Raw genomic sequence first — 251,751 nt, 5'->3', positions numbered from 1 at the left:
GTACAGCTCCGTCATTGCAGCCAGGTGTTTTAATCCTGGTTGCGGCATACCAGCAGTGCCCAGGGGTCCAGAAGAGGACTGTACAAAATGGGCTTAGCAGCACTAGGGGTGAAGGCTGAATGTCGGACAGGTCTGCCTTGCCTAGTGGTTGTTGGCCGGGGAACATGTAAATGTTTCATCAGGATACTGGGTAATAAGTGACAAAACAGGTAGGAGAGATTCTGGGTAGAAAAGTGGCAGAACAGCTTTGGAGGGTTCTGGGTAGAATATTTACAGGACGATCTACTAAAAATCATACATTGTTCTATGTACATACAGAATACAAAATAATCTTTCTAACACCAGATAGGGTTCCCCTATAGGAACAAACCAAAGAACCCTATATCACCTATTTGCTTAGAGTGTAGATTTTGTTTTGTCTGTGGTTTATTTGCTGTTTGAAATGAATATTGTAGCTGAGCTGAACTGTGAATCTACAGAGCTGAAAAAAAATGAATATGTGTCACATTACAATTTTTTTTTCTGTGTACACGTTGCCACCAAAATGATTATACTTCTGTGGACAGTGGTTTAAGATGGGATTGTTGACAACAAAACATAATTTCATTATATGGCATATAAGTATAGTAAAAATAGTGTTTAGAGAAGTCAAATTGTATACCATATAGAGTACAGTGTTGACTCAATTCAAAGTACTGCTATGTCATGTTTGCTAAGGTATTACTCTGCATTTCTTTCTGCAGAGACCATGAATGTTATACCACATAACTGTTGATCAATCTATTGTAAGTATGGTATCATGTGAATGTAACTGTCCTCTTTTACGGTTTATGCTTTTTCATGTGTTAATTCGGCATCAAGACTATTAGTCAAAGCTATCTCTGATATGTCATATAACCATGTTGTGCTTGTAAATATACTCAAAATATGAATTATTTGGTAGATACCGTAAATTATCTAGTCTAGTCTATTCACACGTATCCATTCTGCTGAACAAACTAGCACTTGCCGAGATGGTAATTTCAGGTGCAAAATGTTGAAACGAAAAGAGAGGAAATGACAGTGCTATCAACTAATTTTTTTCCTCACAAAGTGTTTTTAACTGAGAAGGTGAAGATTTTTGGACTTGAGGTCTCAATAGAATGAGCCATCAGCTCCAACAATTCTTTAAAAAATAAATACTCCCGAATGGTTTATTTACTGTAATTATTTTCCTTGATCACTTCAAGAGAGTTCGTATTTTTGGAGAACTCGGCAATTTGCCATTCAAAAAAATATGGCCAGGACTGTGTCCTGTTTGTTGTGCATGTTTCCCAGTATTGCAGTCCATCAAAATGTTAACAGTGCCTAATGCTTGCTTTTTGATCAGAGTTATTTAGTCCATATACTGTTGTTAGAAATGTGTCCCAAAATTCAAACTGTCCCCTAAATAGTCCATTACTTTTAAACCAGCTCTGGTCAAAGGTAATGCACAAAATAAAGAATACAGAGTCAAATAGGGTGTAATCCTATTTGGATATTGTTCAAGGAGATGAATAGGTGGAGTAACTTCCACAGCTATCACAAATAATGAACATTATCCTTGTACTGATTGTCTTGGTTGCCAATATGAATGTGCTTTCAGCTCCTTGTCAGTTATTGTCCTGCCAAATGTTGACAGAGTCAACTTTGGAGTCAGTAGGAGCACAAACATATTGGGGTCATATTGGAGACTGGGTTATTTATTGAACAAAATGTATTTTTGCCTTTTTGGTCAGATTAGCTTTCCATTAGTTGAATTCCTACCACTAGAAACCCTCCCACCATGGGGCCATTATGTAAAGTTGCATGAAAACCTTTTTTTATATACAGTTTTAGCAACTTTCTTTTGAATGACGCATCATTTAATGTCTGGGTGTGTGTCATGAAGAGTGTTATGAAGAATAAACTTGACTTTCAATATATTTACCGTTTTGTCTTCATTATTGATGAGATGTACAACCAATTAGTTTCAAATTCTTGTGCCAATGACTGACTTTATTTCATTCATTTTTATTCAATAGTTGACACTCAAATTCAATATCATATGATTATAAAATTCAAAATATTGATCTCTGCTGAGGGCAAGTCCCTTTCAGGTCACTCAGAAAAATAAAGACTGTATATTCTGAAATGCACTCACCCACGTTCCCAGTCGTTATAGGTTTCCCCTGGTTGTCCCTACATGACCCCGTCATCTCCTTGTCTAGTCGACGTCTGTCGGGGTGGTCGCGGAAGTGCCAGGGTAGGTGTTTGGGTGTTTCCGTTGGCTCGACCTCGGTGGAAAGTCCAGACAGTGCGCCCGCCGTGCCCATTCCCCCCGAATACAGGGACTTGGCTACGGTTTTCTCCAAGGCCAAGGCTGCTGTGTTGCCACCACACCGGCTGGGGGATTGTGCGATAGACCTCGTTGACGGAGCCGCACTCCCGAAGGGTCACGTGTATCCACTGTCCCGCACCGAAACGGAGACTATGAACGCCTACGTTACGGAAGCGTTGGAACAGGGCTACATTAGGCCCTCCAAGTCACAGGTCTCCTCAAGTTTCTTTTTTGTGAAAAAGAAGGACGGTGGTTTGCGCCCGTGCATCGATTACCGGGCGCTGAACAAGATCACCATTCCGTTCCGCTACCCTCTCCCTTTAATCTCTGCGGAGGTGGAGAGGATGCACGGGGCCCGCTTTTTCACTAAATTAGACCTCAGGAGTGCCTATAACCTGGTGCGTATCCGGGAAGGAGACGAGTCGAAAACTGCCTTAATACCACGTCCGGCCATTACGAGTATTTAGTGATGCCGTACGGGTTGATGAATGCTCCTTCAGTCTTTCAGTCCTTCGTCAACGACGTATTCCGGGACTTGTTGTGCGAAGGCGTGGTAGTGTATATTGATGACATCTTGATATTCACTGCCACCCGCGCCAAACATGTCTCGTTAGTGCGCAGAGTGCTGGCTCGACTGCTGGAGCATGACCTGTACGTGAAAGCCGAGAAGTGTCTGTTTTTCCAGTCGTCTGTGTCCTTCCTGGGATATCGCTTTTCCAGCACAGGTGTGGCTATGGAGGAGCCTCACATTGACGCTGTGTGTAATTGGCCGACCCCAACCACGGTGAAGGACGTGCAACGTTTCTTAGGCTTCTCTAATTACTACAGGAGGTTTATCCGGGGCTTTAGTCAGGTCGCGGCTCCGATCACCTCCCTTCTGAAGGGGGGGGCGACCCGGTTGCGGTGGACCGTGGAAGCGGAGCGGGCGTTTGTGGAACTGAAACACCGTTTCACCACCGCTCCGGTCCTGGCCCATCCCGACCCGTTGCTCCAGTTCATCGTGGAGGTGGACGCGTCCGATTGTGGGCTCGGTGCCATCCTCTCCCAGCGGACGGGGTGTCGTAACACGCTCCGTCCCTGTGCCTTCTTCTCCCAGAAGCTCAGTGCGGCGGAGCGGAACTACGACATTGGTGATCGTGAGCTGCTGGCCGTGGTTCGAGCTCTGTCGGCGTGGAGGCACTGGTTAGAGGGGGCTAAACACCCTTTCCTCGTCTGGACTGACCACCGGAACCTGGAGTACATGCGGGCAGCGAGGAGTACATGCGGGCACCTCGCCAGGCAAGGTGGGCTATGTTCTTCACCCGGTTTGTGTTTACTCTTACCTACAGGCCGGGGAGTAAGAACGTCGGGGCTGACGCGCTGTCCCGCCAGCATGACACGGAGGAGAGGCCAGTGGATGATGCTCCCGTGCTCCCGGAGTCATGCATCGTGGCACCGGTGGTATGGGAACTGGACGCGGACATCGCCAGAGCGCAGCGCGACGAGCCCTCTCCGCCCACATGCCCTGAGGGCCGTACGTATGTGCCGGCGTCTGTCCGCGACCGCCTCATCTACTGGGCGCATACATCTCCCTCCTCCGGTCATCCTGGCATCGGGCCAACAGTGCGCGCCCTGGCCGGTAAGTACTGGTGGCCCACTTTAGCCAAGGACGTGAGGGTATACGTCTCTTCCTGCTCGGTGTGCGCCCAGAGTAAGGCACCCCGGCACCTACCTGTGGGCAAGTTGCACCCCTTGCCCATTCCACAACGACCATGGTCCCACCTATCTGTTGATTTTTTGACTGATCTCCCCCCTTCCCAGGGCCATACCACCATCCTGGTCGTTGTGGATCGGTTCTCGAAGTCCTGCCGCCTCTTGCCTCTGCCCGGCCTTCCTACTGCCCTACAGACCGCGGAGGCCCTGTTTACACACGTCTTCCAGCACTATGGAGTGCCCGAGGACATCGTGTCTGACCGGGGTCCCCAATTCACGTCCAGGGTGTGGAAAGCATTTATGCAGCACTATGGGGATCTCGGTCAGCCTGACCTCGGGCTACCATCCCCAGTCTAACGGGCAGGTGGAGCGGGTAAACCAGGAAGTGGGTAGGTTCCTCCGGTCCTACTGCCAGGACCGGCCGGGGGAGTGGGCAGAGTTTCTGCCGTGGGCAGAATATGCACTGAATTCTCTGCACCACTCCTCCACGGGCGTGACGCCATTCCAGTGCGTACTGGGCTACCAGCCGGTCCTGGCGCCCTGGACGCCGAGCCAGACCGGTACCCCTGCGGTGGACGACTGGTTCCGGCGGGCAGCGGGCACATGGGAGGCAGTACAATCCCGCCTCCGGCTCGCTGTCCGCCGTAAAAAGACCTCTGCGGACCGCCACCGCGGGGAGGCCCCGGTGTATCGGCCGGGCGACCGGGTCTGGCTCTCGTCCAGGGACCTGCCCCTCCGCCTGCCCTGCCGGAAGCTGGCCCCGCGGTTTGTGGGGCCCTTTAAAGTCCTGAGGAGAGTCAACGAGGTAACATATCGGTTACGCCTTCCCCCCGACTACCGTATTAACCCCTCGTTTCATGTGTCTCTCCTCAGGCCGGTGGTGGATGGTCCCCTTCAGGGGTGTGAGGTGCGGGAGGTTCCCCCTCCCCCTCTGGACATCGAGGGGGCCCCGGCGTACTCTGTCCGCTCCATCATCGACTCGAGGCGCCGGGCGGGGGGCCTCCAGTACCTCGTGGAGTGGGAGGGGTACGGCCCGGAGGAGCGGAGCTGGGTTCCGGTGAAGGACGTCCTGGCTCCCGTCCTTGTCCGCGACTTCCATCAGCGTCGGCCGGATCGCCCTGCTCCGCGCCCCCCGGGTCGGCCCCGAGGCCGGTGTCGTCGCGCGGCTGGGGCCGCGCGTCAGAGGGGGGGTACTGTGACAACTGCGACCTCTGCTGGTTCACCTCCCCCTGCAGCGGGCGGGCCCCAGCGGTCGACGTCACCGGCTTTCTGACACCACCATCTCATCATACATTTCACCTGTGTCTCGTTTAATGCACCTGTTCCTCATCATCGCTGTTTCCCCCGGTATATATGTTCCCTCTGCTCCCCCTGTCTTTGTGTGTAATTGTCTCCTGTGCCGAAAGGAGCTGTACGACGCTTCTATCTATCTATCTATATTGTATATTTGGTAAGGACGCCATTAAAAGATCCTTCCACCACGCCTTCTCCTGCTCCTCCTTGTTCACCCAAACCCCGAAGCTGTGACATTTCTGGATTATTTCTCTAATATTACTTCACCTAACCTAATATATCTTACGAATATGGCTGTCAAATATTTTCGTTAAATAGTATATGTATTCCAATGTTTATAACTCCCAACATTACTTCACGTTACGTAATACGGCTTTTCCACTGAAAACAGGTTGCCAATTTCGAATAGTGCATCATCGCCATACAGTCTTGAGAGCATGTTTGGTGAAGGCTGTTATTCCAACAAAATCTCTCTGTTAGATAGTTTCATGACTTTTATACTGATTCTAAAACATTAAGGAAAGACATTCCACAATCCAGGTGACTACCTAATGAAGCTGGTTGAGCGAATGCAAAGAATGTGCAAAGCTGTCAATAAGGCAAAGCATGGCTACAATATGAAATGTATGTTGTTGTTTAAAACTTTTTTGGTTATTACATGATTCGATATGTCATTTCATTGTTTTCATGGCTTCACTATTATTCTACAAAGAAAAAAAGAAAATAGTAATACCAATTTTTGACTGATCTGTCCAGTTAGGAAGCATAAACGATTATGAATTAATGTCACCAGGTGCACTGGAAAGGCAACAGGAAGACAACCCCCAAAAAGGGAATGGTTTTGCAGGTGATTGTTGTCTAGTTTTGCGTTTTGCTAGTGCCCTTCCCACTACTGATAGCATGAGGTGGTACCTGCAGCCCATTCAGGTTGCACAGGTAGTTCAGCTCCTCCAGGATGACACATCCATACATGCTGTTGCAAGAAAGGTTGCTGTGTCTCCCAGTACAGTCTAAAGAGCATGGAGGAGATACCAGGAGATGGCCCATTACACAAGGGGAGCTGGATAGGGCTATAGAAGGGCATCAACCCAGCGGCAGAACCGATATCTGCTCCTTTGTGCGAGAAGAAACAGGAGGAGCAATGCCAGAGCCCTCCAAAATGAACTCCAGCAGGCTACTGGTGTGCATGTTTCTGACCAAACAGTCAGAAACAAACTCCATGAGGGTGACATGAGGGCCCGATGTAGTGCGAACTGTGCCAGAAAACACCAGAATTGGCAGGTCTGCCATTGGTGCCTGTCACAGATGCTTGATTATCAGTGTTATTCACTTGTCAGTAGTCATAATGTTATGGCTCATCCGTGTATATACACATATATACAGACAGGTGACAAATCAAAGGGAAAGCAGTACATATACAGTATTAGTATTACTCTTCATCCTTACACCCCGTGGAAAGTGATTGCAAACCCGGGAGCTGCAAGCACCATGCTCAATACATTTGTTGTTACCACCCTATAGTGGTCATGTTCTCCGAATAAACCTTGATCTTAAATGTACTGCCACAGCTCTGGATTACTTTCCAAATGTGTATCCCAAATAGATCCACTATGGTACGGCAACAGTAGGGCACTATTTTGGGAATAGGTTTCCATTTGAGGCAGCTGCCATGAAATGGCATTTTTATCTACTGGTCCTTACCTATCATTATACAAAAGAAGCAATTAAAATGAGGGAGACTAAGTCCATAGGAAACTAAGTAGGCTATATGGAAATAATATTACATAATATCTACCCAATTTGCTTATACTGGGTAGATACAGAGGAAAGTCAGAGCAAGAATGTTATTGTCTTGGTCAGGAATCCTGAGGCAACAGAAATTTACTTCGGAATATCTCTAGCTGCTGACACAAATGTGGCTGGTTGCTCTGATGAGCAGATTCATATCATGTTTATTTATAGCCTCAGAATGTTCCTGATTAGACCGGAAGAGACAGGAAGTGTTTACGTTTTGATGGGTTCAGTCAAAGAGCAGAATAGAATCAGTGGGTCCAAAATGACACACTTTTCTCTAACAACGTGTAGTCAACCTATTCCCACATGACGAAAGGAAGTCTAAGATCTGAACTTGTTTGGTCAGACTTGCTGTGTTAACACACAGGGTATATTTTGAGAAAACCAATCAAATCAACTAAACCAAGGGCCATATAATACATTTCTTTTGGCATTGATTTTGAAAATATGACTAATCATGCAAAAAACTTTATTTAAGGATAGTGATCATATGAAGCAATTTTTTATCACATAGTTGTTTGGCTCCTTTTTAAATCATCATGATAACACCCAAATGGCCCTGATCAAAAGTTTACATACCCTTGAATTTTTTGCCTTGTTACAGACACACAAGGTGACACACAAGTGAAAATGGCAGTTAAAGGTGCATTTTCCCTTTTTAAATTGCAATTAGTGTCTGTGTATAAATAGTCAATGAGTTTGTTAGCTCTCACGTGGATGCACTGAGCAGGCTAGATACTGAGCAATGGGGAGCAGAATAGAACTGTGAAAAGACCTGCATAACAAGGTAACGGAACTTAATAAAGATTGAAAAGGATATAAAAAGATATCCAAAGCCTTGCAAATGCAAGTCAGTATTGTTCAATCACTTATTAAGAAGTGGAACATTTGGGGATCTCTTTATACACAAAGTCAGGTAGACCAATGACTGCCAAAATAATTGTTCGGGATACAAAGAAAAACCTGCAGGTAACCTCAGGAGAAATATAGGCATGGTCAAGTTGCCAGAAAGAAGCCTATACTGCGCCAGTGCCACAAAAAAGCCTGGTAACAATATGCCTGACAACACCTTGACATGCCTCACAGCTTTTGGCAAAATGTAATTTGGAGTGACAAAACAGAAATAGACATTCATGGTCACAGCCATAAGCACTACGTTTGGAGAGGGGTCAACCAGGCCTATAGTGAACAGAATACCATCCCCAATGGGAAGCATGGTAGTGGCTCACTGATGTTTTTTGGGGGGATGAGCTCTAAAGGCACAGGGAATCTTGTGAAAATTTATGCCAAGATAAATGCAGCAAGTTAACAGAAAATACGTGCAGACACTTTGCATTCTTCTGCACAAAAGTTGTGCATGGGACGCTCTTGGACTTTCCAGCATAACAATGACCCTAAGCACAAAGCCAAGTTGACCTTCCAGTGGATACAGCTGAAAAAGGTGAAGGTTCTGGAGTGGCCATCACAGTCTCTGGACCTTAATATCATCGAGCCACTCTGGGGAGATCTCAAATGTGTGGTTCATGCCAGATGACCAAAGACTTTGCATGACCTGGAGGCATTTTGCCAAGACAAATGGGCAGCAATACCACCTGCAAGAATTCAGGGCCTCATAGACAACTACTACAAAAGACTGCACACTGTCATTGATGCTAAAGTGGGCATTACTACACAGTATTAGGAACTAAGGGTATGTATTAAGAACTATGTGACTTTTGAACAGGGGTCAGTTCATAATTTTCTTTGTTGCCATGTTTTGTTTTATAATTGTGCCATTCTGTTATAACCTACAGTTTAATGTGAATCCCATACGAAATAAAAGATAAATCATGTCAGAACTTTTTTCACTTTTAATGTGAGCTATAATGTGAACAATTCAATGGAAAAACAAAATTAAATCTTTGAGGAAAAAATTAAATGAAAAATCACAATAACCTGGTTAGTGTGCACACCCTTAAACTAATACTTTGTTGGAACAACTTTTGCTGGGCCATTCCATAACGTTAATCTTTTTCTGGTGAAGCCATGATTTTGTGGATTTGGATGTGTGCTATGGGTCAATTGCCTGGTATACACCACCATTCTTCACTGTGGATATGGTGTTCTTTGGGTGATGTGTAGTGTTGTTTTTGCGATTTCAACAATGCAATCCCTGTGATGCTTTGGAAACTCTCTGTGGACCATGGCTTTTGCTCTGAAATGCAACTAAGAAAATGTCAGGAGAATCCTACTAGAACAGGTGAACTTTATTTGTGATTAATCAGAGTCACTGTAAATGATGGCAGGTATGTAATGACTTCTATTTAACATAAGTTTGAATGTGATTGGTTAATTCTGAACATAGCCACATCCCCAGTTATAAGAGTGTACCAGGTTATTGTAAGGTTTTTATTTTTCATGTTTCCCCCTCGAAGATTTCAGTTTTTCAATTGAATTGTTCACATTATAGGTCACTTTAAAAGTGGAAGAAGTTCTGACATGATTTATCTTTGTCTCATTCTTTTACATCACAGAAACCTGGCATTTTAACAGAGGTGTGTAGACTTTTTATATCCACTGTAGATAAATGTTCCTGTTTTGTATGAGTGGTTGCCTACAGAATATACTCATGTAAACGTACCTGACATATTGGAATTAACTGGTGTTCGTCACAGCCCAACAACACATTTACCCAAATTCAGAAATGTGCTGTAGGGTGTTTAAAACTCAGCTATCCTTTTCTACTCGTTGACACCGAGAGACTTGCACTGCATAGGGAATAGGTTGTAATTTGTGATGCAACCCAAATACCCTCTCTCCCTCATCTGACATGTTTGCTCCAGACACTGGGCTATCTCTGAAGTGCTTTGAAATCCTTTGGCTACATGTCAAATGTTATGCCCCAACTGGCCCCCTATTCCTTATTTAGTGCACTACGTTTGACAAAAACGTGCTGTTCATAATTGCTCAATAGTGAATTGGATGCCATTTGGGACACATTGTTGGAATTAAGATGTGCCAACGTTACTGTGCGCTTGGAGAGTTTTTTCAGGCACTCTAAACTATGTCACGTTTGCTTCTAATCACTTGGGGACATGTTGAGAAAAGAGAAAACATGCATATGTAACAGATATATATGTAATACATTATCCAAGTCTGAAGTTGTCTTGGGGGAATTGAGACATGGATTAAATTAATACTGCATTGAATTGATGTCAACACGTTCTGTCATTAATATCTGTGTGTGTTTACGATAGACTTCCTGCTTTTTTCCACAGTGACTGTCCACTCTTCCAAATCTGCCAGTTAATTGAGAAGAGTCTTTGCTGTGTATTAATGAGAATTTCCTGCCAAATGACAACCTCCCCCAAACTGTTTGAAATTCAAGTACATTCCTTCTTTTGAGAGAGTCTAAACAACAAGACAGTGTTTTTTGGTTTTGCCTTGTTACCTGCATTATGAGATAATTTGTCAGCAATTACAGGTAAAAGCATAAAAATGGAAACATGGTACATTTTTTTCAACTGAGTGCTCTTACGCCTTTTAGATATATAAAAAAGCACTTCAACAAATACTTTTTTTCCAATGTACAAATGCTTTATTACAGAAAATGCAATTTATTGAGCATATTGGTAAAAGCCCTTTTCAAAAGAATTAAAAAAACTTTTTGAAACTTTTTTTATACTTACTGGATTTCGAAAACTCTAACCAAATTTCTAATTATCCTCTTGATCATTGTAAAACATTTTCAAATGTTAGCTTAGTACAATTAGAAAAAAGGCTTTTAAAGTAACTTGCAAATAGATGTAATTTTTGTATTTTTTTATATTAATGCTCACAAAACATTTTCATTAATTGTAATTCATTAACATAAATATTCACATTTGCTTTTGCTGCATAATCCCTGCGTTGCTAAGTGAAACTGGTTACAATTAAGAAATGGCATTTATGTCAAGAGCTTTACGCAGAAAAGAAATAAGTAGAGCACTAATTGACCCAGGGCTTTGGTAAGAAAAAAGTATTATATTGTATAGGGAATAGTGTACCATTTGGTTCACTGCGCCAAATGGAAGAGACCATTTTAAATATGGTAATGGGACCCAACTCCCTCCTCATCTCCCTCATCAAGGAACTGGGTCAACTCAACATGACAATCGACGGCTGCACAAACCACTGTAATTCAGTCAGGAAACTTGGTGTTACATCTAACCCGAATCTGTCAATCCCACATCTGAAACATCACCACGTCAGCCTTCTTACACCTCAGAAATGTCTCAGAATTCTGTCACTGACCCAACTGTTCAAATCCTTATTCAAACCTTTGGTTCATGACACCTGGACTACTGCCTGATGTACCACCTGGACTGCTACCACCGTTGTCTACAGACTCCCAGCCAAAGCAACAGACAGACTTTGACACATTATTAATTCCACTGCACATGTCTTCAGACACACCAGACTTTGGGACCACACTAATCATACTCCACTTCCTTCAAGGCCATGTGACTAAAGGTTTTGCGCTAACGGTAATTTATCAATTGGTCAAACTTTACATGGCAACATGCATGAAACTGCTTGCAGATACTTTACGAAACATTAATCTCACCCTGGAAAAGTAACTATTCCTTTCAAAAGTGACCTCTCAGGTGGTGCAGCGCAGAGGCGTTGCCAGGATCACAATACAATGTGACCCCCCCCCCCCCCCGGGGCTATTTATTTATAATAATTTTTTGGGTCAATTTGAGATCCTGGGCTATTCATAAAAGATCGCCCAGGCCTAACGGTGCCACTGGTGCAGTGGTCTACATCACTCTTTCCAGGGCTGTATGGGGAGCAGCGAGGGACCATCAGCAGGGTTCTCATTATTAAGTCCCTTAGGGGGCTTGGGCACCTGCAGATCTGTGTTAGGTTCCCAGGTGAGTGGGCGTGCCTGAATACTTGTTCACCAACTTCCTGGAGTTCTTGGTTGTAAGAGCAGTACGGAAAAAGGTCGACTGGCTTGATGCCTATGAGGAATGATTGTCACAATTTTCAACTTTCTAGAATATTTTGGGTGCTGCTGCGATGAGAGGGCCATAGAAACAATTGGATAGGATATTGAGGGGAGTAAAAGTATAATATGTACATATACATCACTTCAAAATAGCAGTGGTTTGACTGAAGAGAGCTGCAAGAAAAATGACATTTAAATACAATGACAGATTTAGAGTTGATATGGACCTGCATATGTCTTCTTGACGGACCTTTGGCCAACAATATTTTTTTATACCCAGAGCCTCATATAAAAAGGAATAATATCAAATTGTCTTCACACACTGAACGTAGAACAACAAGCACCAAATAATATAAAGATTTGAGAAAATGAAGAGTACCCATGATGCCAATGGTTCATTAGGGCAGTGTTCCTTTTGCTTTCTTCAGCCCAGTTGCGTTCTAAATGGCACTCTTCACTTTCTATATGTAAATGTCATATCTCTGGTCAAAACTTCTGTAGAATATTTGTAGAATACATTAGGTACTCAGTCTGCCCTCGACCTGCCAGTCAACTGCGGAGAGATAACTTTGAAATGGCTGTGAAAAGACATCACTAGTGACAGGGATCCGCTGATTAGAGTGAAGGCCCAGGGTGGGCAAAGCAGGCAAGGCAGGGGGGACACTGTGTTTGTGTCCTAAATTGGACCCTATTCCCTATTTAGTGCACTACTTTTCACACAAGCCTTAGGCAGTAGGCATGATAAAGCGGTCTCTGTCATCCAGCCGCTGAGCTGTCTGTCACTCTGGTTTATCAGGCAGAGAGCAGAAATGTGACTGTCTCCATCCAAGGCCATAACTTTGGAGACAACATCAATCTTCTGTCTAAACCCCTCCTGTTTATCGTGGTGCTCTTGTCGCCTTCGATGAACCTCCATTACACCTCATCAGCACATTTACAGAACACTAAACCTGGATTAAAAAAACAATTCAAGTCCATTCGGCTTCAGCAACTGTAGCCTAAGTGGTTCTGGCAACAACACAAATATTCACCCTGACTAGAAATAAATGATTTCATGCGGCGATAAGACAGCCTTTGGCCAGTGTGCTTGAGACATCATGCCAACTCCCTGTAAGTCAGCGGCATGCCATGTTTGGCTTGACAATCACAGCAGTTAGCAATAATACTGTATCAGATCTGGCACCAGGCTGGCATCAGATTAACATGTAGGTTGCTTCCTTGTCCCACTGTGACCATTGAAAACCATTTCCCTACATGGTGCAGTTCTTTTTTTATAGACCCTGGTCTAAATAATTAACATATAAGGAGCATGGTGTGATTTGGGAAGCAATCGTGTTGTTCTCACATCAGCATGGGTTCAGCCAGACACGTCTGCCACATGGTGTTAACCTCAATATGTCTTTAACTGCCACGCTGTCAAAATCTTCCTGACCGCTTCTCTTCTTGCTGTCATTTTCTGAATAGATTTTGTCAAATACTGGGTCTTTTTTTGATTATTTAGGATGTATGGTTTCAGATGGATGATTTCTGGGAAAGGGAGATAATGGCATAATGGTTATCTTGGACTGTATATGACATATATATATACTCTTTCCATGAAGACTGCATACATTTCATAAAAGAAAACCATATATCATGGCTATGAGGTTGAATACAGCGTATTCCTGGCTATATATCCAAAACTGAAGAAAAACCCCTGTACATCTTAAAGGAGAGACCAAGTAAGTTTCCTACTAAAACATTGCATTAGAGGTATTTAAAGATTCTCTGAAGTTTGGACAATTCAGAATCAAAGTCAAGTCAAAGTGTTTTTATTTATCAACAGTGAAATTCTTGTGACATGGCACACGACATATATGCAGTAGGCATATAGCAAAAATATACATAACAATGTAAACTAGCAGCAATTCTAAAGGGTGTAGAATGGTGTATATGGAAAGTATAGATACAAATATTACATATTATAAATATTAGTGTAATACGCCTATGAATGGTACATTAAAATATTCTAATGTAAATTGAATGTACATAGAAAGTCATCAGAGCATTTTAAATGTTCATGTGATCAATAAAATCATAGATCAGTGTAGCTGGTTGAGGAGCCTTATGGTCTGGGGGTAAAAACTGTTTGTGTGTCTGGAAGTGCGTGCTCCGATGCTCCGGTAGCGTCTACCAGACAGCAGTAGTGTGAACAGACCATAACCTGGGTGGCTGTAGTCTTTGATGATGTTCCGTGCTTTTCTAAGGCATCGTGTGTGGTAGATACCTTGCATGGAAGGGAGATGGCAGGCGATGATGCGCTCCGCTGACTTCACCACCCTCTTGAGGGCCTTGCGGTCAGCAGCAGAGCAGCTCTCGTACCAAGCAGTAATGCAGCCTGAAGAGCATGCTCTCAATGGTGCAACAGTAAATGTTTGTGAGAGTTTTTGCAGACATGCCAAATTTCTTAGTCTGCTTACCTGGACCAGGTGAGGTCATCTTTGATGAACACACCAAGGAACTTGAAGTCAGAGACACTCCACTTCAGCTCCATCGATGTGTAATGGGGCACGAACCCCCTCTGCCACTTCCTGAAGTCCACGATTATCTCCTTAGTCTTGCAGACATTGAGAGAGAGGTTGTTGTCCTGGCACCATGTAGCAAGGTCCCCTACCTCCTCTCTGTAAGCAGTCTCATCGTTGTGTTGGAGATGAGACCAGGATGGTGGTGTCGTCTGCAAACTTAAGGATGACGTTGGAGCTGTGTGGTCATGCAGTCATGTGTGAACATTGAGTACATGAGGGGACTGAGTATGCAGCCCTAGGGGCTCCAGTACAGAGGAGGTGAGGTTGCCCATTCTCACCACCTGGGTTCTACTCAACAGGAAGTCCAGGAACCAGTTGCAAAGGGAGGTGTTAAGACCCAGGGTCCTGAGCTTAGGAACAAGCTTAGTGGGCACAATAGTGTGGAATACTGAACTGTAGTTCACGAACTACATCCTCACGTACAGTGGGGAGAACAAGTATTTGATACACTGTCGATTTTGCAGGTTTTCCCACTCACAAAGCATGTAGAAGTCTGTAATTTTAACCATAAGCACTCCAGAGAATCACATTGTATGATTTTTAAGTAATTCATTTGCATTTTATTGCATGAAATAAGTATTTGATACATCAGAAAAGCAGAACTTAATATTTGGTACAAAAACCTTTGTTTGCAATTATAGAGATCATACGTTTCCTGTAGTTCTTGACCAGGTGTGCACACAGATTTTGGCCCACTCCTCCATACAGACCTTCGCCAGATCCTTCAGGTTTCGGGGGTGTCGCTGGGCAATACGGACTTTCAGCTCCCTCCAAAGATTTTCTATTGGGTTCAGGTCTGGAGACTGGCTAGGCCACTCCAGGACCTTGAGATGCTTCTTACGGAGCCACTCCTTAGTTGCCCTGGCTGTGTGTTTTGGGTCGTTGTCATGCTGGAAGACCCAGCCACAACACATCTTCAGTGCTCTTACTGAGGGAAGAAGGTTGTTGGCCAAGATCTTGCGATACATGGCCCCATCCATAATCCCCTCAATACGGTGCTGTCGTCCTGTCCCCTTTGCAGAAAAGCATCCCCAAAGAATGATGTTTCCACCTCCATGCTTCACGGTTGGGATGGTGTTCTTGGGGTACTCATCCTTCTTCTTCCTCCAAACACGGCGAGTAGAGTTTAGACTGAAAAGCTCTATTTTTGTCTCATCAGACCACAAGACCTTCTCCCATTCCTCCTGGATCATCCAGATGGACATTGGCAAACTTCAGACAGGCCTGGACATGAGCTGGCTTGAGCAGAGGGACCTTGCATGCGCTGCAGGATTTTAATCCATGACGGTGTAGAGTGTTACTAATGGTTTTCTTTGAGACAGTGGTCCCAGCTCTCTTCAGGTCATTGACCAGGTCCCGCCGTGTAGTTCTGGGCTGATCCCTCACCTTCCTCATGATCATTGATGACCCACAAGGTGAGAACTTGCATAGAGCCTCAGACCGAGGGAGACTGACCGTCATCTTGAACTTCTTCCATTTTCTAATAATTGCGCAAACAGCTGTTGCCTTCTCACCAAGCTGCTTGCCTATTGTCCTGTAGCCCATCCCAGCCTTGTGCAGGTCTACAATTTGATCCCTGATGTCCTTACACAGCTCTCTGTTCTTGGCTATTGTGGAGAGGTTGGAGTCTGTTTGATTGAGTGTGTGGACAGGTGTCTTTTATACAGGTAACAAGTTCAAACAGGTGCAGTTAATACAGGTACTGAGTGGAGAACAGGAGGGCTTCTTAAAGAAAAACTAACAGGTCTGTGAGAGCTGGAATTCTTACTGGTTGGTAGGTGATCAAATACTTATGTCATTCAATAAAATGCAAATTAATGATTTAAAAATCATACAATGTGATTTTAGATTCCGTCTCTCACAGTTGAAGTGTACCTATGATAGAAATTACAGACCTCTACATGCTTTGTAAGTTGGAAAACCTGCAAAATCGTCAGTGTATCAAATACTTGTTCTCCCCACTGTATGTGTTGCCTTTTTCCAGGTGGGAGACGGTGGTGTTGTTGTCAGGGCGATGGCATTGTCCGTAGATCTATTGGGGCGAACTGAAAGGGGTCCAAGGAGTTAGGAAGGGTGGAGCAGAAGTGGGTTCTGACCAGCCGCTCAAAGCCCTTCATGATGATGGAGGTCAGTGCTACAGGCCTGTAGTCATTCAGGCAGGTGATGGAAGTTTTTTTTCGGTATGGGAATAATGGTGATCTGCTTGATGCAGACAATAGTAGATAAAGTCTGCCAAGAATTTAGAAATCTGACATGAAATTCCCTTTCAGAAAACAATAATCTCAAAACCTTTGAAAAAGCAGCGTAAAAATGAAATTCTGTTTATTAAGGGAAGTGGTCATTCAGTACTAGTGTCAGAGTTCAGATGTCTATGTTTTATAGATTTCAACACCACCAAGTTGAAAATGTCCTACAGGGTGTATGTAATGTGACATTCATGCCATACAACGACTACTGTTCACTCCTCAAAACCTCCTCAAAACAATCTTTGTTAGATCAAAATTAGATTTTTTTTTTACAGTAGCTGAACATGAAGAATAGAAATACCACAAGCAACCAACTCAACAGCTTTCCTCCTCTTTCTCAACTGGTCTGACCTGTTTCCACTGGAAATAGATTATGTCCACAGCACCGTTTTTTATTAAAATTTGAAATATTTACATACGTAACTTACTCAAATTGGTCTTCTGGAATTTCATCTACCGTTCACTGAAAAAAAACAAGGATTGAAGCATCACTTCTTTGAGTGCTTTAAATCAGACTTGTCCCTCTGCTAACACCAAAGTGTTTAGAGCATCAGTGTTTCCTTTGGAATTTCTCTGGACAGCCCAGACGGTCATTGACTATTTGGCCTCTTTTGAACTCTGTTGGTTGCCTCATGTTACTTTGAAAAGTCAAATATCTCAAAGTGTTACTTGTCAGACCTCTTTTATAGCTGACAGATATCTACTGCAAATTGGCCATCAACCTAATGTGACCTCTGCGGCTGCGTTTGCAATGTTGATTTAGTTACTTCAAAGTAATAGTATTTTTCCATGTGATGTTTCTGTCATTTTATCCACCCCTGTACAGTAGGAACCCGAAACAATAGGCAGTCAGCCACCATAACTAGCTAGCTATGTAGCTGGGCAAGCTAATACTATAAAAGGTAACATTACCAGTATCTTTTTGGTAATGGTAATTACCAATTGTGCACCAACATCCTGGTATATTTTTGATTCACCGAGTTGAGGGTCAATGGAGAACCATTGAAAGTGTTATTTGGTTTCATATTTTGTATTTGGCGCATTCAGCTTTCACATCCATTGAGCTTGCTCTTCTTCGTCTATTTACTTCCGGGGTGTCCCAACCAAATCCCCGCTTTCTTTTACAATGGAGCTTGCATGACTAAAGCGTATTCTGTGTACATTCTTCTGTGGGTTTTTAAAAGTGGTTGTCATGCAACACCGCCATCTACTGTGTTGGAGTGTGGGTCGGCTTCAGAGAGGGACTAAATCCTTCCTGTCGAACCTTACTCCCCAAGGAGTACAAACGGCTTCCTAATTTTAACACTGTGTCTGAACGTATTCACCCAAAATACTTCTCAACAGGTGCCTGCATTATCCTGCAGATTTCCCTGTATTCTGAACAGGTGCCTGCATTATCCTGCAAATTTCCCTCTATTTTGAACTTGTGCCTGCATTATCCTGCATATTTCCCTGTGTTCTCAACAGGTGCCTGCATTATCCTGCAGAATTCCCAGTATTCTGAACAGGTGCCTGCATTATCCGGCAGAATTCCCAGTATTCTGAACAGGTGCCTGCATTATCCTGCAGATTGGTATACTTTCCAACTTTCTCAGTGTGCTCTTAGCTGCTGACCCATTTGCTATACCGCCAATGTCCACCACAGGTATAATTAATGCCACCTACATGGTCCTCAGAGAGGACCGCCCAGCCCCCCACTCCTTCCCTGTCAGAAAGTACATTACAACTTTCTTAAACCTCTCCACAACTCTTTCAGCATACTTTTCCCAAGTCATTCTGGCATCAAAATACACTCCAAGGTATTTGAAGACCCCCACCCTATCCAAAACCCTCCTATACAATCTTAGTTGCACCTCCTCACCCACTTTTCACACTGCCCTATTTCCTTGCCCACTGTTCTTCCCCATCAATAGCTTCTGGAATCTTCCTAACAATGCGTTGAATGTTTCTACCTCTCTTCCATAATGCCCCATCATCTGCAAATGGTTATTTTCCAATATTTGGCTGACCCTGAGAGTAAACATCATTGATCAAGATTTAGAACAATACCGGGCTGATCACCCTCCCATTCTCCAATACATACTTAGTGGACATGGTCCCCACTCACCCCACTGAACAGACCTACCTAACAGGAAGTCTTTGATCCAGATACATGCTCTTCCTCCTACTCCCATTATCTTGTGTTTAATAGGTAATCTCTTTTTCAACATCCTGTCACATGCCTTCTCCTCATCGATAAAGACAGCCACAGAAGTAAACAGAGCACAGGGCTCATAGTACCCCTCCCTGCTATCACACTAGACCCCATAGTCAGGTCCAAAACAGACACATCTCCTGTTTTTGTATCAATCTTGTTCACTCTGCCCATTGTTCAGGCACACTAAGTCAGCCATTTCCATAGAACGTTCCATAAACATTGTGTATTTATTAAGTGAGACAGGAGCAGTTCCAAGGAATCAGTCCAGATCTTGGAGACTGAGATCCATTGAAAAGCGTAGATTTTCATAACAGACTTTTACATAACATCCCTTGTTTTACTTTTATTTTACAATCCGTTTCCAAAAACGTTGGGACACTGTAAAATGTAAAGAAAAACACAATACAATGATGTTTAAACCCTATATTCAATAGAAAATAGTACAAAGACCACATATCAAATGTTGAAACTGACAAATGTTATTGCTTCTTGAAAAACATATGCCCACATTTAATCTGATGCCAGCAAAATATTTCTAAAAAGCTGGGACAGGGGCAACAATAGACTGGGAAAGTTGTGCAATGCTAAAACAACCATTGATAAAAAGGACCCCCATTGAGTCAGGCCCACTCTCACAACTAATAACGTTAATTGGAAAGGGACCATTCGGCTTGTTATCACCGCACAGAGCAAAACCCAGCATCTCTGATGTTATGGGGGTGTGTTAGTGCACATGGCATGGGTGACTTGCACATCTGTGAAGGCACCATTAATGCTGAAATATATACAGTTTTTGGAACAACATATGCCTCCATCCAGACAACATCTTTTTCAGGGAAGGCCATGCTTATTTCAGCAAGAAAATGCCAAAGCATATGCTGCACGTATTACAACAACATGGCTCCATAGTTAAAGAGTCTGGGTGCTAAACTGGCCTGTCACCCTTTGAAAACATTTGATCCATTACGAAATGAAAAATACAACAAAAGAGTCCCGGAACTGTTCAACAGCTGAAATCCTATACCAAGCAAGAATTGGAATACATTTCACTTTCAAAACTACAACAATTGGTCTCCTCAGTTCCCAAACCCCTAAAGTATTTTTAAAAGAAGAGGTGATGCAACACAATGGTAAACATTACCCTGTCCCATCTTTTTTGAAAAAAATGGGCAGGCATTTTTCCAAAAACAATAAAGTTTCTTTGTTTCAACAATTGATGTGTTGTCTTTGTACAATTTTCTATCTGCACATCATTGCATTGTGTTTTTATTTGCATTTTACGCAGCGTCCCAAAGTTTTTGGAAATGGGGCTGTATATGGGATATACATTTGGAAAGTAATCCAGAGCTGTGGCAGTACATTTAAGATCAAGGTTTATTCAGAGAACATGACCACTATAGGGTGGTAACAACAAATGTATAGAGCATGGTGCTTGCAGCTCCTGGGTTTGCAATCACTTCCCATGAAGTGATTGCAAGGATGAAGAGTAATATTAATACTGTACATATACTGCTTTCCCTTTGATTTGTCACCTGTCTGTAGATGTATGTATGTGTCTGTATATGTTTGTATATACAGAGTTGTGAATATTCTTTAGGGGTGCCAATAATTTGGAAACCTATGTTTTGCAGAAAAAATCGGACTACACAATAACTTCTCCGCCAGAAAAACATTTTATCGTTTTGTAATGAATGTATACAGCTCCTCCTTATGTTCGAGTCCAAAATATGACTCATTGTTTGTGTTGTTTTGTGCATTCACTTTTGGTCAATTTCACGAAGGGTGCCAATACTTCTGAAGACTGTATATAGATTGACTGTTTATACTCATCCGCCTGGTCTCCTACTAAACACACTCCCTCTTCCATGCAGGAGCCTGTGTGACACCACTCCCTGCTATTCCTCAGTGGTGTCTATCGACCTTGTCTATGCCTGGACCACTCCTGCTGTCTGAGACGTGCCCAGGGAAAAGGTCAGCTCAACCATGGTGCAACTAGTTTTCTCTCAGGTTCATTTTCAACACGTTGATTAACAATGTAATTACGTTTTGATTTCAAATGTCTCTGACAAAAAAAGACATATGAAAATACAATTGTGTGCTTTAAAAAATATATAATCAGAGAACAGGGGAACAGGAATAGATAACTGCCAGCAAGCTTAGCAATATATCAAATTGTATACAACATGTGGAGGCAAATGAGATAAATGAATAGGTAAGTTAGTTTGGTACATGGATGAATGTCAAGGAGAAATATTGCTAACACAGCACACTTCTCAGGCCCATGTCAGCCTTTGTATTCCTCCAGTGCTTTAAATTAATCTATATATTTATTCTGTTGATAAACAACTTGCTTGCTAAAGTTAGGTTTAAGGGTTAAGGTTGGCTTTAGGTTTAAGTTTAGGTTTAGGATAACTGATAGTAGATAGTAAAAATTTAACAGATTTTCAATCAGTGGCACCTTTTTTGGTGCAAATGAAAGTGACAACAGATGCATTGGAGAGGCAACAGCAAGACAACCCCCAAAGAGGGAATGGTTTTGCAGGTGGTGGCCACAGACAATTGTTCTCTCCTTATCCTTCCTGACGGACGTAGCGCTGATGCAGGCGGAGTCTCCACCCCTGGAACAGGACGTTGCGCCGGGCAGGACTCTGGGCGATGACTGTAGCGTCGGGCAGGACTCTGAGCGATGGCTGTAGGCTTGGCAGGCACCAGGGTTTGAGGGCCTACCTGCTACTTCCATCCTTTACAGTCGGTTATTCTGTCACAGATTGGTGGGTGGTGGAAGTATGCTCAGGCAGGTTTGGTAGTTCAAAACGCAAGCCAGCTGCCTCTGATCGGGGACACCTGACACTAGAGGCATCTATTCCTTGCCAGGTCCTGTCTATGGTCCCAAGCCAGTGGGGCATCCTCATAGACAGGACTTGACAGTGATTTTAATGTTCCCTTCATTGTTTTGAGCAGTGTAGTTTGTAATACTGCATTTCTTGATTCATATTACCCTGCTGGGGCCTACGCAATGTTGGAAGCTAGGTTGCTTGTGAAATTTGGGATAATTCTGGGTTGTGCTTCATAAAACTCCAAAACCAGTATATTCCTGCCAACTGCTGTCCGTCTTGATTCCCATACGCTTCATCAAGTCAAATGTAAATCCGAGACAAGCCTTTTTCTCCTGTCTGTCTTACTCAAAATCCATTTTTTGGGATGCCACTCATCGAGTCACATTTGAAAGGAAGACTGTTACCCACCCAAATGATTATGGCCTGGGGCTTTGACCAGCTTATTGGTGAGCCTTAGGGTTTTGGCCCTAAGGCCATGCCCATTTGGCCTTAAGGCTCTGCCCATTTTAAATAGCATTCAGGGCAAAACAAAGTGGCTAAAAGGACAATTCCAAAGGTTGTCTCCAATACTCCCACACAACTTGATTAGAGCCCTATTAATCCAAATCTGTTTTAATTTTTCAAATTGATGACCAAGATGTTGGGGAGTAGTGGAAACAAGCTTTTCCCCTAAAAGTCTATATTAATCCTTTACAAATAGTACTTTATTCTAAATTGTGACCCAAGTACACACCCACAGAAGTGCAGAGACCACACAGCACTTGTTCATCTAGTCCCAGTAAGTGATTAAAGACTGAGATACTTATTTGAATGTGCTGTTTGTTCTTCGTTGTGATTTCAGCTGTGCATGTAGTTCCCAGGTGGCTTTGGCCATGCCAGACCATCTGTCTTGACAGAGATGGATTTAGCTCCACACTGCACTACACAGCATTGATTTCTGATCGACATCTGTGTTCTAAAAGACTACATAATTCAACAAGGGATGGAGGGGGTTGGAGTGGATGAAGTAGCTCCTCCATATTAAACGTTCCCCCTGACACAAGATGAGGTGCCAAAAGATACATACAGTTTTGGTGGCCTGTTTAGTGGGAACATGAAATAGAGAGAGTCTGAAACATTTACATTGCTTGAAGCATATTTGATTTAAGCATTATTTACCTATTAATTTCTCATACCTAATCCAAATAGGAAAGTATTTTGTCATTATAGTAAAGAGACAAGGACAGAAAGGAGAAGAGGGAAAGGAGAGTAAGTTGTAAGGAACAGGGAAAGGAGAAGAGCAAATTTAAGTCCAGGATTGAGAAAAGACACGAGAAAATCTGAAAAGGTGACAACATGGAGGACAAAGGCTGGAGTGGAAGAGTTTGACTGAAAAAGAAAGAAAGGAAATAACAATAAGATATGTAGCTAGCGGGAAACAAAATACGTCACTTAAAGAAACGCAAATGCCATTACAATAACCAATTGCAGAGTTTCCCATTATACAACCTTTAAACCATGATCAAACATCTGCGACATGCGAAATCTGCAACCACACATTTCCAGTTACTAGTGGGGGGCATTGGTAAAAGAACATCAAGGCACAAAAAACAGGAATCATCCTGCAATGCAGACTCCAGCACTGTGACAACTTTCTTTTAGAAAAGCAGAATCATCCAAAACTGACTACAATATAGCTGTGCACTAGGGCACACATGCATACCTTACTGTATACCCTTTGCCAGAACTAAATTGTGCATAAATGAAGCAATTGCTACGAAGGTCTTTGTGCCCTTGGCAACCGATCTGGTGAAACATGAGATTGAGTTGGTTTCAAACTATGGACATGTGAAGATGCTAAGATTGCTCCAATCTTTTTACAATACAGTTACATGTACGATGGCAGTGGTCAGGAAAGTCCAAACCCCTTGATTTTTTGGAAATGACAAAAATCACAACTCAAATTGTTGTTCAACACAAAATTTAACATTGAGGTTTTTGGCAAACAACAACAACACCAACTCTGGTGGTTTGAATAGGTTGGGGAGGGTAAATGTACACACAAACATTAAAAAAGCGATGCAGCGGGACGAGATACGTTATAGATGCCATACCCACAGTGTCGATAACAGTGTCAGGACTGTCTTAGATTCAATCCCAGTGGATATACAACCCAACGCCACCAAGATTTTTTTCACAATGCAAGTGCTTTTTTTGGTCAAAGAAACCTGAGACCAAGCAATTATGAGCCATAACGATTTTTTTCTGTTGGATGAAAACTGCAGGGTCCAACAACAGAGATGTGCCTGTCCTATGGGGCACTGACAAGAGATGCCTATCGTAGAATTTCACCCCTATTGTTACATATACAGTGGACATAAAACGTCTACACCCCCCTGTTAAAATGCCAGGTTCTAGTGATTTAAAAGAATGAGACAAAGATAAGTAATGTCAGAACTTTTCCACCTTTAATGTGACCTATAACGTAAACAATTCAATTGAAAAACAAACTGAAATCTTTGAGGGGGAAAAATAAAAAACTCACAATAACCTGGTTGCATAAGTGTGCACACCTTCTTATAACTTGTGATGTGGCTGTGTTCAGAATTAACCAATCACATTCAAACTCAAAGTCATTACACACCTGCCATCATTTACAGTGACTCTGATTAATCACAAATAACGTTTGAAATGTTTGTCTGTGTTGCAGTACTGACAACAACTGGTGGCATCGCCCAGTACATTCGGTAATTTAACAATGATTAAGTGGGACAATTCCTGTCCTGTGTGTTCATTGGGTTTGCCATGGTGAAGTAATGCTAATGGTTATTGGGGGGAGTGTTTTAGATGTCTGCTTTAAGGATAAGTAGCCATATCTCAAAAAGTTATTTGAGTTTGTTCTCGTTAAAGAGACCTCCCACACTGTGTTGTAGCCAACTATTTTGGAGTTTGTTCTAGTTAAAGAGACCTCCCACTTAGTGTTGTAGTCCTGTTTAGGAGTTAGGAGTGTATGGAGTGTATGTTAAAGGACACTCCTAGCACATTGACTTGTCATCCTGGAGTCCTGGTTTTGTAACATTCTGTGTAGCCCCAAGGAACGCATGCCAGTTTATTGTATTGTTTGTGTTAAACGACCTACACCTTATGGACGCTTATGACAACTGATATAAGCACACACACATACTTAAGTCAAAGTGACCAGACTGGTCATCCCTGAGTTCCGGATTGCAACATGATCCATTGGCTTCTGCCCTTGACTGAAGAAAAGGAAGTATCGAGGACTCCCACAGGTCGTGAAACACATCACTTTTTAATGTTTGGCTTGTGACGAAAGAGTAGCTCCCTTTACTGAGAACTGCCTGGATATTATGGTCACTATGATTGCGTATATTTATAAACAGTTTGGAGTCAGATTATATCAATGTATTTATGTATCATGAAGGTTACATTCCTATGCACACATTTTCCCAGCTGTCCCTCAGTGACATTCTAAGTGATACCTTTCAACCTCCCAAACTACAGAAACAAACTTCAACCTCCCTTGCAATTCATCTGTATGATAGAATACGAGCTGTTTGAAACTCAAATTGTCTGCCAAATACACTCAATAATCTAGTCACGTATACATGAGCTGTTTGTTTTCCCCATATGATTTTATACTAGTGACCCTAGGTGCCAAACATCCTCATGTTCAACCCCATTCTCTGACTAATTGAGAGCTACCACCTTGACCTCCTTGATTTGGCTCCAATTTTCCACTCACCCTTGAGTAAAGAAGGCCTCATTTTATGCAACATCAGATTCACTTCCTAAATGACAAATGTAAGGTGTGAAAGACTTGTAGCACTTAACAAAGAAGGCAGATCTTTATTTTTTCAGAACTTTTATCAATTGTTAGCATGAGCATACAGGTTACTGATGTAACTTTTCTCAAAGTGATCCAAAATTTGCACTCAATACCTAGTGTAGTGGTTTATGTACACACACAGTCATGTGAAAAGGTAAATACCCCTGGAAAGTTTACTTCAATAGCTTGTGAAATAAGTTAATGTAGCTGTTTCTTGCAACTGTACTATCAGGCTTTTACATCAACTGGGAGGATTAATTGCCCACACTTCATTACATTGCTGCTTGTGCTGTGTCATGTTTGAGGGCTTTCTTGAATGCACAGCCAGCTTCAAGCCCCCACAGCATTTCGATCAAACTGAGATTTGGGCTTTGTCCTGGCCATTCTAAAATCCTCTAATTATACATTTTGAACCATTTTGTGGTGTGTTTTTGATCATTGTCGTGTTGAAAGGTCCATGTTTGGTTCAGCACTAAACCGTAAATGTCCCAATATTTTCAATTAATTAATCTGGCCATTATAAGTGAGGAGTTAACTTTAACGGATAAGCACTCACAGCGGAGTTACTGCTCCAATATCAAGATTTTAGAAGAAGAAAAAAGTAACTTCCACAGAACATTCAACATTTTCATGTTTACATTTTACCAGAGCAACTTAAAGTTAGAGCATAAATCTTAATATTTTGTAAAGATAACATTTTAGTCTGAAACCTTTTTTAGGGCTTTATTCAGTTACCAGACCAAACTTGAATCCCACATCCAAGTTTTAAAGGAGACATCTGTATGTTTAGCCCTCTGGCGAATGATTGAAACAATATATTTACGACTCTATGGCCTAGCAGCTTACGGCACAACGATTAGCTAGCTTAGCAATCTAGCTAACATTATACATCATGTGGTTTTGAATTTCCATTTCTATAGCCTATCCTGGCTATCATATGACTGTAAATCTGAGCAAAAAAAGCTTTTTGTGTACTTCCTAGGCTAGAGGCACCGAACAGTGATGTATAGGACCTACTGTATAGAAAGCTAGCCTGATGTCAAGGAAGCTAACATATACACTCACCTAAAGGATTGTTAGGAACACCTGTTCAATTTCTCATTATTTTTCATAATGCAATTATCTAATCAACCAATCAAATGGCAGTTGCTTCAATGCATTTAGGTGTGTGGTCCTGGTCAAGACAATCTCCTGAATTTCCCAATCTGCTCAGTTACTGGGATTTTCACGTACAACCATTCCTAGGGTTTACAAAGAATGGTGTGAAAAGGGAAAAACATCCAGTATGCGGCAGTCCTGTGGGCGAAAATGCCTTGTTGATGCTAGAGGTCAGAGGCCGACTAATTCAAGCTGATAGAAGAGGTCAGAGGCCACCTGATTCAAGCTGATAGAAGAGCAACTTTTAGTGAAATAACCACTCGTTACAACCGAGGTATGCAGCAAAGCATTTGTGAAGCCACAACACGCACAACCTTGAGGCGGATGGGCTACAACAGCAGAAGACCCCACCGGGTACCACTCATCTCCACTACAAATAGGAAAAAGAGGCTACAATTTGCACAAGCTCACCAAAATTGGACAGTTGAAGACTGGAAGAATGTTGCCTGGTCTGATGAGTCTCGATTTCTGTTGAGACATTCAGATGGAGTCAGAGTTTGGCGTAAACAGAATGAGAACATGGATCCATCATGCCTTGTTACCACTGTGCAAGCTGGTGGTGGTGGTGTAATGGTTTGGGGGATGTTTTCTTGGCACACTTTAGGCCCCTTAGTGCCAATTGGGCATCGTTTAAATGCCACGGCCTACCTGAGCATTGTTTCTGACCATGTTCATCCCTTTATGACCACCATGTACCCATCATTTCAAATTGGTTTCTTGAACATGACAATGAGTTCACAGTACTGAAATGGCCCCCACAGTCACCAGATCTCAACCCAATAGAGCATCTTTGGGATGTGGTGGAACGGGAGCTTCGTGCCCTGGATGTGCATCCCACAAATCTCCATCAACTGCATGTTGCTATCCTATCAATATGGGCCAACATTTCTAAAGAATGCTTTCAGCACCTTGTTGAATCAATGCCACGTAGAATTAAAGCAGGAAAGGCGAAAGGGGGTCAAACACAATATTAGTATGGTGTTCCTAATAATCCTTTAGGTGTGTATATGGCCAATGCCTGTATTTCTTTGAGTTGTTTCCAGAGCTCTATCACAACTAGCAACTAGACAACAATGGGTCCCCAAGTAAACAAAACAAAATAATCTGGAAGACATTGAATCTACTGAGTGTAAATACACATCAGTGACCAACTTTTTGGCAAGCATTCCATTTCAAATAACATCTTTTCCCAATACTGTCAAAAATATAATTAGCATTTCTCTGCCTTTGTGTGGGGGCAAACTCTTACATATGGCTTTTTTTTCTTGTCTCAAATGTCTTAAATTATTCAATCAGTATATGTAATTAACAGCTAAATTATTTCTCACCATATTCTTCCAAATAGCATATTCTTTCCTTGTGTGCATTTGAAAATAGCTCAGGGAGTGTACTTTGTGGGACGTACACAGTTCAGCAGTTCTCCATTCAGAGTACAGTAGTATCTGTACTGTGAAAAAAATAATTTTTCACAGTACAGATATTGTCTGAAAATGTGTCTAACCAGGCACATGTTAGGTAACATAAGGTCAAGGTTGTTTTTATTCTTCAACCTTCAAAGCCCTCAAATTTGGATTACTGTAAGGGGAAATACATACGATCAACCTTGTGGTTGCAAACTATTTATCTAACTGTTTGGCTATCAAGGACATTTCTGTGAAATTTGTTTGTCTTTGTAAAAGGGTGGTGTGTGAGCGGGTACAGGGACCGACAAGGACCATGAATCAGACGCGAGACCCCCCATTATTAGCGTGTTGTTCTGTATAACACCAAAAATGTTGATAGGCCCCCTGGGCTGAAGATACATAACCCAGTCTGGCATTTGCCCAACTGCCCTATAGCCATTTCATTTCTGGAAAGTAAAACAAACATATAGATGGTTGGACATTTTATGAAACAAAATGTATGCCTTTAACATCATGTGATTAATGTTTGTTCATTTCTGTACCACCGTTGCTGATTTTTTGCTATGCTCCTTGTCATCACCTTGAAATATCAACGTGGTACAAGTTTGGGTCTTCTTCCTGACTAGGGGTTGCGAATCCATCTGCAATGCAATGGAATATGATTACTTAAATAATAATGATAGCTACAACACAAGTTAAATTCTGCAACCAGATCCAATGTCTGTGTCACATCCACATTAACTATATTATGTAAAAGGGTTTAGGGAAGCCGTGGTTCCTTTCTAATCAGCTGTATATTGTGGTCTTGCTTTCATTACCTATCCACAAAACCTTCTGTGACAGGCTTTTAACACAGAGTGTCCTTGTAATTCATTAACTATTCACTATATACAAGATTTTGTGTCGGGTACAGGACAGTAAATCCTCCCCTGTTGGAAGAATGGGACTTTTTCAATTCATTACGTTAATATGATCTCATGTCTCCCGTTACTGAAATGGCACTCTCGATCCCAGGAGGTACACTACTTTTTACCAGAGGTAACAGGTCGAATCAAACCTAGTGCACAACAGTAGGGAAAAGGGTGCCATTTTAGTCACAGCCCTCATCTCTAGCAAACATCATAATGCATTAGAAGTATCCATGATGCCCAGCAACCTACCACAAACAAATTCCTTCCTGAACACAACACAGCAAAGGAAGAGGCACCCATCATTCTTTTATAAACAGTATCCCGGTCCCAAATGGTAACCTATTTTGTCCCAGGCACCATTGGAGTGTTTGTGAGCTAGGTACAAAATAGGATGCCATTTTATTATACAGGTTGTGGAAATCAGATTGCAATCCAAACCTGATGTTATGTGAAGATGAAAAAATACTAGGTGCCAGCCAACCCTACTTGATTATACTCTGTTTGTATAATCAGACTACTCAATGGAAAACCTCCCACATCGGTTGGGTGTGTCTTGGTATTTCATGTGCTTTGTACACATTTTTCAAACATGGAAACATATTTTTCAAAAAAAATTCAAACAATGGAAACTTGTTTAATGATTCCTCAGCTGTAATCAAAGAATGGGTTTTCTTAAACAACTATTACAAATGGCAGCTTACTATACACACTGCTAACTAAACATCACTGAAAAGTAATCAGGGCATGAGCATGTTGAGTACAGAAATGTCCACATCAACAGAAATCCACTTATGGACATTGAAAGAAAACTGAATATTTCCTTGGTCCAAATGCTTATTTCAGGATCAGAAAAAATTATAATATTCACCTTTAATGCAGTGCTTACTTTACTCCAAAGCATTTGCACTTGTATGTAAATATTATGTATTACTGTTTAATTCTTCATACCAGAGAAAATGTATTTGTTCTGAAAACCATGTTGAGCGCACATTTTGTAGAGCCTGACTTACAAATTAAATACATTTCCTAAAATATTGACAGTGAAACAGTGTGACAATGAATGTGTGTTTGTGTTTCTAAACATGAACAAAGTCGATACGCCTAGTTTTCCATGTAATGTAAATGGCCATAAGGTATTTATAATGAATAAATATCTCTCCTGGAGGAAGACAGGTATAAATGTCTGACCACTGCGTCCCTGGCAACAGTTTGGATCTCACCCACCAAGGGTAAAGAAAAGAGCTCTCATTGAAATCCATAAATTTTAGTACCACATCCAAATATTTTCTTTTCAGATTAAAAATACATTCTACCTATAGCCAACTGAATGCCTGATTTTATGTTCATATGAATAAGTATGGTTTAACAAATTAATCCTATTTAACACTATTTAGCAAGTGATGGTGGTGAAACTGAAATCATCCCATTATCTTGTGCTATTGCACGAAAAAGGCATGGATCAGCACAGTAGAAGCTGTGTCAATCTTCACAAAGTGAAATCCAAAATAGTGATAGAAAATGACATCCTTTTGCAATTCAATGGACCAGCCAGCTTTTGTCCATATGCTGAATATATGCCTTGTTGTGAATATGTGTTTCCTGGTCAGGAAAAAGCAAAAGTGCAGTCTTGTTTTACTGTTACTGTCTAACTAACATTGCTTTTAAGCTGGTCAAAGAAGAAAATAGTTCTAGCTGGCGAGACATTGCCTACATTTTTTTCCCTGTGGTTAGTTTACATGTAAGGCCAGTTAACTAACCATGTAGTTCCAACCTGATATGAACAGTCCACTCAACCATCTGTTACCAATGGTAACCTATTGTAGCTTACTAACCTAATATATCTGGTACTTAAGAGCCATTCTGTATTTGAAGTTGGATATTATTACAGCTTTAACAAATAATCAATTATAAAGTTGCCTCCGCAACTCTTTAACATGCTTACATTATATCCATTAATGAATGTTGTGAGTAATAGATCCTTTGCAAATAGCATCCTTTTCTATATGGTTCAGACTACTTTAAGTGAACCACCCAATAGGGCTCTGGTATAAAGTACTGCATATGTTGAAAGACGTTTAAAATAGGGTTCCTTTTGTGATTAAACCAATATCCTTCTAGGCTTCTTATGAAATGCTGAGTTGAATTACTTCAACCCCAGGGATGTATACTCTGTTGTCCATTTAAAAAGAATATTTTCTCTGTCCCTGTGTCAACATAATGAAAGCCCTAGACTTGAATTGAGCAAGATGCTCTGTAAGCAGCCTTAAGGGTTGACTGGATGCTCAAACATTGTATTCTGTGTGTGTGTATACGTGTGTGTGTTTGTGCTTTCCCATACATTTTTTGTTGTGGGACATTTCTGCAGTGTCCGAATTGGCACCATTTTCACCGTAAAGGACTCAGCTATTAGCAAGTGGCCTATATGGTGCCATTTGTGACACAGATAAAGGTCAGAGGTCAATGAATATGCGAAAGAAAATATGGGGCAAATCCTCCTAGTCCTCTTTGGCGGTAAAGGACAAGGATGGTTGTTTGACATAAGGGTCAAAAATAAGAACTGAATGTGTAAACAAATTCTGCTTAACTTATGTTCAAGTTCACGTTCAAAAGGTTTATTTGTCGTTTGCAATAATAAGTTACGGCAATTAAATGCTTTCCAACTCCTGACAGTGCAGTTAAAAGTTAAAAAGTAACAGTAATTATATTCATTCATTCATATTCATCCATTAACTACTCATTCCAGAGGCTTTCGAAACAGATGCCCAAGCCACCTCAGCTGACCCCTCTCAATGTGGAGGAGCAGCGTCTCTACTCTGAGCTCGTCCCGGGTGACCGAGCTTCTTACCCTATCTCTAAGGGATCGCCCAGCCACCCTGCGGAGAAAGCTCATTTCGGCCGCCTGTATCCGGGATCTGGTCCTTTCGGTTATGACCCAAAGCTCATGACCATAGGTGAGAGTAGGAACGTAGATTGACCGGTAAATCGAGAGCTTCGCCTTGCGCTCAGCTCTTTCTTCACCACGACAGACCGATACATCGACCGCATTAATGCAAAAGCTGCACCGATCCGTCTGTCAATCTCCCGTTCCATCCTTCCCTCACTTGTGAACAAGACCCCTAGACACTTAAACTCCTCCACTTGAGGCAAGCACTCTCCACCAACCTGAAGTGGGCAAGCCATGGGATTTAGAGGTACTGATTCTCATCCCCACCGCTTCACATTCGGCTGCAAACCGCCCCAGTGCATGCTGAAGGTCCTGGTTTGAAGGGGCCAAAACGACAACATCATCCGCAAAGAGCAAAGACGAAATTGTGTGGTCTCCCCGCCGCTGCTTCCTGTGATCAACAATCATCTCCTTAGTTTTTTTCTGATATTGAGCTGGAGGTTGTTTTCCTTACACCACGAAGTCAGTGACCTTACTTCATCTCTGTTTTGTCTGTAGGCAAACTATAGCGGGTCAAGTGTTGCATGCATGGAGTCTGTGATGTGTGTTTTAACTATCCGCTCAAAGCACTTCATGATGATTGGTGTGAATGCTACAGGGCGGTAGTCATTCATGCAGAGGACTTTTTGCTTTTTTGGCACAGGAACAATGATGGACTTTTTGAAGCAGGTGGGGACCACTGAAGGTTAAAGATATCAATAAAGACATCAGCCAGTTGGTCAGCACAGACCTTGAGAAGACGACCTGAGATGTTGTCTGGTCCAGGAGCCTTGTGGGTGTTAATCCTTTTTAGGGCTTTACAGACGTCTGACCTGGTCATTTGTAAAGGGCAGCCATCCTGGTCCATTTGAGTATCCATGCCAGGGATGATAAAGCGAGAATAGAAAGAGTTCAGTTCCTCTGGGTGAGAAGCCGACACTTCCCCCACACTACCTGTATTGCCTTTATAGTCAGTGATGGTTTTCAGACCACTCTACATGTTCCTGGTATTGGAGCCCTGGTAGAGAGATTCTACTTTGACTCTGCATTGACTTTTTGCAGTTTTTTTTGCCTTCCTGAAATCATACCGGGATTTCTTATAATGGTCCATGCTGCCGGAGTTGAATGCTGCACTCCGTGCCTTTAGCATGGCATGAATACCACTGTTGACCCACGTTTTTGATTAGGAAATTATTTTGTAGTTGTACGTGGTACAACGTCGTCAATACATTTGCTAATAAAACCGGTCACTGACTCTGACTCTGTGTATTCAAAAGGATTATGCTTCATAATCCTTTTGCAAGCACAACATAAACAGGGGTTTTAATATTCCAAATCAACTTGTCAAATGTAAAATAATATAACGAGGTTTGCATATAAAATGCACGCTTGTGGTACCACCAAGCAGTGAAAATCAGTGAGTTACATCTGTATTCATTGCAATCAAATGTTTGTAGTATTTATGTGTTGAGTGAGATTTTGTCATTTAAATTTGAACATTATTTTAAACAAGGTTGATGATTTTATATCAATTAATAGCTGGTTATGGTAGGTATCTTGCTAACCTTAGACAGCTAGCTAGCACTGGTATGAACAGTGCCTATATTCTATGTAGCTTCATAAAAGCATATACTATTCTGCAGCAAAATATGTTCCCATGTAAAACATGACATATGGGCTTTGTAAGGCATTATTGGAATGCTTATAAACAAGCTTTTATAAGCTGTACCACATTTAAACTGAGAGATCAAAAATAATGAAATAAAACTATGTTTAAACATGAACTCGTTTATATATATACATGTACATTACAGAGCTCAATCTTGGGAAATTGTCATTGTAAAATGCTCTCAAACTTTTAAAGGCATTTTCTATAAGGTGGGACAACTGAAAATGTCCACAGAAAAAGGTTTATGAGAAATACTCTCAGAGGTAGCTTTATTGAATGGAATATGTATGTTGTAGGCTTGCATGGTGTACAACTCTTCATGGAATTGAATGTCTTTTCCAGGCAGTTTGTAACTAAAGACATTTCATTTCAACATTCCAAATATTGACTTTTCTTCCGTCCTGCTGAGCAGTATACATTATAAACCATACCATCAAAAGGAAAAGTGATGTTCACACAGTTGGCACACTTCACTAGAAACCAATACTCTGCGTGAGTCCGCTTTAAGTATTACCCTGATGGAAACCTACAACCCAAATTTTTATTGAGTAATTTAACACTTTGTTCAAAGGTCAGCAACATTTCTTTTCTCCCACAAAGTTTGCTGGGTAAATTAGCCTATCACCACGTCATTTCTAAACTTGCATTGAACCTAATTCTAGGGGCTCTTATAAGGAAATTGATTAAACAAGAAATATAATGAAGTAGTTCTGCATTGTACATTTTGACCTAGTAAACAGAATCCATTCATTTCTATTGTCACTCTTTGTGGGAAGATCTTTTGTATCCCAAAATGATATATTTTGGTCATAGAATAGCAAAACATTTTCTATTCAACTGGAAAAAATAATAATTTGGACTTTAATTCAATTGCCAACAGCAACAAAATACTTAAGTAAAAACTATGCCATAATTGCCCCTTCATCAGAAAAAAGCTTTTTATCAGAACATGAGCAAAAGCAGTAGAACAAAAGCAAGTTCTAGAACAAAAACACAATCAATTAACCTACGGATAATCTGTCACCACTCTGACAAAAAACAGACCACTCACTGATATAATAATGAAAAAAGACTTTTGGGACATGCATATTGGTCAGTTACAGCACACACAACAACCATTTGGATCTAGATTCTACACTACTGTAAGATACAGTTGTGTAAACTGAATCACTGAAACATTGAGGTCATTTCAATGAATATCTCTGGGGAATAAATGAGGGCATATCCATGACACATCATGTAGCATGGCAGCGAGTGATGTGACCATAGAGGAGAGCTTCACTGTGGCTGTTTTCATGTTGTTCTACCATGTCATAATGAATAACTGAAGCGCATTCTTTTGAAATTCTTCCTGAGCAGACCATTTTCCTGGTCAAAAGACGGTGTCAAGCAATGAGTGGTTGTACCTTTTTTTAAACGGTTCACTACACACCACAACTTGCAGCCAATTTCATTGAGGTGAATATCAGAAGTGTTATAAATAGTTTCAAGTTTGGACTTGTCCATAGCAGCATTGGGGACAATTATGGGTAATCTTGTTGATTACAGATAGCAGCAGTGGGGACCTTTATGGGTAATCTTGTTGATCACAGAGAGAAGCAGAGGGGAACTTTTTGGTTAATATTGTTGATCACAGATAGTAGCAGTGGGGACCTTTTTGGGTAATACTGTAGATCACAGATAGCAGCAGTGGGGATCGTTTTGGGTAATATTGTGTATCACAGATAGCAGCAGTGGGGACCTTTATGGGAAATATCGTTGATCACAGATAGTAGCAGGTACCGTTATGGGTAATATTGTTGATCACAGATAGCAGAAGGTACCATTACAGATAATCTTGTTGATCACAGCACCAGTTGGGCATCACCGGCAACTGCTGGGGTATAGTTCCCGCTGATTATTTCAGTTTTAGCTTGAAACGCTGGAAAGCCTAAATAATGTTGAATATAACAATATTACAAATGTTATACAGTGGGGAGAACAAGTATTTGATACACTGCCGATTTTGCAGGTTTAGCTACTTACAAAGCATGTAGAGGTCTATAATTTTTATCATAGGTACGCTTCAACTGTGAGTGATGGAATCTAAAACAAAAATCCAGAAAATCACATTGTATGATTTTTAAATAATTCATTTGCATTTTATTGCATGACATAAGTATTTGATATATCAGAAAAGCGGAACTTAATATTTGGTACAGAAACCTTTGTTTGCAATTACAGAGATCATACGTTTCCTGTAGTTCTTGACCAGGTTTGCACACACTGCAGCAGGGATTTTGGCCCACTCCTCCATACAGACCTTCTCCAGGTCCTTCAGGTTTCGGGGCTGTCGCTGGGCAATACGGACTTTCAGCTCCCTCCAAAGATTTTCTATTGGGTTCAGGTCTGGAGACTGGCTAGGCCACTCCAAGACCTTGAGATGCTTCTTACGGAGCCACTCCTTAGTTGCCCTGGCTGTGTGTTTCAGGTCGTTGTCATGCTGGAAGACCCAGCCACGACCCATCTTCAATGTTCTTACTGAGGGAAGGTTGGTTGTTGGCCAAGATCTTGCGATACATGGCCCCATCCATCCTCCCCTCAATACGGTGCAGTCGTCTTGTCCCCTTTGCAGAAAAGCATCCCCAAAGAATTATGTTTCCACCTCCATGCTTCACGGTTGGGATGGTGTTCTTTGGGTTGTACTCATCCTTCTTCTTCCTCCAAACATGGCGAGTGGAGTTTAGACCAAAAAGCTACATTTTTGTCTCATCAGACCACATGACCTTCTCCCATTCCTCCTCTGGATCATCCAGATGGTCATTGGCAAATTTCAGACGAGCCTGGACATGCGCTGGCTTGAGCAGGGGGACCTTGCGTGTGCTGCAGGATTTTAATCCATGACGGCGTAGTGTGTTACTAATGGTTTTCTTTGAGACTGTGGTCTCAGCTCTCTTCAGGTCATTGACCAGGTCCTGCAGTGTAGTTCTGGGCTGATCCCTCACCTTCCTCATGATCATTGATGCCCCACGAGGTGAGATCTTGCATGGAGCCCCAGACCGAGGGAGATTGACCGTCATCTTGAGCTTCTTCAATTTTCTAATAATTGCGCCAACAGTTGTTGCCTTCTCACCAAGCTGCTTGCCTATTGTCCTGTAGCCCATCCCAGCCTTGTGCAGGTCTACAATTTGATCCCTGATGTCCTTACACAGCTCTCTGGTCTTGGCCATTGTGGAGAGGTTGGAGTCTATTTGATTGAGTGTGTGGACAGGTGTTTTTTATACAGGTAACGAGTTCAAACAGGTGCAGTTAATACAGGTAATGAGTGGAGAACAGGAGGGCTTCTTAAAGAAAACTAACAGGTCTGTGAGAGCCAGAATTCTTACTGGTTGGTAGGTGATGTTGTGGAAATTTCTTTAATAATGTATTCTAACTGATTAAACGACTGAGCAACTGTTTAGATGAGAAAAGGAATGTTGGTTGTGCTGTGGGAAAGGAAGTATGAGGTGTTAAGGTAAACATATAGCTCCAGCAGGACGGGGGTAGATGCAGATCAATGGGTTTTGGACTTTAGAAATTGTTATCACAGTGATCAAATACTTATATCATGCAATAAAATGCAAATTAATTACTTAAAAATCATACAATGTTATTTTCTGGATTTTTGTTTTAGATTCCGTCTCTCACAGTTGAAGTGTAGAGGTCTGTAATAAAAAATTACAGACCTCTACATGCTTTTTAGGTAGGAAAACCTGCAAAATCGGCAGTGTATCAAATACTTGTTCTCCCCACTGTATCTAAAAGCAGATCATCTGGATTAATTGAACATTAGTGAATAGAGATGTGTACACTCCTCTTCTCAGTCATCTGTCTACCGGCTGGAGTTAGCTGATTCTTCCCAGCAAATGCTCTCCAGGGGGAAAACACTGATGATAACATGAGTAACAATCTGAAAAGTTACAATCTGACTTTAGTTTGGACCAAACAGAAACCCAGGCAATTTCTGAAAAGCTTCCCACTCATTATCATTAAACACACAGCCAGCTCTTGCATTTTGTGGGCCTTAAACAAAATGTGGTTGGGTGGCCTCCATGTCTCTTTAGGATGTGACATTAAGTAATTGTCCGGACTTTTTGTGTTTGCTATTGATCCCGAATTTCTCACCCTCATACCAACATGGGTAACTAATTATTCACAGCTTCCAATTTGGCTCTTTCATCCCCTCATCTGGAATCTAATCCCCAGGTGGTTGCTGTAAATAACAGTGGGTTCAAATTCAACAAGCCTGGTAAAAAACAGTACATATAAAATTCATAAAAAGTTCAGATTTAAAATTGATTGCATTTGAGGCAGTTACAGCATTTTTTGTGCATTTTTACAGCTTAGCTCTTGCTATTCAGTAAATTTTCCCAGGGGCAGTGAAAAACACATTGTGTTTTGGTAGATATTCTTCTACAATTCTACACAATTTGCACTCACTTATGACATAACTGAGGGAGAATGAGTAACAAAATCAATGGGTGCCCCTTGGAGGTTAGGGCCCCTGGGAAGTGACCTGGCTGCTGATGTACAATCAAACTGTTGAATTGCAAATTGTGTATTTTACTAACGCTGACTGAGTTCCCCTCAGACAATAAACAAATTGAAAATACCACATTTGCTTCTATGCTGTCCCTTATCATAAATATGCAGTATGCAAGAATACATAAAGGAGAAGGAAATTCTGTATTAAAACAAACAGAAGAAAGATGAGCCGGTTATGGTCATGTTTCTGCGTGGAAAAAACTATGTCCAAGGATTAAATTCTATGTTGTACTCAAATCGTACTGGTAAATAGTAACATCAATTTTGTCATTAAAATAGAAAGATGCCCTTCCTGGTGGCGCAGCAGTCTAAAGCACATCAAAATTGATTTTCTGGTCTCATTGTACTATATAGACTCCCTCAGGTGGCTCAGACTCTTGCATAAAAAAATGAGTGAGTGTGCCCTCAGAAGCTTTGACCCATGTTGTTTCAAGGTTGGAGGAGCAATGTGGAAAAAAGCAGTATGGCTAGGTGGCTAAGATGCTTAGAAAGGCCCGAATCCTTTGGGATATGTTGTAACAATTACAGAAAAAAAAGGAAAAGTGCTCATCTCAAATGTTTGTAGTGAAAATGTTGTGTTTGGGTGCCCCGTTCCTGAACGTATATATCGTACAAAGGCTGTCGTCGAAATACATCCTTTTGTTGTGACCGTTGATGCCAAATTAATAGATATTAAGATGCAAAAGGAACATGTTTTTAAGTTTTCCTGTTTTCAGTGTATTTGTTGTAATGATACATAAACATATGGCAGTGCAGGTGAGAATGACACACACCCATGGATGTTACGAGGGAAAGCAGAGTGACAAGAGGAATAGTGAAAGAGGATGTCTATTGATCTGTGTGCCTGCATTTGCAGCATTTTGTTACTAGTGCTGACAAACAATTACAATAATGAATCTTAATTAATTGCAAAATCTCCTGTGTTCTTCTGTCTGTCTTCTGTTTGTCACCACAGGTCCCCTACCCACCACGGGCCCACCACGAGCCCCCACCCACCACGGGCCCACAACGGACCCCCACCCACCACGAGCCCCCACCCACCACGGGCCCACAACGGACCCCCACCCACCACAAGCCCCCACCCACCACGGGCCCTACACCCACCACGGGCCCACCACGGGCCCACCACGGGCCCCAATCCACCACGGACCCACCATGGACCCCCGCAGTGTCCTCCTGCATCCCTGATAGCTACCCAGGTGGACCAGGGTCTCACACCCCTTAAAGGGGCACTGTGTCGAATCCTCCCTCTAATGTTTACAAGACTGAATTCAAACAATTAGACGACTTGTCTCCTATTCTTCTTCACTTACCGAATGAGACAGAATAGTATTTGCAAGTCCAGGCTGTTTTAGGGTGGGGGGAACAGTAGTGTCTAAAGTGAATATGAGGGAGATTACAAATCAGTGCATGTTTATAGACGAACCGTCTAGAAAGTTCCAATGGGGATTATCTTAAGCAATCTGAACTTTTTTGTGAAAAAAGTATTTGAATACTTGCCATAATAATTGGCAGCATCTATCGGTTGTCAATGTAAATCTAAATAGAAGGTTGCTGGTCTTTGGTCCCATAGAGCTACTATAAATCTGTGTGTTTATGTAGCAGAGGATTAGTACATTTGAGTAGTCACCTCAGCACCCAGAGGCCATTGATTCGTTCATACATTTAATCAACATGATTTGCTGTTATATTCATAAACTTACCTTCAGGGACTGTCCGTCCTGTCAACTCCACAGCGTCCTCTCCGAACTGATGGTCCATTTAAAATGTTATAGCTTCTAGGCAATGGGCTACCAAGCCTCTAGGGACATCTAGTGGACAAAATATTGTATTACATATTTTTAGGGCATGCTATCGTTTCTTAGTTGATTCAATCAAAAGCTACTTATTTAGACTCGTTGTACAAACCTTTCCATTAAATTAAGAACTGATACATGACCTATAGAATATAAAGACAACATTGTGCAAGGTTTAACAAACGGCACGTAGGCTATTGGAAATACCAGCAAATACACGTCAGATATGACACAAATATCCACGAGATGGCGCTTGGAAATCCCATCTTCAAAAATGCCTTGCGCTGTGTTTCTTTATTGACAATGATAAAATGAGAAGGGGGCTGGACTGAGCGAATGGGCTGAACCATGATCCTGCGTTGTGTGCGTGTACCAACGCTCTGTGAAGCAGGATATGGTGAAGGGATTACTGGGCTACGTTGGAAAATAAAGTAGTCGAAGGACGCCATGCAGTGTTCGGGACTGGTACACTAAATTCAAAGAATTACGGATGTCGAATACGCAAACGGGTGAGGCAGAATATTTAGGCCAATGTTTTAACAGAAAATAAAGAAAGTTTGCTTTAGGCCTGAAGTGGTGGATTTGAGACTGTTGAGTAACTCCATTATCTGCAGAGCAGGTTGACAGGTCGTCTATGTTTTTGTTGACCCCTTTGATATGTGATTACTTCAATCTGAATAAATCGTCGGGTGTGGTTGCAACATTTTCACTGTGGAAACCTTGTAACACGTTGTTGATCGTGTTATGGCATTGTAGATGATACTGTGCCTGCGCATAGGAAATGTGTATCTGATCTGTGTCTTTTATTCTTCCCTCTATTCTGAAACTCAATCGTAGAGTGGAAATGAGAAGAGCGGCGGCTGCAAAAAGTGGAGCTAAAGGAACGGAGTCTGAAAAGACAACTTCCACAGGACCAACGACGGCCTGGGAAAATGGACCAGCTTTGCCGTCAACACCAAGCCCTCCAGCTAGTCCAACGCTTTTAAATGCCCCAGTGGATCTGAAAGATGAACCACAGTCTTCACTCACTGATGCTACTCAGATATGGATTAATTTGGCCAAGACATTTATCGCGATTTTTCCCATTTACGTGTTGGGATATTTTGAGTTCAGCTTCAGTTGGGTTCTAATAGGGCTTGTCATTTTTTTCTGGTGGAGAAGAAATCAAGGCCATAAAGACAACAGATTCACCCGTGCCCTGGCCTTTTTGAAGCATGAAGACAAACCTGTCAAACAAAAGTTGTCGACTTCTGAGTTGCCTCCATGGGTAAGAATTATATTGTTTTGCTGAGTTAAACATTTAAAGCAGGTACTTCTACACAGATCTTATTAACATTCCGTCCCAGGATATGGAATGCTTGGCACGCCAACTCTTTTATTTTGGCCACCATGGCTGAAAGAGGATATCTGTAACTTTGAATGACAGTTGTTTGTTTTGACCACGTGACTGCTTTAGTGACTTCTCTATAAAAAAAAATTAAAATGACTATTTTATAGCCTGTTCACTCATATGCTCTCAATCCAATTGAGCAGTTTTTAGAGATTCTGGAGCTGCGCCTGAATCTCTTACACTAAATTAAGGAATTTCACAAAAATGTTGATTCATCCCTCAAATACTGATGCTCCAGACACTTGTAGAATCTATGCCAAGGTCCTTTGAAGCTATTCTAGTGGCTTGTGGTAGGCAAAAGCCCAATTAAAACACCAGATTGAGGGCTTTTTGGAAGATGACTATGGCTACTCTATTCCTGGTTAATTGCAACATACAAATCGGGTTATGAATGTTAGTTTTCCCACAGATCAAGTGTCAGTTGAAACAGTTTTTAGCAAAAGGTGTGTTAGAATGATATCATGCAAAGGTCCTGTATAACATGTATGACACATTTAAATTTGACAAAGTTCATCAAGAGTCACTAGTCATCAACCCTCAGTTCACCTAAACACAACCCCAGGATATTGCACACAACCTTTTAAAGTTGTTAATACAACTTTAACAACCTTTTAAAGTTGACCTTTATGAAATGACCATATTATTCTATGGAAGTGATTTTACTGAGTGAATTACACGTCATCTTTGATTTTAGCTTAAATCAAAAGATGATAAATTCTGCTTGCTATGGCTCCTAATGGAGCTATGTCTCTGATGTTTGAAAATGTAAAAGCACACTAAAGCCTGAGCCAGCCACTTTATAACACGAAAGAGAAGCTAACCAGCTAATGTCCTATGACGTTAAATGAAATGTTCCTTCAATTAGCTTGCCAGCCACAGTAGTAACATAATTTTATCCCAACAAACAAGTTTTACTAAAGCAAAAACGACCTTGTACTACCCCGACTCAATGCGGTATCTATGTGCCTCCATCATCTGTCTGACTAAGACAACTGAGCCACTGACTATTGCGCTGGAAATGACTCAAATTTCTCATTGGCTGATGAAGGCCACATTTGATTAATTGTTCCCCCAGAATCTGTCTTTTTTTTATATGGTGATAATCTCATTCCCAGACACTTGAGTGTATATATAATGAGTGTCCCAGCCCAAATCTTAAAAATGTCTTTTTAGAACAATGTTGTGAACTTGGCCTTTATTGGCCTGTGACATTGCAGTGGGACAGCTGAGTGTATTGCATGGGTGACCTGACTCAGCTCTGCACTGACTTTGGGTTGAAGACTTATTAAAACATGTTTATTGTGATAAATCTATATCATGAATCTTGATGATCATGTGAATCTCACTTTTCTCTCTGCAGCAGACATGGTGAGCAATATTGGAACATTAAATCACAATAAAATAACAGTATCAAATCAAATCAAATATATACAGAATTATGTGAACCACAATACATATTGTATTGATATTGGAAGGCCCCTGGCAATTCCTGGCCATTGCAAGTGTTTTTATGTATATCTGACTGAACAGGGAAGAAAGCTGCCCAGTTCAAATTATACTGTATGAGATTATAGTTGTTTGAATGTGACTGATTGTGATTATTACCATGGTGCTTGTTCTTGGCTGTGATACAATGTAATTAATCCTATCTCACACTTTAATGGTTATGTGTCCATCTACCAACATAACCAGACAGACACTTTAATCGACTTTAACCAGACCCCCAGTTTTATACCATTTAAACACATAGCCACTTTAATCCCATTTAAACACATAGCCACTTTAATCCTGTTTAAACACATAGCCACTTTAATCTCGTTTAACCACAAAGCCACTTTAATCCCGTTTAACCACATAGACACTTTAATACCGTTTAACCACATAGCCACTTTAATCCCGTTTAACCAGCTGATTTATTCCCATTCAACCAGATAGCCATTTTAACCCAATTTCACCTGACTACCAGTTTAATCCCATTTCATCAGGCCGCCAATTTAATCCCATTTCACCAGACTGAGTGTTTTCTTTTTTCCCCTTTTTTTTCCCCCATTTAACAGATGCATGTTGTTAATCCACATGATTGGTTCACACCTTCCAACAACACTTTGTTCCCCAAATCAGTGTGCTTCACAACACTATGGATGGCCTGTAAGATCACATTTGCAGGTCCTTTTGGGGATGGTACATTATACCAGGAGTGAGGAATATGGCAATTTTCAATTGCTTACTCCTTTTCTGCTGAAAACCCATTGCATGAGAGAGGCAGAAACTCCCACTGCTCAAAACTTGTACTCTAATGGTTTTGGAGAATGAAGCGAGAGAATGCATGGAGAATGAAATTGAGAAAAGACCAATCTTCCCTTTGAGAGGGGCTTCACCACACAACCTCTTTCAACTGAACTGGGGAGTACACAGGAAGGAAACATGGCTTGCTAGCTTCTGATGTTTTGCTTCGGTTAGGTTGTGTCATGGCAGAATAAATTCCACATACTTGGTTAATTTCACAAACTGTCTCTGTCTCTGTATTTAAAATAAACCGCAGGACTCACTGGGTAGCCACGCCCTCCTCTTGACTGTGTTCGAAATGGCAGCCTCTGCTAGTGCACTACTTTTTTCCAGGCCCTTAATGGCTCTGGCTGCTCAATAGTAGTGCACTATATAGGCAGTGGGATGGAATTTTGAATAAAGATAAGGTTTGTTTCTCGGAAGATATGCCTGGAATGAGGCTAGAATTGGTGGTGTGGGCTGTGACTTAGTCTGATAAGCCAAGAATGGGGTTTTCGCTTTTGAACTGGTTTGTTTACAACAAGGAAACCAAACTACCCGCAAACAGTATTTCCAACATGGCCGCCTTCTGCTCCACCGCTAAATTGTTCTCTCCTGGGTTGTACGGTCGTGATCCAAATTATTGGAACTAGGGGTGTCGGATAAACCGGTATTGACGATAACCGTGATATTTAAAAAATGAAATATTGAAGTCATGTTAATAATACACATGATAATATTGTATTCACCAGACGAAAGGAATGTTGTATTTTTCAAAAAATCCTTTATAGCTTATTCTTGTCACCTATAGACAAACGATGCATGTGCTTAAACCAGGAGTCTGGGCCTATACACTGGCATTAAAAGGTACTTGTTAGCCCCTCTAGAACATCTGGGAGAGATCGGCAAAGATGCACCTTTTTCATAGCCTATTCACTTGGAGAAAATTTTGTCGAATTTTTCCATAAACTCCTCTCGGTGTTAGGCCATGTGTAGCTTTTGTTCATTAGTTCATCTGGTTGCCTTTTCACTATCCATTAAGTTTAGTTATCCTTTTTGTATGCTTTTTTTGCTGGACTGCGTAAGTGGAGCCAGCCAATAAGAGCGAATGTCTCTAACTGGGTGACTGACTACCCCTTGTTAAATAGCGTAGTGGTTAGAGCACAGACTTCCAAGCAAAAGGACCTGTTTTCAAGCCTTGTCACTGTCAAAACAAATAATGCATTAGGATTTGTTCAGGATAGATAAAAACTTAGCTGGATACAACCATCAGTATCTACGTTATAGTAAGTCTAAAATACAACTGTTTACTGTTATATTGCGTCTGTTTCTGGTGGATTTTTGAAGTACGTATCCGTGCATGCTTTTTGGGGTGATATAGGCTAGATCACAACCCCTTGGGTTGTAAAATTGGAGGGGTTTCCACGATTCCCTTGTCTTTTTACTTGACGTAAAAGTCAGTTATCGTCACCTATATTGATAATTATTGTATCAATGTCATTCACAAATGAAAGTAAAACTAGCGTTGTTGTGCCATGAAATGAAATAGCTTTGGCAGTGTATAGTTCATCTTCATTCTCGCTAGTAATTGCTCACTTCTTATGACTATTCCAAGTAGTAAGTTAGTAGGTTCTAGTAAGTCTATTACTGGCTAATAAGCTGTTAAAACAGCCAGTGGCAAAAGCCATACATTTCATAGATGCTATTTGTGGTGGAAGTAAACTTAGTCAGTTTAACAAAATGCTTAATGGTGTCTAGCAAAATATTCAAACTTGGCGTGATGTTAATGCGTGAGTAGTCATCTAATGTCAAGACGCTATATCGACACTTGGCATATGTCTAGCTTTTTGTCGTAGTGGTTAAAGACACAGCCAGGTTCTAATCTAGTGAGGGCAACAACATTTATACCTTCTAATCGTGGGCCTGCTGAATTGGGCTTGCCCGGTTCCTTTTCTAGTTTTTTTCCATTTGTACATTTATGGTTACAGACTCTCTCCACCTCCCTACACTCATACTTTGAGTGTAATTAATTTGCCAAAAAAGAGAAAAAACACACAATAAACAAATTGAAGATGACTGATAGCACTGTTTTTTTTCCTTCACATGTTCTTTAGATATCGCAATAAAATTGTTATTGTGAATTATTTTGGCCACAATAGGGTTAGGGTTGCGTAATGAAATTCTGATATCGTGACAGCCCAAAATGGAACCATTGCATTTTCTTTAAATAATGCCCCATCTCTTTTAGAAAACTGTTGGAATTCAAAAATCTTTTGCTTTTCAATATGTCTTTTTTTGTTTGCATCTGACAATTTTTTTATTAGAATAATTGGTTAATTACACAAAGAAAAACTCACACAATACTCATGACACTTTTAGAAGTAGTTAGAAATAATTAGATTTCAAGTTGGCTCCTTTACTTTAAGATGAAAGTACATTATGAAAATCATTCACCTTCCCCACAGTCAAACCGTGATGTTTTCGGGCTGCTTGGCTGACCTTTTCACTAAGTGCTATGAGCATATGCACAGCATCCTGATCCTAATCAGGAGCATAGCAAGGCATTTTGGAGGCCAATGTTGAACTCATTGTCAGAACGCCGGGTCTCAGACAAAGGTCATGGGTCTTCCAGCAGGATAATGAACCCGTACACACTTCAAAAAGCTCCCAGGAATGGTCTGTGTCCCTTTATGTCCCTGGCGGTGACAAGCATACCCAGTACATGCTATTGCCACAGGAGCATTATGTGCTGTGCATTAGTCAGGTCCAGTCATGACGGGCCTTTAGGTTTATAGATGACTGGGCCTCAGTTCAGGTATGAAAGACTTTCTGGTGGAAATATTTGCTCAAACTGTCAACATACTAGAATCAAACAGACAACATTAGCTACATTCCTTCCCAAATATGATGATGATTAGTGAGATGCCGTTGTCTAAACATCTCTCTCTCTCTTTTTCCCTGTTACTTCCCCTCCCCCTCTTTCGATTGAATCTTTCTCATTTTAGTCTGCTTTCTTCTCTCTATGGTTTATCCTCTTCCTGTCTTTTTTCAGGTTATCTCACTCTAATGTGGCGTTGTCACGACAATGGTAGAGGCTCTCCCCCTGATGTGCTGAAAGACTGGCAGACCAGAGGAAAACTGAAAACGCATGTTGAACAGAGCATTGTGCTCCTTCGCTCTCACTCTGACTCAGCAGGAAGTAAAGTGTGGGCCCGGCCTTATAACGTAAAACAATGCGAGTCCTGTGCTTTCTCATACACTGTGACTCAGGGGAGCCGTGACATTTGTCCAGCCCCATTGGCCACTGGGAGATGTAGTGTACCGCGATCGCATATGGCTGGAACCTCCTCCACACAACCACCTTTCATTAGACAGTCAGAAAACCAGACACTTTGTCCGTTTGTCATCACGGTTTTTTAAGGAGGAAAAACTAAACACACTAAACAAGCGGACCTTCTGGTTGTCACTGATTTGTGACATGAGCGGTGACAGAAAGGCTTACGGCAAGCTATTTTTACAAAAATGTTTTGCTCTTTGTTAACGAGTGTGCCAGCCACACTTAGACAAATCCTTTTCCTGGGTTGTTTGCATTGCCCTTGTTGAGCCTGCTGCAGGCTGTACTGCACTTGAGGCTGTATTGTATAGAACCTGGGTAATGTCACACTCATGGCACGGCAGATAATGTAGAACATTTTACACAATGGTCTGTGAAGCGCTTTGATTCAATACTCCCCAGAATGCCCCTCTCTCTGGTCACTGTGGTTATGTATCCCGCCCCACCTAAATATAGGCTGGAGCAACTGTCTTGTGATGGCGATATGTCTTGTCCTGGCCCATTGACCCCCACGGGGCCCCACCATTCATATTTCACTATCTGACTACTATCCATGGTAGTGTAAAGTGCCGACCGTGCGCATTCTGTTTGACTTGGGTCAGAGTTGTCCCTTTTGACCTGTACCTCTCTCAGGCTACCTCTGACACAATTACTTTTGACCTAGTAGGCAAACGGGATACTTGAGTGGGATTGATAGCTACTTGGCACTTCATTTCAAGCAAATTGCGTCAATCTGAATTAATACAACTCACAAACTCTCTGCACTGAGGGTATTTCTTGTCTACTTGTTATATTTTTGGCAACAACATTACAAGTGCTTCTGAGTGCTAGATGAAAAGCGTGTCCGTGTTATATTTTCATTATTATTTAGCGCGTTATTATCGTTTTCATCCCTTTCATAGATTGCATAATCCCAAAAAGCACCAATTTAATCTAACCGGTTGGTTAATCTTGAAAATTGCTCTTGTGGCTGTGCATATCCGCCCACCACAACGTGCGTGCGTGTGTCTCTGTGAAGGAAACAATGACCTCAAGCCAGTTGCCTCTTTCTGGATTTCCAACCAGCTGTTCCACGATTCCTCCTGTCCAGTGTGACTCCCATGAGCTGTCTAGGGCCTACCTACTTTTTGACCAGGGCTCTAAGCGCTGTAGGGAACAGAGTGCCGTTTGGGATTCACCCCAGCAGAACTGACCCAGACGAGCTGTCATAAGGAGGGGGTAGTCCAATGGCTTCATTCCCATTGGCTGCTGAGATGGATACAGTAGGCCCCCCCTGCATTGGTTTATATTTATAGAAAAAGATGAAACTAAGCTTTGTGAAGCCTAATCTGTATCCTCGTGCTGGTTACGATTGTTCGTGGTTACATTTGCATTTTAAATAACCCACTTGGTTATGTTACATAGGGTTTTAGCCATAGCACTGTGAATTGTCAGTCAGTTTAAATTTCTACTCTGTTGTGCAGTCTTATTTCTCTCCCTTTGCCATCAAAGTCAGGGCATTTTCAGTTGGGTACCATTAGTTAGTTGGGTACCATTTTTCACTGACTGTTTATAGAGTTAAACCAGGAAATGACTTGACCATGAGTCAGAGCTGCTGGTTCAACTCCCCTGTGAGGATAATAGTGAAGAAACTCTGCTTCATTTTTCCATTCGCTGTGCTGTGTAGGAGCATGCAGCAATCCGCTGCTAGGCCAACTCTGTTTGTCCACAGACACGTGAAAGGAGAGAGGAATAGTCTGTCAGTGGCTCTAACAAGCGGGAACTCAATGTGTACAATGAATCAGTTTCCTTGTTTTGTGACATGTCATGCGGGTTGTCAAGGAAAACAAAACGACGTGATTGTCCGATATTATACAGACTCTTGGCCTGGCTATTTGAGGTTGATATTGAATTTTATTATGTAAACTGAGGATATTCCAGTCAAATAACATACCTACTGTATGTATTTGAAGAGCTCGAGGGTGAGGTCTCCCCTAAATACACGTCTAGTATCGACCTGTTATTCTTTCCTATTGCTAATCCACTAGTGAGGGAAACACAAGTTTCATTCAATCATTGTGTTGCTAGTTATTGTCTGGTGTTTCTATTTTACCCCCTCCCCTCCATTTATATGTACTATGTATTATTCAAGTACTACTACCAAAACGCTTGATGATGATTTCTTTAAAACAAATACCATAAAATAAGCACCTGGGATGGCCAGTGGTGCTAATTAACAGTGTATAACACCTAATCAGTGTCAAGTTCTTCCTAAGGACCCTGCCCAGGGCCAATTGATTTGTAGTTGAGTTCCTAGAAATAGGCCCAGGTAGATTAATCTTAACTGTTTGTAGGCCCCAAATGGCACTCTATTAATTGGTGATTCTGGTCAAAGAAGTATGCTTTATAGGGAATGGGGTACCATTTGAGATTAATCCTAAGCCTGTCTGCTGACGCTCTTTCTGTCTGGGAGTTATGTAATGACCAAGTGCTTCGCTGTCCCAGTTGACTCCCCTCCTTGGCAATCTTAAATAGCTGCTGGGCTGATGCTGTCAGCCTGAGACTGCCATTCCAGCACAGAATCAGCACTTTCCTCCTCCTCTGACTTTTAGAGGTGCTTCTATAAAAACCACCTAGTCATCATTAATCTGCTTCAGCCTCCTACACAGGCACAGATATCAGAGCCCTACGATAAGATTTGTTGGGTGATTTCTTTTTTGGCGGGGCTGGTTGTTCCTCCGTCAGGCCTGCTTTTGTGTGTGTTGTGCACTGTGCAGCTGAGAACTAACAGGACTCATTGTCCGGACATTTTTTGTTGGCAGATCCTGTGAGGTGGATCTGAAACTAACAAGGAATAGACAACTGAAGATAATGGATGGCAACATAAAACATAAAAATACTGCCTCCGAAAGGAAGGTGGTGTGTTTTGTGTCACATATGTGTAATTAGACTAATCGGTTACACTTTATTTTAGGGATCTAATAAAGTTTAGGGTTAGGATATATGTAAGGGTTAGGGTTTGTAGATAGATAGTACACTGACTATCTGTAGAGCATCTACAGGCTCAAAATATTGTTACCGACTCATCTTAGTATCGCTTCATTGTTTTAAAACAGAAATTGATGTATCCTGTTGAACATGTCAGTTCTGTTATTGTCAATTTCCCCTTTAGTCTTCCTGACATTCTGGTTTTCCTCAAACACAATTTGACAACATTGCTGGTTCCAGTGTATCCTAACCTTGTCCAGGTCCAAAAATCGCTCCAGTGTACCATTCATTCAAAATAATATTAATCTCTTGAAATGATTATTTTGTTGAAATACCACCTGTGGTTGTTGGTGTGGCTAGGTAGCTTATTGGCTGTGTGCCCTAATCTTCTGAATTAATGGTTTAGCACAGAGGCATTTATTAATGATGTCATGACACTGTTTTTGTTTTCCTCACAGCTTCGCTCATCTGACATTGTGAAGGGACATTAACAGATCTGTGTTTTTCTCTGTCATTTCAGGTTAATTTCCCAGACGTGGAAAGGGTGGAATGGCTCAACAAGGTACTGACCAGTTTCATGGCGGTCTTACAACGGGGCTGCCCAGCCCTTTAGAGCTAACGGGGGGAGTTGTCCAGGAACGGGATTTGGTCACCTTGCACTATGCCAACCAGAACCCATCGCAAACATGTTTGAAAAATCTCTATGATACTCTGTGTTTACTTTAGCCTGCTGGGGGTACCAGATTGTCAATCCTTATCTTAATTCTGGTAATATCCAATTAGTCCTGCATGCAAGGCAAGTTCAGTCAAACCCTGATTAATCATTCGAAATCATTTCAAATATTACACTGAACATAATTATGAATGCAACACTTTTGTTTTTGCCTTCATTTATCATGAGCTGAACTCAAAGATGTAAGACTTTCTCTATGTACACAAAAGGCCAATTTCTCTCAAATGTTGTACACAAATCTGTCTAAATCTGTGTTAGTGAGCACTTCTCCTTTGCCGAGATAATCCATCCACCTCACAGGTGTTTTTTGATACCGTATCGCTCGACACATTTACAAAATTTGTAATGAGTTCTAAACCCACAAACTCTCAGCTAGACCCGATTCCTACAAAATTACTTAAGGAGTTATTTCCTGTGCTAGGTCAGCCAATGCTGAACATAATAAATTGCTCCCTTTCCTCCGGATGCGTACCAAACTCACTAAAAATTGCGGAAATTAAGCCTCTTCTAAAAAAATCTAATCTAGATCCCGACATATTAAACAATTATAGGCCAATATCGAACCTCCCGTTCCTCTCAAAAATCTTAGAAAAATGTGTTTCCCAACAACTGAATGCCTTCCTAAAGACAAAAAACATTTATGAAATATTCCAGTCTGGTTTTAGATCCCATCATAGTACTGAGACTGCACTCGTGAAGGTAACAAATGACCTTCTAATGGCCTCAGACAAAGGTTCCGCATCCGTCCTGTTGCTTCTTGATCTTAGTGCTGCTTTTGACACTATTGATCACTCCCTTCTCTTAGAGAGACTGGAAACCAATATTGGGCTACGTGGACATGTTCTAGCCTGGTTTAAATCTTATTTATCTGAAAGATATCAGTTCGTTAGTGTGGATGGCATATCCTCTGACAAGTCAAAGGTATGCTTTGGAGTTCCTCAAGGCACGGTTCTGGGCCCATTACTTTTCTCACTATACATGCTCCCTCTGGGCGATGTAATCCGAAATCACAATATTAACTTTCACTGTTATGCTGATGACACACAGTTATATATTTCAATGAAGCATGGAGAAGCCCCTAAATTAGCTATTTTGGAAGCATGCGTTTCAGATATTAGGAAGTGGATGACAGAGAATTTCTTGCTCTTAAACTCAAATAAAACAGAAATGCTCCTTTTAGGACCCAAAAAACAAATAGCGTTGTTAGCAGATCTCACTGTGAACCTCGACGGCTGCATGGTCGTATCCCAAAAAACTGTAAAAAACCTTGGCGTTTACCCTTGACCCTGACCTCTCCTTTGAAGAACATATAAAATATGTCTCAAGAGTTGCTTATTTTCATCTTCGAAACATCGCAAAAATTAGAAACTTCCTATCAAAAACTGATGCAGAAAAATTAATCCATGCTTTCGTTACTTCTAGATTAGATTACTGCAATGCTCTTATCTCTGGTTATCCAGACAAATTAATAAATAAACTTCAATTAGTGCTGCACACAGCTGCTAGAATCCTAACTAGAACAAAATAAATTGAACACATTACTCCTGTCCTGGCATCCTTACATTGGCTGCCTGTTAGGGTTAGGGCTGATTTTAAGGTTTTACTCTTAACCTATAAATCTATACATGGACTTGCTCCTACTTACCTTGCTGAAATGATCCAGCCATATATACCTACACGTAACCTTAGATCGCAAGACGCAGGCCTTTTAATTGTACCTAGAATTTCTAAACAAACAATCGGCGGCAGGGCCTTTTCTCATAGAGCTCCACTCCTGTGGAATGATCTGCCAATTAAGGTTAGAAATGCAAACTCAGTGCAAACTTTCAAGTGTCTACTAAAAACTCATCTCTACAGCACGGTTTATAATTAGGTGTAGCCTGGCCCGGGGGCGTGAAGGTGACCAGTAGGCTTGATACTGTCCACTCTTGCTGTCTTGCCAGGTGGGCTCTCGTCGCCACTGGGATGCCCTCCCTCCAATGCCCTTCGGGGGAAGAGTCACTGGCTTGTTGTTGACTCTCTATTGCGCACTTGTGCAGTTGGGCTGTACGCTACTAGCAATACTCGGCCCTCATTCAGGGGGGTTGCGGTTGGTGGGTGTCCCTTTGGTTGATGCCTGGCAATGTGGTTGGATTGATTTCCTGCCTGTTGGGCCCTGTCGGGGCCTCCCCCGGGTAGGGCCACAGTGTCACCGGACCCCCCCGTCTCAGTTTCCAAGGTGTTACGCTGCTATATTATTGTGCTGGGGGACATGAGGGATGTACTACTAACTTTTCTCAGTTTCCTCCAATTTTAAATTTTAGAAGGAGATGAGGTCCTGGTCCACACCTGCGGATTACCTGGTTTGGGGGGACCGTTGCTGTTCCTGTCCTTGTCCACCTGGTCATACTTCTGACCTAGTCTAAAATCAAATATACTCTGGATTTAGCCAAGAGAAATTTATTTATTATTCCAATTGGACTCTTAATATCTCACCCGGCACAGCCAGAAGAGGACTGGTCACCCCTATAAGCCTGGGTCCTCTCTAGGTTTCTTCCTAAAATTCGACCTTCTTAGGGAGTTTTTCCTAGCCACTGAAATTCAACACTACTGTTGTTTGCTCCTTGGGGTTTAAGGCCGGGTGTCTCTGTAAAGCACTTTGTGACAACTGCTGTTGTAAAAAGCGCTTTATAAATAAATTTTGATTTGATTGATTGATTGACAGGTGTGGCATACCAAGATGCTGATTAGACAGCGTGATTATTGCACAGGTGTGCCTTAGGCTGGCCACAATAAAAATATGCAGTTTCACTGTATTGGGGGGTCCGGGGGGGTCCGAAAACCAGTCAATATCTGGTGTGACCACCATTTGCCTCACGCAGTGCAACACATCTCCTTCGCGTAGAGTTGATCAGGTTGTTGATTGTGGCCTGTGGAATATTGGTCCACTCCTCTTCAATGGCTGTGTGAAGTTACTATTGGCAGGACCTGGAACACGCTATCGTATACGCTGATCCAGAGCATCCCAAACATGCTCAATGGGATGTTTTCAGCTTCCAGGAATTGTGTACAGATCCTTGCAACATGGGGCCATGTATTATCATGCTGCAACATGGTGATGGTCATGGATGAATGGCACAACAATGGGCCTCAGGATCTCGTCACGGAATCTCTGTGCATTCAAAGTGCCATCAATAATATGCACCTGTGTTCATTGTCCATAACACACGCCTGCCCATACCATAACCCCACCGCCACCACTCGATCCACAACGTTAACATCAGCAAACAGCTCACCCACACAATGCCATACATGCTGCCTGCCATCTCCCCTGTACAGTGAAAACCGGGATTCATCCGTGAAGAGAACACCTCTCCTAAGTGCCAGACGCCATCGAATGTGAGCATTTGCCCACTCAAGTCGGTTATGACGACGAACTGCAGTCAGGTCGAGACCCCGATGAGGACGACGAGCATGCAGATGAGCTTCTCTTAGACAGTTTCTGATAGTTTGTGCAGAAATTATTTGGTTCTGCAAACCGTTTGTTGCAGCAGCTCTCCAGGTGGCTAGTCTCAGACGATCTTGGAGGTGAAGATGCTGGATGTGCAGGTCCTGGGTTGGTGTGGTTACAGGTGGTCTGCGGTTGTGAGGCCGGTTGGATGTTCTGCCAAATTCTCTGAAACGCCTTTGGAGACTGCTTATGGTAGAGAAATGCACATTCAATTCACGGGCAACAGCTCTGGTGGACATTCCTGCAGTCAGCATGCCAATTGCAAACTCCTTCAAAATCTGTGGCATTGTGCTGTGTGATGGAACTGCACATTTTAGAGTGGCCTTTTATTGTGGCCAGCCTAAGGCACACCTGTGCAATAATCATGCAATTAATCTGCATCTTGGTATGCCACACCTGTGAGGTGGATGGATTATCTTGGCAAAGGAGAATTGCTCACTAACACAGATTTTGACAGATTTGTGAACAACATTTGAGAGAAATAGGCCTTTTGTGTACATAGAGAAAGTCTTACATCTTTGAGTTCAGCTCATGATAAATGGGGGCAAAAATATATATAATTTTGTTCAGTGTATTTGAAAGCAGGTCAGATGCCATCTTTCCCAGAAGCAGCTACACTTGCCCTGCTCTACATAACGGACTCAGTGTGGGGGCAGGCAGGCCGGCATTAGTATTATAAATAGGCCCTTATCTGGAGCTCTGCTAACCCCTAGCCCCACTACCAGCGTCCCCAAAGACTAAGGAACTCACTGGGAGGCAGAGTCCTCACTGTTACAGTTTCTGTAAACTTCACCTATTTGCAATGCATGAGTGTTGCTGTTGCTTTTCCTCTTATTCAGAAGAGCATGCACCTTTCAGTACTGAACCACACTACGTCCCAGTAATTGGAGCAGAGCTGCACCTTAACTAAGGAGATATGTGGCAGTTGAGTTAATGATATGTAAAATAGGCAATTGTGAGGATATTTCCATCATCGTTAGCTAGGGCGGTTATGCTGAGAATTTTTCCTCAGGGATGAATGTCTTTCTTCTCAATTTTATGAACAATTAGCAACAGGGAACAGAGCCAATACCCCCAGCCTCTGAATAAGCTTTTAAGAATATGACCTGTCTAACCTGGAGCCTCCCCTTCATCCACAGACGGTGAAACAGATGTGGCCGTACATCTGTCAGTTCATCGACAAGCTCTTCCGAGAGACAATCGAGCCGGCCGTGAAGGGGGCTAACGCTCACCTCAGCACCTTCTGCTTCACCAAGATCGACATGGGGGACAGGGTAGGGCTGATGTCTGGCTAGAGACATGCAGATGTTTCCTGCTTTCTCAACATTTGGTTTCCACTGTCGGAGTCAAGCGTTGTTGAAGTGTTCAGTAGCCCGCTTTGTGGGTGTTTAGTCAAATTAATCTGGTCTGTAGGTTGTTTGACAAAAATGTGTCAAAAATGGACACGGCTGAGGTATTTTTCCTGCTAGTAACTTTTCAAACCTGTTCACCTTGTAAGATGACTTGGAGAATCCATCCCTGCTTTAGGTGTAGTTGGATGAGCACAGTCACAAAATGTTTTGGGTGTGGGCACACACAAGCAATAGTCAACCCATGGGATCTTTTTCCTCTCCTCACTCCTGCTCTCTCTTTCCCTCTCTATTTCCTGTTCTCCTTCACTTTTTCCTTCACTCTTTCTCTTTCTGCAGCCACTCAGGGTGAACGGTGTCAAAGTGTACACAGAGAATGTGGACAAACGCCAGATTCTGATGGACCTGGAGATTAGGTACAGTAGCAGGGCATGCCGTTCTGCTGGATGAGCTTTGTGTCTCCCACATCAACGCACAGTATCATGACATTCAGTTTTGTTTTGTCTTTTCAGCTTTGTTGGGAATACAGAGATTGACGTCGACATCAGGAAGTACTACTGCAGAGCTGGTATCAAAAGTATACAGGTACACTCATGGTTTGGAATCCCGTGAACATCCACGTACTACTCTGACTATTTGCAACGTTCTCCACCTGTTGACGAGTTGGGGAGAATCTGTCTGGCGTGTGAGGCTAACCATACTTGTGCTTCCTGTGTGGCTAAACTGCAGTTTATTTCAACACACTTTTGACCTAGAGAGGGCAGGTGGAAAATGAGTGTAGACGTTGTTGGCATTGGGGATCCCCTGCAAACACCCGGCATATTTGCTGTTCAGAGGTCAGAGAGGCAAAGATATGCAGAGCAGTCCACTGGAAACCCATTTTGTATGGCCAGAAACAGTAGCCTGAGATGGTGCACAAATGGTGCAGTTTATTTTGCCACTATCATGTGACCATTCACTGAAACTTTTGGGACAGTGTTTAGAATGAAGGCCTTGACCAGATTGAAGATTGCCACATTAGTAATGGATTTATTCTAAACAAGCTAATGTTTCCAAGAATTTTAGTATGGTTTTACTATTCCTTGAAAAGAGAGTGACTTCTCACTACAAGGGCTGTGTAGTAGATTCAATGAAGTTAATCATACCAGTTAATCATGTGGTGTTATATACCATCCATGCTCGGTTTCTGGTCAACCACTGACAGGCTTGTTTTCTCCAGCTTCATGGTGTCTTGAGGGTCGTCATGGAGCCCCTCTTCGGAGACATGCCATTGATTGGAGCCCTGTCCGTCTTCTTCCTGAAGAAGCCTGTAAGTATTGGGGGCCTTTTTTTATAAATTGTTTTACTGATTCCTGCACTACAGCCATGGGCCGGACTTCTGAGGAGGTTGTGGCCACAGTTGGACATGAAGGACTGCTGTATTTAGCTTTAGTTCCAGCAAGCCATTTCCCACCAAGCCTGAATTATAATTAGGCTGCATCCCAAATGGCTACATTCCATCTATAGTGCACCGCATTTAATGGGCCCTGGTCAAAAGTGATACACTATATAGGGAGTGGGGTGTAATTTGTGACGTAGTCATACCCTTCTCTTTGAAAGCTTTCTTCCTGTGCTTTATCTTCTGTTATTGATCGAGGGTTTGATAGAGGATCCCTGAGGAGAAAGAGATATGCCATGAAAAGAGCAGGATGGGCACTGTAGCTTCCTGTTTGCTAGATTCTCTTCTGTCAACAGAACTGAAGAAATGGTGAGCTCTGGAACAGAAGTGTACGTATCTAGCTGGTAATACTCAGGACTTTTTATTTTTAGCTGAAACTTTAATACGATTAGATTTTTCCGTGATCTCAACTCCTCCATCATTCCTCTTTGTGATGGTACATCATGTTTTTTTTCGTGGTTTGAAATAGTGTCTCTGTGTTGTTATTCTTAAGATATCGGTCTTATCTCCTCTCGGTCTGGGTGGGGAAAGGCAAATTATGTTTATTTTAAGCCTCCGCTGTGCTTGTAAGCGGCGAGGCTGTGTCTTTGCCATTGGGTAGGTGGTCTGCCTACTCCTCATTGATTTTTCTCTAAAGCCGTAGGACTGTCATTGTCTTGTTGCTTTTTGGTAAAGGTCTACGGTGAATCTAGTGGATGTCCAATCCATACTCTATACAGCCCACTCTCCCTGACTCAAGACTTCTTAACCCCTAAATCAACTAGAGCTGTTAGTGTTGGATCAGAGCCAGTAGTTCTCATACTGCAATTTTAATGATTTCTCAACAGTAAACCGTGATAATCTCTGCTAAAGCCTGTTTATCGTTTTCTCCCATTTAGTCTATAACTTCAAATTTTAAAGGATTTGTCATGTATTTCCAGTAAAATACAATTGTGTAATGTTTATATGAGTACAAACTAGCCTTTAACAGTTATTTGGGGGACAGTATGGAAAGTATGTAAAAGAAATTGATACCGCTCTGGAAAAAATGTACAGACCACTCCTAATTTTTCTTAAATCAGCAACTCTACATGTATGGCAGCCATTCCATTCTAGTGTCTGTTAAATTCCAACACAGGCAAACCTCATTTTACTTAATGAGGTACTGATTAGGTGATTACCTGAACCAAATCTAATTTAACAAGGAAGAGTTTAAAAACCACTGCTGTGGTCATCACGGTCCTCTTGCAATAGGACCAGCTGGATGGCAAAAACAGTGCAAGTAGTAACTTGGTAAGGTAATTTGAATAAAAAATAACTATTCAGCTTGACAAAAGAGTTCAAAAGAAAAGCTTTAAATGAGGAAAAGAAGGGTTCAATTATGGCTTTACTGGCATCACTGGGATACTGTGAGTATCAGGTTGCTTCCATCCTGAAAATGTCAAAGACGGCAGTTCATAAGAACAAGGTCAAGCAACAGACATTGGGGACAACAAAGCTACAGAGTGGCAGAGGGCGAAAACGACTGTCCACTGACTGAGATGATCGTCAACTCATTCGAAAGTCACTCAACAACCGTAGGACGACATCAAGTGACCTACAAAAAGAATAACAAACAGCAGCTGGGGTGAAGTGCACGGCGAGGGCGGTTCGAAACAGACTCATAGGGGCAAGGCTGAAGTCATGCAAAGCTAGAAGCTTCATCAACGAGAAGCAAAGTAGAGCCAGGATGAAGTTTGCAAAAGACCATAAGGATTTGCCTGTAGAGGAATGGAGTAAGCTCATCTTCTCTGACGAGTCACATTTTCAGCTTTGCCAAACACCTGGTCGTCTAATGGTTAGACGGAGACCTGGAGAGGCCTACAAGCCACAGTGTCTCGCACCCACTGTGAAATTTGGTGGAGGATCGGTGATGATCTGGGGATGCTTCAGCAAGGCTGGAATCAGGCAGAGAAACGGATCATTTTGCAGTGGTCTCTTAATTTTTTCCAGAGCTGTATTTCAAATAAGGTAACTGGCTACACTGTCTGGAGTGCCACTTGAATAAATCTCATTGAGCTGAAAGAAAGAGGTGTGTGTCTGTGTGTAGTTGCCGATGTGCCTGTAGTCTGTGATTGGAAATAGAGAGTTTCTGCATCTTCAGGTGCTCGTTCCAAAACCCATCTCATACCTTTTTCAGCAAACCAGTAGCATAATACAATTGTATAACAATGTTTGTGCAATGTTTACATGTTGCACTTTATTTTGTTTTTTTTCTCATCGTGCATTTTATATTCTTCCTGGATTAGCCCGGTAAATGACTTAATTGTTAGGGTAAATGTTAATTAACTATGGGCACTTTATACATTTTAAATTGAGCTATGGTTAAACAATATAAGCCATTTTACCTGCAAAAAATTCACACACATTTGACACTTTTACTTTGGTTAAAAAGGATGTGGTAATGAAAGAAGGATGAATAGGTCTTTTTTTATTTGACCATGTTTTCTTCCCTTATCCCTAACAGGTAGAATGAAAGCTAATATAAAATTCATGCATTGCAAATTCTTGGGAATTCTGTCTGTGTATGAAAGGGATATTTGTGTCAGAGTCACAATGACACAATGATTCAACGTAGTACAGGACAGGTAGTGCTTTAATGGTTTCACAATGTTTAACTCAGTGTTATTAAGGGTGCTGTATAAATGGTGGAACGGAAGGAAAAGTAACAAAACAAATGCTGGGTGGTGGTACATCATCCCATTCTTCTGTTGTTCCTTTTTCGCTTTACTGGAGCCCTATTGTCCAGCCCCTGACTAGGCCTGATTGGAGGCAGTTGTGCCTCGTCAACACATGGCAGTGGAGATGTGTTCAAGGGCCCTGTTTTGCAGCCATGGGTGTTCTCCCCGGGGCACTTGCCTGACGCTGATACAGGTCAGGGTGCTTTTGAACCAGACTAAGTGTTGCACCAGGGATAGTGACTTTCATCATCCAGATAAAAACGACCAGACTGAGGCATATCCACAATGGCCTGGAGGCAGGCTGGGGTGTAATGAGAGTGATTTAGAGCCATAGGCAGCTGTCTGTCTGTAACATTTTCTTTTAAGCTAGAGCTCAGCAATGACACATGTAGATGTTTTTCCGACGATCTACAGGCAATAGGTAACATTTAAACAATGTTTCCTAAACTTACCTTTATCCCCCTAACCCTGAACTTGACCTGGATGTTGAGTATATCGGTTTTATCCGACACCCCCAGGGACTGGACAGTAAACTTTGTCTGCCTTGGCTGGAGCGCCAGGGGGAGCATGCCAAGAGACGCGTTGGCACTGTTGAGCCTCGTTGCTGTGGTAAGTTAGCGTACTAGCTGTGTGTTTTTAAAATCAGAGCAGAGCAACGTAGCCAGCCAAGATGAAAAGCAGCCCCAGGACTCCTCGATGCTGAGGCATTCTCGTGCCAATGCGGTTACAACTGGAGCAAAGTCATTCCTCTTTCCATTTTAACGGCCTTGTTGTTTAAACGTTGGTATCACACCGAGATTTGCCATCACTCTTTGTCATCGAACGCAATGACAACCTTTGGATCGTCAGTGTTCTCTGGAGTCTGACCGGTTGGTACCGCCCGAGTCTCCGCACAGCGTGCTCTAGTTTTTTTTTTACAATGGCTTATTGACAGGGCCTGAGCGGAAGCCCTCCGTGTTTATGTTCTGTTTTGTTCAAGTAAACGCTGGCACCGCTTGCCACGCTCGTTCTGGTCTCTTCTGAAGTGGTGAACACAGGAAGCGGCGTCCGCATCGCCCCTGCCTGCCTGTCGCCACGCCTCATGGGTTCCTTCGAACATTTCCGACCCATATAAGCGAGCTTTGGTATGCAAGGGTATACTCTTAAGGCCCTGTTGTACTGAGGCCTGTGTTGACGCCCTACCCAGACACATGTGGAAAGCAGCATTGTTGTCGCTGATAATGGCCATCGGCCATTCCTGTTTTCAATCTGTTGTGCATTTCTTTTTTAATTGAGGGAACGGCATCCTTTGCCACTCCTTGCATGACGAGACATCAGAGAACCAGGTGTGAATCAGCCTTTGTTCTCCTTTAAGAGGTTTCAGTTCACCATCCCTGTTTCGTTTGGAGTTTAGGTATTTAATTTGTCATATACATTTAATTTCTTTGTTGAAATTATGTATACTATTGTACCCGTTTTTTTGTAGTTTCGATTGAATAATCTTGCTTGAATATAATTGACATGCAATACAGGATGGTCAAGCTTGTGCTTGCCCCAACCCTCCTCGATTGATAACAAAAAATGATTGACAGGCCTGAATTTTGCCGTAGACGGAGTGACAGCTGTCATTCCTAGACACATTCATTATGCTTTTCAAGCAGGTTTTAGCTTTATACTGCTTGTGCTGTTTTAAGTCAACCAAATGGTGAATTTCTGATCTGCATAAAAGCCTGTTTCTCAACACGCACGCACACACCCACATACAGGCCCCGTGCATTCACAGCAATCATGAGCACATGACAAAACCATGACATCATACCCAATGTTTAGTTGACTGTCTTTTGAAACCATGACCACTGGTAGACTTAGACCAGTCCTTTTATGGTAAAAAGGTTTCAACTGTCGTAAACAATCTGGTAAGAAACAACTCAGAGAAACAGAATTTCAGCGGCAGAACGCCTGGCTTGGTTAAAGGCACTCAGCATGTAATGGCTGCATTCCAAACAGCCCCCTTTTCCCTATTCGATGCACTATTTTCTACCAGCCCCCTCCCCCCCAAAAAAACAAAAAAAAGTAGTGCACTGTAAATAACATCGTGCCATTTGGCAGTTGCCATGCTGTTTGTCACCATTGGCTGTTGTTCACCATGCCAACCGTACCAGACCAGACAGTGACTCCGCAGAGACTGTCGCTAGCACAGCATTCCTCGGTTTATAACCGCGGCCGAGAGTCTGTAAAGGCCATGTTCAGGCACACATTCCTGAGCCCGGTGAGATGTTTGCTGTCAAGTTGGGGAGGTTTGGCAGGCTGTGGAGTAGAGTGACGCAGCGATCTGTCTGAAACACTCCTGGGTTGTGTCGTAATGCCAGACACACTGCGCTTGCCACATGCTCCGTTCTGCCTTCCCTTCCGTAAACCCTCTGCAGAATGAACAGTTATTACGGATAAGATTTGCATGTCTCGCCCTTTGAAGTGAAAATGCCTCATGAGTTCCATCTCGCTGTATTGTTTTTTCACACTGCTACTTTGATTCAACAAAGGGCTTTCTGATCTAGACAGCTGTTTGAAAGGATTAAATGTTTATATCCACTGTTCAGGATAAAGTAATAACTATTTCAGGTACAGTAGTCGCTGTGTGCAGTTTCCATAGATATGGAACCAACAAAATACAATCATTCTCCTGTCAATAAGTGCTCTTAAGATGTTTAAAGGAAAACAGGGCTCCACTTGAGGAACTTTGATTAGCTGTTTAGCTGTTTCCAAGTTCCTGCCTTTTAGCCTTTGGCAAATCTTCTGCTGATAATATCTTATGTCCCATAACCAATCTTGAAGTTTTTTTAAATGACTCACTTTGTTTGCTGTACTCTCTTTCACCTTATCAGGAATCCCATCAATTTTAGAATAACTCTCCTGTGTTTCTGGATGACCAGTAATTGGTTATAAATGAGTCATAGTTGTCCTCCCCCATAGCTCCTGAAGTCAATAAGTTGTGCACCATTACCAATATAATCTGGGTGTATGCCAGTCAGTAGAAATATTCATTTATGTAGACTTGATTGGTCAACAGATCATTCTGTAGATTGCCGATTGGTCATCCACGAAATACTTGCTCCTACTACTGAGTATATTACTGTCAGTTTTCAGGTGAGGTTTTGGTGATTTTTTTCTAATTTATGCTTTGGCTGTATATAAGACATTAGGGTGCGAGTTATCCGAACATTCACTTTCAAAGTCTTATTTTCTGCCGGGGGTCCAGCGCTGTCCATTGTGAACCGTCAGACTGGTTTGCCTTGTCATGTGGCACCGTTGTGACTCCTTGTGTAGATTTGGGCGCCTGTGAATTCTGTGGTGATTGTGTAGCTGGTGAGTACGTAGCCCGACCGAGTTCTGGACTGAACGGGATTTGGACCGCTCATTTGAGGCATGTGTCGATCTTCGACCATCTGGCACCTGCTGCTAAATAGCCGACAAAAGATGGCCATAGTCAGAACTTGGATCTCACAAAACTGTGAATGGGGGAAAAAATTTAGGTAAAACAGTTTCTAAATCGGACCCCTGATCCAGGAAATTGAAATATCTGTTGTTTTGTTCCTGTGCAGTGCAGTTATCCCTAATTGCCCAAATGTAAAGACAGGATGCACTCAAAGATGGAGCTGAGCCATCATGGGCATTTCCTGTCGGCATTACCTTGTCTTATTGATTACCAGTTCATAGGGGAGTGCAAGGAGTACTCCTCCAGTAGTGCTTCCAGTACAATGAGAAGCACAGAGATGTTTTTGTTGTTGCATCTGTGAAATGAAAAGATATGACTGCAATGAGAGGAAACAAGTGTGCGGCATAATGTGTTCTATGTATGAGACTTATATCAAACTGTATCTCCCTCTGGTTAAAAAAGTTTCTCTGTTTCTCATAGACACGCTTTCTCTTTCTTTTTTCAGCTGCTGGACATAAACTGGACGGGCCTTACGAATATGCTGGACATTCCAGGCTTGAAGTAAGTGACGACTGCTTGTTGTGCGTCACGGCTATGTGGCTTCTGTCACCACACCTGTGTTCCATCTCCAACCGTGGCTGGGGTGTTGAACTGGCCTTACCCACAATGCAGGCGCGGTAGGGAAATTTGCTGTGGCGTTGGTTTATTCCGAGGGCGTGGTTTTTAGTTACTGTACACGTGAATAGCTAATGGCTTTGTCGTTTTAGTGGAATGCATCCCAAACTCCGTATAGCGTAGGACTTTGACCACAGTTGACCAAAGTAATGCACTATTTAGGGGCAAAGGAGACATTAAATCTTGTCATCAGTCTGAATGGGCGGATTGATTAGGCAACAGTTTCTCAATGCGATTAACACGTTCCAGGGATGTAAGGGGAGGGAAAAGACATCTATCACTTTGCCAGTGAAAGCATGACGGCTGATCAGGTTTACGAGGCCAGCTGTTCATCCCAAGCCGGGCTGACTGCTGTGAAAGGCTTGAAAGCACCCCCGTCCTCACAGCGACGACAAACAGGCCTGCGGCCCAAACGGCACTCCGCCTTTGACCAGGGGCCTGTTCCAATGCAGCGTGCTACCCAGGGAATAGGATGTAATTTGGGCTTTGAAACCAGGCAAGACAAACAGACCAGGAGGCAGCGCTAACATGAAGACCTCATTGTTTTGCGCAGACAGCCGGTTGGCAGCCTTCTAGCAGTTGTCAGGTCGCGGTTTGCAAGCTCCTGCCCATCTAATCTGTTAATTGCATTGTCCTGTGTGTTGGTAGCGACAGCATGCCAAGTAAACGTACCATTGCCAACAAGACATTCCCCTCTCTCTGGCAATATATATACACATACACACACACACACCAATCAGCCATAACGTTATGACCTCCTGCCTAATATTGTGTAGGTCCCCCTTTTGCTGCCAAAACAGCCCTCCACTAGACCTCTGAAGGTGTGCTGTGGTATCTGGCACCAAGACATTAGCAGCAGATTCTTAAAGTCCTGTAAGTTGCGAGGTAGGGCCTCCATGGATCGGACCTGTTTGTCCAGCACATGCCACAGATGCTCGATTGGATTAAGATCTGGCGTATTTGGAGGCCAAGACAACAGCTTAAACTCATTGTTGTGTTCCTCAAACCATTCCTGAACCATTTTTGCTTTGTGATAGGGCGCATTATCCAGCTGAAAAAGGCCAATGCCATCTGGGAATACCGTTGTCATGAAAGGGTGCACATGGTCTGCAACAATGCTAGGTGGTACGTGTCAAAGTAACATCCACATGAATGACAGGACCCAAGATTTCCCAGCAGAACATTGCCCAAAGCATCACACTGCCTCCGCCTACATGCCTCTTTCCCATAGTGCATCCTGGTGAGATGTGTTCTCCAGGTAAGCAATGCACACGCGGCCATCACGTGGCCATCCACGTGATGTAAAAGGAAACGTGATTCATCAGACCAGGCCACCAGGCCACATTGCTCCGTGGTCCAGTTCTGATGCTCACATGTCCATTGTAGGCGCTTTCAGCAGTACAGGGGTCAGCATGGGCACCCTGGCTGGTCTGCAGCTACGCAGCCCCATATGCAACAAACTGGGATCCACTGTGTGTTCGGACACCTTTCTATCAGTACCAGCATGAACTTTTTCAGCAATTTGAGCTACAGTAGCTCGTCTGTAGGATCGGACAACACAGGCCAGCCTTCGCTCCCCACGTGCATCAATGAGCCTTGTTCACCACTTTTCCTTCCTTGGACCACTTTTGATAGGTACTGACCACTGCAGACCAGGAACACCCCACAAGGGCTGCAGTTTTGGAGATGCCCTGACCCAGTCGTCTAGTCATCACAATTTGGCCCTTGTCAGAGTCGCTCAGATCATACGCTAGCCCATTTTTCAGATCAACTTTGAGGACAGAATTTTCACTTGCTGCCTAATATATCCCAACCACTGACAGGTGCCATGATAACGAGATAATCAGTGTTATTTAAATTACCTGTCAGTGGTCATAATGGTATGGCTCATCGGTGTATGTATTTTCATATACAAATCTCCTGTGTTTTACTTTCGCTTCGCGTTTGGCCTAACGTCATTAGAACCGCATTCTCTGGCCCAGCCGCATTCTGTGGCTTCCCTTATTTCTGTGACCTAAATTACACCCTAATTCAGTGTGTGGTGCTGTACCTTTAACCAGGGCTACATAGAGAAAAAGGTTCTATTTGGGACTCGTCGCTGTGTGGTAAAAGTGTTCCGGCACCCCCATGAGGTCACCGCACTGAGGAGTCGTGCTTTAGCAGCTCTGAGCCAAGCAGCAATGCATTGGAGGTTATGCTATTCACCGACCAACGGCTAGCACTCCTGAAGCCCAGTGCTGGCTCCATTCAGCCTTTCCTCATTCATGTTTGGTTCAGCAGGGGTTCTCATTTGCGGTGGGTTCAACTGCGAAACATGCCCGCAAGTTATACACTAATTTACACCACAAGTGGGAATAAATTAAGCAAAGAGTGATGTCAGCACAGTTGTCCTGGTATTCTCCCCAGAAAACACAGTTAGAAATCGAATGGGCTGGATGGGAATGACCAACCAAATCTTTTTTTTAGACTATAAATGGGAATGTATAAATGTGTTTGAAGCTTGGATAGGTTCTGCGTAAAAGGCTGCTGGGTTTGTTTGTTTGAATAATTTAATGAGGTGCCATGAGTTACAGATCTATACGGATGTGCTTTGACAGCTACAGTTAAAGTGCCTTGATCATTGCCAAAACACAAGCATTGTACTTTGTGTGTTCTCTAATCGCGTGAGACATGCATTATGTTTGTGGTTGCCAGCTGCTCCTCCCTGTGAAATGTCGCCTTCCTCGTTCTACAGGTTTGAGCACCGGAGTGTGAATCTTAAATTTGCCCTGCCCTCCTGTAAATTGTGTCTGTGTGTGTGTCTGTGTGTGTGTCTGTGTGTGTGTCTGTGTGTGTGTGTGTCTGTGTGTGTGTCTGTGTGTGTGTCTGTGTGTCTGTGTCTGTGTGTCTGTGTCTGTGTGTGTGTCTGTGTGTGTCTGTGTGTGTCTGTGTGTGTCTGTGTGTGTGTGTCTGTGTGTGTGTCTGTGTGTCTGTGTGTCTGTGTCTGTGTGTCTGTGTCTGTGTGTCTGTGTCTGTGTGTGTGTCTGTGTGTGTGTCTGTGTGTGTGTGTCTGTGTGTCTGTGTGTCTGTGTGTCTGTGTCTGTGTGTGTGTCTGTGTGTGTGTCTGTGTGTGTGTCTGTGTGTGTCTGTGTGTTCCTGACCTAAATATATAGCAGGGAGAAAAATGTCTCCAAACTACGGTTAAGTTTAAATAAGTTGACTAATAGGGACATTTTTATTACCTGCCATCATTTTGAAAAGGGGAATTCTTTGGTTTAAGGGATGGATTAGGATTACAATTTGGCATTACATGTTAGGGCTAGGTTAAGTTTAGGCATCCATGTTTAGTTGTTGATATTAGGGTTAGGTTTAGGTTAAGGCTTAAAATGATATCTTATTGTCCCTGTGTGTGTGTGTGTGTGTGTCTGTGTGTGTGTTTCACCTTTCATCTGGGAATATTTGCATCTATTAATCAAACAGGAGGTACCATCGGGTAATGTGTGAGTCTGTCTGGAATCACTTTCTACTCCCTCAGGTAATGGAAGTTGTTGCTTCCCCTCCCCCAACACAAAGACATGCTCTGAATTGTTAAGTTGAATTGTTGCCTTGTTTACCTTTTCCTGAGTAAAATGTAACATTCAAAAGAAAGTCCCTTACATATGGTAATGATTACCATTCTGAAAAACTTGAATAAACATCAACAATGCATTCCTTCTGCTATGAAACCCAGAAATGGGTGTGTGCTTGCCTCTACATATTTTAAATCCATTTCTCCCAGCCCTATGAACCACCTCCTTTTATAGACATAAAAGAAAGTCGTAACATCTGAGTAATTTTCAGGTCATTATGGGGGAGGCTCTGTTGTACCATTAAAAGTTACTCTGAGCCAGTAACACGCCCACTGAATTTTCCATTCAGTACAATGCTACCATCTAGTGGAAGTTAGACACACTGCACATTGTCCTTGTTTTTTTTTGAGGGGCTGTATTCAAATTATCCAGAAATTATGAAATTAACATTTAAGATGGGGCCTTCTTTTTTTACATACAGTGCCACTCTAAGTAACTGTGTACAAAATGTTGACTGCCTCAAAATTATAGATTATAGGTAACTGTGTCAAAATGTAAATTTACAGTGCAGCATACATAGGCACACACACACACACACACACACACACACGCAAACATTATATATAATATACACACATCACTTCTTGATTAATATACATACTTTAACAGGACAATGGCCCAAAGCACAGCTCCAAATTATGCAAGAACTATTTAGGGAAGATGCTGGTATTCTGTCTATAATGGAGTGATCAGCACAGTCACCAGATCTCAACCCTATTGAGGTGTTGTGGGAGGAGCTTGACTGAATGGTACATAAGAAGTGCCCATCAAGCCAATCCAACTTGTGGGAGGTGCTTCAGGAAGCATGGGGTGAAATTTCTTCAGATTACCTCAACAAATTGACAACTAGAATGCCAAAGGTCTGCAAGACCGTAATTGCTGCAAATAGAGGATTCTTTGACAAAAGCAAAGTTTGAAGGACACAATTATTATTTCAATTAAAAATAATTATGTTTAACCTTGTCATTGACAAGATTGCCTATTCATGTTGCTATATTTCCTATTCAGACTAATTTAATGTAGGTTTTCATGGAAAACAAGGACATTTCTAAGTGACCCCAAGCTTTTGAACGGTAGTGTGACCCTGTTTCTCCTCAGCGGCCTGTGTGATAACCTGATCCAGGACATCATCTACAACAACCTGGTCCTGCCCAATCGCATCACCATTCCTCTGGTGGGAGAGGCCCAGCTGTCTCAGCTACGCTTCCCAATGCCTAAGGTAGGGAGGCAGGGAGAAGGAATGAAGGCGGGATTTCCACCTCTGTGCGTGCACGCAAGCGCGCGCGCGCACGCACACACACACACACACACACACACACACACACAAATCAGAGTTTAAACCCTGCGTGATTCCAGTGTAGTCCTAAAAGTGGCCACTCCCAAGATAACAAATATGTCATTGAATTTCATATAGTTGTTGAGTCACAAACCATTTGTGAAGAAATTATTAAATTGAAATGATATATCAATGTCATACATGTAATTTATGGATTTCTACAGTCATGTGAAAAAGTATGTCACTGTGGAAAGTTTTATGTATGTATGTATTTATGTGGACACATGGATATTCCGGTTAATTTCCAACCACATTCATTGATAAAGGTTACCAAATGTAACAATTCACAAAAAAAAATGTAAGCCATTATTGTGTTTTAAAATAAACATTCATTTAATTTCCTTATGTGGTAATATTAGAATCACACACATACCATCACATAAAATGGCTAGAATTATAATTTGGTGTGCCAAAATAGGTGCAAAGGATTAGAACATGATTAGATAGTGACTTGGGATTGTCCAGCCTTCCATAAACTTTCAAAACTTGGCCTGGCTTTGGTCTTATATGGGTGTGTTATAACACAGAATGCCAACACATAACGCAAAAAGACCTATCGGAGGCCTCAGAAGAAAGATTATTGATGCCTGAGTCTGGGAAGTTACAAAGTCATTTCCAAGCTAGCAAATGGGACAGCTTGTCCCACCAAATTCAGCTGAAGAGCTGACCGAAAGATGCTCATGGGAGTTTATAAGAACCACAGGGAACATCAAGGGACAATCAATGTTGAAGTGCATGAGTCAACTTCAGAAAGAGATTGATCAAACTTGATCTACATGGAGAGTCCGTTAGGAAGAAGACTCTTCTCTAAACGGTTGCCAGCCAAGACCTGGGTTAACACCAAAGCAACTAGAACAGTGTGCTTTGGATTGATGAGTTGAAGGAGGTGTTGTTTGGCTGCAGTTCCAGAAAACATTATTGGCAAAAACTAAACACTGTCTTTTGTACAGAAGAACATCATACCAACCGTAAAGCATGGAGGTGGTGGTATTATGGTTTGGGGCTGGCCAACATGCCATAATTGAATCAACCATGAATTCAGTCTTGTACCAAATAATGTTTGAGAATGTGAAGACATTTGTCAAAAAAACGCTGAACTGAAAAATGATCCAAAACGCACAAGTAAGATAAAACAAAATGGCTTAAAAGCAAGGGTTTTCATGCATTCACAAAAGCCCTCAAACATGACACAGTTGAACCAGTTCAATAAAGAAGAATGGGCAACAATTCCTCAATTGAAATGACCTATAGACAATGACAAGAAACGGCTAAATGAAATTATAGCACTACCTATTGAAGCAAGGGGGTATACTTATTTTTTCCAGTCTATGAAGTTGATTTCTGATCAAAAAAAGTCTAATCTTAGTATCTTTTTGGTAAAATTAGGTTACCTTTGTCTGTCAGTATTGTTGAATAGTGAAAATGATGTATGTTATGTAAAAAATAAATTAAATAAAAACTGATGGGAGTGTACTTTTTCACGTGTATGTATTATGGGCAGATTTATAGTTTGGACTTTGACATGTTTTGTGTGTCCTCTTAGGGCATCCTGAGGATTCACTTCATGGAGGCTCAGGATGTTGTTGCTAAGGACACATACATGGGGGGGCTGATCAAAGGCAAGTCCGACCCATACGGCGTCATTCGGATTGGCAACCAGCTCTTCCATAGCAAGGTTATTAAGGATAACCTCAATCCCAAGTGGAACGAAGTCTACGAGGTAACCTTTCAAGTGTCTGTGAAGTGGTTCTGGATGTATTTGAATAAACAGCACTAGACTCTTTGATAGAAGGTAGCTGCTTGTTAACAGTATATCACTGTGGTCTGTAAAATGTATCCCTCGCTCTTAGGCTATAATTTATGAACATTCCGGACCACAGAATGTGGAGATTGAGCTGTTTGATGAAGACACGGACAATGACGATTTCCTAGGAAGGTAATAGACGATGCTTTGGGATCCTTCCTCAGGCATTACAATCACTCGATCACGCAGAATTTCCTATAGTGATTAACGCTGTCACGTGTAAAAGCCACTTTCCAGTGGACTCAGACTCTGTTTTGTCATTCCCCCTACAGCACAGTGATAGACATAGTTGATATTCAGAAGGAACAGAAGATGGACCAGGTAAAGTGGACTTTGAATCAACACCTGTTTGAGTCTACCACTTGATTATAAAGTTATCTGCTAACACGCTGGATTTCTTCTGTTCTGTTCCAGTGGTTCATCCTGGAGGAGGTGGCCAATGGAAAGCTGCACTTAAAACTGGAGTGGTTGTCTCTGCTCCCCTCCCCTGAAAAGCTGGGTCAGGTACTGCATTTTTCCACTGTCCCAAATGGAATCCTATTCCCATATATAGCATACTTCTTTTGCAACAGTCCATAGGGTTCTAGTCAGACGTAGTGCACAGTCTAGGAAAAGGGTGGCATTTGGGACTCCGACTGTATTTGTCCCAAACGGAGCATCGGCTCGTTCTGGCTTCAGACAAAGGCATCTTACTGGAAGTGCAACAGAAACCACCAAGATAAATGTCTAACTGGTCATTCTCTCTCCTTTCTTTCTCTGCTCTTTCTCTCTCTACCAGGTGCTGACCAGCATCAAGGCTGATAAAGGCCAGGCCAATGACGGCCTGTCATCCGCCATCTTGGTGGTCTTTCTGGATTCAGCTAGGAACCTCCCAGTAAGTCACCCCACCTGCGGTTAAGACACCCATGGAACAGGGCAAAGCAGTAGAGCTAGCTTTAGACTGATAACCTGTTCCTCTCAGGCCGGGGAAACCGTCAAGCGTGTGCACTAATACCAATACAACTCAAATAAGGACTCGCATTTCTAGGTGAAGACAAAAGGCGCCGTTGTGCCATTAACAAGTTTGCACGGTGCCAAGTTAGGGGTCACAAGACCGTGCCACCCAGTTCACCTCATCTCCTCCAGCCTTCCTCCTCACCACTGTCTTGCCTGCTTTTCCTGCCCCCTCCCCATGGGAACGCTGATATTCTCCCCTTCCATTCCTCACACCTCAAACCGTCACACACACAAGAGGGATCCATGCTTTTAGCTGAAGTTGGTCTGTCTTTCTGTATTGCCTGTGATGAAATGGAGTTATCGGTGTGGTTGCTATCGATGCGAATTCTCACTGTAGCGTAGGCGACTTCTGCTTCACGTGTCTTCTTTTCAGCCTCCTCCTCTTCTCTGCTTTCTTCTCTCCGTTTCCGTCCTCCACCGAAGAGTGTGTTCGAGGGGAACTTGGGTTGTGGCAACTTAAAAGAGCGGAGAGCTTCGGGCCTAGTCTTTTGTGAGAATACTGCCTCTCTCTATAGGACCTTATTTGTGAGTCCTCTAGAATTTTGCATCCTAGTTATTGATTCTATTTTCTTTCTTATTTTTATTTTTTTGCCACAGTGTGATTTTATTGGTAATGATAGCGATCCAAAAGCATGTTCGCCCAATAAGCATGTTGCCCGTTGAATGAGTGACTTCTGCACAGATTGAGCTTGCGACAGATTGGAATTTAAAACCTAATAAGCCGTGATTGGACAGTGAAGCTGGAAGTCCTGGTGCTTCACGGAATACTTCCAGGATGTTTGTCAGGAAGCCTTTCTGTAGATTGCATTCCCTCCGACTCGCTCACCCACCCACCCAGTGAATGTGGTGACAGTTACTCAGCCTTCCCTTCATGTAAAACATGAGGTAACCTGAGCACACTCACCCAAATCTGTCTCTAATTCCAGACATACAGTCATCTCAGAGCGTCCCCCAACTCCAGTATCCCTCAAAAGCCTCTGTTTTAACAAAAGCCTGTAGCCAGTGACAAGACATGCCAAAGAAACGCTCTGGAGAGAAGGACATTTCAACAAGACATTAGTTACAACACTGACTGAATACCGGGGTTACATAAATCGGGTAACTTTCCCAGGTTTTTCGGACATCCCAATTGGGGGAAAGATTTTGGGAAACTTACTGAATTGTTGCAGACTTAAGAAATGTTGGAATGCGGGGATACATTCTGAATGAAATGCTTCTATGCAAGGAACCGTTTTCATTTATAATCGTTTTATTTCTTGCTAGAAATTCTGCCTTGTGTTTTATTTAGAGAATAACTCCATGACATTTATCCATTATGATATAATATTTGGAATGTCATAGATTTCACACCAGGAACTTGTTTCCAATTATCACTCTCCAGAGAATTGCAAAATTCCAGTAATGTCCAGATTTCGCTCAGGAACGATATAATGCAGTATCACGTACTCATTCCAGGAATTTTCTGTTTGGGATTTCTGGTAAATTACTGGAATTACGCCTCCATATTCATAATTCGCAGACAATTAGGCCATCTCTTTCTGTACTGCCTGGTCAGTGTTGAGAATGTTCCTTTTTCCATCATATCATGTTCTTCTCTTCTCATTAATAAGGATTTTCCTGGGTATGTCTTTGTCAATACTCTTCATGATTAATCATAGGAACCCTCATTAACCTTGTGATTGACCCTGTTGTGTTTGTCTGTTTCCTAACTGATGTCGGTGTGGTCTGGTGGGTGGTCCTTATCATGATTTAACCTCCTCCTCCCCCTCATCCTACTCCTACCCGCATGCCCTCTCCTAATAACCAACCTGGCTGTGTTCATTCTCTCCTGACCTGGGGGGAAACAAGCGCAATCCATTAGAGTTCAACCATGACGGTTTGACGAAGGCCTCAGTCAATAAGGCCCTGCAGGTAACGTACACAACTGAGCATGCGTAGCCGTCCAGACAGACACACACACACACACACACACACAGATGAAGACCCTATAGTGTACTGCTTTTTACAAGGGCCCATGGGGTGGCATTTGGGATGCGAAGAGTGGATTAACCGGTTGATAACTTGTTTCCTGAACACAAATCTGTTAATTATTAGTAGGCAAGTAATTAGGTTTACTTGAACAGCATAAAGTGTATTGATTACATCCCAGGAAATTTATAGCTTTTTGTAGTTAGTGGTTTCCCCATGTATGTATTCAGAAAAGCTGTTGCAGCATTAACATGGCTTTTTTTGGGTTCCTTGTTTTTTTCAAATAATATATTTTTTTAACTAATTCCACTAATTGTGTTTGTCGACTAAAACTTACGTTTGTGCGTCGAGTATTCCGATCTACGATCGGTCAGGGTTCCAGACTACAACTCAAACAGTCAAATCCCCTGAGAAGGGCCAAGTTGGGCAAGCTGTTTGAATTGAATAGGTATAGTTGTAGCCAAGTCAGCCTGTATATACACCTAGCTCAGACAATTGTTAGGAAGTTGTATTAACTGATATGTTGATCAATTAGCTTACAGAGAGATCTGATAACGTGGTCATTTAGTTGCAAATGTTTTTAATTTGCCATTTTCTCAGGTGAAGAATATAGCCTAAGCACAAAGATAAAAAAAAAAAAAAACATTGCAATGAATATAAGGTATTTCCTGCACATTACTAAAAATGGCATACTTTTTCCCTAGGCTCCCATGTCAATTGTTTTGATTGGCAATGGGATAATGGTCTACTGTTAACTTTGAACCTTTCGGGCTGGTTTCACAGACACAGTTCAAGCCTAGTTGAGGAGTAAAACATTTAGGTCACTGGAAAGCTCTGTTGAGCTTGATATATATATTTTGTCCTAGATTAGCGTTCATCTGTGCCTGCAAAATCAGCCCTTAGTATTCTTTCCTAATTGTAAAGAAGGCTGGACATTCTTAGGCTGATTCTGTATGAATCCAGGCAGAGTATATTATTTGACACAGGTCTATTTTAAAAGTGATTGTGAAAAATGTATTTGCTGGTCCCGTTAACTAAAACAGTTTGTGGCACTGGATAAGTTAGTCTGGGACCCTGATGTAAGGACAGCATTAATCCATCTGTACAACAGTACGCATTTTCTCTCTTTTTCAACTTCAACCCTATTTCCTGATGCAGAGTTCTTCTATGGACATTTGTGTAACTACAATACCTGAGGATCTCGAGTCTGTATGCTGCCATACTTACCAAGGACATATGAACCATGTGGCCTGATGTCGAGCCACATGGTTCATTTCACATTCCTCAGTTTTAACATAATTTATATTTCACCAAGAAATATACCTTACAACAATTATATTGTTGCAAACATGACCATTTTGAATGAAGCTACCTATTTAATGTTGATGTGTGATATTTCAATGAATACTAAACCTGATCAAATTAGGCTAGGTGGTTGCCTATTAAATTGACATTGTGTTACTTTCCTCATAGCCTGTCTTGTTTTTTCACAGTCTGGTAAGAAAGTTAGCAGTGACCCAAATCCCTTTGTCCAATTCAGACTCGGGCATAAGACATATGACAGCAAGGTAAGCTCACCAGCCCAACAAACTACTCTAAACCAACAAGACATTTTCCTACTCATACATGTCTCTGCTTAATTCCCATATATATATAATATATATAACTATTAATAGAACAGTCTCAACTGTTAATGGTGTGAGTGTGAGTGTGAGTGTGAGTGTGAGTGTGTGTGTGTGTGTGTGTGTGTGTGTGTGTGTGTGTGTGTGTGTGTGAGATGTATATATCTCTATCTCTATGTGTATATATATATATATATCTCTATCTCTATGTATATATATATATATATATATCTCTATCTCTATGTATATATATATATATATCTCTATCTCTATGTGTATATATATATATATATATATATCTCTATGTATATATATATATCTCTATCTCTATGTGTATATATATATATCTCTATCGCATATGTATATGTAAACATGTGTAGAGCATAAAATGGCACAAACATAAAACAAAACACGACAGCATTCTTGCAGGTGGTATAGCTGCCCATTCATCTTGGAAAAATGCCGCCAGGTTATGCAAAGTCTTTGGTCATCTTGCATGAACCGCACGTTTGAGATCTCCCCAAAGCGGCTCAATAATATTAAGGTCAGGAGACTGTGAACCGTCACCTTTTTCTGCTGGAGGGTCAACTTGGCCTTGCGCTTAGGGTCATTGTGGTGCTGGAAAAATCAAGAGCGTCTCATGCGCAGCTTTCGTGCAGAAGAATGCAAACAGTCTGCCAGTATTTTCTGATAACATGTTGTGTTCATATTGCCATCAATTTTCACAAAATTCCCTGTGCCTTTAGAGCTCACACACCCCGAAAACATCACAGTGCTTCACAGTGGGGATGGTATTCTGTTCACTATAGGCCTTGATGACCCCTGTCCAAACATAGTGCTTATGGATGTGACCATAAAGCTCTATTTTGGTCTCGTCACTCCAAATTACAGTTTGCCAGAAGCTGTGAGGCGTGTAAAGGATTGTCTGCCATATTTTAACCGGGCTTTTTTGTGGCATTGGTGCAGTAAAGGCTTCTTTCTGGCAACTCAACCATGCACCTCATTTTTGTTCATGTATCATCGTATTGTGCTCCTTGAAACAACCACACCGTCTGAGGTTACCTGTGGGCTTTTCTTTGTAACCGGAACAATTCTTCTGGCTGTTTTGGCTGAACTCTTTCTTGGTCTACCTGACCTTGGCTTGGTATCAAGAGAGCCCTGCATTTTCAGTACTGACTGGCATTTGCAAGGCTGTTAATATCTTTGTATATCCATGACATTGTTACGCAGATCTTTTGACAGTTCTTTTCTGCTCCCCATGGCTCAGTATCTAGCCTGCTCAGTGCATCCATGGGAGAGCTAACAAACTCATTGACTATTCATACACAGAGACTAATTACAATTTAAAAAGCCACTGGTGTGGGAAATTTTCACCTGTGTGTGTCACCTTCTGTGTCTGTAACCAGGCCAAAAATTCAAGGGTATGTACACTTTCGTTCAGGGCCATTTGTGTGATTTCTGTAATCATTATGATTTAAAAAGGAGCCAAGCAACTATGTGATAATAAATGGCTTCACATGATCACTATCCTTAAATAAAAGACAGTTTTTTTACATGATCTGTCATATTTTCAAAATCAATGCCAAAATTTCACAATTTCTGCCAGGATATGCAAACTTATGAGCCCAACTCTGTGTGTGTGTGTGTGTGTGTGTGTATATATAACAATTGTATAGTTATAACTGTGTAATGTTATGAGATCCTTCAGTGCCAATGTGAATGGTACATTTAGGAGTTTACTGCCTCTGACGTGATTCTCCTCTAATCAGACCAGGTATAAAACCAATGAACCTGTGTGGGAAGAGGCTTTCACCTTCCTCATCCACAATCCGAAAAACCAAGAACTGGAGATTGAGGTGATCATGCTTTTCTTACTGACTCACCTTAATTGTCAGCGATCGAAACAGGTCGGTTTTGACATCCGCTGTCATTTAGAACGGGAAAGTCACACCCCCCACCCCCCCACCCCATCCAGGTCAAGGATGAGAAACACGAGTGTTCCCTGGGGACTCTGAGCATGCCGTTGGAGAGTCTCCTGGAGGCGGAGGAAATGACGCTGCACCAGCGCTTCCCTCTCAAGAACTCCGCGCCCACCTGCACCATCAAGATGAAAATGGCGCTGAGGGTAAGGCTTTGTGTGGTTCTGAACATGTCACCTTCTGCTTCTCGTTACACTGTAAGCACGGGTCTTGGGCTACACGCACATGGAGAAAAACCCTGTCGGCCAACATGTACACTTGTGGTTGCATGCGTCCAACATACCACAAGGTTGCGCACTGAGGCGTACTGGTTTTGTCCAGTTCTAAACCAACTAGCCACTGAGGACCAGTGACTCAGCTGTGAAATCCATAGAAGGTTGTGTTTAGGCAAAATAATATATATTTTTTGTCTCAACTGTTAATGGAATCCCCTTCAAAACAACATGTGATCAAAATTGTACTTTTATTTATAGGTCAAAAAATATGCAGCTCAATTGCTCCTTTAAGATTAAAACATAGAACTGAAATTGATGAACATTTCTTTTAAGTTTAAAATACTACATAGTATTTAACGTATAAGTGCATAATTATTCATTAATATTTCTTTTAAGGATTTGTGGTGTGGATGTGTGGTGAGATGGGAGTTTTAGCTGGAAGAGCAGTGGGCTGGATTCGATCCCACGCTGTAGCAGTGCATGTGTACCAGGGCTGCGTCTTAGACCACTGGACGGACTGAGTTCACTCTCTGATGTTTTTAGAATGTCCTCTGCTCATTTTTAAGCCTCTCTACCATGTCCTGCAGATTTTGTGTATGGAGAATTTGGCAGCGTCCAACCAGGTGTCCGCATTGCCAGTTAATAATAACGCCAGCCCTAATAACCCCGCCCCCCCGAAGAAACCATCAGCCTCTGAACCCCCGAAACCCAACAATGTCCCTGTGTCAGACCCTCCCCGTTCCATGGCTGCCTCCACCCAGGACCTCCAGAGAAGAGGGGGTGGGGATGAGCTCCTGTCAGGGGGCCAGGGGGGCGTGGGGCTGGCCGAGGCCGGTAGGAGCACCTCCAACCTGGCCATCTCTGGCTCTCAGAAACATCTGGCCCACCGGGGGTCGAGCCACAGCATCGCCTCGGACATCTCCAACCCCTGCGCCACACAGGAGCTCCAGCAGAAGCTGAGAGAGCTGCAGAAGTATGCACGCACACACACATAAACACGCATATCTGCTATGGCAGTAAAACCAGGACAATCATGCTAATTCAGGACATTTGGCCTGTCCTCACTTTTGACCAGCGGTATCTGACTTACTGTTAAGTTTATGGTATGGTTAGGCTTAGAGTTAAGTTTAGGCATTAATGATTGGGTTTAGGAGTTGATATAGGGTTTGGTTAAGTTTTGGCATGTTATAAGTTATTGAGGTTAGGGGTTAGGGAATTATTTCTGGAACGCTACAAATTGTTATGTCTTTTCTTGATAGTAAAAACCAATGTGTGTCTTTGTTTATGGCTCCACAGTGGCTCAGCCAGTAATTTCCCTCTGGGTGAGATACAGTTGACCATAAGACACAGCTCCCAAAGGAACAAGCTCATCGTGGTGGTGCACAGCTGTCGGTAAGAGACATGACCGGAGATTCGGTCGTCGTCCTGACTGGCACCCTTTTCCCTAGGTAGTTCACTACAGGCCCTGGTCAATAGTAGTGCGCTCTACAGGGCAGAGGGTGCCATTACGGACGCACCCCCTCCCCCATGCCCTGACGTATGCTGCGGACCGCTTCCCCCCCACCAGCTACAACGGGGCTCAATCGTTATGCCATTTTTCTGCAAACTCTGTCTCCTTTTTCTTCCTACCTGCCATGTCTCTGCCTCTTCCCCTCTCGCTTCAGAAACCTGATCGCGTTTACGGATCACTTGTCGGACCCCTACGTCCGGCTGTACCTTCTACCCGACAAGCGACGGTCCGGGAGGAGGAAAAGCCACACCTTGAAGAAGACGCTGAACCCTGTCTACGACCAGACGTATGTTTGTCCTGTTGAGTCCGTGTCCTGTCAAATGTCACCGCATTTCACTTCGTCCTGTAGTCTACCTCAGATCTACAGCGGCTTCTCCTGGTTCTCCCCCTCAGGTTTATTGGCGTTTTTTAATTGAATACGCTGTATAATTGAATGTTAATGTTATTTCTTGTATGTGTGTCAGATTTGAGTTCAGTGTGTCCATCGTGGAGCTTCACAGGAGGACACTAGACGTGGCGGTCAAGAACGGAGGGAATGTCTTCTCCAAACACAAAGGCCTGCTGGGAAAGGTGAGAATCCCGCCCATCTCCAATAGCACCTCCAAACCCGCGCCGCGCTTGCCCGTCGAATGACTTGTCTGTCAATAACAGGATTCCTGTCTGCATTCATCACCTCCATATCATATCCCTATGTTGTCCTCAGGTGTTTGTGGACCTGACTTATGACGACATTGCCAAGGGATGGACGCAGTGGTCAGTGGGAAAACATTTTCCAACATCACGTTACTCCATTGATGTGCAAGCGCAAGTTTAATCGAGAATTCTACACCATTTCTCCTCACGGCGTCTGGAAGTTGAATGAATCAAGCGTGAAATGAGTTTCTCTGTTACTGCTGATTTTAAAACAGGCTTTGTCTCTGTCTTTGCGGCTAGGTATGAGTTGAGCGACGATGGCTCGAAGAAACCTCCCCAGCAGTCCGAAAGTACACCATGAAAGAGGGACCCGACGGAACCGTCCCCTGGAACCGTCCCCAGCGTGTCCCTGGCCCCCGCGCCCTCTTGCATCTAGCCACTCAGACCAGTGATGATTTTAGGATCAGTTTGGCCTTTTATATCCCAACGTGTAAAGTTCCAAACATAGACCAGAGACGCGGCAGTCTGACGCCCACCCCCCCCCCCTCCCTTTGTGACGTGGCTACGCGGCTCAGGGTGAAACTGCAAGGGAACGCAAAACCCAAACGCTCACCGTCCCATATTTAATACCAACACGACTTTGGTACACATCCCCTATGCGTCGGAAGTTGTTAACAGCTTCAGCTGCCCTGAGAATTTGAAAAAAGTATAAAAGCCTACGGTCCAATATTGTAGAACAACAGTTTCTGCACGCGTGCGTTTTGGACTATGATAAGACCTTCAAATTATATGGATATGGTGTCCTGGTCTCGTGTCACTTCTCTGAGACTCTTGGCACAAACTGATGAGTTAAATCATAACCGCAATTATGATTTTTACACAGTTACTTTTATGCCCATGGGTAAATCTTCATTTGCTTTTCCCTTTTTTTAATGACAAATGCTGTTGCTTTTATTGTTATTATTTACATGCAACTTGCAATTGTGAAAAATGTTTTGATATTCCTTTATACACATCATTTGCAATTTTTGCTCTCGTCAATTAGAAATGATCCAGTGCAAAAGATACAAGCAAATACATGTTGTGAATGAAAAATAATTCCATATTTTAGAAAGGACACAAATGAGGACTGTAACAGAATATCTGTTGAAACAGATTTAGCTGTGCTGTTTTTATGTGGGGTATGTACAACATATTAATGTGTAGACATGTACGATGGCCCCAAAGGCTAAAGACAGGAGACTTCATGTTAGTAGAGGTGGGGATATCGCTGTGGGAACTTGACAACTTTATTTTATTGTTCAAAGAAATACATAAAAAGGTCTCAAAAGTTACTATTTCAAAACCTGCTTGACCATCTCCCTAAGTGAAACTGGCAAGAACATTAATTAGCAACCAAAGAAACTGGTATTTCATATGGCTGCATATGTGGAGTTTTAACTAAGCCAAATATGTACGCATGTTTGCGCACTATTTCTCTGTTTTAAGTACTTTAAGGAATCCTCATAGTAACAGTAACAATAATGTAACTCGCTTTTGGTGACCTCACATTGATATTCCAGCATTCCTCCAATAATTGTGGCTTGTCGTAATCATTTCCCAACTCTGTAATGGGAACAGATTGTTTTTGGTTTCCTGGTTGTCAATGTCAAGTCTTAATTATGTTTTAGTTTTTTTTACTGCAAACACATTTCAGCATGCTGTTCAGCGCTTCGTTTTACTGTAGTCGCTCCAAAAAAGAAGAAACATGTTTTAGTTAAAAGGAATCACCCATGTTGGTTAATAATTGTGTCACCTGCATATCTGCTACATCGGTGGACAGTCACAGTTTATTCATCCGCCAGTTACCACAATATTGCGTCTTATAATGGAAAGCATATTAGATTGTACCTCATGAAACGACCATATCGGCTTGTAGAGTAATGTATCTATACGTATGTGTGATCTCAAACCTCTGTCACTGACTCTGTCCTTGGTTGAACTATTCGTATGCGTGCCTATGTAGGCTACCGAATGGAAACAGTCTCTGGAGTTTCTAGTTTCTCCGCCCCCCCTAAAACTCTTCATTGTACTTTATTTATCTGGTGCCTTAAATCCACAAATAGTGCGATATTAAATGTATGAAGAAGCTTCTACAGTCTCCATGTTTGAGAATGTCTCCCTGAGTCTTTTCAATAATAAAGAGCTTTTGCTGTATGCACAGTATTATCTTGTTAATTACTTTTGCCTTTATAACATTTTTCCTCTGTTCTTTAGTTCATTAGCTGGGGGCGTTGGACATGCTTACTTGGCCCAACAATGTCTTTTATAGATTTTAATTCATGTTCTATCTCCTTCTGACTGAAGCATGTTATGGAAGTGCTGAAATCACAACTTTCTGTTATCACTCTTTCTTCCCTCAATCCCAATCATAAGGAGACAGTGAAGTGGAGTCACAGAGGAGACGGTTATTGAACCCTAGTCTCCCAACAGGGGCCTACATATGTGTCCTGTATGTAGCCTGGAACCACAGTTCTGCACTTAAAGCCTATACCTACATGATAAACATGAGAAACACAGTACTTGTATTGTATCCTGTTGTATACTGATTAAGTTAAAATCTCTATGAGAAAATATGATGGGTGATGAGAGTGGTAACACAAAAAGCTTACATTGCTGTCCTGCTATTACACATTTGCCAACTTAAAACACATTCTGTGCACTTCAAGTGGGTCACTTCACATGGTCAGTCCTATGGACCTGACAGCTGAGATGTGTGGGTTCTCACTGTTAATAGTAGTCCCTGATGTCAATTTTGAGTAATTTTTAAAAATGTATTCTGCTTTGTTTCTCACTGGTTTCGTTTGAGTTAATAGTTTTTCTTAACCTTACTTTTATCAAAATGATTTAGGGTTATTGATGCCATCTTGTGGGCACTTGTCGTACTACAAGAGTTTCATCTCTGCAAAGAAGTCACAGGAGCACCTTTAAATAGAAATGTAACATGTTCAACCATTAGAGGAATGGTTGTTTGTCAAGAGTGCGAGAGTGTGTTCCCAATGTCTGACTCTCCTGTTATAAGATTGAACTAGTTAACAATTTACTCAATTGTTTTTTTACCATAGCATACTTTTATTATCTGATTTTTGGTTTTAAAGTAAGAAAGGGTTGGAACAACACATTTTCATCAACTAGCCAACCTGAAGTTCTTTGTAATCTCTTTAAAGTCTGCATGGTAGTTCTTCTACACTTTGGAAGTATTTCAATGAAGAAAACTGCGCCAAGGCAGGCTGCAGCAGTAACAGCTGTAAAATTGCATAAGAGAGAGAGAGCTGCCACAGGATGGTGATGCTGCATCATACCCCAGGGTATCCGGAAGAGACAAATGGAACCAGAGTGAGTCTTGTAAAGGAATCTGAAATAGATGCTGTCAACTGGGATTTCCTTCAGATGCTGTACATATGCTAATGGTTTATACTTATGGGTCTAGCATTCAATCTTTTAGACATTTTACAAACAGGCAGGTTTAGTTTAATACAGTTTTTAAACTGTTTTCAGGCATTTAAATGCTTTATTGGAACATGGGAACATTTTGTAGAAAGAGCACCGGGCCAGATTCAAACTGCCACAATGACACATCCAAAACGTTCTGCCTATTTATTTATCATGACATGTTGTCTGAAGGGTTTAGAGCACAAGAAAAGAGATTCTTAGCCTTTTAGGCCTGAATACCAATTTATCTACATCTTGCAAAATCAAGGTACCACTCATCGCCTGGCTAATACCCTCCCAAAGGCAAAGCCTGGTGGAAGCCTTGTGCTAAGGGGGTGCTTCTCAGCACTGTGAGTGGAGGACCGGTCAGGGTAGGGAAAGGATGCACACATTGATCGAGTTTCATCTTTCAGCATGACAATGACCCAAAGCACACCGCCGAGGCAGAACTTGAGTGTTTTTGTAATTGTCTTTGAGAGACCCAGTGAAAGATTGTACTTGCACCCCTTTAAGGAGACCTGAAGAGTGCAGTTCACAGATGCTCTCCATCCAGTCAGTTAGAGCTTGAGAGGGTCTACAAGGATGAATGGCTGAAAATGCCCAAAGGTTAAGAAGACTCAGATCTTAGGTTACAACCAAAGACCTTTCTGTGATTCCAACCAAAGTGCTAAATAAAGGGTCTGAATACTTAGTGGGTATAGAAAGTCACCACCCCCTTTCCGTGTTCACTTACAGACGGAATGAAAAGAAGTGAGAGAAAATGTTTGAGAATGTACTAAAGAAATACCTGTAAAATACCACATTTGGATAAGTGGACAGACACCCCCCCTTAAAATTGCAAACTTGCTGAGGTAACTGATCACCTCCTGGATCATTAATCAAAGTAATTGGTTTCCATCAGTGATCAATTTTAGTGACTTTTAGTAGTTCAGAATAAAGATGTTCAATGAGCGCACCACTGCTAAGTAATGCAATTCAAAGCAAATAATCCACTATTGGCGGAAAGTTACTTTCAAAATATCTATGAGATAAGTCAGGGGATGGATATAAAAATATTTCTGTCTATCCCTTAAAGTTAAGACAAGGCAACACCCAGCCCTAACTTGATGAGTGGGCTAGGAGGAGACTGATCAGAGATGCTACCAAGAAGCTAATGGAAGTTTTAAAGGTGCTGCAAGCCTTTATGGCTAAGACGGGTCAATGTGTGTGTGTGACCACAATGTCACTCCACAAATCTGGCCTCTATGGGAGGGTGGCAAGATAAAAAACACTACTCAAAAAAGGTAACATCAAGTCTCATTTGAGCTTTGCCAAAAAGCACATTGTAGATTCCGAGGCCAAGTGGCAAAAGGTGTTTGAACATTCTGTCCTGAATGCAAAGCAGTCTGTCTGGCGAAACCCCAAAACATCTTTCCACTCAAAGAACACCATGCCCTCAGTAAAGCACAGCAGTGGCAGCATCCTGTTATGGGGTTCCGCAGGGACTGGAGAACTTGGACAGTGTAAAACACTGACAGATTCTTGAGAACCTGAAGCTCTCTGCTAGGAAGTTGAAAATGGGAAGATGGTTCACATTTCAACATGTCAATGACCCAAAGCACACCACAAAAGCAATTGTACAGTGGCTGAAGGACAAGAAGGTGAATGTCCTTGAGTGGCCTAGCCAGAGCCCCAATCCCATGGAGAATCTGTGGAATGACTTGAAGAGTGCAGTCCATAACCGGTCACCATGCAATTTGACCGAGCTTGAACAATTCTGCCAGGAAGAATGGGCAAATAATGCACAGTGTAGGTGTGAAAAGTTAGTAGAGACGTATTCAAAGAGACTCATGGCTGTAATTCAAGCAGAAGTCTGATTTCTTGTGTTTTTATTTTAGGCAGTAAGGCAACAAAAGATGAATATTTTGAAAGGGAGTGGAGACTTTCTATACCTACTTTATGTGCATGAAATATTTCAATTTTTTATTTCAAAAAACGTGTTTTTCGCTTTGTCCTAATATGGTTTTGTGTGCAACTGATGACAAACAATTGATGGCAAAAAAATATATGAAATCATGCATTATGTATATTTCTTTTCTGTTATTTATTTAAAAAAATACAAAACATCTGGAACAAGGGTCGAAGTTAAAGGGGATATAGTTAAAGGTGTGCAGACATTCTTTAGGCCCTGTATTGTTATTATAACTATAAGTCATCATTTATTAACTAGGTCAATGGGGGGGGGGTCACTGGGTTGATGTGGTCGCTAGAGAGGTGTGGTCATTGCATTAGCCTCTTATATTTCTCTCTTCATTGGTTATGAACAGTTAAGAAAGCCATTTAGTTCAGCAGCATGTGGAGTACGACTGCTCTTAACGACACGCTAGCTACGCTCTAGAAATGTGTGCTTCTCCTTGACGTCAGCTAGGAGGGGCCAAAGTGGTAGCTGTTCCTAGTGCTGATTGCCGTAGTCAGGCTGACTGCAGGAGCCGAAACCAAAGGAGCTGTTGTCTGAAACGCCCTGCATCCTACCCCTACCTTCCAATCTCCATCTCTCTTTTTAACTCTCCCTGTTTCGGCCCCTCTCATTTCTGGCAGAAATAGACAAAAGAAACCATAAAAATGGATGGTTAGCTACTGCATGCGTGTCCTCTATTCAGAATGAGCAACATGGATTCGATGTACATTATCATCGTCCTACTTGCTTCCCAAACCAATTTTCTAGCCTTCGCAGACAGGAAATTCGGTGAGTGATTTACATTTTCCTTATTTGTTATTGTAAGGATTATAATTATTACACTGTCAGCTGCAAGGAGAAATGCTGTTATTTCAGTTCTGTCAATATTGTATTATTAATAGGCATGTCGGGAAAAGGAATGAATAGCCTAACATTGCAGCTCCTGTTTAGAGAAAGAACGAAAATGGGAAAAAAGATCGTTGATATTTTGTTTTAGCCAAAATGTATAATGTTGTTTACACCTGTTGTTGACTTGTAGGCCTACGTGTTTAACATATGCAGGCTGCAACACGCCTATTCATCAATTCATGTCAAGCCTGCATTATCAGGGTTCATACTTTAGGTTAACGTTTCTACAACAAATGGCCTACGATTATTTAAGATCCAGTAGACTTTTATACTGGAAGAAAACAAAGGTGACTTGCATAGACAGTTATGGTGCGTTTGCTGTCTTCTAACAGCAAGATGGTCAGAGTCAGTGAAGGGAAAAAAACGTTGAATCTAAAGAGCTGACCAATTTATTACATAACCATTATACATTATCTGTGGCACCGGGCCTGCTATGGCGACCAGGAGAAGAGTAGCTATGTAAAAACATTATTCATTCTAATTTCCCAAAACCCTTTCGTCTGTAGCCATATTTATGATTAAACGCATTTTAACAGGAGACATCAAGAAAACCTTCCTTTTTTTGATACATATTTGTAATTGTTATATATTTGTATTGCTTACAATTCAGTGTTAATTTTGTATTCTGTATTGTATATATTGTATATAAAAACTGGTATTAAAACTGTGCCATTCTAAACATTTTGATATGCAACAGTATAGTTTTGTTGACAGATTGTTCTTAAAGGTCCTTTTAGATACCCCTCTATATATTTTTTTATTGTCCTCGCGTAATAACATTTTATTGCATTTTGTTATAACTTCATCATTAAGGTCAAGAAGGTCAGTTCTCTACCTTGTTACAAAAAATGTTTTTCATCGATTTGTTCTCGGGTTTGAGACAATAACTGAGGGAATTGTTCTACATGCTAAATTAAAAAGAACATGTCCTCTAATGGCACACTGTGTCACAGAAGGTATTCAGACCCCTTCACTTTCTCCACATTTTGTTGTGTTTTAGACTTAAGTCCCAGATTTTGCCATCAATTTACATACTATACCCCATATAGACAGAGCGAACATTTGGACATTTGTGCCAATTCATTGAAAAATATCTGATGTGCATCAGAATTCAGAACGTTCATTCATTACTTTGTAGAAGGTCTTTAGGCAGCAATCACAGCTTGGAATATTCTTTCATGTCTATTATCTGAGTGACATAGCAAAGGTCTGAATACTTATGTGAGAAAAAAAAATGAAAACTTGTTTTTCCCTTTGTCATTATTGGTTATTATGTGTTGACTGAGAAAAAGTATATAAGTTTTATCAGTCTGATTAGTCTGTAGTGCAAACATGAAATTATTTTAAATACCAAATGCCACAGAATAATGGTTGAAATTTCACAACATGCTGCTCTTACCTGTGTAATCATGCTATTATTTATTTTTAATACTGTAAACATGTTGTAGCCATGCAGCCTGATTAGTTTGCTGTTACTGTAAAGGTGTAAGTACAACCTAATATAAGAATTACCAGGTCACAGGTCACTGTTCTAGCCACCTTGCATGCATTGACTATATGATGTACAGTGGGGAGAACAAGTATTTGATACACTGCCAATTTTCCAGGTTTTCCTACTTACAAAGCATGTAGAGGTCTGTAATTTTTATCATAGGTACACTTCAACTGTGAGAGACGGAATCTAAAACAAAAATCCAGAAAATCACATTGTATGATTTTTTAATAATTAATTAGCATTTTATTGCATGACATAAGTATTTGATCACCTACCAACCAGTAAAAATTCCGGCTCTCACAGACCTGTTAGTTTTTCTTTAAGAAGCCCTCCTGTTCTCCACTCATTACCTGTATTAACTGCACCTGTTTGAACTCGTTACCTGTATAAAAGACACCTGTCCACACACTCAATCAAACAGACTCCAACCTCTCCACAATGGCCAAGACCAGAGAGCTGTGTAAGGACATCAGGGATAAAATTGTAGACCTGCACAATGCTGGGATAGGCTACAGGACAATAGGCAAGCAGCTTGGTGAGAAGGCAACAACTGTTGGCGCAATTATTAGAAAATGGAAGAAGTTCAAGATGACGGTCAATCTCCCTCGGTCTGAGGCTCTATGCAAGTTCTCACCTTGTGGGTCATCAATGATCATGAGGAAGGTGAGGGATCAGCCCAGAACTACATGGCAGGACCTGGTCAATGACCTGAAGAGAGCTGGGACCACTGTCTCAAAGAAAACCATTAGTAACACTCTACACCGTCATGGATTAAAATCCTGCAGCGCACGCAAGGTCCCCCTGCTCAAGCCAGCTCATGTCCAGGCCTGTCTTAAGTTTGCCAATGAACATCTGGATGATCCAGAGGAGGAATGGGAGAAGGTCATGTGGTTGGATGAGACAAAAATAGAGCTTTTTGGTCTTAAATCCACTCGCCGTGTAATGAGGAAGAAGAAGGATGAGAGCAACCGTGAAGCATGGAGGTGGAAACATAAATCTTTGGGGATGCTTTTCTGCAAAGGGGACAGGACTACTGCACCGTATTGAGGGGGAGGATGAATGGGGCCATGTATCTTGAGATCTTGGCCAACAACCAACCTTCCCTCACTAAGAGCATTGAAGATGGGTCGTGGCTGGGTCTTCCCAAAACACACAGCCAGGGCAACTAAGGAGTGGCTCCGTAAGACGCATCTCAAGGTCCTGGAGTGGCCTAGCCAGTCTCCAGACCTGAACCCAATAGAAAATCTTTGGAGGGAGCTGAAAGTCCATATTGCCCAGCGACAGCCCCAAAACCTGAAGGATCTGGAGAAGGTCTGTATGGAGGAGTGGGCCAAAATCCCTGCTGCAGTGTGTGCAAACCTGGTCAAGAAATACAGGAAATGTATAATCTCTGTAATTGCAAACAAAGGTTTCTGTACCAAATATTAAGTTCTGCTTTTCTGATGTATCAAATACCGATGTCATGCAATAAAATGCAATAAAATGCAAATTAATTACTTAAAAATCATACACTGTGATTATCTGGATTTGTGTTTAAGATTCTGTCACTCACAGTTGAAGAGTACCTATGGTACCATGACTTCTACATGCTTTGTAAACAGGAAAACCTGCAAAATCAGCAGTGTATCAAATACTTGTTCTCCCCACTGTACGTATGTAAAATTCACTGCCATATTTATATCACTTCACACTGGATTTGTTAAATTTTTATTTAATTCATCCCTTATTTTACCAGGTTAGTGGAGTGAGGGCGACAAGGCACGAGCGTGTGTGGTATATCACGTCTAAGAGCTGTTAACAACAGTGTATTGACAACATACCGCGAACCCCTAAGATGCCTTATTACTATTATAAACCGGCTTCCAACACAATTAGAACAGTATCAGTTGTTTTATCCTTGGTATTTAGTGTCACTGACCATGGCTTTCAACCTATATGCATTCAGGATTTAAATAATTCAGTTTACAATCTCAATTATAAACCAAGTGGTTTGAATCCAAAATGCTGATAGGCTTATGGCAATGGTATATGTAAGCAAAAAGGTATGAGGGTTGTTGTATATGGCCAATATACCACGGCTAAGAGCTGCTCTTAGGTACTCATCAACGAGTGCCTGGACACAATGCTATCCGTGGTAATATTGGCAATATATCACAAATCCCCAAGTTGCCTCATTGCATTTAAAAACCGGGTTAGAGTTAGAGCAGTAAGAAGTGTTGTGATGTCGTAGCCATCGTACATGATCTCATATACCATGGCTATCAGCATTCAGGATTCTAAGTTCCCTGGTTTATAAGAGACCATGTACCACAGGTTAGTAAGAGCAATAAAACATCTCAGGGTTTGTAATATATTGCCATTATACCACAATGCATCGTACCTAAGAACAGGTCTTGGCCGTGGTATTTTGGCCATATGCCACACCTGATTTTTTTATAATATTTAAAGAAGAGCCACATCATGTTTAAACATTTAGTGGAGTGCTTTTTAGATTTTTTCTCTGAACCGGTTTGCTTGGGGGAGAGTGTTTTGTATGGCTAACAACCACAGTTTAAGCTACTATGGCCTTGTCTCATCGCGACAAATTCACAGCAGGTTTGGAAGAGTCGAAGACCTCTTATGTGTCTCTCACCAAGCCATTGCACTCCTTATCTTAATGGCACAGCCACAACTGCTGGCACAACCAGGACGTATTCAGCGTAACATACAAATTGTGGGAGAGCAGTTTACCCTGCCAATAACCACGGTTGAGCTTGCAGGTGCCAAGCCCGCAGCAAGGAGGTGCTACAGCGTGGCAGGACTTTGCAGCGCTGTCAGATCCTGTCCGTCACGGACGATACTGAGCCAATTTGCATAACCCAGTGTCAGAACCCCTGGCCAGTATGCCTGGACCGGGGTTCCAGCTCATGACTGCAATGATGCAACAGTACTGCAAGACACTGATGTAGATCACTGGGCTACTACACTGCCTGGGAGGCCTCATTTCTACAAACCTTGGATTTAGTTTAAGTTTAAAGTGGCTTGAAGTGTTTTTAAAAATACTGTAGTTTCAGTCTGTATCCGGGACACATTCCATGTGATGTTCAAGGTTGGCAGAATATCATTTTGGTCTGCAGCTGAGGCTGTAGTCAATATACCACCAGACTCAGAGGTGACAGTATCAAGGTTTAACAGTTGTTCTTACTCCCGGTGTATTTTGGCACGTGGACACGCTTGTGTAAATGGCAGGGTAGATTTCTTCATGGTTGTTTTAGAGAGGTACCATAGAATATATTCCCCTGAAGGAGGATAAGATGATTCTTCTGCATATTGCACTGTAGAGGAGGTGTACTCTAGTATCACACAACCAATATTTTTGTTGTTGTAATGGAGGCTGGTGACAATATACTGGAGCTCACATCAACTGTCATGTTTAGTAAGTTATGGTGCTGAGTGGTGGCAGTCACTAACAGCTGGTGTAGCTACATTCGCAGGCTCCATCTTCAATCACCTGTGTAGCCACTACTTTTAGGTTTTGCAACCTTAGTTAGTGTAGGCTTCCAATAGTACCTCTATGTCGTCACTTTTCTCCTGTTTCATGAACGCAGCCCAGTTTGAAGAGCACATTCACCTTGTAGATGGACTCAAATGCGACGTACACATGCAGAATGTTATCTGGATCACATCCTCTGAGACCAGAAAATCAGATATGGAGCTAGGTAGGGGTGCAGTGTACAAAGGGCTACAATAACAAAGCTGATTGAATTTTATTATTTTTGGTTGCCTGGGCTCGACTGGCTCTTTCACTTCCTGCGTCCTTTTGATCAAAGGGATTTCTTAATTGGCCGCGGTGTCATTTAGCGTGAGTGCTGCTGCTGATTTGCATTCAGATAAAGAGGCGTCGTGATGAACCAAGCCCACAGAGCCACAGCTCACATTTGTGTTGTCGTGTTGCTTTTTAAAGTAATGAGTTCCTTCCTGGGTTGGTTGCTCAACTTGAAAGTATATTTGGATCAATTCCCTAACGACAGCAGGCGTTATCATCACCACTGTATCCATAGTAACTGGGAACAAACAGCCCAAAGAGGTTTAACTTGTCAGGTATGTACACAAAAGTGCACCACAAATTGGCCAGTGTTACCTACTGTGTTGATCTTTCAGTGTAACATTTGTAATGTTGATTCAAGAGTTAAGTTAACATTCAGTAGTATGAAAAAGTGTTGACAGTATTAAATGCTTTTGCAATGGTAGTTGAACGTTGATGGACTGACAATATGGGATGGCATAAAGTGGAAGGGACAGCAACCAAAATCTTACTAGTTTGAATCTCTTAGCAAAGGATTGCTAATCTGCAAAGCTCTTAACCCCAGTCATTGTCGATAGTTGGTGATCTCTGGCCTTGACCCTATTTTCTGGGAGTGTCTCAGGAAAAGGTACAGAATCCATTTTTTTTTTTTTTTATAGATTATATATTTACACCTGTATGATAATATATTTGCACCTGTATAATACAGGGCAAATATAAACACTCAAATCTGACATTTTGAAGCCTCCGCATGCCAAAAGTTTTTAGACCATCTTTATTGTAGATCATTTTTATAACAATAGAGTTTCAGAAGGTTTGAGACAATGGGCAGGGAATCTGCTGTTATAGCTTCAAGGGGAAGCTAGTTCAATTTTTAAGGTGCCAGGACAGATTTGAGTAGTCTCTTCACAATGCTCCCCAACGTGGCAGCCAATCAGAATGCAGGTTGCCCCTCAATAACTCTGTCTGGATTCCAAAAGGAATTACACATCAATTTACAAGAATGCATAATGCGCTCCAAAAACTTTGCCATAATTTCCAGGTTTTCCAGAAATCTCATTTGGAAGATTGTTGAATAAGGGAGGAAATGAAATTAACATCTGGAATCAGGATGTGTGGGAATTCTGGAAAAGTTATCAGATTTTTGCAATCTTTCTTTGGAGTCCTGATGTGGCCTTTAAAACACTGGTGGGGTAAACTGTAACACACTTCTTAGTGTCAAAACTTCTGTAACAGATGTTATTCAATAATAATGAAAGTATACAGAGCATTTCCTTTACACTGAAAAAGGTTACAGTGTTGTTAATAAGCACACTGTTAAAAACTTAAAAGTGTATGCCCATGTACTCAACAGACTAGTATTATAATGAACACCACTGTCAGTGTTGATCTGATGGGATGTTTATGTGGTAAGTTAAAAAGAAAATGAAAGTTGACAGTGTGTAGCTTTTGCCAATTTAGATGGGAGCGCAGATAGTGGTCTGAAACAGCGGCCTCGATATTTGCTCCATTGTTTGAGGACCTAAAACTCCTTAAATTGATAATAATCACTAGTTTTGTCCTGCCTAACTAAGCGCCTCATTTAACATCCCCCTCAGACCTCCCCGAAACTGCTTAACTCAAAAGTACAACATTGCTCCATCACACGGGTGCCACAAAACTGGATACACAGATCATTTCTTAACCTACTCTCAGCCAAAAGCCTCTATTCCATACTTTAAGAAAAGGTAGCGGACATATTGAAATAGGTAAAGGCATTTCCATATTGCTCAGATCATTCTGCAGCTTTGAAATTTCATGAGTGTGTTTACATTTCGGGAATGGTCATGTTGGGGCATTACCATCAAGGATGTAGGGTGTATTTAATATTAGGGGGACACACATTTAAAATGTTTGCAAAGTGTTGTTATTATTGTGGGGGGGTACCAATTTATCGCTTCCAACATTGGGGGGGACAGATCTCCCCAGTCTCCCCCTGCTCCTACGCCCTTAAAAACCGTCTGTCCATGTCATTTTCCCTGTGTTTCAGCCAGGTGATGTCAGCCTCGATGGTCGTCAGTAGTGCCTGAATGCAACTGAACAGTCAGCATGAATTAAATATGTTAATACCCGTTGCTGTGGATACGGGCGCGCAAGCATGCATTAGATGACCTTTTACCAATGCCCGGGTCGGCTAACGATTCTTATTCTAGTCAGGCCAATCACTTTGTTGTGGCTTATTGAACTCAAAACGTGACCTGGGGGTGACTGATTCAAAGATAAGAACTAAAGAACGCCTACTGACTGTGACTGGAAGTAAAGTATTGTGTAATGAGAGGTGAACATAGGCTTCTGCACTTCAAGAAGCATTAGAATGTCTCCTACTAGCATAACATCAAAATATTTTCTCCATTTCAATTAACCCTCCTTCAGTTGACATGTCTATATCGTGTTGTAATGGGTGGTGTCACAGTGATCATGTTGTGTAGTTCATGTATTGGTAGTGGGCAGTAAGCATTTTGTAATGGTTATGTCATATTGGTCATGTTGTGTTGGTCATGTCGTATTGACCATATGTTGGTCATGTTGTATTGTTCATGTAGTATTGAACATGTATTGGTCATGTCGTGTTGTTCATGTCTTATTGACCCTGTATTGGTCTTGTCGTATTGACCCTGTATTGGTCATGTCATATAGGTCATATCATGTTGGTCATGTTGCATTGGTCATGTCTTATTGACCATGTATTGGTCATGTCGTATAGGTCATATCGTATTGGTCATGTTGTATTGACTATGTATTGGTCATGTCCTATTGACCTTGCTATTGGTCATATCTTATTGACCATGTATTGGTCATGTCGTATAGGTCATGTCTTATTGACCATGTATTGGTCATGTCGTATTGACCATGTATTGGTCATTTCTTATTGACCATGTATTGGTCATGTCATATTGATCATGTTGTATTGGTCATGTCTTATTGACCTTGTATTGGTCATGTCATATAGGTCATATCATGTTGGTCATGTTGTATTGGTCATGTCTTATTGACCTTGTATTGGTCATGTCGTATTGGCCATGTTGTATTGGTCATGTCTTATTGACCATGTATTGGTCATGTCTTATTGACCTTGCTATTGGTCATATCTTATTGACCATGTATTGGTCATGTCGTATAGGTTATATCATGTTGATCATGTCGTGTTAGTCATGTCTTATTGACCCTGTATTGGTCATGTCCTATAGGTCATATCATGTTGGTCATGTTGTATTTGTCATGTCTTATTGACCATGTATTGGTCATGTCGTATAGGTCATATCGTATTGGTCATGTTGCATTGACCATGTATTGGTCATGTCTTATTGACTTTGTATTGGTCATGTCATATTGACCATGAATTGGTCATGTCGTATAGGTCATATCATGTTGGTCATGTCGTATTGGTCATGTCGTATTGACCATGTATTGGTCATTTCTTATTGACCATGTATTGGTCATGTCATATTGGTCATGTTGTATTGGTCATGTCTTATTGACCATGTATTGGTTATGTCGTATAGGTTATATCATGTTGGTCATGTCATATTGGTCATGTCGTATTGGCCATGTTGTATTGGTCATGTCGTATTGACCATGTATTGGTCATGTCTTATTGACTTTGTATTGGTCATGTCGTGTTGACCATGTATTGGTCATGTCGTATAGGTCATATCATGTTGGTCATGTCGTATTGGTTATGTCGTATTGACCATGTATTGGTCATATCGCATTGGTCATGTTGTGTTGGTCATGTCGTATTGACCATGTATTGGTCATGTCGTATTGGTCATGTTGTATTGGTCATGTCTTATTGACCATGTATTGTTCATGTCGTGTTGTTCATGTCTTATTGACCCTGTATTGGTCTTGTCGTATTGACCCTGTATTGGTCATGTCATATAGGTCATATCATGTTGGTCATGTTGCATTGGTCATGTCTTATTGACCATGTATTGGTCATGTCGTATAGGTCATATCGTATTGGTCATGTTGTATTGACTATGTATTGGTCATGTCCTATTGACCTTGCTATTGGTCATATCTTATTGACCATGTATTGGTCATGTCGTATAGGTCATGTCTTATTGACCATGTATTGGTCATGTCGTATTGACCATGTATTGGTCATTTCTTATTGACCATGTATTGGTCATGTCATATTGATCATGTTGTATTGGTCATGTCTTATTGACCTTGTATTGGTCATGTCATATAGGTCATATCATGTTGGTCATGTTGTATTGGTCATGTCTTATTGACCTTGTATTGGTCATGTCGTATTGGCCATGTTGTATTGGTCATGTCTTATTGACCATGTATTGGTCATGTCTTATTGACCTTGCTATTGGTCATATCATATTGACCATGTATTGGTCATGTCGTATAGGTTATATCATGTTGGTCATGTCGTGTTAGTCATGTCTTATTGACCCTGTATTGGTCATGTCCTATAGGTCATATCATGTTGGTCATGTTGTATTTGTCATGTCTTATTGACCATGTATTGGTCATGTCGTATAGGTCATATCGAATTGGTCATGTTGCATTGACCATGTATTGGTCATGTCTTATTGACTTTGTATTGGTCATGTCATATTGACCATGAATTGGTCATGTCGTATAGGTCATATCATGTTGGTCATGTCGTATTGGTCATGTCGTATTGACCATGTATTGGTCATTTCTTATTGACCATGTATTGGTTATGTCGTATAGGTTATATCATGTTGGTCATGTCATATTGGTCATGTCGTATTGACCATGTATTGGTCATGTCGTATTGACCATGTATTGGTCATGTCTTATTGACTTTGTATTGGTCATGTCGTGTTGACCATGTATTGGTCATGTCGTATAGGTCATATCATGTTGGTCATGTCGTATTGGTTATGTCGTATTGACCATGTATTGGTCATATCGCATTGGTCATGTTGTGTTGGTCATGTCGTATTGACCATGTATTGGTCATGTCGTATTGGTCATGTTGTATTGGTCATGTCTTATTGACCATGTATTGTTCATGTCGTGTTGTTCATGTCTTATTGACCCTGTATTGGTCTTGTCGTATTGACCCTGTATTGGTCATGTCATATAGGTCATATCATGTTGGTCATGTTGCATTGGTCATGTCTTATTGACCATGTATTGGTCATGTCGTATAGGTCATATCGTATTGGTCATGTTGTATTGACTATGTATTGGTCATGTCCTATTGACCTTGCTATTGGTCATATCTTATTGACCATGTATTGGTCATGTCGTATAGGTCATGTCTTATTGACCATGTATTGGTCATGTCGTATTGACCATGTATTGGTCATTTCTTATTGACCATGTATTGGTCATGTCATATTGATCATGTTGTATTGGTCATGTCTTATTGACCTTGTATTGGTCATGTCATATAGGTCATATCATGTTGGTCATGTTGTATTGGTCATGTCTTATTGACCTTGTATTGGTCATGTCGTATTGGCCATGTTGTATTGGTCATGTCTTATTGACCATGTATTGGTCATGTCTTATTGACCTTGCTATTGGTCATATCATATTGACCATGTATTGGTCATGTCGTATAGGTTATATCATGTTGGTCATGTCGTGTTAGTCATGTCTTATTGACCCTGTATTGGTCATGTCCTATAGGTCATATCATGTTGGTCATGTTGTATTTGTCATGTCTTATTGACCATGTATTGGTCATGTCGTATAGGTCATATCGAATTGGTCATGTTGCATTGACCATGTATTGGTCATGTCTTATTGACTTTGTATTGGTCATGTCATATTGACCATGAATTGGTCATGTCGTATAGGTCATATCATGTTGGTCATGTCGTATTGGTCATGTCGTATTGACCATGTATTGGTCATTTCTTATTGACCATGTATTGGTCATGTCATATTGGTCATGTTGTATTGGTCATGTCTTATTGACCATGTATTGGTTATGTCGTATAGGTTATATCATGTTGGTCATGTCATATTGGTCATGTCGTATTGACCATGTATTGGTCATGTCTTATTGACTTTGTATTGGTCATGTCGTATTGACCATGTATTGGTCATGTCGTATAGGTCATATCATGTTGGTCATGTCATATTGGTTATGTCGTATTGACCATGTATTGGTCATATCGCATTGGTCATGTTGTGTTGGTCATGTCGTATTGACCATATATTGGTCATGTTGTATTGTTCATGTAGTATTGAACATGTATTGGTCATGTCGAATTGGTCATGTCGTATTGACCATGTTTTGGTCATGTCATATTGGTCATGTCGTATTGACCATGTATTGGTCATGTTGTATAGGTCATATCGTATTGGTCATGTTGTATTGACTATGTATTGGTCATGTCCTATTGACCTTGCTATTGGTCATATCTTATTGACCATGTATTGGTCATGTTGTATTGACCATGTATTGGTCATTTGTTATTGACGATGTATTGGTCATGTTTTATTGACCATGTATTGGTCATTTCTTATTGACCATGTATTGGTCATGTCATATTGGTCATGTTGTATTGGTCATGTCTTATTGAGCATGTATTGGTTATGTCGTATAGGTAATATCATGTTGGTCATGTCGTATTGGTCATGTCGTATTGACCATGTATTGGTCATGTCGTATTGACCATGTATTGGTCAGTTCTTATTGACCATGTATTGGTCATTTGTTATTGACCATGTATTGGTCATGTCTTGTTGGTCATGTCGTATTGACCATGTATTGGTCATTTCTTATTGACCATGTATTGGTCATGTCATATTGATCATGTTGTGTTGGTCATGTCTTATTGACCTTGTATTGGTCATGTTGTATTGGCCAGGTTGTATTGGTCATGTCTTATTGACCATGTATTGGTCATGTCGTATAGGTCATATCGTATTGGTCATGTTGTATTGACTATGTATTGGTCATGTCCTATTGACCTTGCTATTGGTCATATCTTATTGACCATGTATTGGTCATGTCGTATAGGTCATGTCTTATTGACCATGTATTGGTCATGTCGTATTGACCATGTATTGGTCATTTCTTATTGACCATGTATTGGTCATGTCATATTGATCATGTTGTATTGGTCATGTCTTATTGACCTTGTATTGGTCATGTCATATAGGTCATATCATGTTGGTCATGTTGTATTGGTCATGTCTTATTGACCTTGTATTGGTCATGTCGTATTGGCCATGTTGTATTGGTCATGTCTTATTGACCATGTATTGGTCATGTCTTATTGACCTTGCTATTGGTCATATCATATTGACCATGTATTGGTCATGTCGTATAGGTTATATCATGTTGGTCATGTCGTGTTAGTCATGTCTTATTGACCCTGTATTGGTCATGTCCTATAGGTCATATCATGTTGGTCATGTTGTATTTGTCATGTCTTATTGACCATGTATTGGTCATGTCGTATAGGTCATATCGAATTGGTCATGTTGCATTGACCATGTATTGGTCATGTCTTATTGACTTTGTATTGGTCATGTCATATTGACCATGAATTGGTCATGTCGTATAGGTCATGTTGTATTGGTCATGTCTTATTGAGCATGTATTGGTTATGTCGTATAGGTAATATCATGTTGGTCATGTCGTATTGGTCATGTCGTATTGACCATGTATTGGTCATGTCGTATTGACCATGTATTGGTCAGTTCTTATTGACCATGTATTGGTCATTTGTTATTGACCATGTATTGGTCATGTCTTGTTGGTCATGTCGTATTGACCATGTATTGGTCATTTCTTATTGACCATGTATTGGTCATGTCATATTGATCATGTTGTGTTGGTCATGTCTTATTGACCTTGTATTGGTCATGTTGTATTGGCCAGGTTGTATTGGTCATGTCTTATTGACCATGTATTGGTCATGTCGTATAGGTCATATCGTATTGGTCATGTTGTATTGACTATGTATTGGTCATGTCCTATTGACCTTGCTATTGGTCATATCTTATTGACCATGTATTGGTCATGTCGTATAGGTCATGTCTTATTGACCATGTATTGGTCATGTCGTATTGACCATGTATTGGTCATTTCTTATTGACCATGTATTGGTCATGTCATATTGATCATGTTGTATTGGTCATGTCTTATTGACCTTGTATTGGTCATGTCATATAGGTCATATCATGTTGGTCATGTTGTATTGGTCATGTCTTATTGACCTTGTATTGGTCATGTCGTATTGGCCATGTTGTATTGGTCATGTCTTATTGACCATGTATTGGTCATGTCTTATTGACCTTGCTATTGGTCATATCATATTGACCATGTATTGGTCATGTCGTATAGGTTATATCATGTTGGTCATGTCGTGTTAGTCATGTCTTATTGACCCTGTATTGGTCATGTCCTATAGATCATATCATGTTGGTCATGTTGTATTTGTCATGTCTTATTGACCATGTATTGGTCATGTCGTATAGGTCATATCGAATTGGTCATGTTGCATTGACCATGTATTGGTCATGTCTTATTGACTTTGTATTGGTCATGTCATATTGACCATGAATTGGTCATGTCGTATAGGTCATATCATGTTGGTCATGTCGTATTGGTCATGTCGTATTGACCATGTATTGGTCATTTCTTATTGACCATGTATTGGTTATGTCGTATAGGTTATATCATGTTGGTCATGTCATATTGGTCATGTCGTATTGACCATGTATTGGTCATGTCGTATTGACCATGTATTGGTCATGTCTTATTGACTTTGTATTGGTCATGTCGTGTTGACCATGTATTGGTCATGTCGTATAGGTCATATCATGTTGGTCATGTCGTATTGGTTATGTCGTATTGACCATGTATTGGTCATATCGCATTGGTCATGTTGTGTTGGTCATGTCGTATTGACCATGTATTGGTCATGTCGTATTGGTCATGTTGTATTGGTCATGTCTTATTGACCATGTATTGTTCATGTCGTGTTGTTCATGTCTTATTGACCCTGTATTGGTCTTGTCGTATTGACCCTGTATTGGTCATGTCATATAGGTCATATCATGTTGGTCATGTTGCATTGGTCATGTCTTATTGACCATGTATTGGTCATGTCGTATAGGTCATATCGTATTGGTCATGTTGTATTGACTATGTATTGGTCATGTCCTATTGACCTTGCTATTGGTCATATCTTATTGACCATGTATTGGTCATGTCGTATAGGTCATGTCTTATTGACCATGTATTGGTCATGTCGTATTGACCATGTATTGGTCATTTCTTATTGACCATGTATTGGTCATGTCATATTGATCATGTTGTATTGGTCATGTCTTATTGACCTTGTATTGGTCATGTCATATAGGTCATATCATGTTGGTCATGTTGTATTGGTCATGTCTTATTGACCTTGTATTGGTCATGTCGTATTGGCCATGTTGTATTGGTCATGTCTTATTGACCATGTATTGGTCATGTCTTATTGACCTTGCTATTGGTCATATCATATTGACCATGTATTGGTCATGTCGTATAGGTTATATCATGTTGGTCATGTCGTGTTAGTCATGTCTTATTGACCCTGTATTGGTCATGTCCTATAGGTCATATCATGTTGGTCATGTTGTATTTGTCATGTCTTATTGACCATGTATTGGTCATGTCGTATAGGTCATATCGAATTGGTCATGTTGCATTGACCATGTATTGGTCATGTCTTATTGACTTTGTATTGGTCATGTCATATTGACCATGAATTGGTCATGTCGTATAGGTCATATCATGTTGGTCATGTCGTATTGGTCATGTCGTATTGACCATGTATTGGTCATTTCTTATTGACCATGTATTGGTCATGTCATATTGGTCATGTTGTATTGGTCATGTCTTATTGACCATGTATTGGTTATGTCGTATAGGTTATATCATGTTGGTCATGTCATATTGGTCATGTCGTATTGACCATGTATTGGTCATGTCTTATTGACTTTGTATTGGTCATGTCGTATTGACCATGTATTGGTCATGTCGTATAGGTCATATCATGTTGGTCATGTCATATTGGTTATGTCGTATTGACCATGTATTGGTCATATCGCATTGGTCATGTTGTGTTGGTCATGTCGTATTGACCATATATTGGTCATGTTGTATTGTTCATGTAGTATTGAACATGTATTGGTCATGTCGAATTGGTCATGTCGTATTGACCATGTTTTGGTCATGTCATATTGGTCATGTCGTATTGACCATGTATTGGTCATGTTGTATAGGTCATATCGTATTGGTCATGTTGTATTGACTATGTATTGGTCATGTCCTATTGACCTTGCTATTGGTCATATCTTATTGACCATGTATTGGTCATGTTGTATTGACCATGTATTGGTCATTTGTTATTGACGATGTATTGGTCATGTTTTATTGACCATGTATTGGTCATTTCTTATTGACCATGTATTGGTCATGTCATATTGGTCATGTTGTATTGGTCATGTCTTATTGAGCATGTATTGGTTATGTCGTATAGGTAATATCATGTTGGTCATGTCGTATTGGTCATGTCGTATTGACCATGTATTGGTCATGTCGTATTGACCATGTATTGGTCAGTTCTTATTGACCATGTATTGGTCATTTGTTATTGACCATGTATTGGTCATGTCTTGTTGGTCATGTCGTATTGACCATGTATTGGTCATTTCTTATTGACCATGTATTGGTCATGTCATATTGATCATGTTGTGTTGGTCATGTCTTATTGACCTTGTATTGGTCATGTTGTATTGGCCAGGTTGTATTGGTCATGTCTTATTGACCATGTATTGGTCATGTCGTATAGGTCATATCGTATTGGTCATGTATTATTGAGCATGTATTGGTTATGTCGTATAGGTAATATCATGTTGGTCATGTCGTATTGGTCATGTCGTATTGACCATGTATTGGTCATGTCGTATTGACCATGTATTGGTCAGTTCTTATTGACCATGTATTGGTCATGTCATATTGATCATGTTGTGTTGGTCATGTCTTATTGACCTTGTATTGGTCATGTTGTATTGGCCAGGTTGTATTGGTCATGTCTTATTGACCATGTATTGGTCATGTCGTATAGGTCATATCGTATTGGTCATGTCTTATTGAGCATGTATTGGTTATGTCCTATTGACCTTGCTATTGGTCATATTTTATTGACCATGTATTGGTCATGTCGTATAGGTTATATCATGTTGGTCATGTCGTATTGGTCATGTCATATAGGTCATATCATGTTGGTCATGTTGCATTGGTCATGTCTTATTGACCATGTATTGGTCATGTCGTATAGGTCATATCGTATTGGTCATGTTGTATTGACTATGTATTGGTCATGTCCTATTGACTTTGCTATTGGTCATATCTTATTGACCATGTATTTGTCATGTCGTATAAGTTATATCATGTTGGTCATGTCGTATTTGTCATGTCTTATTGACCATGTATTGGTCATGTCGTATAGGTCATATCGAATTGGTCATGTTGCATTGACCATGTATTGGTCATGTCTTATTGACTTTGTATTGGTCATGTCATATTGACCATGAATTGGTCATGTCGTATAGGTCATATCATGTTGGTCATGTCGTATTGGTCATGTCGTATTGACCATGTATTGGTCATTTCTTATTGACCATGTATTGGTCATGTCATATTGGTCATGTTGTATTGGTCATGTCTTATTGACCATGTATTGGTTATGTCGTATAGGTTATATCATGTTGGTCATGTCATATTGGTCATGTCGTATTGACCATGTATTGGTCATGTCTTATTGACTTTGTATTGGTCATGTCGTATTGACCATGTATTGGTCATGTCGTATAGGTCATATCATGTTGGTCATGTCATATTGGTTATGTCGTATTGACCATGTATTGGTCATATCGCATTGGTCATGTTGTGTTGGTCATGTCATATTGACCATATATTGGTCATGTTGTATTGTTCATGTAGTATTGAACATGTATTGGTCATGTCGAATTGGTCATGTCGTATTGACCATGTTTTGGTCATGTCATATTGGTCATGTCGTATTGACCATGTATTGGTCATGTTGTATAGGTCATATCGTATTGGTCATGTTGTATTGACTATGTATTGGTCATGTCCTATTGACCTTGCTATTGGTCATATCTTATTGACCATGTATTGGTCATGTTGTATTGACCATGTATTGGTCATTTGTTATTGACGATGTATTGGTCATGTTTTATTGACCATGTATTGGTCATTTCTTATTGACCATGTATTGGTCATGTCATATTGGTCATGTTGTATTGGTCATGTCTTATTGAGCATGTATTGGTTATGTCGTATAGGTAATATCATGTTGGTCATGTCGTATTGGTCATGTCGTATTGACCATGTATTGGTCATGTCGTATTGACCATGTATTGGTCAGTTCTTATTGACCATGTATTGGTCATTTGTTATTGACCATGTATTGGTCATGTCTTGTTGGTCATGTCTTATTGACCATGTATTGGTCATGTCGTATTGACCATGTATTGGTCATTTCTTATTGACCATGTATTGGTCATGTCATATTGATCATGTTGTGTTGGTCATGTCTTATTGACCTTGTATTGGTCATGTTGTATTGGCCAGGTTGTATTGGTCATGTCTTATTGACCATGTATTGGTCATGTCGTATAGGTCATATCGTATTGGTCATGTATTATTGAGCATGTATTGGTTATGTCGTATAGGTAATATCATGTTGGTCATGTCGTATTGGTCATGTCGTATTGACCATGTATTGGTCATGTCGTATTGACCATGTATTGGTCAGTTCTTATTGACCATGTATTGGTCATGTCATATTGATCATGTTGTGTTGGTCATGTCTTATTGACCTTGTATTGGTCATGTTGTATTGGCCAGGTTGTATTGGTCATGTCTTATTGACCATGTATTGGTCATGTCGTATAGGTCATATCGTATTGGTCATGTCTTATTGAGCATGTATTGGTTATGTCCTATTGACCTTGCTATTGGTCATATTTTATTGACCATGTATTGGTCATGTCGTATAGGTTATATCATGTTGGTCATGTCGTATTGGTCATGTCATATAGGTCATATCATGTTGGTCATGTTGCATTGGTCATGTCTTATTGACCATGTATTGGTCATGTCGTATAGGTCATATCGTATTGGTCATGTTGTATTGACTATGTATTGGTCATGTCCTATTGACTTTGCTATTGGTCATATCTTATTGACCATGTATTTGTCATGTCGTATAAGTTATATCATGTTGGTCATGTCGTATTGGTCATGTCGTATTGACCATGTATTGGTCATCTCGTATTGACCATGTATTGGTCATTTGTTATTGACCATGTATTGGTCATGTTGTGTTGGTCATGTCTTATTGACCATGTATTGGTCATGTTTTATTGACCATGTATTGGTCATTTCTTATTGACCATGTATTGGTCATGTCATATTGTACATGTTGTATTGGTCATGTCTTATTGACCTTGTATTGGTCATGTCGTATTGGTCATGTCTTATTGACCTTGTATTGGTCATGTTGTATTGGTCATGTCGTATTTGCCATGTACTGGTCATGTCCTATTGACCATGTATTGGTCATGTCTTATTGACCTAGCTATTGGTCATATCTTATTGACCATGTATTGGTCATGTCGTATAGGTTATATCATGTTGGTCATGTCGTATTGGACATGTCGTATTGACCTTGTATTGGTCATTTCTTATTGACCATGTATTGGTCATGTTGTGTTGGTCATGTCTTATTGACCCTGTATTGGTCATGTCCTATAGGTCATATCATGTTGGTCATGTTGTATTTGTCATGTCTTATTGACCATGTATTGGTCATGTCGTATAGGTCATATCGTATTGGTCATGTTGCATTGACAATGTATTGGTCAAGTCTTATTGACTTTGTATTGGTCATGTCGTATTGACCATGTATTGGTCATGTCGTATAGGTCATATCATGTTGGTCATGTCGTATTGGTCATGACGTATTGACCATGTATTGGTCATATCGCATTGGTCATGTTGTGTTGGTCATGTCGTATTGACCATATATTGGTCATGTTGCATTGTTCATGTAGTATTGAACATGTATTGGTCATGTCGAATTGGTCATGTCGTATTGACCCTGTATTGGTCATGTCATATAGGTCATATCATGTTGGTCATGTTGCATTGGTCATGTCTTATTGACCATGTATTGGTCATGTCGTATAGGTCATGTTGTATTGGTCATGTTGTATTGACTATGTATTGGTCATGTCCTATTGACCTTGCTATTGGTCATATCTTATTGACCATGTATTGGTCATGTCGTATAGGTTATATCATGTTGGTCATGTCGTATTGGTCATGTCGTATTGACCATGTATTGGTCATGTCGTATTGACCATGTATTGGTCATTTGTTATTGACCATGTATTGGTCATGTCGTGTTGGTCATGTCTTATTGACCATGTATTGGTCATGTCGTATAGGTCATATCGTATTGGTCATGTTGCATTGACCATGTATTGGTCATGTCTTATTGACTTTGTATTGGTCATGTCGTATTGGTCATGTCGTATAGGTCATATCATGTTGGTCATGTTGTATTGTTCATGTCGTATTGACCATGTCTTGGTCATGTCATATTGGTCATGTCGTATTGACCCTGTATTGGTCATGTCATATAGGTCATATCATGTTGGTCATGTTGCATTGGTCATCTCTTATTGACCATGTATTGGTCATGTCGTATAGGTCATATCGTATTGGTCAGGTTGTATTGACTATGTATTGGTCATGTCCTATTGACCTTGCTATTGGTCATATCTTATTGACCATGTATTGGTCATGTCATATAGGTTATATCATTTTGGTCATGTCGTATTGGTCATGTCTTATTGACCATGTATTGGTCATGTTTTATTGACCATGTATTGGTCATTTCTTATTGACCATGTATTGGTCATGTCATATTGTTCATGTTGTATTGGTCATGTCTTATTGACCTTGTATTGGTCATGTCGTATTGGCCATGTTGTATTTGTCATGTCCTATTGACCAAGTATTAATCATTTCTTATTGACCCTGTATTGGTCATGTCCTATAGGTCACATCATGTTGGTCATGTTGTATTTGTCATGTCTTATTGACCATGTATTGGTCATGTCGTTTAGGTCATAACGTATTGGTCATGTTGCATTGACCATGTATCGGTCATGTCGTATTGACCATGTATTGGTCATGTCGTATAGGTCATATCATGTTGGTCATGTCGTATTGGTCATATCGCATTGGTCATGTTGTGTTGGTCATGTCTTATTGACCTTGTATTGGTCATGTCGTATTGGCCATGTTGTATTGGTCATGTTGTATTGACCATGTATTGGTCATGTCGTATAGGTCATGTTGAATTTATCATGTTTGTTATATTGTAAAGGGTGGGATCGTAGTAACCATGTTGTGTTGATCATTTATAAGTCAAATTGTTTTGGTCATGTCATATCGGTCATGTTCTATAGGTTAAGTATACTGATCATGTATTGGTCATGTTGAATTGGTAATGTCTTATTGGTCATCTTGTTTTGGTTGTGTCGTACTAATCATGTTGTATTGATCATGTATTTGTCATTTCTTATTGGTCATTTTGTATTGCTCATGACTTATTGGTCATGTCTTATTGATCATGTCGTATTGATCATATTGTATTGGTCATGTTATTGATCATGATATTGGTCATGTTATGTTGGTTGTATTGTAATGGTCATGTCTTATTGACCATGTATTACTCATTTGTATTGGTCATGTCATGTTAGTGTTCTGGTTTTAGGCTGCATGCATCATTAATGCCATATTAAGGACGATGTTCTTGACGAACTGGGTTAAAAAAATCCACCACATTACCAGTATCTCTTTTCTGGTATGCTGCCCACAACCCATTCACAAATCTCAGAGGGACACACAAGAAGTGGTTTCAGATTTGTTATACATTTTATGCTGTTTCATGGTGTTCATTTTTGTAATCTCTTTTAGCTTTGGGGCAAGTTAAATTGTATTGTGATATTGACCAGATTACCTTTGATAAGAAATATTTAAACCCATGTAGCTGTGGTTACACAAGTAGAAGAAAAGCATACATTTTATAAACATTATAATGCAATTAATTCACACCCAAGGTGCTTCATGAGAAATACAATAGTAATTAAATAATTTACATTAAAAATACTATCCAAATCCCAGAACATTGTAATTGTAACAGGTCCTACGCGGACTTGAACCCAGGTCCTCTAGCAAGGAGGATAAAACCAGTGGGCTCTAGTGTCTGTCGCTAGGTCGCCTCTTAAGGCATCAGGGACTGGGGTTTGTACTCATTGCACAGCACTCGCTGGCCTCGCTTATATAAGCAGACAACAACTGAAGCTATATAGAGGTATAGTAAGTATATTTGTCCCGATCAAGAAGACAGGAGAATGTTACTATGGTCTACAACTCTGTCTTTGGCTGTACCTTAAACATGGCCAGAGATTCTGTAGCCCTAAAACTGACTAGAATACTACATACTACATCAAATTAATGTAGAAACCCACTACACATTAAAATATGTCTGTCACTGAAATCTTTGAAAAATGTAACTGTAGCCTGTTTATTGAGAGCTAGAAGGGCCTGTTGAACACAAGAAAAAATACAATAAGAACTGATATGGTTTGAGCGCAAGGGAGCGTCCAACCCCTGAAAAATGATGGCTACCATTATCAATCCACTGAGAGGAGCACCATGACTAAACCTACAAGTGACAGAAATTACACTTCTTTACATTGTCAAAGCAATTAGAAAAATTGGAATGTAAGCGTTAAGTAAACAGTGCGCACACAAACACTTGAAAAGAATAGAGTAACAATGTGTAAATGTTAATAAGTGACAGTGGGTCCCCTGTTGCTCAGTTCGGTCTACAGTGAATAAGCATACAAATGTATTCACTCACTACTTTGGATTAGAGTGTTGTAATAAAGGACAAGGGGAGATAAATATTGCTTATGTTTACATTGGTGTTTGTAGTGTTTGTAATTTATTTTTCTCAAGACAACTTGTCACTTTGTCTTATTTCACTTAACACATAAAGGTGTTTATCAATGTTAGATTTTTATTCTTTGTGGGTCTGTATGGTCTGAGGGAATGCTTTGTCTAATGGTGTTATACATTACAGATTAGGAAGTGCAGCTCTATCGCAGCTCTATCTCCTCACTCCTCTCTTACCTCTTTCTCTCTAAGCCCCCCCCCCCCCCAAGGTGGGCAGTCAGTGATGGTGGCCTACATAATATTACATAATGGAAGGGATCAGACATTCTGTACTTTAAATACTCCTTTTGTTTTTCCAAGGTAATGTACAGAACGGAGGTGTTTATCCCACTCATACCACAGTATACAAACAAAAACATAAGCAGACATTTACTAGTAGAAATGTTGGGGTTGTTTAGGTTTTATTAATTACTTTAAATGTTTAAGTATTTGTATGTTATATTTATATTATATTTTTATATTTATATTATATTACCATGGTTCGACTCTGTAGGTTGGATAATCAGCACCATTCAGGGGCGTTTGTATTTAATCACTTAGCCTCTGTACGTTCAGTATGTGTTGCCATGGTGAGGTGTGGCCTAGCTCCATCAGACTTTAAGGATTATTAAAACAAATGTTATGTTAGTCACAGAAGGTAGCTTACTTCAGGTTTGAATCAAGGTTTATCTGAAAAGCCACACTTGGAGCAACAGCCGTCTGTGAGGATGAGGTGGACCCTTTAATGTGCCTTAATGATACACTTAAACCTAGCTGGCCATTTATCTGCCTTCTACAAGAGAGATCCATTTTCCTTTCTTCAGTTGGAAGTAAAGAGCATATTCAAGAAAGCCTGTGAGGCAAATCAGTGTTGTTATTGGGCTGTTTGTCAGCATAACATTTCTTTAATCGAAATGTGTTTTGAGTAGCATTGATGTTTACATACATCAAGTCTTGGTAATACTTTATGTTTAACAGTGGTAATAGGATTCATAGAGCATATAACAAGCCTTACAAAAAGTGTGACAGTGCCCTAATCTTCACTGTAAGTGTTATCAAAGGCCTTAGGTCAGGGGTCCCAGCAGGCCACTGGGGGTACTGTGGTGTTCTGGATAAGTTTGATGACACAAGCAGACAGTCATAGCAATATTGAATTGTAGTATTCCAGGTGTAGGATGACAATTGCCTAAAAAGGGGCCTGCATTGTTTTCTGCGTGAGGTAAAGTTCTCCTCTGTTTTAGAGTCACTGTCTTTTTTTGCAGGGACTGACAGGTTGTTGTCCGTCTGAAAATGAGCTAATCAGTGTGTCAACAATAGATGCACCTTGAACTGTGGGCAATAAAATGGACAAGTGACATTGACAGTATGGAATTATAAAGAAGACAGTCAGGTGAGCGAGGGAGAAGAGTTCAAATCTCCATGAGCAGATGCTTTATGACTATGGGAAAACATAGATGAAGAGAGAGCAGCTAGAGTAAGCAGTGCTTTCTAGTTTAATCCATGTCTCTCCCAAGGTCAGAAAGGTAGGAAAAGTTAAAATTAGCAAAAGGATGTCTGAAAAATTATAATAATGATAATAATTAACCTGGGTGAGATATTCAAGTGAGAAAGTAGTGTGAATCCTTCTTTTTACTTCACCATATAACTCCACAGAACAGCTTGCCATCTTTGTTTTAGTGACAGGCTTTTTTAGGCTGTTAGTAACTGGACAATTATGCTGCTTCTAGAACTGGGTAGAATTTAATGGAAACGGCAATTGATTATTCCCTAGCAGAGGTGAAACCCCTCCCCCTGCAAATTCTGTCCCTGAAAGCTAATTGTGTCAACAGCTAGCTAGCATGAAGTTATTGGGTAAATAGGACTGTATTGGTACGGTATTGGGAAAATAGTACTGAAAGTAGATGGCACTAACTAGCAAAATATACTACCAAACAACAATAGATTAAGACAAAAATATACTTAACATTACATGGAAGAGCAGAAGTCCTCTAGCTATAGATAGAAGCACTTTTCTGGCTCCCTGAAAAATCAGCCTGCGGCTGGATCTAATTGCCTACCCTCGCCTTAGGTTATTACTTAGCTTCACACTCAAATTCAACTCTCCCTCAGTCTCCCCTGAGGTTATCTCTGTGCTCATTAAGCAGATCAGTATGTCAGGCACGCTCCCCTCTTCATGATCCTGCTGGTGATGTCGACCTTCTTCTCTTATCACCCGTGCTAACCAGCCAACTCCCAGATGCAGGGGGGAGTGGAGAGCAAGGCAGACTTCATCTTCAACAGCAGGCCCCCGATGAAAAGCAGCGTCATAGTCCGACTGCCTGCTTTTGACGAAGGAGTCTGCTCGGCTCTACTCAGACAGACTCGGACTCCCGCTGTCTTGCCTTTCTGTCTGGCTGCCTGTCTGGTTGGGGAGTAGCCTTACTGAATAAGAAATAGCTTGTGTCTCTTCCTGATGATCCACAACCTCCTTTCATCAGTGGCTTCAAAAGTACTCATGCAATATATATATACAGTATCTCACAAAAGTGAGTACACCCCTCACAGATTTGTAAATATTTGATTATACCTTTTCATGTGACAACACTGAAGAAATTACACTTTGCTACAATGTAAAGTAGTGAATGTACAACTTGTATAACAGTGTAAATTTGCTGTCCCCTCAAAATAACACAACACAAAGACATTAATGTCTAAACCACTGGCAACAAAAGTGAGTACACCCCTAAGTGAAAATGTCCAAATTGGGCCCAAAGTGTCAATATTTTGTGTGGCCACCATCATTTTCCAGCACTGCCTTAACCCTCTTGGGCATGGAGTTCACCAGAGCTTCACAGGTTGCCACTGGAGTCCTCTTCCACTCCTTCATGACAACATCACAGAGCTGGTGGATGTTAGAGACCTTGCACTCATCCACCTTCCATTTGAGGATGCCCCACAGATGCTCAATAGGGTTTAGGTCTGGAGATATGCTTTTCCAGTCCATCACCTTTACCCTCAGCTTCTTTAGCAAGGCAGTGGTCCTCTTGGAGGTGTGTTTCTGCCCTGTGGCCCAGTCTTCGTAGGGAGGGGATCATGCTCTGCTTCAGTATGTCACAGTACATGTTGGCATTTATGGTTCCCTCAATGAACTGTAGCTCCCCAGTGCCGGCAGCACTCATGCAGCCCCACACCATGACACTCCAACCACCATGCTTGTCTGTAGGCAAGACACTTGTCTTTGTACTCCTCACCTGGTTGCCACCACACACGCTTGACACCTGAACCAAATAGGTTTATCTTAAGTTTATCCATGTCCTGTGGTCTCATCAGACCACAGGACATGGTTCCAGTTATCCATGTCATTAGTCTGCTTGTCTTCAGCAAACTGTTTGCGGGCTTTCTTCTCATCTTTAGAAGGGGCTTCCTTCTAAGACAACAGCCATGCAGACTAATTTGATGCAGTGTGCTTTCTGAGCACTGACAGGCTAACACCCCACCCCTTCAACCTCTGCAGCAATGCTGGCAGCACTCATACGTCTATTTCCCAAAGACAACCTCTGGATATGACACTGAGCATGTGCACTCAACTTCTTTGGTCGAACATGGCGAGGCCTGTTCTGAGTAGAACCTGTCCTGTTAAACCGCTGTGTGGTCTTGGCCACCGTCCTGCAGCTCAGTTTCAGGGTCTTGGCAATCTTCTTATAGCCTAGGCCATCTTTATGTAGAGCAACAAATCGTTTTTCAGATCCTCAGAGAGTTCTTTGCCATGAGGTGCCATGTTGAACTTCCAGTGACCAGTATGAAGGAGTGTGAGAGCGATGACACCAAATTTTACACAACTGCTCCCCATTTACCCCTGAGACCTTGTAACACTAACGAGTCACATGAAACCAGGGAGGGAAAATGGCTAAATGGGCCCAATTTGGACATTTTCACTTAGGAGTGTACTCACTTTTGTTGCCAGTGTTTAGACATTAATGGCTGTGTGTTGAGTTATTTTGAGGGGACAGCAAATGTAGTCTTATAGGGATGGAACGGGACAGTTGGATTGATGGAGGGGTTTATACATTTTCTTAGAGCAGAGGTCTCAAACCGGTTCCCCGGAGGGCCATGTGTCTGCAGGTTTTTGGGTTTTCCTTTAAATTGGTTCCCAGTTCAGACCTAAACAACCAGGTGGGGGTAGAAACGAACCAGTTAGTGACCTAATTAGTCAATGAAGTACAAGGTGAGAGCGAAAACCTGCAGACACTCGGCCCTCCGTGGAACCGGTTTGAGACCTCTGTCTTAGAGGGATGGAATGGGACAGTTCAGTTGGATTGATGGAGGGGTTTATACATTGTCTTAGAGGGATGGAATGGGACAGTTTGTTTGGATTGATGGAGGGGTTTATACATTGTCTCAGAGGGATTGGAACGGGACAGTTCAGTTGGATTGATGGAGGGGTTTATACATTGTCTCAGAAGGATTGGAACGGGACAGTTCAGTTGGATTGATGGAGGGGTTTATACATTGTCTCAGAGGGATTGGAACGGGACAGTTCAGTTGGATTGATGGAGGGGTTTATACATTGTCTCAGAGGGATTGGAACGGGACAGTTCAGTTGGATTGATGGAGGGGTTTATACATTGTCTCAGAGGGATTGGAACGGGACAGTTCAGTTGGATTGATGGAGGGGTTTATACATTGTCTCAGAAGGATTGGAACGGGACAGTTCAGTTGGATTGATGGAGGGGTTTATACATTGTCTCAGAGGGATTGGAACGGGACAGTTCAGTTGGATTGATGGAGGGGTTTATACATTGTCTTAGAGGGATGGAGAGGGGCTGTCAAGTTGGTCCATGGAGAGTTCCCTAGCTCCTTTCCTCCCTCCTCTCATCTCCTTTTCTCTCCCCACCAATCCTCCTCTCTTCCCCCTCTCCTCCCCTTCTCCAACTTCCTTTCTCTCATCTCCCCTCGTCTTCCTCTCCCCACTCCTTTCTTCCATCTAGATCTCTGCCAGGTGCCAGGTTTTGTATTAAACCATGTGCGTTGCCAGCTCCCCGGTAAGCAGAAATGTAAAATACGACCGGCCGCCGCTGCCGGGGCACCAAGCAAAATGGAGCCGCCCGGTCCTCTCTGTTGATGGATCACCCTGGATTACTGTGCGGGCCTCCCAAATGGCACCCTATTCCATATACAGTGCACTACATTTGCCCAGGGCCCATAGGGCTCTATGTAGGATATAGAAAGCCATTTGGGACTTAAGCTGTTTGTTTTCCTACTGGCCTAAATGTTACCTCAGGATAACAGCCTCACAGTGGTTTTTGTTTATGTGCTGTAGATTTGAAACGCAGTGCTGCATGAGGACTTGGTAATTGTGGCCCGCCCATGCAGGAAGATGGCTCCTCAGTGGAATATTATACAGCACGTCTCCGCTCTTTTTCTATTTCGCTAAAAAAAGACTTGTTGAATCGATAATAAGCTGAGATTTGCACTCAGTGTCCAGTTTATTAGGTACACACATCTATTACCAGTTCGGACCCCATTGCTTCCGGAACGTGGATTCTACATGGTGTCGGAAATTGATCCCTGTTGGTCCATCCTGATGGCATCACAAAGTTGCTGCAGACTGGATGCCGGTGAATTAATGCTGCACACAGCTTGGTCAAACTTATCCCAGAAGATGTTCAGTTGGGTTTGAGGCCTGGGCACTGCGTTGACCGCTCCAGTAAAATTAATCAGACCAGGAAATGTTGTTCCCCTCCTGTATTGTTCAGTGTCAGTGATGGCACATTATGTTTGTACATGCCATGATTTTGCCTGCGTTTACTGCCGTTATTTGTAACCATGTAGACTGAAGACTGTTTTGAGATCATATTTATGCTGCTGAATGCACTCATAACATCCTCCTTTCTCTTCACAGGTTGTCTGTTCGAGAACGAGTTGTGTTCACTCTACGAGATCTGTGTCAACGGTAAGCTGCATTTTCATTCAAGAAAAAAGCATGGATCTAATGTACGGATTGCTAACCATATCCAATTTGTGGACCAAATAAAAAGTAATCCAGAAGGAAAGAGGATACTCATGGGACCGTGTCACCAAAAGCTATGATCATGTCCTCCAAACCTACCGTAAATTGGACAGGAGGCCAAGGTTGGAGTGTTTAATGTGCGATCCAAACAGCAGCCCATTATGCATACTGCCTGGCTTAAAGTAGTGCTCTGTGTAAGGGAATAGGGTGCCATTGGGGACACGGTTTACGATGCACAGGTGCAGCCACTGAAAAGATGGGGACACTGAAAATAGACACAGCTGGTGACATTGCATCCAACCTTCGCCTTTAGACCTCAAAATTAATTTGTTTGGGCTATTGTTCCAAATTGCGCCCTTTTCCCCTTGTTAGTATATTCTTTTTACCAGAAGCCTGTAGGCTAGGGATGGGCAACTTGGATGGTGGTAGGGGCCACAGAACTTATGTACTGGTCAGGGGGCCTCAGACTAACTTGGAACACACACACACGCTCATTTTAACAAATGCATTAAAAGTACACTAGGTTCTGATGCTAGTTAACGTATATCTGGGCAATTTTTAATTATTGATCAACGTGCCGTTTTCCTGCTCTGCTCATCTCTCCTGGGATTCAGCACGTTCAATGCCGTGATATTAAACGAGTTAACCCTTTGAACGCTATAGGTTTTATGGCTGTTTTCACCGCTTTGATATTTTGGCATGTACAGAGACTGTAATAGGTATCATCAAGTGTTTTATGGCGCAAACATCAGCACACTCTTAGTTACACTCTCAGAAAGACATCACAACAGCTTTCTGAGATATTGAAATTACTGTTTTATGTGTAAACATGCACAAAAAAATATCTTGCCTATTTCATGTTTTGTTTCCAGCATAGATTTTGCTTCCAATACTAACTTTACAACAAATTTAAGGTCAAACATGATATATATATTATTTTCTTAATTTTGTGTAAATATCCTTTTACTGTTTTCTAAATTCACCTATGGGTCACTCAAAGGGGGTGTGGGGGATGAATTCAGCCTGTGCACTGGCAGTTGCCCATGCCTGCTATAGGCAATAGTCATTTTCTGCCTGTCTTGTGGCTATTTCCTTCTTTTGAAATAGGGACTCTCTAATCTTTTTTTATAAGGGGAAAAACATTCATATATTATAAATCAATCAATCAAATTTATTTATAAAGCCCTTTTAACAACAGCAGTTGTCACAAAGGGCTTTACAGAGACACCCGGCCTTAAACCCCAAGGAGCAAACAACAGTAGTGTTCGATTTCTGTGGCTAGGAAAAACTCCCTAAGAAGGCCGAATTTTAGGAAGAAACCTAGAGAGGACCCAGGCTCAGAGGGGTGACCAGTCCTCTTCTGGCTGTGCCGGGTGAGATATTAAGAGTCCAATTGGAATAATAAATACATTTCTCTGGGCTAAATCCAGAGTCTATTTGATTCTAGACTAGGTCAAAAGTATGACCAGATGGACAAGGACAGGGACAGCAACGGGCCCCCCAAACCAGGTACTCCGCAGGTGTGGACCAGGACCTCATCTCCTCCTAAAATGTAAAACTGGAAGAGACTGAGAAAAGTTAGAAGTGCATTCCTCATATCCCCCAGCACAATAATATAGCAGCGTAACACCTTGGAACTGAGACAGGGGGGTCCGGTGACACTGTGGCCCTACCCGGGGGAGGCCCCGGACAGGGCCCAACAGGCAGGAAATCAATCCACACACATTGCCAGGCATCAACCAAAGGGACACCCACCAACCACAACCCCCCTGAATGAGGACCGAGTATTGCCAGCAGCGTACAGTCCAATTGCACAAGCGCGCAACAGAGAGTCAACAACAAGCCAGTGACTCTTCCCCCGAAAAGCATTGGAGGGAGGGCATCCCAGTGGCGACGAGAGCCCACCTGGCAAGACAGCAAGGGTGGACAGTATCAAGCCTACTGGTCACCTTCATGCCCCGGGCCAGGCTACACCTAATTATAAACCATGCTGTAGAGATGAGTTTTTAGTAGACACTTGAAAGTTTGCACTGAGTCTGCATTTCTAACCTTAATTGGCAGATCATTCCACAGTAGTGGAGCTCTATGAGAAAAGGCCCTGCCGCCAGCTGTTTGTTTAGAAATTCTAGGTACAATTAAAAGGCCTGCATCTTGCGATCGTAGGTTACGTGTAGGTATGTATGGCTGGATCATTTCAGCAAGGTAAGTAGGAGCAAGTCCATGTATTGATTTATAGGTTAAGAGTAAAACCTTAAAATCAGCCCTAACCCTAACAGGCAGCCAATGTAAGGATGCCAGGACAGGAGTAATGTGTTCAAATTATTTTGTTCTAGTTAGGATTCTAACAGCAGTGTGCAGCACTAATTGAAGTTTATTTATTAATGGATAACCAGAGAGAAGAGCATTGCAGTAATCTAGTCTAGAAGTAACGAAAGTATGGATACATTTTTCTGCATCAGTTTTTGATATAAAGTTTCAAATTTTTGCAATGTTTCGAAGATGAAAATAAGCAACTCTTGAGACATATTTTATATGTTCATCGAAGGAGAGGTCAGGGTCAAGGGTAACGCCAAGGTTTGTTACAGTTTTTTGTGATACGACCATGCAGCCGTCGAGGTTCACAAAAATGAATAATAAATAAATAAATGTTTGGCCCAAATCAGCTTTTCTGTCATAGGAACCATATCCTATTTAAGGGATTCACAATAATTCAGGAAGAAAAATACAAACTTTGATGTAGTCTAATTTTTAGAATATGTTGTTTATAATCGACTCCATATCCAGAAACACAGTCTCTTTCTCAAGTCAGGTCCTTAACAGGGTTTATCCTTGAGTCGGTCCAACCGTCACAAAGATGGTCCAACCATTCTTGACCTGATTACTCGTGTCATATTTGTTGGACTATTACAAAGTAAAGGCCTCATTTTACAGTGGATATAAAAAGTCTACACACCCCTGTGGAAATGCCAGGTTTTTGTGATGTAAAAGAATGAGACAAATAACTTTTTCCACTTTTAATTGTTAACCTTGTCAAAATAAGTACAGAATTACACAGGTGTTAAAAAATCTCCCCAAAAACCTAATTTTAATATGATATGTGACAAGAATGACATGAAAGTAACATTTGGTCATTACAAGCTACAGTAATTAAGTAATTAAGGTTCTGGTGATGGTTCTTAGGAGAACTAAGGCAGCGTATTGATTAAAGACATATTAATAAGAGACTGTAATTTTGGCCTTTCTGCTCTTCTCTTTTTATGCATAATCTATTGTTGTTTACACTAAACATCAGCTTTTGATGTAGTTTCCTGGATCTGTGGACTAATACACCCGTACGTTCACTAGGGGAGGACACATGGATTTTGATGTTTGAGTTATAATTACAATACATGACCACCAACTGTGGTGTGGAACAGCTATGGTAGGAAACAGAGTACCAGTAATTAATACAGGCATCACATTGCTGTCAGTGGGATTTATGAACGGACATCTGTGTGATTTATGATGGGGACTGGACTTAAAAGTGTAGCAAGTATGTGGACACTGAGATGTTTATGATGCATATTAGGTTTCTGACATTTCATTTCACCAAATGATATTCTCATAGCTTTATAGATTGCATTATGAGAGGTGTGAGTAATGGGATATGTGAGGGGAGTTGCATACTGAGATAGATGGGACAGGACTGTCTTCCTCTCTCGAACCTTCTTCCTGAGGCTCTCAAAACACTACGGTAAATGTCGGCTAATGGTTGATGGCCTAGTGTCTACGGATGGAGGACGCTGCATCAGAAGCTGAGGCTCAGGGTAAACGAGGATTCATTTTGCACATGGAGACCAGAGCAGAGAAAGCACATGAAACAGTATCAAAAGGGACCAGGGTTAGTTTTGGGCTAGGAACGTCCACACTTATAAACAAGTTGTTTTCTGGACTTTGGATAGCCTTGGAAATTAACAGAATCAGTTGCCATGTTATATATATACAACTAACAAGATGAATATGTACCTGATCGGTACATATTCCACTAGTAGATTTCGATGTTATAGCAAGCAGTGGTTAATTAGATTGGATTCAACTGTATTGTCATTGAACAGTATGAGTATAGTACAACAAAATGCAGTTAGCATTTTACCAGAAGTGCAAATCGATAAGGGCTGGAAATGTACAAGTTTTAAGTGTAGTGGATGTTACAAGTGGATGTATAGATGTGCAATGAAGGCAGATACAGTGCAAAATGACAACTCTACACCAATCAGCCATAACATTATGACCAACTGCCTAATATTGTGTAGGTCCCCCTTTTACCACCAAAACAGTCCTGACCCGTTGAGGCATGGACTCCACTAGACCTCTGAAAGTGTGCTGTGGTATCTGGCACCAAGACATTAGCAGAAGATCCTTTAAGTCCTGTAAGTTGCGAGGTGGGGCCTCCATGGATCGGACTTGTTTGTCAAGCACATCCCACAGATGCTGAATTGTATTGAGATCTTGGGAATTTGGAGGCCAAGTAAACACCTTGAACTCGTTGTTGTGTTCCTCAAACCATTCCTGAACCATTTTTGCTTTGTGGCAGGGCGCATTATCCTGCTGAAAGAGGCCAACTGCATCTTGGTGCCATGTGTTCTCCAGATAAGGAATGCACATGCACCCAGCCATCCATGTGATGTAAATAGAAACATGATTAATCAGATCAGGCCACCTTTTCCATTGCTTCTTGGTCCAGTTCTGATGCTCTTTTGTCCATTGTTGGCACTTTCGGTAATGGACAGGGGTCAGCATGGGCACCCTGACTGGTCTGCAGCTACATAGCCCCATACGCAACAAACTGCGATGCATTGTGTGTTCTGACACATTTCTATCAGTACGAGGGTTAGGGTTAGAGTACAAGCATGAACTTTTTCAGCAATATGAGCTACAGTAGCTCGTCTTTTGGATCGGACCACACAGGCCAGGCTTCGCTCCCCACATGCATCAATGAACTTTGGCCTCCCATGACCCTGTCGCCAGTTCACCACTTTTCCTTCCTTGGACCACTTTTGATAGGTACTGACCACTGCAGACCGGGAACACCCCACAAGGGCTGCAGTTTTGGAGATGCTCTGACCCAGTCGTCTAGCAATCAGACTTTGGCCCTTGTCAAAGTCACTGAGATCCTTATGCTTACCCATTTTTCCTGCTTCTAACACATCAACTTTGAGGGCAGAATGTTCACTTGCTGCCTAATATATCCCACCCATTGACAGGTGCCATGATAACGAGATTATCAGCATTATTCACTTCACCTGTCAGTGGTCATAATGTAATGGCTGATCGGTGTAAATAAGCAGTGAACAGGAGAGGCCAGCAAATTTACAAATTTACAAATATTAAGTATATGTACTCTATGTGCAAGTGGGAATGAATGGTTGTGTGATGAAGCAACTGCAAGTACAAATGGCAATTCTGACTGTGCAGTAAAGCAATTTTGGAGGTGTAAGGTAGTCCGTGCAACTGAAATGCAACTTAGCAGCAATGAGGAATAGCAGCAATGAGGTTCTGGAAGTAGACAAGTAGTACAAGGGAGGCAGTATTGAGTGGTGGGAATGGTTAGTGATGGGTCACAAAGTTCAGCAAGAGACCTGTACTGCCTGCCTGATGGTAGGTGGGCAAATCGTATGTGGCATGGGTGTGAAGGGTTTCTGGTAAAGCCGTGCGCCCTGCGCAAGGTCTACAATGGCTGGGAGCTGGGCACCAGTAATGTGATGGGCGGTTTTCACCACCCGTTGCAGGGCCTTCCAGTCGGCTATGGAGCATCCGCCAAACCACACTGTGGCACAGTTTGTCAAAATTCTCTCGATTGTGCAGCGGTAGAAGTTCATGAGGATCTTGGAAGACAAGCAGGCCTTCTTCAACGTCCTCAAAAAGTACAGGTGCTGCTGTGTCTTTTTGACCGGGGCTGAGGTGTTGAGGGTCCAGAGAGGTCTTCAGAGATGTGGACACCCAGGAGCTGGACACATGCTCCACCTCAATGCCATCCATAAGACCTGGGGCGTGACTGCAGCCTTTGGACACAATGAGCTCCTTATTTGGAGAATATACCCACCAATGTAACATGTACTGTCAGTATGCTAATTCTTTGTCACAATATGCCTTACTTATTTCATTCCCCACTCCCTCTCTAACTTCATCTCCACACCTGCTGGTCAAGTGGCCTATTTACTTGCTGGTTAATAAAAATCTAATAAAGTTTTCAATGCTTCTAAAGTATTCGGTTCGTAGAAGACTACTACTAACAGCCCAATGTGTTCTGTTCCAAAGTACTGAACTGCAGTACAGAGATAAATAGGTGCCATTTTGGATGTACAGTGCTTTGGTCTTGTACTAGACACTGCTCCCTAGTGGTCACTCCCAGGTGTTGCATGTGATACCTTAGATGAACTGTGACCAGGGATCACTAATTATTGTCGGTGCAGCTAAAACGCAGGCAGTCTGTTGGTTCCATATAGGTCTTGAACTCACATCAGGTGAGAGGAAAATTCTCTTTGGAAAATCCGCCCAGGCAGTGGAAAGTGGCCACTATGCGCCATGTGTTTGCTTAAATTGTATCCATTTTAATGTAGCGGGAGCTGATGCTGTTGGTGTGATGAAGCTATCACGTAGCATGTCTGTAGTGAATGATTGATCACTTTGTAGTCCAGGTGTGGTGTCCAACTTTAACATGGTTGAGTTCTGAATGTATGTAATAAATATACAAGTGCAGTCCTATCATTATATGCCTCTATCAGGGGATTTGACTAGTTTCCAACATAGGGTTAATGATTCTAAAACGTGATACACCATGTTTTAGCCTCTTAACAGCTTATTCTATAACTGAGGCTTAATTTGTTTCTTCAGCAAGTTGTTCTGTGGCTGTTTTAGAAACACAGTACCTAATATATTTCTAGGCATGTGCAATTTACCCCTCTTCCTGACTGTTTTGTCTTGATTATTGAGCCTTGAAATGGATTAATCACTTATTTTCCCCAGTGATGTGATTACACATGGGGGTGATGGATAGTGTTTGTGTTGCCAGTTTGCTGAAAAGTTGTGCATGAGCAAATATGAGGTGATCCAGACTTTTCGAATGCTTTTAGATTGGGGACTAGCCAAGCAATTTGTGGAAGATAATTTATCTCCCTTTTTAGCTTTTCGTTTGTTTGCGAGACACTGTGTCCTGCTGTGTTTTTGGCTTAACATGTCTTTGTTGGCAAGGATTCTCAGGAATGTCCATGCTGAGACAAGCATAGCTCCTCTTCATGTTTGGCTCATGTTCAATGTGGATTTAATCACTACTTGTGAAGTGTGTAACAGGATATGAGGTGTGTATGTTGATTTAAGAATGTCTAGGCAATTCACACTTATCAAGTTAATTAAAATACTCATCAACATAGCAAAGATGAGCTATATACAATATAGCAACATAATAACCATATTGCCTACTAGGCTGCAGTATTTTACCACCGGATGTATTAAAGAAACACAGCGTAGAGGTCAGGTAAACTGCCACAAAATGTTGCATCCAAGCCAACTATTCCCAATACCCCAATTCACAATCATGCAAATTTTGATATTTATATTGATATTTAGTCAACAATGATTTCCTAAACTATTCAGTGCTTTCTTTTCACAGAAATTAGGTGAACTGCATAGAATTCTAGCAAACTGGAAATGACAGAGGGGAACTATGCCATTTTAGGATGTGCTTTTATATGCACATGCAAAATAATTTCTAAATAATTGTGACACTGTCATGACTATAGATACAGTTTATGGAATTTTTCTGATATTGTGCATATTGCACCTTCATGGTCAGGTAAATCACCTAGTGGTACTACTGCATTACTGTACATTATAGTAGTGCTTTAGTCATTCTAAATGTTTGCTATATCCATAGTTTACTCATTAATAATTGTATTGACGATGTGTCTGCTGCACCACTTAATTTTCCTGTAGATGTTCATGCATTTCCTTGGCTGTACTGTGCAATCTGACTGCGTTTCCAAAGGCAGACAAATTCTTATATTTATTTTCACAGATAAATTTTGCTCTGAAAATTACCTAATTAGATTGTTCAAAAGACCAACTAGTGGAAACAAATGTCAGAATTGTTCTGAATGTGTGAACACCCCCTGTGTGAATTAAAACAGGTTTTGTAGAATGCATCCTGTCATCATTCCATAAAGAACTGTTTTTGTGTGCCTAACATTGAAATGGAGGGAGCTATTGTGTCCCTGATTCTGGAAAAACTATGCATTGTAATTCCTATTATTATTTACTGAATAATAATTATAATAATTATTATTAACTTTACTCTCTAGGTACAAGCTGGCTGAATATGCTGGACCTACTATTCAGTAGGTTTTGCCTTTGTTGAGTTTCAGTTTCCCTGGTGAAATCACAGTGATTGTAATCTACACAGACCAAGGGCAGTGCCGTCAAAAAAGTGATTTTCAAAATCCCAAAATAACACTCTTAACAGTGAAATCTATGATAATGCCACTTATGTTTAAGATCAGTTTGAATAAAATTCCTGGAATTTCAGACTGTCTGTGTTAGGCTGACTGCATGATGTCACCAGGCCGATTTAATTACTATAAACTAGTTACTGTTAATCTGGTTAAGGGGGTTGGCTGTAGGCTATCCTATTACCCATTAAGTGCTGTTTATGTAAATAATGTATCTTCAGATTTGTTTCCAGTTGCGTAGGGTGGTCTTCAGCAAAAAAATCTCTCCCCGAATATCTTCCTCTATCAGTTAAGCAGAAATGCCTGAAGAAAAAAATATTATTGTTTTGAACAATCAGACCGAGAACTTCAAAACCCAAAGTAAGATCAGGAAAATATATATTTTTTTTTAAATACTGAATGAAAACTTTCTGGCAATATACTCTCTGTTACAAGTGAAATGTAGGAGCAATACAATAACATTGTAATAAATCGCTGTTAGGACAGCAAATATGGGTATTGAATTGCTTGTACAATAGTAAGCTTCAGTAAGGTATTTTATATTATATAATACTGCCTACCCAAATGTCTGCAGACCCATCAACCAACACATTTCTGGACCTAGATCTTCTATTAATATGTGTGAAGTTACAGTGTCTTCATAAAGTATTTAGGCCCCTTCAGGTTCTCCAAAATTTGTTCTGTTATAAACATATTCTTTGATCATCCTTTAGATGTCTCTAAAACTTTATCAAAGTCTATCTGTGGCAAATTTTATTGATTGGACATGATTTAGAAAAGGCAGAGCAAAAACCAAACCATGAAGTAAAAGGAACTCTCCGTAGACCTTCGAGATCTTGGAAAGGTTATATACAAAAGTTCCCATGAGCACAGTGGGCTCTATCACTGTAAAATACAAAAGGTGCAGTACCACAAAGTCTGTTCCCAGAGCCAGCTAAGTAAATGGTAAGATGGGCCTTGGTCAGAGAGGTGAAAATCTTAATTCTAACAGAACTTCAGAGTTGTTCTGCAAAGAAGGGAGAACCTGCCAGAAATACAACTAACTCTGTAGCACTCCATCAATCAGGCCTTTATGTTAGAGTGGCTAGAGAGAAGCCACCCCTAGAGTATATGGAAAAAGATTCTCTGCTCTGATAAGACAAAAACTGAATTAAAGCTGCAAGCAGGATTTCAGGGGGCCAAGTGGAGCATCACAAGTACCTAATTTCATGCTGTCAAAAGAGGATATTGTGTTTATTTGTGTGTGGACAGTGTGTTAGGGGTGACTGTCTATGGGGAGATGGAAAGAAGAGAGAGTGTATGTGTGCTGAGAGATGAAGAGTTGGGGAGCATTAAGTGTAAAAGACACATCCTCTATCTATCTCCTGCAAATTCTATATCTTTGGGTTATATTGCTGAATTTTGGTGGATTTCCTGATATCTGTCATGTTTTTAGCAGAACCATGAGGTCTGTCTGTGCCTATTATTAAGTTTCTATTGCTGGCATAGGTGTTTAACGGTATTGCAAGTGTTGTAGCTCTTGGATATTCCTTATGTGATCAGTTTTGAATACTTTTTCACTAGACTACTTCTTAAAGGCAACAGAGCTATTAAGGTTCTTATATAATTAGTATTTCTGACATTAGCAGATGTATGTGACTTAAGTGAAAAAACAAAACACTACACTATTGCTTATTCGTTTACATTACCAAAGAAAGTGAGAGCAATACTTCAAGAACATTAGCTAGGCATTTTTACATTTCATCATGCTGTCTGTGAATACTAAAATGCATTGTACTGAGCCACCCACTCTGCAATATCTCCCTCTTCATGTCCAGGGCCAAAAGCCTGGTGTACATCCTAGTCCTCCCTTTTTTGTTAAGCCATGCCTCAGCTAATGCAGTCTGGTGCGCAGGAAGGCTTTCTTGTAATGTGTTGTCAATATGGATAAGAAATACTCTATTGTCAGACTATAATAAAGATAGGTTTCATTTGAGCTGATGTACAATGTGTCATCATCTAATAACAAGTAATACATTTGATGAAACCTGATAGCTAGCTTAACTTTTTTTAGCTATATATTTGATGTTAGCTAGATACTTAGCATTAATTCATTGTACCTTTTAGCAACAACGTTCTGCCACCGGAGTTAACCTATTTACAAACAGTAAATAGACTAACTGCAGTATTGTTAGCTTGAGTATCATTAGCTTGAGTTAGCTTACTAATGCTAATTTACTGTTTAGTCATTTCTATATCCTCTTTCTCACCTCAAAAGTCTACATTTACACTGACCCATTTGAATTCCAGTTTTTGTTCTTTTAATCAATCAGATCAACAGCAACAGATCACTAAACCTCCCTCACTGTAAAGCTTTACTGCAGAATAAATGTTTAAAATGTAATACTATTTCACTTTTTGCCCAATACAGAGAACACAGGTAAGTGGATGTTTTTTCTAATAAGTTGAAGCAACAAAATATCACAGTGAAGTTGTTTAATGTATTCATACTGTAGTGTAGTCATTACATGAGGTCCTATAGGTTTCTGTTGAAGGCTTCTATCTGTGGTTTTGCTGTCTTTGCAAAAACTCAGTGTCAGATTAGTCATTTATTTATGCTGGGCTTGCTTAAAAAGGGAAGGCACATTTACATAAAATGTTGAATACATCACGTAGGAATATGCAAGCTATACACAGTCACACATTTGTTTTTCTATCCTTGTGAGGACTTGGGGTCTAACCTTAACCCAGAAATCCATGTTACCTATGCCCTAGCTCTAAATCTAACCTTTATCCTAACCCTAATCTTGAGCTAACCCTAACCTTAACACCAATAACCTAACCATTATGCCTACACTTAACCCAGCTCCAATGGTTAACCCTAACCAGTAATGCCTAAACCTGAAACACTATGCCCTATATATACAGCTCCAGAGAAAATTAAGAGACCACTGCACCTTTTTGTTTCCTTTCCAAAAAGTTGAAAAGGAAGGTTTTGAGTGAGGAAAGGAAGGGTTAAAATTAAGAGACCACTGCAAATTTAATGCTTCTGTTCCTTACTCAAAACTTTCCTTTTCAACTTTTTTGGAACAGAACAGTATATAAATATACAGTGGGGAGAACAAGTATTTGATACACTGTCGATTTTGCAGGTTTTCCTACTTACAAAGCATGTAGAGGTCTGTAATTTTTATCATAGATACACTTCAACTGTGAGAGACAAAAGTCCAGAAAATCACATTGTATGATTTTTAAATAATTAATTTGCATTTTATTGCATGACATCGGTATTTGATCACCTACCAACCAGTAAGAATTCTGGCTCTCACAGACCTGTTAGTTTTTCTTTAAGAAGCTCTCCTGTTTTCCACTCATTACCTGTATTAACTGCACCTGTTTGAGCTCGTTACCTGTATAAAAGACACCTGTCCACACACTCAATCAAACAGACTCCAACCTCTCCACAATGGCCAAGACCAGAGAGCTGTGTAAGGACATCAGGGATAAAATTGTAGACCTGCACAAGGCTGGGATGGGCTACAGGACAATAGGCAAGCAGCTTGGTGACATGGCAACAACTGTTGGCACAATTATTAGAAAATGGAAGGAGTTCAAGATGATACAATTTCCCTCGATCTCGGGCTCCATGCAAGATCTCACTTCTTGGGGAATCAATGATCATGAGGAAGGTGAGGGATCAGCCCAGAACTACATGGCAGGACCTGGTCAATGACCTGAAGAGAGCTGGGACCACAGTCTCAAAGAAAACCATTAGTAACACACTACGCTGTCATGGATTAAAATCCTGCAGCACACGCAAGGTCCCCCTGCTCAAGCCAGCGCATGTCCAGGCCTGTCTGAAGTTTGCCAATGACCATCTGGATGATCCAGAGGAGGAATGGAAGAAGGTCATGTGGTCTGATGAGACAAAAATAGAGCTTTTTGGTTTAAACTCCACTCGCCATGTTTGGAGGAATAAGAAGGATGAGTACAACCCCAAGAACACCATCCCAACTGTGAAGCATGGAGGTGGAAACATCATTCTTTGGGGATGCTTTTCTGCAAAGGGGACAGGACGACTGCACCGTATTGAGGGGAGGATGGATGGGGCCATGTATTGAGAGATCTTGGCCAACAACCTCCTTCCCTCAGAGCATTGAAGATGGTTGCTGGGTCTTCCAGCATGACAACGACCCGAAACACACAGCCAGGGTAACTAAGGAGTGGCTCCGGAAGAAGCATCTCAAGGTCCTGGAGTGGCCTAGCCAGTCTCCAGACCTGAACCCAATAGAAAAACTTTGGAGGGAGCTGAAAGTCTGTATTGTCCAGTGACAGCCCCGAAACCTGAAGGATCTGGAGAAGGTCTGTATGGAGGAGTGGGCCAAAATCCCTACTGCTGTGTGTGCAACTACAGGAAACGTATGATCTCTGTAATTGCAAACAAAGGTTTCTGTACCAAATATTAAGTTCTGCTTTTCTGATGTATCAAATACTTATGTCATGCAATAAAATGCAAATTAACTACTTAAAAATCATACAATGTGATTTTCTGGATTTTGCGTCACTCACAGTTGAAGAGTACCTATGATAAATTTACATGCTTTGTAAGTGGGAAAACCTGCAAAATTGGCAGTGTATCAAATACTTGTTCTTCCCACTGTATCTATCTATATATATATATATATATATATATATATATATATATATATATATATATATATGTGTGTGTGTGTGTGTGTGTGTGTGTGTGTGTGTGTGTGTGTGTGTGTGTGTGTGTATGTGTATATATAAATGCTTTACTCTAAACATAATCCTGACAAAATAATCCTAAACTTTGACCTAAAATGTACCTCAATAACCTAACCTTCATGCCTAAACATATGGTTAAATCTAGTCCTAATTCCTCTGCTTAACCCTAAACAACACCCGTAGTACTTAAACCAATTTTACCCTAACCCTTACAGCTTAGCCAATGTTTGGAATTATTTGTCAGGTTTTACTGTCCTTGTGCTGACATCTGGTCACCACAAGTACACATAGACCTGGAACACAAACACTCACAAACATACTCTTTCTATCTCAAATACACTGTAATCTATCTTACTGTTGTGGAACTGAGACGAACAGATGTTCCATTTGGATGATATCTGCCATGCACGTATGTTTTTGCTTACGTTAAAACCATTCAAGTTATGCTTTGTACAATCACAATGTGATTTCCTTAGAAGTACCTGATGTGGTCTCTTTGTGTCCAACCCTTCTCAATAGGACAACAGATTCCCTGACTATTTGAGATGCACAGGAAAATAGACCTCAGGTGTTGATGTCTGTTGGAAATGTGCTGGAGCACCACACAGGAGAAAGAGGATGCTCTGCTTTGTTTTTGCTTCGGTCTAATTAGCTAAAGGGGAGCAGGGGATAAACACGCATCACCATAGCAACAGGCGAAACAGAGGAAAAAATAACTAAATTGGTCCACTACACAGCTGTGTCCTAGCAAGTCTTCACCCAGCGTGTCACGGACAGATTCAGACGCAGCTTGTTGATTTTTGTCTTTGACAACATTAAACGTGTTTTTTTTGTCTCTCTACCCACTCTATATGTGTCAACTCTTCTAATTTAATGAATACAATTTGTTCTCTTGTCTGAATCATTTATGGTGCCATGCTAAATTATTAAGACTCCTGACCAATTCAAATACAAATGGTACATTGACATTTCTTACATAATGCTTTAAAACAATGACATTCAAGGCCATTTTTTAAGGTGATATTGGTTTATGTTGGGAAAGCTAATTCAATAAGCTACATGTATTTTGCAGTAACTACAGCAAACTGAGTGGAATCGTAAGATATTTGCTTTAAAACTTCAGCTATTTCTTTCAGCCTCTTGGCAAAATGTGTACAGTAGCAGGAATATTGATTCTAGCTGCATGCAGCTGTCCAGAACTGAATTGGTGCACTATCAATAACATGTTCGTAGTGTGTCCACACCCAAGGATTCATGGTATTTGGTAGAACATTTTAAAAAATCTTGAAGTTAAAAAAATTGTGCTATAGAAAGCCACCATAACAGTGGTCTCAGTGGAGAAGATTTACTGTCCGCTTTGGGTTGAGTGCTGTTACACTGACTTCTGTAGGATGAGTGGAGCTGAGGGGCCAAATGTTGACCAAATCTCATTCCATAAACACAGTTCAACCAGATCGATTACTCTGGCATCCCGAGGTACAATGGAAAACATCTATTAACACTGTATGGTACAGGTCTTCATTTGATCTGACATGCATATCAGAGCCGAACTGCATCAGTGAAATTCTTATCTGACACAACCACGAGATTGTTCAGTTTTGGTAAAATCACTACCCATTCCGACTGGGATCCATATTACTACCCAGATTGCTGCTCTATCAAAATACTACCCAGATTGCTGCTAATTTACAGTACTCTTTTTAAATTGCTAGGGTACAGTGTTATGTATATTGTTGCTTTATTTTATCATAATTTTCTGTGTAGATATATTTTTGCTTATATTCTCTTCTTAACTCTAACTATGTAGTTTGTCGGGTGCCATGTCATAAGAATTTCATTTTACAGGATGAAGCTGTGTTGTTTGGCGCATTTCACAAATAATCCTTGAAACTTGAAACAAAGTATAGGAAATGTGAATGATATGATATTTATTGATTTCATCAAGGTATATTCATTTAATAATTTAAATTTGCATACAATAATATAATTTTGGATATAATTTCTGTGGCAACCATGCTTGATCCGACTCGGGCTCCAACCATTTCGGATATGTCCGTGAAGACCTTCATTTTATGGGCTTGGATCAAAAGCACCTTGTAGGATGCTGAGCATGATGGGACATTAAAGTTCTCCTAATCTAGCAGCATCTATGACCCATTGACTTACATAGGCTGCTGCTCAACTTTTCTTTAGCTTTAGCGTCACCTAAAGCTAATTAGCTGAATTGACTCATGCTACCGTGTGTTGACAGTGGTCCAATTCTGGTCCGACATGCTTGAGAAGAATCTTTTTGTTTTTTGTGAGACGTTCAGGATCCAGGAATCAGAAATTCAGGATTTCTATGCACTCTAGTTCTGGATACTTTATCTGTGTTCCCTCATTCATCATTTTGGTTTTAAGCTAGATGGAAATGATTTGCTCAAGTTGCATCCTATTGACTTGATTAAATATGTGCGCTGTTTACAGATTCTCCAGCTGTACAGACCAGAGTAGCAAAGCAGAACTGCTGTTGCGGGTGAACATGACCACATGGCCACTTCCAAGCAAAGATAATACATCAGGCAGAATCTAACAAAGCATTTTTTGACCCCAGCCAGCATCTCCTCAATCATAACGCAAACCACTCCCATGAAAATGCCCTTTAAATTCTCATTTGCTGTAATCCACTCCGTAAATCAAGTTGAAGGTAGGGGGTTCTGGTGCTGAATTACAGTCATATGTACAGAGGCTGAGATAGATGAGAGAGATGCTATTCAAGACTTAAATATGCATGGCTATAATTACAAGTCATAATTCAAATGTCCCCATGAACTAGACTCCAGTACGTCAAGAAGACAAAGCAAAGGCTCCAATGAATGGTGAATGATGCTATACCACCATGTTTATTCAACATAGGCTGGATTAGATTAATGTGCTATTAATAAATGAGAAATGTTTATAAACATGAAAATAATTTCCCCCAAAATAGGTAACTGTCTCTTTAATCTCATCCTCCAGCCAGCAGTTTGAGCCTGGGGATGATGTTACTGACCCTACTGTCTCCATTTATAGAAGCAGATGACAGTGAGTGAATGCTTGTTACTGACAGTAGATAGACTGATTTGACAACAGTCAGGTCACTCCTAGCACCCTCCTCTCCATTTGATTGGGATGTTTAGAGTTAAGACCGGACTTCCGCTATGGATGAATGTAGATACGAAACTCAAAAAAGGTGTAATTGATTAAGTACCATCTATCAACCCTCAGTAACACTACGAGTAACACTGTCTAGACATGATACATTTAAAATGTTCTTATCGTTTCTTTTTTTTTCATTACCATCATGCACCATTGTCAACTTGTTTGCAAGCCTTTTGAATTGGATCTCACGCAACGATAGAAATTATATTTGTGAATTGAAAACAATGAGCATAATGATTAGATTTTGCAATGCACTGTTGTTTGACTAATGCAATAAGGCACGAGTGGGAGTCGGTATATGGCTAATAAGGGCTGTTCTTGAATACAGCACTTAGCTATATAGCGCCAATATACCAGAAACCCCTGAGGTGCCTTATTGCTATTACAAACTCATTACCAACATTATTAGAACAGTAACATTTTTCTTCTTATACCGATATAATAGCCTACATCTTTCAGCCAATCAGCATTCAGAGTTAAAACAGCCTGTTTCATAATGTTTTTTTTCTTCTTACACTGTATTGTTCTTTTGGACATGTGTAGTGAAGCCAGAGTTTGAGTCTGACACGTTTTATTAGCTGCAGTTATTACGTAAAGAGGGGAGCATCAAAAATACTGGTCGATTTTAAATTGCCCCAGCATGCCATGCGTAACAGGTGTGATATGACTTTTATTTGGCAATGGTGACACTTTGTGGGTGACAGTGGTCATTCTGTTCAGAGAATCGCTTGTTCAAGCCCCGGCTAGAGTGTTTGGATCGAAACCGTGCTCTGAATCACTAGGGTTTGGCCCAGCTGCTGGGATGCCGCAGAGTTTAGTAAGCGACACAGTCGGCGATGGTAGCATTTCAGTTGGTTACAGATGTCCCGTGTTACTCAGTTGGTAGAGCATGGCGCTTCTAACATCCGGTTGTGGGTGGACTTCCCACGGGGGACCATGTCAGAAATGTAGGCACTCACTATAAGTCACTCTAAGGGCGTCAGCAAAATGTAACAAACATTTTAGGTCACTCGACCTGAGACATTGATGTAATTGTCTCACTTGTGCGGCAGGGGCACGGCTCTTATGCAGTGATGGTGACGGTTCTTCATGAGTAAAGGCGGTCATTGAATTCAGAGACTCGAAAGTATGAGCGAGACTGTATCACACACACTTCTGTGTCGTAGTAGTGTAGGAAATAGCTACTTACAGGTGCTGGTCATATAATTAGAATATCATCAAAGAGTTGATTTATTTCAGTAATTCCATTCAAAAAGTGAACCTTATATTATATTAATTCATTACACACAGACTGATATATTTCAAATGTTTATTTATTTTAATTGTGATGATTATAACTGACAACTAATGAAAATGAAAATTTGAACATTACTTAAAAAGGATTTTTAGAAATGTTGGCCAACTGAAAAGTATGAACATGAAAAGTATGAGCATGTACAGCACTCAATACTTAGTTGGGGCTCCTTTTGCCTGAATTACTGCAGCAATGCGGCGTGGCATGGAGTCGATCAGTCTGTGGCACTGCTCAGGTGTTATGAGAGTCCAGGTTGCTCTGATAGTGGCCTTCAGCTCTTCTGCATTGTTGGGTCTGGCGTATCGCATCTTCCTCTTCACAATACCCCATAGATTTTCTGTAGGGTTAAGGTCAGGCGAGTTTGGTGGCCAATTAAGAACAGGGTTACCATGGTTCTTAAACCAGGTACTGGTCGCTTTGGCACTGTGTGCAGGTGCCAAGTCCTGTTGGAAAATGAAATCTGCATCTCCATAAAGTTGGTCAGCAGCAGGAAGCATGAAGTGCTCTAAAACTTCCTGGTAAACGGCTGCGTTGACCTTGGACCTCAGAAAACACAGTGGACCAACACCAGCAGATGACATGGCACCCCAAACCATCACTGACTGTGGAAACTTTACACTGGACTTCAAGCAACGTGGATTCTGTGCCTCTCCTCTCTTCCTCCAGATTCTGGGACCTTGATTTCCAAAGGAAATGCAAAATGTACTTTCATCAGAGAACATAACTCAGCAGCAGTCCAGTCCTTTTTGTCTTTAGCCCAGGCGAGACGCTTCTGACGCTGTGTCTTGTTCAAGAGTGGCTTGACACCAGGAATGCGACAGCTGAAACCCATGTCTTGCATACGTCTGTGCGTGGTGGTTCTTGAAGCAATGACTCCAGCTGCAGTCCACTCTTTGTGAATCTCCCCCACATTTGGGTTTTGTTTCACAATCCTCTACCACATCTTTTCCTTCCCTTCACCTCTCTATTAATGTGCTTGGACACAGAGCTCTGTGAACAGCCAGCCTCTTTAGCAATTACCTTTTGTGTCTTGCCCTCCTTGTGCAAGGTCAATGGTCATCTTTTGGAGAGCTGTCAAGTCAGCAGTCTTCCCCAAGATTGTGTAGCGTACAGAACTAGACTGAGAGACCATTTAAAGGCCTTTGCAGGTGTTTTGGGTTAATTAGCTGATTAGAGTGTGGCACCAGGTGTCTTCAATATTGAACCTTTTCACAATATTCAAATTTTCTGAGATACTGAATTTGGGGTTTTCATTAGTTGTCAGTTATAATCATCAAAATTAAAAGAAATAAACAGTTGAAATATATCAGTCTGTGTGGAATGAATGTATACATTATACGAGTTTCACTTTTTGAATGGAATTACTGAAATTAATCAACTTTTTGATGATATTCTAATTATATGACCAGCACCTGTATTAACCGCTACCAGTATCCGTCTAAGTAACCATTCCCATTATAGGAGTGCGTAACTGTGTTGTATGGAGGTGAATGGTCGCCACGCCAGTGTAAGCTAGCACTATACCCATTAGCACTGGTTCATCAACTTGCCTTGAAGTACAATCAGTCACGCCAAAAAAAATTGAGTGGCACCAAATATGCCCAATAAACGAATTTGCTTTCCATCCGGTCGCTCCTTTTGACTTACCCACTCTTTAACATTTCCATGTGCCTTATCTTTAGAACAGGTTAACCGAATGCGACAGAGTCAATGCGTTAGCAAGCTAAAACACTGGAGCAATCTGTAATTTCCCCTCGTTTGTTCAGCACTGTTCTCTTGCAGTATCATGCTAACATTACGGCGAGAGAAGAAGCTAAGGGAGCAGTTTGCAAGTACAACACGAGTAGAAGGCAACCTACGTATTAGCTAGCAGGTAATTACTGTTCTCGGAAACTACTAGTTATATTTCTCTCTTGGATAGCATTAGGCCAGAAACCAAAAAGCTTGCTAGATCAAATCCCTCATTGTTTTAAGGCTCCCAATGTGGCAGAAATTTGTGATCCAAATGTCAGCCAAAAGTAGTAAAAAGTAGCACACTATTTAACATAGTGCAGGAATTGGGAAACAAAGTGTAAATGCAGGCTCTCCATTGCTGTCTAGATAATGGGTAGGTGAAATATGAATCCTGCTGTATTTGCTCCGCTGAGTGCCCCAGATCCTATTTGACACAGTGTTTTGTGCAGAAGAATGCAAATTGTCTGCCAGTATTTTCTGATAACATGCTGCATTCATCTTGCCATCAATTTTTGCCATCAATTTTCCCCGTACCTTTAGATCTCACACACCCGCAAAACATGCTTCACAGTGGGGATGTTATTCTGTTCACTATAGGCCTTGTTGACCCCTCTCCAAACATAGCGCTTACGGTCGTGACCATGAAGCTCTATTTTGGTTACAGTGTATCAGAAACTGTGGCGTGTCAAGGTGATGTCAGGCCTTTTGTAACCAGCTTTTTTGTGTGATTGGCGCAGTAAAGGCTTTGTTCTGGCAACTCAACCATGCAGCTAATTTTTGTAATTGTCGTGGTATTGTGCTCCTTGAAACAACCACACCGTCTTTTTCAGAGCAGCCTGTTTTTCTCCTGAGGTTACTTGTGGGTTTTACTTTGTATCCTGAACAGTTGTGGCAGTTTTGGCTAAAATCTTTTTTGGTCTACCTGACCTTGGCTTGGTATCAAGAGATCCCCATATCGTCCACTTCTTAATAAGTGATTGAACAGTACTGACTGGCATTTGCAAAGATTTGGATATCTTTTTATATCCTTTTTCATCTTTATAAAGTTCCATTACCTTGTTACGTAGGTTTTTTGACAGTTCTTTTCTACTCCCCGTGGCTCAGTATCTAGCCTGCTCAGTGCATCCATGGGAGAACTAACAAACTCATTGACTATTTATACACAGACACTAATTATAATTTAAAAAGCCCCAGATGTGGTAAATTCACCTTTAATTCCCATTTCCCTTTCTGTGTGTCACCTTGTGTGTCTCTTACAAGGTCAAACATTCAAGGGTTTGTAAACTTTTGATCAGGGCCATTTGGGTGATTTCTGGTACCATTATGATTTAAAAATGAGCCAAACAACTGTGATAATAAATGGCTTCATATGATCTCTATCCTTAAATAAAAGACAGTGTTTTTGCATGATCAGTCATATTTTCAAAATCAATGCCAAAATGTCACAATTCCTGCCAATGTATGCAAACTTATTTAGATCCTTTTATTTATTTTTTACTGTTTTGGGGATTTGTAGTTTCCCTAATATGATTAGAAGAGTTTAGTAATGCTCAGTGTGTTCCTGACTCTCTCCTCCAGATGGGATGTTCGGGAGGTGTCACTCCACGGGAGTTCCTGTGACGGAGGTCTTCACCTACGATGTGTCTCCGGCCGTGGTGCAGCACTTCCACACACTGCTGCAGAAGCTCTCCCACAGAGGTACGTAACCGACTCCAACGCCACCGACGCCAACGCCACCGACGCCAACGCCACCGACTTACGCCTCTGCTGCCCAGTCATCAGAGGATGCCGACGTAGTGACCCGTTTGGTAGGTTCAGAGTGGCATCATAAAATAGAAGGCCAGACAGAACCAGGATGTTCGTAAACGCGACAGACAAATGTCTAGGAATTTGTAGACCCTAGTCAGGACCGCCAGTCAAAGGACCATCAACTGCAATTTCTGTGTACGCCAATGTCACCACTGACTCCTGCCGCCATCACTACCTGTGGCAGCCTCTGTGAGTCATCCTCTTGAGAGGCCCAGACACCCCACTGGTGGGGAAATGTCAGCAATGCATAATTCATGTGCTCTGTTCAGTCACTACTAATGCTATGCTATTTTTCGACACTAACAATTTCGACTTTCTAACCTACTCCTCTACCCTGTACATATACTCTATAACAATGGTTCCCTTCCCTTTGAGTGCCCCCAACAGTGCACATTCTTTTGTAGGCCCCGGACATGCATACCCAAATTAACGAGGACCTGATTATTAGTAGACATAATGAATCAGGTTTGCTTGGCTGGGATTACAACAATAAAAAAAAGCTTTACAAGGCTGTTTAATGAGCTCACTTTTTTTTTTTAACTTCTAGTGTGACTTGCTTTAAAACAGAGGTCTGTAGCGTTGTAGCCCTTATTTCCTGTCTGCTGCTCTCATCGTGACTAGCACCCCATTATTCCAACTGGGAAAATGTCAGCTCTGAATATTAAAATCGGTGTATTCTTTATTCCCGTCATCAGATATCAGTTCCTTCCTGACTTCCTGTCGTCACCAGGATACTGTTAATTGGATTATGTATTCTCCCTTCTCTTACGCAGACCGAGACATGCTGTGGATTTTGTGTGGATCATATCCGATACATCCAGCAACTTTACAATTTATTTATGCAGTAGATGAAGTGTATTGTCATGCTGACAACAAATGACCTGACAAGCGACAACCCACCCTAGAGTGCTGTACAAACCATAAATTACCACCAGAGGGCGATCAATACCTGTGTACCTGTTTCTACTGTACATTTTCTCAAAAGGAGAGAATTGCAGAATGGGTAAGGTAGTATTATTTTTTTTCAAGTTAAAAAACAAATATACACTGTCACCAAATCATTGGGTCATAATGAATACACTATTAAATAATAATTACTGTTGTGTCATATTTTGCTCATATGCCTAGGCATATGCCTGGCTAGCACGTCAGCCTCATGCATTTATCAAACAGCTCTAGACCAGTGAGCAACAGAATAATAGTCAGAAATCATAGTGCACAATGCTGAATAATGTTTTTCGCATTTATCAAACCATGGCGTTTATCCTCCAAATTCATTCCAGCTGACAGAAAAAACATTTGAAGAACAAAACTCTGAAGGTAATTTGCTTTTCAAACCCGGAACCGAGCAATGCAAAGCTGTGGGCTCATAAGTAGTGTGCACTAAGTAGGGAATAGTGTTCCATTTGGCCTTGTGGTGCTCAACATTACAGCCAATTCTGATGCTGCCACTGCTGACCGGGTGAAAAAGGAAACGTCTCCACACTTTCAAAACTACCAATATCCCCCTTCTTTTTCCACATCACAATGCCACAATAATGCTGCACATCTTAAAGGAAAACTTTTCTTCAACTTGACTTTACTGTAGATGGAGCCTATAAGGAGTCATCTGGCCAATGGAATCTGTCATTTGCTTTTCATTAAATAGCCACCACGACCTTCAGCTAGTTTTAGCCACCACTAGGAAAAACATCTATTACATTTTAATGAAGGCTTTATTGTCCAAATACCAAGTTGATTTCAGATGATTTGAATAAACCATACTTACTTCCATACTTAGAATAGTTAGTATAGACTGAAGTTGGCTGAAGATTTCAACAGTTAAATAAAACTGAACTGTATATTACAGATTTTCTTGGCCCAAAGACTTATCTTAGGCATTCTAAATTGTAATATATGTTATAAACAGGATTTGTATCATATTGTTATTTTTGCAAAAGAAAAAAAGCTGCATCACATATATTATGTGATATTCCACACAGTTTGGTGACAAATCAATCCTTTTCATGAATGACCCCCACCTTCTCAATTACAGGCAGACATTATTCAACTCCACAATGCATCTGTAACAATGCTTGGAATGGATCTACTTATTCCCTTATGAGTCTAAGAATTTCTGGAGAACAAAACCTGTGCATTTTGGGAAAGTTACTGAAATTCTGAAAACGCTTGTTTGTCTAATACCCAAATACCAAACCCCTCCCCCTCTTGGTTCTGTTTTAACCGCAGCTGCCCAACCAAGCGTTTCTCTTCTTTATGTCCCATTGCTAAGCGCCGTTTCGCCTGCAAGGTTGTGAAAACCTAAGCTGTGTGTGAATGACTTGGCGGGGGTTACAGTTAATCAAGCTGCCTTTGCCACATAGCGTCTGCTTCTGTGAAAACACTGCTTGGGCTCTTCTCACAGACGGCCATAAGGCTCCCCATTAAAGCCATCATTGAGCACAGCTATTTTATGTGTGTTTGACGGTTTAAGCTGGCTCTGGGTCCTCCCTCTGTTGCTGAGCAGGCCCCCGCTTGGTCGAGTGATGTGTGGCAGGGAAGCAGGCCGCCAGGCGGTAACGGCGCACAGCGGTATGGCGGGCTCGTGCGTCCCATCGCATTCCGTCGTGTTCGGATGTTCCTCCCTCCTCAGCCTGTGGTGGATCCAGAAGGCTGGCTTGGTTCCAGAACCCTGGTCTCTACCTTCTGTGTTCTACTCAATAGCATCGCGGGACACAGCCACCATGAGTGATCTGCATTGCTTGAGGCTCTCCTCTGGTAGCCAGGAAAGCTCATTTGCATACCTATGGATCCTTAAGGAAAGATATCATCAGGTCAATGTGTCCATAACTACAGTACAATATTTTCTTAATGTTACGTATTCCCTTGGACAGTTTTTTAAAGATTCTACAGATGTTACATTTTAAAGAATGATAACCCACTTGATTTCAGCACAGTCCTTTTTCCAAGCCTATTTAGCCAAACACTGACTAACAACCAGATACAATGGGCAAGTGTCAACTGCCTTGCGCCTTTTCCCTCCCAACTAGGACAATGTTCCCATCGTAGATGCGTCTCACTGTGCGGTCTAGTGAGGCTTGTATCTCTCACACATGCTGCCTCTCATCTGTGGAATGTCTCTGTTGAATTGTTCAGTTGTGCGTTGCCATATTCTGGGTTACGTTTTGTTCCGCCACCCCATCTGGTGTTGGCACCGATCCTCAGTTCTGTTGCCAAAACGCGCTGTAGTTATCAATGTAAGTATTAAGTAGCAGAGGGGGCTACGTGCAGGGCTTATCTTGTAGCCTTTTCGTCTTGGACCCTTTTGAACATGCGGAGGGAACATGCTACAGCGTGAGGACCATGGGTTCGATCTGAGCGGCACCCTATCGAAGGTAGCGCACTGTGAAAGGAATGGTGTGGCATTTAGGGTATCATCATAATGAACATTAAAATTATAAATTCTTGGTGTTTCTGCAAGTTTTTTTACATTTTGTGTCCAGCGACTCCTATACTCAAGCCATTAGCCAATCGAGGGACACTAACCAAGCGTCCCATGTGGCTAACTTAGAGGGTTTGATTCCCACTGGGGTCTAGTATGAAAATGTATGCACTTAACTGCTGAAAGTCACTCTGGATATCTCAGCTACATGACTTTGTGTTAAACTCTGCCTAGAAGACCAGCATCCCGGACACTTTAGTCTTCACATTGAGACTGGTGTTTTCTGGGTTATGATTTCATTATAACGAGATATCATCTCGAAATAACGAGATACACTTAGAGGTGCAGCACCACATTTTTTTTTCACCTTACGGTTCAGGACCTTAATTTCTCAGAACAAGAATAGACTGATGAGTTTCAGAAGAAAGTTGTTTCTGGCCATTTTGAGCCTGTAATCAAACCTACAAACGTTAATCCTGAAGATACTGAACTAGTCTGAAGAAGAACAGTTCTATTGCTTCTTTAATCAGCACAACAGTTTTTAGCAGTGTTCACATAATTGCTAAAAAACTCAACTTGAATTAGCAAACACAAAGTGCCACTAGAACACAGGAGTGTTGGTTTCTGATAATGGGCCTGTGTAGCCCTATGTAGATATTCCATTGATAATCAGCCGTTTCCAGCTACAATAGTAATTTACAAGAATAACAATGTCTACACTGTATTTCTGATCAATTTGATGTTATCTCAATGGACAAAAAAAAGGACATTTCTAAGTGACCCCATGCCTTTGTATGGTACTGTACATTAATAATAAAATGTTTGTGAGGGGATGTGACCATACATTAAACTGCAGAAGACACAGGTGGAGGCTGACTCTTCTCACTATGTGGTGTGTTGCAGGCTTGACCTGGGAAGACGAGGCCACCCAGCAGATCCTATCCAAGGAGCTGTCTAAGATTCCCTACAGGCGCCTGCAGGACCCCAGCCCCCCCGTCTACTACAACAGCAAATCTAGGTCACCATCTGTTGTACCTGTGCTCACTAACACACACGAACATACCACACACACGGTCGGCTGGATTACCTGAACATTTAATCCAGAGTGTTCCAGTTATACGAAAGGGAACAAAAGTGGTGAGGACGGAGGATGCTTTTAACAGTCTTTTATTTCCTAGGGTTGCATTTAGAAGTCGAGCTTGATATTAAAGAAATGTAGCTTGGTATTAAAAGCATTTTTCTATCCTGTGATTTGGAGCCCACAAAGGAAAGAATGCACATGAACTTGATTGATTCGAGGTGAAAGTCTGATTGACCGGCGAGTCAGCTGTTAATGTTATTCAGTTGAAAGGCACCTATTTGCTAAACCAGTTTGGATAAATAAAATGTAATCCACGGCCCTCAGTGGGCAGTCAGCAGGACAATAGACTCTTTCAGCGCATGTTAGAATTATGATGGTTCATTAAATTACAGCAAGGCCGACAACGCTTATTTATTATGTTCCTCTTGATTTTAGCCATCCCAAATGTTATCAGCTCTTCTAAAAATGTACCATAGGCTCAATATTATATATATTTAAAGTAATATGAAATTAATAAAATAATAAAATGACTTAATGTGTGTAAAAGGATTATATCAGTCAGATTATGTTATCACCATTAATAACAAAGCCACCACACACACAGACATACCCACATGCATACACTGATTTACGTTTCGGACAGTAGGAGAGTACTTAAGAATGAGATGACTGATGTGCAACCGTCCCGCCCACTAGTGGTTTATGTTTAGACAGGTCAAATTTGTCTGGATTGTCTAAGTTATCAGTCTCTGCCCCTCTCTATCTATCTCTCTGTCGCTCTCACTCTCTCCGTCTCTGTCTCTTTTTCTCTCTCTGTCCTCTGTGACTCTGTTTCTCTTGATCTTCATCTTTCTCTGTCTCTCTTGCCCCTCTTTCTCTCACTTTTTCTCTTTTCCTTATTTTTCCTCTTTTTCTCTCACTGTCTGTTACTCTCTCTCGATGTCACACGAGCTTCTTGCACTCATGTCTCTCTGACAGACTCTCTACTCAGGCTATGGACCCAGGAGACCGGAGCATCAAGCCGGTGGATGTAGAGCTCAACAGAAACCTTCAGAACTACCTGCAGCGTCTGGGCCTCCTTCCCCAAGCCTCGTCCCCCGCTGGCCCCAAGAGCTCCACCAAGGTGAGGGCCCCTGGCCATCCTCAGAACCCCACACCCCTTCAGACCTCACAGTTTCAGCCTGAGATGAGCAGCTGGATGAACACACACACACACAGTGGGAGCTGAGGATCATCTTTAGTAGTCTGTATCATTATATTTCCCCCTCTGAAGGCCAGTGAAGGGCCAGTGAATGGCTTTTGGTTGACCATTCACAGGGATGTTTTGCTGCCGGATTATTACGAGGTAGATAATGGCCGCCAGGGTTCACGAGTTCATTTACTTAATTAATAACGGCCACCTGATGGCCCGCGTGTCATTTTGGTCCTGAGCGAAGGGGAGCGGGGGTGACCAATATGGCCTGTGTGAATGAGAGGGCCCCGACCCCTGCCGAGTGGCAGGCCTTGAGGGGTTGGAGAGGGTACCTCTTTGTTTAGTTGCTCTCCATTCATCGGGGATGTGTTGGTGGAAAACGGTCGCCCGTAGTCTCAGATGAGCATGTGGGAGATGGATGGATTTCGGAATGCAGTTTGAAACCATCGTTAGACTGAATGACAACGCCGGGAGATCGTTAAATCCTATCTGTCTCTTAAAGTAATGAATTACCTTTCACATGATTCCGCTTCATTAGCAGGGGTTTTAAGTGACATAAAAGATGAACACATTTGATCTGTTTAGATTTTAGTCATTTAGCAGATGCTGTTATCGCCAATCTGAATTTAGTGTGTTATATTGGCCATATATCTCAAACCCTTGATTTTCCCTTATATCTATCATTAACCTTTTCCAATCTAATGTTAACGATATTTTTGGGGGGATATATATACGGTGTGTCAGCTTTCAGTTAATCAGCATTCAGGGCTTTTACCACCCAGTTTAAGGTGAAAATCCTTCCTTCAAAATTCCTGAAGATGCCCTTATTTTCTTCCAGAGCAACCGTTACCAGTCCTCCCCTGACTACTATAGACGTCAGTCCCAGGGACAAGGCAACAAATCCCCTCTGACCTCCTTCCAGCCTCCCTACCAGGAAAGGCCACCTGCCGGAGATGGAGATCTTCTGGCGGCCTCCCTCAGGCAGTACCTGTCAGGGCAGCTGTCGTCTCAGACGGAGGGGACCTCCAAAGGTCCAGCCATGCTTTCCCCTCGCCAACGGGCATTTTTCAGCAAGAACACGGACAGTATTGAACCAAAAGAGACCCCTCGATCCCCAGCGCCCATCTTGGACCGACTGCTACATCTACAGGCAGCTGGGGGTGGTCCCCGAGACCCCCTCAGTCCAGTGGACGGTATTTGCCTTTTAAATTATTTTTTTCTTCCAGTTATTCACTTCCTTCCCTATTTCACTGTAAGCTAATTATTAGTATTAATAGTTATGGATTGGGCAGTTACTACCTAATGTTTGTCCCCTCTTCCCTTTTTTCGTCCCCCCTTCGGCCTCCTACACAGAGGTGTTCATCCAGAAGATTCTGAAGAACGTGGGCAGACACGACATGGATGACCTGACTCCTAAAGACCTGGACCAGATGTCGAGGCTGATTGCCGACGCCCTACAGGTACAAAGGAACCAATAAAATACCATCTGCTTAGTGTCTTACAGTTGTAGGATCTGTTTAAGGTTTTTCTGGCACTGCAGGAAGTGCAGTGTCATGATTTAAATGCAGTTATGGAAAATCTGCACTAACACACAGTTATATTACCAGGATTGCAATTGAATCTAACGACACTATGGACTGAAGGTTTAACATTCTCATTTCCAAGGTTTTGGAACATCTCCATTTGATTTAATAAATGTTGTTCTTTTAAGGGGGGTTTGTGTTTCAGAAGGGGATTTTGGAAGTTCACTTACATTTCTATGTTACCTTCGTTACACTTAAGTTCATGTACTGTGATTGGTCAGAAGTTCACACGCCTCCCTTTGTCCAGCGTAATGTAACTGCCCTACCCCCTCGTCCCCCCTCCTTTTCAAAGTGAAAGTTTAAAAGTTTGCAAGCACACCACGTTTGACTGCTCGAGAGAACTGTTTGAAATCGCATTGCGACTGAGGTGTACTTTGGGATCTTTAGTGTTGGACTGCCAGTTAAAGTTCCAACCTCTCTCTCGCTCTTGTAGCATGATGTTTGAGCAAAAGGACATGTTAGGTCACAAGGTTACACTCTCTCCCCACTCTCTTCCATACCTGAAACTTTGTTGACTACTTTGTTAAAGGTTCGTGTTAACCCAGCCTTTCTTTGGCAGGAACAGTGGAAATAACTAGTTAGCCACTGAATTCAGTCTTTTGACCTTTATCTCAAAAATGTGTCTATATGACTCAACATTGTAACTGGCTTAATAGTTGTCTGTTTCGGGTCCAATAACCACATCCTGGTTTTAAGGGGAGGGACACAATCGCAATATTTAACAGCAGAGGCAATGAATTGGGCCCTGCCTGTAGACACCAGCCAGGCCGGGGTTGTCCACCAGGTCCAAAAAACTACCAAGGTTGCCCACACGCTCACAGCACTAACACCCTGTATGCCTGTCTTTCATTCCACTAACAATCGTATTGCTGTTATTGTAGCAGGCTTTTATGGATAAGAGTGTCTTTTTAAATGACCACAATGTAATTGTGTACACGGGTCGTGGATCAGGACCAGACCAGAGCCAGACCAGGACCTAGAGACCTGGGAGAGGAGGAGGAGGAGGAGCAGGAGGATACAAATGAGGGTCCAGGAGAACAGAAGGTGGAGAGTGTCCTTCCTTCTGTCCCAGAGGGAAGCGCTCCAGTAGAAGAGGCTGCACTCCAAGGTACAACCTAACCTAACAAACCTGCTTACTTGGAGAAACCCTCCATCTGCACAGCCCAGGGTTCTCTTCAACACCCTTATATCCCCCTGCCTTTCAATGTCAGAGTCAGGTGCATATAAATGATCGGCTGTTGACTTTAAGTGGGATGGAAAATAGCGCATGGAAAATAGCGCATTGTATCAAACCATACAGAAAGGTTCACCTCAACTGTTAAGCGTTTTTTTTGCACAGCTGTTTTTTTTTAGATATGCAGTGTGCTTTCTTTCCATTAGTAAACATAATCATCTTCTGTTATTTGCTGACAGAGCGAGAAGTGGATGGAGACGGAGGGCGGCCAGCCTCCAATGGCAAGGTACACCATTTTGTTTGAAAGGACCTAAATGTCAAGGGGAAGAAGGTCATTATAAACTGTGTTATTATAGTACGGGTAGGTAGGGTATCTCCGTCACCCTGGAGATACGGTTTTTACTAGCATTTTAACCATTTGATGTTCTGAGCAGACAGGAAACCAGTCGATATGCACGACTTAAGGAAAGAGTTTATAGATTGACAACTTTTCAGTTTTAAAGGATTCTCTTTTAATGGAGACAGCTGAAACTGTTCAACTTGCATTCGTGTTTCTCTAATTATTATCGGCTCATAGTTATTTTTTGGTGGCGTGCGTTGCGTAGTGTATATTGATCATTGTGACACGGTACGGTGTAATTTCAGGCCCAGAGTGCCGTCGGGCTATTCGGCAAACTCCTGGCCTACCTGGACAACAGTGAGTTCCCAGACCAGAGAGAGTCCCCGGGCCAGGCCGGCGCCGGTGCCAGGCGTGTCGGTCTGGAGAACGTCCACAGCAGGTCCACTCAGGCTGAGGTGATGACCTCAACCGAAACACAGGGCAACACCCATGTATACAATCTGTTTCCGATTTCTGCCTGTGGTTGAGTCGTGATTTGAAACAAATTAAATCGACCCGAATCAAGGTGGCGGTGCAGAAGAAGTCCAGTCACTCGACTGACGTGGAGGAGGTGGCTGCGGTGGAGGGCTGGATCCAGGCGGTGGAGCCCCCTGCTGCCAAGGCGGTCTACCAGGAGCCCCACGAGAAGAAAGTGAACGTCCAAGAGCTGCAGCTGGACGTCAAAGCCGCCATGAAGACCAAGACTGACGACGACTACGGCTACATCATCACCGAAACCAAGTGAGTTGTCGTAACCGGTGAATGAACATCTGCTAGTCAGTCACCGTTTTACTTTAGTCTGGAATTGCGTTAAGTACAATATTTGTTTTAGGCCAAAGGGTATCTATTTGGGCTGTCACGATATCAGTTTTTTACTACACGATTATCGTGGCCAAAATAATTAATGTGTATTTTTTTCTCTTTTTTAGCAATTAATTACACTCAAAATATGAATGGAGGTGGAGAGAGTCTGTAACCATAACTGTACAAATACAAAAATGAAAGTGTACACTTAATGGATAGTGTGAAGGCAACCAGATGAATGATAAATAAAAGATCCACAAGGCCTAACACTGAGAGGGTTTTTTGGAAAAACACAAAACATTTTTGCCTAATGAATAGGCTACGAAAAAAGGTGTTAATTCAAACACTAGTGTATAGGTTTGTCTATGAATAAGCCATGGAAAAACCAAGTGGAGTTTTTGGAAAAATACAACATCCTTTCTTCCATGTGAATGGGCTACTAAAACGGCGCGTCTGCGGATCTCTCCCTGGGGTTCTAGTGGGCTGACGAGTTGATTTGAACGCCAGTGCCTAGGTCTCTTTCTTTAAGCAGACACATCGTTTGTCTATAGTTGACATGAGGTATCGACAAACCGGGAGGAGTTTTTGGAAAAATACAATATTATCATGTGTGTTATTAACACAATATCAGTATTAAATTTTTTGAATATCACGGTTATCGTCCATACCGGTTTATCCGACTCCCTTAGTATCTATGATGATTTGATAGGTCATGTTGCATCAGAGATGTGGTTGAGTTTTTCCGCTTCATTCAGGATAGAGACAGTGGGGGAAGTATGCAGTGAGTGCAGTGGGCCGGATTCAGACCCAAGCTGCAGCAGTACCTGTGCCCCTGGCGGCAGAGTCTCTGAACGCTGGACCCCCCTGGGCCACAGTCCCCTTGGCATTTGATACTTCTACGCGTGTGTTTTGAATGCTCACAGCTGGAGCTGTTTTGAAATAAACCATTACAAATGGAAACAGAAATTGGTTTTAGATGCAAGGCACCGGAAGGCCTTCAGTGTGATCCAACCGAGACATTCTCATTACTGAACAGGATCTGCCCCCAAAATCCAGCCTATTTACTTGCGCACAGCAATTCAAATAAGCATAGTAGAGTATCAGTCATTTCTCATTCCTCATTTGAACTCACTTTTTATGGCACTGTCAGGAAAGTGATTTTCAATGTTTTTTCAAAAATGTATTTTGCTCACGCTGTTTGACATCAACAATTTTTTAGGGGTATTTTCACTCAATTTAGACAGTTCCCAACAGATGGTTAGACAGGCAGGCGACAGAACAGTAAGGGGGAATGCTGTGGTTGAACCCTGGTTTCTGTTGGGTAACACCACGTGTGAATTGAGGCAGGTAGATTTTTCAGTGTTTCAAAAAAGCCTCCTATTGACATGTAAATCATTCTTTGATCCAGGAAACGGCGACTGAAAAAAAAAAGGATCATTCTAATTCACCCTGGCCGTTGCGCTGCATCATGTGCATGGGCAGACCTTCTCATATTGTTCAGTAAATTATGATTGAAGGTGTTGGGGTCAGGGCCCTCGCCGGGGTCTGGAACACTCGTTTCTCCTCCATTGCTGAGGACTTCTGGAGTGCCTTTGCTTTTCGTAGGGGGGCTGTGGATGCTGGAACTGTGCTGCCGCCATGAATGTCAATGACTCGTTACCAGGACGGATGCACAACGTCCCTATAATCCATGCTCCTGACGCTGAAATGTCGGAGACATTTGTTTTTCCGATGCTGGACTGAGAGCCCCCCCCGTTCCATTTTTACATCCCTGTTTGGCACTGCAGTACACGAGGACAGCGGCATCTTAAGCCGTGCCGTGTTCTCCGTAGGGCACCACTTTAGACCGGGCCCTGGCCAAAAGTAGTGTACTACATAGGGAATAGGGTGCGCCCATTTGAGACGCGTTCAGGGCTCACGGGTGATTCATCCTGCTGGAGGGGAACACCTGTGTTCCCTCAGCCCCCTCCCACCCACCAGCCTGTGTCCTCTATTCCTGTCTCCCTCACCTCCCTGACTCTGTCGTGTCCCGAATGTCCTCCCTCTTAATATCCCTTAACCCTTCCACGCCCTTCCCCCCCCAACCTCTGGTCTGCCTGACTTCCCCTCCGAGTGTGACGTGAGAGGTAACGTGTTGGAGCTATCAACCGCCCCTAATTGGCTGAAATGAGAACCCTGCAGGGACCTTCAGTGGAAAGGACTGTCCTGATGAACTGGTCTTCCCCTCCGCAGCCCGTTGCCGACTGACAAGGGAGTCAACTTGATGGAGATTCTGGCGCGGCGGGCCAAACTCCAGATTGCCGACTTCCTGGAACTCTCGTATGTACATTTTATTCATGATAAACCTTTTAATTGTATTTTTTACATGCTAAACACAAACATACGCCTCTCTAATTTTTACAGCAGGCTTCATGATAAACCTTATTCCCAGGCTGTTATGAGCCGCACATATAAGCATGCTTTTCACAACCATTTGATGTTGGCCTTAGTGGGAGTTGCCATACACTGCATTAATTCCCTGGGAGGGAACTTACTGAATGAAGTATTTGTCATCAGTTGATTTTAGCTAAATCAAATTCTGCGGGTAGTGGCTCCGTTTGGAGCTGTATTTTTGACGTTTGATAACATTCACAAACACCATTACAACTAGTTTTACTTGAGCCAGCCATCACAATACAAAAGAGAACTGATTAATCGCCTACAATAGGTAAAAAAAAAAGGTAGCTGCTTATTGCAGGAGTGTAATTTCATTCCAATCAAAATTGAGTAACTGACATCTCAGCTGTCTTTCAACAAAGTTACAGTGGACCAATTTGTGCTCTGGTGTACAAGAAACATTGTGAAGGTGTTGTGGGAAATTATTGGTTGGTAACCTAAGCCAATTGAGCCAATTCCTTTTGCGCCGGAAATGTCTCCCAACTTTGTTATTGGCTAATAAAGACCACGTTTGACGGATTGTTCCAGAAGACACTTAGTGCATTTAGGTGGAACCAGGTCTGGGGACAAGATGAACTTAAAACAGAAGTGATAATATTTGATTCTGCCCAGGATCCTTATGCCTTTACAGACAAAATCTAAAACGGGGACCAATAATTAGTAATTATTTTGCTGATAGATGGGTAAAAATCCAGTGAGTAGTATCAACAGAATATCAGGTTTGTGTGTGAAGTGTAAAAAAACGTAGCTTATGGAGGCTGTTGTGTTTAGAAACACGTTACGTCAACTGTTACCTGAGGGGCTTATAGACCTTGAATTCCAAAATGAAAGAAAGAAAACAAAAACATGGGCATAACTGAAACTGACAAACCGGGTTGGAAGCTGAAGAGAAGCATCCCTGCTGAGTAAGAAGATACCCAAGGACACTGCCTTATTCTCATTCCTGCTGAAGGGGAAAAGATGTGCAACTTGCTCATACACATGATTGACAGAAGGCTTGTGTGGAGCCAGGCTGTAGTCATTTATTTACCAGACTGAACTCTCCATGAACCCTTCTCCCTTTTCTCCAAAATCATGAGGGTTTTTTAACACAGGTATCTGACCAGACACACACCTTGTTGTTTTTACCATCTTTGTGCTGACCCTGAAAATTTATTTAAATTCAAAAAAATTCCCTTAAACCGGAAACAGACTTTTTCCTCACACGGATAGACAAACGTCCCCACAAGTTAACTTTCCTTTTCTGTCTGGATTTACTGTGCTTTAAAGTATAGGAAAACAATCACACACACACACACACTTTGCGTACAAGGCTTTTAAAGTCATCCACAGGGAAACAAGAGCCTGTCGACACACTGTGCCGTAAGTGCATGGTCAGTGCCATCTCCAACACAATCTCACCAGCAACTACTCTACGAGCATTTCACAAACACACATAACACCCACACACACACACACATAACACCCACACACACACAAACCGGCTCTTGCACTCAAGTGCATTATGGCGTCGTAACCTGCCACTGATCTTTTCCACCATCGTCACTCCCTAAACCCCCCTGCCCACAGTGCTGTGCCGGCCCCACGTATGAATTATTAAGGCTCAGGCCTCACATGGGGGCTGTTGTATTGCATACTGAACATACTGAACATACTGAACATAGCGGTATGTATGCAGTCATAATGTAACCCTGTTGAATACGGTGGTGTTGTAGCTTACCGGCCACAGGGAGGAGAAAGGGGCTCTTTCATCGGCTGCTACGCCCCAATCTAGTTTCTTTATAGAATTACTATGCCTGATTCTCGTGGGCACAGGTAACGATTGGTCGATTGTGCGTCATGTGATTTGGTTTGTGAGGGTCTGAATGTCCCTCAGCCCCCCCCCCCCCCCCCCCCCCCCGCACCTCAATGTGTTGGGCTGTCCGCTCTGCTCTGTATTCACAGCTTTTATTTCATGGGTGGCCCTACAGGGTTGGGCTAATGTACCCTTTGTCTTCTTTCTGGGACTGAAAGGGCCTTGATTGTGGGAGAGTGATGGGTGGGGGGGTGGGGCTTTGATACAGCTCTGATTCGGGGGAGCAGCCACGCTTATTCATAGACCACCACCCCACCTAGGCGCTCATAGACCACCACCCCACCTAGACCACCACCCACCTAGGATCTCATCGACCACCACCCCACCTAGGATCTCATAGACCACAACCCCACCTAGGAGCTTATAGACAACCACCCCACCTAGGAGCTCATAGACCACCACCCCACCTAGGATCTCATAGACCACAACCCCACCTAGGAGCTTATAGACAACCACCCCACCTAGGAGCTCATAGACCACCACCCCGCCTAGGATCTCATAGACCACCACACCACCTAGGATCTCATAGACCACCACACCACCTAGGATCTCATAGACCACCACACCACCTAGGATATCATAGACCACAACCCCACCTAGGAGCTTATAGACCACCACCCCACATAGGATCTCATCGACCACCACCCCACCTAGGAGCTTATAGACCACCACCCCACCTAGGAGCTTATAGACCACCACCCCACCTAGGATCTCATAGACCACCACCCCACCTAGGATCTCATAGACCACCCTCACCTAGGAGCTTATAGACCACCACCGCACCTAGGATCTCATAGACCACCACCGCACCTAGGATCTCATAGACCACCACCCCACCTAGGATCTCATAGACCACAACCCCACCTAGGATCTCATAGACCACCACCCCACCTAGGATCTCATAGACCACAACCCCACCTAGGAGCTTATAGACCACCACCCCGCCTAGGATCTCATAGACCACAACCCCACCTAGGATCTCATAGACCACCACCCCGCCTAGGATCTCATAGACAACCACCCCACCTAGGATCTCATAGACCACCACACCACCTAGGATCTCAAAGACCACCACACCACCTAGGATCTCATAGACCACCACACCACCTAGGATCTCATAGACCACCACACCACCTAGAATATCATAGACCACAACCCCACCTAGGAGCTTATAGACCACCACCCCACATAGGATCTCATCGACCACCACCCCACCTAGGAGCTTATAGACCACCACCCCACCTAGGAGCTTATAGACCACCACCCCACCTAGGAGCTTATAGACCACCACCCCACCTAGGATCTCATAGACCACCACCCCACCTAGGATCTCATAGACCACCCTCACCTAGGAGCTTATAGACCACCACCGCACCTAGGATCTCATAGACCACCACCGCACCTAGGATCTCATAGACCACCACCGCACCTAGGATCTCATAGACCACCACCCCACCTAGGATCTCATAGACCACAACCCCACCTAGGATCTCATAGACCACCACCCCACCTAGGATCTCATAGACCACAACCCCACCTAGGAGCTTATAGACCACCACCCCACCTAGGATCTCATAGACCACAACCCCACCTAGGAGCTTATAGACCACCACCCCACCTAGGAGCTTATAGACCACAACCCCACCTAGGAGCTTATAGACCACCACACCACCTAGGATCTCATAGACCACAACCCCACCTAGGAGCTTATAGACCACCACCCCGCCTAGGATCTCATAGACCAACACCCCACCTAGGAGCTTATAGACCACCACCCCACCTAGGAGCTTATAGACCACCACCCCACCTAGGATCTCATAGACCACCACCCCACCTAGGATCTCATAGACCACCCTCACCTAGGAGCTTATAGACCCCCACCGCACCTAGGATCTCATAGACCACCACCGCACCTAGGATCTCATAGACCACCACCCCACCTAGGATCTCATAGACCACAACCCCACCTAGGATCTCATAGACCACAACCCCACCTAGGATCTCATAGACCACCACCCCACCTAGGATCTCATAGACCACAACCCCACCTAGGAGCTTATAGACCACCACCCCGCCTAGGATCTCATAGACCACAACCCCACCTAGGATCTCATAGACCACCACCCCGCCTAGGATCTCATAGACAACCACCCCACCTAGGATCTCATAGACCACCACACCACCTAGGATCTCAAAGACCACCACACCACCTAGGATCTCATAGACCACCACACCACCTAGGATCTCATAGACCACCACACCACCTAGGATATCATAGACCACAACCCCACCTAGGAGCTTATAGACCACCACCCCACATAGGATCTCATCGACCACCACCCCACCTAGGAGCTTATAGACCACCACCCCACCTAGGAGCTTATAGACCACCACCCCACCTAGGAGCTTATAGACCACCACCCCACCTAGGATCTCATAGACCACCACCCCACCTAGGATCTCATAGACCACCCTCACCTAGGAGCTTATAGACCACCACCGCACCTAGGATCTCATAGACCACCACCGCACCTAGGATCTCATAGACCACCACCGCACCTAGGATCTCATAGACCACCACCCCACCTAGGATCTCATAGACCACAACCCCACCTAGGATCTCATAGACCACCACCCCACCTAGGATCTCATAGACCACAACCCCACCTAGGAGCTTATAGACCACCACCCCACCTAGGATCTCATAGACCACAACCCCACCTAGGAGCTTATAGACCACCACCCCACCTAGGAGCTTATAGACCACAACCCCACCTAGGAGCTTATAGACCACCACACCACCTAGGATCTCATAGACCACAACCCCACCTAGGAGCTTATAGACCACCACCCCGCCTAGGATCTCATAGACCAACACACCACCGCGATTCCGTTTAGATTCCAGGCAGTGTTTAAAAAAGCGAACCCAATTCAAATGCAGTGAAGAGAATTGAAAGTGGAGTTTGAACTAGAGTGTGCCTCCTGAATTGATTCAACTCCAAATGGAATTGACCCCACCCCTGCCTCTCCATGCAGTCATAATATAGGCGCTCAATTCAGCACAGCCAGCATGGCTCCTCCCGCCCTTCGTGTTGATTCATTTGTGCGGGTATAACATGGTCTTGTAGCCCTTTGAAACGCTGTCTGTCATGTTTATCCATGGTCATCTTGGTGTAAAGATACAAATATGAACTCACAGAGACAAAGTCAATGTTAGTTCTAAGGCGCAGTATGTAAGATGTGCGGTCAAGTTAATCAATCATATATCTTTGCGTTATTTCATACAATTGATCCAACGGTTCAGACCGAGAGACGCTGCTGTCAGAACCGTCTCTTAACGTGTTGAATTGATCCTGTCAGGTGGCTCGGCGCAGCAGTTGAAAAGCAACAGCGTTTGGTTTGTGTGTGTCAATGTGGGTGGCTCGTGCTTGAGAACCCTCCAGCATTAGTTTGCTCATGCCGTCGTGCAACCACTACTGACCGCAGTCAGAAGTGGGGCTGACGTAATGTCTGACTCTGTATGCGTCTCATTTCAACACATAGCCACTAGGTGGAGAGATAGCTGTTTGTAATGGAGTTAGCGGAATACCACACAGATTACACTCATTTACATTTACTGTGGATTCCTTGATTATGGTTGTTGAGGAACAATGGCAGTTTTACATTTTCAGGGGGGGATACATGATGCTGTAATATACAGCAACAGGCCAGTCTAAATTAATCATCATATATTTCGTCTAACTGATGTGAAGGGAGTGTTGAGCTAGGACATTTGGAGTGTTTCTCTGGTAAAGAAAGGCAGGAGCTTCAGTTTGACAACCACAAGGTCCCTTTATTAATTACTTCCTTCTGTAGTATTGAATCTGAAAAATGTTCGTTGGGTAGCGATTGCTCAGGTCAGGAAACATAATGTGTTATAAAGTCACAGTGAGGGATGTTCCTTTCAAATCACTGATAGACCGATACGGCAGGTTGATCTCTCTTTTATATATGTGACAAACCTACCTATACATCCCTAGCTTTGCGGAGGTGAATGTCATAATATTTATAAAACTGGCAGAGGTTTTTCTTCCCCACCCCGGCTGGAGACATTGTGATTCTTCAACATTCACCTCCTTCTGTTCAATAGGTTGCCAAAAATAACGTGAGGTATTTTATATTGGATGGGTCTATGCGATAACCTGCTTTTGCTCAACCATGCCTTTCAACATCTTTATCTCTTTTCAGCAAACATATGTACACAGCCTAAAACTGTCCTTTTTTTTCGACCTAGATTTACTCTTTAAAAATAGATGGAAGGGAAACTATGTATTTGCATTTTATCTGTACGCCACTTTCCGTTAAATGCGAAATTTGTTAAGTACGGTGCGTCAACTGTTGTCCCTGTGTTGTCAGTGAAAAGACGGGCATTAAGTATGTGTACCTCATTGTAGACTGAAACCCCCTATCATCAACTGTTGTGTGTAAAACACCTCAGAGGCGCATTGAGATTCAAGAGGTTATCCTGCAGGAACGACTCCTGTGGCTTCGGGGATTCTAAAAGCCTACGGGGGTAGAAAAAGGTGAAATACCATTCAGCTCTGCTTTAATGACCTGCCTGCTTTTCTAAAGGCAAGAGGGCAGAAAAACAATGCCCCGCCCCCAAAAGCTAAATATGGATTCCTGCTTGTGTTTGGAGTGCCTCATCTTACGGTGTGTGTGTGTGTGCATGTGTCTGTGTGTGGTGTGTGTGTGTTTACAGAGTGGTAGGCCCAGCTGTGACCTTCAGAGTACGACCGAACACCCAGAACGTCAGCACGGCAGATGTGGCCAACGTAGCAGGTAGGTTGGAGTTGCTCTGATAGCTACATTTTATATGGATAAAAACCTACCAGAAAAAAGCAATCTCTTCTGCTTTAGTGGAGCATGTTGGAGGTGAAATGGACATTTTAAGTTCCCAAGGTTTTGTTATGTCGAACCTGACATGGACATTTTAGCTTTAAAAAAAAGAACATTGAGAAGTAAACCAAAAAATGTTATGGGTATTGAAAGGTCTCTATAAAGACTGGAGTTGTGGCGTTGGAAGGAGGAATGGTCCTAATGATTACGTGTTACATACATCAGGAAACTGCCCTTCAGGGTAATCCTCTGTATCTTTAACCTCAAAACTACATCAATTACAACCCATTCTAAAAATAAATCCAGATATTCATTGTCAAATAACTCCTAATGAAAGGATATGTATTTTTGAGCTGTGATATGCTGACTAAAGTATATACCATCATTAATACAAGAAATGTTTCTCCTTGCTGGGATCACGGAGCTCTGGACAAAAGTATATATACCAAAGAGAATGTCAATATCACTAAGATATCAATGTGGTTGTAGTCAAAAGACAAAATCCTTTTGAGGAAAAAATCTATATGGACATAACGTCATTGTGTGGAACAGGCTGTGGCCAGGGCCTCATCATGACCCAGTGTCTGGATCTAGACAGCCAACTTGCCAATCACCTGTGCACACACGCGCGCACACACACACACACACACACACAGGGAAATGGGCTCCATCTAAAGTTTTTCCCTTCATCTGTTGACGACAGTTTTGATAATTGAATACCACACTCCGGATGATGCGATTGTGTAATGGGTCTAATGCTCCTGTTTCGTAAGCGCTGTTGTTTGTGTTCGCGTTCTCGTTTTCCAGTTATTTTAAGAGGTCATAGATGAGCCTGTATTGATATTAATGCAAACAGTCGACGGAACTGCACTTGAAATGAAATATTACTCTCTTACCTTAAGTGCAGCAGTGTGGGCGTTCTGCTTGCATCATATGTCATATTCAACAGGAATATCGACAGGCATTATCTCAATAGGCCAAGTTTATGTGGTTTTACTGAGACGTTAAGCGTAACGAGGCCATTTTGGAATCGTTTTATCATTGTTTTACATTTTATTTCCCGGACAGATCGGAGAAAAATGCGTGCCTGTCTTAAAGCCTTCAGACATAATTTAAACTAATAGATTTGAATCGTATTCAAGTTATTTTATGTCAGTAGTACTATAATGATTTTGGTGTGACATCATAGGCTAAATAAGAGCTATTTTACATGTTATTTCAACAGGAGGTTACGTGAGTAAAACAAAATGTGGGCTGCACCAAATGTCACTTTATTCTCTGTGGAGTGTGCGACGTTTGACTGATACCACTTGAGGTCAAAAGAAGTGCCTCTATATCGGGAATCAGGTGAAATTTGAGACTCACCATTTACACCGGCTTGACAAAGAAGTCAGCGTTACGTCAGCCTTTTCATTCTTCTCCTCCGTGTGAAGAACACCGGATCGATTTTAAGCCCGCCTCCCAGTCCTCTTGGAGCACGACGGCAGCCCGAGAACGATGGTTCTTTGACGAAGGGGCAGAGCAGCCGGCTTTGAAGACTCCCAAATGCCATCCTACATAGTGCACAACCCTTGACCGGAGGCCCATAGGGCTCTAGACAAAACTAGTGCACTATAGAGGGAATTGGGTGCCATTTGGTAACCAACCCCGTATGGCCTGGGCCTGCTGAGTAAAGAGCCCCCAGGATTGTCAGGGACCCCGGGCTGGCCGAGGGGCCATTGTCGGTGGGGGGATAGGGTCAAGATGGCATGGCAGCGGGGTGACGACCCTCATTGTCAGGCCTATTCATGCACACGGCTCAGCCACGGAGCACCAGGCCCAAAGGCCACATCCAGTGGTGCGTCCCGGCCGTGAGAACCGAGCCTGTCAATGGACCGGAGGTCAGGGTCAGGCAGGCAGGCCGCACAATTAGCACATTAAGCAGAGGGACACCAGCTGAGGACCGCTGGAACTAGAAAGCCAAAAGACGCACCGAAACAACACAGAGGCTGTTTATCTGAAAGGCTGCCCACGTCTGCATCGACAACATAGTAAATCCAGTTGATATTTTTGGGCTCACAGTGAGGTATGACATTTTATAGTAGCTTGTGAGGCATTTACATGAGAACCAGTGGCTAAACTTTGTATAGTTAATCAAAATGATTCCCAAGAGTGTCAGAATAAAATGCATACTGTATTGTATGCGTTGTCTAAACTGTACCAATGTTATTGGTCAAAAATGTTTTGTGTACATTTACTAAGTGTGATTTATTAACCATTAAACTGCCCCATTGTCATTAGCTACTTCCTCATTCCAGCTGGCTGAGTGTCATTTGGAGCTTTGATTTGTGTCTTGACATGGAACTAGTTCTGTGTTACAAAGGTCACAAAATGTTCAAGAAGTTAGAAAGGCCTTTTCCCCTTGCAGAGTGATATCACAGAGCGGTTTGAATGCTTATTGGTTAAATGTCTCTTCAAAGAGTAGGGACACTGATCATTTTGATCTTGTTCACACACTGTTCATCTGTAGAGAGTTTTTCATCTGGTAGTTCTTCTGTTTAAGCAGACGGCTCCAGAACTGGGTTGTCTTTGGCATTGGAATTGGACATTGTTTTTCAGTTTATCAGTGTTGGCCTTACACCTATTCAGTCCTATTCACCCACCATTACTTGATAGGCTCTGAAATTAACCTTGAATTTCAATCACTATGAACCACAAGTACTTTCTGATCACTGGTTAATACATATGGCACAGAGGAGTTGAAATTAGACCCACTTTGATCGGTTGTATTTCTTATCTCTTCCTTTTTTCCTCTCTTTTAACGGTTGAGTGATTTAGCATAGATCTCATAACGCTGACAGCTCTGACCTTCTCCAGCTAAACACTTGTCAAAATGTCAAATCTAATTACTTGGCTCTTTAGGAAGAAAAAATACTAATAGGGTTTATCTACCTAGCTTCTTTCTGGTGTAGATAAAGCATTCAACCCAACTTCCGGTTGACTCTGACTCCTAGCACTTAGCTTTTAGGGCATGACTTGTCCATATGTGTTTCAGTGCTGCTTTAAAGAGGACAGGAATATTATGCATACTGGTTTAACAAGATTAGTTTTCATGCAAGTGACTCTGTGAAAGTGTACAACATGGAAATACAACCCTGTTTCCAAAAAAGCTGGGACACTGTGTGAAATGTAAAGAAAAGCAGAATGCAATGACATGCAAATCATTTAAACCCTATTTTCCAAACAAAATAGTACAAAGACAACATATTCAATCCTGATACTGAGAAATGTTATTGTTTCTTGAAAAATGTATGCCTGCAACACATTTCAAAAGCTGGGACAGTGGCAACAAACGACTGGAAAAGTTGTGTAGTGCTAAATGAAATCTCACAACTGATTAGGTTAGTTGGCAACAGGTCAGTAACATGATTGGGTATGAAAAGAGCATCCCAGAGAGGATGGGTCCATCAGAAGTAAAGATGGGGAGGGGTTCACCACTCTCTGAAAAGCTGAGCAGGCAAACAATTCAAAAATAATGTTTCTCAACGTATTTGGATAAAATATTGAATGGTGATTTCTTTGACAAATATTGCAATTACGGTTGATTTGCGATTTTCAAACATGGGTGTGAACAGCATACAGTAGATAATCTCACTTACAAATAGACATCATAGCCTACATAATTGGCTAATTAGCTGAATAAAAATTTAGTTAAAGTTCAGTGTTTTTGAAATTTTTTACGCAACTACTAATTTGAAGGTGCAGCCTGTGTCAAAACGTTTAACTGTACGTTTAACTACTCATTTAATGCAGTGGTGTTTGCTATGTTTGTGCCGTTGTCATAGCTAGTTAGGCAAAATGTCTCAACCCTTGAGGTATATTTTCTACCATATTAATCATGTTTGTAAGCACTGACTTTGGTTATTAAAGGCTAAAACCTTTCATAACCATGCTGTTGTGAATGTGGGACAATATCTTGGTGCCGCTCGCTAGCTTGAAGCAGACGTCTTTGCTAGCAGCAATGTTAACTCAAACTAACCCTGAAAATCCATCAAGTATTTAAACCAAATCAGTCCAGCTATTTAGGTCATCTCCAAAAGGCTACAGCACCTGCATGTTGTGAATGTACAATGCGTGGCTCGCGTGAAACGCATATCATTCACCTTGTTTTTTGGAGCTGGAAATTTAATAGGTTGGCGATTTGGATATTGTACATGTCAATATCGCAATTATAATAATGTAGTAAATTGATTAATTGTGCAGCCCTAGCATATAATATCATTAAAAGAGTCAGAGAATTCAGAGAAAGGGATAAGGGCAAAAAACTATATTGGATGGCTGTGATATTCGGGCCCTCAGGCAACACTGCATTAATAACAGACACGATTCTGTAGTGGAAATCACTGCATGAGCTCGGAAACACTTCTAAAAACCATTGACTGTGAACACAGTACATCGCTGAATCAACCAATGCAAGTTAAAACTCTACCATGCAAAGAAGAAACCATATACAGTATAAACAAGTTTCAGAACCGCTGCCACCTTCTCTGGGCCCAAGCTCATTTAAGATGGACTGAGGTGAAGTGGAAAATTGTCCTGTCTGACAAATCAAAATTGTAAATTATTTTTGGGAATTATGGATGCTGCATTCTCCGGCATCCGTTGTTTTTTTTCTTCAAAAACTAGAACATTTCTCAGTTTCAACATTTTCAAATAAATATAGGGATCAATAATTTGCACCTCATTGCATTGTGTTTTTATTAGCATTTTACACAGTGTCCCAACTTTTTTGGAAACAGGGTTGTACATTGTGAGATTCATTTCATTATATTGTGGCTGTCATACCTGTACGGTTTCATCAGCGACAGCTTGAACCCTTTTCAGTATCTGAGCAAAGTGACATGCCCGTGGAAGAAGTGGGAAAAAATAACCGCCCTCTATGTATACTCGACCCTTTCTTTCATGTTTGTCTAATTTGGCCGTGTGTAGCTAGTGTGAAAAATTCTACTTAGCCTTGAGTGTCCACGTTTGCGTCTTTTGAAGGGCCGGCTTTTGAGCCAGCGGAACGGTTTAGATGCCGACGGGAGGACGGAGGTGGCTGGGGGTGTTGGCAAGTCTGAGAGGTCCTTCATTTTGCATCAGGTGAAAAAAACGAGGAAGCTCTCCTGATTAAGTAGGCAGCGAGACGCCTGTGACTTCGGCAGCATACTCTAGCCCACACGACTGTATGCAATCACCTTTTCCAGCTCCACGCTTCACTCCCCCAAGCAGTCCGATCTTCGGTGTCCTTTCACATAATCGTAGTCGGTTACAGATGAGTCTGCATCCCGAACAGGTGCACTATTCCCTGTGTAGTGCACTCCTTTTGACCAGGGCCTTATGGAACATTTGGGATACGGGAACCTATTTGTCATCAGGCATTTTTGTTTGGATCCCCTCCTTTAATTGTTCCTATCGATTTTCTGTGTGATTGCATTGGAAAGTCTCCCCATAGTCTCTATGGTGCCATTTAAACCCTACAGGAGCCACCAGATCCATTGAAGTTAACTTCATTTAGTTTTTCCGTTGACCAGGTCTCATCATGCTGAAAGATAATCAATTCAGGACCTTCTCAAGATAGGAACTAATAGTGACCTGTGGGTGAATGTTTGCTCAAAAATCTAATTGAGGGTCAAATAAAATGAGGCAAAAAAGTGTTTTCCCATTATTTATTGGCGTCATTTGTTATGTCACAGTTTGGCACCTTATCTGTGGTTTTCCACCGTGGAGTTCAGTGGCAGTTCGGCGAGATCTGATTAGACCCTTCAAAGCGAGACCCGATTGTTTGTATTCGCCACCATTCCCAGTCACCTGTGGTTATTTGGGTCCGACTTCAGAGGGCACTGTGCGGCTGTGCGGTGGCGTCCTCCAGAGCTTTGGGAACATCTGTGAGTCCTTCTGTGGAGAGGGGTGGTTCGCAGGTGTTGCTGTGGAGGCTGGGTTGGTTCAGCGGCAGCGCGGGCGTCATGGTCCTCTGCCAGCACTATCTGGGCAGGTCTCACAGGGTCCCACTCTTACAGCTGGCAGCTCTACCCCAGATACATCCCGAATGGCACCCTATTCCCCAGCGTAGTGCACTACAGATGGGCAAGGGCCCGTTTAGATGCAGCTCGCTACAAAGGGAACAGGGTGCCGTTGGGGAAGTACTGCGTTGGCCCTGCTCCTGGTACTCTGGCTCCTGCTGAGGTTCCGTGCCGTCGGCAGCATTCCTCCAGATGGCACAGACTCCCCCTCATAGGGACCTGGTCAAAAGAAGTGCGCTACATAGGGAATGGGGTGCCGGTTGGGACACAATTATCTCACAGATGGCTTTGACTGACTGTAGCTCTCTCTCTCTCTTTTTGCCTGCTCTGCTGTCTGGCCACACGCTTGCAGCGGTGTTGCATCATTCCGTGACATGCGGCTGGGAGAGGGAACGAAATCTTCTGTTTTCGCCGTGGTGTGTTTTCGCCGTGGTGTGTTTTCTCTGCGCTAAAAAACGCCAGTCTGTGTGGCATGTGCATGTCCCACAGCTTGGATGCAGCGCTCGGTCATGTACGAAGGCCGTGAAAAAACGCGTAACATTCAGCCGCGTGCTTGTGTAACCGTTCGCGTTCACCTGGTCGATCGCGGTCGCCGTTCTCACCACGCTGGGGATTCGGAACGCCCTGTGAACAGTCTCTTGTGACCCCAGCCGTGATGGTCTCCTTTTGGGGTGTGTTATATTGAGGTGTTCCCACAAACTCCCGAGGCTGGTGCTATCTCTCAGACCATCTCTCACAATCTCTCTCTCTCTCTCTGCAGTGAAGGATGTTATTAGAGGCTGATGAAATGCCCCTGTTGTTCAGTCACCTTTGGGGGGCCTGAGTAGGCAGCAGCCCGCCCCTGTTAGTGGACCCTGAGATCCCTGATGAGAACAAAAGCAGACAGCCGAATTGATTGGCCCACTTCAGCGCCCAAACCTTGATTACAGCCGTATTCAAGTGGCGCTCTGTTCTCTCCAACGCTCCTCCACTCTTCTGAACCGAGACTCGAGAGGAGTGACTCACTAGGTTGTCTGCCTGACTGGCTGCCTGTCTGCCTGCCTGTCTGTCTGCCTGCTGCACATTGCCAGATCACTGTGTGGGGAAAAAAAAACAAGGTAAAACAGTCAAGAACAACGCAGAGCCTGGAATGATTCGTTCAAAATGCCATCACACATATATAGGCTCAAAACATTAAAGGCAATACCAATTTATTATGTTCCAAGAATAACACACCTCCTGTAATTTTCCATTCCCCAAGAAATGTATGTCAGCTTTGAATGATTAACCTAGCACATAGGGACTGACAGCTTCATCAATATACTATCGTTTTTTGTTCATAGGCAGGCTGTATGTTCTACAGTGTTAATGTCACTATGACCTGGCAGAGTGATCGAGAGGGTTGGGTTACGGTGGCTGTCCACCTCAGAAAGGTTGAGGTAACTATTTCCACAAGGTTACGTTATGACGCGAGCCGGAGTGGGTTTGGATGTCGTTTGATAGTTGTAGCCAACATGAAATGTCCCTTGAAAGACGGCTGCTGGGGCTTGTGTCTGTCTGTTCTGGAGTGGTTTATGTATTCTGCCGTGGAGACAAAGGTAACCCAGGAACTTCAAAGCAGCGGGGTGACATTTTGGGCTGTAGTATCTTCAAAGGCCCCCTTCCCTGCTTCCTCCTTTTGTCTATAATTAATGTACTTCTTTTATTCCGCCTTCCAAATTCCGAGTGGGATTAAAGCGCCAGATTAGAATAGATCGGCTTCTTTATCATTTCAATTTGCATCCCAGACACTTGCTGGAGCCTAATGACCAGCTACTGGATGGATTTACTGGCGTTGTCATTGAATGATGTACTATGAGAACGTACAATGAATATACAGTCTGTTTTTACAATTTGTATGTATGTAGTTAGGTTTCTTTAAAATGAGGCATTTCTGTTATGGTACTATGGGAGCATCTACTGTATATTGCTCCAATCATAGCGATAAGTATCACATCCTAGTGGAATGGACTCAGTGACTTACATTGGTCTTACTGATTTATGTTGCAGAACATTGAAACAATATTGGGTATGGTCTAATGTACCAGCTGTCTTTACCTACCTGAACTTTATGGACAATGATTATACTACACTGATGGACCAAGTGTTTTTCAAGGGATGCCTTAACAGTGCAAGAACTGATTTGTCTGGAAATTGAAAGGTTTTTCTTGTCATCCCATTATGAAAGATAGGAAAGGAGGGATAAATTATGCATGGGTTATGAAAGATGAGTCTTGAGCTCATTCTCGCGCCCTGAATCGAGAGCTCAAATCGCCCTGTGAGAGATGCCAAAAGTGGTGTAGGTCAGAATAAGTCATGTGACAAATTGCACCCTATTTCTTATAGGGTCTTAATTCTGACAGAGTACAATAGGTCTGTGGTCAAAAGTAGTGGAAATTCTAGGGAACAGTGTGGCGTGGAATAGTTTAACCCTAACTGAATTAATACCCATCATCATCTGACTGGCTGTAATAAATAGCTCCAGGATAAAAGAATACCTGAAAACATGACTCCTAAACTGCTAGAAAACAAGACAACTGTCTACTAAAAAGAGCTTCGAGTGGGTTATCTTTCTAATTAAGGAGCCAGTTGAGAGAAAAGCAATATTGTCCTGTTGGCTAACGTATAATGTTGAACCGTGGCGGTGTTATTGATCACTGTAGAGGAAAAACAATGCTGTTTAAACTGTGTGGTGATTCAGTAATGCTACAAATAAATAAAATTGAGCTTAAACCTGCGGGAGCACTTAGTTGAAATGTCTTTGTAAATCAAACCCACAGTGGGAATTCACAGGTTATTTCCTGACTTTGACAAACCAGTTATAGGACATTACGTTGAATGTGTCCACAGTAAACATAGAGACATTATTAGTTGTTGTTGATTTGCATTAACTGATTCACAAGCAAACAGATACATATTTTTGTCTTTTTTACTCATTAACTTTTTTATTGTTGTTTAGAGTTTTTACTGTCATTTTGGCACAGTTCATTTGTGCTTTCTCTTCTGTGAACTGCCCTCTTGTTAACAGAATGTAATTCACAATATGAGGGCTATTTATACTTCAAGTTGCTAATGCAACACTTTTCAAAATCTTATTATGGGAAAGAGTTTTTTTCTCATCGATGTCTTGACAAGTTCAATTACAGCCCAAAATGATATGACAACACTCCCCTTTTCCCAGATGTAATAGGATATGTTCCAAATGGCACCCTATTCCCTATAGAGTGAACTACCTTTAACCAGAGCCCTGTGGTTATAGTAGTTCTCTATGTAGTACACTTGGTAATAGGGTGCAATTTTTTACCCCTACACACAGACTTTTACGGAGGACAATTACCTTGTTGACTTCATCCACTAACTGCATGCCAAAAATGTCACTTAAAGCTGGGATGCATAATTTGGACAATAATAAAGCAGACTCTTCACCTTTTAAAAGCAGGTGGATTTATATGGGGAAATTTACTGTCCAATCCATTCATAGAGATATGAAAGAAAAGACTGACCATCCAGTATTTAAAAATTAGCAAACTACAGGATGTTTAAGGTTTTATAGTGCTTTTTTACATTATTATTTTAACAACATTTGGAGTGGAACAAGCTTATTTGTTAAGTTATAATCTGGGACAACTGCCATGTTTTCTTGTGTCAGAGCCTCCGTTTCATGCATTTTAATTGGGATATTTTTCCATTATTATTATTGTGAAACAAAACTGAAGCATCATAACTGAATAAGTCCCCACACCCCCTCTAAAAGCTATCCTAATTTAGCTCAGATGTAACCAATCAACTTTTAAAATCACACACCAAGTTAACTGGCCTCCACCTGGGGTTTAATTGTAGTAATTCATATGATTTCAGGATGAATTAATCAGTTCCCGTAGGTTCCCTCTGCCGGGTAGTAAATTGCCAAGCAAACAGTCAACCTTGTGCACAAACAAGCTTTCAAAAAAACTAAGGGGCACAGTTGTTTAAAGACATTTCAGGGGCTGCATATGAAAGGGTTTCAGAGGCCTTTAATATACATTGGTCCATGTTTAAGACAATTATTAACAAGTGGAAGATGTGTGAGTGGAAGGTGAATGGCACAACCAAGACCCTGCCTAGATCAGGCCATCCCTCTAATCAACAGATATGTCCTAAGCACTCCACAAATCTGTGCCTGTATGGTACGGTAGAAAGACCACCTTGAATCCCTTTTGAACTATGCCAAAAGAACACTTATGAGAGTCTGTAGCCATGTGGAAAAAAGGTTTGTTGTCTGACAAAACTAAGATGAAACTTTTTGCTCTATATGCCGAGCATTATGTTTGGTGATTTTTTTATTTTTATAATCAGGGACAGGAGTATTTAAATGGGAATCTAAATGGAGCAATAAACAGAAAAGTAATTGAGGGAAACCTGCAGCCCTCTGTGAGAAAGCTGGAAGTTTACCTTTTTACCTACAGTGTCTCTAGAATAGAAAGGTAAATGTCCTTGAGTTGTCCAGATCAAGAGCTGCCCTAAATCCAATAGAACATTACAGAAACATTACAGAAATTATCGATAGACAGCAAGTGAAGGATTTTGATAGAGTTGTAACAGTTTTGTAAATAAAATGTGTTAAATATTAACAAACTAAAACATATCAAATGTTGAAACTGAGACATTTTGTTATTTGAAAAATATAGTCCCCCTTTGAATTTGATGCCAGCAACAAGTTTCCAAAATGCTACGACAGGGCAAACAAAATAATGGAAAAGTTGTGTAATGCTAAAAAACTAAACCTGGTGAAATATCACACAACTAATTTAGTCAGTTGGCAACAACACAATTGGGTATTAAAAGATAATTGCAGAGAGGATGGTCTGTCAGAAGTGAGGCTGTGCAGGGGTTCACCACTCTGTGAAAGACTACGCGGGCATACAGTGCAACTATTTAAGAATAACATTCCTTAATGTAAAATTGACAAGAATTTGGGTATCTCATCATCGACCGTATAAAATATCATTAAAATATTCAGAGAATCCGGAGAAATCTCTGTACATAAAGGGCAAGGCTGAAAAACAATATTGGATGGCTGTGATCTTCGGGCCTTCGAAGATCACAGCTGCATTACAAACAGACACGATTCTGTAGTGGACATCACTGCATGGGCTCAGGAACACTTCCAAAAAGCATTGTCTATGAACACAGTATGTCGCTGCATCCAAAAATGCAAGTTAAAATTCTACCATGCAAAGAAGAAACCATACACAAACAAGATCCAGAACTGCCGCCGCCTTCTCTGGGCCCGAGCTCATTTAAGATGGGCTGAGGCGAAGTGGAAAACTTTCCTAAAGAGGAGGGACCATTTGGCTTGTTATCAGTGCACATTTCAGAAGCCAGCATCCATGATGTTATGGGGTGCGTTAGTGCACATTTTATGGGTGACTTGCACATCTGTGAAGGCACCATTAATGCTGAACTATATATACCGGTTTTGGTGTAACATATGCTGACCTCCGGACAAGGTCTTTTTCAGAGAAGGACTTGCTTATTTCAGCAAGACAATGCCAAACCACATTCTACACGTATTACAACAGCATGGCTCTGTAGTAAAAGAGTCCGGGTGCTAAACTGGCCTGCCTACAGTCCAGACCTGTCCCCTATTGAAAACATTTGGCGCATTATGGAAAAAAAATACAAAGGAGACCCGGAACTGTTGAAAAGCTGCAGTCTTATACCAAGCAAGAATGGGAAAACATTTCACTTTTGGTCTCCTCAGTTCTGGATGACAGATTTCAGGATACATAGAGTGGGTATAGAAAAGAATCACCCCTCTTTAAAATAATCACATTTTGTTGCTTTGCAGCCTGAAATGAAGACAAACACAGTTTTTGTTTCATTCATCTGTATTTACTCAGTGCAACTTATAATATCCAAGTGAAAGATATAACACCAACATGTCAGAAAAAAATTAAGAAATAAAAAAACAGAATCACTTATTTGGAAAAAGGATCACCCCCTTGGGTCAGTATTTTGTTGAACCACTTTTTGCTTTAATTACAGCCTTTAGTCTGTTGGGATATGTCTCTACTTAATTTGCACATCTAGACGTTGCAATATTTCACCACTCTTCTTTGCAGAACTGCTCAAGTTCAGTTCAATTTGATGGTGACTTTGTGGACTGCTGTCTTCAAGTCATTCCACAGATTTTCAATGGGGTTTAAGTCCGGGCTCTGACTAGGCCATGCAAGGACATTCACCTTTTTCTCAGTTTTGCTGTGTGCTTTGGGTCATTGTCATGTTGGAAAGTAAATCTTCTTCCCATTGGCAACTTTCTGGCAGAGAACAGCAGATTTTCCTCAAGAATTTGACACTATTTTGCCCCATCCATTTTTTGTTTCTCAGCTTCAGTCCCTGCTGTTGAGAAACAACCCCATAACATGATGTTACCACCTCCATGTCCTACTGTAGGAATGGTGTTATTTGGATGGTGAGCTGTATTGGATTTTTGCCAGACATATTGTTTGGTGTTGAGGCCAAATAATACAATTTTAGTCTCATCTGACCATAACACCTCATCTGACCATAACACCTCATCTGACCATAACACCTCATCTGACCATAACACCTTTTTCCACGTGGTCTTAGAATCTTCAAGGTGCGTTTTGGCAAAGCTCAGTCGTGACTGCATGTGGCCTTTCTTGAAGAGTGGCTTTTTTCTTGTAACCCTCCCATACAGGCCACATTTGTGGAGGATTTGTGAAATTGTTGTCACATGCACACAATGACCACTCTTTGTCATGAATTCCTGCAACTGCTTCAGAGTTGCTGTAGGCCTCTTGGTAGCCTCTCTGACTAGTTTCCTCCTGGCTCTTTCATCCAGTTTGGAGCAACGTCCTGACCCAGGGAGGGTCTGTGTTTTACCAAATACCTTCCACTTCTTAATAATAGACTTCACTGTGCTTCTAGACACTGATAAATGTCCTGACTTGTGCCTGACCACAACTTTATCCCGGAGATCTTTTGACAATGCTTTTCCACCCATCGTTGAGTGTGTGATTCTTTTCTATACCCACTGTACTTACACTATCTCACAAAAGTTAGTACACCCCTCACATTTTTGCAAATATTTGATTATATTTTTTCATGTGACAACACTGAGGAAATGAAACTTTGCTACAATGTAGAATAGTGAGTGTACAGCTTGTATAAAATAGTAAATTTGCTTTCCCCTCAATATAACTCAACACACAGCCATTCATGTCTAAACCGCTGGCAACAAATGTGAGTACACCCCTAAGTGAAAATGTCCTAATTGGGCCCAATTAGCCATTTTTCCTCCCGGTGTCATGTGACTCGTTAGTGTTAAAAGGTCTCAGGTGTGAATGGGGAGCAGGCGTGTTAAATTTGGTGTTATCGCTCTCGCACTCCTTCATAATGGTCACTGGAAGTTCAACATGGCACCTCAAAGGTAAAGAACCTCTCTGAGAATCTGAAAAAATGAATTGTTGCTCTACATCTGTTTGTTTTGCAATTTACTGAACCTTCGGAAAGTGTTTCTTACACTTTTTTGGTGTTACTTTTTTTGTGTGTCTATTAATTGAAAATAACAAAACAAATATCTCATTAGTAAGTATTAACAATATTTATTCAGTACTTTGTCAAAATGCATTTGGCAGTGCTCACTGTTTCACGTCTTCTTGGGTATTGTCACGGCTTCGGGGTTTGGACAAGGAGGAGCAGGAGAAGGCGTGGTGGAAGGATCTTTTTAATGGTATCCTCACGAACCAATACAAGATATGTATATACAGGTGACGAAGCGTCGTACAGCTCTTTAGTAGTCAGAGACAATCACACACAAAGACAGGGGGAGCAGAGGGAACATATATACCGGGGGAAACAGCGATGATGAGGAACAGGTGCACTAAACGAGACACAGGTGAAATGTATGATGAGACGGTGGTGTCAGAAGGCCGGTGACGTCGACCGCTGGGGCCCGCCCACTGCAGGGGGAGGTGAACCAGCAGAGGTCGCAGTTGTCACAGTACCCCCCCCCGACGCGCGGCCCCAGCCGCGCGACGACGCCGGCCTCGGGGCCGACCCGGGGGGCGCGGAGCAGGGCGGTCCGGCCGACGCTGATGGAAGTCGCGGACAAGGACGGGAGCCAGGACGTCCTTCACCGGAACCCAGCTCCGCTCCTCCGGGCCGTACCCCTCCCACTCCACGAGGTACTGGAGGCCCCCCGCCCGGCGCCTCGAGTCGACGATGGAGCGGACAGAGTACGCCGGGGCCCCCTCGATGTCCAGAGGGGGAGGGGGCACCTCCCGCACCTCACACCCCTGGAGGGGACCATCCACCACCGGCCTGAGGAGAGACACATGAAACGAGGGGTTAATACGGTAGTCGGGGGGAAGGCGCAACCGATATGTTACCTCGTTGACTCTCCTCAGGACTTTAAAAGGCCCCACAAACCGCGGGGCCAGCTTCCGGCAGGGCAGGCGGAGGGGCAGGTCCCTGGACGAGAGCCAGACCCGGTCGCCCGGCCGATACACCGGGGCCTCCCCGCGGTGGCGGTCTGCAGAGGTCTTTTGACGGCGGACAGCGAGCCGGAGGCGGGATTGTACTGCCTCCCATGTGCCCGCTGCCCGCCGGAACCAGTCGTCCACCGCAGGGGTACCGGTCTGGCTCGGCGTCCACGGCGCCAGGACCGGCTGGTAGCCCAGGACGCACTGGAAAGGCGTCACTCCCGTGGAGGAGTGGTGCAGAGAATTCAGTGCGTATTCCGCCCACGGCAGAAACTCTGCCCACTCCCCCGGCCGGTCCTGGCAGTAGGACCGGAGGAACCTACCCACTTCTTGATTGACCCGTTCCACCTGCCCGTTGGACTGGGGATGGTAGCCCGAGGTCAGGCTGACCGAGATCCCCAGGTGCTGCATAAATGCCTTCCACACCCTAGACGTGAATTGGGGACCCCGGTCAGACACGATGTCCTCGGGCACCCCATAGTGCCGGAAGACGTGTGTAAACAGGGCCTCCGCGGTCTGTAGGGCAGTAGGAAGGCCGGGCAGGGGCAAGAGGCGGCAGGACTTCGAGAACCGATCCACAACGACCAGGATGGTGGTATGGCCCTGGGAAGGGGGGAGATCAGTCAAAAAATCAACAGAAAGGTGGGACCATGGTCGTTGTGGAATGGGCAAGGGGTGCAACTTGCCCACAGGTAGGTGCCGGGGTGCCTTACTCTGGGCGCACACCGAGCAGGAAGAGACGTATACCCTCACGTCCTTGGCTAAAGTGGGCCACCAGTACTTACCGGCCAGGGCGCGCACTGTTGGCCCGATGCCAGGATGACCGGAGGAGGGAGATGTATGCGCCCAGTAGATGAGGCGGTCACGGACAGACGCCGGCACATACGTACGGCCCTCAGGGCATGTGGGCGGAGAGGGCTCGTCGCGCTGCGCTCGGGCGATGTCCGCGTCCAGTTCCCATACCACCGGTGCCACGATGCATGACTCCGGGAGCACGGGAGCATCATCCACAGGCCTCTCCTCCGTGTCATGCTGGCGGGACAGCGCGTCAGCCCCGGCGTTCTTACTCCCCGGCCTGTAAGTGAGAGTAAACACAAACCGGGTGAAGAACATAGCCCACCTTGCCTGGCGAGGGGTCAGCCTCCTCGCTGCCCGCATGTACTCCAGGTTCCGGTGGTCAGTCCAGACGAGGAAAGGGTGTTTAGCCCCCTCTAACCAGTGCCTCCACGCCGACAGAGCTCGAACCACGGCCAGCAGCTCACGATCACCGATGTCGTAGTTCCGCTCCGCCGCACTGAGCTTCTGGGAGAAGAAGGCACAGGGACGGAGCGTGTTACGACACCCCGTCCGCTGGGAGAGGATGGCACCGAGCCCACAATCGGACGCGTCCACCTCCACGATGAACTGGAGCGACGGGTCGGGATGGGCCAGGACCGGAGCGGTGGTGAAACGGTGTTTCAGTTCCACAAACGCCCGCTCCGCGTCCACGGTCCACCTCAACCGGGTCGCCCCCCCCTTCAGAAGGGAGGTGATCGGAGCCGCGACCTGGCTAAAGCCCCGGATAAACCTCCTGTAGTAATTAGAGAAGCCTAAGAAACGTTGCACGTCCTTGACCGTGGTTGGGGTCGGCCAATTACGCACGGCGTCAATGTGAGGCTCCTCCATAGCCACACCTGTGCTGGAAAAGCGATATCCCAGGAAGGACACAGACGACTGGAAAAACAGACACTTCTCGGCTTTCACGTACAGGTCATGCTCCAGCAGTCGAGCCAGCACTCTGCGCACTAACGAGACATGTTTGGCGCGGGTAGCAGTGAATATCAAGATGTCATCAATATACACTACCACTCCTTCGCACAACAAGTCCCGGAATACGTCGTTGACGAAGGACTGGAAGACTGAAGGAGCATTCATCAACCCGTACGGCATCACTAAATACTCGTAATGGCCAGATGTGGTACTAAAAGCGGTTTTCCACTCGTCTCCTTCCCGGATACGCACCAGGTTATAGGCACTCCTGAGGTCTAATTTAGTGAAAAAGCGGGCCCCGTGCATCCTCTCCACCTCCGCAGAGATCAAAGGGAGAGGGTAGCGGAACGGAATGGTGATCTTGTTCAGCGCCCGGTAATCGATGCACGGGCGCAAACCACCGTCCTTCTTTTTCACAAAAAAGAAACTCGAGGAGACCTGTGACTTGGAGGGCCTAATGTATCCCTGTTCCAACGCTTCCGTAACGTAGGCGTTCATAGTCTCCGTTTCGGTGCGAGACAGTGGATACACGTGACCCTTCGGGAGTGCGGCTCCGTCAACGAGGTCTATCGCACAATCCCCCAGCCGGTGTGGTGGCAACACAGCAGCCTTGGCCTTGGAGAAAACCGTAGCCAAGTCCCTGTATTCGGGGGGAATGGGCACGGCGGGCGCACTGTCTGGACTCTCCACCGAGGTCGAGCCAACGGAAACACCCAAACACCTACCCTGGCACTTCCGCGACCACCCCGACAGACGTCGACTAGACCAGGAGATGACGGGGTCGTGTAGGGATAACCAGGGGAAACCTAAAACTATTGGGAATGTGGGTGAGTCGATTATGTGAAAGGATATGGTTTCACTGTGTCGGTTGTCGGTAACCAGGAGGAGGGGAACAGTGCAACTCGTGACCAGACCTGACCCTAGTGGCCGGCTGTCTAGAGCTCTCACGGGCAGGGGGGTGTCGAGGGCCTGGAGGGGTATGCGTGACCGCAGGGCAAAAGACTTATCCATGAAATTTCCGGCTGCGCCTGAGTCTACCAGCGCCTTACACCGGGAGAGCCGCGGAAAGCCGGGGAACCTAACAGGGACAGTGCACATAGAGAGGGAAGAGGTTAGTGGTGAATGTGCATGTGCTACCTGGGGTGATGCGGAAGTGCCCTGCCTGTCACCTCTTGACTCGGGGAGGGAGGTGCGGTGCGGCGTGGTTGTACGGCCTTGTTTCCTCTTGGAGGCACTCCGCACCTCTCCTCCCCTACACCTGCCCGACAGCGCAGCCGTCCCCAGGTCCATGGGGACGGCGGCGTCTGGTTGGCAGGGTGGAACGGGCGGGCCTCTTCCGGGACGTCCTCGGGCAGCTAGCAGGTTGTCGAGACGGATGGACATGTCCGCCAGTTGGTCAAAGGAGAGGGACACGTCTCGACAAGCCAGCTCCCTCCGGACGTCCTCGCGAAGGCTACACCGGTAGTGGTCGATCTGAGCCCGCTCGTTCCACCCCGATCCCGCTGCCAGGGTCCGGAACTCCAGAGCGAACTCCTGCGCCGATCTCGTCTCCTGCCGTAAGTGGAACAGTCGTTCACCCGCCTCTCTCCCTTCGTGAGGATGGTCAAACACGACTCGGAAGCGGCGGGTGAACTCGGCGTAGCTGCCCTGGGTGGGCTGCTCGATGTTCCAAACGGCGGTGGCCCACTCCAGGGCTTTCCCAGACAGGCAGGAGACGAGTGAAGAGATCTTCTGGGCTTCGGTCGGCGCAGGATGCATCGCCTGGAGCGCGATGTCCAGTTGTAGCAGGAAACCCTGGCAGCGGTCCGCCGCCCCGTCGTAGGCCCTGGGCAGCGGAATGGGCATCGCTCCCATGCTGGGCGATGCGGCTTGGGGAGGTGGAGAGACGGCCGGTGCTGCGGGGTTCCACTGGCTCAGCTCTAGGCGCTGCACCGCTTTCAACACAGTGTCCATCGCGGCGCCTAGGCTGGCCAGCAAGGTTGAATGTACTTTTACCACCTCCGCAACACCGGTCTCGCCTGTGGCTCCTTGTTGCTCCATATCCTTGTTTGTCGTCTTGGTGTGTGATTCTGTCACGGCTTCGGGGTTTGGACAAGGAGGAGCAGGAGAAGGCGTGGTGGAAGGATCTTTTTAATGGTATCCTCACGAACCAATACAAGATATGTATATACAGGTGACGAAGCGTCGTACAGCTCTTTAGTAGTCAGAGACAATCACACACAAAGACAGGGGGAGCAGAGGGAACATATATACCGGGGGAAACAGCGATGATGAGGAACAGGTGCACTAAACGAGACACAGGTGAAATGTATGATGAGACGGTGGTGTCAGAAGGCCGGTGACGTCGACCGCTGGGGCCCGCCCACTGCAGGGGGAGGTGAACCAGCAGAGGTCGCAGTTGTCACAGGTATGCCTCCTTGGGGTTTCATGCTGGGTGTTTTGTAAAAGTACTTTGTGACAACTGCTGATTTAAAACAGGCATAACCAGTACATTTGATTGATTGATTGATCTCAAGCTTTTCAATAGGTTTCAATTCCCGGCTTTGGCTGGCCACCAAAGGACATTCATAGACTTGTTATAAAATCACTCAAACAAAGTCTTGGTTGTGTGGTTTGAGTCCTTGCCACGCTGAAAGATAAATCTTAGTCTACCAGCCAGTGTGCTTTGGGTCAGGTTTTCTTCAATGACCTCTCTGTATTTTTCTGTGTTCATCCTTCCCATAATCTTGACCTGCCTCCCACACCCTTCAAAGCATGTTTTTCTTCATGTTTTTAGAATCCTTCAGATGACAAGTCTTATGCCTTTTCTTCAGGAGTGGGTTCTGTGTAGCCACTACCATCAATTCCTGACTGATGGAGTGTTGCAGAGATGGTTGCCCTTCTGGCAGGTTCCCATCTCTGCAGAGATGCTTTGAAGCTCTGTTAGAGTGGCCATTGGCCATTTCCCTGACCAAGGACATTCTTGCCCAGTTATTTAGTTTGGTTGTATGGCCAGCTCTAGGAAGAGTCTTGGTGGTTCTTCACTTTTTCTTCCACAATGGTGGAGCCCACTGTTTACCTGGGAACTTTCAATGCTTTTGCAAAATGTTTTCAACCTTCCCCAGATCTATACCTCTACACAATTATATTTTTGACGTCTGCAGAATGTTCCTTGGACTTTCCTCTGACATGCACAGTGAGGAGTGAGACCTTTTATAGATAGGTGTGTGCCTTTGTAAATTTCGTCCAAAAAACTAAACTTGCCACAGGTAGGCTCCAATAAACTTTAGAGGCATCTCAAGGATAATCAAAAGACACAGGATGCATCTGATCTCAAGAAGGTTCAGTCTGCAACAATAGGATGTTTAGATAATTTACTTTAAAGTTCCCAAACCCTCATTGTTGTGAATGGTAGCAGCAGTATTGATCTTGTCTTTTTTGGGCTTATACACAATTTGGCAGCATTTAGAGTACAGTGGAGAAAGGTAGTGCACATTGAATAGAAAAAGGCTATGTCAATAACTGTAAGTCAGTAAACTCTCACCCTGGCAACTCCTCTGAGCATGACTCCTCTCTAGGTTTCTTCCTACTAGAGACGTTTTCCCACAGCTTCTGCCTCTGCATTACTCTATTGTTGTGGTTTTGGATGGCTAAATGTAAAAAAATTGAAATACAACTTCTGATATAAAACAATAAAATAAATGTGATTTATTTGGTATTTTATTAAGATACCTGTTATTCCCAACTGAAGCTAAGGTTACTCTTCCTGGGATCCAAACATAAATGAAAGTACAACAAAAATATGTAATATTCATCCATATTCACAATAGCAAAGCCACATTATAAAATAGACAGTAAAAATACAGTACATACAAATATTGTTTGTGTGTTTTTTACTGTCCCTGTGGTGGTATTAGGCATTGCTTGCTATAGGGTTCCATGAATTGAAGGCTCTACAGTACATTCTTTCTCTGAGGATATTTCGGCTGATGCTACAGGCATGCACTTAATCCTCATTAACCTGAGTAGCATTTCGATGTCACATGTAAACAGCGGCAACTGTCAAATCAAACGCAACCGCAGTGAATCCATGTGCAGTACAAAACGTGGCACAATATGAAGTCGTTTTTTACCCAGATCTGATCTGTTTGAAAAGACAAACAAGTATACTGAACTAGCTATGCGATTAGCACAAAATACTTGCATGCAATCAGGCTCTGCAGACTGGCTGCTCTGTCTTGCAAGATGTTTAGATGGAGAAAGCAACAGCTCAAGCAACTTGGGTCAGTCTGGCTAATGGGTGAACCTGATGGAAATATGTAAAACTGGTGGGAAAGAAATTGTCACTGCACGCCAAAGTCATTGTTGTAACGTATTTTGCATGCCTGCCATGGCTCTCTGCAATGTAATACATTTCTACCTGACACTTGGGTGTTTTAGGAATAAAGATACATTGATAGAGGCTCTATGCCAGACATGACAACGCCTGTGTTGGTAAAATAGATGTTAACTGAATTTGCGGCATGATGCACAAGATCATTTGCATTGGATGGAGAACTCAATGAGCAGAATGTTTGAATAGTTGAAAATGTACACTATGGTTCTTGGCCTCAATTCTGGACTTGGGGACTGCACTGCAAAAATATTTGTCTTATCAAGTATATTTAACTTGTTTTTCCAGTACTTTTTTTTTACCATCCATAAAATAAGGAAATTATTTCTTAACAAGCTAGAATATACTGCTTGTTTTTATAAAATATGCCTTGAATATCATGTAATTTGTCTTTCCAATGGCAGATTATTTCACTTATTTCAAGCAAATATCTCCTCAACAATAGTTGAATTTTCTTGTTCCATTAGCAAAAGTTACTAGGGGACTGTAGAGGGACGTCTGCTGGGGTGACTTGGGGACTGCAGAGAGACGTCGGCTGGTGTAACTTAGGGACTGTAGAGAGATGTCTGCTGGCGTGACTTGGGGACTGTAGAGAGATGTCGGCTGGCGTGACTTGGGGACTGTAGATAGACGTCGGCTGGTGTGACTTGGGGACTGTAGAGAGACATCGGTTGGCGTGACTTGGGGACTGTAGAGAGACGTCTGCTGGTGTGACTTGGGGACTGTAGAGAGACGTCGGTTGGCGTGACTTGGGGACTGTAGAGAGACGTCGGCTGGCGTGACTTGGGGACTGTAGAGAGACGTCGGCTGGCGTGACTTGGGGACTGTAGAGAGATGTGTGCTGGCATGACTTGGGGACTGTAGAGAGATGTGTGCTGGCATGACTTGGGGACTGTAGATAGACGTCGGCTGGCGTGACTTGGGGACTGTAGAGAGACGTCGGCTGGCGTGACTTAGGGACTGTAGAGAGATGTCGGCTGGCGTGACTTGGGGACTGTAGAGAGACGTCGGCTGGCGTGACTTGGGGACTGTAGAGAGACGTCGGCTGGCGTGACTTGGGGACTGTAGATAGACGTCGGCTGGCGTGACTTGGGGACTGTAGATAGACGTCGGCTGGCGTGACTTGGGGACTGTAGAGAGACGTCGGCTGGCGTGACTTGGGGACTGTAAATAGACGTCGGCTGGCGTGACTTGGGGACTGTAGAGAGACGTCAGCTGGCGTGACTTGGGGACTGTAGAGAGATGTGTGCAGGCGTGACTTGGGGACTGCAGAGAGATGTGTGCTGGCATGACTTGGGGACTGTAGAGAGACGTCAGCTGGCGTGACTTGGGGACTGTAGAGAGATGTCTGCTGGCGTGACTTGGGTGGAAGTGATGTGTGTCCAAGCTGCATGTTAGCTGCCTGAACGGACAACTCGTCATCCTAAACAAATCAACACAAAAGACCAATGATGCTGTCTGTCTCTACTCTGAACCCGGGAGAGGTTGACATTCACGCCGTTGATGTTTAAGCTGCCATTCCGGACACAACTTATGAATCCGGAACGTGTCTTTTCATTCAAGGCTCACGTTCAGTACAGTGCTGGAGCAGCATTGGGTCTGTGATGGCACATTCCTTTTGACACGTGCGCAGGCAGTTGGATTCGAAGGAATCCTTTTGGCAGCAGTGTGCCATCCGTCTTTGTGCCACCGTCGCCACCCCCTTCCAATTTCAACCTTTTGCATTCACACACAAAAGGAAGCTCCACACACATACTCGCGCACACACACACGCGAGCACACACCACTGGTGGCTACGCTGTTGGCTGGCAGCAGACCAACTCATGCATAATAGCTCTGCCAAGGCTGATATGTTCACAAGTTAAGTGCCAGGGTCTCACACTGCTGCTACAAACACATACACACACACACACACACACACACACACAGCGCTTCACCAGAAGCAGGAGCCAGGAAGAGCTACACCTGCTGAATCCAAATGTTGTCATTCTCATTGAAGATATGCACTAAGTTAAAATGGCTAATAATTTATTTTCCTCTGATGGAATTGTAGGCAAACCTAGAACTTATTGCTCATAAATCTACAATGGACATGAGCAGAATGAAAGTCCTTATATTTGCCTAGGGTTGTCCTGCTGCCTCCATTGCACATGTACTGCTGCAGCGTGGGTTCAAATCCCACCTGCTTCTCATTCACAAACATGTACTGCTGCAGTGTTGGTTCAAATCACACCTGCTGCTCATTCACAAACATATACTGCTACAGCGTGGGTTCAAATCCCACCTGCTGCTCGTTCACATACATGTACTGCTGCAGCGTGGATTCAAATCCCACCTCATTCACAAACATCTCCCTCTTTCACCACATTCCTGTCCAGTAAAACATAAAATTCCCAGAAAATAAATATAAAAAATATAATAGGCATATGAAAAAGAGAGAGAAATGTCAGCAGTGAAGTTAGATAACGAGGTTAGTTGTAATGGCAATGTTATGACGCAGTTACTGTCGCTATTTAGGGTTGTTTACACTGATGCACAATCGCATAGATGTTCTAGAGTTCAGAAGGCGTTGAGAAGTCTGTCTACATATGTGATAAATAAACTCTTCCCTTCCCTTGCCTGGAAGGATCTAACAAAGTATGTAACCTTAGTAACCTTAGCTTATGAATGTAACTGAGTGTTGATAGAGCTGGGTCAGCTACGGGTCATTTTCAACTCTACCATTGCTTACATTCTTCACTTATTTTCACCACAGCCCTACTGGTCCTAGTCAAAATTAGTGCACTTTAAAGGGAACAGAGCACCATGTGGCACGCACACTGCAGTTTAGTTACCGCTCACCAGAGAGATTTGCAGCTGGAATATGAGATCACCAGTTCTTCTGTCTGCAGGGTCACGGATCATGAGCTGTTGGTAATGTCTGTTTCTACTAGTGTCTGCTGTGTCAGGGTCTCCTGTTGGCTTCCTGGGATTGAGTGACACTCCATGGGATTTGGCATGACAACCGAAACATTCCGTTGATGAGGTCACCTTGGGTTCTAGATCAGCTGTCTGACTTCCATTTCCCCAAGAAAATCCCAATCCATGGGATTTTCAAATAGCTTCCTATTTCCTGACTGGGGCACTGCTTTGACCAGGACCTGAGGTCAGTTGTAGTGCATTAGGGAATAGAGTGCCATTTGGGAGATGTTTTTTTTTATATGAATGAACATGTACTGCCAACACTTGATAAATGAGATAGGAGAGCAAGAAAAGAAGGGTCCACTCATCTGTCTACCTGTGGATTTTGAGTGACACCTTCTTTCCATGTTGAAACAGGACAATCACATGTTCTCTATATTTAAGCAATAAAGCCCAAAAGGGGGTGTGGCATATTGCCAATATACCATGACTAGGGTCTGTTCTTAAGCACGACACAACTCCGAGTGTCTGGATGCAGCCCGTAGCTGTGGCTTAACAGACGCTCTAGAGTATACCAAAAACAGCCAAGAAGCTTTTTGCTTGGTGACCTGGTAAAGTTATTTCCTTGCGTTTGTCTGCATCATTACAAGACCAGCCTTCAAATCCTGCTTGCTGATGAGCCAAGGGGTTCTGCAGAGGGAGGTGCACTTGGCCAGCACTGTCTGGGTTTGCAGGGATTGGTGATGTGGCTGCCTTGCCTCATCACACCCTGGGAACTTGTTGTGGCAATTAACTGAATTGAGGTATAAGGAGAGTGCTTCCTTCCGGTGCATATGTTAACATCGACTGTCCCGGGTCTGCTGGGAGTTGAATCAGGACCTCAATCACAAATTAAATATCAGAAACAAAAAATTGCAAAATAGCAGTGATATTGTGGGAAAATAAATATATATACCATCATATTCTTTTGGGGTTTGAACCGCTTAGTCTATACAGTTATTTTCTTTGTATTCTGGTCGTTTCTCTGATTCCTGAGTTATTCCTGACTCAGTTCTGAAGGTTATATTGTGGGTGTGCTTTAGTTCCTCTGCCTTCTCTCCCATGGGCTTTAACGGGCTGGCTAATGCCTTTCATTTGGCGGTGTATGTTTGTGTATGTTTGTGAGAGAGACAAAGAGACAGAGGGAGACGAAAGAAAGAAGAGCGATATAGAGAAATAAAATGGAGCTGGAGAGATGCAGTCAAGCCCTCATGTTCACAGCTGGAAACATATGTGCCCATTGGGCAGACAGGAAACAGAAGCCTCTCTGGATCAGTGTATATCTACTAGGATTCACAGTGTGCTAAACTGGTTTCTCTCCTGCTTAAGGTGTAGCTTGGCCCTGGTTATGCACTCTAGGTGGGTACACAGCTCTGCCTCTCTTGCGCTTTGATAGCATCCCACAGTGGAATGGCTAGTTTACACTGAGTGGGCATTGCCTGCCAGCGCTGTGTGCTGCCAGTGACTCAACAAACCGCCTGGTGCCTTCTTCCTGTTTTTTTTTCTAGTCAGCTGGCATCTGAAGAGCAGGAAAAGCCGGTCAGGTTTGCCTCAAGGCTTCTCTTTATTTCCAGTCTGGACTCCGTCAACTCCGGTCCTTGGGGGAGAACAAGGCGAACGATCAAACAGCTCACACAGGCAGCAACTGGCCAGTGTCCAGCTTCCCTCACCTCCTGGAGGCAGTCATATTTCAGCCATTGCATTGTATTTCAGCCGCTGCATGTGGCATAATCAGGTGACAGTCCCTGACTAGTATCTCACCACCGAGATGTTCCTTGATAAAGTTACATCCGCCAGCCGTCGAATTTGGAGGGACTTTTTTAACGGTTAAAAAAACGTACCAGCTAAGGGACAGGTTTGTAATTACGTGCCGCAGGACAAGAGGAGTTGTCCGGGAAGGATAGAATCTTGACGGGAAGCCTCTGTTATCACTGATTTACCCATCAGCCCCTGTCACCTGTGTGTGTTCCTGGGCTGGCTTACTGGGGAGACACGCTCAGCTATTGTCCTCCCAGCCTACTCTACTGGTGTCCATTCAACTTGGTCGATACAGCCATCTTAGTTAATGTGTTGTTATTGCAGTATTTTTTTGTAGATGTTTGACTGTAGGTAGCGTACTGAGCTCCCAGGATAGCGGGTGACTGTGTTGAAAGACAGATAGTAGAACCAGGTTCTCCGCAGATTAAATCCCACATTCAGTCAAGTATTGATCGTTTTACACCAAAGGGATTGGACATTTTAAGACTCAAATGGAACAGATTGTTTAAAAAAAATATTGAAAGAGAATAATGGATTGTTTGTAATAAGCAGCAGCCAATATCCACTCTCTGAAGAACTGAAAGTAATGGACGTAATACGACCAACATGAACAAACCCCAAACAATCTGAGCAATGGCCCTGTAACATTGGGGGTGAAGGTTTCCAGGGCTTGGGGACAATTGAAAGCTCAAGGTCTTTCCCAGTGTGTCAACCCTTGTCTTCCCTCCAGCAGTAATAGGAGACATTTCCTGTAAGTGTGATTTCAGAGGAAAGGCTCCCCAGAGTGTGAATCTCAACTCGAGGTGGTCTCCATCGTGGAACTGTGCTGCAAAGGTTTCTCTGCTCCATTGCACACATGCCAGCGACACACCCCAGCACACACTCGCACGAGCGTACATAGGTAGAAGGAAAACACACACACACACACACACACACACACACACACACACACACACACATGAAGATAAGCTCCAGACACATGCTAGCAACAGACAACCGTGTGCAATCTTTTGTCAGTTTCGCTTCTGTGTGTCTGACCTCCGTCAGTAGAGCCCACGGGGCCTGACCTCCGTCAGTAGAGCCCACGGGGCCTGACCTCCGTCAGTAGAGCACACGGGGCCTGACCTCCGTCAGTAGAGCCCACGGGGCCTGACCTCCGTCAGTAGAGCCCACGGGGCCTTACCTCCGTCAGTAGAGCCCACGGGGCCTGACCTCCGTCAGTAGAGCACACGGGGCCTGACCTCCGTCAGTAGAGCCCACGGGGCCTGACCTCCGTCAGTAGAGCACACGGGGCCTGACCTCCGTCAGTAGAGCACACGGGGCCTTACCTCCGTCAGTAGAGCCCACGGGGCCTTACCTCCGTCAGTAGAGCCCACGGGGCCTTACCTCCGTCAGTAGAGCCCACGGGGCCTTACCTCCGTCAGTAGAGCCCACGGGGCCTGACCTCCGTCAGTAGAGCCCACGGGGCCTGACCTCCGTCAGTAGAGCCCACGGGGCCTCGCGCTGAGAGTGAACCATTTGGCAGTTTGAACCAACTGCACTTATCATTTACTCCGGTCTTTATTGGACTATTGACACGCGTCAGGCTGTCAGACGGTCTTTACAATGCTTGAGTGATCATGCAGCAATCATATTTGACCGATTTAGATCTGGCTGGCGTCCGCTGCCGGCTGGTCGGCCGGTCCTCGGATGAAAACGCTGGAGAGAGATGAGAGATGAGTCAGACTTAAAGGTCACCCATCGGAGGTGCTGAGAGGGAGAGAGAGAGAGAGGGTGACAGAGATGGAGGAGAGAGAGAGGGTGACAGAGAGGGAGGAGACAGAGAGAGTGAAGGAGTGAGGAAAAGAGACCAGGAGGGGCAAGAGAGGCGTTAAGTGTTGCCAGTCCGTGTGAATTTTCCTGTCATGAACAATAAGTGGGTCTCTCTTTTTTCCCACTCCCCAGTCTGGAAGATACTACAGCAGCTTCCAATTGGTTCCTACTGAATAGGAGCCTATTCTGTTTCCCAAACGCCATCCGATTCTCTGCGGGCTGTAGTTAATAAGTACACTTCTTTACACCAGGAATAGTGTGCCATTTGGGATGTATGGAAATCTTCACTCCACCTCCCCATGTCCAACTGGGTTAAGGCTGGTTTTGTTTGTAGTAGTGTGTTAATGGTTCCTGAATGATAGTTCTGGTAATCGGGTGTCCAGGATAAACACTCGGTTTGAGTCTCAAATAACATCCTATTATCTATATAGTGCACTACTTTTAAACCAGGGCCCATAGGGATTTAGTCAATAGATAGTTCATGTCTAGGGAACAGTGTGCCATTTTGGATCAAGTCCTTTGCTTTATAGGGAATTCCTGTGGTGCGTGGTCTACAACTGCTTGTGTGCTGTTTAACAGGTCAAACTACTGTCCCTGGCGAATAATGGAAATGGTTCATGTGGCCGCTACTTCCAGTGTTATGTTTTATTTAACCTCACATTTTCACGTCAGTCATCCGAATGAACATGAAAATGGGATTTATCTGGTGTGTGTTTTTTGGTTTTAAATGAGAGTACCTTAAAAGGAGAGTAAAAAAAAAAAAAGACAATTTGTCTTTATGTTCCTGTCTGAAAGGCTGCTGGTGATTCGGATGTGCTCCTACTGTTTGTCACATTTGTCGCTGCTTTTCTCCTGCTGGTGAATTACCATCATCTCCACTCATCAAACCTACATGCCCTTCCCTCCCTCTCACAGTTTTCCCAGTGTATAAATCACAGTAAATGTGACAGAGGTGGGCAGAATTCAGATGAGCCAATGTATACTCTTTGCGGACTAGTACTCTAATAGAGATGTTCTTTCCCACCAAGAGATACTTTGTGTGAATTTCTGTTCAGTGAAATATCTAATTGCTTTGTTATTATAAATGAAGTTGTGGTTTGCCAAAGACATGCCACGCATTAACACTTGGTTTGTAGTCTGTCAGTGTTTTATAAAGCGAAGCCAGTTCAGTCAGAATAGCTGCTTTTGGAATCACTGAGATCGCTTCCATTCCAGGATTGCAGTGCCTGTGTCTGGTCTCAAGACCACTCATTTGGTGTCTTGGTCTCGGATACTGAAATGGTAACACAGGAAAAACTGTTGATTTTTAGCTCATTATGTTGGCTGTCTGAACAATTATGTTCTTTAATCAGACTCGTCTGGTTCTGGTCTTAACTGGACTCATCCCTCACATGGGTGTCGGTCTTGACTCGGACCCAATTTGCTCAGGCGGTGTTGTAGGAGCAAAACACAGTTTATCACACTACCTTTCATTGCAATGTGTATTTCTAGACTGATTGTTGACGCATATATTGCCCTCTTGATAACATGCTGTTTTTGTAACCCGTGTCACGTGACATAGCAAATGTGCAATCTCTGTCTATGGTCATTTGAACAGTGCTCTGGCAGTGTGAAAGCAGCAGGAAGTGCAGAATGTAAACATATAGTCCTGATATGATGCGTGAAAATAAATCCACAAGCAAATACGTACACTGGGTTTTCTGTTTACTAGCCTCCAAATGGGCTGATAGCAATAACTTCAGTGGATAAGAGCCAGTCGGTTATAATAGAATGCCAGTTGCTGTGTATAAATGCAGTAACCTTACTACATTTATCCATGTTCATTAGTTGTTGGTTGTGGGCTTTTTTGTTAATTTTTTGTGAGAGGGATTTTTGTGTCAGGCTATGTCCTTAATCAACACTATTCCCAATAGGTTGGGCTAGTTTTGACCAGGGCCCACAGGAGTTTAATCTGATGATTTATACTGTATATTAGAATCTACATTTAAATGCAACATAAAATAACTGCCGGCGTAGAGTGGCAACATTATGTAAAATGTCATCATATAAATAAAACGCAAGGAAAAAACAACAAACTAAATTGGAATTGGCTCCACAAAATTGCTCAGATCTTGCATAAGCTCAGAGAATTGACTGGCTTGTCAAACTTCCCGTTCGAGCTGCGACATCACATGAAGTGTCACTGTGTTATACTGAAAGGAACAACAAACAACAAAACAAAATTGCTCCAATCTTGCATAAGCTGCTGCGTATTGAAAATCTCAATCATGCCCAATTGGCCAGTATTGAGATCAAGCACATTACGCGATGACAAAAATCTTAAAAAGCGAAACAGTGAAACCGCATTCCGCGGTTACTCTGAATGGGTAAACATGTACACGCAAATCGCTTCATCCCCGGTGTAAACCAGACTCCTATAACCACTGACGCCGTATCGACATCTCACATTATACAACTCTGTTCTGCGACCGGGACAGCGTCTTCCATCAGGGCCTGTCACCTGTGGCCTGCGTAAGGGAGCTGGGGCCAGACCTACAGTACGCCGGCAAGGCGGATGGATGATAAATGTTATAGATAGAGATGGAGCTTGGCGGGTTTACCATTACTCAGCAGGCGGACAGAGGCGACGGCCCAAACGCTCCCTGCGTAGTGCACCGCTTTCGCCCGGGCGCAGTGCCGCACCGTCATTGTGAGCAGGTCACCGTTTGGGACTCAGGCAGCGCGCTTGATGGAGTACTGCTCTGTGTTCTCCACGGAGAACGTAATGGTTCTTTGCCCCAGGTGGCCTGGGGGATGTGTGTGTGTGTGTGGGGGGGGGGGGTTTGGGGGCAGTTCGCCCCCTGCCTTTTAATGTGATTACATATGACATTGTCTTTCTGACGCTCTCTGTGTCATCTCTCATCGCCGGCTGCTTCATGTTGCAGTTGAAATTAGCTAAGGCAATAAGGATAGGGTGTTGGAGATCGGAGGGAAACATCATTTGAAACAGATTGAAGGCTGAAATGTTGATATCGGAAATCGAATTAGAGACCCCCGAATACAATATCTAATTAAAACCATTTGATAAATGACTCCAGGATTGGGTTTGACATCTGCATTTGCAACAAGCTGTCATGGTTAAAACGAATGTTGAGAACAGGGTCTTTACAAGAAGGGAAGGTTGAGGCGGGTGGGTAAAAAACACTTATCTGGGTTGTTGTTTTTTCTCTTGCCCTCTCCCGCTGTCAAATATTTTGTTAAAGCCACAGTGATATTGTTACTTAGGCCAAAACAACATTATAGCAGAAAACACGCTGCGGTAGGTTTTAATATGTTTCAGGATTACTGCTGTCATAACCAGGTAATGTGATTCCATCCATGTAGTTTGCCAGGAAGCAACGGCATTGGGCCTCCTTAGTCATCGCCTTTGAAAGGATGGCAGTTGTTTTTGTTTTCTTTATCATGACCAACCTTTAAACGTGCTCACGAAGCAAACCCTGGCGCGACACGGCATCCATTCCAGGCTCTGAACTGAGACCCAGGCCCTTTTCCTTCAGTCAATCGTGAAAAATTTAGCATCTTTTGAATCGCGGCTGCTTTGTTCCCCTCAAGGTTCCTCTGAGACATTGAGTTAACATATAGCAGAAGTCAGGCCATAGACACTGGTGTGACAAATAATGCTACTATGTATTTAAAAAATAGTAGCTACTTGTTCAGAAAAGTATGTTTTTCACTGGCTTCTCATTTTGTCTTGCATGACAGGATGTGACACTTGATGTGCAACATGCAAGATGGAGCACACCTTTAAGCCAATAGTGCAATATAGAGGATGTGGGTATGGAATTCATCTATGTAGCGCGTGCACTGGTATTCAGTTTGTCACTTACCATCTTAGACTGGTATAAGACAAATTGTATTCAGCTGTACTTCCCTTTTTTGCGTGGTTTGTAATTTCAAAGACCGTTCCATTCAGGTTGTAACCGCACTGCATTGTGCAATCATACCTGCTCTTTCTGGCTCCTGACTAGCCATGCTCCGGTCAAGCTGCTGCTTATATGGAACCTGCGGGACGGGAGATGCCAGGGGAGAGGCGGAGGAGAGGAGAGACGACAGGAAGAAGGAAAGGAAACGGAGGCTGGATGCAGGGGGGGGGGGGGGGTTGGGGCACAGTCTGCGCTGTTGTTGTTGGGACGCCAAAGGTCTTGTCTAATGAGAGACTGTCTGGCTGGCAATAATTAACTCACGCTCACTGTGAACATCACATCCAAGCACCGGGAGGAGTCACCCTGTTGCCTCGGGCTTGTCGGACCCCTCCCGCGGACAGCATGTCTATATATTTGACTGTTACTTGTTTGACTGCGTCATGTTGTGATGTGTGATCACAGTAGCTGGTTGCCTTTGTTTTGTAGTTTTCTATCTACACTACCATTCAAGCATTTGGGGTCACTTAGAAATATCCTTGTTTTCATTAAATGGATATAAAAAGTCTACACACCCCTGTTAAAATGCCAGGTTTTCGTGATGTAAAAGAATGAGACAAAGATAAATCATGTCAGAACTTTTTCCACTGTTAATGTGACCTATTATGTGAAACCTTCGAGGGGGGAAAATAAAAAACTCACAATAACCTGGTTGCGTCTGCACAACCTTAAACTAATTATTTGTTGAACCTTTTGATTTAATTACAGCACTCAGTCTTTTTAGGTATGAGTCTATTAGAATGGCACATCTTGGCGTGGCAATATTTGCCCCCTATTTTTTGCAAAAGCGCTCCGAATCTGTCAGATTGCAATGACATCTACTGTGCACAGCCCTCTTCAGATCACCCCACATATGTTAAATTGGATTCAGGTCTGGCTTCTGGGTGGGCCATTCCAAAATGTTAATCTTCTTCTGGTGAAGAAATGCTTTTGTGGATTTGGATGTGTGCTTTGGGTCGTTGTTGTGCTCAAAGGTAAACTTCATCTTCATCTTTCTAACGAAAGCCTGAAGGTTTTGCCCCAAACATACCTTTTGGAATTACGGAATTAAGTTCAACCTTGGTTTCATCAGACCATAACAGATTTTCCAACGTGCTTTTGGGGGAATTGATGTTTGTTTTTGCAAACTTCAGACGGGCTTGGATGTTTTTCTTTGTAAGAAAAGGCTTCCGTCTTGCCACTCTACCCCTTAGCCCATTCATATGAAGAATACGGGAGATTGTTGTCACATGTAGCACACAGCCAGTACTTACCAGAAATTCCTGCAGTTCCTTTAATGTTGCTGTAGGCCTCTTTGAAGCCTCCCTGACCAGTTTTCTTCTTGTCTTTTCATCCATTTTGGAGGGACGTCCAGTTCTTGGTAATGTCTCTGTTGTGCCATTTTTTTTCCATTTGATGATGACTGTCACTGTGTTCCATGGTATGTCTAATTCTTTGGAAATTCTTTTGTACCCTTCTCCTGACTGATATCTTTCAACTATGAGATCCCTCTGATGCATTGGAAGCTCTCTGCGGACCATGGCTTTAGCTCTGAGATGCATCTGAGATGCAACTAAGAAAATGTCAGGACAATCCTACTAGAACAGCTGAACTTTATTTGTGATTAATCAGAGTCACTTTAAATGATGGCAGGTGTGTAATGACTTCTATTTAACATGAGTTTGAATGTGATTCTGAACACAGCAACATCCCCAGTTATAAGAGGGTGTGCTCACTTATGCATCCAGGTTATTGTAAGGTTTCCCCCTCGAAGATTTCCATTTGTTTTTCAATTTAATTGTTCACATTATAGGTCACATTAACAGTGGAAAACATTCTGACATGATTTATCTTTGTCTCATTCTTTTACACCAGGAAAACATGGCATTTTAACAGGGGTGTGTAGACTTTTTATATCCACTGTACTATTTAATGATGCTGCCAGTTGAGGACTTGTGAGGTGTCTGTTTCTCAAAGTTTGTCCCCTTGCTCAGTTGTGCACCGGTGCCTCCCAATCCTCTTTCTGTTCTGGTTAGAACCAGTTTGTGCTAATCTGTGAAAGGGAGTAGTACCACAGGTCAGCCATTTCTTAGCAATTTCTCGCATGGAATAGCCTTCATTTCCTTGAACAAGAAAAGTCTGATGATTTTCAGAATAACTTTATTTGTTTCTGGCTATTTTGAGCCTATGAACGAACCCATAATTTCTGATGCTCCAGATATTAAACTAGTCTAAAGAAGGCCAGTTTGACTGCTTCTTTAATCAGCATAACAGTTTTCAGCTGTGCTAACATAATTGCAAAAGGGTTTTCTAATGATCAATTAGCCTTTTAAAATGATCAACTTGGATTAGCAAACACAATATTCCATTGGAACACAGGACTGATGATTGCTGATAATGGGCCTCTGTAGGCCTATGTAGATATTTCATAAGAAATCAGCTGTTTCCAGTTACAATAGTAATTCATAGTAATGTCTACACTTTATGTCTGATCAATTTGTTGTTACAGTTTCAATTTGCAGTGGTCTCTTAACCATTCTGTTCTTCACTAAAAATCTTCCTTTTTGACTTTTTTGGAAAGAAAAGAAAAAGGTGAAGTGGTCTCTTAATTGTTCCAGAGCTGTATTTTAATGTACAAAAATGTTGCTTTTCTTTCAAAAAAAGGAAATGACCCCAAACCTTTGAACGGTAGTGCATGTATTTTACGTGTATGTATACGCACTGAAAATGTTTTTCTCTGGAAAATATTAAGACCCATCCACTTTCTTCCTGTTTCATAATTGATGACATTTATTTTCTTACCAACAATCTACACAAATACCTCACAATGACAAAGCGACGACACATTTGTTTATATTTGTGTCAAGTAATTTAAAGACCTGAAATATCTCATGTACTTAAGTATTCAGGCCCTTTGCCATGGCTCTTCTAATTGAGCTCAGGCAACACATCCTGTGTCTTCTGACCATCTTCGAGGTGTCCTTAGAGCTTGATTAGAGTCCACCTATGGTAATTTCAATTAATTTGACATGATATAGAAATTCATGTCGATATAAAAGTTGCACACCCAACAGTGCATGTCAGAGCAAAAACCATGCCATGAAGTCTGCGGACCTTTCTGTAGAGAATTGTGTCGAGGCATCGATCTGGGAAAGGTTATAAAAATAGACTACAACATTGAAAGCTGCAAGGAGCACAATGGACTCCATCATTGTGAAATGCCAGAAGTTTGGACCCACCAAAACTCTTCCTAGAGCTGGCCATCTGGCCAAACTGAGTAAATAGACAAGAAGGGCCTTGGTCAGGGAGGTAAACAAGGACCCAATGGCCACTCTAACAGAGTTCAGAGAACTGGCCAGAATGACCACCATCTCTGCAGCACTCCATCAATCAGGCCTCATTGTAGCGTGACTACATGGAAGCCTCACCTGAGGAAAAGGCGTATAACATGCTACCAAAAGGACTCTGAGAGCATGAGGACAAATACACTAGAATCAAACTCTTTGGCCTAATGGCCAAGCGCTATGTATGGCAAAAAAAATCACCTGGCTAATATCACCTCAGTGAGGCATGGTGGCAGGAGCATCATGTTATAGTGATGATTCTCATTGGCAGGGACTTGAATCAGGATTGATCGAGAAAGATAAACAAATTAATTTAGAGCACACAGTACTGGAGGGAAGATTCATCAATTACACAGCCAAGACAATGCTGGTGTGGCTTTGGGACAAGGTTGTGGATATCCTTGAATGGCCCAACCAAAGCTTGAATCTGTGAGGCGACCTGAAGGCTGCAGTTCATCAGCATTCCACATCTGACCTGATGGCGATTGAGAGGATCTACAAGGAAGAATAGGAGAAACTTCCTAAATCTCATGGTACAAATCTGGTAGAGGTCATCTCAAGAAAATTCTGAGCTATGACCACTGCAAGATGCCCTTGTTCAAAGTATTGAATAAAGGGTCTGAATACATATGTATGCAAGATATATATATTTTTTACTAAAAATAAATTGGCACACATTCCCAAAAACGAATTGCTTCATCATTATGGATTATTATGTGTAGATTGATGGCAAACATACATTCACATAATGGATTATTAGCTAAGTCTATTACACAAAATGTGGAGAAAGTGAAGGGGTCTGAATACCTTCCCGAATGCACAGTATCTGAGATTGAAACTCAACGTGTGACCGGCGGCTTGGCACACTTGTCCGGTCTGCACTGCATATGCTGAATGCTGGTGTAGCGTCTAGGGTGGAGCAGTGAGGCCACTTCAGCGGTTGTGGTTCAGTGGAATCGGCTCAGGGTCTCGTTATGAGTGTAGTCCAGGTGGTCACAACGTAACCACGTCATCTTGGTCGACAGGACCGACCATGGCGGACAAGGTGGCCGCACCCCTCTCCCTGGGTTCCCGAGCTGATTTTAGTTACCCGAGGAGCTAGAGAATCTCGGTCACATCCCCCATCACAAGCCGCGTGCTGTAATTATACGGGACTCTGCATAAATTATCCTGCATAAATTGACGAGAGCAAAGAATTACTGTGATAGATTAAAACACTAATTAGATGGACTATTGGATGGGTTTGGAGAACGGTGTGGTGTCCAGGGTTACGTCCAAAATGGCGACCCTATTCCCTACATAATGCACAGCGTCTGAACAGTCCTATGGGGACTGATCAAATGTAGAGTGCTCTGTAGGGAATAGGGTGCAATTTGGGATGTAGGCAAGCGCTCCCCAGGTTATTTGCATATCCTTCATCTGCTCGATATGTCAACAAAGAGAGCCTCTTCTCTGTTGGTGCTTTCACATGGAAAACAAAGTGAATGCAATTATGTATTTGTTCATTTTATGTAGCATTTTGTTCTTTATATATTAGTCCTTCATGAAATTCAATTAAACCTCATCAGTTTCTGTTGTTACAGAAGTGGAAGGTAGGCTTCAACATTAGTTTTATCTTAAAAGTTGTCAGAATATATGGAAATAATGTAATAATGTACTTCAAGTTCATTCTACAACTGGTAAATATGCTTGAACCAAATTTTGCAGGCCTTAATATTTAAATATACTGGATACCATATGTCATACCAGTGTAATTTACAAATGAATACGATTAACAAAAAAAAGCATATGATTAGACCTTCACAGTCCTAACATGGATGTTGACGTTTCCTTTAAACCTAGGCAATCTGTCTCCAGGTGTGTTCCAAACAGCTCTCTGGTCTCCATTTAGGGCATAGCATTGCAACGCAGACCGCCTCTCCGGAGTGACAGCTGCTCGTCTTGCCACGTCCTTCACACATTACGGTGCGAGAGTGATTGACAGCTCTGCCTCTCCCTTTCACAGTTCGCCAGAAGGATGCGGTGGAGAAGGAGGCCAAGGTGATCATACTGGAGGCTGGAGTCACCGATGTAAGTGCCCTTCTTTACATGGACCGCTCCTCAAATGGCAACTCGTTCTCTTTACGGTGCACTACACACTCATGGTGGAAAGTATTGCACTGTATTGGGATTAGGGTGCCATTTGGGAAGCAGCCGGGATCTTAGATCATAGTGCTTCCTTTGTGTTTTTCTTTAATAGGCGGCTACGTAAAAAAACATTTTGTTGAGGGTTTTGTTTAAAATGGCTGGAATTGAGGAAATTAACTATTTAGTGTTATGCACTTAACAATAGAGAGGTCTTCAATTTTCTTTAGCAAAGTTTAGTTTCGCTGGCTGGCTGGCTGGTTCCCTTGGGTTTGAATTACGGACATTAACATTCTCTGCCACCTCTCAATTATATACACTGTGGAGTGTCTCCTGTCTCTGCTATTGATTCAGAAGCAAGTGTGCTTCCTTGACTGTGTCACATTCACACCGTCAATCAAAATGGCAGCGATGAGCTCAACACGCCTGGTGAGAGACAGGGAGAGAGATAGAGAGAGAGAGACAGACCGGGGGAGAGAGGCAGAGAGAGAGAGAGAGACAGACCGGGGGAGAGAGGCAGAGAGAGAGAGAGAGACAGACCGGGGGAGAGAGGCAGAGAGAGAGAGAGAGACAGACCGGGGGAGAGAGGCAGAGAGAGAGAGAGAGACAGACCGGGGGAGAGAGGCAGAGAGAGAGAGAGAGAGACAGACCGGGGGAGAGAGGCAGAGAGAGAGAGAGAGACAGACCGGGGGAGAGAGGCAGAGAGAGAGAGAGAGACAGACCGGGGGAGAGAGGCAGAGAGAGAGAGAGAGACAGACCGGGGGAGAGAGGCAGAGAGAGAGAGAGAGACAGACCGGGGGAGAGAGGCAGAGAGAGAGAGAGAGACAGACCGGGGGAGAGAGGCAGAGAGAGAGAGAGAGACAGACCGGGGGAGAGAGGCAGAGAGAGAGAGAGAGACAGACCGGGGGAGAGAGGCAGAGAGAGAGAGAGAGACAGACCGGGGGAGAGAGGCAGAGAGAGAGAGAGAGACAGACCGGGGGAGAGAGGCAGAGAGAGAGAGAGAGACAGACCGGGGGAGAGAGGCAGAGAGAGAGAGAGAGACAGACCGGGGGAGAGAGGCAGAGAGAGAGAGAGAGAGAGAGACAGACCGGGGGAGAGAGGCAGAGAGAGAGAGAGAGAGAGACAGACCGGGGGAGAGAGGCAGAGAGAGAGAGAGAGAGAGACAGACCGGGGGAGAGAGGCAGAGAGAGAGAGAGAGACAGACCGGGGGAGAGAGGCAGAGAGAGAGAGAGAGACAGACCGGGGGAGAGAGGCAGAGAGAGAGAGAGAGACAGACCGGGGGAGAGAGGCAGAGAGAGAGAGAGAGACAGACCGGGGGAGAGAGGCAGAGAGAGAGAGAGAGACAGACCGGGGGAGAGAGGCAGAGAGAGAGAGAGAGACAGACCGGGGGAGAGAGGCAGAGAGAGAGAGAGAGACAGACCGGGGGAGAGAGGCAGAGAGAGAGAGAGAGACAGACCGGGGGAGAGAGGCAGAGAGAGAGAGAGAGACAGACCGGGGGAGAGAGGCAGAGAGAGAGAGAGAGACAGACCGGGGGAGAGAGGCAGAGAGAGAGAGAGAGACAGACCGGGGGAGAGAGGCAGAGAGAGAGAGAGAGACAGACCGGGGGAGAGAGGCAGAGAGAGAGAGAGAGACAGACCGGGGGAGAGAGGCAGAGAGAGAGAGAGAGACAGACCGGGGGAGAGAGGCAGAGAGAGAGAGAGAGACAGACCGGGGGAGAGAGGCAGAGAGAGACGGAGAGATAGACCGGGGAGAAAGACAGAGAGATAGAGAGACAGACCGGGGGAGAGAGGTAGAGAGAGAGAGAGAGAGAGAGACAGACCGGGGGAGAGAGGCAGAGAGAGACGGAGAGACAGACCGGGGGAGAGAGGCAGAGAGAGACGGAGAGACAGACCGGGGAGAAAGACAGAGAGATAGACCAGGGGAGAAAGACAGAGAGATAGAGAGACAGACCGGGGGAGAGAGGTAGAGAGAGACGGAGAGATGGAGAGATGGAGAGTGAGGAAGTGTAAGAGATAGAGACACAGAGAGGAAGTCAGAGAAAGATGAGTAATGATAAAGAGAGAGAGAGACTTTATGTTTAGAGAATTCAATACCTGAGCTGAAGAGCCTATCATCATCATCAGTTGAACTGCTCTTGTAACAGAGAAGAACTACATCCCTAATGGTAACCTATTCCCTATGCACTGCACTAGCCTGTGGGCTGTGATCAAAAGTAGTGTGCTGAGTAAGGAATTGGGTGCCATTTTAGAAATAAACAATGCCTATTGAGAAGCTGCATTTTGACTGGTGCAACAGCAGCCCTCTCCTTTGCTTATAGCCTAGCGTCAGGTACAGGGTCACTCCCATTTCACAAGATCTATTCTCCTGCAACCCAGGAATAGATGTCTACCACAATCAGACGGAATGTACTGGGTTAGGTGTCTGCCCACGCTCAAGATGTTTGAATTCGACTGTACGTTCAGTAACACCATGTGCCCAGGTGAAAGACCCAGAACACGTCAGACAGCAGTGGAATGCACGCGTGACTGGTGAGTGCTGCGTTTGTGTGTTCGGAATGCGCAGACATCGTGAAAAGTGAACGGACGATAAGGTTTATCGCGTCACGTCCGTCACATGTACTGGACATTGTCAATCAGGGAGTCCTACTGGGTGATGGCGGGGAGAGCATCCATTTTGTTTAGTATTTTTTTGAGTTTGAAGTTGAACATAAATACGCTTTTTATGTTTTGGCTCATTGAATTCATGCCGGTGGGTTTTCCGTCAATTCTATCTGCTGTGGATGAAATGGTGTCCTTTTGACCAGAGCCCTTTGGGGTCATTATCACGGGATAAAGGTATCATTGGTTTCCACACTCAGACATGGGTCCAATTATGAGTGGAGGAAGATAAAGAGTTTGGGCAGAACCCAAATTCTAATTGTCCTGGAGTAGCTACTGCTAATTCCATCCGGTCCCCTGTGATGCTACACTGCTTTGTTCAGGATGAATTGTTCTCCCTCCAATCTTTGCACAAAACTAGGTTTTAGATAGTGGAGTAAGGAATTAATCAAAGGCAGAACACAGGAGTGTGGTTAGATAGCCTCATATGACTATTTGAATTGAATCCAACAGCGGTGGCTGGAGCTCTCTCCTCCCAGACCGGCTTGTGTCCCAATCTGATTTCCCTATAGTGCACTACTTTTGACCAGGGACCTATGTTAAAGAAATAGTGCACTAAACCAAGAATAGGGTGGTGTTTTTGAAGCCCCTGACTGCAAAACTCTTCATAAAAGGATTAAAGCTCTCTGTTATGGCTTTAGCACTGTAAATACAAAAGGGTTAGGGATTTATTGTGTGGCTTCCACCTGGCGGACGTGTAATAATTGTTTGGATAGTAGAAAATGGACAAACATTGACATCATTTGAAATAAATATTGGTTATTTAAAGATAGGGTTGTTTACAGCCGTTGCTGTCACAGTGCAGGGCAGGTAGGACACAAGGCACAGAGCAGTAGAAGGGAATCATTCCTTTTAAGTTCTTTCTAACAACAAAAGATGTACACCACAAACTATAGCATGACTAGCATAAACAATGACTGACCAAGTAAAGATAAACAGGAGCAACTAAAATAGGGTCCTTAATCAGAGACAACAAGGTGCAGCTGCCTCTGATTGGGGAGAACAGAAAATAATAGCACAGAGATGCCTAGAGGCATCCCCATGGTCAGGCCCTGGCTGTGGCCCTCGGGTGCATAAAGCTGCCTAGATGTACCCCTGCCAGGATCTGACAGTGGCACATCGATTTCCAATCTAGCTCATGCCTAGATGCTTTATCGGAAAATGTGTTAATGCTGGATTGGAATATTAAGAACGATCCGTTCATTCGGTTGATTTGTTTATGACATAAAGACATTATCCCGGCTTAGGCATTAGAAAGAAAAAAATATTGGGACATCAGAGCGACGGTGAGGAAGATGTCCACAGCTAGTGGCAATTGATATTCCAATGTACTGATGTAACGCTGTAGCCTAATTATTGAGGTTATTGAAGTGCTAGGTTCCTTTGTAAACCCAAGTCACACCATCAGTGCAGGCTTCGATATGCCTGCATCCAAAAAAAGTAGTTCACTATTTAGGACAAAGAGTATCATTTGGAACACTCAGGAAAATGCTTGGATGAGACGGCAGAAATCTTAGTGGTCAAGCTTTTTCGGCAAGCAGCCAAGAACTCACTGGTTCAAATCCCTAAGCCCACATGGGAATTAATCTGTTGGTGTGACCTTGAGCAAAGCACTTGCCCCCTAATTGCTCCTTTAATTAAGTAGTTTGGGATGAAAGAGACTCCTAGAGGACAAAAATGTATAAATGTATGTCGCTCTGTTCGTTAGATGAGATGCTGCTTCTGTTCGCTGTGTGGCTGTTGTCCATAATTACTACGAATACTACAGCAAGATGGCTGTTCGATTTCAGAAGGATTTACTATAATCTCCATTACAATCATCATGTCTCTCTGTCTTTCTTCCTCTCTTTGCTGTGTTATCACAGTATTTCCCAGAACTGAACTGTAGCGTTTCTTGTTATCTTGTTGAAAATGACCCGAAGTCATTGCATTTCAGAAGGGCCTCACTGCTGGTTCCCTACTTGTTTCAGGTAATATTTGTATTGTTTCTATTAAATGTTATAGTAGCTGCTATATTCATGTAGGGTCACATTTTCTGTCCACTAAACAGCACAGAAGACAACAATCGCAATTCTCTGTTTTTATTATTGGTTGGGAGGGGAATGTGGGGAGGGGGAGGGAGTGAAGGAGCAGCAGTAAGGGAAGCAGTGTGAGCTCAGTCCTGACCTTTAGAGCAGGTGGTTCCCGGGGCTTTTCCGGTCGGAGGTATGAAGAAACAGTTTGCAATCATCAACTCCTCTACCCCGGCTCTGTGCAAGCATTAGGCGTCATTATGTGACGCCGGATGGGATCTCATCAGACTCCTTCCACGGAAAAACATCCGGCAAATGAAAGCTTCAGGTGGAAGGTGACAGGGAGGAATTGAGATGGGAGGAAGTGATTGCAAAATGAAATGCTAAAAGTAAATGCGTTTTTAAGGGCTTCACTATGAAGGCGTATATTGACAGAACATTCACATGTGTACATATAGGCCAAAGCGGAATTCAGCAGCATTTGTATATTATCTTATGTAACCAAATGACATGATTATGCTTTCTTATGACTTTTCCTGTACATCTACACTACTGTTCAAACATTTTGGGGTCACTTAGAAATGTCCTTGTTTTTGAAAGAAAAGCAAAGGCTTAAAATGTTCAGAAACAAAGAACTTTCCTCTGAAAATCATCTGTGTATTCCTGTTCTGAGAAATGAAGGTGAGAAATTGCTAAGAAACTGAGGATCTTGCACTGTGTACTACTCCCTTCACAGAACAGCGCAAACTGTCTCTAACCAGAATAGAAAGAGGAGTGGGAGGCCCCAGGGCACAATTTAGCAAGAGGACAAATACATTAGACTGTCTAGTTTGAGAAACAGATGCCTCACAGGTCCCATCATTAAATAGTACCCACAAAACACCAGTCTCAATGTCAACAGTCAGGGGCGGACTGAAACAATTATTCAGGCTGGGAATTTGACTCCGTCCCAGGCCACCCTCTTTACGCAAACCACCAGACTGCTCATTTTGTAGACTAACCCTATTTGTTGATGTAACAGGTACCAAACTAGTTATACATTTGGCCACTATGTTCATCTGGGAAGAAAGTGATCCACATTATGGGAAGAAAGTTATGCCCTTAATGTGGAACTTTCTTCCCAGGTGAACATAGTGGCCAAATTGACACACAGTGTGTGTGTATTAACTATTGTTTTTGACTGACCTGGTCCCTTACTGGCAAACATGTCACTTATTTTGCAGCATTTAGCTGCGTCTGTGGCAAGCCACTTTCTCTTTTTTATTCTCTCCCTCTCTGCACCCCCTTTCCTTTTCTGAGCGCCCATTTCGCCGTGCGCCTTGTTATCAGTAGAGAAGCAGGTAGAAGGTTGCTATGTGCGTCGCGGAGAGACCTGATGTCATTTTTGGCTAGCCCTCATGCGGGGATACTGCAGCGAAAGAGTGTCTCGCCCAATGCAACGGCCTGTCTGCTGCTGTCAACAGTGAAGAGGTGTCTCCGGGATGCTGGGCTTCTAGGCAGAGTTGCAGTTGCATATTTCAGGCTGGCCAATCAAAAGAAAAGATTAAGATGGGCAAAAGAACACAGACACTGAACAGAGGAAGTTTGGAAAAAGTGTTATGGACAGATTAAATGTAAGTATGAGGTGTTAAGATCACAAAGAACATTTGTCAGACATGACCAAATGAAAAGATGCTGGAGGAGTGCTTGACGCCATCTGTCAAGCATGGTGGAAGCAATGTGATAGTCTGGGGGTGCTTTGGTTTTGTGGGAGATTTGTCCAGGGTTAATGGGATCTTGAAGAAGGAAGGCTATCACTCCATTTTGCAACGCCATGCCATACCCTGTGGACGGCGCTTTATTGATATCAATTTCCTTCTACAAAAGGACAATGATCCAAATCACAGCTCCAAACTATGTAAGAACTATTTAGGAAAGAAGCAGTCAGCTGGTATTCTGTCTATAATGGACTGTCCCCAGATCTCAACAGTATTGAGCTGTTGTGGGAGCAGCTTGACCGTATGGTACGTAAGAAGTGACATCAAGCCAATCCTTGTGAGAGGTGCTTCAGGAAGCATGAAATCTCTTCAGATTACCTCAGTATATTGACAACTAGAATGCCAAAGGTCTGCAAGGTGGTAGTTTCTGGAAATAGAGGATTCTTTGACTAATGCAATTATTATTTCAATTAAAAATCATTATTTCTAACCTTGCCAATGACTATATTTCCTATTCATTTTGCTATATTTCCTATTCAAACTTATTCAATTGTATGTTTTCATGGAAAACTATGTAGTGTACAGTAGTGTATGTCTCAGCAACAGGGGCTCATCGGGTTGGCTTCTGTGTGCTTACCCCACCCCACTGGCTCCACCCTCTCCCTGCACCAAACAACCTCACTGGCTCCACCCTCTCCCTGCTCCACCCAACCACACTGGCTCCACCCTCTCCCTGCTCCGAACAATTTCACTGGCTCCACCCTCTCCCTGCTCCAAACAACCACACTGGCTCCACCCTCTCCCTGCTCCACCCAACCACACTGGCTCCACCCTCTCCCTGCTCCAAACAACCTCACTGGCTCCACCCTCTCCCTACTCCAACCAACCCCACTGGCTCCACCCTCTCCCTGCTCCACCCAACCACACTGGCTCCACCCTCTCCCTACTCCAACCAACCTCACTGGCTCCACCCTCTCCCTGCTCCACCCAACCACACTGGCTCCACCCTCTCCCTGCTCCGAACAATTTCACTGGCTCCACCCTCTCCCTGCTCCAAACAACCACACTGGCTCCACCCTCTCCCTGCTCCACCCAACCACACTGGCTCCACCCTCTCCCTGCTCCAAACAACCTCACTGGCTCCACCCTCTCCCTACTCCAACCAACCTCACTGGCTCCACCCTCTCCCTGCTCCACCCAACCACACTGGCTCCACCCTCTCCCTGCTCCGAACAATTTCACTGGCTCCACCCTCTCCCTGCTCCAAACAACCACACTGGCTCCACCCTCTCCCTGCTCCACCCAACCACACTGGCTCCACCCTCTCCCTGCTCCAAACAACCTCACTGGCTCCACCCTCTCCCTACTCCAACCACCCCCACTGGCTCCACCCTCTCCCTGCTCCACCCAACCACACTGGCTCCACCCTCTCCCTACTCCAACCAACCCCACTGGCTCCACCCTCTCCCTGCTCCACCCAACCACACTGGCTCCTCCTTCTCCCTGCTCCCCCCAACCCCACTGACTCTGTCTCCTATTACAGTAAGTAATATCGCAACAATGTGATAGACAGGGTTCATGAGGCTTGTTTATTTTGTTAGCATTGAAGAGCATTCGACGGATGTCATATAAAATATGATCATATTGAAACCAAATGATCCTTCCCATCCTGTGAGAGGGTAACGTTTCACATTCCACATGAGGATACAGACTCATTCAAGACATTGGACAATGTGCTCAATGACCCGTGGACGCAATGGTAATCTGGCAATGTTGTCTTCCAATCAAAATTGCATTGACATTCAAATAAAACCACATAAAGATTGCATCCATCCAGGTAAAGCTGCGTTCTCGTTCAGTTCAAAGGACGGGATACAGGAAGACAATCTAAACAGTGGAGCAGGGCTTATATCCCAAACGGCATTCTATTCCCAATGTAGGGCTCCACTTCTGATTAGGGTAGTTCACTGTAAAAGGATTAGGATGCCGTTTAGGGCGCATTCTCTCTGTATTGCTAACCGCCTCAGCAAACAAGCTGTCAATCCTCAGAGACTGGAGACCAGAGGGAAATTACAGAAGGACATCCAGCAATTACTGTCTGATAATGGGAATAAATTAATATCTGTTATTAACAGTCAATGGCACCATGAACAAACAAACAAACAATGTCTTTGTCATGCAGAGCCATGTTATCCCAAAACAGCTTATGACTCCACTGCCACGCAAAGCCATGCCATTACAATCTTACAAGACGTGCGTCCCATAAGGCTCCGGTCCAAAGCCATGCCATTACAGTGTTACAAGACGTGCGTCCCATAAGGCTCCGGTCCAAAGCCATGCCATTACAGTGTTACAAGACGTGCGTCCAATAAGGCTCCGGTCCAAAGCCATGCCATTACAGTGTTACAAGACGTGCGTCCAATAAGGCTCCGGTCCAAAGCCATGCCATTACAGTGTAACAAGACGTGTGTCCCATAAGGCTCCGGTCCAAAGCCATGCCGTTACAGTGTAACAAGACGTGCGTCCAATAAGGCTCCGGTCCAAAGCCATGCCATTACAGTGTTGCAAGACGTGCATCCCATAAGACTCTGGTCCAAAGCCATGATGTTACAGTGTAACAAGACGTGCGTCCAATAAGGCTCCGGTCCAAAGCCATGCCATTACAGTGTTGCAAGACGTGCTCCGGTCCAAAGCCATGCCATTACAGTGTTACCAGACATGCGTCCCATAATGCTCCGGTCCAAAGCCATGCCATTACAGTGTTACCAGACGTGCATCCCATAAGGCTCCGGTCCAAAGCCATGCCATTACAGTGTTACAAGACATATGTCCCATAAGGCTCTGGTCCAAAGCCATGCCATTACAGTGTTACAAGACGTGCGTCCCATAAGACTCCGGTCCAAAGCCATGCCGTTACAGTTATACAAGATGTGTGTCCCATAAGGCTCCGGTCCAAAGCCATGCCATTACAGTGTTACAAGACGTGCGTCCCATAATGCTCCGGTCCAAAGCCATGCCATTACAGTGTTACAAGACGTGCGTCCCATAAGGCTCCGGTCCAAAGCCGTGTAGTTAGGGGCCTCATGGGTGGAGGGGTGGTCTAAGGCGCTCTTCCAAGCGGGCCACTGCAGTCTAGGTTTGAGAGATTTCCAGATCAGGGAAGTGACAATATGACGGTTCTATCCAGAGCAACTAACAGTAGCTAGTGCATACATATTCACACTAGCCCCTGTGGGAAACGAACCCAGAGCCCTGATATTGCAAACACCATCCTCTACCAGTTGAGCCACAGGCAGAATAGGGTGCCATTTTGGATTCAAGCAATTTCCAGGTTATCTGAAGAGACAACTGCAGTATGGAACTGTTCTCATGCCAGGAAGAGAACGTGCTCGGGGGCCTTTAAAGCATTTTACGGTTCTGCTTTTCGGTGCTGAGATGGAAGAAGTGTCATGTGATCCTAACTGACAGTCAGTCTGCTTTCCAGTACAGCATGTTCCCCTGACATTGACAGGACCTGACTGAGATATGTACGGCGGTCTGCTTCACCGGTTACTCACCACGGTTTGATGCGTCCCTCTTCCCCTGCATGCCTCCCCGCTTCGTTTTATTAAAATCATCATCACGGTGTTTTCTTGCACTCATTTCTCGAGATATGTATTGAATGTAATTGAAATCGTAAATAGTGGACGTGACATTTGTTCAGTCATACTGATGTTGTTTTGTGTGTGCATTTAAGACGTTATGTTAGTTGTTTCTGTGTTGTTTGTCCTCCTCCCGTCGGCAAATTGAGTTGTTTTTAATGAAAGCGTGCAGAGTATGCCGAACAATTAGCCAGAGTTAATTTTCCCATTAGCAGAATTTGTGGCGTCAGCTATATTCCCTACGTGATCCAACACGGTAGGATGTCAACGTCGCTGGTAGCAGTGCAATTGGCACTTACTGTGCTTACCAGCTATTTTAATCAACAGCCACAGAAAATATGATTATTACCAACAGAAATCTCGGAAGCTGAAGGAAAGACAGATAGAAAGACAAAGACAGATGCATGGCGCTCTGAGAGAGGGAGAGAGAACTGTGTAAATGTACGGTGCTCCAGGGAAAGCGAGAGTGATTGGTTGAAGAAAAAAAGATAGATGGACAAAGAGTACCCCCCAGATTGACCTTGGTTGCTTTTTCTATCAACAAATGACCTAAAAGATCGCATCGTTTGACGGAAATACAACAATTCTGTCCTCACCATCACACTGTCAATGTATTCTGTCCCAGGGCATCCCATTTTACTGTTGACAGATATAATCAGGTTTATCATTTGGATCCAGGTGAAAAGATGGGAATGTTGATGAGTTATTTATGTTGCCTTTCGAAGGGCATCTCAATATGGTGCCACCGTGGGGTAGGAAGGTCCTGGTGGAGCCGTGGAGATCATTCACTTCCAATAAAGGCATTTGAAACTTGTAGCAATTAATTAAATGTTTCCATTTTAATACACATAAACAAAAAAATAGACCAAGCAGGCACCATGAAATGAGCACAAGCCCAAATGTAATGGATGAATACTTGTTGGAAGGAGCTGTCACAAGCCACTGCATATCAATTATAAATGCACGAGGAGACGTTTAATTAGAATGTTTCTTAAATTAAAATTGGTTCAGGAGTTTCCCTACACGCCTCCTCTCTCGTTCGCTCATACCTGAAAGTCAGTGACAAATGACAAAAAATCTACGGCACATTTTCTACGTTCAATGCAACTTTTGTATGGACATTTTTCCACTCAGGTTGTGTTTCTCATGATATTGGCATTGCGCATTGCAGAGCAGTGCAGGAAAGCTTCACAGTGCTGTGAAAAACACCGGAAATAGCCAGATCCATTGGGATATTATTCACGTTAATACCCCTCATCACAGATTTACAGCTTTGCTTAAGGGTGCAGACTTTTACTGTGTAAAAACAGTAGCAAACCCAAAAACTAAACCTAATCCTGACCCCTTGTCCTGACATTCCTCCTGCTGTGTGTGTGTGTGTGTGTGTGTGCATGTACCATTGGCCACACTTCCTCAGATTAACACTAATTAAACTGTGAAATCAGAGCCATTGCCTTAAGTCACTGTATATATCACGGTACAGCTCAGCCTGGCTGACCAGAGTGGAATCGGGAAGGGACGGCCTGACTCGCTACATCCCCCCTCTCCAACGCTCAGAGACACGAGCCACCAAATGGAACCCTAGTCCCGCTATAGTGCACATGCAACACACTTTTATGGTTGGGGAGGCTCCGTGGGCAACCGCTGCCGGTCCCAGAAGAGCTTTTCCAGTTAAGAGTGGCTCACATCGCTGTTTGAGGAGGGGTTGGGTGGGGGTGGCACTTATGGGAGGGGGTGTTGTTGTCATGACAATTACATGGGCCTGGCCCAGCGGCGGGTTGTGGGTGGGGACGGGGGGGGTGCGAGCTAATGACGAATAATCATGCGCGCTTTGATTGTTTTTTCATTTTCCTTCCCTGCCTCCCATGGTGAAAAATGTGACCTCGCCCCTCTCGACTCATACCGTCGGGAAAGAAAAGACCAAAAGGAATGACTTTGACGAACGGCGACTGAAATTGTGACAAACAAATATGTAGCCCGCCGTGTTTCCCAGTGGCTGTGTGCGTGCCATTTTGTTCCTGGTGATCACCATGTCAACAGCGGTAAATAGTTCAGTTAGTGTGACTAATAAGACAGCACCATCTCCACACGCAGAACATTCACAATGCTTTGGGGGTCAGGTGATGAATACATGACAGTTATAGTTCAGTCATTTTCTTTTTTCTTACTCTCTTTTTTCTGAGTCTGTTGCATTTTCTACATCATTTGAGAGCTGTCATATTCCGTCTTTTATTTCAGGTTTCCTCATCTGAGTGGAATAGAGCAGCTATATTTTTCCACAGTGTTTGACTAACGTCCTCTGACAGTTATTTAACGCAGCCAGAGCTAGCCTAGCATGATGCTGGTGAAACCCACGTGCACTCCAAGAGCAACTGAATACAACGGATGTGCGCTGAACCCGCTACTCGCTCTGTTTCAAGGTTTCTCCATTCACCCCGGCAGATGCTTGATGCATTCAATCAAAAGACACGTTGGTGAGAAACCGGCTCTTAGCACACCACACCTTTCATTCTTATTGTGCTCATACACGACTGTTCCACGCACAGGGCCGTTCAGCATGGAGCGTGCGCACAGCCAACCACAGACAAAACACACACATCAGCCCTGGAATAAACATAGCCGCAGCAACGTGATGTTGACTTGGTGTGCAGGATAAGAAATTGTCAGGCAGAGCGCGCACCTTTATCACTTTTTTGTTGCTGGCCATGAACTGGGCCCACCTTAAAAAGCTCATCTTGAAGGAACATTGGGCATAGAACATCCGTAGGCTGCTGCACAGATGTTTTGGAAATTAGACTTCGAGTTTGTTGTGTGTGTGTTTGTGAGAGAACAGTCAGAAAATCGGCTGTGTACAAATGCATGTGGATAATGTGATTTCTAATCCTCAGTTATTTTTTTGTCTCACACAATACACACACACATACAAACAATTTATACCATATACCAAAACATATGTAATTTAGGTTGGTTCATTTAACAGAAATGCCTTTTATTCTGATGTCGGTGTGTTCTGTAAGTCTTTCAATCTACTCAGGTGCAGTTACATAATGTACTGTACACTTTGATGCTAGTTATGATTTATCACAAATATTTCACAGGATGTAACAGAAAGGTATTGTATTTTGCTTGGTCTATTTAGAGCTGCTAGCTTTTTAATAAAGTTTTCATAATAATAATATTATGTAATGGATACAATATTTAAAATCCGTAACAAGTGCATAAATTCTGTGTACTGCTTTTTAACATTCTTAATATTAATGATTTAAGACTCTATATGCAGTCTATTCTATGTATTGGAGTTAGTCAAGAGCTAACTCACTTCTTCTGCCCCAGTGTTTTTCTGACCAATTCAGCCTTAGTGTATATTAACCACCTGGCCAAGAAGGCAATGGCATTTTGAGGAGCTCTTTGTCTGTGAGACATTTTCATCCTACCCTGGGCATCAAAACAACAGCGATCACCTTTATCGCAAATCAGTCTCAGACAGGGAGAATGCCCCAAAGCCTCCAAAATGAATTGGTTCTTTTTGTTCGAGGCAGGCTGAGGGGATTGTGATAACAATGAGGTCCTCCCCAATTATTACTTTCCCCCCCACTTTTTGATACATCTGCTAGGCCTATGCTTTTATGATTGTTAAAGGCTCTTATCGAGACTTTACCACCGTTTACTCTGGCTACTGTCAATACGCTTACTATTACCACTACTAGTACCAATACTACTTGTATTACTACTGCTGGTACTACTAAATTTACTACTACTACTATTACTGCTACTACTACTATGGCTACTACTAGTTCTATTATTACTGCTATGGCTACTGCCAGTACTACTGCTACAGTAAGTGTGCTAACAGCACCACGGTAGTATTACTATCACTGTATCAACCTAAGTAGTCCTTTCATTTAAAATCTTTGATTCTTTTGGGTCATTATGCGAGAAATTACTAGATACAGTATGATGTAGACAGTAGTCCCCAATACGAACATTTTATTATTTGTATAATTACCTGTTTGAATGGAGTGTATTGCCCTTTTGTAGCCATTTAATTCAAGGTAATTATAAATTATGCTCAGTCAATTGCTCCCCTCGGGCTGATTGAGATATCACGTGAGGGTTTCTGTTGATCACCATAACCACCAGCGTTTTCCCAGTTGTCGTAGGACCTCTGTGGCACGATGTGTCACACAGATTGTTGTAAATATCGGACCAGTTGCCTGAGGTATTGCGTGTGACCTAGTAATGAATGGACGACTGATCCGTAGCCCACATCCCATCGGTTTCATCAAGCTCTTTATTAGCTGTTTTTAAAGGAACCATCACACTGTTCTGTAATCGTTGTGATGTGACCCGGGTCCTGAAATCAAGCACACAGCATGAAATACTCTATTTGTGTGGAAATACTGGAGACGTCTGTCAGATGGAGCCCTGCTAGACTCTCCAGTATCCCACCCGCGCAACGCACCCACACACATACACACACACTCATGCACACACACACACACACGCACGCACACCTACACATGCACACACACACTCACGCACACATACACACACAGCTGTTTTTTGTGGACTCGCTTCTCAAGCAATTTTCCACCTGGCAAAGTAGCGCACTGCTCAGGGAACAGGGTTCCGTCAGGGTTCCATCAGGGTTCCGTCAGCGTCGTCCGGACTGCGTGAAGAAGCACCCGGACTGCTGAGAAAAGAGCTTTTCCTTTGCACGCTGATTCTCTCCGTGTCCGAGCCGTATCGCTGCCACTCTGCCCATGTGAAATGCCCCGTCACAGTCGGTTTGTCAACATCAAAGAGCGGACGTGAAGGCCAGACATCATGCATGCATAATAACATAGTGTAGCTTATGTTGAGGAGTTTAAGAAAGTTAGACATGGGTGTTGGTCAAATGTTGCAAGCCATGTAGGGAAATTGGCCATTCGAGCCCAATCCAGGCTTTTATTTAGCATTTTTTGGACAGAAAACCAGAGAGACACAAGGGCCATGGTGGATGGTACGTTAGTGGTGGCAAAATTAGTTTTTCTGCTCCTCTATCAAATCAATGCTTTCATCTTGGCCAAAATAAAATGTTAACTAAAATATATATTTCCCGTTGGGGGAAAAAAGTTTTTTTCCCCCAGTGCTCGTGTTTAATGGTACCACTCAAAACTAGTGGAAATGTGTCTGTTTGGACAAGAGCAGTCAAGGGAACGGAGCAAGCCCAGTCAGTTTTAGATATGTCACTCATTGGGATCTGAAGCTACTGAGAATGAAGCTGTGCCATAGGGTTGTCTATGCCTCTGGCTCCGGTACATAATGTACTACAGCAGCATTGGTCCGCATCCGGAATTCTCTTTCAGGAAAACTCTTCTATTTTCCCCCACTTTCCTGATGATTTTTTTCAAAATTAAATATGTTGTTTTGTTTTTCTTTTATATGTAGTCATGCCTGTGAGCTATAGTATGGCTTAAAGATAACTGAAATCGCAGTTTTTTGATATTTCTGTGTGTTTTTTTTCCGTCAACATTGAATCCATTTTTCTTGCACTAGCCTGCTTTTTAAGATGCTGAGGTAGGAAACCCTGATCCAGTCAGCCTATGCTAATGGAGGATGGTTGCATGCTGCTAAGGGGGAAATGAGATACTGGAGCTGTAAGCCATGTCCTTTCTGCTGGTCCGAGTGTGGCCCGGTGCGGAGGGAAAAGGGTCCTGTTTTGTCTGGGCTCTGAGCCTGCCACCTCTAGCTGTCACACAGAAGAACAATGGAGCAGTGCGGGTGGAGAGGAGCTGACTGAAGAGAAAGATAAACAGAAGAGTCCCACCAAGACTTGTCTGCCTTAGACGTGATTTACTTCTCTTTGGTTATTCACATCCTTAAATGCAATTATTGTTACCCAGGTCAAAAGTGGTGCACTATGTAAAGCAAAAGGATGCCGTTTTGGACGCATGCCATTTTTAACCCTTACTCTCCCTTCCTGTAACCAACCCCCCCCCCCCCCCCCCCTTTCCTCCCCCCATGTTTGCTGCAGCTGTTGCCCTTCATAGGATCTGCCCTTTCTGGTGCTAATAACTAATTAGCAGCATTTTAAAATTGTTTTTGGTGTGGGGGAGTTGTCCGCTCCTGTCTGCTCTCGTCTCTCTGCAAACAAAGTATTTTGAGAATAGGAAAATGTGAGTTACTTCTCTGACACCTGCAATGCCAAAAAAATATTTGGAGTTTTTTGTGTCAGCAAGACTTGGATAAGACAGCAGGAATAATGGTTGTCAGGTTGTATTGAACATGTGAAGGATCAGCTACATGGGATAACAGGGACTGAATCAAAATAGAACCAATTACACGGTTCATCCTTTTCCCCAAAAAAATTGCATATCCAAGAAGGAAATAGAAGAAATAGAAAGAGGCTTAGTTTGGCTGTTGGATAAGATTAGAAACCCCTGGCAATTTTACAAATGATAGGCAGCCAGGCAAGTGCAGGGCCCATTCATATTCGCGACAAGCTTTTCAACAGCCAGCTCTGAACTCTCCTCGAGCTTTCACTGTCGGCAACATGTGGAGGCATCACCATAGCAACCAGTGGATGTGACATGTGGTACAGACAGGGACTCGAGGGCAGCTGAATATAAGGAGGGGTTTGAGCCCCTCACTTTGTAGTCTTCCCAAGCGAAGAAATCACCCCACACACACATCTTCGCATCTCCTTTCCGCGGGAACATCGTATTGGTAGGGTTTGGTGTTCTCTCACTACGGAGTTTGTGATGAGGAAAAATAAATGTGGTTCATTGTATTTACCTGCTATCTTACCTCATTTGAGGAGTACGGAGCAGAGCCGCTCCCTAGTGCGCTTTTTTGTCGGGGCTGAAAGGAATGGAAGAGAGAGGCTGATAACTTTTTAAGACGGGAGTAAGAAGAGTAATTCGCGCTGCTTTCGGTGTTACTAGTGTCCATACTGCGAAGGAATCGCTCGCATTCCCGGATGGCATTGGGATAGCTGATGCTCAAGGAAACTGTTATATCTCATCATGGATTTGGGTAAATATTTGTGTTATTGCTACACCACTTGGCTTCGCTCCTTTGTATTTCATCTCAGTTCAGCAACTGCACTTTGCAGTCGATTAATCAGGCACATTTTAATTTCGCTATGAATTCACATGATTAGCACATTTTTGTTTAGTCATGCATCAGCAATAGCCACCGAAAATTTATAATTGCGCATTACGCATCATGCTTTTGTATAGCCCTTTTCAAGTCGAGCAAGCGTATTGGAATTGTAATTATGATTATAACCTATATTAATTCTCGTATAGCCTAGTCTGAACTATACATCATATAATAATCTTGCATTTACATGTATTTTTCCGAAAACCTACTTTGACTTCACTATTGTAGAAACTGAAGTTAAAATCGGGCAGAGCAAATACTATCTTCCTGGAGTTTACGCCTTAGCATGATTGACGGTTCTCTGTTTGACCGAGACCGATTCATATTTCTGTTGTCTATACATACATTTCGTTTTATTTTCAATAAGAATTGTCGATAAATTTAAGTATATTGGGTTTTTGTGTCTATTCTATTCAGCGGATTCTAATAGAGTGAGCAGAACATATGAAAGTGTAGAACAATTATTATGCCTGAAATATATTTACACTACATGAAATCAGTTATATATTTCATTTGAAAGAACAGTATGCATCACACTATGAGTGTGCAGATCAAAGCTGAACAGCCATATTTGCAAGACTGAGATTCATATAAAAACATTAAACTTCCAGTTGAGTTGGCCTACACATTAGATTTTATGTATGGTACACTATGTGTAAATTGCATACAGAATGTATACACTCTTGAATGTGATTGTTAAATTGCTCTCTTGAAGTGTGTGTGTGTGTGTGTGTGTGTGTGTGTGTGTGTGTGTGTGTGTCTGTCTGTCTGTCTGTGTGTGCATGCATGCATGTTTGTGTGTGTGTGTATATGTGTGTCTATGCCTTTTTGCTGAAAGGTTTCTTAAATGGGGGTGAACTTTTTGAGGCATTGTGTTATCCGAGGTTAGGGGAAGATCATTGTTTCCTTACAAGTAGCTGGCTGGAAACAATAGTTTGGCTCCCTTTTCCCTCTGACCTTTTTTCAATGATTTTGAATAAGCCAGAGCTGCAGAAATCCATCTGCCTTTTGTCTAGTCCAAGGCAGCCTCACTAATCCTTCATAGGCAAGCGCTCTGCAAGCCAGCCAATATCCTTAAACCCTCTTTCTCGGCCTTCCATTCCAAATGACTATACGGGTTGGATGGGATTTGCTTGGGGCTGCAAACCTTCATCTCAATTTGACTACCTGTTTAAATGCAGGTTCAAGAAAGAGCCCATTACTCAAATCCGCATATACAATTGTATTGCCCATTTCACTGTGAGTTTTAGTAACTTAATTTTCCTGCTATAACACTGTACCAGACCTTATTCATCCCACCTCACAGAATGGACCTGTATACCCTATGAATTGTTAGAATTGTTTTTAATGGGCTTCTCATTTATTATAGCAATAGTGCGTCCTGTAATTTAAATGAATGTAAATCGACTGCATTCTGCTGGGTTTTCATGACTTCAACACCCCTCCTATCATTAAGCTTCTCTCTTCCTTGGGTTTCTGTCTATAAACCACGCTTACTTCTGGGCGAATCAGTGTTATTTTTGGCGGACTGAGTCTCCTTCATCCATGTCTAGAAATGAAAAGCTTTAACCCCAAAGCGAGCAGCATCCATCCTTGACGGCTATGCTAATGCCTTTCTCCAATGCATGCTAAGGGGGAGTTGTGTGCGGATCTCGGATCACGTTTGCCTATGTGAAATGGAAATATGCGAGTACAATCGCTGCAGGACAGATGGACAATAGACCTTTAGGCATCAAAGGAACTCCCTTTCCCATTTTGCTCTTCCAGCTAATATTTTCAGCTTTCTATTTTGTTTGGCATCGCAGAAAATCGAGCTAGCCAAGTGTAAATTGGAAACCCAACTGCATAGCCTATTCAATATCTTTTATATAAAACAGTAAATGAAACAGTAATCATCATCATACCAATTATACGTTTATTTTCAAGGAAATTAGACAATTTGAGAAAAAGAATCAGAAATGTATATTCACACCTTTTTTTCTGATCTGTTTTTGTGTAACCAAACATGTATTTCTTTCCACACACGTATAACATGATTTAGTCTCAACACATTCCTCTCTGCGTCAAGATGTTGCCGTGTAATTCGATTGAAAGGGCTAAGCCATTGGAAGGAAAGGAAGGGCCCAGAAGCTGCAACACTGAAGATTCTATTTGTCCGTATGTCTGTCCAACTGTCTGTCTGACTGGCTGGTCTTCCCGCTAAGTACACTCCAATGGTGTCTATACACTTAAGAAATGGCAAAAAACTATCTAGCAGTTAGATGTTATTTTTTCCCCTAGCTGAAATTGAAAAATATCCTTTCAGGGAGTCACACGTCCTGAATATATATTTACCAAGAACATACCCTCAGCAAGCTCTCTGCGTTTCAATTATGGCATTATTTATTCTATGCAACCGCGGTCTGAACCTCAGGTCCTCATTTTTCACAGACATAATATAACGACACTAACGGTTCACCGACGCCTCCTCTACTTCACTGACAGCCGCACCCAAAGTTGATTAAGCAGGTGAAGTCAAGCTACATTTGTCTGAATCAATAGAAAGAGAGGGGAAGAGGTAGGCTGCTATGGGAAGAGAGGCAATATGTCTTAGAAACCATTGCATCTGTTCGTTGGGGGATGAGTGAACTGTTAGAATTTGGAGACTAAGTATGGCCATTACTATTCAAGCAAGATCCCATCGATCCTTCTGTATGAAATGTCATTTGGCAAAGCATTTTAAATGTAAAAGAAAGACAAATTAAGTGATTTGATCCATGGAAAAATATATTTAGCAAAACATTGTTGTAATCAAAGCAAGTGTGGCATGCAGTTGAAAATGAATTATTCATGATTGTGTCTATAATAAACATTTTGTTCAGTTTCTTTTTTTTTTCAGATTGCATGCCCTCTTTTTTTCCCTCCTAGAAATTGAGAAAAGGTCAGTGAATAAAGAATAGAATCTTTGTAAAATATTAAAATATTTTTTGGGGGTATTCTGTCTCCCTGGCTAACAGTGTGTCATCATGTCACCTTGGTGAGACAGAGAGAGGGCGGAAACCCGCTGATTTCTTTTTACATGATCACATTAATATGCAACCATTCTTTACAGTAGGGCTTAATGCTCCCGGGAAAATTGGACTCCACAAAGCACTGGGGAACCGTTGTCTCCCATTGTCGTTCTGCTAGCGTTCTTTTTAAGGTGCTGAACACAGCCAGCTATGAATTAAATCAGTGGGAACAGAATCTAGACCCCTCAATGTGTTGGTGGGTTATCCTGCCTCAAAACAAAGGGCATTCCAGAACAATCCATGGGCCGCTTCGGATTTCCGCCATGGCCTTCCACCTCCCAGGGTTTTATATGTCTGTGAGGCAGTCCTAAGAAAGGCCCATCTCACAGGTCACGTTCCAAATGAGCCCCTGTTCCCAATTCCTTGCACTCCTCTGTACAGGGTTGCAGTCACTGCATCTTCCAGGTGGGATGTATACTGGGTGGACCATAGTCTCTTAAATCTGCCATTAACCAAGTGAACTACCACTACGCTGTTTATGGTTTTACTTGACTTATTTATGCGGTAGAGAAACATTGGGGGCAACAGGATAAGACCTATTGGTCAAGACCAAAAGGCTGCTGGTTCTGTTCATTCTGTCCATGAGCAAGTCATTTAACCTAAACCGCTTCCAATTGGTGCAAATTAATTGTGTTCTTCGCATTACTTAACTGGTCAACAAAAATAGTTTATATATACACATACATAAAGCTATATATACTGATACCAATGTGTGTATGTGTATATATATATATATTTATATATATATATACAGTACCAGTCAAAAGGTTGGACACACCCATACAGATATACATTATATTTGCTTGTCAGTTTTCTTCACAAAGCGAAGTTGAGCTTTCACTTTTAAAGCAGGCTGCATTTGTAAGGCCTGGTGAAGGAAAGGTTAGCGTGCCAAGCACAGCATAATGTTACTATTAGAACCAGATAATGAAAGGCCTAACCTAGCATCTGTGATGATTTGTGTGTAGAAGGGTGGTAGAACAGTTCTCTAATAATGATTCCCGTCTTGTAGCAAGCAGCACGGAGTCTGACCAAGTAGCCAAGCCTTTTTTTTCTCCCATTGATTTCTTTTGATAGTTCTATAAGAAGGGGAAATTGTAGGGCTGGTCGTTGGATTTGCAATTTGCACCTCCTGTCTCTTTATTCTGCCCCCTGCACTGTATTGTTGCTAAAATCATTGATGGTGTCTCTAATGAGAGAGTATTACCCGGCTGTTGTTCATTCACCCTGGCTCGGCCTGCGTCCCAAACCAAATGGAACCCTCTAGTGAACGACCTCCCCATAATCCCCCACTGGAAAAACTATTGTGCCATATAAATAATAGCTTTCAGGTAAAATGGAGCTGGGCTCTTATGCCCAGATCACTGACCTCTGAAATGAACTCCATGTAGCATTAAGATTGTATGCTTTTGAACGAATATCTTAATTCATTATTTTAATTTTAAGTAGGTAATAGATTTTTTTGTATTGCGTTTTAATTTGGTATTGTATGTTTTGGTGGGATTTATTCCCGGCAACGTACTGCGTGAATTGACATGGGCCGTGTCGCATCCTGCTTTTCATTTATCTCGGTTACGGGTCGCTTGAAAGGTTGTAGCTACTCGAAACAAGACACCAGCTCCCGAATCGCAGGTCTTTCTAATGATGTCACTCCGGGAGAACCATCCGGCTAGACATTTTAGAGACTTGTGTCCAGTGCCCTGTTGCTCTGAGAAGGTGAATCAAAAACACTCAGTGGTCTGATTGGGATTATGATTAGTGCTCTGCATTATTATGCCACACCAACTATTTCCAATCGCTGGTCACCACTATATGCTATGCATCGGGAAAATGAGTTAAATCAATAAGAACCATTTGACCATTAATTAATGTGTAATCCTCTCTCACCACCCCCACTCCCCCTCTCTCTTCCCCCTTTATTGCTCCCCTCTGTCTGCCTCCCTCTCTTCCTCTGCCCCCGCCCGCCCACTCTCCCTATCTCGTCTCTTCTCTCTCGCTCCTTCTCTCCTACAGAAAAGCCAGATAAACCAGATCCCCACCAAGTACAGCACAGCCGAGTCCACCAAGTTCCTGATCCTGACCGTAGTGTCGATCCTGTGTATCGTGGCCGTTCTCCTGGCCTCCACCGTGGTCTACTGCCTCCGACACCGCTCCCACCACAAGCTCAAGGAGAAACTTACCAACCTGGGGACGGACACAGGCAGCGATGCTACCTCCACCTATCAGGTAGGAGAACAGACGTCAGCTTATTACAATGTGCGCATTCCAAAGTAGCTCACTGTCAATGTACTCTTCCCACCATGAGCCCTGGTCGCAAGTACCGCGACATACAGCCGATGCATCTGTTATGGGGATATTTCTGTTGTTCGTTTAATAACGACTGCAAATGTCACCATTAGACTGCTTTGAATTTGTGCATATGTTCTAATCTGTTTGGATTGTGGAGTAGATTTATTGTTTGTGGTCTATTGCGTGGCTGTATTTTTTCTTACGGGGGCACGTAAAGTAGTGTGCAGTTCTTTTTTCTACAGTCCCTTCTGAATGTTGGAGATATGTCGCTGGCATTGTCTGTCTGTGCTGGTAGTCATTTAAATTCCGCTCTCTAACTGGTGTAATTATACTACAGCCTGAAAGTCCAGGTGTGAAATTTAATTTATGGAATCCAATATTAATCCAATATTAAGTGCCTTTTTAGGCGTTTAAGAGTTTAGAATAAAATTTCCACCAGTGACCTTTCTCCCTGATCTGTTTCAATGAGAGTGGTCCTGTGAGTATTGATTTTATAATGAGCAGAGCCACACACCTTCTCTGTAGAGCTTTGATGTGACGTTACTGTTGGAGCTTCTCTCAAGTCATCGTTATTTCCAGAACAAAATACTAGTGTAGGGCCTTTAAAGGGGAAGTTCCACCATTTAAACATATGGCTTTTTTTCACTCTTTTTTTGCTTTTTGTTGACCCATGCCATTACATTTTCTCTGTAAAAACAAATACATAAATATACAAATAAAAACTGTCCACAATTCAGGAAAGCAATCAGAAAACATCAACAAGCTACATGTTTGAGAGCTGTTCTTTTCTTTGAAGGCTCCATTTCGTTTTCTGTAAACATTGAGATGGTGTGCACTCATTTGGTTTCAGCTCTGATTTGGTTTCATCTGTACACAGGAGATTGTCCCAAAAGGATTGTAGCATGTTCATTTGTGTTTTGGCAAATTCCAGTCAGGTTTATCTCTAAGCAGTGGGTCTCCTACCATACAAGTCCCCTTTCACTGAGTTGGAAATGGGTGTTCTGAGTTGAAACTTGTACCTTGAGTTGTACCTTGTGTCTGAAGGTCAGATTAAATCTGTGTTGTAGTTGATTAAGATGCTTTCTCCACCATTCAAACAATCCTCCGCAATCTTGGCTACATTGGCATGCCTTAAAATGTCTTGATAACAATTTACAGGAAACAAGAACATCAAGGTCTCTGGAGATGGACTTTTAGCCTTGAGATTGTCCATGCTTGGCTACAGTCTTGGAGTTGTCTTTATTTTCTGCATGCTCATTGTGGCACACTCAGTGACTGGTTGAATTAGGTATTTTAGATTGCAGGCACCCGAAACCACAGGTGAGTTAAATTCACAAAGTAAATTGAAATTGAATTATTTATAACTTATTCTAGAAGCCAGCAGTATTGTCCAGGCTTTTTTAGGATTTCTTTGTGGAATGAGCTAAGAATAAAAAATTAGTGTGGAAATTATGTGGATACCAACACATTTTAGATTTTCATCAGTTTAGAGGAGGAAATCATGCATTATTTCAATAAAGTGCAATACTTTTGGCTGGAACTGTATAGCTGGAGGGATTCCCCTGACTGAATTGAATGCAAGCACGTGTTTCTGTGTGTGTGTCTCGGCCCAGCATAAGGGAGCTGGGGACTCCTTTGAGTTACATGCAATTAAAGCAGAAGGGTTGCAGAGGGCAGCCTTACGGCTATACCACACAAACACACACACACATTTACCACCCTTGCTGCATGCTAATTACCCAGGCCCTAACCGGGTATATATATCTGAAGCCCCCCCCCCCCACACACACACACACTCACACACACATACAACGCTGTCTTTGCGGAAATGTCCATCCTATCTTTATCACAGAACATGATAAACGCATACTCTTTCTTCCCGTACTACGAAAGGATGATGTTGAACTGGTTGACAGTTGACTGAGGAAAAGGATGACGTTGAACTGGTTGACAGTTGACTTAGGAAAAGGATGACGGTGAACTGGTTTACAGTTGACTGAGGAAAAGGATGACGTTTAACTGGTTGACACTGACTGAGGAAAAGGATGATGTTGAACTGGTTGACAGTTGACTGAGGAAAAGGATGATGTTGAACTGGTTGACAGTTGACTGAGGAAAAGGATGATGTTGAACGGGTTGACAGTTGACTGAGGTAAAGCCTGATTGACAGGCTGCTTGCTGTATTTGAGTGCTCTTTGCTTTGGGGGGGGGGGGGGGGGTGATGTGTGGATGAGGCTTTCAGTCAGTTGGTCTACTTCCCCAGGTAGGCAAGAAGGATATTAGAACTGCCTGCCAATGTCTAGGCTGCAAACCCTGTTTCACTCTTCACTGGTACCAATTCACAGACTGGTTAGGTTTTGTAGTTTACCTCACATTACTGTTTTTTATGTTTGATTTGTTAAATGTGAATTTCCCATTGTGAGTTACAAAGGATGGACAAAATAACGGAAATACCTAACAAAATGTTAATATCAAAGAAACAATATTGTGTAGGGCCACGCTTTGCCTTCAGAAAAGCTCCAATCATGCTTGGAATGCTGTCATACAATTCCTGAACTGTGTTTGCTGGGGTATTGCACCATTCTTCAAGAAGAAAGGCCACTGGTTCTTTGAAGGAAGGAAGGTGGTGGAAATCTTCGCAGTCTGCGCTCCAGAACTTCCCAAAATGGTTCAATGATGTTCAGGTCTGGGGATTGGGGAGGCCATGGAAGGTGCTTGACGTCAACTTGGTGTTTAGAGTATTATCATCCTGGAATACTGGGACATCATGACGGTACAGTGTTCACACCACAGGGTGCCCTTGGTCCTGTAAAATGGGCTCATATTCCTTGGCAGTTATAAGATCATGAGGAGCAATTATTGGACCCAATGAAACCCCATGAGGTGGCTGCCCATACCATATCAAATCCCCAATCTTGTTTAACAGATGACAGCTGACATTGTGAGCTGAAGGCATCGTTCGACTTTCTCTAAGCGTAGAGTCTTCAGGATATATGAGTTAGGGTGAAAGATGAGGTATCAGGCAGGTTTTGATATACTTACACCAAGTTATGCATCTTTGTGTGTTGGCCTTTAAAGTGGTTTCTGAATGATAGCCCTGCCATTTTAAACTTTGTAAAGCTCAAGACATAAATGTATTATTGAGGCTGGGTCAGAGAGGTGCTGTGGTCATTTTTGAGGCTGTACATTTCGGGTGTTGAGCTACAATTCTGTTAAGTGTCTGTCTATCACTGCCAGTGAGCTTCATCCAGTGGAATCTTTCTGTGTTCAGCAAATGATGTCAGGACTTTTTAGACTGTTCTCCTTTACACATGAATCATTTAGCAGTTTTTGTGACCGACACACCTGCATTTTGGGTACCAACTATTTGGGCTCTTTGGAACTTTTTTGCCTCATGTCGCATTGAAAACTCAAATATAAAAGTGTTATTTGTCAGACCTTTGTGTACTGCTAATTGACAATTAACCAAATGTTACCTCTTCAACTGTGTTTGTGATTGTGATTAAGTTGCTTCAGAGTAATTGTGCTTTTCCATGTCGTGTTTCAGTTATTTTGTCCATCTCCTGTGTATTTAGTAATGATGACATTATGAAATGTGAAAAATTAAGAGCCTGCAGTCATGGTTCCAAAAGCACACTCGCAGTGAATGCAAAACCTGCCATCGAATGTTTTTAATACATGTTCATATTGAGGAGAATAATTCTAATGATTCAAAGAAAAGTGACCTTTTCTCAATAGAGGCATACGGAAACATAATCTATTAACAAATACTAATTAGTGGGGAAAAAAAATTCATCAAAATTCTTTTTAGTTCAAGTTTGATTGAACCATATAAAATAGTCTGAGGGGAAAAAAGCAGCATTTAAACAATTTAGAATGTATTTGTTGACACCCTAAAGTCAAACCCTTCTTATAAAGTGCTTAAAATAGTATGCAAATTAATAACTATTTTAAGGAAAATACATCAAATCACCAGCCATATTGCTCAGCCTTAGTCATACTTGTCTAATGTGTTATCGCTCTGTGGCCTTCCTCTTTCTTTTTCCCTCCCTGTTTTTCTACTTTCTGTCTGCCTACCTGTTTCTCATCTCTCTTTTGCTCTTCATTTACCCCCTTATCTAAGTTTCCGCTCTATGCCGATTGAATCTCTTCCCTCTCTCTCTGTCTCTCCCCCTCTGTCTCAATTCCATTTAAAGGGCTTTATTGGCATTTTGGAAACTAAATATTTGAGGATGTAAATGACAATTAACAAAATTGAAACTAAAAAACTTTGTCTTCGGATATGTACGTTGTTCTTTGTGTCTCTCTTTCTCTTATCTCTCCGTTTCTCTCCATTAACCCTGTTGAGTCTGAGGGCCTTTGTATGTTTGGGGACGGGGCTGAGCCCTACATTAGTTGGAGGGTTTGTTTGTTTGTTTGTTTGGGAACGGGGCTGAGCCCTACATTAGTTGGAGGGTTTGTTTGTTTGGGGACGGGGCTGAGCCCTACATTAGTTGGAGGGTTTGTTTGTTTGGGGACGGGGCTGAGCCCTACATTAGTTGGAGGGTTTGTTTGTTTGTTTTGGGACGGGGCTGAGCCCTACATTAGTTGGAGGGTTTGTTTGTTTGTTTGTTTGGGGGACGGGGCTGAGCCCTACATTAGTTGGAGGGTTTGTTTGTTTGTTTGGGGACGGGGCTGAGCCCTACATTAGTTGGAGGGTTTGTTTGTTTGGGGACGGGGCTGAGCCCTACATTAGTTGGAGGGTTTGTTTGTTTGTTTGGGGACGGGGCTGAGCCCTACATTAGTTGGAGGGTTTGTTTGTTTGGGGAAGGGGCTGAGCCCTACATTAGTTGGAGGGTTTGTTTGTTTGTTTGGGGACGGGGCTGAGCCCTACATTAGTTGGAGGGTTTGTTTGTTTGGGGACGGGGCTGAGCCCTACATTAGTTGGAGGGTTTGTTTGGGGTTGGGGCTGAGCCCTACATTATTTGGAGGGTTTGTTTGTTTGGGGACGGGGCTGAGCCCTACATTAGTTGGAGGGTTTGTTTGTTTGGGGACGGGACTGAGCCCTACATTAGTTGGAGGGTTTGTTTGTTTGTTTGGGGTTGGGGCTGAGCCCTACATTAGTTGGAGGGTTTGTTTGTTTGTTTGGGGACGGGGCTGAGCCCTACATTAGTTGGAGGATGTGCAAATGCTAGCGTCCTTTGCTGTTGTAACCTGACCACCCTCTTATAGCCGGCCTCTGTCCCAAAGACACCACTATTCCCTACAATACGCCACTTCAGAGCCCAGTAGTTCACTATTTAAGGATGTTGGAGGTTGTCCCAAACTTGCCCCTCCTCTCCAGTAGCCTCACATTCCTTCTTTAGTGCACTACTTTAAACCCGAGACCTATGGGAATAGTATGCCATTTGGGACTGAGACTGTACAATAGTCGCATCACTCGAAGGGGTCTAAGCTGTCTTTCTGTCCGATTCTTTAGATTTTTCTCAAATAAAATTAAATATTATTCACACCTCAGTTTCCATTGTGACGTAGTTTCTGCTTTCAGGGTCATCATAAACCTACGTCACCCATGATCAGCCTAGACTGCCTCTTAAGACACTTCAACAGAAAACAACTCCTGAGTGGGAGAAATGCAAGAGTGCAGCTCCGTAGCTTGTTTCCAAACATCCTTGGCGAACATGAATAATGAAACGCCTGACAACTGGTCCATCGCCTGTGTCTTGCTTCCACATCGGAGAACAGATGTGACCGTGCAGTGGTTGTGTTGTCGGCATGTCCCCCGAAATAAGAGGGACATGAAGTATTTCATATTGAACCCTAGATGGCACCTATTCCCTTCAGACCAATGTCAAACGTAGTGCACAAAAAAAGGAATAGGCTGTCATTTGGAACTGACCGAAGTAGAGCACTATACAGAGAATGGGTTGCTTTTTAAAATACAGCTCTATTCATTTGTAGGGCATTAACAGCACATGTTTTATTGAATTCAAACCCGTCTTTCCCTTTTCCTCCTGCTCTGTTTCATTTGGGCTTTTTGCAGGCAGCTAATTGAACGTCTCAGGGGAGGCCATTTTCATATGGGGCCTTTTTTTTGTACAACTGATTGCGGTACAGGCTAAGTTCACTTGGTAGAGCTGTTTTAATGAGAACGTCTGAGGCCTCGGTAGGGTCAGGCCGCAGGGGAGCGAGGAGACACAGGCCCTCCCCGGTGGCTACCGGGACAGATAGATGGGTGGGCAGGACCAGACAACTAGGCTGGAAGACGGCCAGACGGAGAGGATAGCAGTGTGGCAATTCTTCTGCCTTTTAGTCATTTTCATCTTCTGCCTTTTAGTCATTTTCATATTCATCAGCCTGCAATGTACAACAGGTCTACTGTAATTGGACGAGGCTATCGGATTCTACACATTATGGAACTAAGAGGTGACCAGAATTGTATCCAGAATCAAAAAGCGGCGTTCAGCTACATTAGGGTTGTTGTCTAGAGTTTAAGTATACCCGATAAAAACTCAATCCAAGACTAAAATAGGTGACAAAATGAACACTTGAAGACAGGCAGACTGACAGAGATAAACCCAGTCTCGTGGAATTGAGTGGCTACCAGACTCACAGCATGTTAATAGATATTAGATGCCTGTATTTTTTCCAGTCAACGGCACTGATCGTATGGATACTGTTTAAAAGAGAAGGGCCTACAGTAATTGCCATGGTCACGGCTTAGCCGACAGCCAATGGATCAGTGTCACTAGTAGAACGAGGATAAATGGAGAGATGGATATCGACTTTAATGAAGGGATGGTGAAATGACTCGGGTTGTCAATCACTGCGAGACTTAATCATAATCGCAGCTCCCGTAATGACTGGAGCCCGTGTAGCTCGGCGTCCTCTCACATTAGCTCGGCACCAGCTGCATTCGATCACTTCTTCCTTCGTCCTCTCTCAGCTGAGAGAAATAATCGTTCTAACTTCTTGTCTTGGACAAAATGTAAAAACTAGTTCAGTGTTCCTTACATACGGCTGTAATCATTTCAGTAATACTACTATAGAAAAACAGCACAATTACTTTGTGTTAAGCCGCGATAAGCCGCCAATTGTGCGCACTAAGCCGCCAACTTCGCGCAAGCTATTGGTGTGCATCTGCAGATGTTAGCATGCACGATAGCGAATACGATATTGCACCGTTCAAATTGATGGATCCCTCTACCCTCCCCTAGGAACTGTGTCGTCAGCGCATGGCGGTCAAGCCCCCAACTGAGCGCCCAGAGCCCATGCACAGTGTGTCGTCGCGGATCAACAGCGTGTCGTCCCAGTTCAGCGACGGCGGGACCATGGTCAGCCCGTCGGCCCGAAGCTCCACGTCCTCCTGGTCTGAGGAACCCGCCCACTCCAACATGGACATCTCCACCGGACACATGATTCTGGTAAACACCACCAAAACCATCTGTCTGTCCAGCAGGGGAGTCTGTCTCTCTGTATGTCTCTCTGTATGTCTGGGTTGCTGTCTGTCTGACAGGCTTCAGAGAGTGTCTGTCTGTCTGCCTGTGGGGGGGGGGCTGTCAGTGTTTCTGTGTATCATCTCTCTGTCTTTCTGTGGTGACTATCTGTATGTTTGTCTGTGTGTGTGTATCTAGTGTCGGCCTGGTGTTCTTTGCTAGGCTGCTTGTCTGGCTTTAATTTCTCTCTTGCATTTCTTTTATCGATGTCTCTTTGTTATTCGGTCTTTTCAATTCTGGCCCTGTCTCTTTCTGTCTGTTTCTCCCTTTTTATCTTTCTGTTTTTCGGCCTCTCTCTTTCTGTGCGTTTCTCCTTTTATATCTCTTTGTCAATCTCTCAGTATATCTCTTTCTGTCACTATGTCTGTCTGTCTCTCTCCATCTCATTACACCCACATTTCAATGAGCAGGCTCCTTCCACCTGTCTTCTTTTCCCACAGATGTTCATTGATTCTGAATAACTCTGTCTACCATTGTGAGTGTAATGTATAGGTGTTCTTTCCATGGCTCTTTCCGGCTGCTCTGATTGTGTGCATTATACACTTCTTACAATATGCCATAGAAAGGCCCTGTGATGTGTTCAGTGGGCATGAAGCTCTTAATTGCCCCTGAGATTCACACCAGGAGTAAATGAGACACACACAGAGGTGCAAACACACACACACACACCAGTCGGTCCCCTGTCTGTCTGTACTGTTCTGACTGACTCGCAGTGCGTAAAGCAGCAGTGTACTGTATGTGGGTAAAAGCAAGGTAAAAGTGAGAAAGAGAAAGCTCTCTGAACCTCAACCAAGTTCATTGTCAACATGGCCATGTTGTCTGTCCCATCCTCCCACATACGGCAGTCGATTTACGAGAGCGATCTAGGCCATGAGGCAGTCTCTGCGCTGCTCTCCCAAAGCTGGGTATCTGTTGGTCATGTGTTGGAGCCAGCCAGTGCAAGAAAGAGATAGAAATGACACACGAGGCGTGAGCAACACTTCCCGTCCTCCCATCCCAGCCTCCCCCCAGACCCCCACAAAGCTTAGCTTCCTTACCTACATACATGCGTGAGGTTTGGGGAGACCCGGAAGGAGCGCTGCTTTCTTCTTCCCCCGCCTTCTTTCATTTTCCTGGGATTTCTCACCCTCCTCGCATCTAACCTCCCCTTTTTCTCCCTCTCTCCTCCCACTCACATCTCTCCTCCCTCTTCCCTCGCGTCTTTCCCTGTTTATACTGTAGGAGGGTGGAAAAAAACATGAATGCTTACTAGGTTTATTTTTGCCCCAAATTAATTGCCTTATGTAAAGCTGCAAATCCCACGTCATCTTGATATATATCCCGGCCGGATTTTAATTTGAGATGGCTTTCAGCATCTTATCTATGTTAATGTATTACCTTCTTGTCTCATGTGACTCAGAATCTGACTCCGTACAGATACTTGGCTGTGTCTTAAGCCGATTAAAACAGACTCTATATAAAGCACATTATCTTGTCTTTTGTTGCTGGCCCGGTAAGTGTTAAAGATTATACTGTGTAGAGTCTGCAGAGATTAGGGGTTTGCCAAGCTGCCGACTGGGAGTTTGGTTAGAGTGTGTGTGTTTGTTTGGGTGTGTGTGTGTTTATGCATGTGCGTGCGTTTTTCAGTGTAGATGTACGCCACAAAAGGTGTGTGTCATTAAATGTAGAAAAAGCTTTAATCGTGCTAGATAACCCATTCAGGAGAATAACATCTAAATATTCCATAACCCGTTCAGGAGAATAACATAGATAACCCATTCAGGAGAATAACATCTAAATATTCCATAACCCGTTTAGGAGAATAACATAGATAACCCCTTCAGGAGAATAACATCTAAATATTCCATAACCCGTTTAGGAGAATAACATAGATAACCCCTTCAGGAGAATAACATCTAAATATTCCATAACCCGTTTAGGAGAATAACATAGATAACCCCTTCAGGAGAATAACATCTAAATATTCCATAACCCGTTTAGGAGAATAACATAGATAACCTCTTCAGGAGAATAACATCTAAATATTCCATAACCCGTTTAGGAGAATAACATAGATAACCTCTTCAGGAGAATAACATCTAAATATTCCATAACCCGTTTAGGAGAATAACATAGATAACCCCTTCAGGAGAATAACATCTAAATATTCCATAACCCGTTTAGGAGAATAACATAGATAACCTCTTCAGGAGAATAACATCTAAATATTCCATAACCCGTTTAGGAGAATAACATAGATAACCCCTTCAGGAGAATAACATCTAAATATTCCATAACCCGTTTAGGAGAATAACATAGATAACCCCTTCAGGAGAATAACATCTAAATATTCCATGATAGCCACTCATCGATAGTTGCATCCCAAACGGCTCCCAATTCAGCTCCCAAAACAGTGCCCTCTGTTTGATAGGCTGTGGTCCAAAGCGGTCCTCTGATTGGGAACAGTCTAATTGTTCAGCCTAATCCCAGAAAACAATTAGCCTTATTGTTACAGCGCTGTAAACCTGCGATGCTGGAGCTAGCCAGGTTCCTAGTGTGGAAGCTGCAGCCATACATTGAAGCTCTCTTCACTGGGATCGATAATGTATCCACAATGTGTTTGTGCCAAATCCCCATAGGGCCATCCACACCACACATCCAGCGGACGTTCATTTTGACCAAGCTCCCGCATAGTGCTCTACTTCTCAACCCGTGCCCATCAAAGGTAGTGCGCTACATAGGGAACGTCACATTGGTACACACCCCACGAGTGCGTCGCCAGACGCCTCCTATCATTTTTCATTTCCCTCTCTAGTCCAGCCTGTCACAACGTCACCGGCGCCCGCCAGCCCCCTCCCTAGCACACCCCCCCTCGCCGAGCTTCGTTCGGTTGTGATTTTATTGAGCACCTTTGGCAGCCGTAAGCCCGGCAGTAAGGGGATTAGGCAGTGTTTGCCTGATGCATGGTGATCTCAGCACCTCCTGATTGGATTGCAATAATCCCTTCACACAGTACAAACCCCCATTACTCCAGCATTAGTGGAGAGGAGAGTGTGTCTCTCGGAGACCCCGGCGGGAGCAGCCAGGGTATTCGATAAGGGGCTAAATCAAGGAAGGGTCACGGATTCGCGTCCCGCTAAAACATATTGCCAAGGCTGTCGACTGGGTCCAGTGTATCAGCACATAATACTGCTGAAAATACACATCGATATGAAATGGAAGCTGGGGTGTACTGGGGAGGTGTGGGCGGGGATTAAAGTAGCATTGTTAAATGGAATGCGCGTGCGCACGTGTATGTGTGTGGCGAACGTTGCGCTAAACATCCCTGTATGCTACATTTCGGAGCTTTGCTTTTGTGTTACGGGAGGGACCAGACAAGGGCAGAATCCCGAATGGCGAACTTCTCCCTAGGGCACTAAATAAGGATTTGGTCAAAAGTAGTGCACTACAGATGGAACAGGCCGCCATTCGGGACAGTGTCAATATATATGTCCAGGACGGATTCTGTTTCAATAACTACCTCCTAGACCCTGTTAGGAGCAAGTCCATTAAGCCTGCCTGAGCCCTGAAAATGAATCCAGATGATAGCCTTCCCATTTCCAACCTTATGTTATTATTAGAATTACATTAGGGCTATGTCCTAAGTAACACTCTGTAACCTTGATAGTTCACTAATTGGTCAAAAGTGGTGCACTAAATAGGGATTAGGGTGTAAAGAGAGAGTCTGATAGAAACTGCTCGACGTAAATGTTAAATGTTCCCGGTGATTGTTCCTGTTTTGTGTATAAACGCTGATGTCCAACATCCATTGGCCCTCCATTTGTGGACGAGGATACTGTTTAGTCAAGCCCTTTGACCCCTGAGTGTTAGAACATACTGGGTTCCACATTTAGCTCTGACAGTCTCATAACCGGCAGTTAATCAATGTCAGTGCTCCTGAGTTAATTATCGGTACAGTAATGGAAGGTAATGGCTTTAGTCAAATAGCTTGTCATTTAGAGGGTACTATTCTGGTACCTGACTTGAAAACCACCAACTGTATATTCCGGGGCGGCAGGTAACCTAGAGCATCCGATGAGTAACTGAAAGGTCGCTTGATCAAATCTCCAAAATCCCCCCAAAAAAGACAGTTAATTGTTCATGTCACTCTGAATAACAAAACTTTAATCAAATAAATATCCACTTGAGATTAAATCAGAGGAGGGTGGATTATGAACTTAGTTTCCTTCAATGCACATACATACATACATACACACAACACAACACACCAGCACCTAGTAACCAAATGCCACGAAACGTCATCGCGTTTCCATTCGTATAACATCTACAATCAAACGCCACCCTCTCGCCCTCTCTTTGGCTGTATTTCCAGTCTCCATGACACATCCGCATCTTCATTGCTCGTTCCTGGTCAGACAGTTATTGTGTGAGGACGTATTTCTGAATGGCCGTGTTATCTGTCCTCTGTAGTCTTACATGGAGGACCATCTGAACAACAAGAATCGTCTGGAGAAGGAGTGGGAGGCTCTGTGCGCATACCAGGCTGAGCCCAACTCATCGAGCGTGGGCCTGGGGCCTGGAAACGCCAAGAAGAACCGCACCAACTCGGTGGTGGCCTGTAGGTTCTTGTCTTACTTTGAAGGAGATGAGCATTCCATAACTTAATGGAAGAGAGTGAGCTGAAAGATCAGTGAATGTAACATCAACCCATCCTTGCAGCAGTACAGATGCCTTGTCTTCATTTGATCATCATGGTTGCATCCTGTTTTTGTCTCCTGTACAGTGAGAAATTGGTATTGTATTTAAGGTTTTAAGTGCTTCTGAATTTTGTAATTTCCTCTTTTTACGATGAAAAATTTGTGAACCCCTTATATTTTTTCTCTACACTGAACACTTTTCATTTGTGAAACTGGATCAAATTAAGATAAGGCATCTGTACATCACACTTGAGTTTCTGACTTACAAAACTAGATCGCTCGTGAGCTGACTATACAGAGGATTTCTAATCTTTGTAATGCATTTTGATGGATGCCGGTACAATGGGTGACAGTCATATGAGTTTGAATACTGTTTTAAAGTGTGGCGAGCTGTCATGTCAGTTGCATCCAACTGATGCTACTTCATATAATAAAGCAAAAAGATATGGGGAGATTTGATTTAGGTTGGAGTGAAAGGTTGAAGGTCAGATTTGGAGGGTGTTTCACATGTTTGAGTGCTGCAGTTCTGGTTGGAAGGTATGCCAGCTAACTGCCGTGATTGAGTTAATGAAATTCTCCTTTTCTATTTCAGATGATCACTCAAGAATAACCTTGAAGGTTGAAAACAGCCAGGGAAATTCAGATTACATCAATGCCAGCCCAATAGTAAGTACCTTTTCTGCATACTAAACCCGTGCTGTTCCGGGCACCGCTGACAGGCCCTCGGGAGTTTACAATGAACAAAAGCGAAGCTGTGATTTTTCTACATCAAATCTTACGCAACGGTTGCTTAGCTTTAGTAAGACACCTAATATTGCTTATATACTGTTACTCGCATCGAATATTAATGATTGTTTTGCAAGTGGTGTGTGTGAATATTCGCATGGGGAAGGTTCGCCCTGTTCATTCTCCCATTTTAAAAGCCGAGTTGATCTGTGAAGAGCAGTGATATGACTGTAATTGACTTTGAATTATGCTAATGTTGATGTCAGGATGACTGTTCACTGTTTGGCTCAGCTACGCGGTTCGTTTCTTTTGGTTTTTTTATGTTCCATATGTATTCCTAGCACCTCTACTCTTATGTTTTTCTAAATGCTACAACAGGAGTTTAAAGGCAAACTATATTTTCTACCGTCTTCCTTTTCTTGTGTTTCTTGTGAATTTTCACACTTCAACAAAGTTGTTTATAGGAAAGTGTTATAATTTTTTACTTTACTGTAAATGTCTAAGGAACAAACATTTGTAAGGGAAGGAGAAAAATGAAAGCTGTATCATTTTAGTAACAGCATACATTCATTTGATAAAAATGTGATCCATTCAGCTGTATTCCTCTGAAGGTAGGGAAGCATTCAAACAGGGACACTTTTTGTCTAAAATTCAGGGCTTCATGCCAACTCGCAGTTGTCAAAAGTAGTGCTTATGGAATAGTGTGCCATTTGGGCCCCAAAGTGTCAGGATGTGATTCACACCTAAACAGAATTTTTTTTAGGCAAAGGCACATTGGCCAACTAACACAACATGATGGGTACAACTAGTTATTTACTGAAATACATCTGCTTCTGGCAGTTCTCCACAACACTGCTTGCTCGCCCACGCATCAAACTTTTTTGCCTCGAAAGTAATACTAGAGAATCACTGTACAACTTGTGAATTTCGGCCGGGGCATGAAGACCTTGTTATTCCCACTCTATCTTCACTGATATCTCGGATTTCAAGCTCATTCTTTCTGACCTATTTCCGTAAGTTTTTTTCTCAGACGACACCACTGCCACAGCCCTCCTGTCGAGTTTCCATCGCTTACTGCATACACTGTCACCAGCTACTAGCCCCCGAAAGCCCCCTCCCTCCCCTGCCCTGACAACACATGGGACACGAAGCCCCAGAGTCGGGCTCTCATTCCCTCTGAACACCTTTTTCGTAGTGTCTTCTGAAATGAGAAGCAGAGCCCCTGTGAGACCGACGAGTCCATGCCTCCCTCCGTCTCCCTGGTCATACAGTGGGCTGGGTGAAACAAAGAGCAGACAAACCTGGGTCCCCGTGGTGCGTGGGTGACAGACAGACAGACACAGTGCAGTGCTCTGCTGTAACCAGCGGAAGCCACCGGCGGGCAGAGAGAAAAGGCAGATAATTATAGCACACAGACCCTGGCTGGGCAGAACAAAACGGCCATGATTACGTCTGTCACGTTGCAGCTTGCTTCTCGTTATGTCCCCGGGAAACCATCCTCTGGTAAATAATGTTGTGGCTGTGTCTGTCCGTCTGTCTCTGTCTTGCTTTCTTTCTTTATCTCGCTCTCTTTCTCGTTATCGCCATCCCTCGCTCGCTTTCTTTCTTTTCCTCATCTTGTCTTTCCTCCTCTCTTTCTATCTTGTTCCTCTCTTTCTTTTAAACGCTTCCTCTTCGTGGCTCGGTCCATCTCTGGCTCTTTTTCTCCCGGTCTCCTCTCCCTCTCTTCCTCTCTCCTCTTCCTCCCTCGCTTTCTGGTTCCCTCTTTCTCCTCTCCCTTTGTCTTTCTCCATCCTTTCTCGCTCACCCCCTCCTCTTGTTGTGAGAGATTGGGTTGAACGGACACCCTTGGGAGCGGCATTAGCACCAGCTATGTTCTGAGACGGCAGACACTCGGACTTGTCAGGAAACATTGTGTCTCCGAGAGATTGGAAAGAGAGGACAACAGGCCGCGAGAGAGGGAGACAGAAGGGGAGGGAGGGAGGGAGGGACTGACAATTTTTTTGCTGGTCTTCCGTGTCCTTCCCCACCACCCCCTTCCTCTCTTCCTTCCCTTATCTTTCTCCCTGTCGACCGGCTCTGGTGGGTTCTCTTCAGTGCTGAGTCCAACCAGGTGTTGGATGATTTGGAAGAGGTTCCCATAATGTTGTGGCCCTTGTGTAAACCAAGGCCAGACTCAGTCCATGTTACAGAATGGACTCCCCCTCAGTGTTGCGTCTGATACTAGTCCTTTTGTCTTGTTTGTGTTTTTTGCAGGAGAGGCCACAGCTAAAATTGTTGACTCCTTCTTAGCTTAGTCCTGGTTGACAATGTGAAACAACATAAAAGCTCTTTCCCATTCAGAGACCCTTCTGTGTACTACCCCAGTCTTTAACAAAGGCTCTTTGCAGTACCAGTTTTTCCCTTTTAATTGAAGTGCAAACCCCTAGCTAGTAGAGTTCCTTTCTTCCCCCAGTTAATACATTCGAAAGTGTAATCTTCTGTGTAAACTCGAGTTCATTTAAAACATTTTATTATTTTAGTTCATAAAGGAACAGAAGCCTATTAAAGACCATTTTGTATGCGCAAGCCTCGGAATTATCTGTCCTCTTCCATAATTGCTTCCAGCTAAATTGGCCTATCCGATTATTACATTTTCCATACAATTTGCATGGTAATAGGTATAACTGTCACTCACCTTTTCTCGCATTCGCCACACGTTTCTGGCCCAGGCCTCTATGTTAATTGAATTTCTCTCCAAGTTTGTGAGAGTTCGGCAGCCTTGTTGTTTTAAGCACCACAGAAGAAGGAGACACGGCACGCAGACAACATTTTGGATTCACAGAAAGGACTTCGACCACAAACGATTGATGAGCTGCTCCTGAATGGTTTTGCACACTGCATTAACTCTGTGGAAACCTTGAACGCTTCCCTGACCACAAATACTATTTGTGAAAAGGTGGCCGCAGTTTTCCGAACATCCTTGTTCTTCCTCATAAATTGCCATTCCGCTACGGTGGAGCGCTATCGCCTTGTTTAATCGGCCCTGATCTCGGAACGCTGCCATTGGAATTGGTGTTTTATGATGATTTGGTTCTGAATGTGGATTTGATCGGTTTTTCAGTGGCGTCCGGTTTGAGAATGTGGTTCTTTTTCAATGCAGTCGCTAGGGTGACGTTGTACTCCTGGTACTCGATCAATATTAAATTCATAACACTGCTTCCCCCACCCCCATTCCTGTCTTTCTCCTCAGATGGACCACGACCCGCGGAACCCGGCATACATCGCTACTCAAGGCCCCCTACCCTCTACGGTGGCAGACTTCTGGCAGGTAATGTCCTCTCTCTCCCAAAATCAATACAGTCTCCAGTCTTAAACAACCAGGGAACAGTGATATTAGCAGTGTAAGTCAAACTAAAGACAAGTGAATCTTATAGACGCCATTAATCTAGCTGTAGCCTCCGTGTGTAGCACGTCCCGCGAATGACTTCAGCTAATCTATATGAGAGAGAGAGAGAGGGAGTCCGTCGTAAATTAGATTGGACTCTTTCATGCAGTCAATAGGGAGCGGGGGGTTATTCTTTTCTACCTCTATGATAATGGGGGAATTCTGAGGTTGAAATTGCTCTTGGGTAAGTACCAAGTTTCATCCTGCTCCCTACACCAAATACACCCGACCCTCAAAAGTAGTGGCCTACAACGGGAATGAGGTCCGTTTGAGGATTCATTCTTTGTCACAAGTGTGCTACTCGAATTGTGCTGCTGAGTGAAAGAAATGCCTGTCCCAGCATGGGGACAACTGGAGTATGAGTCTGGACCACCACTCTCTCCCTAATCCCTGTTGGGTTTTAGAGGCTCTCTGTGAGGGGGGTGGAGGGTCTATCACTCCTTCCTAATCTTCTTTCTCCTGTCCATTCACTTGTCCTCTCCAGTCTCCACACAACATGCAGCTTTCCACCCCCCCCCCCCCCCACCATTCATGCACCCTTTCTCTTTCTCCTCCCCTACTCTCACCTCCTCTCCCCTACTCTCACCTCCTCTCCCCTACTCTTAACTCCTCTCCCCTACTCTCACCACCTCTCCCCTACTCTCACCTCCTCTCCCCTACTCTCACCTCCTCTCCCCTACTCTCACCACCTCTCCCCTACTCTCACCACCTCTCCCCTACTCTCACCTCCTCTCCCCTACTCTCACCTCCTCTCCCCTACTCTCACCACCTCTCCCCTACTCTCACCACCTCTCCCCTACTCTCACCACCTCTCCCCTACTCTCACCTCCTCTCCCCTACTCTCACCTCCTCTCCCCTACTCTCACCACCTCTCCCCTACTCTCACCTCCCCTCCCCTACTCTCACCTCCTCTCCCCTACTCTCACCTCCTCTCCCTTACTCTCACCTCCTCTCCCCTACTCTCACCTCCTCTCCCCTACTCTCACCACCTCTCCCCTACTCTCACCACCTCTCCCCTACTCTCACCTCCTCTCCCCTACTCTCACCTCCTCTCCCCTACTCTCACCACCTCTCCCCTACTCTCACCACCTCTCCCCTACTCTCACCTCCTCTCCCCTACTCTCACCTCCTCTCCCCTACTCTCACCTCCCCTCCCCTACTCTCACCTCCTCTCCCCTACTCTCACCTCCTCTCCCTTACTCTCACCTCCTCTCCCCTACTCTCACCTCCTCTCCCCTACTCTCACCACCTCTCCCCTACTCTTAACTCCTCTCCCCTACTCTCACCTCCTCTCCCCTACTCTCACCTCCTCTCCCCTACTCTCACCACCTCTCCCCTACTCTCCCCTCCTCTCCCCTGCTCTCTAACCCTCTCGTAATTCCCATTGTTCTTTCACCTTCATTTGTCATTCTCCTCACCCCCGTATCTCCTCTCTTGCTCCTCAGTGTCCTTTCTCCACGCTATCTCCTCTCTCTCTGTCCCTCTTCCTTAGTCATATAGGCAGTTCATTGTTACAGAGCTAAATTACCCCTGCCAGTTCCATTCTAGCTAGCCTCTAGAATATGTTTAGCCATATTTTCTATCCTAATCAGAGTTGATCATCTGGACAGGGTGTGCTGGAGCTCTGGTACTGTAAGGGTGTGGTTTTCATTTCTTCTGAACTGAGCACTGTGCAACTCAAAGGTGGCAGGTTTCACATCTGAGGAAGTGAAATGTAAATTAAGTGGTTGTTGATGGATAATGAATACTGGGTTGATTCAAGCCAAATGACTACTTCCAAACCCATGTTCTGAAAATCCCAGGGATATTTTGTTGCAGTTCATGACCTTTGTGTTGAAATGTATGGTTGTAAGATGGAATGGCGTCGAAGCCTGGGGACGTCTGAACAGAATAAGCCCGTATTTGTTCATCGTAATGAAACGTCCTTGCAGACCACGTACCTGAACGCGCTCCTGACTCATGCGCACTTCGTGTATGATCTGTTTGTCTGTATTGTCTTGTTTTAACCCAACACCATAAGACCATATTTTCATAACTTCATTATTTTGGCAAATGATACGAACTCAGGTGAACACTTTTCTTCGCCTTTGGTCAGATAATTTCCCCATTATCTCCAAACTGTTCCCTTTCAATTGTTACAATAGTATCCTTGAACAGTTGTACTTTCCTCTATCCAGATTCCCAAACAATCTTACAAACATCTGTCTGAGACAACTACAGTACAAAATATCGCAGCTCTCCATGACAGGACTTATGCCAAGTCAGCATTTTAAACGGGTCATGTCAAACTTTACACCAAACTTTGCTTAAACTTTCAGTGATGCGGCTATTTGCCGTGCCTATCATTAGCGGAGTCTCTGGATGACTGAAATACCCAGACGTAGGTGCTGAACCTCACGGTCATCTGATGAGTGAAACAATAATGTTTTTTATAGGCTCCATTAACCTGGCTGAGATTTCTCTATCCTTCCAATGGCTCCCTAGTGCCTACTCACTTCCTGGCAGACGCCATCAAGACTGGCGAAATGTCAGCAGGAAACATACCCTCTCTGACACTTTGTTCTGCGGGGAGAGGGACTGTCTCAATAATAATATTAATAACGGAGTTAACCACAAAGGGATGGATCTAATTAAAACACGGATGCTTTGAAAGATCCACAGTCTGATGCATGTGAACCATTACGCTAGCGTACTGTTTCCTTGCATTTTTGCCTTTACGCTATTGTTAAAGTTTTGGCAAAACCAGACATTTTTGAAGTGTTTGCAGTGACAGCTAACATTACTTTTCCAAATTGTCCTTTGAAAGAAGATGGTACTGTAATTTCGACCCCCGTGATTCAGTGTGAATGGATGGATAATATTCAACCATTATATTTAAATGTCATGTTTTGTCTTTTTCCCCGCTAACGCTAGTAAATGGGCTTATAAAAAGAGGTTTCAAAGTGTGTGTGCGCCTGTGTGTGTGTTAGAGAGCGTCTGAATAGGACAGTGCGATTTTGAGGCCAGCATCGCGTGTGTCTGCATGTCACGAGGCAATTACCCGGCATTGCTGTGTGACAAAATGGCGGTCCTCTGTCTTTTGTGTGCAGATGGTTTGGGAGAATGGCTGCGTGGTCATTGTCATGCTGACACCCCTCACCGAGAGCGGGGTCAAACAGTGCTACCACTACTGGCCCGACGAGGGTTCCAACCTCTACCACATCTACGAGGTATGAAGCCCTGGGCTTTCCAGGAACTCCTGCCTGCCGACGTCCTGCTGATGACATTCTCAGTTTATCTTTCTACTGTCTTGTGGTTGTTGGAAAAATAATGAAAAATGGTTATAGTCATTTTGATTTGAAAAGTATATAAACATACCTCTTTCTCTGTAGGTGAACCTGGTGTCAGAGCACATCTGGTGCGATGACTTCCTGGTTCGTAGTTTCTACTTGAAGAACATGCAGACCAACGAGACACGCACCGTCACACAGTTCCACTTCCTTACCTGGCTGAACCAGAACGTCCCCGAGTCCAGCAGGACGCTCCTGGACTTCCGCAGGTGGGACTTCCTACAGCCAGGGCTGTCCTCACCTCTACAAGGTGGAAGAAATATGGTAATCCTCCACAGTTCCCCGGTTTTCCAGAAATTCCAAATGGAACATTTGGGGGGGAATAAGCGTGGATAAGGATAGTCCCCTGTCTGGTGTTTCTGGAGAACCTGGGAATTTTGTGAATGTTACCAGAAACGTGCCACCTTACTGACTGTGAGATCGCTATGGCATCAGTAAGATACATTGTGGTGTTAAACATCCGGTTCCCTTTATGTATATTCTTTTATTCTTTTCACTTTACAATAGATAACAGTTTTCTATACAGGTGTACAGTAGAAGATGTACTTGTTCAGTAAATCTCTTCATTTCCCCCTCTTCAGCTTTTTTAGGACTAGAGAAGACATTATTTCATATAACAGAGCTAATATAAGTAGTGTTGTATACCCTGGTGTTATTGTATGAGATGAGGTCTTTTCAGAAGAGCAAAGTTGGTCAGACATCTGTGGTCTGTGCAGAAATGTTTTATTTGTGTCATGGCATGAGGCAATGTGGGGGGAAACCGTAAGATAAAGAAGAAAAAGAAAAAGCATTTTCTCGCTTATCACATGCTGTTCTCGTAATTCTTCCGTCTGAATCTTGGTTTGTGGTTTCGACAGCAATTATCACACTTGAGGCTTCGAGGACGAACTAATTCCTCTCTCTGTTTGCCGGCATGTGTTTAATTAACACAACTGACTTGTAATGGAGCAGTGCACCCTTTCACACTTTTCAGTTCCATAGCTAACCTACCTTCCAGTTTTTTGGTTTGGTTCTTCCTTTGTTTATTTTGCCAGCTAATTAGCGGTTGCCAGTGTCATTTTTGTGATGTTGCAGCTAGTAATATGAGCCCAGTTGCATAGTCACAAAAGTGATCATTGGAAACTGTGACTCTGCAACCAGTGGCCTTGCGGAATCCCCTCCTCCCCCTTCAAGCCCCCCCCCCCCCCCCCACCCGCGCTTCCTCTTCTCTCTCCAATGACCCCTCGCCTTTTGCTTGCTCATGAGTTGCTTGACTTCCTGATAACCTTAACTTCTGTAAGGACAGCCTCCCTCCTTTGAATTCCACTGACTCTCCCCCAACCAACCCCCCTAAACCCCCACCCCCCAGTGATCTGCTCTGGTTCCTATGGTAACTCATGGTGGGATCTGTGGGACTTCCGTATTGCAAAACTCTCTTCTCGGTTTGTCCTGTCACTCTGATCATTCCCTTTGGAACTATGACAGAATGCCCTGTCATGAAACAGATCATCAGTGGAGATTGTAGTGAGAGCATGATAGAAGTCCTGATGATTTTCAAGTCCTGTAGGACTCATACAGGTGAAAGGTGAATAGGTATTTGTTCTACATGTTTCAGTAACCTCATTCATGTTCCTTATACACTGTTAACACTCCATCCGCTTCCCCACTTTAAATTGTTTGGCATTGAGCTCCATGGGGAGATGATCTGGTTCAACAACAGCCAATTGGTCTCAAACAGGTGTTCCACCCGGCAGACACCACACCTAATTACCCCAAACCAACGTATCACCACTCCAAATGGCATACTCTTGTCAAGTCAGTCTTCATCGCTTATTGTGAATTGTGGATTTATTGACAAGTTATCTGCCTTTCCTTGTTCGAAAGGCAGATAACTGCACAGGGTCCATATAATATTTTACTGTGATGTCGACAGAAATGTTACCGATGTGGGGTTACTGAGGGTACCTTCTGGGGGGGGGGGGCTTATATTGAGGATTGGCTGTTTTTCCCCGATGTAGTTTTTTTTGATGTGGCCACCCAATGTCAATGTAGGTCATAACACTCCTGTACGTCATCCCAATTCAAACCGATCCGTTACGAATATGACCTGGTGTGTCGTTATTTCATATGTGATCTAACGTTTCGATGGGATTTAACGTTGTGTTTATGATGCTTTATCTTCTTCTGTTCTGTTGCAGAAAGGTTAACAAGTGCTACCGGGGACGGTCTTGTCCTATAATTGTCCACTGCAGGCAAGTATAATCAGCATTCCGCCTCAGTAGAAGTGATTGAGCTACGTTATTTCATGTGTCTTAAGTGGGCCTTACAATCTACCATCAGTGTCCCTCAATCAGGTCTCAATGTTTAGCAATACAAACATCTGCATCGTTTTCTTTTTATATTCAATATATCCTCCTATCCACAGTTACTCAATGTATATTGCCCCTTTTAACCCTGACAACTGATATAAATGGTTTAGATGACAAAATCCAATCAGTTTACCACATGACTTCAAAATCATCCCAGTTATTTACGTTTTGTAAACCATGTGTGGGAGCTCACCTCAGCTCTGTTTGTCCCTAGCCTTATCTCTCATCAGCCCGTGATGACCTTTACTCTGCTTTGCTGGTGTAAATACATATGGAGCGGCGCAGACCTCAGATCAAACACTTAGATAGCATCCCTCTTCCACTTCTATGTAGTATCTCCATACAAATGGCCCCCAAGCAGCCATACTCTGGTCAAAAGTAGCGCACTAAAAAGTGAATAGGGTGTCATTCAGGTTGCACTTCCTGCATACAGCAGCAGCGTCTGGATTGTTTGTCATGGCCTCGCGGGTTCAAGTACACAATTCTCAGGGTGTCGTCTGCATGTGTTTACGGTACAATCACGTGCTATTTTCAGGGTTTTTGGACTGCTAGCTAACACTAGTCAATGAAGGAGATTTCTGAATTTAAAGACTCAAAACAAAGTCTTGCAGTCTGACAATGGCTTTTTGTGTACTGAGTATTATGGCTGTTGTTGTTTTTCTTCAGGTCTATAAAGGAAAGGGACGTATGTCTCCTTGCATCCTATTGCAGTTCTGCCACATTACTATTCCTGTTATTAAATGTAAACCCCAAAACAAAATCATTGTGCTTTGATGTCGTTCAGCCTGCCGAAATGGCATTAGGAGTTTAATATGCTCAGAATATTAAACCCACTTCGATGTTGCTCTCAGGGTTCTGAGGATGTGGAAGGACGGTACATTTTTCAGAACGGGAAGAGATGTCGCACAGATAATATCCGAATTGAAAACGGAACACTTGTTTTCATTTCTAGGGCTATAAGAAATGTTGTGTTGACTGAGACGGTGACACGTGGCTAATGACTCTCATCTCTCCCTCTTTACCTCTCTGTCTCCCTCTTTACCTCTCTGTCTCCCTCTTTACCTCTCTGTCTCCCTCTTTACCTCTCTGTCTCCCTCTTTACCTCTCTGTCTCCCTCTTTACCTCTCTGTCTCCCTCTTTACCTCTCTGTCTCCCTCTTTACCTCTCTGTCTCCCTCTTTACCTCTCTGTCTCCCTCTTTACCTCTCTGTCTCCCTCTTTACCTCTCTGTCTCTCTCTTTACCTCTCTGTCTCCCTCTTCTTTCCATCTCTGTTGCAGCGACGGCGCTGGGAGAAGTGGAACATACGTTCTGATTGACATGGTTCTCAACAAGATGGCTAAAGGTAAGAGCGACTGTGCTTTCCACACCCGTTCCAAAGCCTTCCTGCTTCCTCTCTGGTTCTCGACATGCATGAGTGTGCATGAGTTTGACCCTCGTTCGCTCAGTGAATGACCCGCAGAGAAGCAGAGAGTAAAAGGTTTTGGGTCATATGTTTTCCAAAGGCAGCATTCCGAATCACATTGTTTATTTGAAACGCACATAGGTAGTTCTGAAGTATCCATCCTCTTAATTTAGCTAAGGCAAATTGTAAACCTTTCAAACGTGTGCGTGCACGTGTGAGGCGGTGCGTTTTTACATTTGCACGTTATTAGCAATCGCAAAATCTCTTGACCGGTGCCGTGGCCCTGGCCTTCATGAAAGATCAAAGGCCAAAGCAGGCATCTTAGGCCTGCTGCGAGGGGGCTTTTCCCAGGCTGTCACACTGTGAGGCTGCCCAAAGGCTTTTTTTTCTCTCCGAGCTGGGGAGGAATCGGGGCCCGGGCAGTTAGGGCTACGCTCCTCTTTGTCTGGCTCCTGAGAAGCAGGAGACCCAGGTTCCCTCAGCCTGATCAAAGGGCCTTTAGACCCTTGCAAACAAAATCGTTCTTTTTTTACCCTCTTCTTTTCTCCCCAGGAATGAATTGTATATTCTGAAGCTTGAGAATTATGCCGGGTTTTTTTGTGTGTTTTTTTTTACTTACTGCCAAAGCCTCTTCTTTTTTATTTTTTCTTCCTCCGCTGTCATGTTCTCTCTAGCTTAAGAATCGACAGCACAAGTGCAGGAGTGCTTTCAGCCTGGGGTCCAGCTGCTAGCCATCGTTCCTGTCTCTTTCATGGCTCCCTCAAGGACTTTCTCTTGTTTCTTCTCAGGGCTCCCCTCTTCGAAGGGAATCTTGCGAAGGGAAACTCAAATGAGCCGTTTATGCTTTTCCTCCACAGTCAGGTTTATTAGAACCTGCACAATTGCTGGGTTGTTAAGTCCTGGGCTACAAAGAACTTATCAGGGTGGCGCTCAAAGGACTGTGTGAGGGGTGGAACAGACTCAAGTCTATTGTGGATGTTGAGCAAAAACTGCGATGTTGAAAGCAAGAAAAGCTCAAATGAGCTATTCTTGCGTATTCAGTTTTCAATTTGTCAAAACATAGTTTGCCGTTTTTATACACAGGAAGGATTTTCTGAGGAATGCACGATAGAGGTTGAGGTAGTACAACGAATCAAATCCATTTTCTTTCTATCTATTTTCCTCACCACCCCTCATGAATGTAATTTGGTTGCGTTTGTCTGTCTTTTTAAGCTGCTGCTTCTTCTGTTCTTTTTTTTTCCTTCCCCTCCTTCTCTGTGAGGTTTCCGGGTAGGCTTTCACCACAGCACAAGCCTCATGTAGTCCAGCCCCAATTAGTTCAAGACCCAGATAGCCGTCTTCTTTGTGATCCCTGCCATGTTTGGTCGGCAGGGGAGCGTGGCACTGTGCCAACTGGGCACCGGGTCTGAGGGCTGGGCTTGCTGCCAAGCCAACGGAGCACTGGTGCTGCGGAAGATGGGGAAGGGAGGCTTTGCCCAGGATCCAGTGGCACGTCCAGCCATTCACCTGGGCGGTAGCTTGCCAAGTACATAGACAGACCGCCAGGAAGACAGACAGTCAGAAAGGGAGAAAGACAGGAAGGCTGGCACAAAGACAGACCGCCAGGAAGACAGACAGTCAGAAAGGGAGAAAGACAGGAAGGCTGGCACAAAGACAGACCGCCAAGAAGACAGACAGTCAGAAAGGGAGAAAGACAGGAAGGCTGGCACAAAGACAGACCGCCAGGAAGACAGACAGTCAGAAAGGGAGAAAGACAGGAAGGCTGGCACAAAGACAGACCGCCAAGAAGACAGACAGTCAGAAAGGGAGAAAGACAGGAAGGCTGGCACAAAGACAGACCGCCAAGAAGACAGACAGTCAGAAAGGGAGAAAGACAGGAAGGCTGGCACAAAGACAGACCGCCAGGAAGACAGACAGTCAGAAAGGGAGAAAGACAGGAAGGCTGGCATAAAGACAGACCGCCAGGAAGACAGACAGTCAGAAAGGGAGAAAGACAGGAAGGCTGGCACATAGACAGAATGACAGACTGACACACAAACTGTCCGATGGACACGTTGGCTGACAGACAGAAAGTTGCACGTCGCTGTCTGAGTATGACAACTGTCCGTAAAGGAACGAAGCGGGTGGGGCTTCTATCAAAAACAAATACTTATTTGGATATTTTTGTGTTTTTATGCTAAATACCTCTTTCCCTCTCCAATTCCCTTGTCTTCCAATTTGTGGTTTTACATATAGCTTTTAAAAGGGGCCTTCTTCCCTGGCCTGTTAATCTGAGTCTTGTTGGTGGCGTCTGTGTGGAGTTGTGAGGGATGTAATCATTTTCAATCGTTGCACGCGCAGTACCAGAGGGAGCGGCGCGAGAAGGAGATTGACAGACACTGCCTGGATTATCTCCTGGCTTTGAACTCGCTCCAATTTGTTGTCGGCGTTGTGTCTTGCAGGTGCTAAGGAGATTGATATCGCTGCCACGCTGGAGCACTTGAGGGACCAACGGCCGGCCATGGTCCAAACCAAGGTACTGTCCTCGCCTCTACCGGGAGTCCTTAAATGGACTCTTTGATTTCTGAAAGTTGCGGGAAGGGGCCGAGCGTCGTGACGTTGGTGTGAGCTAGTGCGTGGAAATCTGTTTTTCACAACTGGATTTGGTGCAGGGGTGATGTAATACAATGGAATGCAGTCAAGGCAGAAGTTATCTTGACAGGCGGTCCCTAGCCTGAGTTAAAAAACAAAACAACTGTGTGCGATGGAACCAAAGGACAACATTTAGAAGAATCTGAATGCCTGGGTATAAGAAGGGTCCGCCGGGCAGCTCTGATAATTAGCTTCAGAGGGATTGCTTTTGCTTTTATTTCTGTGTTTTTAGTGGTCATATGGTGCTTTGAGGGAAGGGGGTTTGGAGAAATGTATGTTGTTGAGAAAAAGACAGAGAGAGAGCTCAAGTAGACAACTGGCCCCAACTAAATAGCGAATGAGAAATGTTTTCTTGTCAGACAATTCCCAGCATATCAACAGCTGGTTTAAAAGCCTAATTTGTAGTGTGGATTCTCTTGAGAATGTTTTGATATTGGCCCACCAATGATATTGATCTGTTCTTTGGTCTTTTGCTATTGGTGATGAGAAATGTATTATTAATAGAAGTTACTAAACTTTCATTTCTGGGATACATTTCTGCTGCAGTAATATCTAATGGTTTCAGTTGTTTGAGTTGTACATCAATAGTTAATCTGCATACAAAGTGAATGTCAGTTAAGATATTAAATGGGACAGTCTCACTCCACCTAGTGGTCATTTATTGAATCTCTGCTCCACTTTGCTTCATGTCTCAGAACAGCTCTTAGACTCAGTATATTGGCAATATAACAACGCCCCTGTATGCCTTACTACTAAATGGTAAATAGTACATCTAAGATCATTCCACAATCCCATAGCCAAAATCCTTTTCATCTGTGTTTGTTAATAAAACTGTTAAGAGACAATCAGAAACAGAAAATACAATGTTAACCTGACCACTGAACCCGGACAGTCAATTCACAGAAACCAATTTGAGAGCTTCTAAAATTGTTTAGAAAGATGCTTTCAGTTCTAGAAGTCTGTTTTAATAAACCTCTCTGTTAATTTCAGTTAATTTCAATTCAACACCAATCCCCTCGTCCCCATGCCCTCTGTCACTCTCTCCCAATCTCTCTCCACCCTCAGGAGCAGTTTGAGTTTGCTTTGACAGCTGTTGCGGAGGAGGTGAACGCCATACTCAAAGCTCTTCCACAGTGAGGAGAGAACCAAGCCTCAGCAGCAAAACCCTCCCCAGGGATCTCTCCTCTCCGCCACTCCACTACTCCCCACTTCTCCACCACTCCGTCTTTGTGGATGTTGTGCAAGAGTGTGACCGGATCTTGACCGTGTATTAACAGAAATAAAAAACAATATTGTGATATATATGGAGCTCGTTTCCAAACAGACAATTTAATGCATCAAAAATGTTACCATAAGAGCGTCATCTGTTCATTATTTGAAATATATTAGTCAAAGGAATATTGTTTTTAGGACGTTTTGTACGTGGGTGCGCGCGTGTGTAAAATGTGTTCGGAGTGGCTGAGGATCAAGCTTTTCTAGTATCTGTCTTGATCCCGAAGGCTCTGCACATGTGCGGGATTCTGTACCTAGGTTTTCATCTGCAGCTGCTTTATCGCTCCTGATGTTGTGGTGCTGTCGAGTACTCTACTAACCTCACCATGTTTCTACTGCGTCGCTGCCTGTTGTAGCTCGTAACAGTCTGTTACTGCAAACAGAGACATGGCACGAACAGGCGAGCTTCTGAGGCAACAAATCAAACAGAGGCCTGCAAAACAGCCATTTTCAAAGATAATCCTCCCTAACATTAGGCAGGCGTAAGGGTAAATGCAACTTGAACTTGCCCACTGTCAAAGTCTGGTTTAATGGCTACGGAGTGGCTGCCCAGTGGTGGAGCTCATGCAAATGTCAATCGTGTGCTGTCTCTCAAATCATGTAGTCATTGCAAACACTGGCATAGCAGTGGGTGTATGAGAAGTTGAAGTACTGTTCTTTATCAGTAACTCGGGCCGGATATGGCAGCCTAAACAAAATAAAGATTTTAATCTCACAATGCATGTAGCTTGGTTAGCAGAACATGGTGCTTGCAATGCAAGGGTTGTGGGTTTAATTCCCATGGGGCCAGGACAAAAGAGGTAAAAAACATGTCTGTAAGTCTCTCTGGGTAAGAGCGTCTGCTAAATTACTTTAATACAGATACTAGGATGGTTAAAATGCTTATTGTTTTGCCCAGATGCATTGACTATGTAGTCAGCTTCTGCAACCGCAATATACTTAGTCACAACAGATAAAGACGGTTGTAAACAAGTAAATTAGCATACAAAACATTCCGATATATTAATTTTGGAGTGCTTGTTAAAATATCTGCAGGGTTTTCTGCTGTTCAGAATTACGAAGGAGAGACGTAGGCTACACTATCATGTCAATCAAATCGGAAAAGCAAATGAAAGAGGAATCTGAAGGGGGGGGTGAAAATAGCAGTATTGACCCTCTCATGGTCCTATGTAAGAGAAGGGAGTAGGCGGGGCAAAACTGCACCTACGTATAAAGAATAAATACATGCGCAGAATGTGGACCGTACAAGTGCAAAGTTTTCGGGTTCTTATGTGCCCGACAGCCTTTTCAGAATGAGAATAGAGAAAAGCTGGATCCGCAGCCAGTTGGTCATCTCATCTGTATAATTGGGGCATTTATGTCATTTTTCACTTCGGCCCTATTATGCAGTGTACTCAACCATACCATGTCATGTGTATCAAAAAAACTGCTCAATTAGGTCAAGTGAATACTGACGATAACAAAGATGACGATAACAATTCTAGTTACCATAGTGATAATGACAGAAAGCAATATGTGTTTCCTCAGACTGTTGAGACCTGGACAAACAATTATAAGTTGTGCAAAAGTGATTGTGACTAAACTTATTCTTGTCAGTCAGTAAACTAAAACGTGCTAATGCCTGCCTCAATTAAAGGAGTTCTATGAATTGGTGTACTGTTTGTGCATTTAAAATTCCGTAATTTGTTTGTAAATAAAACAGTTCTTCAAATCTAGAAGGACACGTAGCATCGATGGTTTAAGCGTGAACAGTTTCATGTTTCTACTTGATTGCCACTGGATGTCCCTGTGTTTTACTAGCAGCTGAGTCCAGGGTTCATCCCAAATGGCACACTATCCCCTATAGATCGCACAACTTTTGACCAGGGCTCTGGTGAAATCTAGTGCACAGGGGAATAGGGTGCCATTTGTGATGCGATGTTGATGCACTACAGGAGTACTGTCAATTCTACCCCAGCACCAAGTTCTGCATATAATTTGTTCCATTAAAGCCCACAATATTTTGTTGAACTAACTGCCAAGTGATAATCAGTTAAAGCCTGAAGTCAGTCATTTAACTCATATCCAAATGTTGTTAATTTATTTTTCTATGTTTGTGTCCAAGTAATTCTGTTTAATACATCTAATATTTTCTGAATTTCAAATGAAATGACATGGTTGTACAGCATACACTAGAGAATGCATGGCTTATCAAAACATTTTTATTCCGAGTGCACTGCTTTTGACTTAGACTCAAGGAAATAGAGTGCAATTTTGCACCTTTAGACTGAAAGAGTGCCACTTTTATGTACGTGTCCTTTATTGTAACACCTTTTATCATTTAATGTATTCATTTTGACAGATGGCTGGTCTGGTTTGTTGATCTCTACTTATATATTATTAGTCAATGCCAACAGAAAATATTTTTGTTCTATCGATATTGAAGATTTACTCTTGTAAATAAAGTCCCATTATCAATGGTGTGTTGAATTGCAACGTTGCATACCCACATTTTGTGCTGTACAGATTTATTTTTGTTTGTTGCATTACCCAAGATCACAAGAAGCTATAAACTAGACACAACAATTATAGCTATTCAGAAGATCTGATCCTATTTCAAAATATCTTTAAAATGTGTCTCAAAGAAATCTTGGCACTAATGTTGTTAGGTAACAGTCCGATATATGCAGAATGTATAAGCAGGAAGCTCATAAAGCCTTGGCCAATGTGGAGTAAGCCCCAAGTCACATCAGTATGACATTGAGCTTGGCGTCCACCTCTCCCCCTGCCGATTTCACCTCTTTGTCAGGCGGAGTGACTGTGAATGGCTGAGTGCTATTCTGATCTCCAGTCTGAGTTGGTGATTCACGTTGCTTGGCAGCTTCATGCTGTTTAAGATTATAGATTATGCTGTCAACACTTCCTACCAACCACACAGTAACAGTCTTGTAACCACACTAACGTACACACGCACACACACCCGCATAAGCACAACATGGAGAAAAATAAGTCATCTTAAGAGAATAAATTAAAATCAATAAAATGTCCTTGTCCTTGTATGGCTAATACAGATAACCCAGCCTAAATTCCAAAAAGCAAGCATTGCATGTGGAAGAAAAGCAGTTAGGGAAAATGTATATCCCTGTAGAAGGAAATGGTTGAATCACTGCGTGCACACCTGAACTCAGCCCTTCCAGGTGATGTCATGGCTTGGCCCTTGCCTTTTGATTCAGGTGTGCTTTTCATGGTTCCTTCATGGTGCAGACAAAGGGTTGGGTAGGTTACTTTCTTAATATAATCCCTTACAGTTGGAAGTTACCTGTCCAAAAATTTTTAATAATCACCCTAACTTTTGGATTACTCAAACTCCATAATGTACTCTGATTACACACACATACTTTTGGATTACTTTCCTATTGAGATACATTAGAAGCCAATATTGAAGGAATCATTGCTTCAAAACCTTTTTGAAAAAGAAACGCTGCTTTGTGTTACAACTTACCTGCACCTAGCTAACCTACAGTTCATAGGCAGTATGCTTGCTGATTCATCAGCATCATGGAAACCTTTGTGGAAAAGGATTCCAAAACGCAGGTGTTAATTTATAGAAACACTGTGAATGAAATGGACCAATATAAGGATAATGAGGGGTTCCTGCATATGCAGGACCCCTCCCCCAATGCAGGAACACCTACTACTGTACACTGCAATTAGACCCTTCTCAATTTGGGGGTTTGTAATTGAATATGGTTGTCTTGCTCGTCGCGCTCAAGCCTCTCCTTATGGTGGCTTTCAACAGATATGGATTCTAGTCTAGACTTCATTGTTGTAAGGACTCCACTCTGGACTTTCTGGCTGAAAAGGCTGCGTGGTAAGAACTAGAATAGCATCGGATGTTTTTCCAAAGACATGTCGATATTGACTCGCTAGTCCCTCTAAATCAAATCACGTAATTTGGAAGTACCATGAGGTAAAAGTAAAAACTTGAGATGTAATGCAGCAGGTTAGTGTTAAGGTTAGGTCTCACAGTACTGGGGTTAAGGTTAGGGTTAAGCTTTGATTTAAGGTTGTAAAATGAAAAGGGTTATGTGTCACAGCACTGGGGTTAAGGTTTTGGTTATGATTAGTGGAAATCTGGTTGGATTTAAACCATTGGACTGAAGGTTATGTTTTTCCTCTAATGTTACTTAACGTAACATAATACATCTCACCTTGCTGGGCACTCATCGCCACTGGGATGTTCACAGTGCAATAAAACGCAAATTAATTACTTAAATATCATATAATGTGATTTTCTGGATTTGTTTTAGATTCCGTCACTCACATTTGAAGTGTACCTATGATAAAAATGACAGACTTCTACATGCTTTGAAAGTGGGAAAACCTGCAAAAGGACTTCAGTATAGACTGTGTTCTGACAGATGTGTTCATAGTAGTCTAAGATCTATTTCCTGTAGATGAACACAGGCATGCTGAATGCTGAATTTCTACCAGCCCAAATGGAAGAAAAGAAAACAATTGCTTTGCTGTCAATAATTGAGGGGCACGCTCACACTGCACGCCGATGTTGGTCTTTTTTCAACACAACATTACGGTATAAAGTGTTTATCTGTCGGTTATAAAGCACAGACAACGTACAATTATTTTATAATTGAACTCATATCACCTCCCCCCGGCCAACAGCGCAGGTTAGGCCCTGAGCTGTGACAGTGAGCCACCACACACTCTAGTGATGTGTTCTCAGGCCAGATGCAGGTGCAATTTCTTTTATAGGAAGCACCCACACCAGCAGCTGATTTTGCCCATCTGGTTCCTGATGACTCGCTGAAGTTGCAGTAAAGTAGACTTTGGGTGTAAAAAATGACATGCCGTGCTCATCAGAATGACCACAGTCAAGCTCTAATCTCACACAACTCACACACGATAACATGTCACTACGTGGCTAGCTTGAAATGTCACAGGTGGGACTATTGATAGCCTTTGTGCTCTGGGTGAGGGTGGTCACGTGAGTTGCAAAGCGGAGAACCTGTGTTCAAGTGCGGTGTGGGGCGAGGCGAACTGTCTGGTAGAAATCTGTACCGTTAGCAATGTCGGTTTCACATGGATGTGTACATTTGATTCCAGGCTGATTTCGAGTTGAGACTCTGATGGAGTCAGGCTGATAAGTAGAAACCCAGTGGTGTTAACAGGCAAAAGGAAAACAAAGGCGTGACTCTGATACCACCCACTAACCAAATGACACACATTGAGCACCTTGCACATCATTAAGTCCATTTCTCCCTGGTGGCTTGGCAGCATCCCGGGCCACCCCATTCAGTACCTTCAGAGGAAGGCCTGTACACAACTTAAGGCAGAAATGCAGATACACCGTGAGAGCCATTCTTTTCCTTGAGACATACAAAATATACAATTGCCAAAAACTCAACCCTGGACTTTCACATATGAGCCATTTATACGTTGAACCCTGAACACTGCCAACAACCCTGTAGACCAGCAGCGTGGTAGCGACACAATGCACTGTCAGCACTTCAGCGCCATCAAACCATTGCAGCTCCAGCTAACATTGCTCAGTACAGAGGGAGGGTTTGCAATTAGTCCCTTGGTTTTTCCCTCGGTGCTAAGCCTCACATCTACTGGAAGTATCCAAACCAGCTTCCTCCACACCATTCAACTGTTTTCTAAAACACTTCCCAGGGTTACATTCTTCCAAGCTTCTTGCAGGATTTGCTTTAAGTCTTCTGTTGACTTTGGCAGTTTTGTGTTCTTTTCCCAGTCCAAGTGATCCCACACAGCTTCCATAAGGATGTTGTGGTTGGGACTGAAGTGGCCAGTCTAATACGTTTTACAGCAAATAAACACGGCACTGAGACCGTGTTTATTTAAACACTATTATTACTTCACAGATGCAGTAATGGCCAAAACGTTTGGTACCCTTGCACCTTATTCAACTACTGCACCATTTCCAGAAAACTGTAGAAATGTAAAAAAAAGAATGGTATCCGCATATGTATTTCTTTGGCGTGCAGGTAAATAAAACATCTGATTAAGTTACTTAAACCTAGCATATCCTGCAAACAAAACCTAAATTATTGCCACCTTCTTGAAACAGTTGCAAGCAGGTGATTTTCTTTTACTTTGGAATTAAACTCCTCTGTGGTGAATAGCAGGTTCCTGCTATTTGAAATGTACTCATTCAGTGATTTTGAAAAGAGAACATTACTCATTGTGTCACTGTGTACAGCAATGAGCATGGTGAAAACTAGCTTACTCTCTGAGGACACAAGGTTATAGCCAAGCATGGACATTCTCAAGGCTACAACTCCATCTACAGAGACATCCTTTTTCCTGCATGTATAGTTATCAAGAGGTTTAAGGCCCATGCCAGTGTTGCTAACCTCCCGGAAAGTGTCCTCTAGACAGAAGTTGATGGAAGATGCAGCGAAGGATTGTTTGAATAGTGGAGAAAGCGACTTGATCAATTACCACACGATTCAATCTGACCTTCAGACACAAGGCACGATAGTTTCACCTCGCATCATCTGTTGACAATTGCAGTGTATGGGGGTGGTATTGTAGGAACCCAATGCTAAGAGAGATCTAAGAAAGCCAGACTGCCTAAACACTGAAAATAAATGGCACCTTAAAAGAAAAGAACACCTTGGAAAGGTGGTTTGAATAGAGGGCGCTGTCATCACACTGATGAAAAGGACGTGCGTCTATCTGCAGTAGTGACATGCATCTTGCCAACAAACAGACGAACCATGTGTGCGGATCAGTCGCGGTCAATTTGGGAATTTCGTCAAGGGGGGCTGAACCTACGACTGGGGGGCTGCAGAACCCCAGCACCCTTACTTATGCTCCCACAGGTAAGCAGGGAGGAGGTTCAGGGATGTTTTCAGGTTGCTTTGCTCCCCCTGGTTCTGGGTGACATGAGAACGTGTGCAGTTAGGTTAACGAGGCTGTGCTACAAAATATTGAGTCTAGGGTGTCAATAACTTTGTCAATGTCTTTTCTGTTGATTTGCTGATTTAAATATGATATATTAGGAATCAAAAACAAAGGTTCTGCAATATTAACAGTGAAATCAAGAGTTGCGGAGACCAAACATTTATATTTCAAAGTAATTTCTTCAGAAAATGTTATAGAATATTTGAAGATAGGGCAAGGGTGCCTAAAATTTTTTCCATAAATATCTATCATTTTAAACAGTTTTCCCAGGTGGCCTACAACTTTTTCAGAGTTCAGTGTAATCTAAAAAGATAGCTTCTTACATATCCTTCTGTTTTCTAGTATACAATTCTTTAAAAAGATCCACAGGTGGTAGATCAAAATCTGCTCTGATTACTCATAACTTGTGAAGACATTTCAAGTCATTGATTGGGAGTTTTCTTCTAAGTTATCTCTGTTAGTTGTACTGTGTATAATTTTTTTGTATGGATAAGCGCATTGAATAAACTTCAGATCACTATCTGAGCCCTAACCCTGCTCGATCCGTTCTCGTCCCTTAGCAAGGCACCTAACAAAACCTGGTTTAAAATGCTATTTCAAATATCCAATTACTTTCAAATACATCACTTTCAAATGCAAGTATTCTGTATATATTTTACTTAAAAAGTAGTTGAATATTCATTTGTAGCATTTGAAGAAACTAAAATAATCAAAATACACGCTTCTGTGTATTTAAGCCAGGAATTTTTAATTCTTATTTAAATATAACCACAAATACAATTTGATAGTTGAAACTGTGCAGTAACTGCTGTCAACTGTGATATTTTTGGCACAGTAATTGCAGAAACAGTGCAGTTTATACATTTTAACACAGTAATCGTAATATACTACAGTTGTACAATTATCTGACTGAACAAACATTTCTAGGGCATCTCTCTTCCTGGCAGGGATCAAGAGTATTTTATGTAAAAAAAAATATATATGATATTGCTGAAATACTTAGTCAACATGTTTACAAAAAAAAATCAAGATCTGTAAATTGACAGCTAACTACAGGAGGTGGCGCCACATTGTTGATTCCGAAAACAACCAATGACCTTGGCTCTGCCTTTTAGTCATGCCTATCTGTGACTACGTGAAACAGGCTCTTGTTCAAAGTCAACCAGTTTCCTTAAAATGTGTTCATGCGAGCTTCCACGTACAGCAACCATCTTTGTTTGCCACTGTAAAATCTGTGGAATGCCCGACAACAATGGTGGTGTAGAATACAGATCTAGAACAATAGCAAAACGGTTCTTAAGGAAGGCATGTTCCACCGTGGAATATTTGAATGACTGTTCCTCCTCCCAACATCTGGGTGAGGACCGAGCAGAGAGTGAATAAAGACTCAGCCTCACTTCAATCACTATGAAAATCTTTTCTCATTACATCCAATCAAATGTGATTATTAATAGGCATCACTGTGACTCTGGTATTTCACTCTGTTTCATCTCACCCCTCATGCGTCCTTCCTGGACACTTCTGGCATTTAGCTGATCATTTTCCTCTGTGTCATACGTGTGGTGACCCCAATATTGCACGCTGTCACTCATCATTAGGCCGTTTATCAGCACACCCTCCAATTGCCCACTCGGGGGTTGGGGGGGGAATTTAACCATTTGCATACAAAAATTGCTTTCCTTCTGCATGGCATGAAAAGACTGCTTTGCATAATTACAAATGATACGGGGATCTCTGACAAAATGTGTATGGAGAAATCAGGAGGAAAAATATGACTATAATAGACTAGTACAGTGGCACTACATGGACTGATGACACCTGGTTGGGGTGAGGTGTCATGTGTCAAGAAGACGTTAAGAAGTGCCTCATGATATTTATGTGTGTCAGAGTCAGTAGGTCAAAGCCCAATGCTGGTAAACAGCTTGTTACCACCCATTAGAGAGAGTGGAATGTCAGAAACACTGACCTCCGTTTATGAGAATTTTTCATCCTTCGTCTGAAAGGGAAATTTAAAGAAGTTAAAGGAGTCGCCATCCTGCGGTTTCGTAAAGAGGTTGGACCAATAAATGAAAGCCACAAAGAAAGGCAAGAATCCAACTGTATCTGGCGGTGATTCTGCTACTCAGCGTGATTGTCAATGAAAGGTGAAAGGTAACGTGTTTGTCAAATAGGGCTCCACACATTTGTCAGAGACAGCGAGGCTGGTGTGAAATGTATGGAAGGATCCGGAAGTGAGCCTCACGCCCCACAGAATAGTGCCCTACGCTTCTAACAGTGTCATAAGGCGTGACCTCCGTCTGCCTCCGGAACACAGCGTAGGTTTGAATCTGACCAACTGCTCTTTTGGCAAAAACATTCTCTGGCTTCCTATACTTTCCTGTCAAATAAAGCATGAAAATGTCTAAAATCACAAAACAGTGTCATATCATATTATAGGTGTATCACAAGGCATTTTACAGGCTTTTTAAAGGACTGTGTAATACAGAGAAATTATTGTGACATGTAGGCATTGTTTTTTATTAGTAAAAACAGCGACTGCCACATTGATAATCGGGTGGTATCTTTCCACAGGCCTTTCAGTTCTTCACAGTGCTCTCACTGGCCTCTTGGGGAGATTATGCTTCTGGCATTGTGTTTCTCTGCTGCCAGTATTGTGGCACTCTGAAAGTAATCTGTAATCTAGGAGGGAAGGTGTGTGTGTGTTTGGGGGGGTTGGGGTGGGGTCAGAGGTCATTGTTCCCGAGCCAACATCCATGCCTCCCTCCCTGAGACAAAATAACAGATATTGACCCCTGACCTCTGTTTGCATATGAATTGATATCAATATTCCAGAGTCCCAGCAGCAGCAATTGGCTTTACACAATAGCCGGCTCCCAGTATCCAAACTCCCAATTCCTTTAATGAACCCAGAATTAAGTGTGCATATGGGGAGAGCAGGGAGAGGAGAAAGAAAAATGAAGAGAGAAAGAGAGAGGGAAGGAAGGAGGGAAAGAGGGAGGGAGAAAGGGAGTGAGAGAGGGGCGATGGAAGGGAGGGTGAGAAGGGAGGGAGGAGGGAAAGAGGGAGGGAGAAAGGGAGTGAGAGAGGGACGATGGAAGGGAGGGTGAGGGGGGAGGCTTGAGCTCATCTGCATTTCAGATGAGGCCTCTATGAGAAAATCAACCATCCATAATTCATTACATGTTTCCTACAGAGCCTAGCGACAGCGGTGATCCTAGCAACAGAATCCTAGCAACAGCAACAACTGCCCCCTCACACTCAGCCTATCAAGAGTCTGCGTGTCTGATCCAATTTAACCAATGGAGAGAGGGGAAGAACTGAGAGGGAAAATGTTGTTTCCTCTCTTCTCTCAGCAGTGTGGACACACCGCTGAGACATGACCTTTCTGTGTCTGTGGCTTGGGTACACACACACACACTTGTACACATGCACGCACACACACCCACACACACAGTGAATACAGAGACAACTACGTGGTCTCTGAGCTGTATGTGTTACTCTATGTGTAAATGCATGACACTCCCTTTATTATGATATTTTGTAATTTTTTTTTGAATATGTAAGACTGGTTGTATATTATCATATGAAATATGGACATATTCAATTAATAATGTAAATACTACTCTGTCAATCAATGGCATACACATTGGATGTACGCTGGCAATAAGGGTTCCTAACTAACTAGTAGTTTTCCCAACCAAGTCTGAACTTCATTGACCTGAAGCTAGTGAATATTAAGCTACCTCTAACTTTCTTTTACTAGAGACATCAAACGGCACCCACAAATTAATCAAAGGATGGTTGGGAAAGTACCATATAAAAAGTGCTTTATTGCCTAAATTGAAACTATCAATTTAAAATTTCTTAAAGATTTAATAAAAGAAAGTATTATTTTTCTACTATTAGAGAAAAAAATTCACATCTGTATACATTGTACTGACAAATGTTGAAATGATATGGTCAAATTGATATTCTGCTTCCCTAAAAGGTCTTCAGTTTATCCTACTAGAAATCCCACCAGAATATCCAAACTATCATGTCCCACATGACTATCCCCAAATCCTCAAGGTTCTTTTTGAGAACTCAAATTTTACCTAGATGTGCGGGATATCTTCAGAACAAATTTCCACCATAGTCCCATAGGAGTATCA

At 42.9% G+C, this 251,751-nt stretch overlaps 2 protein-coding genes across 8 annotated transcripts; both read left to right on the top strand.

The window, feature by feature from the left end:
• The first annotated feature begins 40,519 nt into the window (after window positions 1–40,519).
• esyt2a (extended synaptotagmin-like protein 2a) lies at window positions 40,520–81,810 on the top strand. 4 transcript variants are annotated; one of them, XM_020045354.3, is made up of 25 exons: window positions 40,520–40,691; window positions 41,020–41,449; window positions 50,659–50,700; window positions 55,501–55,635; window positions 56,050–56,126; window positions 56,223–56,295; window positions 56,930–57,019; window positions 63,765–63,820; window positions 68,641–68,761; window positions 70,422–70,598; window positions 70,729–70,814; window positions 70,955–71,003; window positions 71,097–71,186; window positions 71,461–71,556; window positions 72,102–72,203; window positions 73,527–73,589; window positions 75,140–75,214; window positions 77,038–77,124; window positions 77,244–77,393; window positions 78,050–78,435; window positions 78,759–78,854; window positions 79,127–79,258; window positions 79,437–79,542; window positions 79,676–79,725; window positions 79,906–81,810. In XM_020045354.3, exons 2-25 carry the CDS (start codon window positions 41,027–41,029, stop codon window positions 79,964–79,966), a joined length of 2,823 nt encoding a protein of 940 aa, XP_019900913.2. In that variant the 5' UTR covers window positions 40,520–40,691; window positions 41,020–41,026; the 3' UTR covers window positions 79,967–81,810. The 4 variants fall into 4 exon arrangements, with proteins under 4 accessions (XP_019900913.2, XP_010881344.2, XP_019900914.2 ...); XM_010883042.5 differs by lacking the exon at window positions 72,102–72,203; XM_020045355.3 differs by lacking the exon at window positions 73,527–73,589.
• A 3,706-nt stretch (window positions 81,811–85,516) lies between these two features.
• On the top strand, window positions 85,517–243,148 carry LOC105018340 (receptor-type tyrosine-protein phosphatase N2). Of its 4 annotated transcripts, none has more exons than XM_013139367.3 (25): window positions 85,517–85,801; window positions 114,171–114,221; window positions 135,276–135,395; window positions 139,831–139,945; window positions 140,987–141,131; window positions 142,039–142,393; window positions 142,554–142,660; window positions 143,735–143,891; window positions 144,197–144,243; window positions 144,603–144,752; window positions 144,863–145,077; window positions 147,373–147,459; window positions 154,173–154,252; window positions 190,776–190,840; window positions 213,111–213,323; window positions 220,583–220,789; window positions 225,311–225,458; window positions 226,130–226,203; window positions 229,496–229,573; window positions 232,780–232,899; window positions 233,062–233,228; window positions 235,197–235,250; window positions 236,646–236,710; window positions 239,212–239,285; window positions 240,467–243,148. In XM_013139367.3, exons 1-25 carry the CDS (start codon window positions 85,717–85,719, stop codon window positions 240,536–240,538), a joined length of 3,051 nt encoding a protein of 1,016 aa, XP_012994821.2. In that variant the 5' UTR covers window positions 85,517–85,716; the 3' UTR covers window positions 240,539–243,148. The 4 variants fall into 4 exon arrangements, with proteins under 4 accessions (XP_012994821.2, XP_012994818.2, XP_034146872.1 ...); XM_013139364.3 differs by having other exon boundaries at window positions 143,723–143,891; XM_034290981.1 differs by lacking the exon at window positions 147,373–147,459 and having other exon boundaries at window positions 143,723–143,891.
• Window positions 243,149–251,751: the final 8,603 nt, after the last annotated feature.

The sequence above is a fragment of the Esox lucius genome, chromosome 3, assembly GCF_011004845.1.
Source record: "Esox lucius isolate fEsoLuc1 chromosome 3, fEsoLuc1.pri, whole genome shotgun sequence".
In the NCBI taxonomy this organism is placed as follows: Eukaryota; Metazoa; Chordata; class Actinopteri; order Esociformes; family Esocidae; genus Esox; species Esox lucius.
The sequence above is the reverse complement of the archived record's forward strand: the minus strand, read 5'-3'. Positions and strand labels throughout refer to the sequence as shown.

What these genes read in the sequence shown, in the direction of transcription:
- esyt2a (XM_020045354.3), top strand. Translation starts at nt 41,027, where the DNA reads ATGAGAAGAGCGGCGGCTGCAAAAAGTGGAGCTAAAGGAACGGAGTCT. An exon ending in ATTCAGCTAGGAACCTCCCA is followed by an intron (nt 71,557 to 72,101) that starts GTAAGTCACCCC and finishes CCTCCACCGAAG; the next exon opens with AGTGTGTTCGAGGGGAACTT. An exon ending in ACAAAGGCCTGCTGGGAAAG is followed by an intron (nt 79,543 to 79,675) that starts GTGAGAATCCCG and finishes TGTTGTCCTCAG; the next exon opens with GTGTTTGTGGACCTGACTTA.
- LOC105018340 (XM_013139364.3), top strand. Translation starts at nt 85,717, where the DNA reads ATGAGCAACATGGATTCGATGTACATTATCATCGTCCTACTTGCTTCC. An exon ending in CCTATAATTGTCCACTGCAG is followed by an intron (nt 235,251 to 236,645) that starts GCAAGTATAATC and finishes TCTCTGTTGCAG; the next exon opens with CGACGGCGCTGGGAGAAGTG. An exon ending in TCTCAACAAGATGGCTAAAG is followed by an intron (nt 236,711 to 239,211) that starts GTAAGAGCGACT and finishes TGTGTCTTGCAG; the next exon opens with GTGCTAAGGAGATTGATATC.